This window comes from Spinacia oleracea, chromosome 6 (genome assembly GCF_020520425.1).
Source record: "Spinacia oleracea cultivar Varoflay chromosome 6, BTI_SOV_V1, whole genome shotgun sequence".
Lineage (NCBI taxonomy): Eukaryota > Viridiplantae > Streptophyta > Magnoliopsida > Caryophyllales > Amaranthaceae > Spinacia > Spinacia oleracea.
Window position 1 is genome coordinate 107,461,281 of NC_079492.1, and position 254,357 is coordinate 107,715,637.

The 254,357-nt window shown below is 37.5% G+C and overlaps 15 protein-coding genes, 2 long non-coding RNA genes and 1 pseudogene across 33 annotated transcripts; 8 read left to right on the forward strand and 10 right to left on the reverse strand.

Annotated features, from left to right (window-relative positions):
* Positions 1-8,501: 8,501 nt before the first annotated feature.
* LOC130463454 (uncharacterized) lies at positions 8,502-12,930 on the reverse strand. The gene is made up of 4 exons (XM_056832589.1): positions 12,875-12,930; positions 11,239-12,210; positions 9,900-10,593; positions 8,502-9,656 (listed from the first exon to the last, which is right to left on the reverse strand). The coding sequence occupies exons 1-4, from the start codon at positions 12,928-12,930 to the stop codon at positions 8,502-8,504; spliced, it is 2,877 nt and encodes a 958-aa protein (XP_056688567.1).
* Positions 12,931-29,300: 16,370 nt separating this feature from the next.
* LOC110781907 (anthocyanidin 3-O-glucosyltransferase 2-like) lies at positions 29,301-30,797 on the reverse strand (annotated as a pseudogene).
* A 775-nt stretch (positions 30,798-31,572) lies between these two features.
* Positions 31,573-33,914, reverse strand: LOC110781896 (uncharacterized). Its single transcript, XR_002531851.2, has 3 exons — positions 33,632-33,914; positions 33,006-33,088; positions 31,573-31,958 (listed from the first exon to the last, which is right to left on the reverse strand). It is a non-coding gene; the product is annotated as an uncharacterized lncRNA (long non-coding RNA).
* Positions 33,915-34,718: 804 nt separating this feature from the next.
* LOC110781922 (uncharacterized) lies at positions 34,719-38,834 on the reverse strand. 3 transcript variants are annotated; one of them, XR_002531856.2, is made up of 5 exons: positions 38,507-38,834; positions 38,164-38,245; positions 36,381-36,472; positions 36,078-36,245; positions 34,719-35,005 (listed from the first exon to the last, which is right to left on the reverse strand). It is a non-coding gene; the product is annotated as an uncharacterized lncRNA (long non-coding RNA). The 3 variants fall into 3 exon arrangements; XR_002531855.2 differs by having other exon boundaries at positions 38,164-38,225; positions 38,507-38,833; XR_008924056.1 differs by having other exon boundaries at positions 38,164-38,832.
* Positions 38,835-40,345: 1,511 nt separating this feature from the next.
* Positions 40,346-43,105, forward strand: LOC130463455 (protein FAR1-RELATED SEQUENCE 5-like). The gene is made up of 4 exons (XM_056832590.1): positions 40,346-40,418; positions 40,500-40,595; positions 42,174-42,478; positions 42,584-43,105. Exons 1-4 carry the CDS (start codon positions 40,346-40,348, stop codon positions 43,103-43,105), a joined length of 996 nt encoding a protein of 331 aa, XP_056688568.1.
* Positions 43,087-45,043, forward strand: LOC130463585 (protein FAR1-RELATED SEQUENCE 5-like). Its single transcript, XM_056832755.1, has 4 exons — positions 43,087-43,210; positions 43,575-44,175; positions 44,260-44,521; positions 44,609-45,043. Exons 1-4 carry the CDS (start codon positions 43,142-43,144, stop codon positions 44,997-44,999), a joined length of 1,323 nt encoding a protein of 440 aa, XP_056688733.1. The 5' UTR covers positions 43,087-43,141; the 3' UTR covers positions 45,000-45,043.
* Positions 45,044-45,833: 790 nt separating this feature from the next.
* On the reverse strand, positions 45,834-50,222 carry LOC130463456 (uncharacterized). The gene is made up of 8 exons (XM_056832591.1): positions 49,329-50,222; positions 48,170-48,813; positions 47,604-47,781; positions 47,393-47,515; positions 47,155-47,298; positions 46,469-46,693; positions 46,029-46,358; positions 45,834-45,875 (listed from the first exon to the last, which is right to left on the reverse strand). The coding sequence occupies exons 1-8, from the start codon at positions 50,220-50,222 to the stop codon at positions 45,834-45,836; spliced, it is 2,580 nt and encodes an 859-aa protein (XP_056688569.1).
* A 29-nt stretch (positions 50,223-50,251) lies between these two features.
* On the reverse strand, positions 50,252-52,518 carry LOC130463457 (uncharacterized). The gene is made up of 3 exons (XM_056832592.1): positions 52,183-52,518; positions 51,034-51,250; positions 50,252-50,360 (listed from the first exon to the last, which is right to left on the reverse strand). The coding sequence occupies exons 1-3, from the start codon at positions 52,328-52,330 to the stop codon at positions 50,252-50,254; spliced, it is 474 nt and encodes a 157-aa protein (XP_056688570.1). The 5' UTR covers positions 52,331-52,518.
* Positions 52,519-78,034: 25,516 nt separating this feature from the next.
* Positions 78,035-82,791, forward strand: LOC130463458 (uncharacterized). The gene is made up of 4 exons (XM_056832593.1): positions 78,035-78,114; positions 81,704-82,022; positions 82,121-82,351; positions 82,477-82,791. Exons 2-4 carry the CDS (start codon positions 81,720-81,722, stop codon positions 82,789-82,791), a joined length of 849 nt encoding a protein of 282 aa, XP_056688571.1. The 5' UTR covers positions 78,035-78,114; positions 81,704-81,719.
* Positions 82,358-83,924, forward strand: LOC130463459 (uncharacterized). The gene is made up of 4 exons (XM_056832594.1): positions 82,358-82,773; positions 82,851-83,291; positions 83,409-83,684; positions 83,772-83,924. Exons 2-4 carry the CDS (start codon positions 82,968-82,970, stop codon positions 83,922-83,924), a joined length of 753 nt encoding a protein of 250 aa, XP_056688572.1. The 5' UTR covers positions 82,358-82,773; positions 82,851-82,967.
* A 1,270-nt stretch (positions 83,925-85,194) lies between these two features.
* Positions 85,195-86,286, forward strand: LOC130464098 (uncharacterized). Its single transcript, XM_056833508.1, has 3 exons — positions 85,195-85,636; positions 85,733-85,936; positions 86,025-86,286. Exons 1-3 carry the CDS (start codon positions 85,473-85,475, stop codon positions 86,134-86,136), a joined length of 480 nt encoding a protein of 159 aa, XP_056689486.1. The 5' UTR covers positions 85,195-85,472; the 3' UTR covers positions 86,137-86,286.
* An 11,686-nt stretch (positions 86,287-97,972) lies between these two features.
* On the forward strand, positions 97,973-101,117 carry LOC110781920 (uncharacterized protein At3g17950). Of its 2 annotated transcripts, none has more exons than XM_021985967.2 (3): positions 97,973-98,219; positions 98,567-98,719; positions 100,366-101,117. In XM_021985967.2, the coding sequence occupies exons 1-3, from the start codon at positions 98,208-98,210 to the stop codon at positions 100,828-100,830; spliced, it is 630 nt and encodes a 209-aa protein (XP_021841659.1). In that variant the 5' UTR covers positions 97,973-98,207; the 3' UTR covers positions 100,831-101,117. The 2 variants fall into 2 exon arrangements, with proteins under 2 accessions (XP_021841659.1, XP_021841657.1); XM_021985965.2 differs by having other exon boundaries at positions 97,974-98,297.
* Positions 101,118-116,643: 15,526 nt separating this feature from the next.
* LOC130462791 (vacuolar protein sorting-associated protein 35B-like) lies at positions 116,644-118,637 on the reverse strand. Of its 8 annotated transcripts, none has more exons than XR_008923585.1 (7): positions 118,440-118,637; positions 118,260-118,357; positions 118,033-118,117; positions 117,778-117,869; positions 117,368-117,481; positions 117,058-117,179; positions 116,644-116,960 (listed from the first exon to the last, which is right to left on the reverse strand). XR_008923585.1 is itself a non-coding variant. In XM_056831703.1 (5 exons), the coding sequence occupies exons 3-5, from the start codon at positions 117,427-117,429 to the stop codon at positions 116,944-116,946; spliced, it is 303 nt and encodes a 100-aa protein (XP_056687681.1). In that variant the 5' UTR covers positions 117,430-117,481; positions 117,778-117,869; positions 118,033-118,224; the 3' UTR covers positions 116,644-116,943. The 8 variants fall into 8 exon arrangements, 2 of the variants coding, with proteins under 2 accessions (XP_056687681.1, XP_056687682.1); XR_008923582.1 differs by having other exon boundaries at positions 117,058-117,259; positions 117,778-117,878; positions 118,440-118,631; XR_008923584.1 differs by having other exon boundaries at positions 117,058-117,259; positions 118,033-118,098; positions 118,260-118,346; positions 118,440-118,630.
* A 39,371-nt stretch (positions 118,638-158,008) lies between these two features.
* Positions 158,009-162,101, reverse strand: LOC110781919 (putative E3 ubiquitin-protein ligase XBAT31). Of its 2 annotated transcripts, none has more exons than XM_021985964.2 (8): positions 161,548-162,101; positions 161,366-161,425; positions 161,195-161,266; positions 160,807-160,928; positions 160,550-160,690; positions 160,329-160,436; positions 159,656-159,917; positions 158,009-159,069 (listed from the first exon to the last, which is right to left on the reverse strand). In XM_021985964.2, exons 1-8 carry the CDS (start codon positions 161,731-161,733, stop codon positions 158,695-158,697), a joined length of 1,326 nt encoding a protein of 441 aa, XP_021841656.1. In that variant the 5' UTR covers positions 161,734-162,101; the 3' UTR covers positions 158,009-158,694. The 2 variants fall into 2 exon arrangements, with proteins under 2 accessions (XP_021841656.1, XP_056687107.1); XM_056831129.1 differs by having other exon boundaries at positions 160,329-160,460; positions 161,548-162,039.
* A 47,386-nt stretch (positions 162,102-209,487) lies between these two features.
* On the forward strand, positions 209,488-211,832 carry LOC110781917 (H/ACA ribonucleoprotein complex subunit 4). Its single transcript, XM_021985962.2, has one exon. The coding sequence runs from the start codon at positions 209,615-209,617 to the stop codon at positions 211,376-211,378; it is 1,764 nt and encodes a 587-aa protein (XP_021841654.1). The 5' UTR covers positions 209,488-209,614; the 3' UTR covers positions 211,379-211,832.
* An 82-nt stretch (positions 211,833-211,914) lies between these two features.
* LOC110781918 (class I heat shock protein-like) lies at positions 211,915-213,710 on the forward strand. The gene is given in 2 exon segments (XM_021985963.2): positions 211,915-212,861; positions 212,863-213,710. Coding segments are annotated over 2 exon segments (432 nt in total). The 5' UTR covers positions 211,915-212,691; the 3' UTR covers positions 213,125-213,710.
* Positions 213,711-213,987: 277 nt separating this feature from the next.
* Positions 213,988-215,687, reverse strand: LOC110781894 (tetraketide alpha-pyrone reductase 2). Its single transcript, XM_021985940.2, has 6 exons — positions 215,529-215,687; positions 215,267-215,439; positions 214,965-215,153; positions 214,726-214,888; positions 214,452-214,641; positions 213,988-214,366 (listed from the first exon to the last, which is right to left on the reverse strand). Exons 1-6 carry the CDS (start codon positions 215,632-215,634, stop codon positions 214,225-214,227), a joined length of 963 nt encoding a protein of 320 aa, XP_021841632.1. The 5' UTR covers positions 215,635-215,687; the 3' UTR covers positions 213,988-214,224.
* Positions 215,688-242,009: 26,322 nt separating this feature from the next.
* On the reverse strand, positions 242,010-253,552 carry LOC110781916 (uncharacterized). 6 transcript variants are annotated; one of them, XM_021985959.2, is made up of 13 exons: positions 253,279-253,546; positions 253,044-253,178; positions 245,476-245,542; positions 245,298-245,385; positions 245,174-245,224; positions 244,855-244,951; positions 244,622-244,705; positions 244,320-244,360; positions 244,108-244,167; positions 243,951-244,010; positions 243,521-243,572; positions 243,287-243,399; positions 242,010-242,436 (listed from the first exon to the last, which is right to left on the reverse strand). In XM_021985959.2, the coding sequence occupies exons 1-12, from the start codon at positions 253,439-253,441 to the stop codon at positions 243,317-243,319; spliced, it is 981 nt and encodes a 326-aa protein (XP_021841651.1). In that variant the 5' UTR covers positions 253,442-253,546; the 3' UTR covers positions 242,010-242,436; positions 243,287-243,316. The 6 variants fall into 6 exon arrangements, 4 of the variants coding, with proteins under 4 accessions (XP_021841651.1, XP_056687302.1, XP_056687303.1 ...); XM_056831324.1 differs by having other exon boundaries at positions 243,951-244,118; positions 253,279-253,550; XM_056831325.1 differs by lacking the exon at positions 243,951-244,010 and having other exon boundaries at positions 244,011-244,118; positions 253,279-253,549.
* Positions 253,553-254,357: the final 805 nt, after the last annotated feature.

Here is a 254,357-nt window from a genome sequence, read left to right on the forward strand (position 1 = left end):
AAATGCCATTACTTAATCCAAAACAATATTATAAGATCTTTGTAAATAGATCTTAATACCCAATATGTACTAAGTTTCGCCATGGTCCATCATTGATGAATAATATCAAATCTAATTCATTAGCATTTGAATGTTATTTCACAATAGAGAGATATGTCTGTGATACACATAGGACCAATTAAGTTTTACGTACTCCCACTAAACTTCTTATATATCTATAAGAGTCATGTACATTTTATGAAACTAAAATACTTATTAGCTTCACTAAAATACATTTCTAATTCCCAATTGCTTGCTTAAATCTGTACTTAGATTTCATAAGCTAGCTTTCCTTTTCAAGTATTTATTTGGATCCACAAATCCTATGACATACCATGTACATAGTTTCTTCCAACATTTGATTGAGGAATACGTTTTGTCATCCAATTTCCATATGTACCAATATGCAATCATTGCTTGATTTATAGACTTGAACATCAAACGATAGAATATCAACAGACACTTGAAAGTTCTTTGAATATTCTGTTCTCCTTGAAGCACTTGTAAAGTCTTCTAAGAGATGTCTATTCTTTAAAGCCACTTCTAAAGTCCTTAAAGAATGCGTGTTCGGATTTTCTGAAGAACTTCGAAAAGCCTCCGGAATGTCCGTTTATGTTTGTTGTTCGCCTCGAAGACTTTCGAATATTTTCTCCCACTTGTCATTTTGGAAACGAATCTCCAAAAGGACATTATTTTGAGCAAACAAACGTTATGTTCTCAAAAATTCGTGGTAGAAACAATACCCTTGTGTCTCATTTGAATAAATCACAATGAAACATATATCTATACTTGGGCCTTAGTTTGTTGAATAACAAACACTAAGTTCCCACTGAGTTTAGCAACTCTTTAGATATATAATTATGAAAAGATATTCTTAAATTACTTTTCAATAGCTTTGACGAATTTGGTTTAGTTTGGTGGTAGTTGAGCATTTTGTTTTAGAAATTATAGAAAAAGTCTTTATGATCCATCATTGATCGAATCAAGTACTAATCGACTTCGATCATTCCAACTTAGATATGCCATATCTTATGGAGCTGGATTGTGAATTTTACTACACACAATCATTGATGATCATTATTGACTTAAGTAATCATCAACATGATATAACCTAGATCTTTATGATTTCTTGCCAAGTGGATTTTATACTTCTGAATCTTTGAACTAGCCAAACAGATTCAAACTTATATCACATTGAGTAAATGAACCTATATTCACTCAAATCTGTGTGAAATAATAAAGTCATAAAACCTTTCTTTAGCTTTGAATTCTATTGTCTAGGCGTTTTAACAATAGTTCATGTCTTTTTTACTTTCAACAAGTAAGACTTGCTTGTCTTAAATTGATCTAGAAATCAATCAACTTTAACAAACCCATCAAAATAGAGCTTTTGAATGTTAACTTGTTGATATGGTCTAAGCAACAATGCCAAAGTTTAGTGGAACTCAAATCAAGAGCATGATTTGAACCTAGTAAAGTTCTTATTGTTAAAGAGTTGTTTGTTTTTAATCAAGCAAATTGACTCAACCCGTAAATGACTATTTCATTCAAACAAACAAACATTGTTTTTGTTTTTCTTGAATGTGAGTCTTTCTGTGTTTGAAGCAGAAATTTAGGTATGATGATTATGGAACAAAATAGCCATTAAGTTCCAGCCTTGAAAGGAAATAAAACAAACCAGATGACCCTACAACTAATGTAGCATTGCCATGCTTCATTTCCCACTTGTAGGCCATTAGTGTAGCCTAGCTTCCATTATTTGAGTTATTACCGAAGTAAGAACCTCAAGCGGTATATGATACCGAGGAAGTTTGATTGCTAGGTCACTTCTCTTAAACATAAACTTATAGGTAGAAACGGAATCGTAAATTCCTTTCATTTGTTCCTTGTTTTCCTATTTCTTGTACCCTTTCTAATAGCCTTAAGAATTGAATTCTCTAGTGTTGACTTTTATACTTTGTTTAGACATGTCCAATGTCACTCCAACAAAGTTATTACCATTTTATTTATGTTGAATATTTGTTTCAACTAGATGATCTTACCAGAAGCTTCTAAAGTTCTCTAAGCATCGATCTATTCGAATGTCTAGGGACTAGACTCATTCGATAATTAAATGGACAAAGATATTAGGTTGTTAACCATTGGTAAAGCTGAGCGTTTAAACTCAATGCTTTATGATCTCAAAACTACATTGTATTTTGAATTCACAAGCACCAATCGGTTTGCCATTCGACTTTGATATTCGAAAACAACCATAAAAGTCGCTAAAAGAAACGTACATTTTAAATTGCTCATTTTTCTCTCATTTCCGTGAATCGTTCTTGGATTCATTACCAATCGAGGAAATTTACTGTTACCTTTCTAAAAGGGTTTACTGTAATCCAAGATATTTAATTATAAACAATAATTAAAACATACATTGAAGCATGCAATGTCTAAACATTTATCATGAGTAATAACTTGAAACTTAAAGCATTCATGCAATTTAAACAAGTTATTAGCATTTTATTCGAATTTATTGTTCCGGCAGGTGTGAATAAAATGATTACAAGATCCTAAAAACCATTGAAGAATTAAGCACATTAATTATGTATTTTGACTCAATTCTAAAATCTTTTAGGTAAACAAAAGCCTTTTGCTAATAGTCTAGAAACTACTCTTGGTTGATATGTACGTCTAAGAACTTATTAGGTAACCTATCGAATTTGCCACGACATAAAAGGACTCCTTACTTATATCGTTGAGTTTCACCAAAACTAACATGTACTCACAATTATTTGTGTACCTTACCCCTTTAGGACCAATAAGTAACACCTCGCTGAGCGAAAACTATTACTAGATTGATGTAAAGGATATCCAAGTAAGTGTTTATTTTGGCATGACACCTTTTAACTCAATTTTTAAGTTTGGAACTTAAGGCTCTTACTATGTTGGTTAGATTTTAAGTGAACTAAAATCCTTAATCATGCAACATAATCAAGCCACAATCTCATGCATAATTAAGACATATTTAAAGCAATAAATAACTTAAAGCATGCATAAGATAAATGTGATCTAGTATGGCCCGACTTCATCTTGAAGCTTCAACTTCAAAGTCCGTCATGAAAATGGATTGAAAACTCCGTCTTGAATTTCACCGTGGGAGGCGCCATTTTCTTCAAATAGGATAAGCTATAATTAAACTAATTACAGCTATTTGATGGTACGCAGACCATATTTAAATTGAAAAACAAATTTGGTGCATTAGACCAATTACATTCAAATTAATGGTACGCAGACCATATTTTCTATCCTATTTGGGCCATACTAGTCACTCCATAACCTGCAAAACAATACATATACAATATATATCATTCATCCATTCATTATCATGAATGGCCCACATAGCTGGTTAGTGCATCACATAAATATTTGCAGCAATTAATCAAGGGCACCAATAATCTACCAATTATTCAGTCCTTATTAATTCTAATCAAGTTGTTTAACCTTAAAGGATTTATAGACCTAATCAAGAGTTTATGACTAAAAGGCTCCCACTTAAACCAATAAATTCATATGCTTTACTAATTTTAAACATAAAAATGTATTTCTAGTCTAACCGGAAACATACAAATTTAATTAAAATTTAAAGCTCATATAAAATTTACAATCGAATCCATTAATTTAATTTATTTCAGTTGAATTAAACGAATTTAAATTAATTCAAGGTTTAATTTTAGTAAAATAAGTAGTATAAATAAATTTATAATAATTATAATATTCAAAATTAAAATCCGAGAAAACAATTTAAATTATTAATTTTAAATTAATTAAAATTATTTCCGAACTGAAAATTCAAAATTAAATTTGAAACGACTCAATCGAGACATGACGAGACACTTGGGCTTGCGCCCCAAGCCCCATCGAGTGCACGAGGCTTAGCGCCGCTTGATTGTTCGTACATCAACATGCAAGCAACCACACGCAACGCAACACTGCAGGCCACGCTGCGCGCGCTTGCTCGCTCGTCGCGCCTGCAGGCCACACGCAACGCAGCACTGCAGGCCACGCTGCGCGCGCCCGCTTACTCGTCGCCTTGCGTCTGCTTGCTTGCTGGGAGTGGCAGCGCGTGCTGTGGCGCAGCATGCTTGCTACCCACACGCGTCAGCCACTGGCTTACGCCTTGCCCTTCGCCCTTGCCCACTCGCCCACATGCGCACAACACTCGACACAGGGCAGCGTGCTGCCTTGTGCTCGTGTGCAATGGCCCTTGCTCGTTGCATCGTACCGCACGGGCGACGAGCTCCCTTGCTCGTCGTCGCATGCCCGCACTATACAACACCCCTTAAGGGTAACACGTAGCGTCCATTGCTTTGTGCGTGCAAGTTTTATGAGCGAATTGCATAAAATTAAAACTTTTATTTCCAAAATTAATGACAAATTAATAAATCATATTAATTTCATAATTTTAGGGCGAAAAATCGAAAATTTATTAATCAATTAATTTCCGATTAACATGGATTCAAATCTAGGTCATAAAATTTTAAAATTTAACACAAATTAACAATTTTTATGGTGGATTTTAATCATTGGTACCTAATTAAATTATTAATTAATCATGAAAATCAAATCAATTCTAAATTATTTGAATTTCAACAAATTAATCATAATTACAAATTAGGTTGTATAATTAACAAGTCTAGGCATTCATAATTGTTAAACATATACAGTAGGTCAATAAAAAATTCAAGATTTATCAACAAGAATCGCAAATATTCAATTTAACATCTTAAATTTACAAACTTTTGCGTTCGAAAAACTAAAACCTTCGAAAAGTCATAGTCAGGCTTCGAATTTGGGAATTCTGAGTTTCGGCGAAAACTACTATTTTTGTCAAAATTTTAGAAAGCCTTTTACATGCGGAATTGACACAAAAATCACTCGATTTGGTTGAGTAACGAACACTCTGCCGAAAAACTACGTACATATAATTAAATAAACGCAATTTGCAATTAATTAACAATTACGAAAATTAATCACCCCTTTTAATTTCTTGCAAATTTGTAATATTTAACCATGTTTATGCAATTTAGATTATGAAAATAATAAGAGGCTCGTGATACCACTGTTAGGTTATGATACATATGAATAAACATAAATCATGCGGAAAAACCATAAAGCCAGGAAACATATTATTTACACATAATCATTTAGCATAATTCAGATGCATATACTTTGTAGCGTGCCTTCCCTAGCTGCGCCCGAACCGAACAAGAACAAGTCTTTAGGACTCCAAGTGTCGTCCCTCCGTAGATAGTCCACAGCACGTCCGGATCCGCCTTAAGCTTGACCAACTAGAATCGCCCTTAAGGTTACTAGGATTTTCGGCTAATAGGTTGCAAGTGTTTGGCTGATTTTTGCTTCCAAATATTACCTTTAGAATACTTCAATTGTATCTATAAATTGTGACCCTTGGCACCTATTTATAGAGATATGGAAAAGGATTTGTAATCCTACTAGGATATGGATTTATTAATTAGAATCCTATTAGAACTCTAAATAATAAATTTAATCTTTTTAGGATTAGGATTTAATCAATGCACGAATTCCAATAGGATTATGATTCTTTACGAACACGAGTGTTGCACGACTACGAGCATCGCACCACCCGCGCAGCCTTGCGGCCCACACGAGCAGTCGCTGCTCGCAGCCCACGAGCACCTGCTCCGCGCGCGCCTACGACCTTGCTGGGCCTGGCGAGGCTGTGGCCTTCGTGTTGGGCGCTTGGCTTGCTGGGCGCGGGCCTGGCTTCGTGCTGGGCCTTCGTCTAGCAAGCCTCTTCCGATGCTAATTCGTACGATGCGCTTCCGATTAAATTCCCGGTTCCGGAATTCATTTTCGAGACGAACAATATTTAATATTTCCGATTCCGGAATTAATTTCCGTTTCGAACAAATATTTAATATTTCCGTTTCCGGAATTATTTTCCGATTCCGATAATATTTCCGATTCTGACAATATTTCCGTTTCCGGCAATATTTCCTGTAACGCCCCGACCTCTAACTCAAGTAATTAAGCAGCGGAATTACCCTAACTCGGTCGGGACATTACCGCCGTAACTCCCTCTTGGGAATTACAAGGCTAATATCCTCATAATACTTTTTATATAACTAAGTTCTATATTAATATTCAAAAGTGGCTTACATAACTTAGTAGAAAATTCTTACTTGAACTTAGTACAAATTAAGCTTAAACTAGGTGAGCCCTAATAAGACGAAATCCTTGCCACTAATCGCATCCGCCGTCCCGATCGGCACCTAAAACATAAAACAAAACGGTGAGCCGAAGACTCAGTAACGTACTATTCTAGCAACGTAAAACCATTTCAACTCATTTTAGTTACAAAAACAAGGAGAATAGAATATCATAAAACATCTAATAAAACATCGTATTAGTTAATTTGTAACCTTTTATTTATTAACATACTAGTTGCTGGCAAGTATAAACTGGTGGAACGTCTTCCACGATGGACCGGTGTCCATAAGAGCCTGTGCTCAACTGTGGGCCTGTGCCCCTGGGTACATGCATGACCGAAACTATAAACTGTGAACTGTAACCTGTGAACTGATACTGCCAACAAAACTAGGTCTTTCACTTTTATTTATCATGTTTTAATGAGTTTTATAATTCTCAACCTCTGTACTTCAATTGAAGTGAAATAACTCTTGAGATCAGGTGATCAATACAACATAATTGTTTCATGGTTCTCATAAATAAATAGTTTACTTAAAGCATACTTCTTTCCCGCAAATCATAAAACACGATAAATATGATTAAAACTCAACTATAACGTCGTAATTTTATAATCTCATTTAGAAGGGACTTGCGGGTACTAGCAATAGCCGTTACCTCAATTTCGTGATTGGCTAGGCTTTTCCTCTAGCCTTGATTACCGTCCTTCTTGAGCTCCGAGGGTCGGAATTTCTTTGAAAATAAGTATGGTTACTTATCTTTAGTAATAATAATAATAATAATAATAATAATACTAAACACATTTTGAAAGAATAAGAATATCTTAATTAGCTTATAAATATTATTATCTTACTTAGAAAAGTCAATTTTAGGATATTAAATCCCACCTAATTTTTTAATTGGAAATAAAAGCCCATTTAAAACTTTACCAAAGCAAAGTCATGAAATACGGAGGAGCAGACCAAAGCAAGGGTAATGATAAAGGTCGCAAGTTGCGACAACATTTAGTTGTCGCAATCTTACATGTCGCAGTTTAATTGGTACATATAAGCGCCACGTATGCTATGCGTCATCATAAATATTTTACTATCAATGCAATATTTTTACTATAAAATATATAAATTAGGTAATCGATGTAAAGAAGGAAACAAATCAGAATATTAAGATTTTCCTACCTTTTTTTGAAACATATATAATAGATTATATAAGTTAAATATTTTAGTTTCCAATTTAAATCATTACACATAAGCATGCCATGTCATCATTGTGACACGGTATAAAGGTCGCATGTTGCGACCTTTATCATTTTCGCCAAAGCAAAGCAACTCACCGTTTCGCAAAGTAGAAGAGCAGGGAAGGAAAAAGGAGATCGGCTGGTAACTGGGTGTATGTCTTCTGGTCGGGACTCGCACACACGAGGTGGTAGGGTATGTGGGCGAAGGTGGGCGGCCGACAGAAAACGACGGTGGTGGTTTCCGGTGGAACGGGCGGCGAAAGTGGTGGTGGTGGTTCGAAGGTGAGGAATTTTATGGATTTTAATGATGAAAATTACAATTGATGATTAATCTGATTGGTGTTGCATTTTGGGGAATGAATTATCAGCTATTTATAGAGGATTGGGTGCTCCATGGATGCCACAAATCAGCTTGTATGGAGAGACAAATGTAAGAGGCTTGAGTCAAGAAATTGGTGATTAGGACTAGCTAGTCTAGTTTTAGGTATATAGGTTTGATGAATCAGGGAGGTGAATGGAAAATGGTGAAGACACATCAAAAACTCATGGTTGACTCTCATGGAGGAGGTGACACGGTGAAGAAGAATAGCAGAAAATGTTTGTTGATTTTTTTACTCAAATAGGGCATTTTGGTAATTAGAAAACTTTCAGATTTTAATTCTCCTTTTTCTGAAACTTTTACAAAAAACAAAAGAAAGTAAAATAAGTTTTAACATAATTTCTAATTAAATCATAAAACCTGAAAATAATACTTATCATTAAAATACTTAGAAATCTTCAGTAATCAAGTTAAAGCTTAATTAGAAAAGCTAATTATGATAATTAGCATAATTAATCAAGTTTAAAAATCTAGGGTATTACACCCTCACCCCCTTAGAAAAAGTTTCGTCCTCGAAACTGAAGCTCAGTTGGACTTGGTTTAATCACCACTCATTGGGAACATATACATAAGCAATCAAACATAAACATGGTTAAGATAATATCATAACATAAGCATTCACACTAAGCAAGATTCGTACATCTTACCATTCTCAACGAACAATTGGGGGTATTTCGATTTAAATTGATCTTCGACTTCCCACGTGGCCTCAGATGTCAAGTGGTTAGCCCACAAGCCTTTAACCATCGGAATCACTTTGTTTCTAAGACGTTTCTCTCTACGATCAAGAATTTCAATCGGTTTTTCCTCGTATGTAAGATCATTCCGCAACGCTAAGGGTTCGTGTGAAATCACATGGCTTGGATCGGGAACATATTTTCTTAACATTGAAACATGAAATACATTATGCACCTTCTCCAAGTCAGTCGGTAAGGCAAGTCGATATGCTACTTCGGATACTCTTTCTAATATCTCATACGGCCCGATGTATCTTGGACTCAGCTTCCCGGTTTGTCCGAATCTCATTACTCCTTTTGTAGGTGAAATCTTCAGAAACACGTGGTCACCAACTTCAAACTCTAACGGTCTTCTTCGCTTGTCTGCGTAACTCTTTTGCCTACTTTGTGCCGCTTTCATTCTCGATTGGATTAACCGAATCTTGTCGGTGGTTTCCTGGAACAATTCTGGTCCTGTGACACGGGCTTCATCGATGTCGCTCCAGCATAATGGAGTTCTGCATTTTCTACCGTAAAGAGCTTCGTATGGGGCCATGCCAATGGTCGCTTGATAACTGTTGTTGTATGAGAATTCCACCATTGGCAAAAACTTTTCCCACGTTCCTTGAAAATCCAAAATACATGCTCTCAACATATCCTCGACAATCTGATTAGTGCGTTCTGTTTGCCCATCAGTCGCTGGATGAAAGGCGGCGCTGAAATTAAGCTTCGTTCCAAGGGCTTTCTGCAATTTCTTCCAATATGCGGCTTGATACCTTGGATCGCGATCAGAAACAATCGAGCTAGGTACTCCATGCAATCTTACTATGGTATTTACATATAATTCAGCAAGTTGGTCCAAACTCCAATTGTTCTTTATTGCCAAGAAATGTGCTGACTTTGTCAACCTATCCACAATGACCCAAATAGCATTTATTCCTTTGGTGGACTTTGGTAGACCTATGATAAAATCTATCGACACTGAGTCCCACTTCCATTCTGGCACATCCAGAGGCTGCAACAAGCCTGCTGGTCTTTGATGCTCTATCTTGATTCTCTGACATGTTAAACATTTAGCCACGTATTCTGCAACTTCTTGCTTCATGTTGCTCCACCAATACACTTGTCTCAAATCTTTGTACATCTTGTTTCCTCTAGGGTGAATCGAGTATGGTGAAGTATGAGCTTCTTCTAGGATTCTCTTTTTCAACTTTTCTTCATTCGGAACACATAGTCTTCCTTGAAATCTTAACGTACCATCTTCTTGAATTACGAAACCAGGTGACTTCCCGTTTCGTACCTCATTTCTTATTCGTTCCAACTGCAAGTCCTTTCCTTGTACTTCCTTAATCTCATCGATCAAAGTTGGTCTCATTTCGAGCGTATTCAATCGAGCGATTCTTTGCTTGCTAATGAACTCGATTTTCATTTTTTGCAGATAATCATGATTGGCTCGGGAAAAAGGTAAGATCATATTTAGGTGAGATTTTCGGCTCAATGCATCAGCAACTACGTTAGCCTTTCCAGGGTGGTATTGAATATCAAGATCGTAATCTTTTAGGAGTTCTAACCATCTACGTTGTCTCATGTTTAGCTCTTTTTGGGTGAAAATATATTTGAGGCTTTTATGGTCGGTGAAAATCTGACAAGAGGCTCCATACAGGTAGTGTCTCCAGATTTTGAGTGCGAAAACTACAGCTGCAAGTTCAAGATCAGGAGTAGGGTAGTTCTGTTCATGGGGTTTGAGTTGGCGGGAAGCATAATCTATGACTTTTCCCTTCTGCATTAGAACACATCCTAAACCATGCTTAGAGGCATCACTGTAGATAACAAATCCCTCGGTTCCAGATGGCAAGGTAAGAATAGGGGCACTGGTGAGACGTCTCTTAAGTTCTTGAAATGCTGACTCACAATCATCACTCCACTCAAATTTGGTGTTCTTTCTAACTAGGCGAGTTATGGGTAAGGCAACCTTAGAAAAGTCTTGAACAAATCTTCGATAATATCCCGCTAAACCCATAAAACTTCGTACTTCAGGGACATTGGTTGGTCTAGGCCATTCCACAATTGCTTTTATTTTCTCGGGATCAACAGATACACCTTTATCAGAGATAATATGACCCAAAAATGATATTTCTCTAAGCCAGAACTGACATTTTGACAACTTGGCATACAACTGGTTTTTAATCAACGTGTCTAACACCCTCCTTAAATGCTCCTCATGTTCTTCATTACTCCCAGAATATATAAGAATATCATCAATGAAAACAACCACAAACTTATCAAGGTATGATTTGAAAATGCGGTTCATTAAGTCCATAAATACAGCTGGTGCGTTGGTTAACCCAAAAGGCATGACAACAAACTCATAGTGGCCATATCTGGTTCTAAAGGCAGTCTTTGGGATATCCTCGGGCTTAATGCGAAGTTGATGGTACCCAGATCTCAAATCTATCTTTGAAAACACTTTTGCACCTCTGAGTTGGTCAAACAAATCATCAATACGGGGTAGAGGATATTTATTCTTAATAGTAATCTTGTTTAACTCACTATAATCTATGCATAACCTCAAAGTTCCATCTTTCTTCTTCACAAATAAGACTGGGGCTCCCCAAGGTGAAACACTTAGTCGAATATACCCTTTTTCAAGTAATTCATCTAATTGTTTCTTCAACTCTTGCAACTCAGCTGGTGCCATCCTATAAGGGGCTTTAGAAATAGGAGTGGATCCTGGAACAAGTTCAATACTGAAGTCTAACTCTCTTGGTGGGGGCACACCAGGTATCTCCTCGGGAAAAACATTTGGGTATTCACAAACAATGGGTATGTCGGTAATGGATGGTTCGGGAGTGTTAAGGTCAACCACACTACAAAGATAGCCAGTAAAGCCACTCTCATTCATTTTCTGAGCTCTCAGAGCAGAGACAATTTGAATCGTCGGTTTTCTCTCTAATTTTTGGAACGAAATCCTATCACCACTTGATGTTGTAAGGGTTACCCTCCGCCTCAAACAATTAATGCTAGCCTCATAATTTGTCAACCAGTTCATTCCCAAAATCACATCAAAATCAGATAGGTCAAAAGCTATTAGGTCAGCTAGGAACTCTACTTCCCCTAACATGATAGGGCAATTTCTGTATAGGGTTCTACATTTCACAATTTCTCCAATAGGAAGGGCAATACTCATAGCATGAAAATCATAGCATGGTTTTAACTTTAAGCGTTTCGCAAATGATGGGGAAATAAAGGAATGTGAAGCTCCAGAATCAAAGAGAACATGGGCAGGTGAAGAATGGATAGAGAAAGCACCAGTGATAACATTATCTTCCTCGTCTGCCTCCTCTTGCCTCATCACGAAAACTCTTCCAGTTGTGGGTGGTCGTGATGGGTTGAGCGATGAAAAGTTCTTGAACATTGTCGCGCTCTCGTTCTCGTTTACATCTTTCTTCTTCCTAGAATCTTGGATTAGCTCAGCTAACATTGCACTTACGTTTTCTAATCGTCCCATCCTTTCTTCATGAGCTCCCCGAGGTTGTTCCTCATGACCATCATCGTGAGCGCCATTATCGCGGAAAGCATCGTCGTGAGTACTCTCAATGGTCGAAATTCTGCTAGTCACGCATGATTAAGAAAAATTTTAAAAAAATAAATCCCTTTTTATCCCGTGCCTACTCTCACGCTCATTTATATTCATTTTCACTTAGTGTATTTGCACTCATTTTAATTAAAAGTTATCCTATAGCTCTGACTTAAAGCCTAAATTAATTCTAGCTCATATAAAACCCGTGAGGTTTCACATGTAGGATTCAGAACCGTTGCTCTGATACCAAGCTGTAACCCCCCGACCTCTAACTCAAGTAATTAAGCAGCGGAATTACCCTAACTCGGTCGGGACATTACCGCCGTAACTCCCTCTTGGGAATTACAAGGCTAATATCCTCATAATACTTTTTATATAACTAAGTTCTATATTAATATTCAAAAGTGGCTTACATAACTTAGTAGAAAATTCTTACTTGAACTTAGTACAAATTAAGCTTAAACTAGGTGAGCCCTAATAAGACGAAATCCTTGCCACTAATCGCATCCGCCGTCCCGATCGGCACCTAAAACATAAAACAAAACGGTGAGCCGAAGACTCAGTAACGTACTATTCTAGCAACGTAAAACCATTTCAACTCATTTTAGTTACAAAAACAAGGAGAATAGAATATCATAAAACATCTAATAAAACATCGTATTCGTTTATTTGTAACCTTTTATTTATTAACATACTAGTTGCTGGCAAGTATAAACTGGTGGAACGTCTTCCACGATGGACCGGTGTCCATAAGAGCCTGTGCTCAACTGTGGGCCTGTGCCCCTGGGTACATGCATGACCGAAACTATAAACTGTGAACTGTAACCTGTGAACTGATACTGCCAACAAAACTAGGTCTTTCACTTTTATTTATCATGTTTTAATGAGTTTTATAATTCTCAACCTCTGTACTTCAATTGAAGTGAAATAACTCTTGAGATCAGGTGATCAATACAACATAATTGTTTCATGGTTCTCATAAATAAATAGTTTACTTAAAGCATACTTCTTTCCCGCAAATCATAAAACACGATAAATATGATTAAAACTCAACTATAACGTCGTAATTTTATAATCTCATTTAGAAGGAACTTGCGGGTACTAGCAATAGCCGTTACCTCAATTTCGTGATTGACTAGGCTTTTCCTCTAGCCTTGATTACCGTCCTTCTTGAGCTCCGAGAGTCGGAATTTCTATGAAAATAAGTATGGTTACTTATCTTTAGTAATAATAATAATAATAATAATAATAATAATAATAATAATAATAATAATAATAATAATAATACTAAACACATTTTGAAAGAATAAGAATATCTTAATTAGCTTATAAATATTATTATCTTACTTAGAAAAGTCAACTTTAGGATATTAAATCCCACCTAATTTTTTAATTGGAAATAAAAGCCCATTTAAAACTTTACCAAAGCAAAGTCATGAAATACGGAGGAGCAGACCAAAGCAAAGCAACTCACCGTTTCGCAAAGTAGAAGAGCAGGGAAGGAAAAAGGAGATCGGCTGGTAACTGGGTGTATGGCTTCTGGTCGGGACTCGCACACACGAGGTGGTAGGGTATGTGGGCGAAGGTGGGAGGCCGACAGAAAACGACGGTGGTGGTTTCCGGTGGAACGGGCGGCGAAAGTGGTGGTGGTGGTTCGAAGGTGAGTAATTTTATGGATTTTAATGATGAAAATTACAATTGATGATTAATCTGATTGGTGTTGCATTTTGGGGAATGAATTATCAGCTATTTATAGAGGATTGGGTGCTCCATGGATGCCACAAATCAGCTTGTATGGAGAGACAAATGTAAGAGGCTTGAGTCAAGAAATTGGTGATTAGGACTAGCTAGTCTAGTTTTAGGTATATAGGTTTGATGAATCAGGGAGTTGAATGGAAAATGGTGAAGACACATCAAAAACTCATGGTTGACTCTCATGGAGGAGGTGACACGGTGAAGAAGAATAGCAGAAAATGTTTGTTGATTTTTTTACTCAAATAGGGCATTTTGGTAATTAGAAAACTTTCAGATTTTAATTCTCCTTTTTCTGAAACTTTTACTAAAAAAAAAAGAAAGTAAAATAAGTTTTAACATAATTTCTAATTAAATAACAAAACCTGAAAATAATACTTATCATTAAAATACTTAGAAATCTTCAGTAATCAAGTTAAAGCTTAATTAGAAAAGCTAATTACGATAATTAGCATAATTAATCAAGTTTAAAAATCTGGGGTATTACATTTCCGATTCCGGTAATATTTCCATTTCCAATAATATTTTCCGATACGTACCATGTTTCCGTTTCCGGCAACATCTACGACTTGGATAATATTTATATTTCCGATACGATCCATATTTCCGTTTCCGGCAATATCATCGTTTCCGGAGTATTCATTTCTTGCTTGTGACGATCTCAGCTCCCACTGAAACCAAAATCCGTCGATTCCGAATATCCATTGATGGAGTATTTAATGCCATTAAGTACTTGATCCGTTTACGTACTATTTGTGTGACCCTACGGGTCCAGTCAAGAGTAAGCTGTGGATTAATATCATTAATTCCACTTGAACTGAAGCGGCCTCTAGCTAGGCATTCAGCTCACTTGATCTCACTGAATTATTAACTTGTTAATTAATACTGAACCGCACTTATTAGACTTAACATTATATGCATACTTGGACCAAGGGCATTATTTCATTCAACATATGCCACCAATAGAGAATAAATAGCAAAAGCAAGCTAAGTATACCTCCATGACTTTCTGGCACTCATTCGCCCCAAGGGTATATAAGCTCTCCCTAGGCAGATCACGAGGTAATTGCAAAACTCGTAGCATCCTAAGGGCAAGAGTACCACCCTTCTCGGGGTAATTCCCATACAGAGTCTCAAATTCTGAAACATCCCACCGAGGAATGAAGGTACGGTCAGAGGCAGAGGGACCAGCAAAGATGGAAGACAGTTCAGAATCGACATGGGGACGAATGTAAAGATATTCCTTTTCAAGAAACTCCTCATGCCGTCGACTGATGTGCAGATCAAGGTCGTCAACCAAAGGATCGGCATCCCGGAGCTCTTACTTTATGTACTGTCTAAGGGAGCTTCCAGAGTTGTTGCTGTGGTTGGGGTCGGCCACGGAAGGAGAAGGACGAGGCACCTCAACCTCCTCTTCAATCCGGGGTTGCTTCCTGGGACGCTGGACAAAGGCCTCCTCACCCTCAATGTCTATTGGCTCCGACGCAGACCCAGAGCCACCCGGCTGATCGCAGACCTCATTGGCCACTTCTCCCGAATCATGGCCAACATCTCCCTCACCTGCCACTCCCTCTAACCCAGCCTCAAAGTCAGCTCGGCTACGGCGAGAGCCAGATAAAGCACCACGGGCAGAGGCCCCACGCGAAGTCTGTGCCCGACGAGCAAGGGTAGTCGCAGGACCGGTAGACACACACGAAACCACCCGAGTAACCCTCGGCACAGTACCAGAGCTATCCCCTCGGCCAGATCGACGGGTCAAACTTGTCCGGCTACCCTCTATCTCATCAGCCAGGATCTGGTACCCGTCCGCGGCAGGATCGGGAGGAGAAGAGCAGATGAAAGAACCATCAGCCCTCACACCTAGCTTCTCAAGGTTCAAGTATCGACAACCTAGAAACAAGAAAAACGCAAAAAGAAGAACATGAGTCCAAAAATAAAAAAAAGAGGAAGAAAGAAAAACACAAAAAGAAGAACCAACGCGGACCTAACCTTGAGGATGGGTATGGCAAAGAAACATGGCGGACAACACATCATTCCGCAGGATATAGCTTGAGTGAGGAAGCCATACTCGCGACACCCGACCAACTTCCTTCCCAGCAGCGTTGAACTTTGGTTCAGACGCGAAATGTTCAAAGGAACTCTCCTCTTGAACAACACCATCCAAAATCTCCACTCCCTCTAACCTAGTCCAAGGACGGACAAAACCTCGAGCAATGGGGAAATCAGCAGGAACATCAAGCCAAAAAAAACAATCTTTCCACTCCTTTTGACCGGTGGGCATGCCATGGCAGGTCAACCTCCCACGATTGTAGTAAATAGAAAACCAACCAATCTTGTTGCCAGTACCACTGTTGCGCAGATGATGCACTCGCTTACACAGAGAAAGAGTCTCTGGAAAACCCAAAAAACGGCAGACCCAGATGTAACTGATCAGCGTCCTCACATCAAAGGGATGCAGTTGAGCTAAGCAAATGTTAAAGGCACGAAGATCTTCACCAGGGTAGGATCCAAGGGGAAGCGCATACCAAAATCCAAACTATAAGCATAAACACCTATACATCCCTCAGGATGATGAGTAATCCGAGCATCATCAGCAGGAACGATAAGCTTGTAGCCGTCATGAAGACCATAAAAATCCTTCCCAACAGCAGCATGATTCTCCTTCCGAGCATCATCAGCCCATTTGATGCTTAGCTTCGCATTCAACGAACCAAAAGCAACCGCCTCAGATAGAAGGGCAATTGGTCCCCAGGAACAACCTCCTCCTCCACATAATTCGGAAAAGGCCTTAGCTCATTGACTTGAGCCAAAATCTCCCTACCATCAGCCTGCTCACCCCTAGAGTTAGCAACATGATCAGCCATCACAGAACGAAAAATGGACTCCCGGCGTCTATAAACACGCAAAGACAGTTCAGACTCATTAGCTCCGGCAAGTTGCTCAAAATCATCTAACCAGGCCTTTTCAGAAAGAGGCTGAACATCAAGCCCTGAGGGAGCATTGGACGACGGGTTTGCCCTAACTATCCTAGAAAGATAGTTATGGAGTATCTCCCTAAGGGTCTGACGGAAAGAAGGGGACAGGTCAGCTGCGGAGGTGATACACCCAGGGCCGCCCACATCTGGGGAAGGGGATTCTTTCCCTGGAGACTCGTCATCAGAAGAAATGGAAATTGCGACAGGCACAGGACGAGATAAGACGTCATGCATAGATTTGGTTCTGTGTTTAGCAAAGGCTCGAGTCTCCTCATCGGCTGATAAAGAGACATAGGAAGGAGAAGAAGTAGAATAAGAGGCAGAGGAATCACTTCTTGCTTCTGAACTACTAGGATTTTGGCTATCAGACGCATCAGACATGATTTACTGAAAGCCACAAGAAAAATGACAATGGGTACCAAAGTAAATACACAGCAAAAAAAAAGGGGGGGAGAAGAAGAAGAAAAGGGGAAAAAAGACGTAAGCTTTATTGAACAACAATGGCGAAAACCAGGAATCAAAACCAGAAAGTTCCAAAGTGCAGAATTCAGAAAAAAACGGAAAGTAATCATTCAGAAAAGAATGAAAATACAACAAAAAAGAAGAACTTACCAGAAAATGAAGACGAAATCGAGGTTGAAAAGTACACAACAGTTTGAGGTTTTCCCTCCCGAAATGGCGAAAGAAAATCAACGGGAAAAACGGCCGCCGTAGACGATAATAACACCGGCAATCAAATAAGAAATTGGCAAGGAACACAAAAATGGAAGAAAAATCAAGTCTTGAAGAAGGTAAAACGACCAGTAAATGATAAAGAGTAGAAAGACTTGGAGGAGATTTTTCAGAAAAATAAGGAGAGAGAAAATGAAGACGGGGGAAAAGGAAGGTGATGGAAGTTTGCCCCCCTTTTAAAACCAGGAAGGAGCGGCTGAGATTGAATCAACCCTTCAGTTGCAAAGGCCGGATGACAGACACGTGTCATCATTAATTTGACAAAATTCAAAAAACGTAGGGAACGGTTCAGATGTAATGACGCTTCAAATAGACCCTCCAGGATGAATGAGGCGTGGCACAAAGAAGTGACGGTTAACTTTCAGACAATTTTACCATTTCACCCTTAAGAAAAGCCCTCTAAAACCACACACCCACGTGTAAAAAAAAAGAAAAAAAAAGAATGATGATGATGACTCAAAGGGCAGACCCAACTCTCAAGTTAGATCTACTCTTGTGGGACTAGTTGTAAGGGAATATTAAACGGACACAGATCAAGAGAAGATAAAGCAGACATTACAAACTTAAAGACCCCAGAGTAGAAACAAAAGAGCAGACCTAACTCAAAGAGTTAGATCCACTCTTGAGGGACTAGTTATATGGGGTTCTATCCAGTAAAGACAGATCACCAAGGCAGAACAAAGCCACCAGCCCAGAGCAAACCAAAGTCACGAGAAAGATTCCAGGCTTTAAACTAGGTGCTTATGGGTCACACAGACCAATGATCCCAGAGCATACATAAGTACAGAGCATGATCTCATAGAACTGCGTAAGTCCAAAAGTGGACATGCAGGCTAGACGACAAAGATAAAGTACATCGCCGTCATACATGTGCCGACATCTGAGTAGGCCAAATTACATAATAGTACGCCTATAAATACCACCCACATCACTCATGATGGGAGGAATTCAAACACGTGGTACTTGCTCCACCTTCTCTCTATATTCTCTCTCTAAAGACTTCTTATCTATTTGCTGACTTAGGCATCGGAGGGGGTTTCCTCGGTTAAACCCCCGAGGGTAGCTTACGTTTTCTCTGATTGACAGGGTCAGGACGTCCTAGAACATCCTCCCAGTTCCATACTCGAAATAGTTGTCATTCAAAAGCAGTTATACAGGAACTTACGTTTATTGTTCGTTGACATGAGAGATCATGGGATGTATCATGTATGACTTCTTAGGAAGTGGGACATTGTGGTATTGTTATTTGACAAAAACTTGGAAAGTCACACTTTCTACAAAATGAGAGCAAGTACAAATTTAAGTGTTCCCTTATACTTCAAATGTCGACATGTGTATGGTGGCGAAATCCCTCTGTTGTGGTATTGCCTGGGAGGTCATCTATGTCCGAATACATTTTATGGTGTTTTACTGGACCTCATAATCTCAATTGGTCATTGGAGCTTTCCCCGACCCTTATGTTTAGCTCTAGGTATGATCACTGTAAAACATGTATTATTAAGTGATATTTCGTAGATACACTAGATCATAGTGCAATAAACTTGGAACAAAATAAACTCACATTATTACCAAATTCAATCAATACTTAACACTTGACAGGTGTTTTGGGCAAATTCGACTTAGAGACGAGCTTGCCTTGATGATGGTGCTAACAATCCATCGAGCTAGATAATTGAAAATGGTGAGAGCAAGTTGTAATAGCATGGAATGGTAGTAGGTTTATTGCTTAGAAATCATGTATGTAAAATAGACAAGACTAAGCCATTTTATAGGCATTTACAATAAAAGTGTAACGTTTGTGCTTAATTGCACATAATTAGACAATAAATGCGTAATGAAGGCCTACTTCTTCAAGGGTTTACAACGGCTGTTTTGATCCCAACAGTTGAGAGTGAGTTCGAACGGAGCCACCATGTGCCTTGCTGGCAGCCACGTATGCAATGGTTTGCCACGTTTGCCTACGTCACCAAGAGGGTATTTTCCCCCCTAACAATTTTCCCCAAACCCATGTTGAATTTATTCTGGGAAGTTCGAAAAGGAAAAATGGGTTTCACGGAAGGAAAATGGAAACCGCCTCTTAACCTCCCCAACGCTGACGACGTTAGAGAAATGATGACTTCTGCTTTGGAAAGACCAACCGCCCATCTGCGCCAATAAATAGGGCTGCGCACCCAACCACCCGTACTCACTTCTGCGATCTCTCTCTTCTCTTTCCCAGAAAAGCAATCGGCGCTCTTTCTCTCTCCTTTCTCCAGGTAACTGCTTGGCTTCCATCTTCTTCCTTTCTTCTTTCTTTCTTCAATTCTTTCTATGTCGCAACGAATGGGAACGAAATCCAGCCGTGCGAAGAACAAAAGAGTGGTGGTGGAGTGCGACTTGGTTGAGGGGCCAATCTTCAGCCTTACCCACATTCTGGACAGACAGAATGCTCGGCCGACCACTTGGGGGAAGCAAGATGTGGAGGCGCTCAAGGAGGAGTGTGGTTTCCCTCTGTCGGCGGTAATTCGGTTGCCGCAGCCCGATGAACGGGCGGATTGAGTATCGGACGGTTGGGTGTGCTTTTATGAGTACCCTTCAGAATTGGATACACTTATCCTTTCCCGCTGCTGGTGCGAGGAGTTCTGAGGGCACTGGCGGTGCCGCCAGCGTAACTGATGCCGCAGGTTTGGAGGGTAATGCACCTGGTCGACCATTTGGCCGACAAACTGGATATTGAATTCCGAGTTGAGGACCTTGTTTACACCTACAAGGTCCAGAATTATGGGGCTGGTAGATACTTGCTGCATGTCAAGGATGACAGGGAGGCTCTTCTTGGTGCGAACAAGTCGAATGACCGCGGGTGGATGGGTCGATTCCTTTTTGTGGAGTTGGCTAGTTTAGGGCCCGACTCCGACTTCTTGACGAGGGATTGGATGGCTAGAGGTATTTTGTTTGTTTTTTATGTTTTTTGGGCTTGTTGATTTGACTTTGTCTCACTTTCTTGTTTTTGTAGGTGCGTCCTTCGACACAATTGGAGTCGGTGCCGAAGCTATAGAAAAGACTGCCGTGCTGTTGGGGGTCCCTCTAAAGGACAGAGCCTTTATCGGCCTCAAGTTCGATCGTGAGGAGGCCTCTCAAGAAGAAGAAATTTCTGAGCCTGCAAACATATCGACGTCGACAGGTAAACATGGGTTAGGGTTTGTTTACAACTTTGGGTTCGTTTCCCTTTTCAAAACAAAATATAAATTACAACTGTTGTGACGAGACTAAGTCGTCAAAAAATGCTGTCAACAGGAACTGGCCCATCGACACGCTCTGGCAAGGCCCCATCAGCGGACGCGTTGCTGAGGAAGAGGCTGGAGTCACTGGGGAGTGTGTCTCGAGCCAAATCCATCACTGTGCTGTCACCGCCGAAGCCGCCAAAGGCTTCAATCGACGCCACGGTGACGGGGGAGACCAGCTAGCTCATGCCTGCTTAAAAAGCTGCCGCCTCCGACTCGGAAGAGGAAGCTCGCAGTGGAGTTTCCTGACGACTACAGGTCGGCAGATGCGGCACGGGTTCAGCTTTGGCCTGAGGTTGACCGCCTATGGATGCCGTCAAGCCGGGAGCGTCAGGAATCCTTGTCCCCAGTTGCTGCAACTGTCGAGAGCGTCTCGGATGCATGGAGGGTATGTTTTTGCTTCTTTTTTCCTTTTTTATTTCTTCATCTCCTTGCTTTCCTGCATGCCATCTTCATCTCGTCATTTTAGTGACTTTGAATAATTTTCTTTCCTTGTTCAAATAGGCCCTGCAATCTTCATTAGCCACACGTCATCATGTCATAATGTTAGAAGATCAAATAGTAAAACTGAAAAACGACATGAAGAAGGCAAAGCAGGAATCTGGTCGTCTTGGCGGTGTGGCCAAGGAGGTGACGGCCAGGGCTGAGGCGCTGCAAGTGGCGCAAGAAAAGGGGGCTGCTGAGGTCGCACAGTTGAATGCCGAGAAGGAGACGCTGGTCGCTGAGGTTGACGAGCTAAAGACGTCTCTCTCCAAAGTCAAGGCGAGGATTTACGAGTGTGCTGGTTATTACACTTGGAAGATGAAGGCCGAGATGATGGAGGAATTCAAGGCGGGCAAACATGTGAACTGGACTCCTGACGAAGACATTGCCCAGTTCAACACTACATTCCCCGAGGACTATATCCCCCCTGGTGCCGTTAGCGATGAAGAAGACGTTGAGGAGGGTGCAACTGCAACCAGCCCCAATGCCGAGACGGTGGCGGTACCAGGCGATGGCAAACAAGGGGAGAATGCAGGCCCAACAGATCCTCAGGAGTAGTTCTGACCCCCCCCCCCCCCTCAAAAATTTAAAATGTTAATGGTGTGTGTTTCAAACAATGGTTTGTTTTAAACAATATTTTGTGTGTTCGGCCTTTGGAAAGGTCGAAAACATATTTGTGGCTTTGTTTCGCCTTGATGGCGGCAGTCTGTTGGATGTTTTTGGGCTTGTCCAAGGGGGAAAGTCGTGTAAATATTTTGTGGGTTTTAAATTCTGCGTTGCTTGCTTTGTGTTTGGAAAAAATATGCTTTGATTTGGTTTTTTGTTTTGCAGGTTGGGCACACACCTCGAGTTCGACTTTGGAGACGTCTCCAGCCTGTCAAAGGAGAACCTGCAAAAATGTATACTGTAGAAAATGTAGATCTGTATTCCAGTCTGTAACGTACTTTGTAGTGTACCAGGCGTTTTTGTAATGGCCTAAATTGTGTTTCGTAGTTTGTAAAATTGTAATATGTGATGCATACAATCATGTTTGAATAAAATTAACAATGTTTCCTTTCACTTCGTTTTTCTTTTTTTTCTTTTTTTTTGAACCTTTGTGCTAAATTTCGAATTTTTCTGTCCTGTATGATGTGTTGTATACTTCACTTCATCTCTTCTCCTCTTGTCGAATCCGTCATCATGTGGACATCATACTTTCAACATAGCAGAGCATGAGGATTGGCTGTTGGTGGAGCCAACGGCCCTCCGATGCTTAAGTCAGCATAGAGCGACATGAAAATGAGAGGGAATTACGACAAAGAGAAAAAAGAAAGGAAAGGTTAAAGAGAGATACTGGACGAAGTCTAGAGAATGCTTTATGTTTGTTACTCCTTCTAAGTGTATACTTTATGTTGGCGTCATGTTATTGTCTGCAAAACAAAATGATGGCGTGAGGATTGGCCGTTGGTGGAGCCAACGGCCCTCTGATGCCTAAGTCAGTAAGGATAATAATATGTAGAGAGAAAAAAGAAGTAAAAAAAGGATAGAGGAGAGAGACTTAACTTCTTGTTACTCGTGAATGTATACTGTCCGAGATGTTTCCGGTTTTGTGATACGTCGTGCCCACTCTGTTTCGGGGGCGTCGTCATAATGACGGCGAATGCTAGAGTGCCTGTGTGTTAGGAAAAACTATAAAGCAAGAAAAAAAGGTTTGAGTGTTCAGAAATGGTACAATTTTAGGTGTATTGCGTTCCAACTTCTTGGGATGGAAGTGCCATCTTTGTCAACCAACTCGTACGCACCATGACCTGTTCGTCTCACGACCTGATAAGGACCTTCCCATGTCGGGGCCAGTTTCCCGTGTCGAGGATCCTTTTTGTTTGGGAAAACTTTGCGCAGAACCCAATCTCCCTGCTGAAATAATCGAACCCTCACATTCTTGTTGTAGCTTTTTGCAACTACGTGTTGGTAGGACGCCATCCTGACCAATGCTGCTTCTCTGAGTTCGTCGACAGTATCGATGTCGTAAGCCAAGACTGAGTTGTTCATTCCTGGAGCCATGAAACTGCTTCTTGCTGTGGGGAGCTCGACTTCGGGAGGGATGACTGCCTCACAACCGAAGACTAAGGAGAAAGGAGTGTGATTGGTCGCCGTCTTGGGTGTCGTCCTGTCAGCCCAAAGGATCATAGGTAATTCGTCTTCCCATCTTCCTTTGGCGTCGTCGAGGCGCTTCTTGAGGTTGTTGATGATGATTTTGTTGCTTGACTCGGCTTGGCCATTTGCTTGAGGGTATCTTGGTGTTGAGGTATGCAAGGTGATGTTATATCTACTGCAGAATTCCTTGGTTTTGTTGCTGATGAACTAAGAGCCATTGTCGCAGACGATCTCAGAGGGGATACCGAACCGACTAAGGATGTTTCGTTTGATGAACGAGATGACCTTGGTATCTCGAACTCGCTTAAAAGCTTCTGCTTCGATCCATTTGGAGAAGTAATCAGTCATTGCCAACATGAAGATGCGCTGTCCGGATGCTTGTGGTAAGGGTCCCACTATGTCCATCCCCCACTTCATGAAGGGCCAAGGGGATAGGATGGGGTGGAGTACTTCACAAGGTTGGTGAGAGATAGATGCGAACCGCTGGCAAGAGTCGCATTTCTTAGCAAAGGCGATTGCGTCTTTCTTCATGGTGGGCAAAAAATATCCCATGGTGAGGGCTTTGTGAGCTAAGCTTCTTCCTTCGGCGTGATTTCCACATTCTCCATCATGTATATTGCGCAGTGTCGACTCGATCTCGTCATGATCTAGGCATCTCAGGTACGGCCCTGCAACTGATTTTCTGAACAATACTCCATGAATTAGGATAAATCTGGAGGCTTTCATGCGGAAGGATTTTTCGTGGGTGACTCCAGGTGGGGTGGTGTTGTGTTTGAGCCAGTGTATGTAGGGGTCGCGCCATGAAGGCGTTTGGGTAGGTTGGGACTGTTCGGTGATGGGTAGGTTATCTTTGGTGATGGCTGGATACATTAAGTGGACTACGGGGATGGAAGTGAGTTTGGGTTTGATGTTTGAGCCGAGGTTGGCTAAGGCGTCAGCCTGGGTGTTTTGATCTCTTGGTATTTGTTGTAAGGTGCATGAGTCGAACTTGTTTACGAGCCTTTTTGCTATTTCCAAGTATGCCTGCATCTTTGAGTCCTTCGCTGCATACGAACCGTTAATCTGACTGATAATCAATAAAGAATCACAACGCACCTCAAGTTGGCGGATATTCATGTCGAGTGCTAATGATAATCCCAGGATCAAGGCTTCGTATTCTGCTTCGTTGTTGGTAGCTTTGAACTCGCAACAAACAGACTGTACTATGGTGTCCCCTTGTGGCGACTTTAGCACGATGCCGAGGCCTGTCCCCCGTATGTTGGAGGAACCGTCAGTATGCAGAGTCCATGTTGATGAGGATCCACTGTGGTCAATATGTTGACTTCGCGATCGACTTCGTGTTGGAGGCTCGGGCTGAAGTCAGCCACAAAATCAGCCAGAGCTTGCGACTTGATGGCTGTGCGAGGTTCGTATCTGACGTCATAACAACCCAATTGTATTGCCCATTTGGACATCCTGCCAGACAACTCGGGCTTCCTCATGATTGACTTCATGGGATAGTTAGTTCTTACAGTGATAGGATGACATTCAAAATAAGGGCACAATTTAACAGAAGCGACGACTAATGCAAGGACAAGTTTTTCGAGATGAGAGTACCTTGTTTGGGCGCTAAGTAAAGACTTACTGACGTAATAAATAGGTAGCTGCTTTCCGTCTTCTTCTCGTACTAATACTGCACTGATGGTCGACTCCATAACTGCAAGGTATACCTGTAGTTCTTCGTTGTTTTTTGGTTTGGACAGTAGCGGAGCGTTTGACAGGTACTGCTTGAGTTGCTGCAATGAGGCTTCGTGTCGGTCGGTCCAGCTGAACTTCTCGTTCTTCCTAAGGATATCGTAGAACAATTTGCATTTGTCGGACGACCTAGAGATGAAGCGGTTGAGGGCGGCCACTCTGCCTGCTAACTTCTGTACGTCATTTTGATTTCGAGGTGATTGCAGGTTGATGATTGCGCGGATCTGATCAGGACTGGCTTCGATGCCTCTTTGAGTAACCATATAACCCAAGAACTTCCCGGAGGAGACTCCGAATGAACATTTGGTGGGGTTGAGCTTCATGCTGTACTCCCGTAGTACGTCGAAGGCTTGTTGGAGATGCGAGATGTGATCTGAGGCTTTCTTGGATTTTACCAACATGTCGTCGATGTAGACCTCCATTGTATCCCCTAGCTGTTTTCTGAACATTTTGTTGACTAGGCGTTGATAGGTGGCGCCTGCATTCCTCAAACCGAACGGCATGACCTTGTAACAATAAGTTCCCCGCTCCGTGATGAAGGCGGTTTTTTCTTGGTCTTCTGGGTGCATCAAAATCTGGTTGTACCCACTGAACGCATCCATGAATGTGAGCATCTCATGTCCCGCAGTAGCATCAACCATGGCGTCGATGTGGGGTAAAGGAAAAGAATCTTTGGGGCACGCCTTGTTGATGTCGGTGAAGTCTATGCAAACTCGCCATTTCCCATTCTTCTTTCTGACTACGACGACATTGGCCAACCAGTCTGGGTATTTTACTTCCCTGATCTTTCCTGTATCTAATAGTTGCTGAACTTCATTGTTGATAATTTGGTTTTGTTCTGGAGCGAACTTCCGCCGTTTTTGTTTGACGGGCTTGTGACGGGGGTCAACACTGAGTTTGTGAGTGATGACGTCTGGGCTGATGCCTGGCATATCTTCATTGGACCACGCGAAGCAATCTGCATTGGCTTTGAGAAACGTGACAAGTTCCGACCTGATGTCGTCGGGTATGCACATCCAATAAAAACAACCTGTTCCGGCTTTGTGGGATCTAAGACAACCTCGTCGAGTTGTTCAGACTTGGGCTCTTTGTAGCTTGCTGGTTCGGAACTGGACTGTAATTGCTATAATGAGGATTTATTGGTGGCTGAGGGCTTTAGGGCTGCCTTGTAACACTCTTTGGACTCTTGTTGATCTCCCTTGATTTTGTGAACCCCCCATCGAGTTGGGAACTTGATGGTTTGGTGATATGTCGAATGGATGGCCTTCATGTCGTGGATCCATGGCCTGCCCAAGATAATTTTGTAAGATGAAGGGCAATCAATAAGACAAAACTTTACCTATTGGTTGATTCCTTGAGCGTAAACAGGTAGGGTAACTTCTCCGAAGGTGGTCTTTGCTTCACCACTGAACCCTATTAGCACGGTGGACTTTTTGACGACATTTGTATCCGGGTTGAGCCCCATCTCTTTGAGGGCGTCGAGCATCATTACGTTAGTTGAGCTACCGTTGTCGACAAGGACTCGCTTAATCATGCAGTTTCCAACAGGAATGGATATTACCAAGCCGTCATGATGTTTATCCGAGATGTCCCCTGCATCAGATTCATCAAAAGATATAGGGGTTAGATATTTTGCGGCTACGACTCGGACCGGTCTATCTACCTCATTTTCTCGGGCGTGTCTCTTCGCTGCAAAATAAGTTAAACCACAAATGTCAGAACCTCCAGCAATAAAATTCACAGTTTTAGTATGAGGGGGAGGTGAAGGAGGTCGAGATGGAGAGTTAGAGTTGTCTTTGTTGACAACACCACGAGCTTTGTCTAAGATGACGTCCTTGAGGTAACCATTTTTCAACAGATAGGCTACTTCTCTCCTCAACGCAACGCAGTCGTTGGTGGTGTGACCGATGTCGGCATGGAAATCACACCATTTTGAGGGATCCTTCTTCGACTCGGGTTTGCTGGACTTTGGTGGCCACTGCACTGCTTTCCCCATCTTCGAGAGGTGGTTCATCAGACCTACAGTGTCAAAACAGATAGAATATCCGTTAATTTTTGGAGGCAGATCCGGGTTGTTCTTCCAGTCGGAGTCGTCGTCATCTTCCACCACTGCTACGTGTTGAGGTTGGGAATAAGGAGTAGGGCGATCGTTGTTTCTCTTGGGATAGGGCAATCGTCTTTCCGTCTTTGAGTAGTCATTACCCCCTTTCCGGGAATGGAGAGTTTCTTCCAACCTTACTTGGGCCATTGCTTTGGCTTGAGCATCTTCGAACGTCTTGCAGGGGTATTTGATTAGATCCCTCCAGAGGTCGGTTTTGCCATACAATCCTTGCCTGAATGCTTTGATAGCTGTCGGGACATCGCATTCAGGAACAGTCACCTTCTCCCTGATGAACCGGGTTATATAATCCTTCAGGGGTTAGTCAGGGCGTTGGATCACTCGGTATAGGTCGCTTGTCTGCTTCTCCAGGCACCTGCTGCTAGCGAACTGTTGATTGAACATGTTGTCGAGGTGAGCAAAAGAGGTGATGCATCCATTTGGCAGGTTGGTCAACCACTTCAAGGCGGGCCCAACCAGTGTCGAACCGAACCCCTTGCAAAGGCTGGCTTCTCTCATGTGTTTGGGGACCGGAATGGTCATCATCCGTTGTTTGTAGGTCAAGATATGTTCTCTTGGATCGGTCGTCCCGTCATACATGGGCATGTTGGGTGGGCTGAATCGCTTCGGGATGTCGATTGCATCAATGGGGTCGGCATATGGGGAGTCGGCATAACTGTCTAGGCTGGCTTCTTTGATTGGTGTTTGCACACCTGGGATTTTGTTTATCATAGTCATGATTTGTTGGAGTTGATGATTGGTGTTCTCACAGATGCTGTTGAGCACCGGGACAAGGGGGCTGAATGTTTCGGGAAGGCTGGCTTGGAGATGTTGATAATAGGTATTTTGTGGATATACACCATGAGGTTGGTGAGGAGTGAACTGCGGCACCACTTGTTGCATGTAAGGGGGCGTTCCTTGAGTAGCGTGGGTACCTGCAACATAAGGGAAAGGAGTTACGAAACCGTGACTAACTGGAACGACTGACCTGTTAAGAGGAGTGTATGGAGAATAGTTTCGAGAAGAGTCAGGGCGCATTAGGGCATTTGGAAACGCTGCTTGTGGCGCCTGGCTGGCTAAAGGAACCGCCATCAACTGGGGGGTACTCCTGGCGCCGAAGTGACTAGGTTGACGACATGTTGGACGACTTGCTGAGAGAAGAGTTGGTCCCATGGCATTTGAGTCACTGGCGCTGATCCTTGTGCCGGAAGTGTAACGGGCAGACGCATCGACATGGTTACCATTAGGGGTGGCAACGGACGAGACGCCGGGACAGAGGCGGGAGCCGACACCATGGTAGATGTCGTCATGCCGACCTGAGGTGGGGCGACCCGGGCAGCTGTCGTGGCGACGACTGTCGCCGATGTACCTGCAGAGGATGGTCGAGTTGGAGGTGGTGGAAGCCAACTCGGGTTAGAGCGGGGCTGATTTGGTAGCGGATCGAACTCGCGGATCTGTTCGAGGACAGGGCCCCCAGGCTCGCCAAAGGGTACATGGAGGGGATGGTCTGGAGCGGCGTCAAGATCCAAGCGGCGGTTTAGCCCGAAGGTGTCTCGCCGGTACTGGAACCTGGATCCGGTGGCGATGGAGGCGGTGGACCTGACTTGAGAGTGCAATGCTTCATTTTCCTTTTGGAGGATGTTGATGCGCTGCTCCATGGCTTCGAAGGGACGAGTAATATCGTCGGATGAGCTAGTATTTCCGGCCATGGTGATTGGAATGGTATTATCAAGCTGTTTTTGATTGTCAGCCCCACGGTGGGCGCCAAATTGTTTTGGGCAAATTCGACTTAGAGACGAGCTTGCCTTGATGATGGTGCTAACAATCGATCGAGCTAGATAATTGAAAATAGTGAGAGCAAGTTGTAATAGCATGGATGGTAGTAGGTTTATTATTGCTTAGAAATCGTGTATGTAAAATAGACAAGACTAAGCCATTTTATAGGCATTTACAATAAAAGTGTAACGTTTGTGCTTAATTGCACATAATTAAACAATAAATGCGTAATGAAGGCCTACTTCATCAAGGGTTTACAACGACTGTTTTGATCCCAACAGTTGAGAGTGAGTTCGAACGGAGCCAATATGTGCTTTGCTGGCAGCCACGTATGCAATGCTTTGCCACGTTTGCCTACGTCACCAAGAGGGTATTTTCCCCCCTAACAACATGTCAAACATATTCTAAAACCTGGGTGATAAAACTAGTTATAGAATTATGAGAAGATCCACCACATTCTAAAACCTTCCTACTTGTGTTCTTCATCTCTTGTATTCTTTCCCTCAATGCGTCATTGATACTCATTAATTTTTTCACTCCATTCTCAACCTCTTGACTTGTGACCCTAATATTTGCATCTTCCTTGATTAAGTTTGTTTGATAATCCATTCTAATCTCCACTGCTAGTTCTACTTGTTTTAGCATTTCAAACGCGTTTAATTGTTGCTCCGAGTGCATTGGCCATGTAGCAACTGGGACTCCAAACCATACGCTTTCCAGTTTCCAGTATTGAGTTCCACCCACAATGTGACACGAACCCACCAACAGCTCGATGATCCAGTACCCGAGCTTGTGGGACCCACCCTATTATTTTGCCTCTATTAATCGTCCTATCTAAGAAGCCTTGAGGGAGAGCATCCTCGAAAGTTTCATTCTCACTAGGAAGAATATAGTTGCTCTCAGATAATGGTCTTCTTAAGGACCACAAGAAACGGTGCCCAGAACGATCTAGTCCGTCGGCTATCTCCTTCATTTGCTCCTCATCAAAGCTTCCCATGCTCCCGAAACATAACAACACCACCGAGGCCGAAGGTTGTTCATCAAGCCACCGCATAACCGAGCTGCGGTCCTCTTCTTGAGGCCCACCAGCACGAATGTGATCATCGAGAGCCATAATGGGTCCCACGGGATAAATAGCAGGAATATATGTTGTAGACTCTGTATGATTGACGTTTCCAACTCCATGAAAGAATTAACGAGAATACCTTTAGTTTCTCTAAACCTCCTTGCTAAATGACCGTCCACTATCCTTATCAAAAAGTATTAACCTTGTCATCAACCAGTGTTTGAAGATGGAACATGACATTCAACAGGGAAGTCCCAGAAGTGAAGTATATATAACAAGGGACTTGGAATTCTTGAGCAACGTCAATCAAGTTGACACAAACGAGATCAAACACGAACACGCCTTGAGAAGGGGCTTTTGGAGGTCAACAATGTCGTAAAAAAAGTTGCTGGATTTTGGATCCGGTGGGGTGGAGATAGGTGGAAGAGTAAGGAAGATAATGCGATCTGGGTCGACGTGATTGGATTGAGATTCGATGTAGCCATTGACGATGGTGGGATTATGGATTGGCATGTGAAAAATGATGATTAATATTGAAATACGATCATCATGTTTGGTAATGAGCTTGGCGAATTCAATGGTTGAGACTAAGTGACAATCTCTGCTCTTTTAGACATTGTCGATCGATCACTTCTCTTATTGTCGATCGATATAGCTTATTGACTTATTCTACTTGTATTTATATACCACTTAAAAAGGAATTAAAATCACTCTTTGCCATTTACCAGGTCTATTTTTATTTAATTAAATACATGCAATATAATTTAATGGCAACTCGTGACGTCATTGCTTAGCTGGGAACTAACTTTTGGTTAAGGGTGTTACGGAAGGATAATTATTAGAATTGGACTACAATTCTAATTTTGGTATACTAGTTCTTATATGCACGCGATGTGTGCGTGCGTATTAAAAAACTTAAAATTATTTTGTTACAACTAAAATATACCATCGAAAAGTGAAGGATAGCTCAGTTGGTAAGAGCTTTATCCAGATTTCAGGTTGATCGATTCTCATCCTCGCCTTTGTGGCTCATTCGCACAAAAAAAATATACCATCGAAAAATCAAAATCTCAGTATCACTTTCTTCTTTTGCTCGCCTAAAAAAATACTCCCTCTGTATTTATTTAAGGGATACACTTGCTTTTTTCGGCCGTATTTATTTAAGAGATACATTTGCCATTTTTAGTAACTTATCAACCCCACCATCTAATTAAATAATATATCTACACCCCACCCCCACTCCCTAAAATGACATGGTCCCCACTCGTTTTTCTTATTAAAATATCTACTCAACCCCACTTGTTTTATTACTTTATTTCATTCAATTCTTTTTCTTAATACCCGTACCTGACCAAGTATATCTATTAAATAAATACAGAGGGAGTATTAGGTAAGAAAAAATGTTCATAACATTCATATACAACAAATTTTGACATGTCTCTATTAACAATAAAGTGCAACAATATACGGATATATACGAATGTCTTTACATGAAAAAGAAATTGTAAAGAGTAGAGTGTTCACTCGTTTATAAGCCCGCAATGTGCCTAATTATATAGTCTTTTTTCTCATTTCTCGGGCAGGCTGATCGGGAAAAAAACACTCAGTGCTGCAATCTCCAAAGTTTGAACCAAGAGGAGCAGTATCCAAAACGACTCGAGTGAGAAAACCCAGTTGTTTGTCTAGGAGATCAGGCGAATGGGGGCCTGTTTCAACACTCTGGTCACGCATCAGGGTTGTAGCAAGTTTCTTAATTCTTGAATGGAGGCACTGTGTGTGTGGGAGGCATATAAAGTAGAAGCACCATGTAAAACACAACGTCAGTCACTACTCAACTACATATATAAAGCTTCAACACAACTAACTCTAAAATTAACTAATTTGTGTTTATCAACACAGAACAATTTACCCTAAACTTAATTAATTCTGCATTTGGGCTCTCACTAAACTATTAAACTATTAAAAAAAAGTAGTCATATGGGGTCTTGTTAGTTTCATTTCAATATATATTTACAGAATATGATTTATTTATTTTTATAATTTTTACGCGTGTATGATCGAGAATTATTTAAGTTTATGTCCTATTTTTAAAGACCATAAAAAATGAAATGGGGCAATCTATTAAAGACAGAGGGAGTATATAGGGATTAGGTGGGTAATTAGATGTAATTGATTTAATCCCTAATTAACCTCCCTAATTCCTAATTACCCACCTAATTCCCCATTAACCCACCCATTTCTTTTTCTTTTCTCTCTCCCCTTCCTCCTTTCATTAGGGATGATGACGTTATAAAAGGATATTTGGGATATTTATGAATTTTTCAAACTTGATGGGCGTTTGATGAATTATGGCAAAATTCAGGGTATTTCATGAAATTTTCGTTTTATCTATGTACTCTTATTTGTTTTTATTGGTTTGATAAATAAGACACCGAATAAGCAATGATAAATTTATCAGTAACTAATTTTAATTTGGAGAATACATGTAAGCTCTAATTTGGTGATAATTTTCTAACAGATTTCATACAAATTTATGTATAGATTATAAAAATCGTGCATCGCACGGGTATTATACTAGTAGTATCCTAATTTATGTGGAGTTGTGTTATTAGAGTTGAGTTAGAGTAGAATATCTTGTATTATATATACGATGTTAATCAATTTCCTTAATTTATTTTTAATGTGGAGGGCTTTCTGGTTCCTGAACGAAAGCACCGGTTCCTACAAATTAATTCTTCCCACACAAAGTTTATCATTAAGCGAAAAGTTAACATCCAAACAATGAGACAATCATATATGTTAATACAAATATAATACCTGATAAGTGAATGCGTAAGCTAATGCTCTTTCTCTTCGCATAGAAGCCTCCTGCTTGCTCTGTATACTCGCTTCATGTTGCTCTTTATATTAAGTGATATCATATACGACAATCAAATTTAGCCATTAGGGAAGCATAAATTTGTCAGTTACTTCAACTATCATCCCAATAACGAATTATCGACAATCAAAAACTAAATTTAAAACTACTGAATCAGAAAAGGACAAAGTAATTCAAGATATACTCTATATATCCCGTGCTTTTCCACATAGAAACTAAAAAAATCCATCCCATTTTTTTCTTGAATTAGATAAAGGGACTATAAAGTAGACAAGAGAATCAATACAATGCTTTGCCACAGTGCCACTGTTTCCTTCCACAACTTTCATTGAATATGCTAATCAAATCACGCCTATAATGCTAACTATTGATTTCCAATCACACTTATTATGGCAAGTCACAATTTGCTTTGATTAACGTTACACTATCAATGATATTAATGAGAATATAGTAGCATATGTTCTAACAAAATCCAATCACCCATCAAAACCTCCGTCACAACTCAAACTCCATAGCCTATAAAAACTAATTGACATGAATTTAAGGTATAAAAATAGACACTAACCTGACAAGCACTCGAAGGCAGTTGCGGTGGCAACACAACGATGACACGGATTGTTTGCCAGCAAGAAGATCGGTGACGGTGGTGATCGATTGATGAATGTTATTCTTTGATGGAGGCGGGTAGAGAGGAAATAGATGAGTTTTTTTTTTGACGGTTAGGTAAGGGAGGGGAATGTGGGTTGTGTTCTACAGTTAACTTCATAATAGATATTTTGTTATAATTTTGAATTTTGTAAATGTGGAGAATATGATTGGAGGGAGTGAATGAGAAAGCATGGTTGAGGGTTTGGAGGCCTCATATAAGCCAATGGTTTTTTTTATATTATTATATAGGATATGATAAGATATAACAGTTGAAATATATAGGAATTTTATATTAGCTTAACAATTTGATAGAATTCCTGCATCGCACGGGCTAAAATAAAATAATTGGGGGTTCCTTTGTTCTCTGTTACGGCGTCATGTTCTGCTTGCTCCAGGGTCTTTGCGGGAGATATCGTCGGTGATCATGTGGTGTCATGTGCAGACATTGTGGGTATTAAACATTGGCATAATGTGGTTCGGGATACTCTTGTTGATGTTTGTTATTGGTCTGGGATTTCGACGCGGAAATAGGTTGATATTGGTATATCTGGAGGGAATGATAGAGCTCTCACTGCTACAAAACGCGTCATTTTTCGACGCTTTTTTGGCTATTTTTCGACGCCTAAAGGCGTCGAGAAAATTTTTCTCGACGCCCAAAGCAAGCGTCGAGAATTTGGCCGTAGAGAAATTCTCGACGCTTGGCAACGTCGATATTCTCGACGGTGTTTGTCGTCTACAGAATATTTTTGGCGCCAATCTGCGTCGAGAATCTCGACGGTGTTTGGTGTAGCTAATTATTTCTCGACGGTCATCTACGTAGTAATTTTTTTTGCGGGCTTACCAACAATTTTTTGCGCGAATCATGTTTTGACACTATATAGCGTCGAGAATATAGTTTTATTTTATTTTTTTATCGTTCATTGTTGCCCGAAGCAAAATCAACCTGAAACTAATTCAAACCAAACAGATGTAATTAACTATATATAGCATGAACACCTTTAAAATGTAATAATACGTACTTAGCTCGCTCCAAATCATATCATCAAATTTAGTTTACACATTATCCAAACTATTAAATTAGCTAGCTAGTATCTCCAAAACACAAATTTAATACCCAAAACACCATATCTACTATTATAATTCCAACTTATTATTCTAAAATGTCATCTTCAAATTAAAACAAAGGCCACTCAATACAAGTTCAAGAATATCAGCTTCATAGTTGAAGGAGCTATGCATCACCACTTGATTCTTTTCTTCCACCACCATTATCTCCAAATGCATCCTGGACCTTAAGAAAAAAAAATATACAAACGGTAAGTAACAGTTTCTACCACGGTGTAAAATAAATTAAGAGAAGTCCACGGTAAACAATAGCACGCAAAAATTCCCAATCAAAATTATTGAATTGGTTCACGAAAATAAATAATTTTCTAATTAATTGTAAGTATATGTTCTGATTTCGGCATATTTACTACGTAGTAGTTTAGTACACTATTTAGGCTCCTGGATAGAATTCCTAGAAGTCTGAACATCAGTAATACAATTTTGGCAGCTATAAATTCAGTAACAAGTATATAAAATATCACATCAAGAAAATTATAGTTGATCCAAGTCGGACCAGCAACTTATAGTGGAAACGAAAATGTAGTCCCTCAGATGTTTCACAAGGGGCCATGCATTACCATCTGATACTCTATTACCCAGTTAAGAAGTAAGTTGGAAGCTCCCTATGCCTTTACTACTTATTGACATAAGAAATGCAACCATTGGTAACATTAACAGGTCAACGCTTTAACTACCAGACTCCAAAATACAACAGAGCCACCCACTGCAGATTAGCAGATATTCAGATTAGGGTGTTTCTGTCCCTAATCTGAATATCTGCTAATTATGTACAAATTACAGGGGCTTGTCTAATCAGCAGTGTGTTCATGGTATTGAATTGATTGGCTCGACTGATTTTACGGGCTTAGATGAATGTGAGAGGAAAAGGCAGTTGAAGCTTACATTCTGATAGTATATTGGATGTAGAATCTCATTTAGTAGAACCAGTATGGTCTAACTTTCTCAGGAGGAAGAATATTATACAACAAATTGATCCATTCTAAAAGAGGTAAACTGAGGAGATATTAGGGAATTAACAATTAAGGTGGACCGAAGTTTAATGTCAAATTGTGCACATTAGTAGTTAACTAGCCATCTTTAATTTGTTCTTTAGCATGTAGAACGTTTCATCAAAAACTCCCAGGCTAGCTGCTAATACATCACCAGAAGAACACCAACCCCAATCTTCCAGCACCACAAATAACCAAATCAAAAGGGTGAGACAATTTCCAAAAGCTACTATAATAAAAGAATACCTTGAATAGAAAAGCATGGAGTCTCCCTTGATTTGCACTATCCAGTATTCCAGTTCCAGAGCTAGTCATGTTCAACCAAGTTTCATATCAAAAGATTAAAGAGGTAAGCCTGCAGCTTCCGCTACTCATACTTCTGATGGTCTAGCAACTGTCATGTCTCTTTTTCCACTGCATATTCAGCCAGTGCACCACCGGTCAGTCAGTCAATGAAACACCAGTCACGTTGGTTTTTACCCCACTGTAAGCTTCTAAAAAAAACTATTCTGATTGAAGAATTATGGAATTGAGAAACAAGCAGCTTACATCATGGCTTAACAGGGTCAGAACCTTGTCACCAGCTTTGAACTTTGTTGCCGAAGATCCAACCTCGACTACCTCCCCTACAACATCAGTTCCTGTAAAAAAAACAAGAGTTGGCCTTCAGCTTGAAGAGTAATGCAAGAAATACATCTTGGCAAGAACAAGAATCATTTATTTCTTGAAAAACACAAGTAGTGTTACGCCTTGTCAAACTTTTACGCTATACATAAGACATATTCAGCCAGTGCAACATTTACGCTATACGCCTAATCATGCAAATGACAATAAAATAGTAATTCAATACTCAACTGCCCTGAATCTAGTATTCCGTATGTAATAGTCTGAAATCTAAACTGGACACTCGTGTAAATGAGATTCTATAAGATTTTTTTAGATTAAATCCAGCCTCAGCAAATTTGTACAGCGTCGAGAAACTACGGATATTGTAGTAGTGTTGATCAAGAAATATGAAATTAATCTAAATCCAGCAGATGCTCAAACAGTCATCATCAACTTAGATAGTGTAATGAAAATAATTCTAGTACCAAACTCGTAAAATTGGGAACATGGAAATTAACAGGAAACAGGAAATGTAACTGGTAGGAATAGAGACATAGACTTAGAATAGACAAGCATGTTTTCTATCCTTCCAGGCACTAATAGATAAAATTTATTCAGTATACTCTGTCATTCATGATGTAACTGATGCTTGATATTTAGAACTGAAAATATTACTGAAGCTTTCATTGTGCCTAAAATGGCCAGCAAACCACATGTGACAACAACTTAGAATAGCAGTTTACAATTACTCAATATAATCATCAATCAAACATGATACAACGGAAGATATTAAATGCATCATGGCTGCATCCACAGTCAGATACAAGAGGGGGGAAAAAGACTTGTAACAATTGAATTTTTATTCTAAAATTATCAATTAAGAAATCCCTTAGCATCTAATAACAAAAAGTGAAACGAAACTATAAAATTGTTCAAGCGGCAAATACTGCGAAAATAAAGAAGGGGTTGGACTGTAAAAAACAATCAATTAAAAAACTCAAATGACGCATTTTGTAGTAGTGCTAGATAGTTGATGATAATAAGGCCTAAAATTAGCTACTAAAATAAACACAAACAGGGCACCAACAGACACATTTCTGCAATGTCATCCTCATTCAATATGAAATCAGTGCCAATTTACTAACCTAGCCATTACATTATAGATGAATTTGCAGCTCAATATCATAAAGTAGTTGAATTTCGAAGTTAAAGTTTACTAGTGATAAATAAAGACTGTGCAGACTAAAATTTTTGTGCTCCTACACATTGATTTTGTTTGTTTCTCTTCTCACAATGAAATGTATGAATACAACGGAGAAAATTCAACAACCTAGAGTTACTAACCCCTGACCCTGCTTGGCAACAGTAAAAACAATAAACTACAATGTTTTCATTGTCTGTGACTTCAATTGAATGAATCTCCCGACTATCAAAGTTGCCCGATTCTATAGTCCAGAAACATCAGAACCCTTTAGTTCAATCATTACGATCCAACATAATGTATTAAAAACCAAAAACCGACTCATACGCTTACACATCAATAGAGCAAGACATAAGAAGATTCACATTGCCCCCAAACACCCACCATTTTATGCAACAATTGCAATTCCAGGATCATTTAATTAATTTAAGTGCAAAGTAAAATTCATAAGAAAAAAATGAGCATTATCAATAGCTATTAGCTGAAAAAATGGCAAAAAAATTAAATATTAAAAACCCAACAAACCTTGATCCTGTACTTGGTCTTTTGGAGCATCTGTGATATCAGGTGTGACTTCATAATAGAATCTGCGGATCGTTCAGGGTCCCTCATCATCATGAATCAAACCAAAATAATAGAAACAAAATCAATAACCCTAATTCCCGAAATACTCGACAAGTTGAAGAGAGAAAACCAATTTTTTTGAAACAGAACAAAAAAAGAAGAAACTCATAAACACAACACCAGATCTATAATTCACCAGGAACAAAACAAAGGGACTCAAATTCATCTTAAAGGGTCCCGATCCGTAGAAAAATTGAAGGAAAAAAAAATCTAACATTGAAGTAAAATAAATAAATACAATTACCTGGAGTGAATAAGGTCAACACAAAGAAATCTCATTTTGGATTTAGATTTAAAAAATAGTAGATTTCTGCAGTATTATTGACGACGGAGCGACGGTTTGAGTAGCAGTTCTTCCATGAGCTCCTCTTTTGTGCTTCTTTTTCAATGGCGGCGAATTAGCAAGCGGGGAAGATGAAGCAGCATAGTATTAGGAGAGAGAAACCAATTTGGATTCGCCCATTGATGGATTTGAGACGAGAATTTATTGATTCTTTGCAATTTGCAATTTCTATGAGGAGAGGGAGGAGAGAGAAGATGAATGGGCGAGCGGCTAGCTAGGGTTGATTAGTATTGGAGTTTATATTTTTACGGGGGTTATTTCTTTGAACTGGCGGTTAGTAACCCACGTGACTAGCACAGACGAAATCTCGACGCTATATTTTGTCGACAAATGCGTAAGACGCAGACCAGCGTCGAGGAAACACGGATTCTAAATTTCCTCCCAGCGGTCTTCGACAGCGTCGAGGCAACTTCGTCGAGATTTACCGTGTTTTGTAGTAGTGTCTCCGACCTGCAGACGTGTTGCTCTACTCTTGGGATCGGGGCTATGATATGTGTATTGACTTGAGGGGATCATCTCCTTTGACACAATCTTGGTTGTCTGGCTTTGTCCTGGGTCGGGCTGTGACTGATGCAGCTATTCAGAAGCGGGTCAAGTACAAAGCACGTTCCCGGGCATTTGGTTATGGCTTTCTTCCGTTCTCTTTCTCTTCTTTGGGGAAGCTGGATAAGGATGTTGTTGCGTTGCTGAAGCGGGTTCAGAAGTTCTCTAGGACTAAGGAGATTGGGGCTCGTGTTGCTGCTCACATTTTCACCAAAATAGGCTTTGCTATAGCCAGATGAGTGGGGGCGCATATTGTATCTCCACTTTCCACTAATTATTTGTAAAATGTTTGACTTTAATAGCATTTGATTCATAATATAACAATAATAATTTAAAAAAATAGACAACAAAAGATGTCAGTATCACTTTTGCTTCATTGTGGCAAATGGCAATGCCGCCTGCAATCAAATACTCCTTATCTCGTTACAGCAAGGTTATCTGATTTCACACCTCCTTCTATAATACTTGCATCTGAAGTTAACAACCCAAAGGAATTAATTTTCATTAACTCGAAATCAGAATTTAAAAGAAACGAAATTAACCCTTTTCAAACATTAAACAGTACTCTGTATATATGGCTTTCAATTCTGAATAAGGGAGTTATCGGCGAAGCTCAATAGTAGCAGAAGTACAATAAAGTTGCAATGGAATTGTTAAAGAAGTCAAAAAAGAGTGCTAGGGAAAAATGGCAATAGTGATTGGAATTCGGACAGAAGAAAACGATAGTGAAACACCCATAATTGTCATTTGTCAGATGAACGCTCCAAGCCTCCAAGGATCAATTGAAAAGGAGGAGGAGGAAGATCGAAGTTGATGATTTTTAAAATAAAAAAAACCACCGTGCACAACAACTGCGTTGGCGGCACGGCTGTCGCGTACAACCATTGCACCGGCACACGGTAGCCACGAGATCTTGTCCGCCGCGGCCGTATTGCTGGCGCACTGGTTCTGCACGGCAACTATGTCATCGGCACAATTGTTACAATTCCGCTTGCATGGACCCGGTCCACCATTAAGGTTACCATGGACCAGGGTAATTAGGTAATTTGCAGCGCTGAACCGTTTGAAATCACGTGTTCCAAAATAACAGAATGCGCGAAACCCTAAAATTGAAATCTCTCTCCTCCAGCAGCAGCTTCTCTCTCTTACAACAGCTTCTCTCTCCTCCAACAGCTTCTCTCTCTTCGAGCTTCAACAATGGAGGACGATTTAATCGATTTGAATATCGATTTAAATCGCGCAATAGAAGAAAAATTGTATAATTATGACGGTAATATTCGAATCCTAATAACTAACTACGAAGAAAATTATAGTAACTTTCATACTCATTGAGTAATTATTATTATTTTAGAAAACTTTGAGAATCATAGAGAAGTATATGATGTTGAAGATGAAGATGAAGGCACATCTCAGCAAGTTATGGTTGCAAATCAATGTATTGAAGAAGGTATGATATAGTATCTTTTAATATATATATATATAGTAACTGTTATATTGATATAGTTAACATATTATAATTGCAGTAGTGTAACTAACATAGAAAGAGGAATTATATTTAATGCAGAGTAACTATAACATACAAAGAGAAACTATGTTTAATGTAGAGTAACTATCTCATATAGACAGGACTTATAGTAACTGTAGAGTAACTATAAACTATGGAGACTAACTATATAAAATGAAGAGTAACTATCACATATAAAGAAGAACTATATACTGTAGAGTAACTATCACATATAAACAAGAGTTATATTAAGTGTGAGTAACTATAATATATAAACAGTAACTATATAAAATAAAGAGTAACTATCACATATAATGATAACTATATTTAAAATAAAGTAACTATAATTTATGAATGGTAACTATATTAATTATAGAGTAATTTCACATAATGAAATAATATAAATAAGAAATAACTACATTTAATTTATAGTAACTATAACATATAAAGAATAACTGTATTAACTGTAGAGTAACTATAACAATCAATAGATCCTAAGTAAGTATGTTAAATATAGAGTAACTATTACATATAAAGAGTAACTATATGAACTGTAGAGTAACTATAACAATCAATAGATCTTAAGTAACAATGTTAAATATAGAGTAACTATAACATATAAAAAGTAACTATATAAAATGCAGAGTAACTATCACATATAAAGAAGAACTATATACTGTAGAGTAACTATAACTTATAAAAAGGAGTTATAGTAACTATAATATATAAACATTAACTGTATAAAATGAAGAGTAACTATCCCATATAATGATAACTATATTTATAATAAAGTAACTATAATTTATGAAAGGTAACTATATTAATTATAGAGTAACTTCACATAATGAAATAATATAAATAAGAAATAACTACATTTAATTTATAGTAACTATAACATATAAAGAATAACTGTATTAACTGTAGAGTAACTATAACAATCAATAGATCCTAAGTAAGTATGTTAAATATAGAGTAACTATTACATGTAAAGAGTAACTATATGAACTGTAGAGTAACTATAACAATCAATAGATCTTAAGTAACAATGTTAAATATAGAGTAACTATAACATATAAAAAGTAACTATATAAAATGAAGAGTAACTATCACATATAAAGAAGAACTATATACTGTAGAGTAACTATAACATATAAAAAGGAGTTATATTAACTATGAGTAACTATAATATATAAACAGTAACTGTATAAAATGAAGAGTAACTATCCCATATAATGATAACTATATTTATAATAAAGTAACTATAATTTATGAAAGGTAACTATATTAATTATAGAGTAACTTCACATAACGAAATAATCTATATAAGCAATAAACTACATTTAACTTATAGTAACTATAACATATAAAGAATAACTATATTAACTGTAGAGTAACTATAACAATCAATAGATCCTAAGTAACTATGTTAATTATATAGTAACTATAAAATATAACGAGTAACTATATAAATATTAAGAGTAACTATCACATTTAATGATAACTATATTTGTATTTGTACAGGTTCAATAATACATTCAATTGATACAAACCACAACATCTTTGAAAATCCAAATAATGAGCAGGAAGAAAACATTGATAAAGAATTAGATGGCAGTTTAATTGGAGAAGCAAGGAAAACAACCGATGAGATTTATGATCTATATTGCAAACATGCTGCTATTATTGGTTTTAGTGTACGAAAAGGGAAGAATAGATATAAAGAAGGAACCACAATTGTTAATGGAAAATACTTCTATTGCTCTGCTGCTGGAATAAGAGACCCTCCTAAAAACAAAGAACTCAAAAATGAAGATGATCAATCAGATGCAAAAAAGAAAGAAAGGAGAAAGAGGGTTATGATAACAAGAACAAAATGTGAAGCTCAAATATTTGCAAAGAAGAATGAAAATGGAGATTTTGAAATAGAAAAGCATGTAGTGGTACATAATCACCCATTGACAAGAGAAATAAGTAATTATCTCCACCGATCGGAACGACAAATGACAGAACCTAAAAAAGAAGCTATTGAGGCAATGTCAGAATGTGGTCTAAGACCAATGGAGTCTTATAGGTATATGTCAACAGAAACTGGCGGAGACGACTGTGTAGGTCATACGATGATTGATCATCTAAACTACTGCTACAAGTTAAAAATGAAGCAAATTGATGGCAAGGATTCACAAACACTAGTGAACAAACTGTATGACATACAATCAATAGATCCCGAGTTCTTTTTCAGAGTAAGACTCAATGCTGAAGGAAAAGTTGAGTGCCTATTTTGGAGGGATTCTATGATGAGAGAAGATTACAAAATATATGGAGATGTTCTAGTTTTTGATACTACATTCAGAACCAATAAGTACAATCTCATATGTGCTCCATTTGTTGGTATCAATAACCATTGGAAAAACACAATGTTTGCTTGTGCTTTCATTGGGGATGAAACCACATAATCTTTCGTTTGGGTGTTTGAAACTTTTCTGAAGGCTATGGGAGGAAAGCACCCTATATCAATTTTCACTGATCAAGATGCAGCTATTGCTGCTGGAATAGAACAGGTACCTCTTCATATATTATAGTTACTATTTTGACAATATAGTAACTCTTTATAAAATATAGTTACTATTTTAACAATATAGTATCTCTTTATAAAATATAGTTACTATTTTGACAATATAGTAACTCTTAATTCAATATAGTTACTATTCTAAAATTATAGTAACACTTTATAAAGTATAGTTACTATTTTGACAATATAGTAACACTTTATAAAGTATAGTTACTATTTTGAAAATATAGAAACTCTTATTAAAATATAGTTAATATTTTGACAATATAGTAGTTCTTTATAAAGTATAGTAACTCTTTATAAAATATAGTTACTATTTTGTGGAACTATATATATTCATTATTGTTTTTCAGGTTTTTCCTTCTTCAAGACACAGGTTATGCTTGTGGCACTTGAGTAAAAATGCAAACAGTAGGTTTGGTTTATTGAAGTCTGATAAAAACTTCAAAAACGCATTCTACAAGTGTTTAAGTGGGTGTATAACACCAAATGATTTTGAAGAAACTTGGAAATCTATGATCAACACTTTTAAGCTGGAAAAAGATGACTGGTTCAACAGATTGTATGGTCTTAAAGAAAAATGGTGTACAGCTTTAAGTAAAGATTTTTTTTCTGCCGGTATACTTTCTTCACAAAGAAGTGAAAGTACAAACCATGCTGTTGGTTTTAAAGCAAATAAAAGTACAACATTAACAGAGTTCTATAGTATTTTTCAAGCTACAATAAATCGATGGAGAAAAACCGAAGAAAAAGACGACTTTGACTGTACAAGGGGAATACCAACTTCAGAGCTAAGTATGAGTGCTATATTAAAACAGGCAGCAAATGTATACACGATAACACTTTTTCGTGATTTTGAAGAAGAGTTCAAGCTTTCTGTGGCAAGTAGTACAATGTTCAAGGGAAGTGTAGGAAGAACAGTGTTTTTTGAAGTGTGGATAGAAGGAATAACAGGTAAAAAAACTATAAATCTTTATTTATTATTTAGAGTAGATGTTCTTTTGAATAATATTACATTATATGTAAATAATCTAACAGGATCAAGGCAAGAAGTTCAATACAAAATGGAAGATTCAACCGTCACTTGCACATGCAAAAACTTTGAAGAATCTGGATGGTTGTGCTTCCATTGTTTAAGAATATTGCATATACATTCAATCAATACAATTCCAGATCGTTACATAACAACAAGATGGACTAGATATGCAAAGAAACAGATATGGGAAAGGGTTGATACAATAAAAAGGGAGAAAGGTGAAATCAACAATTTTACTGGTTGGAGATTACATATGATCAGAAGGTAATTTTTTCAATATACATTAGTTCATTTTCATATATTTACAATTAGAGTTGATATTTTACTTAACACTTAAACTCTATACCACAGATACTATAACTTAATTTTGAAAGGGCATAAGATAGCAAAGGCCAGAAAATTTATCGAGGAGAAGTTTAAAATGGATAATAAAGCAGTTGATGAAATCATAAAAAAGGAAGAAGAAAGGAAGGCAAAAGAAGAAGCTGCAAAGATAGCAGAACAAGAAAAGGCAAAAGCTGAAGCACAACGAGAAACACAAGACGGGGAATCAACTAATTCTGAAATAACAATTGTGCTTGATCCTGATCGTGCTAATACTAAAGGAAAGAGTAAGAAGAGAATAAAGGGTCAATATGACAATTACAAGCAGCCATCAAAGAAAGGAAAAAAGAAACACAAAGAATTTGGATCCAAGACACCCAATATTCAATTATTTATACCTAAAGAACAACTATTTTAGTGATGTTCTTGTTTTATTATCATATACAGTTACTTCAACATTTTTAAACAAATTTATTGAGTGTTTATACTATAGTTCTCCTTTACAATACATAGTTACTATACATTCAGTATAGTAACTCTTTATAAACACACAATTTTTATTTATAGTAACTCGTTATAAAATAGTTACTATTTTGACAATATAGTATCTCTTAATACAATATAGTTACTATTCTGAAAATATAGTAACTCTTTATCAAATATAGTTACTATTTTGACAATATATTAACTCTTAATAAAATATAGTTACTATTCTGATAATATAGTAACTCTTTATAAAATATACTTACTTTTTTTACAATATAGTAACTTTTTATAAAATATAGTTACTATTTAAAAAATATAGTAACTCTTAGAACAATATAGTTACTATTCTAAAAAAATATAGTAACGTTTTTTATGCAATCAAAATGACTTATAGTAACTATATGCTACTCAAAAATAAAATACCATAAAAAAGAGAGTAATTGTATCTTATTAAAGATAACTATATCTGTAAGATAGTAACTATTTGAATTTATACACAAAATTATTCACTTTTTATATATACCAACTCTTCACATTTAGTGGTCACCCTTCTTTACATATAGTAACTCTATATAAAATATAGTTACTATTTTGATAATATAGTAACTTTCGTTATGCCATCATATGACTTACAAATTTATAAGAGTAACTATATTTGAAGAAAGGTAACTATTTCATTCAAATAGAAACTATATTTAAAATAAGTAAATTGAACAATATCACACAAATACTGCAAAAGTTATAATTACTCTCATATATCAAACAATTAAAAATCATTGAGAGTAACTATATCAAACTTAGAATTCGACTACATACAAACACAAAAAATTATTTGAACAGTAACTATATCAAACTTAGAATTGTACATTCTAAGTAGTAATTCGACTACATACAAACACAAAAAATTAAATTGTTTTTTCAGCAATAATTATTAACCACGTGAAGCACCTCGTCCACGTGCCTTCCCGCGTCTGCCTCCTCGGGTGCGTCTCCCGCCTTTGCCACGTCCTTTCCCTTCAACATTGACATCTGTCTCAGCTTCATCTTCTGTTTCAACATGTTTGGATTTCCTTGCTGAACTATTTCTTGCAACAATTTCAATTTTAGAAGCATCATTCATGTATTTCTGCGTCAACTCTTCCCTTTGTTTAATTAGGGCATCCAAAACATCTTGTTTCCTGTATTTCCTGAATGCAACCATTCGTTTCAGATATTCATCTCTGTAACAATTCAAATCTGACAACACAATGGTGCCACAAATACAAGCTCTGAGAAACTTCCTGAAATCTTCCTGCAAATATTTGAACAGTAACTATTAGAATAAAAACAGTAACTATGATAACAAAACAATAACTATAAAGAATGAAAAGAAAAATATGAATAACATTAATTATTTTTAACACAAAAACTTACATCTGCCAAGGGATCAAAGTCAAAAATCCCAACACCATCTTGTACCGTTTCAACACCATGAAAAACCATCATTAACATCATCAAATAGACACAACAGTCTTTGTCATAAGCACCTCGCTTCCAATTACCACCGACCGGGATAAATTTGAAGCTTTTAATATCTTCATGATGAATGTTATCCATATTTTTCAGTAGTTTTTCCAATGAAGAACACTGTACAAAACATATAGTAGGTATTATCAACATATAGTAACCTTTGAAATCATATAGTAACTATTACCAACATATAGTAAGAATTAAAATCATATAGTAACTATTAAAATCATATAGTAACTATTACCAGTTGGTTAAAAATCATATAGTAACTATTAAAATCATATAGTAACCATTAAAATCATATAGTAACTATTAAAATCATATAGTAACTATTAGAATCATATAGGAACCATTAAAATCATATAGTAACCATTACCAACATATAGTAACCTTTGGAATCATATAGTAACTATTTTATAACGATAGTAACTATTTTAAAAACATAGTTACTGTTTTAAACAAATAGTAACCTTGTCAAAAATATAGTTCCTCTAAAAAAGAAAGACTAATATAAAGGTAACTATAACATTTATAGAGTAACTACAACAACAAAAAAGGTAACTATAAAAAAAACTTACCAAGACAGAATAAGCTTTCTTCCTTTGTTCCATCTCTTTTGGTTCCAGAAGCATATTATCAAAGAAATAGACACTTTTGTCTTTCATACTAATGACAAACAGGTAATAATGCTTCGGGTCTTCAATCAGAACAGGAGCAAAAATCTATATAAAAAAGAAAAACAACAGATTACAACTACAAGAAAGGAGACAAAAAAAAGAAGATAATATGGTTATATAAAGAAAATATAAATCATACCATATTACAATCTTTCAACGATTGAACTCCATTTACATCTTTCACACCATAATTAAGACAAACACACAATTCAGACAAGATTTTTTCATTGCCTGGTTTCTCAATCAAATCAGCAACATATTTCTGCAAATCAATATTAAAAGAAAAATTAAACAAAGGCCAAAAAAATTTAAAATAATTAACATTTTATATTATTAAAAATATAACTTACACAATATGTGCCACCTAAAAACAGCTTCTGAGGAGAACCAGCAGGATTCCTTTCATTTTCATTCAATAAAAAAGCCCAAGCTTCAATATGAATCAAAAGAATATCAAATGTGGAAGGAAGGGTCCACATGTCATCTCTTCCTACCGCAATAAAATGATTGTATTCTATAACTTTATCACTGAAAAACATAAAAAAGAAACAATAAATATGTCAGAAGAATTATAAAGGTTACTATAATAAATAAAAGGTAACAATAGAATATAAAAGGTAAATATAGTAAACAAAAGGATACTATAGTATACAAATAGTAACTATATTATATGAAAGGTTACTATAAAGTTAGGGCAACAACTTCACTTTTAAGAAAGGTAACTATATTATATGAAAGGTAACTATATTATATGAAGGGTTACTATAAATAATAAAAAGTAACTATATTATATGAAAGGTAACTACATTATATGAAAGGTAACTATAATATATGAAAGGTAACTATAATATATGAATGGTAACTATATTATTTGAAAGGTAACTATAAATTATTAAATGAGAAAACTTCTACTTACTCAGTCAAAATACCCTCTCCATCAGTCAGAGCAGCAAAGTCCACAGCTTCTTGAACAAATGCTGGAAGATGCCTCATTAAATCTTCAAATGCTATCATAAACGGAGACATAAACATCACATTTTCCTCTATGCCATAGACACTGACATTCACTCTTGATACAACATGGTTGTTAATGATGCATTTTTGAAATCCAGCCCACACGCGCTCATATTCTTCTATTTCTTCATCATCATCCTCCGTAATTTCTTTATCTTTGCTTTTCAAAGAATCAAGAACTGCATTTATTTGAGTGTCAGGATCAACTTCTCGAATAATTGCTTCGGTAGATGTTGTTGCATCAACAACAGCAGCTGTAACAACTGCAGGCTCAGTTGGAACAACGGCAGAAGGTTGAGGGGCAGCAGTAACAACTGGATTGTTACTTGAACCAAAAATGTCATCCCAACCATTTGGTAGATTCTTCACCAACTGATGAATCTCCACCAACTCATCAACCATCTTTTGATAAGTGGAATTTTCCAAAATATCATCGCCATGGTTCTGCGAAGGCATTGAAGCCTTTAATTTGAACAGCTCTTCAGCATGGATGGCTGAAACTACATCCAGATCTCTCTTCATCAACAACCACTGACCATGAAAATCCTAATAACAAAATACATAAATTTAAATATGGAACATAATATGAAAATTTAACTAAAAATACAAAAAATATTATAAGAAAAGGTATCTATAGTATATAAAGATAACTGTATAAAAGTTAACTATAGTATATGAAAAGTAACTATAGAATATAAAAGATAACTATAGAAAATAAAAGATAAATATAGTAAATAAAAGGTAACTATAGTATATAAAAGATATCTATAGTATACACAAGATAACTATAGTACATAAAACATATAGTAACTATTTATACCATATAGTAACTGTTTAAAACATATAGTTACTATTTGTTAAAACAAAGTAATGGTAACATAGTATGTGAAAGATAACTATAGTACAGAAAAGATAACTATAGAATATAAAAGATAATTATATATACCTACATTTACTAAACCAAAGATAATGATAACAATAGTGTATAAAAGATAACTATAGCATATAAAAAATAACTATACTATATATTGACAAATATATCAATAATAAAATAAACTTACATCAGTGGCTTTAGAGAAAATTTCTTCATCTGTAGGATGAGAATTAGGGATTTCAAACTGAAGAATCCTAGGACGCCGACTTGGAATTCGACGCCCAACATAGGGCTGTTCAGCTCTTCCCCCACTGCTGCCTGCTTCATTTTCTTTCGAAATAGATTTGATTTGGGTCAAATCTATTTGACCATCAACAAAAACAAACTTTTTGGAAATTGGATACTTCCCCTTCTCCAATATACCAGAACCATATAATGCACTCATATTGGCATTTTCAGCATGAATCCGATCGGTTACCATCTTCGATATCCAATGCTGAATAAGAGGTAATTGATCAGGAATACCACTGGAATTCCTAAACTTAATCCTCTGAAAATACACAAGTTGCAAAAACACAACACAGCCTCCAAATGTCTTTTGATCTTTGCCTTTCAATAAACTATTTTTAAATTTCACTGTTTCCTCACATAATACGTCAAGAACGTATTTACACCAATTGTATTTGGAAATCATTTTAGGATCTTCCAAAGCCTTAGCCAATCTCAAATCTACAGTCCTATTGGCTGTTGGAGTAAAAAATGTAGAGAAAGCAACAAAAACAAATAATTGTTTAAACAAATCACCACCATCTGTCAACAATTTAATCTTGTCCTCAAGCAACCTTATAGGAATTTGAGCATTGACCTCTTCAAAACCGAACTCTTTTCTCCACTTGATCTTCAAATCAAAATCAGGATTAGTGGAATTGCGCCCACGTTTAACCCCTTCAACCTCCAGCTCAGAAAGGGGGAGCATAAACAAATCGTACACATCATAATCAGTGATTTCAAATTGCTTGGAATCACTGATTGTAAATAGAGAACTCACACCATCAAAGCACTTGATGCACCAGTACATCATCTGAGTGTTTTTTCGACTTAATTGAAGGCCTAACAATCTCCAAACCCTATCTCTTGAACAGCTGCCTTTTGATCAGGAGAGAAGTCTTTAATTAATTTACACAATGATCCTCCTGAACATTGTGTATCAAAATTAAACCTGAAAAAAATGAATAATGAAAGTAAGTCAGCTTTATATATCATATAGTAACTATTTAGAACACATAGTAACTGTTTAAAACATGTAGTAACTATTAGAAACATATAGTTACTATTTAGAAAATATAGTAACTGTTTAAAACATATAGTAACCTTTCAAATAATATAGTACCTATACTACACATACACATAGAACCTATTTATAACATATAGTAATTATTTAGAAGATATAGTAACTGTTTAAAACATAAAGTAACTATTTAGAACATATAGTAACCTTTGATATAGTCAATATTGTAAACATAGTACACATAGAACCTATTTAGAACATATAGTAACTGTTTAAAACATATAGTAACCTTTGGAGTCATATAGTAACTATTGTAAACATAGTACACATAGAACCTATTTAGAACATATTTCAAAACATATAGTAACTATTTAAAACATATAGTAACCTTTGGAATCATATAGTAACTATTTAAAACATGTAGTAACCTTTGGAATCATATAGTAACTGTTTACAACATATAGTAACCTTTGGAATCATATAGTAACTGTTTACAACATATAGTAACTATTTTAAAAAATATAGTAACTATTTAGAACATAGTAACTATTTTGAACATATAGTAACTATTTAGAACAATTAACTAAATTAAACTAACACTTACACGATAGGCAGGCCATCAGCGCCAACTTCTTTCAAAACTTGTGAATGAAGTTGATGAGATTCAGGCTGTGGAACGTCAACCAGAGAAGAATTTTGTAAAACTAGTTGATTAGGTTGTTCTTCTTCAATTGGTTCTTTTTCAGATACAAGCGCAATTGCTTTTGATTTCGGACTGCCAGCCTTTTTGTTCTTCTTTATAGACACAAATTCCTTAGCAACTGAAACAAAACAGTTATAAAACAAAATATTACTATATAGTAACCATTACAATCACATAGTAACCAATAAAATCATATAGTAACCTTTCAAATAATATAATAAATACATAAACATAGAGTATCCATTTAAATCAGATAGTAACTATTTATTATACATAGTAACTGTTTAATTTTATAATAACATTTAAGAAAGATAGTAACTATTTATAACACATAGTTACTGTTTTAAAGTTATATTTACTTTCTAAAAACGATAGTAACTATTTATAACACATAGTTCCTATTTTAAAGTTTATTTACTTTCTAAAAACACAGTAACTATTTATAACACATATTTACTGTTTTAAAGTTATATTTACTTTCTAAAAAAGATAGTAACTAATTATAACACATAGTTACTATTTTAAAGTTAATTTACTTTCTAAAAAGACAGTAACTATTTTAAAAACATAGTTACTGTTTTAGAAATATAGTAACCTTTTAAAAATATAATTACTCTAAAAAACTACGAACAAACCAGTCACTAATAAAAACACTTAAAAACTTCGTAACATAAAATAAAAAGTAACTATATCTTTGAAACAGTAACTTCAAACAAAAACCACAAACATTTCAATAATTCAAAATCAAACAAAAAATAAGTTCGAATTACTAGAAATTTCTTCAGAAACAGCAAATAAAAGGTAACTATATCTTTAAAACAGTAACTGCATGAAACACTAAACCTAATTTCAGCAAAAACCACAAACATTTCAATAATTCAAAATCAAACAAAAAATAAGTTCGAATTAACAGGAATTTCTTCAGAAACAGCAAATAAAAGGTAACTATATCTTTGAAACAGTAACTGCATAAAACACTAAACCTAATTTCAGCAAAAACCACAAACATTTCAATAATTCAAAATCAAACAAAAAATAAGTTCGAATTACCAGGAATTTCTTCAGAAACAGCATTTGGCCTTCTTCCTCGCCTTCGAGGAGCTTCAACAGCCATTTCAGCGACGGAATTGTCGAATTCAAGTTTCTTCGCTGCCGGTTTCTTCGCTGCCGGATTCTTCGGTGCCGCTTTCTTCACCATTTTTTAGAAAAAAGAAGATCGGAAGAGTAATTTGATGCAAATGGATGAAAATAATCACTGAAATTAAATTTGAAATGGAGAGAGAAATTCAGAGAGAAGTTGGGAAACAGTTTAGAGAGAGAAGTTGAGTGAGAAGTTCAAAAGCCGGGAAAAAGGAAATTAAAAAAAAAACATATATATAATTAGGAAAGCACGTGACAGTTACAAACAACTTCTCGCACGCAACAACGCAAAGACTATAATACCCTGGTCCATAGCATGGACCAGGTTTACTATAGTGTAAATACAATTGTTATACGCGGTGGTTTTATTTTATTTTTATTTTATTTATTTTTTTGCAGAATTTTGTTGTTATAATTATTACTAGTTTTAAGCCCGTGCGATGTACGATTTGGTGGTAATATTTTGTGATTAAAGCTTAAATTCTAATTCGTATGATACAAATAACATAAGTATAAAGTACTATGATAAATATTTTGTTATATCTCTAATATTGTGTGATGTTAAACTCTTTTGATGATGATAAAAATAAGAATATGATGATTAATAAAGATTTAGTCTCATAATAAATGTATCTAAGTACCATCAAAGTCGTAGGTAAGAAGTATCAAACTAAATAGTTTATGAATCTGTCAAAACACATGGATTGCGATTCATTGCATATTGCAATTTTTTTTGTAACACAAGGGAAATAGTATAATGTATTGCTATCTCTAGATTACTTAGGATACATCATAAAACTTTATATTTTGATAATCAAACTTGTAAGAATCATCCATGCATATTTCTCCGGTCCCTCTACTATCATGCATGCCTCGTGGGGATTGTGCCTTTATCTTGCTTTAAAAGAATAGTTACATCCTGAATTACCACCCTTTATACTGAAAACAATATCACCAGTTCTAGCATCTGTATCAAAGAACCCTACATTCTGCTTTAAAACTACCTCTAAATATTTCTTTCTCAATGCTCATGCTTGCCTTTCTCCAGAGTAGATCCAACACACAATTTCTACAATTATTAAAAACAAACAAAATCCATCAAAAATTCGTTTAACTACTAAAACCAATTCACAACCCCACAATAATAGAAAATATTATACCATTAATCATAATTAGTGTCATACAATAAACCGTTACAACCATTAAAAAATTACGAAAGAAAGTAGAAATATGGGAGAACAAATGCAAAACCATTTTATGAACATTAAACTTTAAAACCTACCTGTGAATATGATAAATTGTTACAAGTTTTACAAATTACAACCAATAAAAATAAAATTCAAAAAGTTGAAACATGAAAATACAAATGTGAAACCATTCTTCTAAACTCAAATCCTATGCACTGCATGTTTGCATTTATTCGAGAATATGTATTAGGGGGTGGGAGTGAGATAAATGATTAAATATATACATAGAGAGATTGAGAATGAGACCTAATACATTTGAATTACTCAATCTTTATCTTTTATTTATCTTTATTTTTGTGACTGGACATTTATCTTTTTTAAAAATTGATATTTTATCTTTTTTTATCCTCTTTATAATTAATATTTTTATCTTTTTTAATTAATTTAAAATATAAAAATAATGATATTGTGACTGGGCAATCTTACGTGGCACTCTCAAGGCTCTTGAAAAAACTCCCCTTTATATATACTACTTCCGTTCCTAAAAGTTCTTTACGCTTTCCGTTTTAGTCCGTTCCTGAAAGTTCTTTACACTCCTACTTTATTCCATTTTTACTCTTATTTGGCCCACCATAACTTACCCACTCACAATACTTTAATATTAGTTTCCACCCACTCACATTGTTGGACAATTTATAGCCACTCATTTTCCATTTGTTACCCCACCATCACATGTTCACCAAAATTCCTTAATTACCGTGCAAATAGTAACCGTAAAGATCATTTAGGAACGGAGGTAGTATATACTAGTGTGTGGCCCGGGCGTTGCCCCGGGTTTTTTACTTTTATTCGGATTTATTTGTTGTGAATATGTGCCCATATAGATGTCGTAGTCATATAATTACGGGGGTGATACAAGATTAGCGGTCGATTAGCAAACTTCCTAAGCCAAAACCCAGCATCCAAAAATCAAAACAAAGTCGAATCCTTTTCTTCATCATTAGTTGATTAATTAATTTGAAAATTATTAGTGCACCGTACACCCAAGAGAATTTTTATACCCATTAGTGGTCCCTATCACTTTTTCTCCTCACATGTAAGGAGAAAATGTGAGTGGTGCATGTATATTGTTTTATAATTACTCAACCAGGGTCAATGTTTTCCCTCTTACTCATTATTACATTCAATTACCCCGAGCTTTTTTTTATTGTTGAGGCTTATATATAATTGCACATTTATAAATGAAGTAATCATTCCCTTTTCTTTTTGCATTTACTTTTATTCACTTTGTTATTTATTGTAAAAAGAACATATATGTTTATATAGAAGAATATAACATAAGTTGTAGTTGGTTAAGATGATAGGAAGTGTAACTTTTAACAAAGAGGTCTAGTATTAAATCCTTGTTACACGAGGTGACTTGGCGTAATATGAAGGGGTATACGTGACACGTATACGTTCTTAAGAACGCTTTTTAATATAGGAAAATTTGTAATTATTAATCCAACATTTGCAGATTTTCTTTAATTAAGCCTACCTATGCGATATTTCTAAATAATCCAACCTTTATGACCCAACTACTATTATTAAGCCTAACAAGTTACCAACCTGCTATAGGCGGTATTCACCCTTACGTGGCATATAACAATTATAATTTTTTTATTTTATTTCCCCCTTATTTTCTTTAATTGCTATTTTAATTTTCGTTCCTCTGTCCTCTGCGATTTTCTTGCTTCATCTCTGCACTCCTCTCCATTATTTCTCTTCTACCTCTTCTCCACTATTGTCGATCCCTCATACGGTCATACCTCTCCATTCGAAGTTCATCAAAAATAATCAGCAATTGCTATGGCTGGGGTAAAGCAATTGCCTGTTGGATCTAGATCTTCTTCAAATTCAAGGTTTTTTTTCTTTCTAAATTCTCAACAAGACCACAATAACCAACATCCCACAACATAAAAAAAAACTATATTATTGCAACAACTCGGATTTTTACGAACTGACCATCAAGGAAGCCCAAAATTCAAAATTTACCAAAAAAGGAACATAAACGCTAAGGTTCGTAAGTTCACCTTCAATTGTACGATTTTGGGGACGAAATTTGAATGCGCGTGGATGAAGTCACCTATTTCCACAAGAAAATCGTTGATGATGTCATGAACCAGTACAATTGTGGTTGAAGCAGCAGTAATGGAGGAGAGAGGAATTGAAACACGTACGGTACAGAGAAGAGAAGGGTTAAGGGTTCTTTGGAAAAAAATGAAATCCTTGTTTAGGTGGCAGGTGATGATGACGTGTCCAATATTTTAGGAGGGAAACCAACTTTAGGTTGTCAACGTTTTTAACGTTGACTTTGTAGCAGGTAACCGGTCATTTAGGCTTAATAATAGTAGTTGGGTCATAAATGTTGGATTGTTTAGAAATATCGCATAGGTAGGCTTAATTAAAGAAAATCGGGCAAAGGTTGGATTAATAATTACGAATTTTCCTTGACTTTGTAGCAGGTAACCGGTCATCCAGGCTTAATAATAGTAGTTGGGTCATAAAGGTTGGATTATTTAGAAATATCGCATAGGTAGGCTTAATTAAAGAAAACCGGACAAATGTTGGATTAATAATTACAAATTTTCCTTTAATATATTAGTATAGATATTAGATTATACTAGTTTTTTTTTGTCGGTAATTATTATTGTTATTATTATTACTTTTGTTTTTATATTATTATTATCCTTATCACTCCGTGTTATTAGAGGGAGTGAACATTAAGGCTTTGTTCTATTCGATTTATTTTGACATATTTCAGAAAATATAAGTTCAGATAATATAAGTTCGATCAAAATAAGTCTAATAAAACGGAGCCTAAAAAGACAAACCAGTGTTTCTCTATTCTAAATACGGGCGTTTTTAAAAAACGCGATCGTCGAATAACGATACACTGTTTTTTCTGTCCTATCAACTGTTAATGTGGACCTTAATTAAGCTCACATTTCCCCTTTTCTTTTTTCTTTGGTAGGACCTTTCTACTCAATCTATGACTTTATGTAATCTTATTTGTTCCTTGACCTAATCATGATATGATATGTCACCCGCTTCAACATGGTCATCGGCTCAAGATCATGAGCCATGGCGTTTGGGTCCCTCAATCTCCTTACTTCACTAATCACTAATTTACTAATTACTTTACTAATTAAGCACTTATCCACTAGTTTAATTTCATATACTCTTGCCTTTCCCAAATGTAAACTATATGCGTTAATATGCAACTAATTGAGCCAAATTTTGATACGTTAAAGTCTTATCACCTAATTAAAATAAATATAAAATCCACTAGTTAAGTAGTTAGGGCATTCAGGGTCTAATTCACAGGGACATTTTCTAGATCCAGGGTAACCATTTTTTGTTTGTTGCAAGTACAAGTTAATAACAAGAATACTCGAAGGAATAAATGAGTAATAAAAGGTTTAGGCAAAGGATCACTACAATGCAGATCGGAGTCAAAACTAGAATTAAAAAACAAATAACGTGTAAATACTATTGAGGGAAAACATATTCTCGAATCTATGTCACCCTTAGAACACTAATCTAGCAGACTCTAGCAATTTATTAGCTTAGTTCCACCTATTATTATAAGTCTAATTGTAATTTCTACCTCTCGACGTACAACCAACCGTTGACAATGGGATAACAATAGTAATTCAGATTACATTAGTATGGGTGCTTATCCTCAAAGTACCGCTACTTTGCCGGATATTGATCTAAGCCAATAAAATGCCCGTATTTTCCGGGGAAAAAAAACACACAACTATACATGTATCTTCAGTGAGTTAAACTATGATAAGATTGGATTTTGTTAAAATTACCATATGTACGTAGTTTATGAAGATCGTTTGGTCCATACTTCATATTGATTAGAGAGATACAAATAGGAATGAAATATCCAGTGGATGATCCATTAACCCGGTCACCCGCTATAATTAAATAGGTGAAAACCCGAATTAAATGGATGAAAAGTGGGTGATGGGTGAAACGGGTGATGGATGCGGGTCGGATGTGGGTGATGTTTTTTTATCCATCACCCGATCCATCACCCGTTTATCACCCGATCCGTCACCCATTTATTTTAAATATATTATTTATATTAATATTTAAACATAAAATGTGTATAAATCCATTATGTATTAAAGTTAGTGCTTATTTAATTTTCTTTTTTGGTTATAAGTTATGCGTGATAAGAACTAATTATATGTTTTGGAAATAAGTGAAGGTATGTAACCTTTTTCTTGTCATTAATTATTATGCATATTATTAGATGGTGAATTTTTATTAGTTAATAATTTTCACCCGAATATCACCCGATCCACCCAGTTCACCCGCGGGTGATGGATGGACGGAATGCGGGTGATGAGTAAAGCGGGTGACGGATGGACCGGGTGGAGCGGATGGAAGCGGGTGATGGATGCGGGTGATGCTCCACCCGACCCAAATCCCACCCATGTCCATCCCTAGATACAAATACATACTACTTCTGTTTCAAAATGATCTTTATACTTTTCGTTTTAATCTGTTTTATAATGTTGTTTAAATTGTACTTTATTCTATTTTTTATGTGAAAAAGTACTACTTCCTCTGTAATATAAATATCGCATCATCTTGTTTTTGCACTATTCACACTATTTTGCGATTCATGTCTAAGAAAAATTGTAGTCATGTGAGATCTCGTTAGTTTTTACATCGATGTATATTTTCTAAATATCAACTTTTTATAACTTTTACTTATAAATAATTTGAGATAATAATAGTCGGAATATGTGTTGAAAAGCGTAAAGTCAACCATGGTGCAATATTTAAATAACAAATGAAATATTTTAACTCTTTTATTCATTTTTTTCTTACACTCATTCACCTTTTTACACATCTATCTTACTTTATCCATATTTTACTAGTCTTATATGCACGCGATGCGTGCGTGAATATTTGCAAAATAATGTCATACATTTACCATAAAGGTTTACTCCTCCAATGAATACGTATTGACTTAGTTATGCATTTCCATTGGAATCAAAGCCTCCGAAAACCCTGATTATCTCAAATCTCAACTTTTTCCTTGTTTAATCCCATACTAACAAAGGAACTACAAACAGAAGTTGCATCCCTGACTCCCTTGTAAATTATACTCCATTAATACAGAAAAAATAAAACACAAAGGTACAAATACTTGGATAAATATCATACAATAAAGAGAGCATGTCTCCAACTCTCTTTCAGCAACAAAGTTCCTACAACACACCAAAACCCAGAACCCAGTAGCAAATCCTGACATCACGACCAGGTAGAACCACATAGTCTCACGCTTATCCTCATCTTCTCCATCTTGGTTGCCTTGATCTCCTGAAGAATCTGGGCAATCATTATATATATTTTCATTTAAGAGTAGAGAATTAAGTTACAACTACTAAAATCTGTTGACAAAAACAAAATGGCAGCAAATAATTCACTTGGGGTGCTGCAGCCAGCAGCCTAGTAGCAATTTTATTTGATAGAAGGCAAAAAGAAATTCCAGACATACCATACTTGGTGTACTCACATAACGAAAACAAAACCAAGTTGGAAAAAGACAACGGACACACATACCCTGAACAACGGACACATACACCGGGATTAACATATGAAGCTTCTCATAAGCTTAGAAACTCGAACGAAAATGGCCACATACACCCAGTCCTGGAAAAATTCAACACGCCTGAAAAAAGCATGCCTCCAACTGAAGCGTACATGGTGCAATGACGTATAACACCCGAAATTTCCAACAACTAACTATGAAATTTCCAACAGCTTATATAAGTTTTAATGTTAAACCTGATAAATCTTGCAATGCAATAGATCACAACTATGAACTTTCCAGCACAATCAGAATGATTTTTGGATGGGAGATTATCCAGATTAGTTAACTTTAGGAGTGAGGTCATAAAACAGGAGAGAATCAAGCTCTCACATGTCAAATAAAGGACAATTCCTTCAAGCGTACATGGTGCAATTTTTACATTTGAATCGATTAATATGTACGAAGTAAATTGTTAAGGAGACACTGCTACATATGCATATGTAGGTAACAGACACATGTTTGAAATCGTGGGCTTGGTGGCACATAGCAAGAATCTTGCAAATTAGACCGAAAGGAAATGCAAAATTTGATATACTACATATTCCATAACCTCAAAGAGTAATATTTATGACAAAACAAAAAGACATAATCTGCTATAGTTCTAAAAAAATCTCTGGCTTCCCTAAAAGAAAATAAATAAGATCTAAAGTCATATCTCATCTAGAGTTCCAATATGGTCTGCCAGAAAAAGATTCTCTAGTTCTACCGGTGAGAGATACCACGTTATAGGTATTCATTACGTGTTAGTTGTTACCTCTCACAGAGGAATACACACGAACATACCGACTTTGGCTAAGCCCACCAAACACACCAAACATATAGCAGCAACAAAGCATTCCAAAGAGCAGAACATAGTAAAAAGAAATTCATCACCGCAGAACAAAAGCAGCATAATCTCAGCAGAGAAAAATAGAAAAGAACTGATAATTTTATACGGGGGAGTTTTAGTTCAATGTTGAGGTAAGTCTAGTATATAAATTTGGCTAAAACTCCTTTTGAAACATTCTAAAACACCGTATGCGACTGTAACACTTCGTGAATATCTTTCTCTCTGTTTCAATGCTCACCCAAACAAACACATTTCACCAAATATTACGATAAAATCAAAGAAAGTTTAAGGAAAATATCAACAAATTAGCTCCTTAATCACTCAATGTCTAACAAAAATGAACAATTTTCATCCGTAAGCATTAAGCAATCTTATGCATAACAATTACTGCAATAATCCGCCATTAATAACCTACATCAGAGATGAACAGATATGAACAAATAAAGGATGAGAGAAAGAACCAGCAACATTACAATTCAAAATCAAAGTTTCAAATAAACCCAATTCAATGTAGTTGGAAGATATTACAACATCTCTGTGATATTTCTACAACAAAATAGTGAATTTTTAGTCATTTTTAACCTAAATATCAAATTACCAGCAAAAATCAACGAAACTTGGAATCTGACTCACATGAAAATGAACATAGAATCAATTGATCCAGATAATAAATGTTGCAACAATATTGAATACTTTTTACAGCTCCGTCGATAATTTTTACAGCCATATATTGGAGTGCTATTTCAACAAAAAATCAATACCAATATCTAGCCTTATATTGGAATACTATTCAATTTCATCAAAGCAAGTACTATTTCAACCAAAATCAACCAACCAACTGTCAAATCCCATAACAAAAAAATTCCCAAATTGGTAAAATTAAATTAGTAAAAACAAAATGGCAAAATTAAATCAAATGAAAATCACCGCGATTATTGCTGCTGTTATTGTTGTTGTTGTTGTCGGAAAATCGCCATCCCCGCCCTCCATCCGCCGGTCTAAAACCTATTAGGAATCCAAATCAGATTTCTAAAACCTAATCAAAAGCAAAACCTCGTAATAAAATTGCAAAAACGAAAACTAAATAGAAATTCAAATCCTTAACTTGTAAAATCGGGGTCGCAAAAACAGAATCAAATCCGAAGAAACCACAAAATTGATGAAAGTCCGAAGGAATCCAAATCCCAGGGGTGGCTTTCGTCGTTGGCTCGAATTGAAGGAGAGGAAGAAGATCGAAGGAGAGGATGAAGAAGATCGTGGAGAGGATGAAGGATTTCGAAGAAGATCGAAGAGGATTTGAGGAAGAAGATCGAAGGTATTCGTAGAGGAATAGATCGAGGGTCGAGAAAGAAAACGGGAGGAGGAGAGAGAAAACAGTTGAGCAGTAAGGGTTAGGGTTGATTAGTGTGAAGGGTTTTTTCGTCTTTTTGCAAGGGGACAAGAAAAGTGATGTTACTATTATGCCCTCAGCTGTTCCTTTATATGATAGAGATTATAATCATCTACCTTTTTACACATTCTTCATCTTTTATCTTAATATTTGTGCAAATAGGTCTGTAAAGATTATTATGAAATGGAGGTAGTAGTATTAGGAGAAAATAGTACTCCGTATATGAGAGACATTATTTAGTACGAAAATGATAAAGGTCTCAACCTGCGCCCTTTAAGTCGTGTCACAATAATTATGTGACATGCTTATATGTCATGATTTAAATTGGAATTAACTTATATAATTTATTTGTTTCCTTCTTTGGATCAACTACCTTATTTATATATTTTCATAGTGAAAATATTGTATTGATAGTAAAATATTTTGATGATGCATGACCTACGTGGCGCCCAATCGCCTATATGTATCATTTAGAATCCGACAAGTAGGATTGCGACAACTAAATGTTGTCGCAACTTGCGACTCTATAACAATTAAAAACTGTATTTTTTTATTCAATTTTTGTACTTTGTATAGAGTAATAGATTTTACTATTGAGAGTAAAATGATTTATCGATCCATTACAATTCCTTCATGTACTCTATTTCCTCCACTTTTCACGTGGATTTAATGCTTTTGGCTGATTTATGTGACATGAGAGATAGAAGTGTGTTCGAAACAACATAATTCAATTTTTGTCCTTCATTAAATATTTGTGTTGCAAACTTGCAATGCCATGCCCCTTTATCATTGGATCCGTCGTAAATGTGGTATCTAGGTGTCACGAATGTTGCATGTCCCACTTAGAGCTGTCAAAAACAGACCCGACCCGAAAACCCGACCTGAACCGACTGAACCCGTGACCGACCATGACCCGAAATTATGGTAAAACAGGTAACCCGAAATCCGACCTGTACCCGACCCGAAAAAATCGATAAACCGATTTTAACCCGATGTTGTAACACCCGAACTCGATACCCGACCCGAAGATGACCGATAACCGAACTGACCCGGCCGAACAATGACCCGAACCCGATTCGATACCCGACCCGATGACAACCCGAAACCGATTGTAACTCGATGAAACCTGCTATTGACCCGACCTGTGATAACCCGCTTTACCCGACCTGTTGATAACCCGACTTGTCATTGACACGACCAAATATTAAATTCAACGATAAATATATTTTAATTATTTATTACTAGATACTGAAAAATAAAAATGCGAAAAAATTAAAACGTGTTGAACAAATTAACGTTTTTATATAAATAAACAAAAGTAAAGTAAAACTCATTTTGTTTTTACAATAATTTCGAGTTATTTTTTGCAATTTGGATGAGATGAAAGGTAGGAATTGAATCTAACATATTAACTGACAGTCTTTCTCTTTGTCTGCGCGACCTATGTCAATGTGCTCAACAACGAGAAAAACGGTTACACTATCACAGAGGAGACTTGCATTGGCTCGAGACCCACTCACTTACCCCTCATTCCAAAAATGAAATTCGAGTTGCAGGAGTAAATGTTTTTCACTATCACATTTTGAGATGACCAAATCGATCATTGGTTTGTAATCCATATTCACTTTATGTATGTATTGACTTGACAAAAACACGCGATTATTTGGTTTATATAAAATTTAAAACTAAAATAAGTTAAACAATATTTTTTACAATATAAAATAATTAAAATGTATAAGTTAATTATCAGACCCAAGTTTGACCCGACCTGAATTCGATCTGATCCGATTATTATCTGATCCAAACCAAGACCCGAACCCGAAAATAATTGTATTGCAAACCGAATTAAACCCGACTCGATAGGACCCGAACCCGAAATTACCTGCTATAAACCGACTTAAACCCGACCCGATAAGACCCGAACCCGAAATCAAACCTGACCGAAATGTGACCCGACCCGAACCCGACCTGAACCCGGGATAGGAGAAAACCCGACATGGGAACCTGAAATCGACCCGACCGAACCCGAACTCAACCCAGATGGAATATTGACCCGACAAGACCCGACCTGATCATGACCCGAGACCCGAGATGACCCGACCCAAACCCTACCCGATGACTTGTTTTGACAGCTCTAGTCCCACTCATTCAATTTAACTAGTACTCCGTACAAGTATAACTGTTAAATATAACTCAAAACCACACCTCTTCTCATTGATATACGTCAGTTTATATACTAAATATTCTCCTAACTCAACTATGACTCTAATTCTACATAAAATAGGATATTAATATTAGTAGTATAGTACAACACTAACTACTCTAATTCTATCTTAACATCCCCCTTAAGGTTGAGCATGTAGATCTCGAATGCCCATCTTGTCCAAAAAAAACTCGAACTGTGCCTTTCCTAGCGCTTTTGTGAATATGTCTGCCAATTGTACCTTTGTTGATACGTATGACGGGCATATAATCCCATCCTTAATCGCATCTCGAATAAAGTGACAATCTGCCTCAATATGTTTGGTTCTCTCATGAAATACTGGATTTTGTGCAATATGAAGAGCTGGCTGACTGTCACATAACATGTTCATCCCTTGCTTGTGTTCCACGCCTAGGTCTCGCAAAAGTTGCTTCAACCACTTTAACTCACATGTCAATGCCGCCATCGATCGATATTCTGCCTCTGCCGAAGAACGTGAAACTGTATGTTGCTTCTTCGTCTTCCAAGATACAGGAGATAGGCCAAGAAGCACGAACCAACCGGTCAAAGAACGTCGTGTCAATGGGCAACTTGCCCAATCAGAGTCATACCACCCTTCTAGTCTCAACTCACTATCCGAACGTAGCAAAATACCTTGACCTGGACATTTTTTCAAATACCTTACAACTCTCAATGTTGCCTCCCAATGCTCCTCTTTTGGTGCGTGCATAAACTGGGACAAAATATGCACCGAATATACCAAGTCTGGCCTAGTAACGGCCAAATAGATCAAACGTCCTACCAAACGTCTGTATTTTTCCCCATCTGCTAACTCCGCTCCGTCTGCCATTGCTAGTTTATGATTATGCTCCATCGGGAAATTTGCATGTTTTGCACCTAATAGTCCTGTCTCTGAAATAATATCCAGGGCGTATTTTCTCTGGCAAATGTAAAAACCATGTGGATTTCGTGCCACCTCTAACCCAAGAAAATATTTCAGAGCGCCCAAATCTTTCATTTTAAAACATTTACTCAAATATGCTTTAAAGCTATGTAAGGCAAAAGTACTGTTTCCTGTAATAATCATATCATCCACATAAATAAGCACACTCAATTGCAAATCACCCTTTGATAGTGTAAAAAGGGAGTAGTCCGAATACGATTGTTTAAAACCGTAGTGTTTTAATGCCTTGGATAATTTCTCGAACCAACATCGAGGAGCTTGTTTCAAGCCATACAAAGACTTTTTCATCCTGCAAACTTTTTCAGTATTATTAGTCTGAAAACCAGGAGGAATACGCATGTAAATTTCTTCTTCCAAGTCACCATGTAGGAAGGCATTGTGAACGTCCATCTGGTGCACTTCCCAATTTTTAACTGCGGCTACGGCCAAGAATGTACGAACTGTCGCCATTTTTGCTACCGGAGCGAACGCTTCATTATAATCCAACCCTTCTTGTTGGTGATTTCCTAGACATACTAACCGTGTTCTAAGTCTAAGTAAGTTCCCATCTTCTTCCCTTTTTCTGTATAAACCCATTTACTCCCTAATGCTTTCTTCCCTTCAGGTAAATCCTCTAAAACCCATGTTCCTTGTTCCTCAAGGGCATTAATCTCAGCTGCCATTGCATCTCGCCATCCCGTATGTTTCATGGCCTCCTTAAATGTTTTTGGGGCTTTTTCCTCCGTTAAAGCTGCAATAAAATTTTTGTGTTTTGCAGAAAAACGTTCATAATTAACAAAATATGTTATAGGATAGGGAGTACCTGAGGAGGATGATGTTGCAGGTGATTGTTCAGATGGAATTGTATTCTTCCGTAAAATTGTATGTGTCACACAATCTCTATATTTAGTCGAAGGAAATTTGATACGATGCCCTCGACCCAACTCCTCCAAACCATTCGACTGCCCCACCATTACGTCTTTCTCACCAACTGCGCTCACACCCCCTGCTACTGCATCAAGTTGCCCAGTTTCTTGCTTGCTCGCATCCGAAGTGTTGCTTGTAGGCAAAGAGGGCTGCATCACCTCGTGCTCTATGGGCAGCGAGTCATCACAAGACTCCTCTCTGATAAGATGTGTGGGTTGTTATGCATTAACTCACACTCCTCTCTTATTACTAATTCAAGTGTACCTTCCCTCAAATGACGTGGCAAGACATCAATTTCATCATCACTCCCCACATGAGTTACATCTCCAAATCCCGTATTCTTTTCACATAATTCGTCCTTATATGGGAACACCCCCTCGTGAAATTTCACATCACGACTCACAAATAATTCACGTGTTTCCAAGTCAAATAATTTCCACCCTTTTTTTCCGAACAGATATCCAAGAAACACACATTTTCGACCTCGAGACTCAAACTTATCTCCCTTACTACATTGGTTATGTGCATAACAAAGACAACCAAACACACGAATAGTTGTATACGACGGTGGTTTTCCAAATAACATTTCATGCGGAGTTTTTTTTGTTAAGAATCGGTGTAGGGGTCTTATTAATCAAATGACATGCCGCTAGGACGCATTCCCCCCAGAAAGATTTAGGTAAGTGTCCCTGGAACCTCAAAGCCCGAGCCACATTCAAAATATGTTGGTGTTTCCTCTCCACTCTCCCGTTCTGTTGGGGCATACCAACACAAGATGATTCAAAGAAAATCCCATTCTTAAAAAAATACCCTTGTAGACAATTAAACTTTGTCCCATTGTCACTCCGAACAATTTTAATATCTTTATCAAATTGACGTTTCACAGCAGCAATAAAGTTCAAGAACATAGACTCAACTTCTGTTTTATTTCGAAGTAAATAAATCCATACTCCTCGAGAAAAATCATCAACAATAGTTAAAAATAAACGAGACCCACAAGATGACGGTGTCTTGTAAGGCCCCCATCAATAAATATAAACTAATTCAAACATACGACCAGATTTATTCTCACTAACAGGAAAACTATCTCTACATTATTTTGCACGCGGGCATACATCACAAGGTTTATTATTTTTCCTACTTAAATTACTCACATGTGGTAAATATTTGAGTACTTTTTCCGAAGGATGCCCCATCCGTCGATGCCACAGCTCAACCACACACTCTCCATGCACTGCTAACGCCTTGACTTGCGGAACCCCACGAAAAAAATACAATCCTTACGTTCCCCCGCGCCAATCACCGTCCTCGTCGACTAGTCCTGTATAACACAAAGTTTGTTAGTAAATTGAGATGAACAACGTTTTTCATCACTCAATTGTGTCACAGAAATTAAATTGCAAGTGAATTGAGGTGCAAATAAAACGTTATCAAGCACCAAACCGCCTTCCAAAGTTACTGAACCAATTTGATTTGCGTTCACAGTCCCACCATTCGGTAAACCAATCGGACAATCTTGCACCGTTTTGATGTTACGTAATATTGACATATCATAAGTAACGTGGTTCAAAGCCCCTGTATCTACTATCCAGCTTGTATTATTCTTACCTTGCAATTTTAGCTTGAATTTAGGTGGTGATAATAAATCCAAAATATGTTGTACTTGCTCACTAGACACGCCAGGTAATGCCTCAATATCACTTGCCTTTACCATACTGACTTGTTGTTCCCTAGTAATAGCACTGCTACTTGATACATTATTTGTACGCACCGTAGCTGTTGCTGTAGTATTCTGCCCACGAGTGCTACTATTTGCATCACGTACCCATCCGCGTCTACTTCTACCGGTACTGCTGCCTCCTCGGCCGCCTCGACCAGGTCCGCGTCCACCTTTTCTTCTGTCATCCCACCCCTCGGGAAAGCCAATCAACTGATAGCAAGACTCTTCATCGTGCCCCTCCCGATGACAGTGGGTACTGAATTTATCTCGATTGTCCCGATAAGTCGACTTTCCTCTTAATTCCACCTTGAATGCTACAACATTATTTCTTTCACGTGGAGCCTCCTCACGCATATCCTCAGTGTTTATCACCGTTTGGTATGCTTCATCGACAGTTGGTAATGGAACTTGCGCCAATAGTTGAGCCCGAATGGCCTCATATGGAGTGTCAAGCCCAATCAAGAAGTAATGTAGGTGGTCCTCTCCTCGTATATCCGCCAACTGACCTGCAATATCGCATTTGCAAGCACCACACTTACAAGAAGGTACTCGTGCATAGGCAGCAACCTCTGTCAATATCGCCGTCAATCTTCCATAATACTCTAAAACTGACTCATTGCCTCGCTGCTTACATCCACCTAATGTAGATTTCAATTGACACACACGTGCACCACTAACCACACAAAACCTCTTCTTGAGGTGAATCCACAAGACGGACGCATCATCAAAGTCACCAACAGTTGTTCGCACCGACTCCTCCAGTGTATTCTTGATCCAGGAGACCAACATGGAGTGCACCACAATCCAGTCTCCCAATCTATCTGGGTCTGTCATGGGTTCCTTGATCGTTCCATCTATAAATTTGAATTTCCTCTTGGAAATCAAGGCACGGCGAACTGACGTAGCCCATTCATCATAATTCTTGGAACCACGTAGCTTGATTGGTGTGATGATGTCTCCCGGACCATCGCTGGATCCTAGATGATACTCCTTGACGAGTCCATCAGATGGTTTCTTCACTTCATCATCATCTTTTGCCATCCTTAAAACTCAATCTCGTATTTTGTGTTTTTGCGGAAAAAAAACAAGAATCTTTAATTGGATCTTGATACCATGTTAAATATAACTCAAAACCACACCTCTTCTCATTGATATACGTCAGTTTATATACTACATATTCTCCTAACTCAACTATGACTCTAATTCTACATAAAATAGGATATTAATATTAGTAGTATAGTACAACACTAACTACTCTAATTCTATCTTAACAATAACCTATAAATTTGACTCCCATATGTTAGATTTTGACAATAGAATCTTCTACATAGTTCAAAATTAATCGACCCAGCTTAATTTTATAAATAAAAATAAAGTGTACACCAACTCTACATAGATTTCGCATAAACGGATTTTGACACACAATTTTGTTGCTTTTGGCACATCTCTATGTGAGTATTGCACATAAATTGTGCTATAAGTCTATAACGGTAGATGTGGCAAAATAAATTTTTAAGTTTGACCACTTCTCTCCCACTTGGAAGTACGAGTAAACTGCTCTGAAAGTCCCAAAACTTTGCCAAAATGAGCAGTTTAGTCCCTCAAAGTGGATGAAAATCGCTGCTTTGTTAACGTCGTTTCCTTTTCCGTTAAATTCAATTAAATAGTAATAAAGCTACTTAAAAAAAGGACATTACTTTTCACGTGTATAAATAGTTTTAATAGATGATTTTCATTATTTGTTAGCCTTTTCAACTTACTTAGCCTTTTCACATGGTTTTTTCTCCATTTACACGTTTCTCATTTCCAACTTCCCACTCTTTCTAGTTTCTTCCCCAATTTTTTTGACGGTCTTTTTTACTGTTCCTAACCCTATTTCCTCCTTTTTCACTTTCTTATTCATATGGTCCCACCTCCCATTTTCACTTTCATTTGTCTTTTTCCAATTTACTCACTAAAAACACTAAAGAATTAGAAGTTATTACTATGAATTTTCTGAAAAAATAGTTGCTTATTCATCATCATCAAAGCGCGTTGCTGCAAATTGGGAAGGACCACCCATGAAGAGGCCCGGAGTCTCCAAGTAGGACGAAGGTACTCCTCTTGGTACTTTCACTCATTCTCTTTGTCGGTTTTTTCAATAAATTCGTATTTTGATAGTTGTAGCATGATAAAATTAGGGCCTTTTTGTTAAGTAATTTTTATCCAAAATTGGTGCATGCTTGTTCTTGATAATCGTGTTTTATATGTTAATGTAAACAATCGTGGCTTGATTCTGCATAATTTAACAATTTAAGTAGAAATTATGGTTTTGTCGATTTTTACTTTCCAATTTTTTATTCGATTTGATGTATGCATGTTCTTGAAAATGGTGTTTAATATGTTTAATTAAAAAAAATTTCTTAATTTGGTAATAATTTAAACTAAATTCTGTAGTAATTAGGGTTTTTACTTAATGGTTTCACTTAACTAAAAAACAGAGTTTGCTTGATATTGACTTTGGCCGTTAATTTGACTTTAGGAGTCCATGCTCTGAGGGAGGCACGAACATGCCATCATCAAGATATCCTGATGAATGAGATCTTCCCTAGGCTGGACTGGGAGGGGCAGGCTGCTGTGTAGGTAGTTTGCAAGCAGTGGCGAAGGTGGTCGAAGCTGCGCTACCGCCTCCCATACTCGTACCCACCAAAATGCTAATGTGAGTGGCTCCGTGAGTGGGTCATCATGGACATCATTGATGATGGCCTTGCATTCCACGCCTGGATTGACAACGACATGACTGTCTACTTTAACGGCTTTCCTCTCCTTTTCAAGGAGGAGGAGTAGATGTTGGTGGAGGCCATGCAGGGGTGTGTGGTGGTGGTGATGGTGGTGGCCCCTCTTTTGTCAAGCTTCTGATGATCCAACTTGTTTAAAGCTTTGTTTTTTAAAAAATTTATAGGACTAACTCACTCACTAATGTCATAGCAAAGTAGGTTTTTGAAAGGTAACAAGTGTTGCTTTATGGTATTCGTCCCTACTATCATAGTATTTTGTATATACTTAATCGTAGGCTTCTCCCGTAATAGTGGTTGGGAGTGCGTAACGTAAAGGAAGAAACTTACCCTTTTGTAAATGTAACTGGAATGATGATATGAAGTTGTTTATCTTGGTTATCTCTTATGTTATTATTCAGGCTTTCATTTGGTTTGATTTGTTAAAGTTTTGTTCTTTATTTGATATTGGTTTAACTGTGATCAGATGTGGATGTTCATGATTTGCTTTCAACCCTTGCATATTTGTGCATCATGGTGGTGAATGGGTTGTAGTGGGGGATATGGTTTATGATGGGGGGAGGGTAGATGTCTTTGATGACATCCTTGAGAATGCAGATGGAAAATATGTGAAAGCATTAGTTGATGATTTAGGGCACAGTGACATAGAGAAAGTACATTTTTAGGACCCTAAAAAAGAATTAAAAAATGGGGTAAGGTTTTTTGGTTTTGACAGCAGTACTTGTGACCCTTTCTTAGCTTTACTTTACCAATAAAAAAGTATTCATATATACGTTGAGCATAAAATCAAACCCGTCTACAATTTTAACTTAAACAGGAGTCGAGTGAGGGGAGGAAGGAGAGGTGCAGGGCTTGAAAGTTTCCTTGAGTTGTTGACTGCTGACAAAGATGATGTGGTGGACCTTGATTCTAACTTGTGGAACCACCTATTATAGTACTCCCACCCAAACAAATTGAGCCAAAACCTCAAACTGAACCACAACCTGAAATTGATTATGACTAAGAAGGTACATATGGTGATGATGATGGTGATGATGATGATGATGATGAGTTAGCCACTGCTAGGTCTAAGATATATGATCAAAATTACTCCATTGATAAAAGAAGAAACATTTCATTTGCTAAGAATGATTTCACTAGGGTTTGTGGAGAGTGTGAGCACAAACATAAATGTTGTAAATGGAGAACATGGGCTTTATGGGAGAGAGGAAGAAGGTCTTTTACAATGAAGACATTTGTCAATAAGCACACTTGTGGTAGGACCCATATGATTAAGTAGATGACTTCCAGTTGGATTGCACAACATTACCACATGCAATTTGTTCAAGGTGAACTCTTATGTGAGAGTAATTCAGGAAACCATTGTTTAGAAAATGGTACAAGGGTGAGTAAAGATAAGGCTTCTAGATCTAGGGAAAACGGTCAAGCACTTATTGTTGGTGAATACAAAGAGCATCATGCATTACTGTCTAGATATACAGTTGAGACACTAAGAAGCAATCCAGGGAACACAATGAAGTTGAAGTTGAATGAAAATGTGTTTGATAGACTGTATTTGTGTTTTGAGGCACTTAAGAAAGGGTTTTTAGCTAGATACAGAGCTTTCATTTCACTTGACGGTTGTTTTTTAAAGGGACCATATGAGGTTTGGTTGTTAGTAGCAGTAGGGAGGGATGGTAATAGTCAAATTTTCCCTTTGGCTTGGGCTATGTGTGAGGCTGTGAGCATTGACATGTGGAGTTGATATTTGGAACTGCTAGCTACTGATTTAGGCACTAATGAAGGATATTGGTACACATTCATGTCTGACCAACATAAAGTTTTACTTGCAGTTGTTGCAACTGTGTTTCCACAAACATAAAGTAGGGTGTGAGAAAGGCATGTGTACTGTAACTTTAGGGGAGTGTTTACTGGTGGTTTAGAGTTCAAAAAACTATTCTGAATTATTGCAAAAAGAAACACAATCAATCACTTTAATGAAAACATTGAAGTAATTAGGGGTATTTCTAATGAAGCTGCTGAAGATCTAATGAAAAGGAACTACAAGAAATGGTGTAGGGCATTCTACACTCCACTATCTTGCTGTGACACTAGTAGAAAAAACCCCTGTTGCAGCCCCCTTGTTGCACCGTACAAGTATAAATACGCTTCAACAACCAGTCGGTCAACGCGGGTCAAACCCTTTAAAGGGTTATCGCAGCGTACATTTTAGTTGTTCGCAACAAATGCGTTTGTTGCAGCGTACAAAATAAAAGCCCGCAGCAACAACCCGAAGTTATTGCAGCGTACATGTTAATGCCCGCTGCAACAAGTCCGCGTTTCAAATTAAAATTTTTACTTTCCTAGTTGCAACGTACAAACCGCGCTCAAACGAGAAACGTACGTACGTTGTTCCTTCTCTGCTATAGCTCCAAGCCTTTTCCCTTAAACAAATATCCAAGGTCGCCGTCGAACTCAGCCCTGCGTCGCCGTCGAACCCAAGAGTTGCTCAGCCCTGCGTCGCTGTCTTGGTTCCGTTGGTTGCTCATCTCCCCGTCGCGTCGTGGTTCAGCCCTGCGTCGCTGTCTTGGTTCCGTGGTTCCGTGGTTCAGCCCTGCGTCGCTGTCTTGGTTCCGTGGTTCAGCATCTCCCCGTCGCGTCGTGGTTCCGGTGGTTGCTCGGCGTCGTGGTTCCGGTGGTATGGTGTGTTCAATTTTTATTTTCGTTTTTTATTTTCGTTTTCAGATTAGGGTTCAATTTTAGTTTTTGATTTTCGTTTTGATTATTGTTTTTGATTTTCGTTTTTGATTTTCGTTTTGATTTTCGTTTTGATTTTCGTTTTTGAAACTTAACGACCCAACGAAGTAAATGGGGATTGCTATGTTTCCGAGTATAGATCTATTTCTTTAAAAAGCACACAGCCACTATTTAAGCTTGCTCATAACAAGTAATGGGGAATGGCCTAAGGGTTGTTGCTGACTGCTACTCACCCCTTCAGACTGTTGTTTGGATGTTATTTTTCTGATTTCCAAGAGGCTTTTGGATTACCTTTTTTTTTTTAATTTTTTTAATTTATTTTACGGAGTATGCTCAAAGTGTTGAATACATCACTTAGATCAGTAGTATCAGGCCCTTCAAAAACATCAGTATTCACCCGTCTTCTTGGTAGAGTTGGGAAGGGGAACTCTTCATTTGCAGGACCTTACAAAATAATCTCTGTTATCCAACCATCTGGGTTAAAATTCTGTTTTAAGATCTCAAACCTTTGTGTACAAACGATATGGGATGGCTGCTTGACTCAAGTTTACCTCAAGTCAGTTGTGAGTCAAAACCATTAAGTGGTCGTTGTAAACCCAAGACCTTCAGGAAATCACTGGCCTTTGTCCACACTGATTTAGACTATTTAGTATTTACACTGAAAAAGAAGAGTTGAACATTTTCAAGGCTCTCACATATGCGCATGAACTAGCTCTTGTACCTCTCAAAACCTTCCTCTAAGAAACTTTAGCATACGAGCCACACAAACATCATATATAAACTTGAAAGAAATAAGTAGTGTGATGCAGAACATCGTGCCCATTACCAACTGAACTCGTCAAATCTCAGCAATTAAAGATTATTTTTAACTGTAAGTCTGCTATCTTCTGAGCCCCACTTTTTATCAGCTTATTGGCTGCTGCTTTGTGGGTGCGACATTCCGTCCACCTGCCACTTTAGGATAGCTTTTAAATCCTGGAATACTAGAGCCTTGTTTGGAGTAAAGGAAGTTCCTAGAGTATTTTTCAACCTCCTCCATTATTAGGCAAAAGAGATATCTGATTCCAATAGGTTTAAAGGATAAATAACACCACATTTTTGCCGACTGAAGCCTATCAGCATATATGAAAGGCTTCTTACAGCCCAGGTTACAGGATTTTATTCTGGCATTACCCTTCTTCCTTCCCCGAGGTTACGTAAGCACTTAGTTCCGCACTTGAATGCTGCGTTAATGCCAATAACTTGAATAATGTGATTGCTACGTGGTGATGTGGTAGATAGTTAATTTCCTGTTACATGCATTCTATGAGAAATATCTGAATTTGGCCCCCGAACTATTTTCGTTTGATTTTCGTTTTGATTTTCGTTTTGATTTTCGTTTTTATTTTGATTTTTTTGGCTGTTTTTCAATTATTTCTTTAATTTGCAGTTAATTGTGAAGATGGGTAGATACGCATATGGTTGAAGAGAGGGGCGATGATCGTACTGCCAGCATAATCTATCATCGTGCTTGTTCGAATTTCAACAATTGCATAAGGTATTGATATATCTAATTATCTTCATAAAATTTCTCTTTTCCTCTTTTGAAAGTTGAAATCAATAGTACAGTAAGTGCATATCATTTTTACGATAAATAAAATTTGGATAAGTATAGTAAGTGTAATAATAAAACGTGTACATTAGTATTCTATGCTTAAGTATCCATTCCGTTTTACTTATTAGGACTGTTTTTGGACTTCTAATATCACTTCAGTGAAGCATTGATAAACTTAAATGATGTAACCAAAGATTTGCGGAACTTCTTAATGATTTTGTGACTTCTTAATATATGTGTTTATGTGTGGAACCTTTTGTTGTTGTTATTAGTAATGAGTCGTCGTTGGATGTATGGTGACCATACTACGGCAGAATACTTGAGTGGGGTCGCAGAGTTCATTAGATGTGCTTTAGCACACCAACGGAGTACAAAAGCCGAAAAAATCTATTGTCCCTGCCGTGATTGTAACAATATCAAGCGGTTAGGTGACATTGATGAAATTGAGGATCATTTATTTCGCCGTGGGTTTAAGCAAGATTACCATGTTTGGTTTTGGCATGGTGAAACAATACCTGATCGTCCAAGTTCTAGTGTCCATGAATTTGATGTTCAGAGTAATGAGAGTGATGATGATATTTATGAGAATAATGAGACGGATGATGATGAGGAAGAAGATGATGAAATAAATGAGATGATGGATGGGCTGAAAGATCACTTGGACGAACGACCTCAGATGTTCGAACAAGTATCAAAGGCTGCTGAAACTCCATTGTATCCCGGTTGTACAAAATTCAGCAAGTTGGAATGTGTGTCAATACTTTACAACCTCAAATGTAAAGGTGGTTGGAGAGATGAACACTTTGACACCTTATTGGAGTGGGTAGGTGAATTTTTGCCGGAAGGGAATGATATCCCCACCTCTACCTATTATGCCAGGAAATTGATGTGTCCCTTAGGCTTAGAGGTCGACAAGATAGATGCTTGCCCAAATGATTGTATGCTTTACAGAAAAGAGCATGAAAACTTGGATGAGTGTCCAACATGCGGCGCATCTCGTTACAAACGCAAAGGGGCAAATTCAGCTAAGAGGGGCCCGCCTGCTAAGTCTTTGTGGTATCTTCCAATCATACCTAGGTTTGAGAGTATGTTTTCATTGAAGAAACAAGCAAAAAACTTAAGGTGGCATGCGGAAGTGAGGAAGAAAGATGGACTCCTTCGACATCCTGCAGATTCTGTTCAATGGAGAAATATTGATAAGAAATATCCTGAATTTGGTAAGGAGGTTAGAAATCTAAGGCTTGCTTTATGTGCAGATGGTGTGAATCCATATGGAACTCTAAGCAGTCAACATAGCACATGGCCGGTTCTTCTAGCAATTTATAATCTTCCTCCATGGCTGTGTATGAAGCGGAAGCATATCATGTTATCACTCCTCATCTCGGGGCCTAAGCAACCTGGAAATGACATAGATGTGTACCTGGCTCCACTCATAGATGATTTGAAATTATTGTGGAATGAAGGTGTTTCAATGTTCGATGCACACACCAATTCAAGCTTTACATTGCGAGCTATGGTTTTTTGTACCATAAATGATTTTCCGGGATATGGAAACTTGTCTGGATACAAAACCAAAGGAGAACAAGCATGCCCTATATGTGAAGAGGACATGAAGCCCACATGGTTGCATAATTTCAAGAAAAATGTTTACCCAGATTTCAGGAAGCACCTCAGTCAATATCACCCTTATCGTAAGAAGAAGAAAGAATTCAATGGGTTCACCGAGGAAAGAGTAGCTCGTACGCCTTTGACAGGATCACAGGTTTATGAACGAATAAAAAATGTTGAAACCAAATACGGCAAGTGCTACAAGTCCAAGTCTAAAAAGGGTGTTTTGTGGAAGAAAGTATCTCCATTATGGGATCTTCCCTACTGGAGAGATTTGTCGGTTAGGCATTGTCTCGATGTAATGCACATTGAGAAAAATGTGTGCGATGCTATCATTGGGACTTTGCTAAACATGCCTGGAAAGACTAAGGACAATGAGAATGTGCGGAAAGATATGAAAAAGAGGAATATTCGACCAGATTTGTGGCCTGTTGAAAAATCTGGTGCGGGTGGTACTAAGACTTATCTGCCTCCAGCGTGTTACACAATGTCAAGAAAGGAGAAGAAGCAGTTTTGTGAGTGCTTACATGGAATTAAGGTTCCCTCGGGATATTCGTCGAATGTAAAGCGCCTAGTATCTCTCTCGGACCTTAGGTTGGTTGGTATGAAGTCTCATGATTACCATGTAATGATTAATGTGTTTTTGCCAATTGCACTTCGTGGGATATTGCCGAAACACGTGAGACATGTTATAACAAAACTTTGTGTGTTTTTCAATTCTATATGTGCTAAAGTGATTGATCCGGAGAAATTAGATTCTTTGCACAATGATATTGTTGAAACTTTGTGTCGATTTGAAATGTACTTTCCACCATCTTTCTTTGATATTATGGTGCACTTAATTGTCCATTTAGTTCGAGAAATCAAGTTATGTGGTCCGGTGTTCTTAAGATGGATGTATCCTTTTGAGAGATTTTTTGGGCATTTAAAGGACAAAACAAATAATCGGGCAAGGCCGGAGGGTAGTATCATTCGGGGAGTCCTTGAGGAAGAGATATCTCAATATGTAGCTGAATTCTTAACAAGGCTTGAGCAAATAGGTCTTCCAAAATCTCGTCATGCAGGGAGGCTTGAAGGGCATGGGGTAATTGGTAAAAATGTGATCTCGCCTCCATCTGAAAGGAAGAATAAGGCACATCTTTGTGTGTTGCAGCATCTTACCGAGGTCAATCCTTACATAGATAAGCATTTGCTAGAATTGCAACAAAAGAATCCTAAGTTGAAGGAAAGAGCGTTGATGCAAGAACATAATCTCACATTTGTTGATTGGTTTAAGAAGGAAGTAGCCGAGGAAATGAAAAAAAATCTAGATGTTTCTGAAATGGTCCAGTGGTTAGCTCGAGGTCCTCGACTATGTGTTCTGTCTTATGAAGGGTATGATATCAATGGGTTCACATTCTACACTAGAAGACAAGATGAAAAGAGTGTGGTGCAGAATAGTGGAGTGAAGCATGTTGCAGCATCTAGGGTCTATGCAAGCGCCAAGGATAGAAGACCGGTTGATGCGACACAATCATATTATGGTGTTATCGAAGAAATATGGGAGCTTGATTACAACAAATTTACGATCCCTGTATTCCGGTGCAAGTGGGCCAACAACCATAATGGGGTGAAACAAGATGAAATTTTTCCTGGTTTAACATTGGTTAACTTTGATCGATTAAGTGATAGTGACGAGCCATTCATTCTAGCATCACAAGCTAAGCAAATTTTCTATGTGGTAGACAATGTTGATCCTATATGGCGTGCAGTTGCCCAAGGCAAGAGAAATATTCTGGGTATTGATGATGTTGTGGATGAAGATGAGTATGACAAGTACGATGAAACACCCCTGTTACCAACGGCTGTTCAACCGTTACCGGAGGAGGAAGATGCAAATAATACTAATCATATGCGTACAGATCATAGGGAAGGAATTTGGGTTATAAACCGTAAATGAATAAGATGAGTTGGCTTCTGGGAATAGGTAATTCTAGCTAACTGAATATCAGATTAAATTTATCTTTTCTAGCATTTAGGAAGGTGTAGTTTGTACTTCCACATCTTTAATTCTTATTTTATACTTCCATTGTGTTCATGATTATACTTTTCTAGCTTTCTTTAATTCTTACTGTACTTCCACATCTTACTTTTGTTCCTGACCAAAGTTTTCTAACTTTCTGTGCAGATGACTTGAGATCCCCGAGTTAGAAATTTTCAGAAGCTTTCGGTGATTTGTGTCTTTTCAGAAGTTCTCAGAATCGGAAAATAAAGCACGTATTTACTTTTGGTGAGTTGTGCGTTTTCTCCTAGTGTTGCGCTAATTAACATGTCTCCTAATCTTGAGCTAGAATGACCTAAATCAAAACGAGCGGGCTTAAATTGACCTTAGTTGAATAAATTGACCTAAATTGACCTTAGTTGACTAAATTAGCATAAATATGAACCATAACTACCAAACAAGTCTCAAATGGCATAAATTGATTGGATTGAGTCTATGTAAGTTAAAACTAATCATATTAATCATTTAAAAGGATTAAAATGAGTGTTTAGGTTCTTTAGTTCAAAGTTGGGAGCGGAAATGTCATTTTAGCTCTATATATGACATATAACGACCCAACGAGCCATAAATGTGCATGAATAGGTTCGAATGAGTTTTAGAAACTTAAAACTATGCATATTAGTCATGTAATAAGAATAAAATGAGTCATTAGGTTCTTTAGTTCAAAGTTGGGAGCGAAAATGTCATTTTAGCTCTATATATGACCTATAACGACCCAACGAGCCATAAATGTGCATAAATAGGTTGGAATGAGTTTTAGAAACTTAAAACTATGCATATTAGTCATGTAATAGGATTAAAATGAGTGTTTAGGTTCTTTAGTTCAAAGTTGGGAGCGAAAATGTCATTTTAGCTCTATATATGACCTATAACGACCCAACGAGCCTTAAATGTGCATAAATAGGTTGGAATGAGTTTTAGAAACTTAAAACTATGCATATTAGTCATGTAATAGGATTAAAATGAGTGTTTAGGTTCTTTAGTTCAAAGTTGGGAGCGGAAATGTCATTTTAGCTCTATATATGACCTATAACGACCCAACGAGCCTTAAATGTGCATAAATAGGTTGGAATGAGTTTTAGAAACTTAAAACTATGCATATTAGTCATGTAATAGGATTAAAATGAGTGTTTAGGTTTGTTAGTTCAAAGTTGGGAGCGAAAATGTCTTATTTTAGCATAAATATGAACCATAACGACCAAACAAGTCTCAAATGGCATAAATTGATTGGATTGAGTCTAGGAAAGTTAAAACTAATCATATTAATCATTTAAAAGGATTAAAATGAGTGTTTAGGTTTGTTAGTTCAAAGTTGGGAGCGAAAGTGTCATATTAGCCTAAAAATGAGTTCTTAGGTTCTTTAGTTCATAGTTGGGAGCAAAAATGCCTCATTTTATCATAAATATGAACCACAACGACCAAACAAGTCTCTAATGTGAATAAATAGATCGGATCGAGTCTTGGAAAGTTAAAATTAATCATATTAATCATTTAAAAGGTTAAAATGAGTCCTTATGTTCGTTAGTTCATAGCTGGGAGCGAAAATGTGTAAATGGACTAACATCAGGCTTGATGAGCAGCACATACCAATTTGCCACTTTCTGAAAACCATTTGCTGAACAAAGAATGAGCATTAACTTCAATCAACTGGGACTGTGGATATCTGAATTTGTAAGGTGAAATTATTAGGTCAAAAAAAAGTTTATACCACGGTCTCAGAGTGATAAATTATCTCAAGCTGCATAACACATCCAAACCTGGAGCTGAACCGAATTGACAGCTTCTGAGCCAATGCTTTACACAATGATGTTTTACCAGTACCTGGGGGTCCGTGTAGAAGAATGATTCTGCCATTGAAAAGGAAAGACTTAGTAGAAAAAGAGAGGAAAAGGAAAGGTAGTCAACTGGGGTTGTTCCACTAGCAACCCCAGTGTATCTATCTAGAAAGAATGTAGTAGTGTTAACTTCAAACAATAATATTTGGGTCTAATCACAATGGAGCTTTTAAAATTCAAAACATGGTCAAGATATCTACAGGATTACTTTGTTATAATGATGACTTCCATACTGCTATTATAATACATTATTCAGAAACATATTTCCTGTTCAAAGATGTGAAATGAATGTAATTTTAAAATACAAATTCAGGGCATTTGACATCAGTACAAGTGAAAGTAAACTTTTAGGATCATAAACATAATTAGTGACTTCTAAAGCATAAGAAATGGTCTTTTCTCTATAGCATGCCTTCTTTTCAAAGCTTAAGATAAATATAAAGGAAAAAAAGATAACGCAAGTTCAAGTATATTGGGCCCACTTTCTAATATGCGGAGTACTTCTTTCTCTTATAGCTGGTCTTAGATTAAGTAATTTGTGTTGTATCACACATTTTCTAGAATGCACTTTCAGCATGTGTCTATGTGACATACATCTAGTTTATTGCTACTCAGCAAGCCTGTAAACTTAACTCAGTGATCATCATTTACTAGCTAGAGTATCAAACAATGAACACTGAACTTCATAAATTCAATGCTTGCTAATCAGCTAACTTATTGCAAGCTTCTAAATAAATCGAGTTTGTAGTAAGAAGCTGAGCATCCTTAAACTACGTGGCTTTTGGCTGATGAAAGGACTGAACAGTCATACAAGTTAATGAGAAAGTTGTTGTAATCAGTTATTAGGAGTAACTGATCTAGGTGAGAAACTGCAATTAGAGAACCTTTAGCCTTCTCTCTAATAAATATATTTAAAAAAATTCAGATGATGACCTGTACTCTGTATTACACTACTATTACTGTATTAGAAAAGAATATAGTTCTGCTTTCAAGAGGAAAAATAAACTTCTGTAGCAGGAACACAGCGTAGAAATCTTCCATTTATACTTTATAGCATTTTAAACTCTCTCTAAACCGATCCAATATAATGATTAAAAAAACTGATTAAAAGAGAAATATGATAGTAGTGTGAAATAGAAAACATAAGCTATCAACAGAGCTAATAGATTCAAGACAACATACCAAAAATTAAGATATATGGGATAAAATGATCTCATGTTAATGATATTAGTTTAATTCTTATGCATATCTCTTATGCTGTTAGTTTGTTAAACAGATCAGAGACATTCATTACTAGATTTTAGTTATTTTAAACCTATGTAATCTAACACAGGTTTACAGTAGCTAAAATGTATGAATGAATATCTCTAATCCGTAGAACAAAACTAACATAACAAGAGACATACATAAGAATGAAACTAATACCACTAATATGAGATTTGTGCTCCATTACCGATTCCAAGACACAAAGAACGGATTAACACCCTTTTCACTAAAAAGCAATGCGCTCGCTGCATATCGCAACAATCTTTCCTTCAGTCCAGATTCGAAGATCAAGCTGCAGATGCAACAGTCATATTGTTATAATTCGAACAAAATCAACAAGGGGGGAACATTGCAGATCAGGTCAGCACAGATCAGTGCAGATCAGATCAGCACTGATCTGTGCTGATCTGTTCTGCACTGATCTGTGCTGATCAGATCAGCACAGATCAGTGCTGATCTGATCAGTGCAGAACAGATCAGTGCAGATATCACAGATCAGATCAGCACTGATCAGTGCAGATCTGATCAGCACTGATCTGTGCTGATCTGTGCTGATCTGATCAGTGCAGATCAGTGCTGATCTGATCTGCACTGATCAGTGCTGATCTGGTCTGTGATATCTGCACTGATCTGATATCCTTCTGTATGCTAGAGCACTGATTTGCTGCTGCGCGCACATTTTGTAACCACTCTTCTGTATGTTTTACTTGATGCAGGAACAACATAGGTACGATGAATGAAAACCAAATTGTTGTTAGGCATGAATCAGAAGGTGGCAAGACTCCCACAACGCGTGACGAATCACAAGATGTTAGTACGATTACAAAGACCATTAAAGGCCGTGGTCCGTCAAAAGGTGTTAAAGTCGCTAAGCCTATGTTCCTTGAGTATAATGTATATAATGTCCCCGATGGACAATGGTCTCATGAATACGGGAAGCAAGTTGGGAGTTGTGCTACTAGAATTAATATTAACGTCCCATTATATCCAAAGGTAGATGAGCAAATCAAGAAGGGGTTTTGGGAGGAGACTAAGGTAAGCATTGGATATTAACTTGATTTGTATATTTTAGGGATTATTTAATTTGATTTAAATACTATTTTTATAATCTAACTTTTTTTAATTATTAACAGCTTATGTTCCACATTACTGATGATTCTAATCATTCGAGGGAGAAATATTTTCATTCTTGTGTGGCGAAACGATTTAGTTGTTTCAAGAGCAAGTTGGTGCGCCGATGGATAACTATGAAGGAAAAGAAGCCAAAAAATCAAACAAACAAGATGCCTTGGGATGTCTACAACCATATCACAGAGGATGATTGGAAGACTTTTGTTAAACATTATTTCCTTCCAGAGTCATTGGTAATGATAATATTTCTTTAACTTGTCCTTAAAGAGTTTTTCATGTAGCAAACTGACATTGGTTCTAGGACAAAAAGTTATCAGAAAAAACATTTATTTCCATCTTTTTATGTTGTCTTTGACAGCTTCGTAGTGAAAAGGCGAGGAAAAGTGCATCATGCAACAAGAACCCACATCGCACCGGCCAAAAGGGTTATAATAGAAAGCGACTAGATTGGATAAAGGATGGACGACTTCCACCAGATGCAGCTTTACCTATCTCGAGTAGCTCCTCGGTGAACTCATCAGTGACCTCAAATGTTAATAGAGTTAGAAAATACAGATCAAAGGAGTGGATTTTGGCCCATCAAGTACAAAATAAAGAGGGAAAGTGGGAAATTGACCCGAACGATACAGAAGTTGTTGAAATCGCAACAAAAGCTGTAAGTAGCGATAATTAATTAATATTTACTTGCTTTGATTAGAGAATATAAAGTAATTTTACTTTCCTAATTGGCAGTTAGAGTACATCGCAGAAGAGGAAAAAGGAAATCTTTCTTTCGAACAGGGTGAGGATGCCCTCACTAAAGCTATAGGGAAAAAAGATCATCGTGGGCGTGTCAAGGGAACAGGTGGCATGGTTGGTATCAAAAAGGCTTTCGGTCCGTGTATTCGACATAGTAGAAGTGACCATGGTGAAGCTTCATCAGAAAATTACGAATCAATCAGAGCTTCTGTGAAAAATGAGTTTGAAGGTGAATTAGAGAAAAGGGTAGAGAAAAGGGTGGCAGAGGCCCTCCAAAAGCAACTAAGCACCTTGTTAAAAACAGGACAACTAAACTCCATTTCTACCCCGATACCTGATGACCTCCACTTAAATGATTCTGCCAGAGTTGACCTTGATGTTAGTGCTACAAGAACCACTCGTCACATCTTAGTGCCGCAACCACGCGAGCTAAAGGTACGACGTAGTCACTCTTTTTTAACATAGTTGCTTGATCCTTTTATGTTTTTAGTTGACATTTACTTAATAATCTGTATCACTTACAAAGTTGCAATGAAACCTTTGTTTATGAAGGAAAGGACTCCATGTCGTCTTGCCCTTGAGGAGAAAGTTTCAGGCAACAACATTGTCGTGGCGGATGGTATGGTACAACCCTCAGATGGTGCATTGCCCCAACATTTTACATCGATGAAGCCTGGTCACTATAAAGTCCAAGTTGATTTTGTTTACGACGGACATGTTGATGATATTCTTCCGGTACCTACGGGAGATGGTTTCACTAACTTAGGCGGTGCTCTGGGTAGTTTTGTGCAATGGCCCATACACTTAGTGATTTTCGAAGACGGCGAGGTATATATGTTTTATTGTTTAGAATGTATATGTTCACGCAAGCACATTTGACATCTTACCTACTCTTGTTTTTGTTGAATTTTAAAGGATTGTACTTCACCTCCTAAAAAGAAGTCCAAGTCTAATGTTTCTAAAGAGAGGGATGGTAGCTCCAAGAAAAAGACAACGGTGTTAGCGGCCCAAAAGAAGACAACAGACTTACCATCCAAGGTAAACCCTCTAAAACTCATTCGAACCTAAAATGACATTTCCGCTCCCAACTTTGAACTAAAGAACCTAAGGACTCATTTGATTCTTATTACACGACTAATATGCATAGTTTTAAGTTTCTAAAACTCATTCGAACCTATTTATGCACATTTAAGGCTCGTTGGGTCGTTATAGGTCATATATTGAGCTAAAATGACATTTTCGCTCCCAACTTTGAACTAAAGAACCTAAACATTCATTTTAATCTTATTACATGACTAATATGCATAGTTTTAAGTTTCTAAAACTCATTCGAACCTATTCATGCACATTTAAGGCTCGTTGGGTCGTTATATGTCATATATAGAGCTAAAATGACATTTTCGCTCCCAACTTTGAACTAAAGAACCTAAGGACTCATTTGATTCTTATTACACGACTAATATGCATAGTTTTAAGTTTCTAAAACTCATTCGAACCTATTTATGCACATTTAAGGCTCGTTGGGTCGTTATAGGTCATATATTGAGCTAAAATGACATTTTCGCTCCCAAATTTGAACTAAAGAACCTAAGGACTCATTTGATTCTTATTACACGACTAATATGCATAGTTTTAAGTTTCTAAAACTCATTCGAACCTAATTATGCACATTTAAGGCTCGTTGGGTCGTTATAGGTCATATATAGAGCTAAAATGACATTTTCGCTCCCAACTTTGAACTAAAGAACCTAATGACTCATTTTATTCTTATTACATGACTAATATGCATAGTTTTAAGTTTCTAAAACTCATTCGAACCTATTTATGCACATTTAAGGCTCGTTGGGTCGTTATAGGTCATATATTGAGCTAAAATGACATTTTCGCTCCCAAATTTGAACTAAAGAACCTAAGGACTCATTTGATTCTTCTTACATGACTAATATGCATAGTTTTAAGTTTCTAAAACTCATTCGAACCTATTTATGCACATTTAAGGCTCGTTGGGTCGTTATAGGTCATATATAGAGCTAAAATGACATTTCCGCTCCCAACTTTGAACTAAAGAACCTAAGGACTCATTTGATTCTTATTACATGACTAATATGCATAGTTTTAAGTTTCTAAAACTAATTCGAACCTATTTATGCACATTTATGGCTCGTTGGGTCGTTATAGGTCATATATAGAGCTAAAATGACATTTCCGCTCCCAACTTTGAACTAAAGAACCTAAGGACTCATTTGATTCTTATTACATGACTAATATGCATAGTTTTAAGTTTCTAAATCTCATTCGAACCTATTTATGCACATTTAAGGTTCGTTGGGTTGTTATAGGTCATATATAGAGCTAAAATGACATTTTCGCTCCCAACTTTGAACTAAAGAACCTAAGGACTCATTTGATTCTTATTACATGACTAATGTTAATTGACTATTGTTATAGGAATTTTCGCATCCAAAGAAGTCGAATTCTAAGCCTAAGTCCAACTTAGAGGTCGTGGGTAGTTGTGATCGTAAAACACAAGAATCAACCACCAAAAGCAAGAAAGCGGGACTTGTACACGATGCAATTCAAGGTCTTGGCCCGTCATGCAAATACTTGTAGTTTATCATGACTTCGGCGCCTGATGATATATATGATAATACTACCATCCCATTGGCGGCCTCAGTTTGGCACTCGGATTTTGATCAAGAAACATACATAACTGCGTCTGATATAGGAGAGTTCCTTCGCGGGGCGTGCTTAAACATTTCAGCGATCCAAGTCTACATATTGTAATTAAATGTTTTATTGTTGTTAATATAACTATTATTTCTTTGAAGTTTTTTCTCTTTATCGATCTTAATAGTGTAATCTTGTTTATTTTGTAGGTGTTTATTGCACGATCATGCCAAATCATTTGAAATGTCTCGGATTTCGTTCATTTGTCCCGAGATTATGTCAAGCACTAGAATCAAGGCCGACCCTGGAGCGCCAACAATGTATTTGAAAAACATTTTCCAAGCTGAAATTGAAAAGGAGAAGATGGGTAATCCTAACCTAACTAATTGGTTTTTAATCCCATATAATCAAGAGTAAGTGTGTTATATTATATAAGTTTCATATAAAATATTAATTATTATTGTTATTAAATATTTAATATATCATTTATAAATTATACAGAAATCATTGGAATTTATACGTGATGGACCTACGTAGAGGTTATGTATATATTTTCGATTCTGCTAGAGATCCACGTCGAACAGATTATGCATGGGGAATCTTGAGTTTGTAAGTTCTTTTGCTTACAAATTACATTAGTCTTTAAGAAACCTAAGCCAAAATCATATTCATGAGTACCCATGTTTCGTTAATTTTCTAGGGCATACCAAGTGTACAAGTGCAATGGTGGGCATTGTCCGAATAAAACGAGTTTTAAGTCGTGTAAACCCATTCATATAGAGGTATAACATGTTTCTTAATTAGCTTTTTGCTTTGTTTTTATTAATTATTGGCCTTGCAAGATAAAGTATTATGTTTCTTAATCAGTGTGCTCAACAAATCGGCGGAACTGAGTGTGGCTATTACGTTATGAAGTTCATGTTAGAGATAGTCACGTTACAACATGACTATGAAGGCCGGCTAGATGAGGTAATTAAGTAACTAATTGATTCGTATTCTAGACTATTAATACATTGTCATTAGTTGCTTGAATGTTAAAATGTGACATTTCATTTGCATTTAATCGATCTAATGCTCCATCAATTTTTTGTTTTTGTAAGGTCTATACTCCGAGGACTGCGCCTTATGCTAGTGAGGAAATTGATGTGGTTCGTGAGCAATGGGCGAAGTTTTTTACCACCAAGTATTTATTATTGACCTGAGGGCGCTTGATCGTGTTGGTTTAGATGTTATAGAACAATCTTTTATGTTAAAATGTATGCGTACGTTGAAATTGGAACGTAAATATATTTAAATGTATCGGTATGTGCACTTTTGGTTTTGGGATATATACAAAACTCCAGTTGTTGTTTTTATATTTGTTATACAGGTTGCGTTATTCTATTATTGTTTTGACAGGTTTCTATATTTGGTGCAAGACACTCTAGGTACCTAAACAAAATTAGAATTTTCCCGCCAAAAGTGCTTTTTTGCAGCGTACATATATGTTGTACGCTGCAACAAGGGAAAAAAATTTCGCAAAAATTCAGACTTGTTGCAGCGTACAAATAAATGTACGCTGCAAAAAATTGAGTAATTCAGACTTGTTTCAGCGTACAAATAAATGGTACGCTGCAAAAAGTTGAGTCTGTTGCAGCGGGCTTTTATATGTACGCTGCAACAAGTCCAAAATTTTGCCAATTTTTTGGCACTTGTTGCAGCGTACATCTAAAAGCCCGCTACAACAAATCACTTTTTGCAGCGAACTTGTACGCTGCAACAAGTTCAGACTTGTTGCAGGCCCCCCAGTTGCAGCATACGATGTACGCTGCAACAGGGGTCTAAAAGCCCGCTGCAATAAGGGTTTTTTCTACTAGTGTGACAGTGAAGACAACAACACGAGTGAGGTGATTAATGCATACATCTTGAGTGCAAGGCACAAGCCTATTATTACTATGTTGAAAGATATCAGACAGGGGTTGATGGAAAGGATGCATAAGAAAATAGATTTCACTGGGAAAAAATGAGATAATGCTTTGTCCTAGGATACAAATTTAGTTAGAGAAACACAAACTTGGGGCTGGGGGTTGGAATGCATATTGGGATGGTGGGTTTTGCTATGGAGTAAGAGAAGGTGCAACACAACTTAAGTATGTGGTGAATTTGATTCAATATACTTGTTGTTGCAATGCATGACAGGTGAGTGGAATTCCATGAAAACATGCAATTGTTGCTATATGGAATAAAGTAAATCATCCAGAACAGTATGTGAACTAGTATTATACCACAGTTTAAATTAATTTTGAATGAAAACTAAATTACAATTATTGACAATTATCATCAATAGTGCTTATAGATATTCTTTTAATTAAAATTAATACATGATAGATATGTTATGACCCCGTTCAGTCTCTTATTTTATTTTATTTTAAAAAAAAATTAAAACGACCAAGGGTACGTATATAAAATTATTTTCACCATGTTCATCACCCGTGTCAAAAAGTAAAGTCATTTGCATCCATCATTTACTTTGATAATCATATCCACCTTATACTCGACACACCATGTATCTTTATACCCGATCACTTAACACCCACTCATACAATCTATTTTATTTAGCTACAGATGACTTCGACGTGGGGCGAGTGCGGAGGATTGGTCCTTCCATAACCGTACTTGCTTATCTTGTTCCTATCCTCACCACCCACGATAAGTATAATACTCATCCTCATCTCAAACATAATTCCGATCCCACCCGCTCTGGGTACAAAATAAAACTCATCCTCGCTCCATCACCCACCCCAAAATCGACACCCGGCTCAAGCTCAACCCTGGTCCCAATTTCTTTTTAGTATTAGAGTTTTGAATTTTAAAACTCTGTTATAGACTGTTTGGCAACTTAGTTGTCTGATTACGGTGATTGAGTAAATATACAAAATTATAATATGTACGTTAGAATTAAAAAAAATTGATATACTCATAATCAATTAGATAAAGGATAAGTTAGGCGGTCAGGTCCTACCCACAGTGGATAACCCCATCCCCCACATCAGATACATTATTCATTCCCATAAACCACAAAACTTATCTCCATCCCCAGCCACCTGAGATCGATGATGGAGTCAACCATGTTGAGGGTCAAAAACTTTCCTCCATCCCCACGTCAGGTAACTAAGTTACATATATATCAAATAGTTCATTATTGCAAGGATAGTATATCACTTGTACGATTCACGGTTTATAAAATTTTAATATCAATTTGTGCACGAATTTGAAATCAATCTACTTACTGAGTAATAGCAGAGATATTTATATTTTAGATTAATAAACTACAAATATAAATAAGGACTATGAGATTCTTTTTAACACTCCTTTTTTTTATTTTAATGTTCAACAACAAAGCAATACAATTAGAGACTAACATTTGTTAGCTCCACATCGATGCATCCTTATACACTAATTATAATCAATCTATTTTATTGAGTAATAATGGACATGTATATATTAATAGATTAATAAAATTACAAATATGTATATGGATTTTGAAATTCTCTTTAACACTACTATTACTTATTTTTTGAATGTCCAACAATAAAGCAATACAATCTTTTCCCTTTTTTATGCTATTTTGAATTTATTGAATAATTTTTCATAACAGGGGATTTAAATATATTTTAGGATATGAATAAGTCATATCCTGACCTATTCTATGTCCTTTTTTTATGATAATTGATACTTCCTCCGTCTTTTAATACTCGCAACGTTTGGAGTTTTGCCACTATTCATATAATCTAATTTGACTATTCTTAGTGCTTTTTATATAAGATAAAACATAGTCATGTGGGATCTTGTTAGATTCGTCTCAATATGTATTTTCAAAATATCAACTTTTTATAATTTTTGCATAAAGAGAATTTAAGATATAAATGATCAAAGTTGTGCATTGGCATGCGTGAAACTAACAAACGTTGCGAGTATTAAAAGACGGAGGAAGTATTATACAACAAAAAATTGTAAATCCAATTGGTAATTTCATATATTTCTTCTCCTAACTTGCAACATAGTCCCGCAATACACAAATTCGGAGGAGGTAAAGAAGAAAAATATCAATATAAACATAGCTAAACATCCGAATCACATAATGTGCTATCTTTACAAATGTTTTAGTTTCAATTAAATTGTTCATTTACTTGTTTTTTTCCTTTTTAAACCAGGGCTTTGTTTGGTTGACAGATACAGAGTAGTATATATTGAGTTGAATCTTGCCATATTGAGGTAAATTGTTCATCTAATCTGTTATGAAAATAGGTGATTTGGATACGGAGTAGTTTGTTAAAAATTGACTAAAATATAATTCACTTTTTTTTTTTTTTGAAATGAAAATTAATTCATTAATAAAGAGTCATACGAAATCTACAAGAGAAATATAGATCTAATAAATACATGACAAATTGAATCAAATAAAGGTTTCCTTCATCAAAACTACGGTCGTTGAATAGATCTTGCAGTGTAGAAAGTCTCCCGTATATAACGCTGGAACATGCAGCCTTTTCAGAGAGAGGGTCTAACGATTTGTTGTAGCCGCGAGGATGATTTCCATTTGATTCATCTGGATGTACTCGAAAAATTGATATTTTTCGCGATTCCGCATAAAACTTTACCAACGTACTAATTCTACAAAAATCCACCATGAGTGGACGACAAACCAAACGTACTAAAACTAACTCCACCATAGGGAGAGTAATGAACAAGGACGAACTCCGCCCATATGATGAAAATTTATTGAATTTTAGAGATAATAACGGAATTAAACGTAGAGAAAGGGTTGGAAATAGTCTAATTTTCGAAGAAATTAGACTATTTCCGGCCTAAATGGCCAAAAAAATAAACCCTGGAAAGGAAAGGAGGGGAGGGCGGCGAGAGGTTTTGTGGGGACTTGCAATTTTTTACATAAAGGGTACTTAGAGATAAAATATAATTCACTTGTTTAGCCTAAAATATTTGGAGGAGTTCTTTTAAGTAGAACGGACCACGTGCTCGTTGCGTATCGATTTTCTTATTTACTACTCCCTCCTTCCCAATTTATTCTTTACTCTTTCCTTTTTCAGTGTTCCATTATACCTTTACACTTATAATATTTGTTTTTATATTGTAGCATAAAAGTTCCAAATATTCTGTCAAAAATCGTGTCAAATAATTATTTTTAACCAATTAAATGATTAGGTCATTTTTACCATTAAATCTCTCACACTTTCCCATTGGAATATTAAATATTTATCATTTTTCCAATGTCAAATATTTGATAAAAGTGAAAATATTATTAATATACGTAATTTGCATTGTTTAAGTTAAACTAAAAGAGAAATTTATCCACATTAGTTATTTGTTAAATCGCGTGCATGATACCAAACGTAAAGAATAAAAAGGGACGGAGGAAGTACTTCTTCCATATTTTGTGGATAAACCACTTTTATTTTCACGATCGTTAGTAAGTAATATCAACTATTAATATCTTAAATTATCAATTAGTGAAAATTATTACAAAAAATGGTTGTATTATGTACGACATCCGTTTCATAATGATCTTTATGGTTAATATTTGTACAAATATTAAGAAAAAAGAGGAAGAGTGTGTAAAAAGGTAGGTAATAATATAATAAAATATGGATAAAGTAAGATAGATATCTAAAAAGGTGGGTGGGTATAAGAAAAAAATGAATAAAGTGAATTAAAATTTGTAAATGTTGTGTGGTTTATGACTTTATGTGCTAAGATAGTAAAACTTCATGTCCTAAAATAGTACAGAGTAAAATTTCATGTCCAGAAATAGTACGGAGTATAAAATATAATGTAAAGAAAATTATGAAACGGACTAAAACGGAAAGCGTAAATATCATTTTGAAACGGAGGTAGTAAGTTAGACAAATGCAACATAATTCTACGGAGTACATGACTATGTACATCATAAAGTATTAATAATCACCAAAAAACATACTCCCTCCGTCCCTTAATACTCGATCCGGTTTGACTTTTTGCACTATTCACATAATTCACTTTGACCCTATTTTATTTCTAATATATGAAAACAAATGTTAGTATATAATATATTGTTGCTTCATCTTAATATATATTTTCAAAATATTCATATTTTTATAAGTTTTTATAATATATAGTTAAAGAAATTGGTGGTCAAATTGTGCATTGGCAAGCGTGTCTGGTCAAAACAGGTCGAGTATTAAGGGACGGAGGGAGTATAATAAAAGTAGAAAGATGTGTGAATATTGAGGAATTGCAAGAGTATATAGATTATATTAGATTACGCAAGTTTTGCTCATGTTTAAGGAAGTTAAGAGAATCTCCAATGGTTGTAGCTAGGGACTAGCTTGCAATTTTCAGAAATTCCAAGCTACTAGCTTGACCATTGGAGTTCATATGATAAATTAGCTTGGCCAAGCAAATGAGCTTAAACAAGCTAATTTGCTTGAAAAAAGTTGGCCAATGAAATAATATTTAAATAAAATTATATTTAAAATATTGATTGGCAAATATGACTACATTAATATCAAGCTAGTAGCTAACCAATGGGGTACCAACTAGCTAAAAAAGAAAGTAGCTTGAAATATTATGTGGCATGACAAAATAATTTAACAATTAGGTTATCGTTGAAGATGCTCTAAATAACCTAATTTACTTGACAACTAGCTCTCTAAATAATTAATTGACAAGTGGGACAAATGAAACCAATTTAATAACAAGCTAGTTGCTAGCCATTGGAGCACAAATTAGCTAGACAATGAAATAGCTTGAAATTTTATGTGGCATAATAAACTAATTGTCAAATCTATAGGAAATAAATGTGGTGATGACAAATGTCACTCATTGATTCGCCTCTCTTATAAATATTATAAAAAACTACAAAAATAAAACATTTGATTTTATAATAGTTTAGTTAACTTTAATCTCATAAAAGTATTTGATTCTATTTTCCTAAAAAAAACATTCTAAATCATCTTTTCTATATTTTGGTAATAAATATAACCAATATAATATTATCTTTTTATAAAATTATATCTATACTAATATATTAAAAGGCGTTTGTGAAAACGTATATGTGTCACGCATACTCCCTCCGTATTACGCCATGTCACCACTAATAAGCATCATGGTAATGTTATTGACAACCAAAAAAGCATGTAGCAAGGATCGAACATCAAATCTCATGGATTAAAAGTTTCACTTCCTACCATCTCAACTAACTACAATGTTTGTCATATTTTCACATATAAATGTAAAATACAATCTTTAAAATTGGGCACATTTTTCAAAAATATAAACCCGACTAAAAGTAAAACCCGGAGCAACGCCCGGACCACACACTAGTTAATCCATTATATGGAGTACGTAGTAGGATTTTTATAAAACTTTAAGAGTACTTTAGTGATTTGTACGGAGTATATAATTAGATTACAAATAAATTAGAAAATCGTTCAAGTATGAATAAGAGTGTATAAAATATAATTACTACAGTACTCTATAATATATTAACAACTATAATTATAACCACCACTGATTGTACTATTTTACACGTAGTATTTTTAGCAACTAAATTCGATAACTATTAGTCTATCACCGCCATTGATAGTAATATTTACTACTTTAAAAAAATTATGTAACTTCCTTAAACGTGGGCAAAACTTGTGTAATTTAATCTATCTACTCTTGCATAATTCCACAATTAATTACTAATTGCTCTTTTTTTATGCAATTCTTTGATATTTACGCTATCTATTATATTCACACCAATCACACATCTTTCTACTTTTTCTGTTTTTTGTTGATTATTAATACTTTATGGTGAACGTAGTCATGTAGACCATAGCATTTTGTTGGATTTGTCTAAATATTTACAAAATATTACCATTTCTTTTTTACTAATTGATATTAATAGTTGAAGTTACTTTTTTTTTGTTTTGAAGGGAAATAGTTGAAGTTACTTACTAACAACAATGAAAATAAACGTGGTTTATCCCAAAAAAAATGGAAGAAGTAGGAAACAAGAAAATTGATGCGCAACTAACAGGCGGTCCTCTCTATTTAAAAAAGTTCCTCCAAACATTTTAGGCCAAACAATTTAATTATATTTTAGTCATTTTTTAACAAACATTTGTATACATAGTACTCCATACAATAATAAAAGAGAGGAAAATCGATGTGGAGCTGCCAAATGTCGATCACTTTTCCTATCTTATAAAATAAATAACTAACATATGCTAAAATAATTAATATACTTCGTATATGTTTTACCTAAAATCTTCTAATTACTTATGATAATAATAGATTATATTACAAATACTTGTTTATTTATGTCAATATATTTCTTAATTTAAATATATATCTATAGTTATTGTAGGGGGTTTTTTCTGTACCTTTTTTCCCTACGGGGTTTTGGAAGATTATGAATTTCGAAGGAGTCGCCACCAAACAATTTTTAAGGGTCTGGTATGGAAAGACCAAAGTCGAGTCTTTGTGGATAAGGCATTGAGTCTTAGAAACGGATGGGTGAGATCCGGGCAAGGGAACGAGATGCTATTTTGCTAACTTTAGAAATACATTCGAGTGCAAGACAAGGATTGTTTTCGGATAACCCTAATCATGACAATAGGTTGGTTTGAACATGCATTTAGGACATGGAAATTGCTACTTGTATGTGATCACTTTGCTTTAAAGTTAATTAAAGGAACCTAAGGCCGGTTTGTCCAAGAATTATATTCGTTAAGCGTTATGTGACCTTTTGTATGTTGTTGAATTTAGCATGCGAGGTGATGAAAGCAATAAACAAGTAAAACATCATCATAATAAGTAAAGGAATTATTGAAAGTGCGTACAAAACCACATCACCTAAAAATAAGGTGAGTAAAGAGTGCGGAATTGAAATTGCAAGAATAAAGGTGCAATATTGAAATGTGATATTGAAAGGCGCAATATTGAAATGCGGTAATGAAAGGTGCGATATTGAAATGCGGAATTGAAATTGTATTATTGCATTTGAGATTTGAACGCCAAATGACTACTTAATAATAAGTGCGCCCGGCACGGATTCAATTCTAAAAATCTCAACTTTAAGATGAGTTGCTCATCATAAAACATCTTTGATTTTGGTTATTGAAATAGAACTTGAATATTGAACTTGAAATAGAACTTGAATATTGAACTTTGAACATTGAAATGAGGATTCTTGAATCTCAAAGGTTAGACCTTTTAATGTTAAAAAGGCCTCACCTTTGATGTGCTCCATAACTTGAAATTGATTCTAGTTTAAGGAAGTGATTACAAAGAACCTTAAACATCATAGAACCTTGAAATGTGACTTGTATTTGAATCATGAAAGATGAACATTCATGGGCTCTAGTTTAGAAAAGGGATTGCACTTTTCTAAACATCGTTGAACTTTTTGAAAAGGTTTTGATTTTGTAAAAATGTGTGATTTGTTGTAAGTAACACTTTTGAGAGAAAAAGTGTCAACTTTAATTATCGTTTTTGGAATTAAAGATTGAATCTTGTATGACATATTTGAAATGGTGTTTTGGACAATCATTTGGAGAGGATTTCAAGAGTGAAACCTCCCAAAGATAACACATTTGGCATAGTTTTCCTAGTTAATCAAGGGTATGAACCCTAATGAAAACATCATTGTATTTTGTATTTAGAAAGGTAGAAGAGTAGAGAGCATTGTAGATTTGATTAGGGATTCAGAATTACCAATTTAGGGTTAGGCTAGCTTTCCGATTAGTGCTCCCAATGGCTTAAATGCTTGAAATTGTATAAGAATTCGTAGTTTAGGATTTGATTTTTGTATTTGATTTCGAGAGAGTATTTTGAAATTACGACGATATGTTTATGATTTGATGCCCCAAATGCTTAGGAAATGAGGGTTTAAATAGGGGATTAATCGGCTAAAATCCAAAATCCAGATGCGCCTGGCGCAGGGCCTGCGCCTGGCGCAGGTGACGTGGCCCAGAATCCACCAAAGCAAGGACGACAACACTGTCCTTGCCTTTGTCTTGTATAGTTGTACCTTGGTACGGTTTGTACGACCTTGGCACATAGTGATTTCTTGGGGATTAAGACTTTATTTGCGTCTAAAAACAAGCCGTTTCGAATTTCGATTTCGTGTTTGAATTCGGTTTTATGGGACGGGGCCCGGCATGCTCGGTTTTGTGGGTCGGCGCCCGAATTTGGATTTCTTAATGTCATTTTGACTGGAAAAGGCCTTGTAAACCCAATGGAGAGGTCCATTGGGTGAGATTGTGTTTGGATTTTGAAAATGATTTTTGGAAATTGAATTTTGTACCGAGTTCCGTAATGGGAACGAGCTCGGGAATTGGACTTTGGATTTTGGATTTTGGAATGCATTTTAGCAATTGGGACTTCCGCACGGAGTTGTACCAACCACCTAGCTAGGATTATAGTATCGTCATCATCCCATTAGGGAAGACAAGATTTAAGTGTCTACAGTTATATAATTTATACTATACTAAAAGATAGGTAAATCGATATGGAGAAATTGGGTCATATACGAGATGTGAATATGTATAACGAACGTTTACCTTTGGTCGTTTATTGTATGTAATCCAATGAAAATCTTTGCATGCAATTTCTGATAACCGATATAGAAAATCTTATAATAGTTGAACTTTTACTATCACTTAAATTATTATAATACTATCAAGTTTTTAAGTTGAGTCATATAACGAATACATATATGCATAACAAACGTTAACTCTTGATTTAACATATTTAACAAGGTTGTCTCAAACATTTTATAGGTTATGCTAACTAACAAAATGAGACCCTTAGCCATATACTTTTTTATGACGGGCCCTACCTTATACTCAAAAATAACTTTTGCCACATTCTCATTATCGTACTCCGTAATATTGTTTTATACGGAGCTTTTCGCTCATATTTATTGAAGTTTTAAAGGCATGTTGATTTAAATTTAGATTAATATATCGTAATCAACTATTTCCAAAATCATAACATCTAAATGATTAATTTTTCTTATTATTAATACATTTGCAACAAAAGAATATTTTTTACATGTTAATGTAAATGATTGCAATATCACTTTAAAGTTTCGTGCAAAATCAAATTTATATTTGGAAATGGTGCATTACACGTGATGATGGGGAGAGATCAGATTCTAGATTAGGCTAACGACAAAGGTAAACGTAGACGATGGACTAATGTTGACTAACAAATGAGATTTGTTGTTGATGGAAGGGTACAAGGACAACATGTACCCACCTTGGTGATAGGGCAAGTTTGAATTGATTGGATTTGAGAAGCCTCACCAAATCCTAATTATGTATGTCACTAATAAATATTCTTATCAATATTCTAGCTAATACGATCAATTTCTAATATCATAATAAACTTATGTCAATATATTTAAAAGTTACGAAGTAGTTGAAAGGAGAAATAGATTATTTATCGAATATAAGGATATCAAATTGTCAGTGGGGCATCTGCCCCAAGTGGTCGGGAATGGAGGAAAGTTTAGTGGGTGATGGGTTTAAATCATTTATTCCTCGCGGGTGACGGGGTGATGATGGATTTTAGATTGGATTGTCGCTAATTTTTCATCTAATTGATTATGAATATATAAAATAAATTTACTGCTAACTTACATATTATAATGTTTTGTTTATTTACTTAATTACTCTAATTAGACAAACAAAATGTCAAAGACTCTATAATAAAGTTTAAATTCAAAAATCTCTTACCCCCCCCAAAAAAAGTTAATTCTAGAGCTGGGTTTGAGGCTGGTGTGGACACACTGGGGGTGATGAAGAGGAGATGAATTTTATTTTGTACCTCTCGGGACGGGGATTGTGAGTGGTGGGTATCGTTTCTATCGTGGATGGAGGGGGTGGGGATAGTAGGCGGGTACGAGTGTGCAAGCCTTGCCCGCCTTAAAGTCATCTCTAAATAAAGTAAATGGTATAGGCAAGTGTTAAGTGATTAGGTAATGAGATTGATGGGCGATTGTGCGAGTATTAAGCGGGATGGATAAGATAAATTCATGTTTGACACTAGTGGTGAATGAGAATGAAAATAATTTTATCGATGTGTATCTTATTTGTTTTAATTGTTTTAATAAATAAGGCAACAAAAGAGCAATAACAAATTTATCTATCATTAACTTTAATTTGGAGAATATTTATAAGCAGTATTTTAATGACAATTTTTTATCATATTTTATGTAAATTTATATTTAGATTATAAATCGTGCATCGCACGAGTACTATATACGGAGTACTCGTTAGCCTATTATTGGAGTCTTGGAGATATTCTAAGGCTCTATGCAATAAAAATAAGAATAAGGCACTATACAAAATAGAAATTAACAGGCTAGTTGCAGTTTCATTTATAAATAGCATATGCAGTTCTAACCCCTTTAACTTTTTTTTACCTTTACTTTTTAATTATTTTTGTCTGGGGTTACCAAATTATTCTGTTTCCTCTTTTCAGTCAACAAATGATATGTCCATATGCTAATTGGTTCCTCTTTCTTTCATTTTGTATTTTTAACACTCTAATTTCCACACTACTCTCTGTTCCATAACTTCTAAATATTGCTACTGTAAATCTGTTGAACAAGAAAAGCCAAACAGGGAAAATGACAGAGATCTTCTCCTCTTCATGTTGATTGAGGTGACCATTCCCATGCATTTTCTACTCTAATACTTCAATTTCAATCACTCTAGTTTTGCAGCTATGACTGCACACCAGGTATTTGTTAAATTGCCCTCCTTTTTCTTTTCTTTTTTTTTAATTTACCCTTCTTGGGTTTTCCTTATTTATTCAAAAGATCTCATTTTTCCAAATGGGTTTTCCATTTTAATGTAAAGGCCATCTTTATTTTATTCTTTAAATTGCAAATTAAGTACGAAATTGATGAATTCTCTCTCTAATTTCTGGGTCTTTTGGGGTATAATTTGGTTCTGCCGACACTAAATCAGTTGGTTTTGCTTTATTTTTATTGATTTTGATGGGTGCAGGAAGAGGGTTGGCCTCTGGGTTTGCAGCCATTGAATGTGAGAATTGGATTAGGAAGAGCTCGAGATTATTTTGGGTCAATGTCATTCAATACTACAATGCTTACTGGTTCACCAACTTCTTCTACAGATTCTTCATCTGATTTAGACACTGAGGTAAAGAAATTTGATTGTAGCAGAATGTGTTGATATGACAATCCAAAATCACTGAAAAACTGATTATTCTGTAATTCTTTTTCACATGCTAGGTTGTACATTTGAGGAATTATTAGGTAGTGATGTTTGATTGATGTGATTTTTCATGCATCTCAGCCTTTTTGTTTCTTGCACCTTGTCTTCTTCTTGCATTGTTTAATATGCCCTTCTTTGCCAAAATTCAAAATTTAGGTAATTTGCTAAGATTATTCCACTGATCTTGCTCCAAATATTTGCTAATTATGCTCTGTGATGTACCCTCTATCTTAAATTACTTGCCATATTGGTCATTGCTTATTGATACGCCTTTTAATGAGGGGGAAAGTAGAGAGAAAAAAGTCGGTGGAAGAGTGTTAAACCCAACTTTAGAAATTTACCATAAGGAAATGGGGGCAAGTAACTCCGAGAAGGGAAACGGGGAAAGTAAATTAGGACAAATAGAGTATGATAATTGTAAGTTTCTATATAAGATAGAGCTCTGCCTGTTGCTACTTAATCTGTTCTGAATGTGTCAGTACAAAAATAATTCAGTTTCACCTACAAGACAAATAAAATTCAGGCTCAAATTTGTTTGTTGGAATTTTGCTTAAGACAAGAATTTGAGTTCCTTGATTAAGATGAGTCCAATTTTTGGTTTGGTATAGTGAAAATGAATACTTTCCTGTGTAAATTATCTAGATCTCAATCTTATACCATGCCTTTCCCATGACTTCATATGATCCTTGATAGAATAATAGATATAGTCTCTAGTGAATCCGGTTAACCAAGTTCAAAGGGTGGTTAAACAAATGCAGCTGCCTTTAACATCGTTTGATCCTTACCACTAGTTTCTTAAATCATACATTTTGATTTTGTTTTGGCTATGAGTTTGTATTATTTACAACTGTTAAGTCTTAGGATCATATCCTTAATCCTTACCCTTAAGTATTTTTCCAATATTTGTGAATTTATGATATTGATAAATTTAGGGGTTTTTCTTAAACTGTAATGTTTAGATGGTCATAGAGCTTCTTAATTATGTGTCACCTCCTACTACCTCACCAAGTCACCGGTAAGCTTGGTAGGTAACCATCTAATAGGAAGGGTGATGTACACATATCTCTTACTCTCTGAGAGTGGATCTCCAGGGGCATTTTTAGGTAGGAGTATTTAAGGAACGCCCTGAAGAAAGAGGGGGATATGTTAGGGAGAAAACGCAGTGAGTGTAGTAGATCCTTGAGTCTGACTAGCTCTATCCGTGATGAGTTAATTCTTTGTCTTAAAATAATTAATTTTTCTTTAATCGTGCACATGATGAGTAATGATAGGTTTATCTTAAGGATCTGTCAAAAGAATGCAATCTCATCAAGGGTAAAAGTTTTGATTTTGTACTTTCATATAGGGAGTATAATACTTGGTTATATTGTGTTTATTTAATACATAAATTTCCTGCTTAGTTTATTGCCTGGGATGCCTGAAAATTTTGTCCTGAGTTCTAAGTGTAGTGAATATTGTTCAAAGTTGCTGTACAAAGTGTGCCCACGAAATCAATTGCAAAGTGATGTTAATGTATGGCTTAACTCAGCAAGCATTTCTGGCACGGTTTCATGGTTTAATTTTGGTTGCAGTCCACAGGTTCCTTCTTCCATGACAGAAGCATCACACTAGGAAGCCTTATCGGAGTTTCAAGCATTTTAGAACTTTCTAGAAGATCAATAAGGGGAAGGAGATCTGAACCACTGAAAGTGAAGAAGCCTTGCAAGGCTAAACCTTGGATATTCTCGCTTTGTTCGAGGGACAGTATAGATGTCAAGAGTAGTACAACCAACACCCCATCCCTTGGGCAGTTTCTTGCAGTGGAGAGGAGGGCAGCAAATAACCAGAGCAACAATGTAGATGTGCCAGATGAAATTACTATGATTCCTCAGCAGAATTCATTATTTGTGGATGGTCGTGTTGCTCCTCCTCGATCAAGTCCATTATCTGGCTTGGAAGGTGACAACGGTGACAGTGAAGGAATCGATCATGGGAACAATAATGGACATGGAGTTCCTGTACTGTTTTCATGCATGTGTGGGCAGGATACTCATTGAGATGGCATACTTGATCTTTTTATTGGTTGTTGTTATCCATAGTTGTGTGTTAGAAATGTTGATGAAATTTCATAGCAAGGGACCATGGATAGGTTGGCTTTAGGAAGATGGGCATGTTGTACATTTGCTATTCCTTTATGCAGCAATTTCCTTGTCTTTTTGTTCATTTTGCCCTGCCATTCAAGACCAAAAGTGGTTGTGTGTGAAGATTGATTGTTCTTTCTCCATTCTAATACACTCTGTATTATTCAGTGTAATGACATCAAAGGTCTTGTTGTTGTTGTGAAGGTAGTCCTTAACAGTTTGTTTGGATGACTCGACACAAATTCGACCTTCATCCAAAACTAGATAACTCATATTTGACTTGAACCAACTTTAAGTTGGCCCGCGTGGTTCTAAACCTGAGTAATTTTAACGAAGTTTATGTCAAAAAAAAAATGTTCATTTAATACACCAAAATCAAATGACTTACCACCCTAATATGACCTAAATGGACCAAAATCAAATGACTTACCACCCTAATATGACCTAGCTACCTAATTAAAGGACTTGTGACTATCTTTGGATTAGGGAAAGAAACAAGTCCCTTTCATAGGATGTATCTGTTACAACCCCCGGCACCTTCTCTCCCTTTCCTACAAGCAATGCAATTAATGGTAAGTTTGTAAGTTGTAACATATAGTAGATTATAGAGTACTTAATTTCATGAATATTTTTCCTAGGGAGTGTAGTAGTGTACCGCATGCAAATCATACGATAGATTTTGTAGGTATGACCGCATTGTGGTCCTCCTTAATTCATAGTATGACCTCCTAGTACTCGTCAATATTATCATATGAGGAAAATTGTTGGTCCAAAACATATGCTCTTTCTGCTTCAACTTGAAGAGGCCCCAGAAAGCAAGAGAAGAGTTATGGCATTGACTCCATTTTCTGGTCCCTTTCTTTTCTTACGCCATACGACCTTACTGCCTAGTTCCTCCACGAGAGACTAGAGGTTTTTCAGTCTCTATTAACGTTACGTAAATTAAAAAATTAATGGCAACCTTTGGGTGGGTGGGGGTGGACTTTCCTGGTCTTGTTGCAAAGAATAATGTATGTTACCAAGTTACTATGGGTTATAGGTAGGAAATATGTATCCCCTTTAAAAAAAAATGATACGGTAACCACTAAGAATATATGAAACCTAGAAAACGTCCGAAAAAACCTGCTACGGAACTACCAAGCAAGGCTTGAAAAATGGTAAGCCTTGCTCTCCAAAAACTTCGCTTTCTTCTTCATTTTACTTGATTTTAATTATTATTTTTGTGTTAAGCCTCATGTGTCTAAGATATTACATCCCTTTTCAAATAATAGGGACACTTTGACTTTTGACACTATTCACAAATTTTAATTTGACCATCATTTTTTATTTATGGGTAAGGAAAAATATGGTCGTGTGGGATCTTGTTTAATTCTTTTCAATATGTACTTTCGAAATATCGACTTTTTATAATTTTTACGAATACAAAATTAGAGATATTGATGACCAAATATTTACATTGACAAGCGTGAAAAGGTAAACTGTCACCATTATTTCAAAACAGATGGTATGTATAAGTATATGACTAACATGACAGTGTGATATTGGACATTTGGATGCCCCAACTATTACAAGTATACTTTTGTATGACCAAGGCCCAAATCTAAAAGCCTTTTACTTTTTTTGCAATTTGCCAAGAAAACTACCCATTTCACTTTCTAAGAGATACAAGTACGGATCGGAGTATATAACCAAGCTCTGTCAATTGAGTTATGTGTTGGTTCATTAAGTTCTTTCTTCTTACCCAAAAAAAAATTCACGGAATATACGTTTCTGTATTCTAAATAATGATACGGAGTAGTGGATGCTAACTTGATGAATAACCATTTACCCGATTCAGATATATGGACGAAAAACCCAAATTAAAGTGGATGTTAAACTGATGATGGATGGATCTGATGGCGGATCGGGTTAGATTCGGGTGGAGATTCATCCAACTCATCAACCGATCCATCACCCGTTAAATATTTAAAAAATATGTGAATTAAAATACTAATCTCATAAGGCCCATATATATATATATTGCAATAAATGTCATTCCTAGACTGTTTCGCTGCTAGGTGTGGGATATGTTCGTGCACCCAGTGGCGGATCTTCAACAATTTTCTTCCGGGGGCCAATAAAGTTTAAACAGTAAATGATCTAACGTACTTTGTAAATAACAATTACATAACTGAAATAAAAACAAAATTTTGTAATATCATAAGAACATTATTTCCAAATAGTTATACGTATATTGTAATTAAAAAGTACCAGAGATTGAAAAAAGAAAAAAAGAAGAAAAAAAAAGAGTCACAATATCATTCTTTAAGAGAAATAAGTAATAACCTTAAACATTAATACGCATATGACACATCCTCATAAAAAAATAACAAAATAAAGAAAAGAAAATAGCTTGGAAGTGGGACCACTAGAAATTTGAGAATTGCTAGCATTAAACAAGTCACAGACCGGAGTACAAGGTAGTAAAAGCTGGACTTTATATTTTAAATTGTATGGCAGTTTGGGCTTTTATTAACTTAACATTTTGGGCTTAAGGGGGGCCAGGCCCCATATGGCCCCCCTGGAAAATCCGCCCCTGCGTGCACCAAAGCCGAATTGTTGGGGGTTCTGAGAGGCCTTGCCATGGCATGGAATGCAGGACATAAAAGAGTTCAACTTTCAGTGGACTCTGAAGTAGTTGTCAGGCTCTTAGTGGATACAATTACTCCAAATTAACCATATTTTCATATCATTCAGAGGTGTAAGACCATGCTGAAGAGACAGGGCTGGGAAGTCTCTATTCAACATTGCTATCGTGAGGCTAATCGTGTTGCAGATTGGCTTGCTAACTATGGAGTCGAGATGGAACAACGTCTTATAATTTTCGAGGCGGTCCCGGTGGACCTTCGAAACGTTTTAATGGAGGACTTGCGTGGTATGACAATAGCTAGACTGGTTCCAGCTCTTGCAGCTTGAGGAGTTCAGTTATTGTTTAGTTTGCGTATGCTTTGTTGTTTTTATTTTTTCAGTAGCTGTTGTTGTAGTATTTTCTCCTTTATTTAGGGACTCATCCCTCATTTACACAAAAAAAAAAAAAAAATGTCATTCCACAAGTACATTTTCTCATCTATACTAATATATTAAAAGGCATTGCGAAAAAAAATTATGTGTCATGTAGAACTCTCATGTTTACGCCACATCATTAATCAAGGTCATGTAATGAGGCCTATATTGTATTTATTGTATTTGGGCCTTTGTGTTAGCATTTTATCTAACCTAGTAATGCCGTGTGTTTATGCTTAGACTATTAGGTTGTATATATTACTTGATGCTAAGAAATACAAAGCAAGCGCAATTTGGATTATACACCCGGGTGCACAGTGCTCATTGTGCACCCTATTGAACATTTATTGAAAATCTAATACATTGAGAATGATTTCAATGTACATGCACTAGTGAAATATTTAAACTATATGTTCTGTGAATTTGAACTACATGTTTATTGGCTATATGTTCTTTGGGTATGAACAATATGTTCTTTGTATTTGAACTATATGTTCTTTGTAAAACAGGGTGTACAATGAGCATTGTGCACCCGGGTGCATAAACCATATTTTGCAAAGCGAGGAAACACATTAACCCTAATCTATCATGGTATCAGAGCTAGCAGCCTAGCAACCCTATCATCTCCAAAAAAAAAATCTTTTGAATTGTTTCTGTCCAGTTTAATTTGTTCTCCTTTCACAAAAATTCAGAATTGCACTAGCGTTGCTTTTCTTATCTCATTATGGATGACAATGGAAAAATTGATCCTTCTTCTCCGTATTACCTCGCCTCCGGTGATAGGCCCGGAACCTAATTACTCATGTCTTGCTTTGAGGTGATAATTATTTGGCGTGGTAAAGGGCAATGACAACTTCCTTGAAATCATGTCCTAAGTTTATGTTTGTAGATGGTACCATCAACAAACCAACAGAGAAGAAGAAGTTCCTAGATTGGGACACGGCTAACTCCATGATTGTTTCATGGATTATGAAGAGTATGGAACCAAAGGTCGCGGCTACAATCCCTTACTATCAAGAGGCCAAGCCGTTGTGGGATTTTTTGGCGAAAAAAATACACGGTGGCAGATGGTCCAAGGCTACAACAACTTCGTGCTGAAATCGCAGATTGCAAGCAAGCTAAGGGTATGACTATGGAAGACTACTACACCAAATTGATGGGATTGTATGATGACTTGGTGCAATTCAAACCTCTACGCTCGTGTGATTGTGGTGGTTGTGCTTGTGGGATAACTGAGAAGCTTGATGTTGATCGAGATGAGGAGATGTTTCATCAATTCTTGATTGGAGTTGATGACGAGTTGTACGTGTCTGTTCGCACCAACATCTTGTCTAGAGTACCTCTGCCTTCCATGGACGAGGCTTACTTATCCTTTGTACAAGAAGAGAACTCGCGAGGAATTGCGCTTGGAAAGGCCGAGAAGGCATAAATACACACTCAATCTATCTTTGATGTCCAGACTGGTCGTCATCATGTGATGTTATTGACAACAAACAATCAATCCCATAAGGTTCGTACACGAAGACGTCAATTTTGGAGAATAACTCTCATTAGTCATTACCGTCTTAACCAACCATTAATTCTTGTTTATCCATGCACATTAATTTTGAAGTATGTGTTAACATGAAACCTAAAACAACTAAATATTTATGTTATCTTTTATTTAATATGGACTATGTTGAAATAAAATAACAATAGAAGCATTAGGAAAATCATGAATTATACATGATATCATAAGTCTCATAAGCATCAACTATAGAAATACACTGCATTTATCTAATTTAGTGTTTATTAATTTGAAGCATATATAGTTCCATTATAAAATAAATAAAGATAAGTGTAAGATGATCTAATTGAAAAATTAATTGGCATGATAAAGACGTAGTGTATATGGATCTAATTTGAAGCATATAGCTCCATTAGAAAACAAATTAAACGAATTGTAAGATGATCTAATTGAACTAAATGAATTCTTTCACTTTGATGGATTACACGTATTTTGGTCAGATATTGAGTTGAATAAAAATCTCGAATTTTAATTATTTAAAGTAGCAATCGGGATATCGTCCGGACCACACACTAGCTTATTTTCATTTTCCACTTTTCTCATTTTTTTTTTTCATTTTCCACTATATCTATTCTCGTAACTCCCAGCAAAAAGTCCAAATAAGCCTAATTTGAAACTTTAATGTTGCTCTTGTAATCTAAGTTTGCTTTTTTTTTTTTTTTTTTTTTTTTTTTACCGTACGTAATAATTACATATTGTATCTATTTATGTTTGCTCCGGAATTTTGTAACCATGTTAGTCAAAAGAAGCAAATATTAAATGAATACTCCGTATATACAAAATTATTTATAATTAACTAAATTCCCAAATCTTTGTTTTAATTATGAAAGCGTAAAAATATGTTTTAGTTTTATTTCACCGGATTCATTAATCTACCAAATCATCCATGAATGATGGATGAATCGGATGAATCTGATATAAATGACAGTAAATCTGGTGATAGATGAGTCGGATGACAGATGAATCCTTAACAAATAGAAACGGATGAATCGTAACCCGACCCACCTCCGATCTATTACCAGCCTCGTACTGCATCACAGTATGAACATAGTTTAAAGAATGTAGAGGCTGATAGACGTGCTGACGGTGATAACAGAAATATTATACGTAGTACAAAAACAGTATTATGTCAGCATTTGCAAGTAGGCAATTTGCATGTACACCAGCCGAGCCCGAACCACCAGATATTTGTGGAGGCCGTAGCTATTACTCTATTAGTATTACTAGACATTCAACTATTCCTCATTTGACTTTGATTTGTTTAACATCATATCTTCTGCCTTCAGAATTAATATTGTCCAATTTGCAACTTGTTATTCTTCCTTCATAGACGAAGAAAAATCAAAGCTTGACCTTTTCAAGTGAATAATTAAAGTTTCAACCTAAGTTGGCTTTACTAACGTAATTGGTCAATTGTACGTTTTCTATATGCTCAAACGTATACTAGTGTTTATTGTGTCACTCTCATTTTCGATCTGCTTAAAACAACATCCAAAATATAAAATAATTAGCCTTTATATGAACGTGATATGTGTAAAATTATATTAAAAAAAATATTGTAATTGTTTAAATAAAATTTTGTTATAATATTAGTCTTAATTATTCAATTTTTTTATCTGAATTATGTTTATTAACATCCATGCCTCAAATAATAATCATACCCAAATTTTCTCTTTAATTTTAAAAACATCTTTATATCTAAATGAGTAAAGGAAGGGATAAACACCAAAAATAAATGATGGGTATTTTTTGTTATGCAATATATAAATGTTGGGTATTGGACTATACAAACTTTTATATAAGGCGGTCTTACACAAAAGACCGTCTTGGGTCATGTAAGTTAAGTAATTGAATCAATTAGTTAAACACTGGAGCTAAATTAGTTAAGCACTAGAACCAATTAGTTAAACAATGGAACTAATTAGTTAAACATTGAAACTAATTAGTTAAGCAATGAAACCAATTAGTTAAGCAATGACAGTGGTATTTCCGGTAAGCGGTCTTACACAAAAGTTGCCGATTGGACTATTGGATAGTGGAGAATGAAACATACTCCGTAGTCACTATTGTAATTCACAAGTTGCAACCGGCAACTCATATACCCTGAAATAATCTTTTAAAAATATTATGGTAAGGTTTTATTTTGGCAAGACATTTTGTGGCATCTAGAAAACTCACTCAAATATGGAGAATCCAAGGAACACTCCTCTCCTCTCTCTTCCTCTCACCTCTTCTCAAAATCTCATCGACTGCAAAATTAAATTTTGTGCGGAAAAAAAAACTAGGGTTTGTAACCTAGGCTCATGATACCATGAAAAATTATATTCAAGCTTGTATTTCTCGATCATTAATTCTCCTTATATATATTACACACTAAGAAGGCTAATTAGGTAACTCCGTACATTATCTAGGATATTACAATATTAATATTATGTGCCCCGTATACTCCGTATATATCGTAACATCCCTGCTCTCTCCTCAAATCTTGAGCAAAAAGGCGATAATAATCACCATCTATCTCTCGCCTATTCGAGTCTCTCTTTGTTGAACAACAACACTACCGACACAAATACCAACCACATAGAAGAGATCTGAGCAAATTAAAATGTCGAAAATAATCTCACCTCTCTCTCCTCCCCGAGTTTTACTCTCAAGAGACTCAACTACAGCCAGACTCAAAATAACGTCGTTGATTGGACTCGAACATTACGCACAGGTATAAAACTAACCTCGTCAATTAAGTTGTCTTTGGGTAACGGGTTCGTGTGTGATTCAAATTGAGTTAACCATTTTTGAAATGTGAATTGAAATTTGATTTATTACAAAATAGATGAAATTAAGAACTATAGAGTGAAGTACTACATTAGAATATCAACTTTTTATGTTTCAAATATGTTTTTAGTGTTGGTTGAAATTTAGAAATGTATGTTTGTGGAAATCATAGTAGCTGGGAAATCAAATTGCAAATGTTTCTTGTTTGAATAAGAACGAAGAAAATCATGGTTGAGTAAGATTGTAAAGGGGTGTTTGGTTGGGGGTCTTCAGGAAAGGGAAAGGAAATGATGGATTTTGATTCCATTTGTTGTTATTGTTTGGTGGTTTTTGTCATTCTTTTACCCTCTTTTCTTATTCACTTACCCACAAATCCCCATACAATGATACCCTACCTCTCCAAGGATTTTTCATTCCCTTTCCCCTGACCACCCTATTTTCTTTTATTATTTATTAATTGTTATTTGTTATTTATTACTCCCTCTGTCCCACATACTTGGTTACACTTTTATTTTTCGTCCGTCCCAGATTACTTGTTACACTTCTAAATTAGGAATGACCCCACAATTATTATATTGTCTCTCTCTTCTCACTAAATTTTTTGTCCCCACACCCTCTCCCATTAAATAAAAAAAAAATACACCACTAACTCCTATCACATCTACTTTTTCAAAAAAAATAACAATTGATAACCAAATAACCATATATCACCTAAAATTTTGTTTAAAGATAAGTGTAACGAGTAATTTGGGATGGAGGGAGTATAATACTTGAGAGAGAGGGGGGAGAAAAATAGGGAAACCATACACCATTCTTAAACAAAGGTTTTCATTCCCTTCTCCTTGATTATTTTTCTCACTCTTTTTCCATTTCCCCTATTTCAACCAAACGACCCCTAAAGGGATAGAGGAGAGATAAGTATATTGCACTAGTCTTATATGCACGTGATGCGTGCGAGATTATGTAAAATTGTAATACTGCAATTAATCATCACAAATACAGAGTAATATGCAAGAAAAAATGCTCGCAAAGTTCATCTAAAAAAAACTAATCTTCCCTATTTAAAAAAATCTAAATAGTAAAACAATTTAATATTCATGCGCTTACATGACTAAAAATCAAAATCTTAGTACCAAAGTAAAGTAACTAAACATATAAAATAGTTTGGCTTTGCCTTGCTGCTTTAACCCGTTTGAGTGTGTAATTGATCAAGTGAAATGAAATCCCTAGGGATGCCAATTGCTAATAATTTTTCAAGCAGTAATGAGAGCACATCAATGGCACTACTGCTGGTGAAATGAATGAAGTAGTAAAGCATGCTCCACCATTAAGAGGTGATTGGCAAATTCTTTACTTTTTGTTTAACTGAATACGTATAAACAAGTAATAATAGTATACTTCTTTCCTTTCTGAGGAAACACGGCGCAGTCAACCATGTGATGCAAAGCAGGCACATTTACTTCCATCAGGACGAGGACATCACCAGGATGTAAACAGGGGTTCTTAGCAACAACCACTTTCCCCTTGACAACGTAGTTATTCAGTTCAAAGGCATGGCCAATGCAAGTGAGGAGTTGATTACCAACAACCCTAAATCTTGCGCCTGAAACTTGCACAAACACCTGACTATATTCCAAGGTTTTAGTTTCATCTAGACATCCCATCATTGCTCTACCACTTCAATTGGGATGAATATCCTCGATTTGGTCTGTAGTTCCTCTAAGTTTGCAACATCATCAAAAGGAATGGTTCAACATCAGGTTTGTTACTTGATAAATGCACATAGGTTCAGTTAAGAGCTCAAAGTTCAATATATTTAAGAAAATTTCCCAAAATATTAACACAATTGTAAGTTATAGAACCAGAACATCTAATACATTCAATCATGGCAAAATTAGCAACTTTTTTAAAAAACTTCAATGTAGGAAACGCCCAACACATTATAGGAAACGCCCAACACTTCATGATAAGAAGAGGCAGAGAAATGCTAAAATTTCTAACCATGAGTCTGAAATACCAAATATGGGAAAGAAATACTTTAGGAGCCAAGTTACAGAAAGCCTAAAATTATCTTGATTTCTCCTATTAACAATTCAGGAAAATACAGGAAGGAAGCATCTAAATGAACTTCCCAATTTCCAGGATTCATGATTACTACTCAATTAAAAAGAAAGCCAAGCCAAAATATAAAATGCAAATAAAAGGTGAGGAAATCACTATAATTTCCAACATTGTCAAAGGAAAACTCCTAAAACTCTGTGCAAGCCAAAATGCAACTCATATTAAAATACAGATGAAGCACACTGCAATGACCAATTACCGGCGAATTGCCCGGACTAATAACTACTCGGTACTCCAATTAGCATCAGGCACCATCCTATTGCATCTAACCAAAAACATTTGAAGGACGTACATATGCATCTCGAAGAACAACCATGCCTCTAGTTAGTGGCCACTAACTTCCCCCTTTAATTAATTCACAGCCTAACTTTGCAAATCCAAATTGAATTTAGAAACAACAGTACATATTCCATCCATCTTCTTCAACTATATTAGCGAAACTCGCCATACATCCTATTAAAATCGAATACTCGAACTTAAGAAGAGGTACGTGAGTATTGAGCAATTCATTATTGAAATTCAAATTACATTATCACCAATCAATAGCTGACCCTAGGTTTGCATCCAACAATACACGAATTTATCAACAATTACACAAAACAGATAAACCTAACATGGATAGCAAATGAAAAAAAGAACAGATCTGCGCAATTGTCGTAGATTGACAACGATATCTATGAAGTTCAAAGAAATTGAGCATAAAAAGTAAATCATAAGAAAACTAAAGGGGAAATATAAGGCATGGAAAACGTACTGATAATGGTGTTCTTCACTAAATCCAAAGATTTCACCCTTCTTCGTAATGGAGAAGTACTTCGAATCCTAACCCTAGATTTTCTTCGGAACGAACATGGTCAAGTTTGAAACCTTCAGGAGAGGAAGAGTCCTTGAAAGCACCAGCAAAGCAGTAACAGTAGCAAGCCAACAACAACTAGACACTGCACATTGTAAACCACAGCAGCAGACAACCAATAACCGACGCAGAAGCTACACGAACAAACAGTCAATTTTAAAAGTTGAATATATGAAGCAAAATTAACAAAATTAAGCAACGGAATAGGCATCAAAATCAATGCACTACGATATTCTGTATGAGTCATTGCAATCCAAATAAATTACAACAAATGTTAACATTATATAAAAGAAAATAAAACTTAGGGTTAATTATAGTGGAGGAGAAATAAAGAGTACCGGATTAGAAGAGGAAACGGAGGTAGATGAGAAGAGATCGCGAGACAAAAGGTCGGTGAGAAACTCGGCAACTGTGCCACTGGTTGTCGGAATGGAACTAGATGGCGGCAGATAGGCAGAAGAAGAATTGTCCTCCATGGAAGCTCCCGATCCGATTCATTAGTTTTCATTGCAAAAAATCAACAAATTCCGCAAATTCCACAAACATTAAGCGCAGAAATCAAAAAAGATAACATAAAACTACATACCCAAGCCTAGTTGAAATTACGCAAGTTCAGAAACATTAACCGTTGATTCAAGCCGTTGCAAAAGCAAAAAGAAATTGAACGAAGCAATAAAATAGAGAAATTTTGGATGGGGTATAGAGTCGTAAGCGCGGTGGGGTATAGAGTTGTAAGCACGGTGGGGGTGACAGGACGTGCTCGTATGGTGAAGGAAATAATGCCCTTGGTCCAAGTATGCATTAAATGCTAAGTGTAATAAATGCGGTTCAGTATTAATTAAATACGGAGTATAAAAGTTAACAATTAAGTGAGATCAAGTGAGCTGAATGCCTACCTAGAGGCCGCTTCAGTTCGAGTGGAATTAATAATATTAATCCACAGCTTACTCTTGACTGAACCCGTAGGGTCACACAAATAGTACGTAAATGTATCAAGTATTTAAGTGAATTAAATACTCCATTTATGAATATGCGGAATCGACGAATCTCGGTTCCAGTGGGAACTGAAATCGTCAAAAGGCAAATTATGAATACTTCGGAAACAATAATATTGCCGGAAACGGAAATATGGATCGTAACTGAAATATAAATATTATCCAAGTCGTAGATGTTGCCGGAAACGGATACATGGTACGTATCGGAAAATATGATTAGAAATGGAAATATTGCCGGAATCGGAAATATTGCCGGAAACGGAAATATTGCCGGAATCAGAAATATTATCGGAATCTGAAATAAATTCCGGAATCGGAAATATTAAATATTTGTTCGAAACGGAAATAAATTCCGGAATCGAAAATATTAAATATTGTTCGAACCGAAAATGAATTCCGGAATCGGAAAAAGAATCGGAAGCGCGAAGTACGAAATAAACATCGGACGAGCTTGTTAGACGCAAGGCCCAGCACGAAGCCAGGCCTGCGCCTAGCGAAGCCCGTGCAGCGAGCGAGCAGCAGCAGCGAGCCCAGCCGAGCAAGGCAGGCCCAGCCAAGCATAGAGAAAGGCCAGGCCCAGCCGAGCAAGGCAAAGCAGGCAAGCAGCAACGCCCTTGCAATGGGCAGCGTGCTGCCAGCACTGCTAGGCCGAGCCGCGCGCACAGCGCGCCCATTAGTGGGTTGTGTGTGTGTGTGTGTTCGTGCAACGCTACGAATCCTTAGTCACTTAGGATTATCCGAAGAATTGTTTAAAGGAAATATGTCCTTCACCCAAGGTGCATTAAATCTAATACCAAGGTTCAGATTAATTGCGAACAATTAATTCAGTGAGATCAAGTGATCGGAACAGCTAGCTGGAGCAATGTTTCCGATTAGTGAGTTCTAATGAATATTAAGCTCACAACTTACTCTTGACTGAACCTACAAGGTCACACCAATGGCACGTAACAGATCACCGGATTAAATGAATCGGAAATTCATTTAATAGCTTTTCGGGAATTAGTTTTGGAAAACGTATTATACGATACGACCTTGCATCGGAATCGTATATCGTATCGCGAATATTCGTAAGCTAGGCGAAACGAATAAGTCGTATCGTACGATGGTGATTCGTCGTATACGAAACGATAAATAATATCCGGAACTATATTAAGTCGCGAATATGAAGAGCAGCACACGAGCCGAATGCGCGAGGCACTCAAGGCCCATGGGCGCTCGGCACGCAAGCAACACAAGCACAACAGCGTTGGCCCATGGCCGAGAAGCTGCGTGTGTGCGCGCGGGCCAAGAACAACACAGCAGAAGCAGCACGCGGCCCACGGCCCAGCTGGCTGCGTGCTCGTGTGTGTGTGTCGCATGGGCTTGCTGGCCGGTCGTGGCCCTTGTGGCTTGGCCGGTTATCAAGGTTATTCTAATAACCTTCTAACCTAAGTTTCCCTAACACAATTAACTCATACTCAAACCCTAGAGACTCAGAGAACCCTAATTCTCTCTGTGCCTCCAAAGTGAGTTCTTCCCAAAAGCAAACACTCTTGATCGATTGTCTAAGCTACGATTATCAAGACGGATCTGATCGTGTCGGTGGAACAAGTAGAGGAAAGACAAGTGGGGTTCTAAGTTCGTGTTCGTTGACAGATTACTGAGGAAAACATGCTTCAAACGTAAGTATGCTTAATCTGTGCTTTATACATGCTTCCTGGCTTTGGGGATTGTTTCCGCACATGTTATTATGTTTAACTGTATTCCCCCACAGTGGTTTGAGTGGGAGCCACTAAATGAAATTAAAATGAAATAATTATTTTAATTATTTTGTAGATCGCATATTTTTAGTTAAATTCAGTTTTAATTAGAATAAAGTCTAAGGATTAATAATTTGGAAATTGATTAATCTTTAAGGACGCGTTTATGTGAACGTGAATTTTAATTAATTCACGTAAATACTTGCATAATTACATGGGACATTCGTTTTAGCATACGAATGGGTGAATGCATAGAATATATATTTTATGTAATGCAGGTACTCCAAGTGACTAGTATGGCCAATTTAGGATAGTTAAATACGGTCTGCGTACCGTTCTATCTTTGAATGTATAATTTTAAATATGGTCTGCGCACCATGGAAATTTTGATGTAATTTTATTATTTTTAAGTATTTCTAAGTTTAGAACTTTAAGTTAGCAATTGAACGAAGATTCAAGACGATGCCAAGCTAACAAGATGGTGATGAAGATTGGATGCTTCAAGACAAAATGTTTTGGGCCATACTAGTTCACCATTTATTTATGCATTTTGATATATATATATATATATATATATATATATATATATATATATATATATATATATATATATATATATATATATATATATATATATTATGCTTGAATGTATGTATGTATGCTTTGCATGAATAGGTTGTTTCGTATGACTCGATTAGATTAAGTTCACTAAATAATCGAACCAACATAGAAACAACTAGGTCCAAAGTAATATTGAGTTTAAAAAAATTGCCTTCCAAATCAAGCACTTACAAAAATCTAAGGATCTAAGGTAGTAGGTTTACGCCAAAGCGAGGTGCTATTTTAGTTGACTTAGGTGGTAAGGCGTCCCAAAGGAGCACGTTGATTGTGGTTTCAACTCAAACAACAATGGCATTATGTTGTGGAAATGGGATAAATTATGGTATTAGTTTATTAACCAAGAGTAATTTGGAGATTACTAGCAATAGGTTTTGCTTACCTAGAATCTTAAACTACTTAAGACATGCTAAAGCTACTTAAGGATTTAGGACTTTTGGGGTCTTGGAATCGTTTCATTCATTATGGACCATGTTTTATTTTTGCATGAATGAAATGTTTAATAGCTTTGATGATTGCGTGAATGCTTTTATTTCAAGTTATTAAAGTATGGTAAATGTTTTTCTTTGCTAGTTCATTTTGTAGAATTGTAAATCTTCAACTTTATTGCATTCGGATAATAGAACTGCGATATTTCCTCGATCAATTGGTAACAAATTTTGAGAGCGATTCTCAAAGAAAAGGAGAGTGAGAGCGTATCTTGAATGCTATTTTCTTATAGTGATCTTCACGGTTGTTTTCAAACTAAAATTTGAATGGTAGACCAATTGGACCCAATATATTCATAATACTGGGTAGTTTTGGATTAATGAAGTATTGAGTTAAAGACTCATGTATAACCAATGGTTAACAACCAATTTTCTTTTGATTCGATAATGAACTAGACCCATTGGATGAGGTCATTCAAAGTGAATAAAAGAAAGGGACTTTGTAAGCATAACAAAGTAAGAAGATCAAGCAAGGAGTAAAATCTTTTGGACTATAAGAAAACGTGCTAGAAAGGATAGGAAAGGGGAACAAAAGAAATGAATTCAAGATTCAATTTCTACCTTGAAGTTTATGTTAAAGAGAAACGACTTAGCAAATAAACTCCTATGGTATTAGATTACCGCTTGAGGTTCTAACTCTAGTTAAGAACTCAAATTCGGGGAGCTGTACAAGTGGGAAATGAAGCAAAGTTGTGCTACATTAATTGTGGGGTCATCATGTTTGTTTTAAAGTCCTTCTAAAGGCTGGAACTTAATGGTATTATGTTCCATTAATCATCATAATCAATTTCTGTTTGAACAACGGAAAGACTCGCATTCAAAGTAAACAAAAACATTTGTTGAGTGTTTATTTGAATGAAATGGTCATTTAAGGGTTGAGTCATATGATTGATTAATAAACAAACGAATCTCTCACTAGTGGAAAAAGGGTCATTTGCATCGCACTTTTAAGCACATTTGCGTCGCACATCGTGCGTGGCAAAAGCTCTCGACGCAAATGACTAAAAGTCATTTGCGTCGCACATTTGTGCGACGCAAATGAACCTTATTTGCGTCGCACATTTAGCAAATGTGCGTTGCAAATGACTTTTCAGGACCATGCCTGAAAAGTCATTTGCAACGCACATTAGCTAAATGTGCGACGCAAATGACTTTTCAGCACCATGCCTAAAAAGTCATTTGCAACGCACATTAGCTAAATGTGCGACGCAAATGACTTTTAGGCGAAAAAAAAAAGTCATTTGCCACGCACATTAGCTAAATGTGCGTTGCAAATGACTTTTTTTTAAAAAAAAAAATTCGTTTTTTAATATTTTAGTTACAACCCAATAAAAGGCAAATTCACCATAGATCACCCAACATGTTGATAACCTAACTACACTTTTAACATAAAAGTTTAAGTGAACCATAAACGAATGAGGCCCAAGATATCATTCAAGCAGATGAAAAAAACTCCTTTGTCAGACCAAAATCAAACAAATTACAATATGAAATAAAAATAAAAATTTGAACCGAGAAAAAAAAAGCCGAGAAATTAAAATTGAAGCACACTAAATTATGAATTTACAGCGTTCGTGCGACACTAAGACAAACAGGGAGGACTTCTCCTGGACGCTTCAAAATTTCAATTACCAAATCAATTTGAGAGTTGAGATCATGCTTGGATAAGCAACTTCCCATGACACACGTAGCACGCAGCGTCAGCGTCAGCGTATTCAAAGACAAATGAGGGAACCATTCAAGAGTCCCAAGAGCAAGATCAAAGGCGACAATTCTCACAAGTTTAGCGGATTGAAGAGCAATTGTTACCGAGTTTGTTTCCCTTTCTCAAGTTTTAACTTTTCAGTTCTCCTACAATAAAAATTTAGAAATTCATTAATTATCTGAACAGCTTGTTTTCAGTCTCAAGAAATGATTCAAACCTACCCAGATCAACAAAAAAACTAACATTAGGTTCATATTTCTCACTAACTGCGCCACCTTTTTGTTTCTGGAATTGGATGTACCGCAATGTGCTTGCAAAGAAAGCTTCAGCAGCAGAATCTGTTGCCGCATTATCACTTTGCATCTCTGTAGTAATTAATTCCATTAGATCCTGGATTGTATTGACGGTGATTTGGTTGTTTCCCTTCTCAAAAAAATAGAGATACCTAAATATGATGGCAAACTCCAAACTTAAATATGCTGTGAATTATCATGGAAATTCAAACATCCAACACGGTCAGAAAACAAACTTTTCTAGCAAGTAGAGAGCTTACTTATTGATGATTTCAATGAACAGCATAACTAAACCACCACTACCCCGAGTAGCATTAGCCATCTGTTGAGCGGCATTTGCGATTTTTAGAGCCCGCTTTAAGCAAAGTAGAACCCTGCATAAAGGAAAACCAATTAAATACACGATAAGGAATTCCAAACCTACCCAGATCAACAAAAAACTAACAACTTAAAAAAAATCAAAATCCTCAATTAAAAAGTTCAAAATACTCGAATTGACAAACTAACCAACACGATCAAACCCTATATTTATAATAAAACAACTTCAATCCTGCTGTGAGAAACCGGTTACAGTAATTGGCTAAGCTGAAACTGTCATTCGACAGACCGATAGTAATGCGTTGAATAGAAAAAACATTTCCTTATTTTACTAATTGAATAGAGGCCTCACCTTGGGAGAAAACCAATGGCACTGACCCTCACTCAGTGGAGTATCCGAACTACTATAACTGCAGTTGAAGAATACACATTGGTTGTATCCTCCTACATTCACTAAATCATATTAGAACAACACAACAAGCATCAAACTGATGTTTAAATTTGTGTGAGCACAATGTAAGCAACAAAAATATCAAAACAACTAAAAATATGAAAGAAAATAGTTTAACTTCCAAAGAACTATTGATTTTAAAAATTGAATACTCACCAAGACCAGGACTATCTCTGAGCTCATACTTGATATGAGGCTGCCTCCCAACAAACCCATCACCCTCTACAATATCAGGCACCATCTGAAATCAAAATCCTCAATCAAAAGTTCAAACAATTGCTAAAAATGTTCGAATTTACAAACTAACTAACACAATTCATCAAAACAATATAAAAAGTAAAAATTAATTGAAGTTGGATTCATGGTAAAGAGGGGGGAAATACCTAAGAAATAAGGTAATCAATGACGGCGGCGACGTTAACCGAAGATCCAGCTCCAACGGTTTGGCGTTTCACCCAACCTTAAAAACCCTAGAAATAGGCTGATAAACAAGAACCCTTGAAATCTTCTATACACCGTAGGCTGATAAACAAGAACCCTAATTAACATAAATTGCACTGTACCTAAATCGCCGACGAACTAATTCGCAGAATTGGATCGGAGACTCGCTAGCAATCGAGCTGCACTGCTTTGAAATGTCTCCTTCTTCGCGGCGGAATCTAGGATTTTTCTCTTCGAGCCGTGTTTTCGCAAATCTTGATTTTTCCGGGTAAATTAAAGGCAAAATACGTATAGTGGTTAGAGGAGATTTCAAATGAATGAAAGATTGAGAGGTATTGACATCTCATGGATGGAGTTCTGGAAAGAAGAAGAGAGAGAAAAAGAGGGTATTGACATCTCCTGAATGGAGTTCTGGAAAGAAGAAAAAGAGAGAAAAAGAGGGTATTGACATCTCCTTCCGAATTTTTTTTACCTCCTCTGCGTCGCAGAATTACTAATCTGCGACGCAGGTGACTTAAAGAGTCATTTGCGTCGCAGATTAGTAATTCTGCGACGCAAAGGAGGTAATATTTTGCGTCGCATTATTACTAATCTGCGACGCAAATGACTCTGAGAACATTTTAGAGTCATTTGCGTCGCAGATTAATAATTCTGCGACGCAAATGACTAATTTTAAAGCTTAGAACTGTCAATTGCGTCACATGTTTAAATGTGCGAGGCAAATGTGGTGATGCAAATGATTGTTTTTCCACTAGTGTCTTCACACTCAAACTTCAGAAGGTTCAAATCAAACATTTTGATTTGTGTTCCACATATCTTTGGCAATGTCATATGACCATATCAACAAGACAACATTCTAAGATTCCATGGCATGGATTTATGAAAGTTGGTTCATTAAGACACATGGGTCTTGCTTGTTGTTCATGACGTAGAAATGGACTATTGTTAGAAGTTTCTAGACCATAAAGTTCATGGGCCAAAGATGGATTTTATGACTTACCTATTTCACAAGAATTTGAGAAAATATGGCTATATTTACTCAACGTGAAATATGTGAAATGCTTCAATGCAATTCACAAAAGGGTATAAAATCAACTTGGCAAGAATTTTGGAACATCTAAGCTGGGTCAAGGTGATGTTTGCATGAGCCAAAAAAGATTACCTAGATTGTTTATATGGCATTATAACAATCTAAGCTCCATAAGAATATGGTATGTCCAAATGGAGAAATCGGAATCTATTTCAATTAACGATAATCACGACTATTTTCCTATATAGTTTTTATATGATACTCTCAAGTGACTATCACACTAAACAAGGTTGTCAAAGCTAAGGATAAGATGTCATAAGGATTGAACTTCGATTCAGTACATCTTTTCAGTAAATATATATCTAGGGTTGTCAAATCCAGTGGGAGTTAGTGTTTACATCAAACAAACTCAAGAATAGATATATGTTTCTTTATGAGCGACTCATAGAAACAAAAGGTATTGATTCTACCACGAATCTGAGAACATATGGTTGTTGCTCTAGATAATGTCTTTTAGGAAACCATCATATTTCCAAAAAGGCAAGTGGGACAAAAATGACCTCGAATGAACTTCGAGTCAAGCAACAAACAAATGGTGGATACTTAGGAGTCTTCGGAAAAGCTCCGTACTTAGAAGTCTTTGGAAGAGCTTCAGGAAGACTTTAGAAGTGCTTCAAGAGAATCCTAATACTCAAAGGACTTGAGTAATGTCTTTATAGACTCCAACGTTTGATGTTCAATACCTAGGTAAATCGTATAAGGAATAGAATTCAACCAAGATAGATACGTAGTTATCTTGAGGAATGAAAACTATGAAGACTTCGGAAAGTGCTTCAAGAACATACGACTTACAGTTTAGCTACGACGAATTAAAAATTCCCAAGTATGGTTTGAGGCCATCAGAAACATAAGTATGGTTCGAGGCCATACAAAATGGTTTGAGGCCATTTTATCCGAAATACCTTCATCTTAAAGAATCAAATCTATGATTTGGTTGATTTGCATAAAGGGTTTACTCCCATTGGTTGCAAACATGTTTTCAAAACATACAAAGATGATATTGTATACACATACAAAAGAGAAGCTAGATTGGTGGTTAAAGATTCTAAACAACTTCACGGCGATGATAATGTTGAAATCTTTTTCACCAAGTCGGAATGCTTGAACTATTTTGGATAAATCTAGCAATCATTGCATATGGAAATATGGCAATTAGAAAATGAAACACCTTCCTCAATTGGACTTGTAGAAAGGAATTGTGTACATCACACAATGTAAAAATTGTGGGTGCTAGAGAAAAGAGCAAGCTTAAGAAATCTATTCGTAGAATAAAGCATGCAAGTGGGAATTGGACCATATTTGTCTAAAAGGCTATTGAGCAATCATAGCTTTATGAAAATATGGATCATCTTATAGATGAGGAGTTTAGTGGGAGCTAAGTCAAGTTTATTGGTTCTATATATGAGATACATATCTCTCTATTGAAAATGACATTCAAATTCTAAATGGTTAGATTTGAAAGTATTTGTCAATATTAGAACCATGGCGAAACTTAGAACATACTGGGTTAAAGATCTATTGGATAGGATCTAAAGCGTTATTTGGATTCTGTAAAAGTAATTACTAAATCAAACACAATGGAGAGACTCAAAAGAGACTCTCAACCCATATGAGGAAATCTAAGTTATGAATGCTTTAACTAAGTACAAAGCTAGGATGTTATCACTAGAGTTAAGCATGAAGGACCTTGAAGAGGTGCCTTCATCTTATGTCACATGGCAATGCCAAGATTTTAGCAAAGATTCAGTATCTCTTGAAACAGAATAAAGCTAAAAGTTACATGGATAGATTTTAAAATGCGAATGGTTTTTTCATTACAATCAATCATGTATGATGTGATATATAGATCGCCAAGATAACTCGTGAACATTGGATCGTGACGATTTTATACCAATCTCTATTGATCTGGATCAAAGATCATTGGAACAATATCAAGAACATCCAATACATTTGGATGTGTAGGATGAGCACTTGATAAGAGGAAGTGAAGATAACTAAAGTTTTGATGCTACATGCATTTGCCTAAGCAAAAGTTGAATCTTGTTGTTAGGCAAACCACAAACATACACGGGAAATTCGGCGTCGTGATTAAAAGGTGGTAACATAGGTTCTAAACCATATGTAATGCATGGGAAACTGAATCAATGATTAGTTTCCAAGTTCTCAGTTGAAAGATGTATCTCCCACATCTATGTGAACTGGTTGGAGCATTCCAAAAGGGAAGCATCATTTGAAATTCTACATAATTGAAATGAATTCATTGTTGCCTAAGAAGCAATAAAAGGGAATTGCTTTTAGTGGGAGTTCTCCAATGAACTCAGGTTGATCACAAGTCTGCTACCTGGATGATTTTCTATTTTAGATATGATTATCATTCTAAACAGTAACGAAAGACTAGATCATTCTAGAAACATATTCAAAGATCTTTTCATCTTACATCGAAAGGCTTTCGATAGAAAAGATGCTAAGGATAGCAAAGTATGATAAACTAAACCTCTGCATTGAATGATACACAACATTCATATGCAGATATGGAATCAAGTTTGAGTTCCATGAATCAAGTATTGGGTGAAAGGCCTATATCTGTAAAACATTAAATGCTTAATTTTGGGTTAGAGGCCCACAAATTGGTAAGCATTTGGTTTAAACATATATCATTTATGAAATTTATTATTTTATATTTATTTAATTTTGGTTTAGTATTAAATGATAAGTCCATGTGATTCAAATCATTCAAATGGGATGTCAAGATGATGGATTCTTCGACAAAGAAACACCCATAAGTGAACTTGAATATTGAAGTCACAAAGGATCCCTAATCCAGGTCATTGAAAGGTGGACGACCAATGGCTAATGAAGATTAGATTGCAAGTAGATTTCTTAGTTCTGTTTCTTGAACTAAAGTGACTGGATGTCTGAATCTTTTGCATAGATACTTATTGGATCTTGTATCGGATTGACCATGAGAACACTTTAAGAAATTAAAATCATGTCATAGGTAGTTCTCATTAATGGTGATTAGAAACCGTTCCTCAGAACATGAGCGATTATGTCTGCTCGTTTGAGAATTAGTTTGCTTTTATGCTAGCTAAACGTCGCACCGTAAAAGGAGGCTATAAAAGCAGTTATTGGGCGTACTATGAATCAAAGTGAATGTTCATAGATTGCAAGAATGGATTGTCCTCCTATCTTTGATAGGATATGGTGTTGTTGTGTAACAAGGCCTCTCGAAGAGTTAGAACTGTAAAATGCATGGCCGTGCTCAGAATGGTTAAGGCTTAACCTTCTGTAAAAGTTTAACAGTTGAGCTCTGTAATCCGAGAAACACTTCTGGACCTAATAAGGATGGCTTGGATCTTACCTTATGTTCAGTAAGTAACACTTAGAGACAAAGGAATGTGAATGCACACTTGTCTGAATGACAAGTGGGAGACTGAAGGAAATATGTCCTTCACCCAAGGTGCATTAAGTCTAATACCAAGGTTCAGATTAATTGCGAACAATTAATTCAGTGAGATCAAGTGATCGGAACAGCTAGCTGGAGCAATGCTTCCGATCATTGAGTTCTAATGAATATTAAGCTCACAACTTACTCTTGACTGAACCTACAAGGTCACACCAATGACACGTAACAGATCACCGGATTAAATGAATCCGAAATTCATTTAATAGCTTTTCGGGAATTAGTTTTGGAAAACGTATTATACGATACGACCTTGCATCGGAAACGTATATCGTATCACGAATATTTGTAAGCTAGGCGAAACAAATAAATCGTATCGTACGATGGTGATTCGTCGTATACGAAACGATAAATAATATCCGGAACGATATTAAGTCGCGAATACGAAGAGCAGCCCACGAGCCGAATGCGCGAGGCACTCAAGGCCCATGGGCGCTCGGCACGCAAGCAACACAAGCACAACAGCGCTGGCCCATGGCCGAGCAGCTGTGTGTGTGCGCGCGCGGGCCAAGGCAACAACACTAGGGGTGTTCAAAAATACCCGACCCCCATTACCCGACCCGCTAACCCGGTACATTTACAGCGGGTAGTTTGCAGATTTTTTAAGAATAAATGGGCCGGGTACCCGACCCGGTAAAAATCCCGGGTACCGGGTCGGGGCATGGGCCTCCCTTTTCATTAAACGGGTACCCAGAAATACCCGTTAAAAAAAAATTAAAAAGTCCCATTTTTTTGGAAACAGCGGTGCAAGTCAGCAAATTCTGGAGTAAAATAGCCCTAAAGGCCAAAAACATGTAAACTAGGGTTTGTTTTCCCGCTTCATCCGCTGTAGTTACTCTCAATCTCTCATACTCTCAACGCTCAACCTCCCACCCTTCTCACTTCTCACTTTCTCAGCGGCTCCGCCGTTCCGCCGCACTCCTCGCTTCCTCAGTCACGGCTCACGGCTCTCAGTCCTCCTCTCTCTCTCTCACGGATCTCCTCACATCACCACCGTCCACCGGTGTGTTGCACTACTATTGCTGTAATGCTTACTGCTGTAGTGTTGTGGACTAGGTGTGCAGATGCACTTTTGGACAGTACAGGCTACTGCCTATGTTTGGTACAGGACTACAGGCTACTGCTGCTGTAATGCCTACTGATGTAATGCCTTACTGCTGTAATGCTTACTGTACTATGTTTTCATGTTTTGTAACTTTTGTTCAAAGGAAACCTTGATTTATGATCCTTCTTGCAGATGCATGCATTTGCTTTTAATTATTGCTATGAAATTTAGTTTTTAATTATTTTGGATTTTACTATTTTAGTTGTTAAATATTCTGAATTTTAGTTTTTAAGTACGGCATTGTGAAACAATAACCACATCTTAAATTATCAAAAAGTCTGAGAATTATTTTTAATAATTAAACCGGGTACCCATAACCCGACCCGGAATAACCGGGTACCCGGTTATTCCGGGTCGGGTCATGGGCCGAAAATTTCACTACCCGGAAGTCCGGGTACCCGCATTTTCGGGTACCCGTTTAGCCGGGTACCCGGTAATGAACACCCCTAAACAACACAGCAGCAGCAGCGCGCGGCCCACGGCCCAGCTGGCTGCGTGCTCGTGTGTGTGTATCGCATGGGCTTGCTGGCCGGTCGTGGCCCTTGTGGCTTGGCCGGTTAGCAAGGTTATTCTAATAACCTTCTAACCCAAGTTTTCCTAACACAATTAACTCATACTCAAACCCTAGAGACTCAGAGAACCTTAATTCTCTCTGTGCCTCCAAAGTGAGTTCTTCCCAAAATCAAACACTCTTGATCGATTGTCTAAGCTACGATTATCAAGACGGGTCTGATCATGTCGGTGAACCAAGTAGAGGAACGACAAGTGGAGTTCTAAGTTCGTGTTCGTTGACAGATTACTTGGGAAAACACGCTTCAAACGTAAGTATGCTTAATCTGTGCTTTATACATGCTTCCTGGCTTTGGGGATTGTTTCCGCACATGTTATTATGTTTAACTGTATTCCCCTACATTGTTTTCCTAAATCCACGAGTGCTAGTTGTTTGATTAAACACTAAAAACCAAAAGAATAGTTTAAGTAGAATTCTAATCGAGTTAGTAAATTGAATCCTAGTGGAAATCTAAGTCCGATATTTTCTCCCTATAAATAGGTGATACATAATAACAATTTATAACATATCAATCATAAGTATTCATATAGTTTAAGATTAAACTAACTTAATAATTTGCCAATATAATTAAGTTTCGAATAACATAAAACCTTAGACTATATTCTAGTTAATTGAATCTAAGGAGGATCCGAACGTGCTATGGACTATCTACGGAGGGACGACACTTGGAGTCCTAAACTTGTTCTTGTTCGGTTCAGGAGCAGCTAGGGAAGGCACGCGTCACATGTATGTATACTAAATTATGCTAATTGACTATGTAGCAATTAATTTGGATTCCTGACTTTATGGCTTTTCCGCATGAAATATATGTTTTATATTTGTCATAACCTAACATACGGTTGATAGAAGGATATGATCAACTGATTGATTTTTGGGAACTTTTACTCCTAGAACTTCGCTTAAGCGACTACATACCTTTGTATTCGAAATATTCCTTTCTAGAAGCATTACGATCTGCAGCTCAAATGGTCCTTTATGAAGTATCTGTACGTCTTATTCTTATTGTTTTCCTTGTGAGCGCATTTTGATTCGTGAAGGAAATCGCTTGGATGTTCCCCTAACCCAACACGGGAACGGGCCAGAGAAAACTGCAACATGGAGAATGTCTGCCTCTCATTGCAAGGCTCATTTTTTTTGTTTTAGGTCATAGGACGGGCTTCGAGCGGTCAGTTTTTTCCCATCAAAGGTCGGGATACAAGGGTCCTGGTACTATCCAGGTGCGAAGTGAAGGAAATAATGCCCTTGGTCCAAGTATGCATTCAATGTTAAGTCTAATAAATGCGGTTCAGTATTAATTAACAAGTTAATAATTCATTGAGATCAAGTGAGCTGAATGCCTAGCTAGAGGCCGCTTCAGTTCAAGTGGAATTAATGATATTAATCCACAGCTTACTCTTGACTGAACCCGTAGGGTCACACAAATAGTACGTAAACGGATCAAGTATTTAATGGCATTAAATACTCCATCTATGGATATTCGGAATCGACGGATCTTGGTTTCAGTGGGAGCTGAGATCGTCACAGGCAAGAAATGAATACTCCGGAAACGATGATATTGCCGGAAACGGAAATATGGATCGTATCGGAAATATAAATATTATCCAAATTGTAGATGTTGCCGGAAACGGAAACATGGTACGTATCGGAAAATATTATCGGAAATGGAAATATTGCCGGAATCGGAAATATTGCCGGAAACGGAAATATTGTCAGAATCGGAAATATTATCGGAATTGGAAAATAATTCCGGAAACGGAAATATTAAATATTTGTTCGAAACGGAAATTAATTCCGGAATCGGAAATATTAAGTATTGTTCGTATAGGAAATAAATTCCGGAATCGGGAATTTAATCGGAAGCGCGTCGTACGAATTAGCATCGGACGAGACTTGCTAGACGAAGGCCCAGCACGAAGCCAGGCCTACGCTCAGCAAGCCCAAGCGCCCAAAAACACGCTTCCAAGCCACGCCCGGTCCAGCGCAAGGCCAGGCCCAGCAATGGCCTTGGCGCGCGCGCGGGGCTGTGACGAGTGGGCTGGCGCTGTGCGTGGGCCGCAAGGCCTGCGTGCGGTGCTAGCGTATCACTCGAAGTGTGTTACTCGAATCCTAAGGCTACCGGGATTTGTCATATGATTAAATCTAATCCTAAAAGATTTAGTTTATTTAATTAGAGTCCTAGTAGGATTATAATTAAATAAATTAGTATCCTAATAGGATTCCAAATCCTTTTCCATAACTCTATAAATAGGTGCCTAGGGTCACATATTTACATCGAGTATTCAAGTATTCAAAGTGATTTTTGAGAGAAAAAATTCAGTCACACAATTGCCTATAAGTGCCGAAAATTCTAAGTACCTTAAGAGCGATCCTAGTTGGTCAAGCTTAAGGCGGATCCGGACGTGCTGTGGACTATCTACGGAGGGACGACACTTGGAGTCCTAAAGACTTGTTCTTGTTCGGTTCGGGCGCAGCTAGGGAAGGCACGCAACAAAGAGTATGCATCTAAACTATGCTTAATGATTATGTGTAAATAATATGCTTTCCTGGCTTTATGGTTTTTCCGCATGATTTATGAATTGTCATATGTATCATAACCTAACAGTGGTATCACGAGCCTCTTATTATTTTCATAATCTAAATTGCATGAACATGGTTAAATATTACAAATTTGCAAGAATTAAAAGGGGTGATTAATTTTCGTAATTGTTAATTAATTGCAAATTGCGTTTATTTAATTATACGTACGCAGTTTTTCGGCAGTTTCTTCGTTACTCATCCAAATCGAGTGATTTTTGTGTCAATTCCGCATGTAAAAGGCATTCTAAAATTCGAAGCCTAACTATGACTTTTCGAAGGTTTTAGTTTTTCGAATGCAAAATTTCGTAAATTTAAGATGTTAAATTAAATATTTGCGATTCTTGTTGATAAATCTTGAATTTTTGATTGACCTACTGTATATGTTTAACAAGTTTGAATGCTTAGCCTTGTTAATTATGCAATCTAATTTGTAATTATGATTAATTTGTTGAAAATTGGAATAATTTGGAATTAATTTGATTTTCATAATTAGTTATAATTTAATTAGATACCTATGATTAAAAACCACCATAAAAATTGTAAATTTATGTTAAATTTTAAATTTTTATGACCTAGACTTGAATCCATGTTAATCGGAAATCAATTGAATAATAAATTTTCGATTTTTCGCCCTAAAATTATGAAATTAATATTAATTATTAATTTGTCATTAATTTTGAATATAAATTTTAAATTTTTATGCGATTCGCTCATATAACTTGCACGCACAAAGCAATGGACGCTACGTGTTACCCTTAAGGGGTGTTGTATAGTGCGGGCATGTGACGACGAGCAAGGGAGCTCGTCGCCCATGCGGTACGAATGCAATGAGCAAGGCCATGGTGCACGAGGGCGAAAGCAAGGCACGAGCAGTCGCGTGTGGGCAGCAAGCGAGCTGCGCCACAGCGCGCACTGCCTCGCGCAAGCGTGCGGAGCCTCGCGAGCAGCGAGCGCAAGCTCGCGTGCCACGAGCGCTACGCCCAGCGTCGATCGCTCGCGCGCAGCGAGCGCCAGCTCGCATGCCGCTGCCTCGTGCGATGAGCGCAAGCTCGCGTGCGAGAAAGGCAGGCGCGCAGCGAGCAATGGCTCGCATGAATCGAGCGCTGGGGCGCGCAGCGAGCGATGGATCGCGTGCATCGAGCGCTGGCGCGCGCAGCGAGCACTGGCTCGCGTGTTCGATTGATGCCTTGCGATGGGGAGCAGCAGCGATGCGACGCAGCGCATGAGCTGCGCGCACATGGCCAGCGATGGCTGTGTGCGTGTGGCCTATGGGCGTGCATTGCGTGGGATTGTTGCGTTGCGATTAGATCGTTTTGAAATTTTAATTTGAAATTTTCAGTTTACGTAATTTTAATTAATTTTAAAATTAATAATTTAAATTAATTTCTTGGATTTTAATTTTGAATAATGTAATTATAATAAATTTTATTTATTCTAATTATTTTACTAAAATTAAAATCATGAATTAATTTAAATACGACTGAAATTAAATTAAATTTATGGATTCAATTATAAATTTATATGAGCTTTAAATTTTAATTAAATTTGTATGTTTCCGGTTAGACTAGAAATACATTTTTATGTTTAAAATTAGTAAAGCATATGAATTTATTGGTTTAAGTGGGAGCCCTTTTTATTCATAAACTCTTGATTAGGTCTACAAATCCTTAAGGTTAAAACAACTTGATTAGAATTAATAAGGACTGAATAATTTGTAGATTATTGGTGCCCTTGATTAATTGCTGCAAATGTTTATGTGATGCATAATGTGTTTTACTAACCAGCTATGTGGGCCATTCATGATAATGAATGGGTGAATGGTATATATTGTATATGTACTGTTTTGCAGGTTATGAAGTGACTAGTATGGCCCAAATAGGATAGAAAATATGGTCTGCGTACCATTAATTTGAATGTAATTGGTCTAAAGTACCAAAGTTGTTTTTCAATTCAAATATGGTCTGCGTACCATCAAATAGTTGTAATTAGTTTTAATTATAGCTTATCCTATTTGAAGAAAATGGTGCCTCCCACGGAGATTTTCAAGACGGACTTTGAAGTTAAAGCTTCAAGATGAAGTCGGGCCATACTAGATCACATTTATCTTATGCATGCTTTAAGTTATTTATTGCTTTAAATATGTCTTAATTATGCATGAGATTGTGGCTTGATTATGTTGCATGATTAAGGATTTTAGTTCACTTAAAATCTAACCAACATAGTAAGAGCCTTTAATTTCCAAACTTAAAAATTGAATTAAAAGGTGCCATGCCAAAATATACACTTGCTTGGATATCCTTTACATCAATCTAGTAATAGTTTTCGCTCAGCGAGGTGTTACTTATTGGTCCTAAAGGGGTAAGGTACACAAATAATTGTGAGTACACGTTAGTTTTGGTGAAACTCAACGATATAAGTAAGGAGTCCTTTTATGTCGTGGCAAAATCGATAGGTTTACCTAATAAGTTCTTAGACGTACCTATCAACCAAGAGTAGTTCTAGACTATTAGCAAAAGGCTTTTGCTTACCTAAAATGTTTTAGAATTGAGTCGACAAACTGCGCTTAATTCTTCAATGGTTTTAGGGTCTTGGAATCATTTTATTCACACCTGCCGGAACACATAATTCGAATAAAATGCTAATGACTTGTTTAAATTGCATGATTGCTTTCATTTTCAAGTTATTATTCATGATAAATGTTTAGACTTTGCATGCTTCAATGTATGTTTTAATTATTGTTTATAATTAAATATCTTGCACTGCGGTAAATCCTTTTAGAAAGGTAACAGTAAATTTCTTCGATTGGTAGTGAATCCAAGAACGATTCACGGAAATGAGAGAAAATGAGCAATTTAAAATGTACGTTTCTTTTAGCGACTTTTATGGTTGTTTTCGAATATCAAAATCGAATGGCAAACCAATTGGTGCTTGTGAATTCAAAATACACTGTAGTTTTGAGATCATAAAGCATTGAGCTTAAAACGCTCAGCTTTACCCATGGTTAACAACCTAAAATCTTTGTCCATTTAATTCTCGAATGAGTCTAGTCCCTAGACATTCGAATAGATCGATGCTTAGAGAACTTTAGAAGCTTCTGGTAAGATCATCTAGTTGAAACAGAATGTTCAACATAAATTAAATGGAAAGAACCTTGTTGGTGACATTGGACATGTCTAACAAAGTATAAAAGTCAACACTAGAGAATTCAATTCTTAAGACTATAAGAAAGGGTACAAGAAATAGGAAAACAAAGGAACAGATGACAGGAATTTACAATTCCGTTTCTACCTATAAGTTTATGTTTAAAGAGAAGTGACCTAGGAATCAAACTTCCTTGGTATCATATACCGCTTGAGGTTCTTACTTCGGTAATAACTCAAATAATGGAAGCTAGGCTACACTAATGGCCTACAAGTGGGAAATGAAGCATGGCAATGCTACATTAGCTGTAGGGTCATCTAGGTTGTTTTAAGTCCTTTCAAGGCTGGAACTTAATGGCTATTTTGTTCCATAATCAACATACCTAAATTTCTGTTTTCAAACACAGAAAGACTCACATTCAGAAGAACAAAAACAATGCTTGTTTATTTGTTTATTTGAATAAAATGGTCATTTACGGGTTGAGTCAATGTGCTTGATTAAAACAAACAACTCTTTAAAGAACTTTACTAGGTTCAAATCAACCCCTTGATTTGAGTTCCACTAATCTTTGGCATTGTTGCTTAGACCATATCAATAAGTTAACATTCAAAAGTTCTATTTTGATGGAATTTTGAAAGTTGATTGATTTTTAGATCATTCAAGACAACTAGTCTTACTTGTTGAAAGTAACAAAAGATATGAACTATTGTTAGAACGCCTAGACAATAGAGTTCAAAGCTAAAGAAAGATTTTATGACTTTATTATTTCACATGGATTTGAGTGAATATAGGTTTATTTACTCAAATGTGATATAAATTGAATCTGTTTGGCTAGTTCAAAGATTCAGAAGTATAAAATCCACTTGGCAAGAAATCATAAAGATCTAGGTTAGATCATGTTGATGATTACTTGAGACCAAATATGATCATCAATGATTGTGTGTTGTAATTTCACAATCTAGGTCCATAAGATATGGCATATCTTAGTTGGAATAATCGAAGTCAATTAGTACTTGATTCGATTAATGAAGAATCATAAAGACTTTTCCTATAATTTCTAAAACAAAATGCTCAACTACCACCAAACTAAACTAAATTCGTCAAAGCTATAGAAAAGAAATTTCAGAATATCTTTTCGATAATATATATCTAGAGAGTTGCTAAACTCAGTGGGAGCTTAGTGTTTGTTATTCAACAAACTAAGGCCCAAGTATAGATATATGTTTCATTGTGATTTATTCAAATGAGACACAAGGGTATTGTTTCTACCACGAATTTTTGAGAACATAATGTTTGTTTGCTCGAAATGATGTCCTTTTGGAGATTCGTTTCCAAAATGACAAGTGGGAGAAAATAGACCTCGAAAGTTTTCGAGGCGAACAACAAACATAAACGGACATTCTGGAGGCTTTTCGAAGTTCTTTAGAAAATCCGAACACGTATTCTTTAAGGACTTTAGAAGTGGCTTTAAAGAATAGACATCTCTTAGAAGACTTTACAAGTGCTTCAAGGAGAACAGAATATTCAAAGGACTTTTAAGTGGCTATTGACATTATGTTGTTTGATGTTCTATACCCTTGTAGGCATAGAGTTCAAGTCACTGAAACTATGAGATTCTTCTATTAGATAGTGAAGAAACATGGAGTTCAGGTCACTGAAACTATGCAATTCTTCTATTAGATAGTGAAGAAACCTACAACTTGCAGTCAAACTATTATCATGTAGATTAATGAGTTTGTGACTTGTAAGAAAGCTATGACGAAACCTAGATTCCCTAAAATGGTTAGAGGCCATATATAGACTCAAATGTTTTAAATGGTTAGAGGCCATAAAACATACTCAATGTTTTGATGACAAAATTGAAATTTTGTTGATTTGCAAGAATAGTTTCACACCTATTGGTTGCAAAGTTTGTTTTAAGGATAAAAACCATCAAACATGAAATTGTGTTCACACACAAAGCTAGATTAGTTGCTAAAGGTTACAAGCAAATTCACGATGTGGATTGTGTTGAAACCTCATGCAAAATCGTAATGCTTAAGTCTATAATTAAAGCAATGATTGCATATTGGTACATATGGCAATTGGATGACAAAACATCTTCCTCAGTAAAATGTTGGAAGAAACTATGTACATGCTATGTCATAGGATTTGTGGATCCAAATAAATGCTTGAAAAGAAAAGCTAGTTTATAAAATCTAAGTACAGTTTTAAGCAAGCAATTGGGAATTAGAAATGTATTTTAGTGAAGCTAATAAGTATTTTAGTTTCATAAAATGTACATGATTCTTATAGATATATAAGAAGTTTAGTGGGAGTACGTAAAACTTAATTGGTCCTATGTGTATCACACACATATCTCTCTATTGAGAAATAACATTCAAATGCTAATGACTTAGATTTGAGATTATTCATCAATGATGGACCATGGCGGAACTTAGTACATACTGGGTATTAAGATCTATTTACAAAGATTTATATTATTGTTTTGGATTAAGTAATGGCATTTACTAAATCAAACACGAAATACTCCATTGGAGATATTCGACCCATGTGAATAAATCTAAGTAAAGAATGTTTGAACTATGTATTAGCATTTACTAAGTTAAACATCAAAGGATCTAAGTAAGATTCTTAACCTATATTATATGTCAAATAATTTAGCTGGATTTAGTATCTACTGAAACTAGATGAGCTAAACTTACATGAATAGAATTCAATTGGGAATTATTCTGCAAAAGAATTTATCATGTATGATATAATATGAGGATCGCCAAAAATGTATCGTATGACTTTAGGCATGACGAACATATACCAATCTCTATTGATCTAAGTGAAGATCAACTAGATTGAGATCAAGAACACTTATGGTACTTGAAAAGGTACATAGGAATAGTTCTTGATTCAAGGAAATAAAGATATGCTAAATATTGATGCTACACGCATAAACACTGGCAAAGGATCAAGCAAGACCCTTTGGAGTTAACCATTGACAAGGACGAGCTAAAGAGCATCGTGTTTCGAAATGGCAACATGGATTGGAGACCATGAGTTGTTGCGTGGGAAATTAAAATATTAATTTCTATGATTCTAAGATACAGCTGGAAAGTCTTCCACATATTTGTGAACTGCTTGGATAAGCAAATCCAAACAAAGCATCACTAGCAACCTAAACAGTTGAAGTAAAAGTACTTATTGCCTAAGAAGCAATAAAACAGGGTTGTTTATGTTAAAGAGTTCTTCACTGAACTTGGGAAGATCACCTATCTGCTGGCTTGATGGTTCTTCATTGAAAAATGCGTAGAACCACTCTTGAAGCAAGAAAAAGGTCTGCTAACTTGATGGTTCTTCATTGAGAAATGCGTAGAACCACCATTGTAGCGAGAAAGACTAGATCACAAAATAAACATACTCAAAAGTTCTTATCATCATATCTCGAAGAACATTCGATGAAAAGGATGTTAAGATTGGCAAAGCGTGATAACTAAACCTATGCAACAAGTGAGAAGCAACACTTACATTGTAGCACTAGAAATCAAGCATAGCTTTGAAATTCCATGAACTGTTTTAGAAGATGGGTTTGAGGCCCATGGTTGTAAAACAATGGGGTTGAACATTTATCATATATGAAATGTATTTTCATATTCCATTTAATCTTGGTTTAGTATTAAATGATGAGTCCCTTCAAATTTGACGATATATTCAAGATAGACTATCAGGACCAGTCCTGTGACTAAGAAATGTCTATCAAGTGAACTTGAATGTCAAAAGTTGAAAATGGTCCCTGGTCGGAGTTTTCTATAAAATTGGACGCATAGAAAACGTTAGACGATTAGAATGCAAGATGACTAGTAGTTCTGTTTCTTGAACTATGTGGACATGGCAATGTCATAATCATTTGCATAGATACTTACTTTGGGAAGACTAGTATCGGACAAGACCTATGAAACTTTACTGTAAGAGATGAAAATCTGTCATAAGTAAATTTCATTAAAATTATTAGACACTAAATCCTCAATACCTGAGTGATTTGAGATTACTTGTTTGAGAACTGGTTGCTTTGACGTTGACCAACCGTCGCACCGTAAAAGGAGGCTATAAAGGCAACGCTCAGGTAATCACCTATCAAACGAAGTCTAATCTCAAGATCGCAAGATTGGGATTGTCCTCCCATAAATCGGGATGAGATGCTTAAAAGTTGTACAAGGCCACTCGGAGAGCTAGAAACTGTGAAATGCATGGCCGTGCTCGGATGAATCATAGGCTATGATTATCTGTCTATTTGATCAGTTGAACTCTGAAACCGAGGAACACCTCTGGACATAATAAGGATGAAAACTCTTACCTTATGTTCAAGAGCAAGCATCGAGCAACAAAGGAATTAGGAAATGCACACTTGTCCCTAAGGACAAGTGGGAGACTGAAGGAAATAATGCCCTTGGTCCAAGTATGCATTCAATTTTAAGTCTAATAAATGCGGTTCAGTATTAATTAACAAGTTAATAATTCAGTGAGATCAAGTGAGCTGAATGCCTAGCTAGAGGCCGCTTCAGTTCAAGTGGAATTAATGATATTAATCCACAGCTTACTCTTGACTGAACCCGTAGGGTCACACAAATAGTACGTAAACGGATCAAGTATTTAATGGCATTAAATACTCCATCTATGGATATTCGGAATCGACGGATCTTGGTTTCAGTGGGAGCTGAGATCGTCACAGGCAAGAAATGAATACTCCGGAAACGATGATATTGCCGGAAACGGAAATATGGATCGTATCGGAAATATAAATATTATCCAAGTCGTAGATGTTGCCGGAAACGGAAACATGGTACGTATCGGAAAATATTATCGGAAATGGAAATATTGCCGGAATCGGAAATATTGCCGGAAACGGAAATATTGTCGGAATCGGAAATATTATCGGAATCGGAAAATAATTCCGGAAACGGAAATATTAAATATTTGTTCGAAACGGAAATTAATTCCGGAATCGGAAATATTAAATATTGTTCGTATCGGAAATAAATTCCGGAATCGGGAATTTAATCGGAAGCGGGTCGTACGAATTAGCATCGGACGAGACTTGCTAGACGAAGGCCCAGCACGAAGCCAGGCCTACGCTCAGCAAGCCCAAGCGCCTAAAAACACGCTGCCAAGCCACGCCCGGTCCAGCGCAAGGCCAGGCCCAGCAATGGCCTTGGCGCGCGCGCGGGGCTGCGACGAGTGGGCTGGCACTGTGCGTGGGCCGCAAGGCCTGCGTGCGGTGCTAGCGTATCACTCGAAGTGTGTTACTCGAATCCTAAGGCTACCGGGATTTGTCATATGATTAAATCTAATCCTAAAAGATTTAGTTTATTTAATTAGAGTCCTAGTAGGATTATAATTAAATAAATTAGTATCCTAATAGGATTCCAAATCCTTTTCCATAACTCTATAAATAGGTGCCTAGGGTCACATATTTACATCGAGTATTCAAGTATTCAAAGTGATTTTTGAGAGCAAAAATTCAGTCACACAATTGCCTATAAGTGCCGAAAATTCTAAGTACCTTAAGGGCGATCCTAGTTGGTCAAGCTTAAGGCGGATCCGGACGTGCTGTGGACTATCTACGGAGGGACGACACTTGGAGTCCTAAAGACTTGTTCTTGTTCGGTTCGGGCGCAGCTAGGGAAGGCACGCAACAAAGAGTATGCATCTAAACTATGCTAAATGATTATGTGTAAATAATATGCTTTCCTGGCTTTATGGTTTTTCCGCATGATTTATGAATTGTCATATGTATCATAACCTAACACGAAGAACCCCGTAGGTGACTGCAATGAGCAGATATCCCACTCACCGGCCTAAACGACGAGCAAACACTCGAACGTGAGAGCAAGGGATCACCCAACGAATGGACAAGCTCCAAGGGGGGAGGCAAGAACAATGCTTTCAGAAAAGTGGCGATTCTTATCTGAATAAGAGAATAACTGACTAAGTCGTGCATAAGACGTCATTCTCCAAACGGGACAGGGCTAAGCCTTTAGGTTTTGTAAGTAAGTTGGATAACAGATCGGCCGTAGAATTACTCCGGAAAAATCAGAAATTTGATGTGGCAAACTTATTTACACCACCTTGTAGCTTACCATTAAAGTTGTTTTGATTACTAAAAATGCCATAGCTATAATTGTAACTTATTTTAATCCATCCATTAGCTTAGAATTGGTACATACTTGTAGTCACGACTTTAAAATTGGACAAAGAGGAGGAGTTTTGTCAGAGCATTCTCTTTAAGATATTGTTTGGTCGATTATGAATTACTCCCTATGTCCCTGTTTGTTTTTTACGTATTTTATTTTGGGTGTCTTATTTTGTTTTTTATATTGAATTTTTTTCCTTTTATATTGTCACATAAATGCCTTAATATTCTATCAAAATTTATGCCCAAATATTATTTTAACAATTAAATTCATCGGGGCATTTAATCTCTCACACTTTTCCATTGAAGCATTAAATCTTTCTCATTTTCCCAATGTCATATTTTTTATAAAAGTGAAAAAATGAAAAATAAACGTAATTTTCCTTGTTTAAATAAAAAAAATAGAGGAATCTCAATGCACATTAATTATTCCTTAAATCGTGTATAATACCAAATGTAAATAACAAAAAGGGGCGAGGGGAGTAGAAAGTAAAATTGCTTAGGAATATTTTTTTTCCATGTACTTCATCCAATTAGAAATAGTTGCACCGCTTTAACTTTATGCATTATTCATGTACTACCTCTGTTCCTAAATGATCTTTACGCTTACTATTTGCACGGTAATTAAGGAACTATGGTGAACATGTGATGGTGGGGGCAACAAGTTAAAAAAATAAGAGGTTATAAAATGTCCAACAATGTGAGTGGGTGAAGAGTAATATTAAAGTATTATGAGTGGGTAAGTTATAGTGGTCTGTTATGATAAAATATTGAAAGTTGGATGTTGTGGTGGGCCAAATAAGGGCATATATGTAACACTTACTACCTCCGTTTCAAAATACTAGAGATAGTTTACCATTCACGCTTGCCAATGTAAATGTATGGATATTAATATCTCTAATTTTGTATTCGAAAAAATTATAAAAATTTAATATTCCGAAGGTACACATCGAGATGAATTAAACAATACCTCACACGACTATATTTTTCCTTACCCATAAATCACAAATGATAGTCAAATTGAAATTTGTGAATAGTGTCAAAAGTCAAAGTGTCTCTATTATTTCGAAACGGATGTAGTGAAGTATAAGACAAAAATAGAATAAAGTAGAGTGTAAATAACTTTTTGGAACGAACTAAAATGGAAACCGTAAACAACTTTTATGAACGGAGGTAGTACGTGATTCAACAACTAATTAATGTTGATAAAGATTCCTTTTTTTTTTATATTTTAACAATGCAAATTACGTTTATTGATAATGTTTTCACGTTTATCCAAAATACTATCTCCGTTCCTGGAAGTTCTTTACGCTTTCGGTTTTAGTTTGTTCCTAAAAGTTCTTTACAATATCTTTTATTCCACTTTTAGCATATCAATTTTACATTTATACCCTTATTTTCCCTACTACAACATACAACTTGGAATATTTTATTATGGGAATCCACCATAATTTATCCACTCACAATACTTTAACGAATTATTAATCTTCATCCACTCACATTATTGAACAATTTATAGCCACTAAATTTTCACATTTGTTACCGCACCATCACATGTTCACCAAAATTTCTTAATTACCGTGCAAATAGTAAGCGTAAAGATCATTAGGAATGGAGGTAGTACATGATACCAAATATAAAAAATAAAAAGGGACGGAGGAAGTAGCATTAAATGACCTGTTTTGTGGTGACTAAATTTTAAATTGTTATAATGGAAGTATTAATTTTAAAACCGAGCAAGGATTTGACATTAAAATATTAGCAATTGATGACCTATAGACTATTACTTCTTACAACTACACCACAGAGGAAGAAAAGCTATTGAAATTATTAATTGAATATAGCGTCTTTGCCTTTATGCAAGGTATAACTAAAAGTACTCCGTATTTGCTCATGTATTTAGATGGGCACCAGATTTTCCTTGGTATTTCTTAAGAGGTACTCTTTGTTATCTTAACAAAAAAAAAAAAGTACTCCGTATTTTTTATCTAAATGTTCACAATATATAAATATATGAGCAAACAAATATATTGGTATTGATACAATCCGTTGTGAAATTTAGTATCAAGAATTTGTTTTGTATTTTCTTTCACTCAAACTTGTTTAAATCATAACAATGACTATTTTGTGTCCAAATTAATTAAGCTAGCATGATCCAACAAACAAGGAGTACAAAAAGGGTGTAGATTAAAATGAAAGGTCGAGAGGATGAGATAATGAAAAGGATATGGTTTTCACTTTAAACTTGACATAAGTTCATATGTTTGTGTTTTGTGTTTGTGTTTGTTTACGAAAAGAGAAGCAATTTTCAGTAAACATTTAGTGGGCCCTGTTCAAGTCTGAGTACGAATAGCGAGAGAACATGAGTCATGTAAATGACATTGTACGGTGATCTGTCCTATAGACAAGTTCACGGGGCCCATGGGCCCATAGTAGATACTTTGCTTAAAGCAGCTAAGTAACGTGTACATTGTCAGTTTTGGACCTCCTACTTTGGCCCTACTGTCTCTAACCCATGCATCAGCCCATGTTGGCAACTTGTCAGCCACGTAGGAGAGAGAATTCAGACTAGGGACTACCGGAGTAGGGACTCATGATTAGGACGTTGGATCCGATGACAAATTATATTCACTCTATTATTTAGCATTTGGCTAATTTATCAATAATTCCCAAGTCCTTAAATATCGTAGCATTTTGATAAATATCCATACATTAACGGGTACATAGTTAGTTTTGGACCTATGACTACGACCATTTTTTATGATTCATACTCTCTCCGTATTATAAAAAGAGATACATTTTAATTGGTACGTGGTTTTAGGATAGTGGGTTGAATTTATTAAAATAAGATGAAAGTGGGGTAGTGGGTTAATTACTTATCATAGTAAAAAGATGATGTGAGTACGTCTGGTGACCACATGAAAGACAGAAATATTAATATAATTGAAAGTGACGACCAAGACATGTCAAAAAAGGAAAGTGTATCGCTTTCTAAAATATAACCGTTTAAGGAAAAAGTATCTCTTTTTAAAATATGGATGGAGTACGTAAGTAAATATTGTGTACTTATGTTGGATTCGTATGAATATTTATTTTTTAAATATCATTTTTTATGATTTTTATTCATACATAATTTGAGATCTTATGAGTAAAAATAATATGTTGGAGGAGTAAAAGTCAACCATGATACAGTATTAAGGAACGAAGGTAGTATGTTGGCTCAAGTTTAAAAATTCACAAATTTTGTATATCCAAATTCTCAATAGGGAAATTGGCTATATGGTAAATTGGTAACCTACACAAGTTGGAGGAGTTGGTGTGAAACTCACCTTGTAACTTGGAGGTCACAGGTCGAATCTCATCAACAATGAAACATTTGGGAATGACTCAAGCGTAGACCTACGTGGCTGGACTGGTTAACCTGTAATAAGTGTTGATTAAATATGGTCTCCTTTTCTTACTTAATAAGAAAAATGGTAAATTGGTAATATTAATCTATTGACATAGCCCAATCTATAAGCACTTTTTCCATAGTCAAATGGAGAATATTGATTATAAGAATTTTATATATTTTTGGTCAACATGACTATCGTTAGGAAATAAAAACAACTTAGTTAAGTCGACAAGAATACGAAATGGATTTGGAGTCAAATATAGTCTTGTTTGGTTTAATATCTTGTTTCCTAGTTTAATTAGAATTGTAATTAGGAAACTAGATATATTTTGGTATGTAACAATCTATATAATTATTTAGACTTGGGGAGCAAGTATAATTATTCAAGTAGACGCGTGTTTCCAGTGTAGCCTATAAAAGGGGTTTTAGGCCTAGCTAGAAAATAAGAGGGAAAAATACATTGGTGAGAGAAAGAATCAATTGTGGGGTTATTATATTATTTTGCAGGAACTTAATAATACGATAATATTTGAGGGGAGGAAATCTAAATTTCCTCACAAACACTCGGGAGGATAAGAAACCCGATTCGGTGGACAAGGACAAGTGGGAGGATATACAACTACGGGCTACTAGTACGATCAGATTGGCTCTTGCACCGGAGATCAAGTACAAGGTCTTAGAGGATAATAATCCAAAGGAGTTGTGGGACAAATTGATTAAGATGTATGCATCTAAGTCATTGGCCAACAAGTTGTTCTTGAAAAAGGACATTTATTCACTCGAGATGGAGGAAGGCAGCGCACTACAAGATCATATAAATAAGTTTAATGGCTTGATCACCCAATTGGCGAGTTTGGATGTGAAAATTGAGGAGGAGGATAAGGCAATTTTATTGTTGACATCTCTCCCTAAAAGTTATAACTCTGTGATAACTAGTTTACTTGTAGGGAATACAACAATTGCTTTGGACGATACTGTGGTGGCGTTATTCGAGGCTGAGAGATGAAGCAATGGGGATCGTCATCAATCCATGGAGGAGCGAGATTGGTGGCGGAGGGTAGTAGCAATAAATGGAAAGGCAAGAAGAAGGCGAGCAATACAAACCCTAACATCAAGTGTTGGTATTGTGACGAGGTAGGACACATTCAATCAAAGTGTTCTAGGTACAAGGAAGACTTGATGGCGTTGAGGAACGTAGGGTTAGAGATGCTGCTACTATTGTTATTGATGAGGATATGGCTCTAATGGTGGAAGAGAGTAAAGATCCAAAAGAGCGTTGGATTTTGGATTCGGGATGCTCATAACATATTTGTTGTAGGAAGGAGTGGTTTACTTCTTATAAACAAAGTGATGGGTTGTGTGTTACCTTGCCTAACGAGGAAGAGGCTAAGGTTGAGGGTATAGGTGAGGTTGAGATCAAGACACATGATGGACAGACTCAAAAATTACGAGAGGTAAGGTATATTTCGAGACTTGATCGCAATTCAATCTCATATCTTTGGGTCGTTTGGATGGCTTAGCTTGTGCTATTCATATCGAAGGAGGTCGTTTGGAGGTCACCAATGCTAGGAGTGTGATCTTGAAGGGACGACGAAACAAACAAAATCTCTTCATACTTAAAGGAGGTATTGGAAGATGGATTTTGGCTCAAGGGAAGGCAAGCTCCGAAAGTTGTTTGTTGGTTCGCGAAGAAACTAAGTTGAGTTTAAGGGAAGGTTTGTTAGGAATTTAACACAACTTAGTTAAGTCGACAAGAATACGAAGTGGACTTGGAGTCAAATATAGTCTTGTTTGGTTTAATATCTTGTTTCCTAGTTTAATTAGAATTGTAATTAGGAAAATAGATATATTTTGGTATGTAACAATCTCTAGAATTATTTAGACTAGGGGAGCAAGTATATTTCTAGTAGACGTGTGTTTCTAGTTTAGTCTATAAAAGGGGTTTTAGGCCTACCTAGAAAATAAGAGGAAAAAATACATTGGTGAGAGAAATCATCAATTGAGGGGTTATTGTATTATTTTGCAGGAAATTAATTAATACAATAATTTTTGAGGGGAAGAAATCTAAATTTACTTACAAACACTTGTGCCTTTTATTATTGTTTTGCTATATGTTCTATATTGTACTTGTGGGTTTGTTCCTAATTGTTCGTGGCACGCGTTTGGTTATAAAAACTATGTTGAATACAATGCATTTTCGGGGACTCACCTTTCATACTTTTCCTCATTTAGGGACTCAACTTTCACCTTTAATCATTTGGGGATTGCCGGTCACCAGAATTCTAAAATTCACCCACTCAAAACAGCAAAAAATGATATTTTCTTCGGTTTTGTTATGAAATGCCCCCGAGTTTTGCCATGATTCACTAAATGCATATCAAGTTTCAATAATACATAAAATACCCCTATTTCAATACTTAATACCTCAACTATCCTTATTTCAATACTTAATACACCAAATACTTTTAATGACGTCATCGATCCTATAATAAATCAATTAGCGTCTAATTAACTCTCTAATTAACCCACCCATTAACCTACTAGCTAGCCCACCCATTTCTTTTTCTTTTCTCTCTCCCTCTCATTCTTCCATTTTTCCATTGATCGACCATTGATCGACAAACGCCAGTCCACCACCACAACAACCACCACCTTCCACTCTCCCTCCCCCGCCTTCTACCCTCACTCCTCCACTGGGTCAAAACAACTCTGCAATCGCATCAAAACCCCTAGAATTTTCTCCTAAATTGTCAACATCTTTCTATTCACTTCGATTTATTTGTCCTAGATGTTCCAGAAAGGGGGAAATTTCTTGAAATGAAATCGAATTTGAGATTGTAAATGTTGATATAAATGAGTTGTTGTTGAAATGAGCGATGGAGGCAAAGAAATTGGAAAAGATTCTGAGCAGCATAGCACAAAGAAACCAGCAAAAAACGAGGATTTTGTGCGCGCGATTGGGAAGATTGTGGTAGCTCAACTATGCGAGAATGAAGGGTTTCAAAGGCTTCCGACTGTTCATGAAGCTTTCGTTGATGTTGCAGTACGGTACATGAAGGAGCTTGGTAAGACTTTGGATCTTTATGCTAATCAAGGTGGTAGGTCGGAGTGTGATGTGTTTGATGTGATTCGAGGGTTGGAGGATATGGGTTCAATATAGGGGTTCCCCGATGCTTCGGATATTCACCGTTCGCTTGCGAAGTCTGTGTTAGGTTATGATACATATGACAATTCATAAATCATGCGGAAACAACCATTAAGCCAGGAATACATATTATTTACACATAATCATTTAGCATAGTTTAGATGCATACTCTTTGTTGTGTGCCTTCCCTAGCTGCGCCCGAACCGAACAAGAACAAGCCTTTAGGACTCCAAGTGTCGTCCCTCCGTAGATAGTCCACAGCACGTCCGGATCCGCCTTAAGATTGACCAACTAGAATCGCCCTTAAGGTACTTAGAATTTTCGGGACTTTATAGGCAATTGTATGACTGAATTTTGCTCTCAAAAACTCACTTTGAATACTTGAATGCTCGATGTAAATATGTGACCCTAGGCACCTATTTATAGAGTTATGGAAAAGGATTTAGAATCCTATTAGGATACTAATTTATTTAATTATAATCCTACTAGGACTCTAATTAAATAAACTAAATCTTTTAAGATTAGATTTAATCATATGACGAATCCCGGTAGCCTTAGGATTCGAGTAACACACTTCGAGTAATACGCTAGCACCGCACGCAGGCCTTGCGGCCCACGCACAGCGCCAGCCCACTCGTCCCAGCCCCGCGCGCGCGCCCAAGCTTCGGCTGGGCCTGGCTTTTGCGTTGGGCCTGGTCGTATGCTTGTCGTGTGGTTGTTGCGCTTGGCTTGCTGGGCGATGGCCCGGCTTCGTGCTGGGCCTTCGTCTGGCAGGCCTCGTCCGATGCTAATTCGTACGATACGCTTCCGATTAAATTCTCGATTCCGGAATTCATTTCCGATACGAACAATATTTAATATTTCCGATTCCGGAATTAATTTCCGTTTCGAACAAATATTTAATATTTCCGTTTCCGGAATTATTTTCCGATTCCGATAATATTTCCGATTCTGACAATATTTCCGTTTCCGGCAATATTTCCGATTCCGGCAATATTTCCATTTCCGATAATATTTTCCGATACGTACCATGTTTCCGTTTCCGGCAACATCTACGACTTGGATAATATTTATATTTCCGATACGATCCATATTTCCGTTTCCGGCAATATCATCGTTTCCGGAGTATTCATTTCTTGCCTGTGACGATCTCAGCTCCCACTGAAACCAAGATCCGTCGATTCCGAATATCCATAGATGGAGTATTTAATGCCATTAAATACTTGATCCGTTTACGTACTATTTGTGTGACCCTACGGGTTCAGTCAAGAGTAAGTTGTGGATTAATATCATTAATTCCACTTGAACTGAAGCGGCCTCTAGCTAGGCATTCAGTTCACTTGATCTCACTGAATTATTAACTTGTTAATTAATACTGAACCGCATTTATTAGACTTAACATTGAATGCATACTTGGACCAAGGGCATTATTTCCTTCAGTCTCCCACTTGTCCTTAGGGACAAGTGTGCATTTCCTAATTCCTTTGTCGCTCGATGCTTGCTCTTGAACATAAGGTAAGAGTTGTCATCCTTATTATGTCCAGAGGTGTTCCTCGGTTTCAGAGTTCAACTGATCAAATAAACAGATAATCATAGCCTATGATTCATCCGAGCACGGCCATGCATTTCACAGTTTCTAGCTCTCTGAGTGGCCTTGTACAACTTTTAAGCATCTCATCCCGATTTATGGGAGGACAATCCCAATCTTGCGATCTTGAGATTAGACTTTGTTTGATAGGTGATTACCTGAGCGTAGCCTTTATAGCCTCCTTTTACGGTGCGACGGTTGGTCAACGTCAAAGCAACCAGTTCTCAAACAAGTAATCTCAAATAACTCAGGTATTGAGGATTTAGTGTCTAATAATTTTAATGAAATTTACTTATGACAGATTTTCATCTCTTACAGTAAAGTTTCATAGGTCTTGTCCGATACTAGTCTTCCCAAAGTAAGTATCTATGTAAATGATTATGACATTGCCATGTCCACATAGTTCAAGAAACAGAACTACTAGTCATCTTGCATTCTAATCGTCTAACATTTTCTATGCGTCCAATTTTATAGAAAACTCCGACTAGGGACCATTTTCAACCTTTGACATTCAAGTTCACTTGATAGACATTTCTTAGTCACAGGACTGGTCCTGACAGTCTATCTTGAATATATTGTCAAATTGAAGGGACTCATCATTTAATAAACCACAAATTAAATGGAAAAATGAATTCTTTTCATTTATTGTGAATGATTAACCAATAATGTTTTACAAGGATTTAAACTCTAAAACTTTAAAACATTAAACAGGGATATCAAAGCCATTCTCCAATATGCTTGATTCCCATAGCTGCAGTGTGCGAGTTGTGCTTCGCCTGCGGCAGAGGTTTAGTCAATGGATCTGATATGTTGTCATCAGTTCCAATCTTGTTTATCTCGACTTCTTTTCTTTCAACGAACTCTCGTAGAAGGTGAAATCTGCGAAGTACATGCTTGACTCTCTGGTGGTGTCTAGGCTCCTTTGCCTGTGCAATAGCTCCGTTATTATCACAATACAGGGCTATTGGTCCTTTAATGGAGGGGACTACACCAAGTTCACCTATGAACTTCCTTAGCCATATAGCTTCCTTTGCTGCTTCATGTGCAGCAATGTACTCCGCTTCAGTTGTAGAATCCGCAATGGTGCTTTGCTTAGCACTTTTCCAGCTTACTGCTCCTCCGTTGAGGCAGAAGACAAACCCAGACTGTGATCTGAAATCATCTTTGTCGGTTTGGAAACTTGCGTCCGTATAGCCTTTAACAATTAATTCATCATCTCCACCATAGACCAGGAAGTCATCTTTGTGCCTTTTCAGGTACTTCAGAATATTCTTGGCAGCAGTCCAATGCGCCTCTCCTGGGTCTGACTGGTATCTGCTCGTAGCACTGAGTGCGTACGCAACATCCAGGCGTGTACATATCATAGCATACATTATTGAACCAATCAATGATGCATAAGGAATCCCATTCATTCGTCTACGCTCATCAAGTGTTTTTGGGCACTGATTCTTGCTTAGAGTCATTCCATGAGACATGGGTAGGTAGCCTCGCTTGGAGTCCGCCATCTTGAACCTATCAAGCACCTTATTGATATAAGTGCTTTGACTAAGTCCAATCATCTTTTTAGATCTATCTCTGTAAATCTTGATGCCCAATATGTACTGTGCTTCTCCTAGATCTTTCATCGAAAAACATTTCCCAAGCCAAATCTTGACAGAGTTCAACATAGGGAATGTCATTTCCGATAAGTAATATGTCGTCGACATATAATACTAGGAAAGCAATTTTTCTCCCATTGACCTTCTTGTATACACAAGATTCGTCTGCGTTCTTGATGAAACCAAAGTCACTGACTGCTTCATCAAAACGTATATTCCAGCTCCTGGATGCCTGCTTCAATCCGTAGATTGACTTCTTTAGCTTGCATACCTTTTTAGCATTCTTTGGATCCTCAAAACCTTCAGGCTGTGTCATAAACACAGTTTCTGTTAAAACGTCGTTTAAGAAAGCAGTTTTGACATCCATCTGCCATATTTCGTAATCGTAATATGCAGCGATTGCTAACATTATCCGAATAGACTTTAGCATTGCAACTGGTGAAAAGGTTTCATCGTAATCCACACCGTGGACTTGCCTGTAACCTTTTGCAACCAATCTAGCTTTGAAAACTTCAAGTTTCCCATCCTTGTCCTTTTTCGGTTTGAAAACCCATTTGCTTCCAATGGCTTGGTAGCCATCTGGCAAATCGACCAAATCCCATACTTGGTTTTCAGACATGGAGTCTAATTCAGGTTGCATGGCTTCTTGCCATTGCTTGGAGCTAGGGCTCGTCATAGCTTGTTTGTAAGTCGCAGGTTCATCACTTTCAAGTAATAGAACGTCATAGCTCTCGTTCGTCAAAATACCTAAGTACCTTTCCGGTTGAGATCTATATCTTTGCGATCTACGCGGGGTAACATTTCTAGATTGACCATGATTCTCACCAGATTCTTCTAAAGATCTCTGAGTTTCATCCTGAATGTCATCTTGAGCATTCTCTAGAGTTTGTTGTTCGACTCGAATTTCTTCGAGGTCTACTTTTCTCCCACTTGTCATTTTGGAAATGTGATCTTTCTCCAAAAAGACACCATCTCGAGCAACAAACACCTTGTTCTCAGATGTATTGTAGAAGTAATACCCCTTTGTTTCCTTTGGATAGCCCACAAGGATACATTTGTCAGATTTTGGATGAAGTTTGTCTGAAATTAATCGTTTGACGTATACTTCACATCCCCAAATCTTAAGAAAAGACACATTTGGAGGCTTTCCAAACCATAATTCATATGGAGTCTTTTCGACAGCTTTAGACGGAGCTCTATTTATAGTGAGTGCAGCTGTATTTAGTGCATGTCCCCAAAATTCTAATGGAAGTTTGGCCTGACCCATCATTGACCTGACCATGTCTAGCAAGGTTCTGTTCCTCCGTTCCGACACACCGTTCCATTGTGGTGTTCCAGGAGGAGTCAATTCTGATAGAATTCCACATTCTTTCAGATGGTCATCAAATTCATAGCTCAGATATTCACCGCCTCTATCAGACCGCAGTGCCTTAATCTTCTTGCCTAATTGATTCTCTACTTCACTCTGAAATTCCTTGAATTTGTCAAAGGATTCAGACTTATGCTTCATTAGGTAGACATAACCATATCTACTGAAGTCATCAGTGAAAGTGATAAAGTAGCTGAAACCACCTCTAACATTTGTACTCATTGGTCCACATACATCTGTATGGATTAAACCCAATAGTTCATTTGCTCTTTCTCCAACTTTAGAGAAAGGTTGCTTTGTCATTTTGCCAAGTAAACATGATTCGCATTTACCATAATCCTCTAAGTCAAATGGTTCTAGAATTCCTTCCTTTTGAAGTCTTTCTAAGCGTTTCAAGTTTATATGGCCTAATCGACAATGCCACAGATAGGTGAGATCTGAATCATCCTTTTTGGCCTTTTTGGTATTTATGTTATATACTTGTTTGTCGTGATCTAATAAATAAAGTTCATTGACTAATCTAGCAGATCCATAAAACATCTCTTTAAAATAAAACGAACAACTATTGTCTTTTATTAAAAAGAAAAATCCCTTAGCATCTAAGCAAGAAACTGAAATGATGTTTTTAGTAAGACTTGGAACATGGAAACATTCTTCCAGTTCCAAAACTAGCCCGGAGGGCTACGACAAATAGTAAGTTCCTACAGCTAATGCAGCAATCCGTGCTCCATTTCCCACTCGTAGGTCGACTTCACCCTTGCTTAACTTTCTACTTCTTCTTAGTCCCTGTGGATTGGAACATAAGTGTGAGCCACAACCTGTATCTAATACCCAAGAAGTTGAATTAGCAAGTATACAGTCTATAACGAAAATACCTGAAGATGGAACGACTGTTCCGTTCTTCTGATCTTCCTTTAGTTTTGGACATTCTCTTTTGTAATGGCCTATTCCATCACAATAAAGACAGCTTGATGTGGACTTGTCCTGCTTTGGTTTAGCATTGCCCTTGGACTTTCCACTTTTCTTGAACGGTCTCCTTCTAGCCTTGAGTAAATCCTTGGCTTCACAGTCCAGTATTATTTCAGCCTTTCTGACAAGGTGAACAAATTCTGCAACTGTTTCTTCTCTTGGTTCACTTAGGTATAGTTGCTTGAAGCGACCAAACCCACTGTGTAGTGAATTGAGCAAGATAGAGACTTCCATTCTTTCGCTTATTGGTGTTCCTAGTAGACTTAGGCGATCAAAGTATGAACGCATAAGATCCACATGGAACCTCAGTGGGACGCCTACCCTCTGTTTAGTGCGAAGGAGCTGAACATGTGTTTCTTGGACCTCCATTCTATAACACCTGTTGGGAGAACTAACCTTTAGACCAGACATTGATTCAATCAACTCATGGACGTTCAGGTCCCTGTCCTCCGTGCTTCCACGACAGATATCCCTCAGATTCTTGATGAGCGTAAAAGGTTCATAGGCTACAAACCTTCTAGCCCAATCATCAGGGATATTGTTCAGCATGAGACTCATAACCTTTTTGAGATCCGCATCCCAGGCGTAAAATCTCTCAGGGGTCATGTCTCTGGCATAGTAGCTTGGCATGGGATGTGACAGTACATACTCAAGTCCATTGAGTTTGACTATTTCAACTAGCTTAGCTTCCCATTCAAGAAAATTTTCCAGGTTCAGCTTGACCATAAGCTCAGAACCTATGATGATGTTTTGATTGTTGTTTGCCATTTTTAAAACTACAATTGAAAAGAATAAACAAATAAATAACCATTCACAGTTTCTCTTAATAAACTTAAATTCTAGCATACATGCATAATTCAATGTTTATTAAGCATTTTATTCAAATTATGTGTTCCGGCAGGTGTGAATAAAATGATTCCAAGATCCTAAAATCATTGAAGAACTAAGCACAGTTTGTCGACTTAATCCTAAAACATCTTAGGTAAGCAAAAGCCTTTTGCTAATAGTCTAGAAACTATTCTTGGTTGATAGGTACGTCTAAGAACTTATTAGGTAAACCTATCGATTTTGCCACGACATAAAAGGACTCCTTACTTATATCGTTGAGTTTCACCAAAACTAACATGTACTCACAATTATTTGTGTACCTTGCCCCTTTAGGACCAATAAGTAACACCTCGCTGAGCGAAAACTATTACTAGATTGGTGTAAAGGATATCCAAGCAAGTGTATATTTTGGCATGGCACCTTTTAACTCAATTTTTAAGTTTGGAACTTAAGGCTCTTACTATGTTGGTTAGATTTTAAGTGAACTAAAATCCTTAATCATGCAACATAATCAATCTTTTGATCTCATGCATTTTAAGACATATTTAAAAGCAATAAATAACTTAAAACATGCATAAGATAAATGTGATCTAGTATGGCCCGACTTCATCTTGAAACTTTAACTTCAAAGTCCGTCTTGAAAATCTCCGTGGGAGGCACCATTTTCTTCAAATAGGATAAGTTATAATTAAAACTAATTACAACTATTTGATGGTACGCATACCATATTTGAATTGAAAAACAACTTTGGTACTTTAGACCAATTACATTCAAATTAATGGTACGCAGACCATATTTTCTATCCTATTTGGGCCATACTAGTCACTTCATAACCTGCAAAACAGTACATATACAATATATATATACCATTCACCCATTCATTATCATGAATGGCCCACATAGCTGGTTAGTAAAACACATTATGCATCACGTAAACATTTGCAGCAATTAATCAAGGGCACCAATAATCTACCAATTATTCAGTCCTTATTAATTCTAATCAAGTTGTTTTAACCTTAAGGATTTGTAGACCTAATCAAGAGTTTATGACTAAAAGCGCTCCCACTTAAACCAATAAATTCATATGCTTTACTAATTTTAAACATAAAAATGTATTTCTAGTCTAACCGGAAACATACAAATTTAATTAAAATTTAAAGCTCATATAAATTTATAATTGAATCCAAAAGTTTAATTTAATTTCAGTCGTATTTAAATTAATTCATGATTTTAATTTTAGTAAAATAATTAGAATAAATAAAATTTATTATAATTACAATATTCAAAATTAAAATCCAAGAAAATAATTTAAATTATTAATTTTAAAATTAATTAAAATTACGTAAACTGAAAATTTCAAATTAAAATTTCAAAACGATCTAATCGCAACGCAAACACCCTACGCAACGTACGCCCATGGGCCACACGCACACAGCCATCGCTGGCCATGTGCGCGCAGCCCATGCGCTGCGTCGCATCGCTGTTGCTGCTTTCCTTCGCAAGGCATCACGCGAGCTGGTGCTCGCTGCGCGCTCCAGCACTCGATGCACGCGAGCCATCGCTCGCTGCGCTCGCTCGCCAGCGCTCGCTTCATGCGAGCCAGCGCTCGCTGCGCGCGCTCGCCAGCGCTCGCTTTATGCGGGCCATTGCTCGCTGCGCGCGCTTGCCATCGCTCGATCCTGCGAGCCTCGCTCGCTGCGCGAGGCATCGACGCTGGGCGTAGCACTCGTGGCACGCGAGCTTGCGCTCGCTGCGCGCGAGGCTGCGCACGCTTGCGCGAGGCAGTGCGCGCTGTGGCGCAGCTCGCTTGCTGCGCACACGCGACTGCTGTGCCTTGCTTTCGCCCTCGCCGCTTCGTCCATTGCTCACAGCCCACGACACAAGGCAGGGCTGCTGCCTTGTGCTCGTGCACCATGGCCTTGCTCATTGCATTCGTGCCGCATGGGCAACGAGCTCCCTTGCTCGTCGTCACATGCCCGCACTATACAACACCTCTTAAGGGTAACACGTAGCGTCCATTGCTTTGTGCGTGCAAGTTATATGAGCGAATCGCATAAAAATTTTAAAAATTTATATTTAAAATTAATGACAAATTAATAAATAATATTAATTTCATAATTTTAGGGCGAAAAATCGAAAATTTATTATTCAATTGATTTCCGATTAATATGGATTCAAGTCTAGGTCATAAAAATTTAAAATTTAACATAAATTTACAATTTTTATGGTGGTTTTTAATCATAGGTATCTAATTAAATTATAATTAATTATGAAAATCAAATTAATTCTAAATTATTCTAATTTTCAACAAATTAATCATAATTACAAATTAGATTGCATAATTAACAAGGCTAGGCATTCAAACTTGTTAAACATATACAGTAGGTCAATCAAAAATTCAAGATTTATCAACAAGAATCGCAAATATTTAATTTAACATCTTAAATTTACGAAATTTTGCATTCGAAAAACTAAAACCTCCGAAAAGTCATAGTTAGGCTTCGAATTTGAGAATTATGGGTTCGGCCGAAAAATACTTTTTTTGTCAAAATTTTAGAATGCCTTTTACATGCGGAATTGACACAAAAATCACTCGATTTGGATGAGTAACGAAGAAACTGCCGAAAAACTGCGTACGTATAATTAAATAAACGCAATTTGCAATTAATTAACAATTACGAAAATTAATCATCCCTTTTAATTCTTGCAAATTTGTAATATTTAACCATGTTCATGCAATTTAGATTATGAAAATAATAAGAGGCTCGTGATACCACTGTTAGGTTATGATACATATGACAATTCATAAATCATGCGGAAACAACCATTAAGCCAGGAATACATATTATTTACACATAATCATTTAGCATAGTTTAGATGCATACTCTTTGTTGCGTGCCTTCCCTAGCTGCGCCCGAACCGAACAAGAACAAGTCTTTAGGACTCCAAGTGTCGTCCCTCCGTAGATAGTCCACAGCACGTCCGGATCCGCCTTAAGATTGACCAACTAGAATCGCCCTTAAGATACTTAGAATTTTCGGGACTTTATAGGCAATTGTATGACTGAATTTTGCTCTCAAGAACTCACTTTGAATACTTGAATGCTCGATGTAAATATGTGACCCTAGGCACCTATTTATAGAGTTATGGAAAAGGATTTGGAATCCTATTAGGATACTAATTTATTTAATTATAATCCTACTAGGACTCTAATTAAATAAACTAAATCTTTTAAGATTAGATTTAATCATATGACGAATCCCGGTAGCCTTAGGATTCGAGTAACACACTTCGAGTAATACGCTAGCACCGCACGCAGGCCTTGCGGCCCACGCACAGCGCCAGCCCACTCGTCGCAGCCCCGCGCGCGCGCCCAAGCTTCGGCTGGGCCTGGCTTTTGCGCTGGGCCTGGTCGTATGCTTGTCGTGTGGTTGTTGCGCTTGGCTTGCTGGGCGATGGCCCGGCTTCGTGCTGGGCCTTCGTCTGGCAGGCCTCGTCCGATGCTAATTCGTACGATACGCTTCCGATTAAATTCTCGATTCCGGAATTCATTTCCGATACGAACAATATTTAATATTTCCGATTCCGGAATTAATTTCCGTTTCGAACAAATATTTAATATTTCCGTTTCCGGAATTATTTTCCGATTCCGATAATATTTCCGATTCTGACAATATTTCCGTTTCCGGCAATATTTCCGATTCCGGCAATATTTCCATTTCCGATAATATTTTCCGATACGTACCATGTTTCCGTTTCCGGCAACATCTACGACTTGGATAATATTTATATTTCCGATACGATCCATATTTCCGTTTCCGGCAATATCATCGTTTCCGGAGTATTCATTTCTTGCCTGTGACGATCTCAGCTCCCACTGAAACCAAGATCCGTCGATTCCGAATATCCATAGATGGAGTATTTAATGCCATTAAATACTTGATCCGTTTACGTACTATTTGTGTGACCCTACGGGTTCAGTCAAGAGTAAGCTGTGGATTAATATCATTAATTCCACTTGAACTGAAGCGGCCTCTAGCTAGGCATTCAGCTCACTTGATCTCACTGAATTATTAACTTGTTAATTAATACTGAACCGCATTTATTAGACTTAACATTGAATGCATACTTGGACCAAGGGCATTATTTCCTTCAGTCTGGTACGGTCCAGGAGATTCGTCAGTATGTAGGTTTAGTTGAGGGAATTCTGGTGGCAGATCTAGGAATATCGAGATGGGGGTGCGAAATTACTAACAAACACAACTTAGAATAAACTCGTAACCAAAAAATTTTGTGGCCACATTTAATTTAAATCAAATTTTGGTGCCAAATTTAATATAATCATAAATTCATTCATTATTGTATTAATCATGGATGTACACAACTCTTTGATATTTTTTCGACGGGGAACTCTTTGATATTTATGTCTACGGCTGTACGAAGAAATAGTAACCTCTTTGTGTTATGATCTATTTCTTAGACTTTTTAGAGTAATCAACCAAATTGTTACGTTGAAAGTTTGAAACACTTTAGTTGATTGTACCCGTTCGATAATTACTTTTACAATGACTTTGCATGTTTTTTGTTGTACATTTTCTATATATGCTACTATGTAGGAAATAAACATATCCACGATCCATAAGTCATAAAACATAGTCTCTTTATGTATTATTTTCAAAATTGGTGAATCAAGAATCAAAAAATTTAATATCTTATTTTATCTATAATCATTAGGCGAACCTAAAATTTTAAAAGTTATTACAAATTAAAATTTTCAGAAAAATAAAATAATACAAGTATAACTCATGTAGCCAAAGAATGATTAACAAAAAAAGTTGAAATAAAAGTACAAATGTACTCTACGAACCAGTGAAACACACCTCCCAGTAAAGCTAAAAAGAAACGCAAGTAACGGGAGTCAACCTTTGACCTTCCCAGCCTTGGAAAACATAAGGGATTCATTTTGAAAAATTTAGTATTTATATATAATTATGTGAGTAACCTTTCTTTTTTTCTCTCTCATTTTCTATTGGGGATCCAAAGGAAAGGGGGTGCAGCTAGACCTGTCAAAAATCGACCCGACCCGAAAACCGACCGGAACCCGATCCGAAAATAATGGGTCCTGAACAAGATTTTGTGACCCGTAACCCGATTTTATCCGAACCCGAGCAACCCGAAATGTAATGGGTCAAAACCCGACCGAACCCGTTTAGGACCCGACCGATTGAAAATCATTGTATTTATACTAAAAAATGAGATTATGAGAAAATTAAAGCATAATAAACAGGTTGTTTTTACTATTGTTGTGTGTAATATAATTTTAATTTGAATTATACGCCATTATATGGTTGAATTTGACTAAATATAAACTTGTGTAGGAAAATTTGTTAATTTTTGCTCATATTTTGTATATTTATTACCTAAATTAATGAAAATATAATGCGCGTTTTAAAATCTCTCAACCCGTTGGGTCGACCCGAACCCGAAAGTTCTGGGTCTTGAACAAGCATTTATAAACCCGAACCCGAAAGTGACCGACCCGATTCAACCCGAACCCGAAAATAATTTTTTACAACCCGACCCGACCGACCCGTTTGACAGGTCTAGGTGCAGCTGTACAGTCCCCTAGTCCCCCCTGGATCTGTCACTGGGGAATTCCATTTTTGTTTTCGCTTCCTAGGTTCCCGGTTTCGAGGGTGGAAGGCGGGGGAGAGAGAGTGGAAGGTGGTGGTTGTGGTGGTAGCGATGAGGGCGTCAAAAATGTTTGTGGTGGTGGTTAATTGGGGATCTGGGAAGAGGACAACCATGGAGAAAAGGCCAAGGACGAAGAAAGGGGGAGAGAGAAAGAAAAAGGGGGAAAATGGGTTAATTAGGGGTTAGTGGGTTAAATTGGGGATGATGACGTTACTAGGGTAGTTGGGGCATTAAGTATTGAAATAGGGGTATTTTATGTATTATTGAAACTTAATGGTCATTTGGTGAATTAAGGCAAAACCATGGGTATTTCATGAAAAAAGCCGTAGTTTCTTTTACCATTTGGGGATTACTAGTACTGGTCGTTAACATAATTCTGGCAATGTAACATAATTTCGACGAGGTTAAATAAAATGATAATTCTGGCATTGTACATTTAGTATCTTTTTGCAGTTACCTATCACTAGTTCTAGTTTTACTTTTTAACAGACACACAAAAAAAAAAAAAAAAAAAAAAGCACCACAAATATTGACACGGAACTAAGAAATTCAAGATTCTTTGTGAACTCTTTAAAGAACATCCATTAATCTCCGAAAGTCAAATTCTTATTTGTAATTTTGGATTGTAATGGCTTCTTTATTAGTCATTGTTATGTACTTTATGCAATTAGTTATGATTTTGCTTATAATTTTGAAAATTTTGTTGCAAAATTGTCATGTAATTTTTAGTGGTCATATGTAAAACTGGATCAAAACACAATTAATATGATCATCCCTCAATTTTCACTGCTATGGTTTTGTACTTTACTACTCCGTATGTTTAAACCTTCCAAAATAATTTTTCTAGTTCTTACCTAATTTATTACGAAGTACTTTCCTTAAGAAAAATAATTTAGGTGGGACTTTCTAGAGGAGAGATAGATATGGGTCGCCCTTTATAATTGTTTAACACGTAAATTATGTTTGACAAAACTAACTTTTCATTGTGAGGTGAGGGATAGCTCAGTTGGTTAACAGCGCGTCTCTTGTGAGACAAGTCACACCATCAACTTGATGGTGTTACGAGCGCGAAACCAATAGCGTACCTCCCCTAAAACTATATAAAAAAAAGGTAACAGATCTAAACTATAGAAGTAACATAACTAAATTAAAAAAATACCTCCTTTAAAATTATATAAAAAAAAAGAAGTAACATGTCTAAACTAAAGAAGTAACATACTTAAACTAAAAATGTACCTCCCAAAACTATTCCGTATAAAAAAAAAGTAACATGTCTAAACTATAGAAGTAACATACCTAAACTAAAAATGTACCTCATCTAAAATTATAAAAAAAAGTAACATGTCTAAACTATAGAATTAACATACCTAAACTAAAAAAATACCTCCTCTAAAATTATTATAAAAAAAAAAGTAACATGTCTAAACTACAGAAGTAACATACCTAAACTAAGAAGGTATCTCCCCTAAAACTACTCCGTCTAAAAAAAGTAACATGTATAAACTATAGAAGTAACATACCTAAACTAAAAAAATAATTCCTCTAAAATCATAAAAAAAAAAGTAACATGTCAAAACTATAGAATTAACATACCTAAACTAAGAAGGTATCTCCCCTAAAACTACTCAGTATAAAAAAAGTAACATGTATAAACTATAGAAATAACATGCCTAAACTAAAAAAAAGTACCTCCTCTAAAATTATAAAAAAAAAAAGTAACATGTCTAAACTATAGAAGTAACATACCTAAATTCGCAAATGTGAACTGGTCTCACCATCAGTTGATGGTGAGGACAGTCTCATATAAGAATTTGGGGTTGATTAAAACTTCCATCCCGATTCCAGGTGATCCTGAGGTCGATTCTCATCACCACCCTTATGGTTCTTTCGCACCAAAAAAGACTTTTCAATGTACTTCTAATTTGATTGTAATCAATCATACTAGCCACCATTTTGGGTGTAAAAAGAGAATAAAGAAAATTATAATTTTTCTTCCCGTCTCTTTTAACTATATCGATTGTACAAATAAGATCAATAATAATCACTAAGGCTATGTCTTTTCATTTTTTTCCAAAATTTCAGTTCGATTCAATTCTGATCCTATAAGTTGGGTTTCATACCGTCGTGTCCGTCGAATTCATTCATTTCAAAAGAACATAACCTTATTGTACGTATGATTTTCAAGTTTAAAAAAAACCAAATTCAAAAAGTTGCGTAAGTCAAGTTCAATCTCATATTACAGTGCCAAAATGGGAAAGCAAAAGGGCCATATTGTGTTGATAATGAAAGTAAAAGGACCACTAATTTGATAGCTACAAAACAACGTGTACTTTAGACAATTGTATTTCAATCACTAATTGGTTATTTTTAATTTTTTATAAAGTCATTTCACGTTCTTAAGATAGTAGTTGTTGTTGGATAACATCATGAAATTATTTGACCAAATTGATACACGTTCACATGATATCTTCACTTCTATGAGTATGAATACGATGGATTGATTCATCCAATTGTTTGTATTATTCTTTTTAACTTGTTGTAGATTGTGTTCAGTTATCATTTGTACACCTAAGTAGACGAGATTTAGGTTTAATAATAGAGTTATACCACCAAACTAGACAATTATCACTTGTCAACCATTCACATCAAGTTATGACATGTTGAGTATTGGCGCGTTAGATTAAAAAATACAAATCATACAAGTAGTAAGCCTTAAATTGAGGCCTAATTTATTGCCAGATATTGAAAACCAACCATCCCCTTAGAGGTGTAAACCATTGACGGAAACTTTGCCACCAAACAAGTACACTAACATTGTACAAATAGTACCAATTGAGGTTGACATGAGTGGTTAAGGGCCTCTTACTCCTTAACCAAGGTCTCGGGTTCGAGCCTTGGGAATGGAAAAAATCTCGTAGTAGAACCAAAAAAAAAAACATTGTACAAATAGTTCTGAAGCAATAAACATATCTTGAAAATTTGAACAAATCGATCTTCGTACATGTTATTTTATTGCAAACCAGAAACTCAACCTTGATATACATTTGTATTGTACGAAGTAGCTTTTACATGATAGAAATACAAGCAAAATAGTACATGACTTTTCCACGATCCGATCCATCTTTTTCCCTATGAATCCAGAGGGAAAACAGGGGCGAGGAGAGAAAAGGAGACGAGTTGACGAGGGAGAGGGATAACAAGGTAGGTGAATGATCTTTACTCTTACAAATGGGTCCTACCCAAATACCCCAATAACAATATCTAATTAAGCAGCCATTGATGAATTAAATTTTCTAAGCAGCCATTGAATAAAAATTTCCTCTACAAGGTAAAACAAAGAATTCATGCTATCTATAAGTGACTGGTAACAGTTTCTAACTGACTCCCCTCCCCAAAAAAAAATTATGGCTTAACATAAAACAATGAAAGATTTCAGCAAATCATGACCCCACATACAACAAATTTACCAACCCCCAGTCGAAAACCTCATCCTTCATTCCTCCTCTGCCCTTATTTCCCACACCACATATTTTTGCATTTTGCATTTTGCATTTTGCATTTTGCAGTTTCTATGTATAGATATATCACATATATAATATAATCTGGACCGACCACGACTGACCTTTATAGCGCCTGTTCAAAAGCTCGGACCTTTATAGTTTCTCTACTCAATTGGCTTATCAATCAACTCATCAGTACTGATTCTCCCTGAACGAGTGCCCATCTTCCCAAAAGCCGAAAGACCCTTGAAGCTGCTACTTCCCTCACTTAAGTTCCATGATCTCCTTGATTTCCTTGACTTTGAGGAGCTCAAATCAATATCTTCGGTTTCTATGCTTAACTGCACAACAACTAAATGCGCAATGTTGCTCCTACAAAATGGGCAAACTGGTGGATTTACGCTTGCAGTTGTTGGGTTTGGCTTGTTATGGCAGCAAAGAGCTAGTGTGCAATGGGCACACATTCTATGCCCACAGTCTTGGACTTCGATTGTACATACTTGGTCAAAGCATATACAGCATAGTTCCGAATCACTAGCCTGCAATTATCACAATTTATTTCATCATTCCTCAACTCCTAAGTCCTAACCTATGTTTTACTAACAGACTTTCATAAACGGAAGCCATTAATAAACAAGAATCAGTAATTGTGCTAATGACGGGAAAGTCACAAATGTAAAGTTAACTTTTGATACTAGAGAAAAAGAAAACAAATTTTCACATGATAATCAACAAACATGTTACATGCCCTTTTGGTTTGTGCATTTAAATGATATGCGCATTGGAACAATCATCATACTCTTGTTCAAATACATTCTCCTTTTTTTGAGAGGGAAAATGCATATTTGGAACTATCCGGAGAAGCTACCATCGTAAATACAATGTGACTACTCCATCATCCTATCTAGTTTGCTTCTTCATCACATAACTTCTAGTCTTCTTACATTCAAATGACAATCGTATTATATTATGGTATACGCAACTATATATATATCATGACAAAGTTTCCATCTTTCAATATGAGTAATTCAACATTTATTAAGGTTCGGAGACAAACTTATAGCAATTTAATTCGCAAAGCATAATGTTACCAAGTTCAAAATGAAGTTGAAGCAGGCAGCATACCTCTGATAAACTATCATCAAGTTCTCCACTGTCTGAATGTGATGGAGAAGCAACTGAGTAATCAGTTCCTTTCAAGATGGTCTTCTCCCTCTCCCTATTGGCCTCCATCAGAGCCCGTTCAAGTAAAACTTTGGCCTCCGGATTAAGATCACTGATGAACTTTAATGGTGAAGGCCAGACAAGAGGCTCTGCTGATGATGGGTTTAACAAGGCGGCACATGCCCCGTACTTATACTTTAAAGCCACTACGTATGGTATTCTCCTATAAATACAGGTCAATGAACAGTCAGCACAAGTTAACTCTCCCTACAGATATGATATAAGGGTCTCTTTGAGATCTATGCAGAATATTCCATAAAATATGCTAAGTTTTGAGATAATTTCTTCTAAGTTCATTTTTTTCGATATTCTTCTACCAATAAAGGAACTATGATTACTAAGCCTAGCAAATGTGGCAAGCCGATGCAGAATATCTAATCCCCATTAAAACAACAAATTATGATCTACTCAAATGAATGTGATTTCTATATTCTCCGTATGATGTGTGGAGTATATGTTAGTATACTACATGTAATGAATAATGAAGTAACTAACACATACAGGTGCAAATGTATTGGTGCTTAAAAATCGTGTGAAAACATTCAATAAACAGAAGAATGGACAATATCCATACCCAGTTTCATCTCTTTGCAGCCGGTCTGCGCCCCATGCCAGCAATTCACGGATACAATCGAGGGATCCTCCCCGAGCAGCCAAATGAAGTGGAGTGCTTCCGGGATATCTACACCGGAAAATTTCCAAACAACTTCAGATAAATGGAATAGCAATAGTGTCAAAAACTCAAACTCATCAAATTTGCCATAATTTTACAACCATCCATGATCTATTACTTACCCATATCCTCCAGTTGAAGCACACACCAAAGCCCCACAATCAAGCAATATATGAACACACTCAGGCCGTCTTTGACGGGCTGCCAAGTGTAACGGGGTAGCGCCTTTCCCATCTCTAATATTCACAAATCGAGCAAATCCCCTGAAAACCAACCCATCGCAATTATTACCCCTAATTTCAACCAAGCACCCTGACTAATTTTAACAAGATACTGAGATAATGGAATTAGATTCAGGTCGGGGAAATTAAAGACATACCAAGACAAAGCAACATGCGATGTTCGGGCCGTAGAAAGAATGAGTTTTAGACAATCTGGATGCCCATAATAGGCAGCATAATGTAGGCAAGTTCTTCCTCGCAAAGAATCAAACATTAAAATCTGAAAATAAATCCCACCACTTCTCAGATTAGTAACACACAAATTGAACATACCAACAACCAAAACTTACAAAACCCAAATAAAAATCAATCGGAATGTCGGAAACATCATCAAATATCAAATCTTTTTTCTCAAAACAACAAGGAAAATACTCAAAATATTTCATCTTTTAACAATTACCATTTAGATTTGTCACATTTCCAAAAAAAAGTTAACCAAACTATCTAAAAATGGGTGAAAATTTGTAGAAGTGAAGATTGACTTACATTGGCTCCTGCATGAAGCAGCTTCTCCACACACGAGGTTTTCCCGTGCATTGCAGCCACCATTAGAGGTGTCTGAAGCATTCAACATTTAATTTACCATTAATAACTAACAAAAACTTCTGAGTAAACCAATCAATTAAAAAAGAAACAAAATAAAAATCTCTAGCTTACCTGTTTATGGCGATTTAAGGCATCAAGATTTACAGATCGTTCCAAAAGCCATGAAACAACCTAAAATGGCAAAAAAATCCATCAAAATCCCTTCCATAAAAAACCCACATTCCAAAATCAATACATATATTAACCCAGTCAATTTTTTCCCAAAAAAACTGAGAAAATGGTTAAAAACCCACCTCGATCTGGCCATTAGCAGCAGCTACATGCAGCAAAGAGTTACGATCATAGAGAGAAAAATCTTGTAAAAGAGAAGGGTCATCTTCTATCTCTGATTTTATAGCGTTTAAATCACCCAATTGAGCTGCTCTATATATCCCATTTTCATGATTATTTGGAGATGCGCAACTCATCCCCTGACCCATTTTAAAATTTTACAATTTAACAATAATTTATGGGTTGTTAATCCACCAGAGCAAAGCACCTGAACCACCGTGCCCTGGTGGTGGAGAAAGGTGGATGGGAGGGTGGCGTGGGATTGATGAAAGGGAAAGTGGGAGCCTTTTTAAAGTAGTCCTTACTCTGAATACTAGTAGTCGATAGAGGAGAGATAAAAGGGCAGTTGTGGGAGTTTGGGACTGCCCGTTGATCTAGAGAGAGATAGAGAGAGTGGGGTGACCGTGTGGGGACTGTAGACTGACGACGGGCAGATAGTCAGATATTTCCCGGGCAATTTGCTCTTTTTTTTTCTTTTGTATTTTGGGTGGGTGATTACTGATTACTCTGATTAGATTCCTTGAATCACCTCCATCAAGTATTTAAGTAAGATATTAATGAATGATCTTACAAATTACTACGCCTAAATCAGAGACACTCATGTGTGAGATTTGTCCCCTTTTGAGTTTTTATCATGGCTCGTGTATTTTTATTGGGGAAGCATGGGTTGGATACAGTTTCAATAGTTACTATTAGACATGTCAAAAATTGACCTGCCTCGAAAATCGATCTGAATTCGATCCGAAAATACTGCGTTTTGAACAAGATTTTGTGACCCGCAAAATCAATTTTATACGAACCCGAACAATCCGAAAAGTAATGGGTCAAATCCGACCGAACCCGTTTTTGACTCGGCCGATTGAAAATCATTGTATTTATAGTAATAAATGAGATTATGAGAAAATTTAAAAACACGTTTTTTACTATTGTTGTGTGTCATATGGTTTTAATTTGAATTTTACGTCATTTTATGGTTGAATTTGACTAAATATAAACTTGTATAGGAAAATTTGTTAATTTGTGCCCATGTTTTGTATATTTATCACCTAAATCAATGAAAATATAATGCGTGTTTTAAAATCTCTCAACCCGTTGGGTCGACCTCAACCCGAGAGTTCTGGGTCTTGAACAAGCATTTGCGAACTCAAACCCGAAAGTGACCGACCCGATTCAACCTGAACCCAAAAGTAATTTTTTACAACCCGACCCGACCGACCCGTTTGACAGGTCTAGTTACTAGGTTAATTCTCGTACAATGCACGAATATCACTAATTTATTTATTTTTATTTATTAAATATTTTTTTAATGAAGTAAAATAAAATCAAGTTTTATCATTTGTAATCGGAAAAAAAAAAAAAAAAGTTCACAGTATATACCTAAGTTTATATTCCTCATTATATATGCCAACACAAAACTTGGCACATGTCGGTTCTTATTCTTCAAATCTAATATTTGACCGTGTTTCGGGTTTCAAATAGTTTTGATGAATCTGCTTTTTGACAGATATTAACGCATAAACTAGTTTTTGGGCTCGGGCGATACCCCGAGTCATTACTTGGATAACTTTAACTATACCTATTTGCAAATAAAAAACATAATTAACTCCTACTCTCGTTAAGTTATTGATTTTATCATCACTTATTATATTTCATTTGCAAAAAATAACATGTAGCATGACATAACCAAATGGATAAGGCATTTGCATTTGAATCAAGTGTTCATGGATTCGAATCTTGTATAAACTATACATGGGTTACTAATTTGATTTTGGGATTTTAGAATATATAGATGACATTGAATGACATGTGTCAAATTAAAAAACATAATTAACTCCTATTCTTATTAAGTTATTGATTTTATCATCACTTATTGTATTTCATTTGCAAAAAAATAACATGTAGCATGACATAGCCAAGTGGATAAGACATTTGCGTTTGAACCATGTGGTCTTGGGTTCGAATCTTTTACTATACATGTGTTTCTAATTGATTTTGGAATTTTGGACACATGACATGGTAAACTTTCTTACAAACGCCTTTTAATACATAGTATAGATATGACACGTGTCATTGCCTATGTATTTAATAGTTTCTATAATTAACATATTTTTAAAAAAATACAAAAAAGTGAGGATGAACCAAGAGTAGCATGTGTCATTGTCGTTGTGTTTTAGACTCTATTTAGTCCACCTTGTTTCAGGACCTTGTTATTTATTTCATATCACATCAGATCAGACAATTAAGTTCAGATCATATGATTATTATTATTATTATTATTATTATTATTATTATTATTATTATTGTTATTATTATTATTATTTTATTATTATTATTATTATTATTATTGTTATTGTTATTATAAATCAAATGCTAACAAAGTCAAATAATTTACAAATAGTGAGTGGGAAGTCGAGATACAATCTGGCCCCCACTCCTCTGGCTATTATTATTATTATTATTATTATTATTATTATTATTATTATTATTACTATTATTATTATTATTATTATTATTATTATTATTATAACAAAGTCAAAAAATTTACAAAAAGTTAGTGGGAAGCCGAGATACAATCTGGGCCCCCACTCCCTTGGCTATAGCAAAGCCTATCCTAGTGAATTGAAGATATGAGCAGCAGCACGTGCCCCAATGTCATGTGTCCTAGAAAACTTCTGAATCCGCTTCAGCAACGCAACATCATCCTTATCCAGCTCCCCCAAAGAAGAGAAAGAGAACGGAAGAAAGCCATAACCAATGGCCCTGCAACGTGCTTCGTACTTGACCCGTTTCCGAATAGCCGCATCAGTCACAACCCGACCCGGAGCAAAGCCAGACAACCCAGACTGTGTCAAATGAGATGATCTCGTCAAGTCAACACACACATCACAGCCCCGGTCCCAAGAGTAGAGCAACACGTCTGCTGGTCGGAGAGCTCCATCGTTCCCTCTAGATAGACCAATATCAACCTCTTTCCGCGCCGAAATCCCAGAGCGATAACAAACATCAACAAGTGGATCCCGAACCACATTATGTCGATGTTTGATACCCACAATGCCAGCACATGACACCGCATGATCACCAAAGATGTCTCCCGCAACGACCCTGGAACAAGCAGAACATGGCGCCGTAACAGAGAACAAAGGAACCCCCAACCGGTAACACAACACACATCGGTAAGCCTTAGCATTCATCGTCTGACCCAAACCTGATATGGGGACCGCACGAAGCCAAGCAGAGGTGTGATCACCCTGCTGCGATTTCCACATCGCCGACTGTCGAGAAGATAAAGAGAAGGTGGATTTTGCAGATGCAGTAACCTTTGTGAAGTATATATCTGCCAATTTTTTCATGAGTTTAGGGGCAACGACCTCACTAGGGTTACTCATAATGTCATACTCCACCGTTCTACTAAATAGACTCAACGCATCCTCAAATACTCGACCATGACCAATAATACCAACATGCCGCAGAAGCTTTGTCTGCAAACCAAAAGACTGCAATCGAGAAGCAAGAAAAGCATAATAACGAACATCACCTGCGGAATAAACACCAAGTCCGCCAAAAGAAAAAGGTAAGGTGGCAAGACGCCACTGCCAATCGCCAAAGCCAGGCCTCGAAGCAGTTACAATACGCTCCAAGGAAGATCGAAGAGCCTCATCAAAAGTGCCCTAAGCCGCCTCAAAAATACCAGGAGGACATGTACGCAAAGCAATGTAGAGTTTAGAAACTCCGGTACATGCCCTAAGTAACAATAGCTCACACTGAGGATCATCAAGCTGAGCAACCTTATCCATAAGCCCAATGGTCTTGGTCACCCTCTGCATCACGAGCTCACCACTAAAAACTGGATTGGAACTAGCAGGACCACCTAGCAACTTAACACCATGCAAAAGACGAGCAATATCAGAAGGAAAGACTCCCACAAGCCTGCTTCGAGGGTCCTCTGTAGGCCAGAAAACCTCGGTCTTCTCCATGTTAAGATGTAACCCGAGACAAGGCCCGTCCTCCATAATCAACTGCAGAATCTTCCCCACCACCAAGGTATCACCAATAATAGCGCCGTCATCCAAATACCTTATATGCCTGAAGACATACATCAAACGCGTCCCTGATTTTACAAACCAGGGGTTGCAAAACCAAAGAAAAGAGCAGAGGACCAAGGGGATCACCCTGTTGCACACCCTGAGACGACCATAACGTATGCTCCCCATAATACAACCTGGCTGGAGTAGAGTAGCAAAATTCAACCCATCGCGAAATGCCCGGACAATGAAGACGAACTTCACGCAACATGGCCGCTCGATCAACTAAATTGAAGGCGTTTTAGAAATCCACCAACAACATTGAAAGACCCACATCAGAACCCCGATCCTCAATCAACCTATTCACAGCATGAAGAATTGCCTCACCCCCCGCAGATACCCCGACGCCAAATTGAAGACCATCAAAATAACTTCCCAAAGACGGACCAACCATAACAGCACCAACCTTCGAAACCAGACGTCGCCAAAAAGTACCAACAGCAATAGGACGAATACCACCACCGAGCTTGACCAGAGGGGTGAGGGGAGCACTAGCAACATACTCACCCAAACCCATAGGGCATTTCCCAGCTAAAAATAGATTAACCACCCCAAAAATGGAGTCAACTAACTCATCAGAAACAGCCACATCAGCCCCACTCAAGCAATCCATAAGGTGCTGAGCTCGTAAACCGTCCCTCCCACAAGTGTGCCACGTGTTAGGTTATGATACATATGACAATTCATAAATCATGCGGAAAAACCATAAACCCAGGAAAACATATTATTTACACATAATCATTTAGCATAGATTAGATGCATACTCTTTGTTGCGTGCCTTCCCTAGCTGCGCCCGAACCGAACAAGAACAAGTCTTTAGGACTCCAAGTGTCGTCCCTCCGTAGATAGTCCACAGCACGTCCGGATCCGCCTTAAGATTGACCAACTAGAATCGCCCTTAAGGTACTATTATTTTCGGCACTTTATAGGCAAATGTGTGACTGAATTTTTCTCTCAAAAACTCACTTTGAATACTTTGAAACTTGTGTTATAAATTGTGAGCCCTAGCCTCATATTTATAGCGGTATGGAAAGGGAATCGAAATCCTATTCAGATACAAATTAATTAAACCTAGAATCCTACAAGAACTCTAATTTAATTAATTTATCAAATAGAATTAGGAATTTAATCATTAACCGAACTCTGCATGTTTTAGGAAACGTGCACGAACACAAACACTTGCACACACACGCACGGCAGCCACGATGGGCCCCATGCGTGCGCGCGAGCAGCAGCCCACTCAGCGCCCGCGCGCGCTGCGCGCTGCGCGCAGCCTGCTGGGCCTGGCCTTGCGCTGGGCCTGGCATGGCTGTTTGTGCGGCGCGCTTGGCTTGCTGGGCGATGGCCTGGCTTCGTGCTGGGCCTCGTCTGGCAGGCCTCGTCCGATGCTTATTCGTACGATGCGCTTCCGATTAAATTTTCCGATTCCGGAATTCATTTCCGATACGAACAATATTTAATATTTCCGATTCCGGAATTAATTTCCGTTTCGAACAAATATTTAATATTTCCGTTTCCGGAATTATTTTCCGATTCCGGTAATATTTCCGATTCTGACAATATTTCCGTTTCCGGCAATATTTCCGATTCTGGCAATATTTCCATTTCCGATAATATTTTCCGACACGTACCATGTTTCCGTTTCCGGCAACATCTACGACTTGGATAATATTTATATTTCCGATACGATCCATATTTCCGTTTCCGGCAATATCATCGTTTCCGGAGTATTCATTCCTTGCCTGTGACGATCTTAGCTCCCACTGAAACCAAGATCCGTCGGTTCCGAATATTCATAGATGGAGTATTTAATGCCATTAAATACTTGATTCGTTTACGTACTATTTGTGTGACCCTACGGGTTCAGTCAAGAGTAAGCTGTGGATTAATATCATTAATTCCACTTGAACTGAAGCGGCCTCTAGCTAGGCATTCAGCTCACTTGATCTCACTGAATTATTAACTTGTTAATTAATACTGAACCGCATTTATTAGACTTAACATAGAATGCATACTTGGACCAAGGGCATTATTTCCTTCAGTCTCCCACTTGTCCTTAGGGACAAGTGTGCATTTCCTAATTCCTTTGTCGCTCGATGCTTGCTCTTGAACATAAGGTAAGAGTTGTCATCCTTATTATGTCCAGAGGTGTTCCTCGGTTTCAGAGTTCAACTGATCAAATAAACAGATAATCATAGCCTATGATTCATCCGAGCACGGCCATGCATTTCACAGTTTCTAGCTCTCCGAATGGCCTTGTACAACTTTTAAGCATCTCATCCCGATTTATGGGAGGACAATCCCAATCTTGCGATCTTGAGATTAGACTTCGTTTGATAGGTGATTACCTGAGCGTTGCCTTTATAGCCTCCTTTTACGGTGCGACGGTTGGTCAACGTCAAAGCAACCAGTTCTCAAACAAGTAATCTCAAATCACTCAGGTATTGAGGATTTAGTGTCTAATAATTTAATGAAATTTACTTATGACAGACTTTCATCTCTTACAGTAAAGTTTCATAGGTCTTGTCCGATACTAGTCTTCCCAAAGTAAGTATCTATGCAAATGATTATGACATTGCCATGTCCACATAGTTCAAGAAACAGAACTACTAGTCATCTTGCATTCTAATCGTCTAACGTTTTCTATGCGTCCAATTTTATAGAAAACTCCGATTAGGGACCTTTTTCAACCTTTGACATTCAAGTTCACTTGATAGACATTTCTTAGTCACAGGACTGGTCCTGACAGTCTATCTTGAATATATCGTCAAATTGAAGGGACTCATCATTTAATAAACCACAAATTAAATGGAAAAATGAATTCCTTTCATTTATTGTGAATGATTAACCCATAATGTTTTACAAAGATTTAAACTCTAAAACTTTAAAACATTAAACAGAGACATCAAAGCCATTCTCCAATATGCTTGATTCCCATAGCTGCAGTGTGCGAGTTGTGCTTCGCTTGCGGCAGAGGTTTAGTTAATGGATCTGATATGTTGTCATCAGTTCCAATTTTGCTTATCTCGACTTCTTTTCTTTCAACGAACTCTCGTAGAAGTTGAAATCTACGAAGTACATGCTTGACTCTCTGGTGGTGTCTAGGCTCTTTTGCCTGTGCAATAGCTCCGTTATTATCACAATACAGGGCTATTGGTCCTTTAATGGAGGGGACTACACCAAGTTCTCCTATGAACTTCCTTAGCCATATAGCTTCCTTTGCTGCTTCATGTGCAGCAATGTACTCCGCTTCAGTTGTAGAATCCGCAATGGTGCTTTGCTTAGCACTTTTCCAGCTTACTGCTCCTCCGTTGAGGCAGAAGACAAACCCAGACTGTGATCTGAAATCATCTTTGTCGGTTTGGAAACTTGCGTCCGTATAGCCTTTAACAATTAATTCATCATCTCCACCATAGACCAGGAAGTCATCTTTGTGCCTTTTCAGGTACTTCAGAATGTTCTTGGCAGCAGTCCAATGCGCCTCTCCTGGGTCTGACTGGTATCTGCTCGTAGCACTGAGTGCGTACGCAACATCCGGGCGTGTACATATCATAGCATACATTATTGAACCAATCAATGATGCATATGGAATCCCATTCATTCGTCTACGCTCATCAAGTGTTTTTGGGCACTGAGTCTTGCTTAGAGTCATTCCATGAGACATGGGTAGGTAGCCTCGCTTGGAGTCCGCCATCTTGAACCTATCAAGCACCTTATTGATATAAGTGCTTTGACTAAGTCCAATCATCCTTTTAGATCTATCTCTGTAAATCTTGATGCCCAATATGTACTGTGCTTCTCCTAGATCCTTCATCGAAAAACATTTCCCAAGCCAAATCTTGACAGAGTTCAACATAGGAATGTCATTTCCGATAAGCAATATGTCGTCGACATATAATACTAGGAAAGCAATTTTGCTCCCACTGACCTTCTTGTATACACAAGATTCGTCCGCGTTCTTGATGAAACCAAAGTCATTGACTGCTTCATCAAAACGTATATTCCAGCTCCTGGATGCCTGCTTCAATCCGTAGATTGACTTCTTTAGCTTGCATACCTTTTTAGCATTCTTTGGATCCTCAAAACCTTCAGGCTGTGTCATAAACACAGTTTCTGTTAAAACGCCGTTTAAGAAAGCAGTTTTGACATCCATCTGCCATATTTCGTAATCGTAATATGCAGCGATTGCTAACATTATTCGAATAGACTTTAGCATTGCAACTGGTGAAAAGGTTTCATCGTAATCCACACCGTGGACTTGCCTGTAACCTTTTGCAACCAATCTAGCTTTGAAAACTTCAAGTTTCCCATCCTTGTCCTTTTTCAGTTTGAAAACCCATTTGCTTCCAATGGCTTGGTAGCCATCTGGCAAATCGACCAAATCCCATACTTGGTTTTCAGACATGGAGTCTAATTCAGATTGCATGGCTTCTTGCCATTGCTTGGAGCTAGGGCTCGTCATAGCTTGCTTGTAAGTCGCAGGTTCATCACTTTCAAGTAATAGAACGTCATAGCTCTCGTTCGTCAAAATACCTAAGTACCTTTCCGGTTGAGATCTATATCTTTGCGATCTACGCGGGGTAACATTTCTAGATTGACCATGATTCTCACCAGATTCTTCTAAAGATCTCTGAGTTTCATCCTGAATGTCATTTTGAGCATTCTCTAGAGTTTGTTGTTCGACTCGAATTTCTTCGAGGTCTACTTTTCTCCCACTTGTCATTTTGGAAATGTGATCCTTCTCCAAAAAGACACCATCTCGAGCAACAAACACTTTGTTCTCAGATGTATTGTAGAAGTAATACCCCTTTGTTTCCTTTGGATAGCCCACAAGGATACATTTGTCAGGTTTTGGATGAAGTTTGTCTGAAATTAATCGTTTGACGTATACTTCACATCCCCAAATCTTAAGAAAAGACACATTTGGAGGCTTTCCAAACCATAATGCGTATGGAGTCTTTTCGACAGCTTTAGACGGAGCTCTATTTATAGTGAGTGCAGTTGTATTTAGTGCATGTCCCCAAAATTCTAATGGAAGTTCGGCCTGACCCATCATTGACCTGACCATGTCTAGCAAGGTTCTGTTCCTCCGTTCCGACACACCGTTCCATTGTGGTGTTCCAGGAGGAGTCAATTCTGATAGAATTCCACATTCTTTCAGATGGTCATCAAATTCATAGCTCAGATATTCACCGCCTCTATCAGACCGCAGTGCCTTAATCTTCTTGCCTAATTGATTCTCTACTTCACTCTGAAATTCCTTGAATTTGTCAAAGGATTCAGACTTATGCTTCATTAGGTAGACATAACCATACCTACTGAAGTCATCAGTGAAAGTGATAAAGTAGCTGAAACCACCTCTAGCATTTGTACTCATTGGTCCACATACATCTGTATGGATTAAACCCAATAGTTCATTTGCTCTTTCTCCAACTTTAGAGAAAGGTTGCTTTGTCATTTTGCCAAGTAAACATGACTCGCATTTACCATAATCCTCTAAGTCAAATGGTTCTAGAATTCCTTCCTTTTGAAGTCTTTCTAAGCGTTTCAAGTTTATATGGCCTAATCGACAATGCCACAGATAGGTGAGATCTGAATCATCCTTTTTGGCCTTTTTGGTATTTATGTTATATACTTGTTTGTCGTGATCTAATAAATAAAGTCCATTGACTAATCTAGCAGATCCATAAAACATCTCTTTAAAATAAAACGAACAACTATTGTCTTTTATTATAAAGGAAAATCCCTTAGCATCTAAGCAAGAAACTGAAATGATGTTTTTAGTAAGACTTGGAACATGGAAACATTCTTCCAGTTCCAAAACTAGCCCGGAGGGCAACGACAAATAGTATGTTCCTACAGCTAATGCAGCAATCCGTGCTCCATTTCCCACTCGTAGGTCGACTTCACCCTTGCTTAACTTTCTACTTCTTCTTAGTCCTTGTGGATTGGAACATAAGTGTGAGCCACAACCTGTATCTAATACCCAAGAAGTTGAATTAGCAAGTATACAGTCTATAACGAAAATACCTGAAGATGGAACGACTGTTCCGTTCTTCTGATCTTCCTTTAGCTTCAAGCAATCTCTCTTCCAATGCCCCTTCTTCTTGCAGTAGAAGCATTCGGATTCAGAAGTGGGTTGACTGACCTTTCTCTTTGCAGATTTGGCGCCAGTTTGCTTAGTTGGGCTGGCTTTGTTGCCACCTTTCTTAGCATTCCTCTTCTTTCCAGATTTCTTGAACTTGCCCCCACGCACCATAAGCACATCCTGCTTATCACTTTTGAGCGTCTTTTCAGCGGTCTTCAGCATACCGTGAAGCTCAGTGAGCGTTTTGTCCAGACTATTCATACTGTAGTTCAGTTTGAACTGATCATACCCGCTATGAAGAGAATGGAGGATGGTGTCTATAGCCATTTCCTGAGAAAATTGCTGATCCAGCCGACTCATATTCTCAATGAGTCCAATCATTTTGAGAACATGTGGACTTACGGACTCGCCTTTCTTAAGCTTGGTCTCAAGAATTTGCCTATGAGTCTCGAATCTTTCGACTCGAGCCAGATCTTGGAACATGTTCTTCATCTCACTGATGATTGTGAAAGCATCTGAGTTGATGAACGTTTTCTGCAGATCCGCACTCATGGTGGCGAGAATTAGACATTTCACATCCTTGTTGGCATCAATCCAACGATTGAGGGCTGCCTGAGTGACCCCGTCGCCTGCAGCTTCGGGCATCGCCTCATCTAGGACATACTCCTTTTCTTCCTGCATAAGAACTATTTGCAAGTTCCTTTGCCAGTCAAGGAAGTTTTTCCCGTTCAACTTCTCCTTTTCGAGAATTGATCGAATGTTGAATGAATTGTTGTTTGCCATATTAAAAACTACAATTGAAAAGAATAAACAAATAAATAACCATTCACAGTTTCTCTTAATAAACTTAAATTCTAGCATACATGCATAATTCAATGTTTATTAAGCATTTTATTCAATTTATGTGTTCCGGCAGGTGTGAATAAAATGATTCCAAGATCCTAAAATCATTGAAGAACTAAGCACAGTTTGTCGACTTAATCCTAGAACATCTTAGGTAAGCAAAAGCCTTTTGCTAATAGTCTAGAAACTATTCTTGGTTGATAGGTACGTCTAAGAACTTATTAGGTAAACCTATCGAATTTGCCACGACATAAAAGGACTCCTTACTTATATCGTTGAGTTTCACCAAAACTAACATGTACTCACAATTATTTGTGTACCTTGCCCCTTTAGGACCAATAAGTAACACCTCGCTGAGCGAAAACTATTACTAGATTGATGTAAAGGATATCCAAGCAAGTGTATATTTTGGCATGGCACCTTATAACTCAATTTTTAAGTTTGGAACTTAAGGCTCTTACTATGTTGGTTAGATTTTAAGTGAACTAAAATCCTTAATCATGCAACATAATCAAGCTTTTGATCTCATGCATTTTAAGACATATTTAAAAGCAATAAATAACTTAAAACATGCATAAGATATTTGTGATCTAGTATGGCCCGACTTCATCTTGAAGCTTTGACTTCAAAGTCCGTCTTGAAAATCTCCGTGGGAGGCACCATTTTCTTCAAATAGGATAAGCTATAACTAATTACAACTATTTGATGGTTCGCAGACCATATTTGAATTGAAAAATAACTTTGGTACTTTAGACCAATTACATTCAAATTAATGGTACGCAGACCATATTTTCTATCCTATTTGGGCCATACTAGTCACTTCATAACCTGCAAAACAGTACATATACAATATATACCATTCACCCATTCATTATCATGAATGGCCCACATAGCTGGTTAGTAAAACACATTATGCATCACGTAAACATTTGCAGCAATTAATCAAGGGCACCAATAATCTACCAATTATTCAGTCCTTATTAATTCTAATCAAGTTGTTTTAACCTTAAGGATTTGTAGACCTAATCAAGAGTTTATGACTAAAAAGCGCTCCCACTTAAACCAATAAATTCATATGCTTTACCAATTTTAAACATAAAAATGTATTTCTAGTCTAACCGGAAACATACAAATTTAATTAAAATTTAAAGCTCATATAAATTTATAATTGAATCCAAAAAGTTTAATTTAATTTCAGTCGCATTTAAATTAATTCATGATTTTAATTTTAGTAAAATAATTAGAATAAATTACATTTATTATAATTATAATATTCAAAATTAAAATCCAAGAAAATAATTTAAATTATTAATTTTAAAATTAATTAAAATTACGTGAACTGAAATTTTCAAATTAAACATTCAAAACAATCTAATCGTAACGCAAACACCCTATGCGTTGCACGCCCATGGGCCGCACGCACACAGCCATTGCTGGCTATGTGCGCGCAGCCCATGCGCTCGTCGCATAGCTGCTGCATCCCTATCGCAAGCCTTTGCACGCATTGGTGCTCGCTGCGCGCGCCAGCGCTCATCGAACGCGAGCTATCGCTCGCAGTGCGCGCGCGACATCGCTCGCTGGGCGCGCGACATCGCTCGCTGGGCGCGCGACATCGCTCGCTGGGCTGGCGACATCGCTCGCTGGGCGCGCGAGCCATCGCTCGCTGGGCGCGCGACATCGCTCGCTGGGCGGGCGACATCGCTCGCTGTGCGCGCGAGCCATCGCTCGCTGGGCGCGCGACATCGCTCGCTGGGCGGGCGACATCGCTCGCTGTGCGTGCGAGCAATGCTAGGCGCAGCGCTCGTGGCACGCGAGCTTGCGCTCGCTGCGCGCGAGGCTGCGCGCTCTTGTGCGAGGCGGCGCGCGTTGTGGCGCAGCTCGCTTGCTGCCCACACGCGACTGCCTTGGCTCGCCCTACGCCCATGCCCATTCGTCCATTGGTCGTGGCACACGACACAAGGCAGGGCTGCTGCCTTGTGCTCGTGCACTACGCCCTTGCTCATTGCATTCGTGCCGCATGGGCGACGAGCTCCCTTGCTCGTCGTCGCATGCCCGCATTATGCAACACCCCTTAAGGGTAACACGAAGCGTCCATTGCTTTGTGCGTACAAGTTATATGAACGAATCGCATAAAAATTTAAAATTTATATTTAAAATTAATGACAAATTAATAAATATTATTAATTTCATAATTTTAGGGCGAAAAATCGAAAATTTATTATCCAATTGATTTCCGATTGATATGGATTCAAGTCTAGGTCATAAAAATTTAAAATTGATCGTAAATTTACAATTTTTTATGGTGGTTTTTAATCATAGGTTTCTAATTAAATTACAATTAATTATGAAAATCAAATTAATTCTAAATTATTCTAATTTTCAACAAATTAATCATAATTACAAATTAGATTGCATAATTAACAAGGCTAGGCATTCAAACTTGTTAAACATATACAGTAGGTCAATCAAAAATTCAAGATTTATCAACAAGAATCGCAAATATTTAATTTAACATCTTAAATTTACGAAATTTTGCATTCGAAAAACTAAAACCTCCGAAAAGTCATAGTTAGGCTTCGAATTTGAGAATTATGGGTTCGGCCGAAAAATACTTTTTTTGTCAAAATTTTAGAATGCCTTTTACATGCGGAATTGACACAAAAATCACTCGATTTGGATGAGTAACGAAGAAACTGCCGAAAAACTGCGTACGTATAATTAAATAAACGCAATTTGCAATTAATTAACAATTACGAAAATTAATCATCCCTTTTAATTCTTGCAAATTTGTAATATTTAACCATGTTCATGCAATTTAGATTATGAAAATAATAAGAGGCTCGTGATACCACTGTTAGGTTATGATACATATGACAATTCATAAATCATGCGGAAACAACCATTAAGCCAGGAATACATATTATTTACACATAATCATTTAGCATAGTTTAGATGCATACTCTTTGTTGCGTGCCTTCCCTAGCTGCGCCCGAACCGAACAAGAACAAGTCTTTAGGACTCCAAGTGTCGTCCCTCCGTAGATAGTCCACAGCACGTCCGGATCCGCCTTAAGATTGACCAACTAGAATCGCCCTTAAGGTACTATTATTTTCGGCACTTTATAGGCAAATGTGTGACTGAATTTTTCTCTCAAAAACTCACTTTGAATACTTTGAAACTTGTGTTATAAATTGTGAGCCCTAGCCTCATATTTATAGCGGTATGGAAAGGGAATCGAAATCCTATTCAGATACAAATTAATTAAACCTAGAATCCTACAAGAACTCTAATTTAATTAATTTATCAAATAGAATTAGGAATTAAATCATTAACCGAACTCTGCATGTTTTAGGAAACGTGCACGAACACAAACACTTGCACACACACGCACGGCAGCCACGATGGGCCCCATGCGTGCGCGCGAGCAGCAGCCCACTCAGCGCCCGCGCGCGCTGCGCGCTGCGCGTGCTGTGCGCGCTGTGCGCGCTGCGCGCTGTGCGTGCTGTGCGCGCTGTGCGCGCTGCGCGCTGCGCGCAGCCTGCTGGGCCTGGCCTTGCGCTGGGCCTGGCATGGCTGTTTTGCGGCGCGCTTGGCTTGATGGGCGATGGCCTGGCTTCGTGCTGGGCCTCGTCCGGCAGGCCTCGTCCGATGCTTATTCGTACGATGCGCTTCCGATTAAATTTTCCGATTCCGGAATTCATTTCTGATACGAACAATATTTAATATTTCCGATTCCGGAATTAATTTCCGTTTCGAACAAATATTTAATATTTCCGTTTCCGGAATTATTTTCCGATTCCGGTAATATTTCCGATTCTGACAATATTTCCGTTTCCGGCAATATTTCCGATTCTGGCAATATTTCCATTTCCGATAATATTTTCCGACACGTACCATGTTTCCGTTTCCGGCAACATCTACGACTTGGATAATATTTATATTTCCGATACGATCCATATTTCCGTTTCCGGCAATATCATCGTTTCCGGAGTATTCATTCCTTGCCTGTGACGATCTTAGCTCCCACTGAAACCAAGATCCGTCGGTTCCGAATATTCATAGATGGAGTATTTAATGCCATTAAATACTTGATTCGTTTACGTACTATTTGTGTGACCCTACGGGTTCAGTCAAGAGTAAGCTGTGGATTAATATCATTAATTCCACTTGAACTGAAGCGGCCTCTAGCTAGGCATTCAGCTCACTTGATCTCACTGAATTATTAACTTGTTAATTAATACTGAACCGCATTTATTAGACTTAACATAGAATGCATACTTGGACCAAGGGCATTATTTCCTTCACCACGAGGAAAACTCCTAATCCGGTCCAAAACAATAGCAGAAGTAGCCATGAGATGATGGTCATCAACATGAATATCAGGCAAGGACAGAGCTGGAAACGTAGGGTGTTTCGACTGCAAAACCGCAAGAGTGGCCTCATTATAAGGCGCAACACCAGAAGAAGAAAGAACACGGACTGCAGCAGTGTAATGGCCATCACCAATCTTCCTACGACACTGCTTGATATTACGCTATGCTAAATCAAGACCCTCATCAACATCCATCAAAGTAGGGGATCCAGCTGCCAAAGCTTCCCGCAAAAGAAGCATATCACCACCCGGCTCACTCCAAGTACGAATAGCATTAACAATACTCTCCTCCTGCCGTTGCCACCTTATGGAAGATGTGCACTCACGATTACTTCTCGGACTAAAGGTCCTAAGGATACATAGAGGCAACACGAGAAGTTTAACCCAATAAGAGATGTCCTCAGGCCTGCAAATAACCCTATCAATCGCGCCTCTCAAAATCCAAGAGAAACCCAAACGACATTTAGGAGGGATGAATTTCACTGTGCAAAGCCGTCTAGAAAACAATCTGTCAAGAAGAGTGACGGTAAAACCATAATCCTGTTCTTGCACCGCAGTATCCATTTGACCATCAGAAGCAAGAGATGATTTAGAAAAACCATAGAGCACAAACCGAACAACACCATCCTCAACAACAGGCGGGGCCACAAAATCAGAACCATGACGACATTTAGCACGAAGAGCATGCGTCTTAAAACAATCCCCACAAAGCCAAATCTCCATACGGCGGAAAGTCAACTCAGCTTCAGAATAAATAGCCAAGTCAGTGGTTAGAGAGTGTCGTGTGACCACTTGAGCATCACCCTTACAATGACGATCACGAAGATGAGTGATCAAATAGCTCTTAGTAAGCCCATTTCCACCGCCGTCCTGACACCCACTAAGACCCACGAACGGACAATGAAAACGCACCACACCAATAGACATTAGAGTAGCCCGTGTTACGTGGGGACACTACCACAATAAACACTCCACGCACCAAATTAGCAACTACAACCACACAAAAAACGACACTCCACCACCATAAAAGTATATCGCACAAGAACTTACAAATGCAATCACCACACTCCACCACCACACGAACCTTCAACTGAAATCACCATGCAAACTAGCAACGCTCAACACCAACACCAACCAGAACCGTAACAAATTTTGATTGAGACTGCCGCTTCGAACACACACCTGGAAGCTCTACAAGGTCGCCGGAATAAACCACCTACCCGCCGGTCAGTTGGAGCACCGCCCAGAATTTGTCACCGCCCCCCTGAAGACAGTCGCCTGAACCCCCTGAAATCAGCCTGAAAACCGCACCTTTATTCTCCCGTACCTGAACCAGATAGCCACCTGAAAACCACACACGAACTGCGCCAAAACAGCCTGAGAACCGCACCGGAATTGCACCTAAACCAGACTTGAACTGCACCAAAACCGGACAAAGAAGTCGCCTGACAAAACTGCACCACAATAACACCAAAACCACCGAACCAAAAACTACACTGCAAGCACCGGAAACTGCACCAAATCGCCTGGTGAAACCACCCTTAATTCGACTGAAGCCGCGCCTGCACCGTGGACTATTCGCCGGACCCTCTGCCGCCGGGAAAGCTGCCGGATAACGAACCCTAGTGGAACGTTATTCAAAACCTTATTACTACTATTATATATCATAACCTATTTGTGCAGAAAATGTCCAGATTATGTCCAAATGAAACCGATTTGTCCAGATTATTGGGTGGGTAAGATTGTAGCAATTAACGTGGCATAGGTGAGAATGAAGTATTGGGGATTGCTCAACTCTCATTAACAATCCATTTACTTTAATTATATATTTTTTTCATATTCCAACATCAATATAAGAAGACTTTTTAAATTTTTGTTACTTCGTATATTTAATTGAAAAGAATTTAATTTAGTCTTGATGTTTGAGACTCTTTTGAGTATTTTATTAACCCAAATTTACCTATGTCAAGACGGATCCTATTACATGTACATCTAGTGTATAAGGCATCTTGTACACCATGCTTTTTTATTGGTTGAAATGATATATTTATTGTCTTTCATTCTATGTTTAGTGGGTTTGATGATGTGTCAACAAATTAATAGTGGTGTACTGGTATACAAGAGAATCTTGTACACTAAATATTCATGTAGCCTTTTCCCGTCAAGACAAGGAAATTATAAAAAGTATTAACCCAAATTCACAATCTAAACAGGCGGTAATATCTATTTATGAAATGGTGATCGGTGGAGACAACTTGGAAGTTGGAACCTAACAATTACGGAGTAAGCAAAAAGGCCATTGAACTCACTTTGCAAATTTAAAATAAAAAAAATCGTCAAACACGGTAAATTGAATTGGGCAACGAAAATCTCATGGGATATATCGGTACAATCAGTGTATGCATATTTAAATAAGATTTGAGGCATATTGGAGTTATTAATTGTATAATTAACACTAGTCTCACTAGTATGTGTACGTGCGATTGTACGGGTTCTATCAAAATTATAAAAAACGCTTAAACGATGTTGTTAATTATACAATGTTTATTGTGTGGCAATTCTCAAACGTATCTAAATATTGTATGTGTTTTAAGCACATAAAACCTGAAGTAAGTAGCTAAAACGTATCCAAAATTATGTTTTGTTTACATGATGGTCTCAAAACCTTTGAAACTGCAAAATTGACTAAGGAGTATATAGATACTTTAATTTTGTTGATATCTTCTCGTAAATAATGAAATTCTTTTTCCCATTTCACTTGAAAAATTATAGCGACACAATTAATTGGGAAATTAAATTTGAAAGTGAATGATTTGTTTAAATTGTTTCCTTATTCTTTCATGTCCAATACTCTTAATTATTCTTATTTTCATTTTAGTTTCCCAATTAATTATGCGGGTGATTTGTTTTTTTTTTTTTTTTTTGTTTTTTTGCTTTTTTAAAGTTGTCTGAATTTCTTAAAATAACGAAACATGAGAGATGAGGATTGAGGTTTTGAAGCCCTCACATTTCTCATTACTCTGCTTTATAGGTTGTGTTTGTTTAGAGTTTTTGGTAGTGTAATATTGCTTGATTTTCATTTTTATTTTCAAGAACTGAACTTATTCGAATTTAACCAAATTTGACTGAATTTAATAGAATTTTTAGAATTTACTTAGTTTTTTTTTTTTTGATAATTTGGGATGATTTTAATGAAGACTAGGCCAACTTTTGGGATGATCTTCATTTTTTATTTTCATGAACTGAACTTATTCGAATTTAACCAAATTTGACTGAATGTAATAGAATTTACTTAGTTAACCTTATTTTTCCTGAAATTATCTTATACCTCATGAATATAACTATTTTATCTGATTTTTTCTCATAAAATAAGTAGAGATAAGGTGAACACAATAAAGCCCAACTTATTTTGATTACTCGCCTTATAACGTGTGAATATGTGATCATATGAACCAAACTATTCTTCTTAGAAAGTGAGATTTATTTTTCTATTATGCTATTTTAGCCTTTTCAGGTACATTTATAATATAAATATTTTTTTGGTGTTATTTATAATATAAATATAACACCATAATATATTTTATTATTTTCAAAGTTTTCTTTTTGGACGAAATTTCTTTAGAACCTTCAAAAGAACAACTCAATACTCTATAATTAATTATTTGAGGATTTTGATATCGCACAATACTAATGGTATTGGAGATTTGGAGATACCACTTTTGACAATTGTTTGACCTCAAATACTTCAAGGTTATCTTTTTATTATTCAAATGTGGTCTACAATTCAAATATGTTGGCTGTTATTCTTTCTAACCCAATAAAAAGTTATCATTTTGATTAACTTTGGTCATTTTTAAATTTTATAATTATGACCATCTCATTAAAAATTTCAAGAAAAATAGGATGTAAAATGGTCTGAAAAATTATGGTAATAAAATGGCTTGGTAGATTCTAACTCTTCATATCACTTAATTTAAAACAAAAAGATGTATGAATGGTTAAAACTTAAAAGTAATTGGTCGGATTACATATTTCGTTCAGATTATCTTGTTTCATGCCGGTTGATGATTCATAGGAATGGCGATAATTATTCGGATACAAGTAATTTAATTTGGAAGGGTGATGATTCCATCATTGTCAAATAAATAATGAGATTAATAGTTGATTCCGTATTTAAATATGTAACTAGTTTTTGGGCCCGGGCGATGCCCCGGGTACTACATTAATGATATTCACATTTACTTATATGTTTTTTTTTGCAATGATAACATGAACATATATAATAGCTTAGTGGTAAAGGCTTTAATCTTTAAACTCAAGGTCAAGGGTTCAAACCTTATGCAAACCATGTTTGATATTTTTTTAATGTAGATTACATGCAGCGAACCACCCATAAGAAGGGTGCCACGTGTCACATAAACTTTCTTTTAAACGCCTTTTAATATATAGTATAGATGGTAGATGAGATTTGACATCCCAATCCCCATCTTATTTAGCATGTACACTTATTTCAAAACATGACATTATTCATAAGGATTAAGGACAATTTGGCGGTGATTAACATAAATAATTTGCTAAAACGCGAAAACTGGGCCATAGACATTCCTATTGGTCAGGATAACTGCGTTACTCTAACAATAACATCGTTATGTGGATGAATAATTGTTTTTATCGACGGTGATTTCATTCATTTCCCCAACATCCAAACTTTTTTTTTTCTTTTGCTGGTTTGGAAGCAAAATTGCCCTAAATAACCTTTAACTAGTATGTAACCCGGGCGTTGCCCCGGGTTTTGACTTTTATTCGGGTTTTTTTTTAAATATGTGCACGTAGAGATGGTGTCATCATCAAATTACGGTGGTGACATAAGATTAGTGGCCGATCAACAACCTCCCCGATTAAACCCCACATCCAAAAATCTAAACAAATTCGGATCCTTTTCTTCAAAGTAATAATTGTACATTTATGAATTAAGTAATCATTCCTTTTTTTTGCATTCACTTTTATTCAATGTATTTTATTGTAAAAAGAACATATAGGCTTATATGGAAAGATATTACATAAGTTGCAGTTGGTTAAGATGGTAAGAAGTGTAACTTTTAACAAAAAGGTTTAGTGTTCGATCCTTGTTAGATATTTTTTGGTTGTAATAACGTGTCATGATAAGTGGTGACATGGCGTAATAAGGAGAGGTCTACGTGACACGCATACATTCTTCAAAACGCCTTTTAATATATTAGTATAGATTATGTTATAAACTATGCTTTAGATTTCAATAAAGAAAAATCCATAAACTAGATTAGGACGAGTTAATCTGTGTCCTTAGAATAATATTAACCCCTACTTTATTGTTGATAGGATTCAAAGCTAATCTACCCCCAAGATTCCCTAATCATATGACTGGAATACAACAAACTCAACCATTATCATGAAAATGTCTTTTGGAGATCTGTTTGTGAGTTATATGAAAAAAGTGATTAGCATTAACGTTCTGCATTAGAATAAATAAGAAACCAAATTTGACGGTCACCGAATAGCTGCCTTTTAATAATACCCTATTAAAAATCATAATTATTTAAAATATTAACGTTAATTATATCCTTAATTAAGCCGTGCGCGTTCTTGGGGGCTATTTTTTGAAGGGGCTTTTAGAATTTCTCTCCTATTTCGTATACTTGCATTTCAAAATTTTGTAATGTAAGTTATGGAGACTTGACACATCCCAATTTGAACATGCCAAGAGCCTAAACTTGGCCAATTTATCGAAAAATCTGATCGTTGGATTTGACTTGATTTTTGACAATCCCACCCACAAAGAGGGAGCCAAATTCCAAGGTCGAACTAACGACTTTAATTGGTTCGAACATTTCAAAAATCGGAATCCAAACTACGCAACATACGTTAGAAATTGCCCTATTGTTATTGAATATTGGGTTCAGACGGAGTCACCACCAAACAAGTTTATGGGTCCGGTTTGAAAAGACCAAATGACTCGGGACAAGACTAGCTAGGACTTGAAATCGTATTGAGACTTGGGTAAGGAAACGAGACACTTATTTTGGAAGATTTGACAAGTTGGTTCAAACAAGACGATGATCATTTTCGTGCATAATCCTTATCATGACACTAAGTTTAGGTTGGTGTGTTAGGTTATGAATAATACAATAATATAATTCATGCGGAAAAACCATAAAGCCAGAATCCAAATTAATTTACACATAGTCAATTAGCATAATTTAGGTTACATACAATGTGATACGTGCCTTCCCTAGTTGCTCCCGAACCGAACAAGAACAAGTCTTTAGAGCCCCAAACGTTGCCCCTCCGTAGAAAGTCCACAGCACGTACGGATCCGCCTTAGGTTCAACCAACTAGGATTTTACTTAAGGTTTTATGTATCCGGGTTAGGCTATATTATGTTCTCCCTTGAACACAATGTAAGTAAAGAATATAATTTTCATAATGTATAAAATTATGAGGGCCTAGCCTCATATTTATAGGGTAGGAAATAAGGAATTTGATTCTTACTAGGAAAAGAATTACCCACCCTACTAGGATTGAAATTCTTATCCAATTAGAATTGTAACATTAATTAAACTCTTAATTAAATCAATTCCAGTAGGACTAGGAATACTTAATCCAAAATTACTTGGGAATTAAGTAATCAGACTTTTCTTGGAACCCAAGACGAAGCAACCAACGCAGACACGATGGGCCACGCTGGTGGGCGTGCCTGCTTAGGCCCAGCCGCAGCTGGCCAATAGCCCAGCGCTTGGCGGGATGCTATGCTGCTGCTGCCTTGCTTGCTTGGCGTGGCCCACTGTGCTTCCAGGCCCATCGGTTGGGCGCTGGCGCTGGGCTTCGTGCTCAGCGCTATGCGCTCAGCCTTTCCTTGTCGAGCGATGGGCCGGCTCGCTTGCCGGCTTGTCGCTCGTCGAGCTTCCGATTCGTTTTCCGTTTCCGGAATCCATTTCCGTTTTGAACAATATTTACGTTTCCGTTAATATTTCCAATTCCGGAAATTATTTCCTTTTCCGACAATATTTCTGATTCCGGTAATATTTCCGCTTCCTGCAATGTTTATATTTCCGGTAATATTTTCTGATAGGAACCATGTTTCCGTTTCCGGCAACATCTACGACTTTGATAATATTTATATTTCCGTTATGAACCATATTTCCGTTTTCGGCAATATCTTCATTTCCGGAATATTCTTTACTTTGCCTTTTGACGATTTCAGCTCCCACTGGAACCGAGATCCATCATTTCCAAATGATCACAAATGGAGTACTTAATGAATAATATATTCACTTAAATACTTGATCCGTTCACGTACTATTTGTGTGATCCTACGGATTCAGTCAAGAGTAAGTTGTGGATTAATATTATTAATTCCACTTGAACTGAAGCGACCTCTAGCTAGGTATTCAGTTCACTTGATCTCACTGAATTATTAACTTGTTAATTAATACTGAACCGCATTTATTAGACTTAGCATTAAATGCATATTTGGACCAAGGACATTATTTCTTTCAGTCTCCCACTTGTCCTTAGGGACAAGTGTGCATTTCCTAATTCCTTTGCCGCTTGATGCCTGCTCATGAACATAAGGTAAGAGTAGTCATCCTTATTATGTCCAGAGGTATTTCTCGGTTTCAAAGTTCAACTGATCAAATAAACAGATAATCATAGCCTATGATTCATCTGAGAACGACCATGCATTTTTCAGTTTCTAGCTCTCCGAGTGGCCTTGTACAACTTTCAGCATCTCATCCCGATTTCTGGGAGGACAATCCCAATCTTGTGATCTTGAGGTTAGACTTCGTTTGATAGGTGATTACCTGAGCGTTGCCGTTATAGTCTCCTTTTAAGGTGCAACGCTTGACAACGTCAAAGTAACCAGTTCTCAAACAAGTAATCTCAAATCACTCCGGTATTGAGGATTAGTTTCTAATAATATAATGAAATTTACTTATGACAGATTTTCATCTCTTACAGTAAAGTTTCATAGGTCTGTCTGATACTAATCTTCTCAAGTAAGTATCTATGCAAATGATTGCGACATTGCCATGTCCACATAGTTCAAGAAACAGAACTACTAGTCATCTTGCACTCTAGTCGTCTAGCGTTTTCTATGCGTCCACCTTTATAGATAACTTCCGACTAGGGACCATTTATAACTTTTGACATTCAATTTCACTTAATAGACATTTCTTAGTCACATGACTGGTCCTGACAATCTATCTTGATTATATTATCAAATTGAAAGGACTCGTCATTAAATAAACCACAAAATTAAATGGAAAAATGAATTCTATTCATTTATATGAATGGTTAACCAAAACGTTTTACAAAGTATTAAAATCTAAAACTTTAAAACATTCATTAAGGACATCAAAGCCATTCTCCAACATGCTTGATTCCCATAGCTGCAGTGTGCGAGTTGTGCTTTGCTTGCGGCAGAGGTTTAGTCAATGGATCTGAGATGTTGTCGTCAGTTCCAATCTTGCTTATCTCGACTTATTTTCTTTCCACGAACTCTCATAGAAGGTGAAATCTACGAAATACATGCTTGACTCTCTGGTGGTGTCTAGGCTCCTTTGCCTGTGCAATAGCTTCGTTATTGTCACAATATAGAGCAATTGGTCCTTTAATGGAGGGGACTACACCAAGTTCACCTATGAACTTTCTTAACCAAATAGCTTCCTTTGATGCTTCATGTGCAGCAATGTACTCCTCTTCAGTTGTAGAATCCGCAATGGTGCGTTGTTTAACACTCTTCCAGCTTACTGCACCTCCGTTGAGGCAGAAGACAAATTCAGATTGTGATCTGGAATCATCTTTGTCGGTTTGGAAACTTGCGTTCGTATAGCCTTTAACAATTAATTCATCATCTCCACCATAGACCAGGAAATCATCTTTGTGCCTTTTCAGGTACTTCAGAATATTCTTGGCAGCAGTCCAATGTGCCTCTCCTGGGTCTGACTGGTATCTGCTCGTAGCACTGAGTGCGTACGCAACATCTGGGCGTGTACATATCATAGCATACATTATTGAACCAATCAATGATGCATATGGAATCCCACTCATTCGTCTACGCTCATTTAGTGTTTTTGGGCACTGAGTCTTGCTTAGAGTCATTCCATGAGACATGGGTAGGTAGCCTCGCTTGGAGTCAGCCATATTGAACTTTTCAAGCACCTTATTGATATAAGTGATTTGACTAAGTCCAATCATCCTTTTAGGTCTATCTCTGTAGATCTTGATGCCCAGTATGTACTGTGCTTCTCCTAGATCCTTCATCGAAAAATATTTCCCAAGCCAAAGCTTGACAGAGTTCAACGTAGGAATGTCATTTCCGATAAGTAATATGTCGTCGACATACATACTAGGAAATCAATTTTTCTCCCACTAACTTTCTTGTATACACAAGATTCGTCTGCGTTCTTGACGAAGCCAAAGTCACTGACTGCTTCATCAAAATGTATATTTTAGCTCCTTGACGCTTGCTTCAATCCATAAATGGATTTCTTGGACAAACCGGCCTTAGGTTCCTTCAATTAACTTTAAAGCGAAGTGATCACGATACAAGTAGAAATTCTATGTCCTAAATTCAAAGTTCAAACCAACATAGTGTCATGGCTAGGGTTATCCGAAAAGCTTCTTGTCATGTACTCGAATACAATTTTTAAAACTTGCGGAATAAACACTTCGTTCCCTTGCCTGGATCTCACCCATCCGTTTCTAAGATTCAATGCCTTATCCACAAAAGAGTCAACTTTGATCTTTCCAAACCAGACCCTTGAAATTGTTTGGTGGCGACTCCTTTGAAATTCAAATCTTTCAAAGCCCGTAAGTGAAATACAAAAAAAGAGTACGAAAAAACCCCCTACACTTTTGCGGCGGGATTTTTGACGCGTTGTAATTAGGTTGTCGTTAAAGATACAAATTCTTGTAGTGTTAGGCAATGCAATAACCTTAATTGTACGATGCACAAGATACAATCATACAACTCGTTACAAATAAAAAAAATTGTTTATACTCCTTCAATTAATAAAAAGATTTAATGTATATTCTTAACATTTTTCTCAATGTGTAATAATTCACATGTAATTTTTTATTACTGTTCTCAAGATGACATCAAAATAGAATTTAGTAAGCTTCACGATTTAGTCATTGGATTACCATTATTTTTAGGAATTCAAAGTAGTATGATCGACAATGAGGGCGTATAAACAAAAGACGGCTCTCCATGACTCTTTTTAATTAGGGCCAATTAGGCTCATATTGCATGAGGGTAGGTGGCTTAATTAATTACCAAATTCATAAAATAGTTCTTTCTCATAAGAGAGATGCTGCCTTGTGGTATTAGCTTTCCTAGTGGAACAAGAATATCATATCAATTACAACAAAATGGTTAATTAAGATATAGTTATGCTTTTACACTCTACAAAGACGTAGATGCTTATATTACGAATCGCTTCTATATTAGTGGATGACTTTAATTTTGGGCAATGCTTGATACGTGTATCATCAATACCTTAGTGAATCCTTTTTAGTTTTTGATCAACAACATCATTTTCATTCTTTTCAAAAAAATAAATTATAATCAGTTTACGACTTATAAGATGCCAAATATCAATACGGAATAGTTCTTGAGGCTTGACGTTCATCTTCTAAATTGTAACACTCGTCCGGACAAAATATTCTTAAAGCATTTTGTATCTTCAAATACCTAAGTTGTACGGAGTACTATATTTGCGATGTGCTAACGTATTCATTGCTCCTATAATATATATATGGATTACTTTTCTTTCTTTTTTTTTTTTTTTTTTTTTGAGGGAGTTGATTATTTCTGTTCCGGTGTTCCGGTGTTGTAAAGATGGAAACAATGGGCTTCGAATGAAGGCCCTTTTGTATGTGTTGAAGATCTTGCTTGCTTGAATGAGTAGAGTCTGAATTCACCTGCACAAGAGCAAAGTCACTAGCCTCGGGGGTGTTTCCGAGGAAAGCCCCTCCGATGCCTAAGTAAGAATGATGCTCGGATTCTAGAGAGAAGTTCTCTAGAAGAGTAGTCTTAAGGCGATAAATTGGACGTACCTTGAGGTGTGAGCCTTGGCGGCCTATTTATAGTGTTTGCATAATAAATGCCCATAGGTCATTTATTGCTATTGGGCCTTGGGCCTTGATGGATGGCTGACTAGCCATTTGGTAGGTTTGATGCTGTTTGTTTAGAGCCATTGGGCTTTGGACTTAGTGGCCCAATTGAGAATCAATTGGGAGCCCAAACAACATGCCCCCCAGACCCGGTCCATTTAGAATTAAATGGGTGGGTTTCCAATTGTCAGAAGTCCAAAAGTTCCCTCTCTTTTTTTTGAAAAGGGATGATTTGCATTGATGACAAGTGTTGGGATTTGTATTGTGTCGTGGAGATCGTGGGTTGAGGAAGTTGATGCGCCCCCTTTCTTTTCTATAAATACTGGGTGTTTTTCTCCTTTCGAACTTTTTACTCTTTCTTTCAAACCCATTCTCTCTCTAAATTCCGGCGATCGCAGTTTTCAAGTTTCTTCAGATCTACGGAATTCAGTCAGCTTTAGACTTCGGGAACTTGTGTCACTCGTTTTGTCGGCGAATTCCGCTTCGGGAAAAGGTAACTTGTTTCTGAGTTTTTACTTATTTTTTTTTTTTGATCTTTCCTCTACTCCTCAATCTAAACCCTTGATCGAAAGTGCGCGGCCATGGCAAAGAATAGGGGAAAGAGTAAGTTTGTCGTTGAGTCCTCTGGTGAGAAGGAGGATGTGCCTTCGGGGAAGGTACATAAGTCTTCAAGTGGTTGGGATGCTTCTAGAGATGGTGCCGCTGGCGGTTCTGGTGTATCCGAACGAGTTACTTCTGGTAAGAAGGCCGGCTCTTCGGGTGTTCGTCGTCATTACCCTGAGTTTCCAGTTCATTGGACGGAAGCTGATCCGAAGGGCAAGTATGCCTCAATTTTGCACGAGACCACCAAGATCGATGGTCCGTTGGAGAAATCGGTCAGTGGTGACTGGTTGGTAGAAGCGAAGTTGGGGAATTATCATCGGAAGGCCGAGGAGCTATACGGAATTCAGCATGCCTTGGGGTACTGGTGCGAGCTTCCTGAACAGGAGCGTCCTCGGGTGACCCATCCACCGAGAGGATTCATTTCCGTGTACACTCATCATTTGGAGAATGGTCTCCGTTTTCCCTTGGATTCGTTCGTATCCGAGCTCTTGGTGTCGTACAACATTAGTTTGGCCCAGCTTACACCCAAATCTATGAGGCACATAATCGGATTTAGATGGGTGTGTGACTTTGTCAATTTCCCTTGCTCTGTCGCTGTTTTTCGGGATCTTCACGATCTGGTTCTCAATCATGCTTCCAAGGGTGATGGGTATGGTTGGTGGACCATCGTCAACAAAAAGTCCCGAAAGAGGGGGGAGCCGAACTACATTACGGCGTACCCTTACCTTAGCTCTGACCACAATTGGAAGACGGAGTGGTTGCTCGTTCGTGTGCCGACGGATCCGAAGCATCCCAATTTTTATCGTCCTCCAAAGTGGTTCGTGGCTCCTGATCCTGATATGAGGGGCGTGGCAGCTCCGAATCGGAATCATCGCCACTATGTGGATCTCCTTCAGTGGTTCTTGGCTCAGGGGGACAATTATAGACTGCCGTCTAGCTGGCTCCCGAACCTTAATTACATTTTGCGGGAGGACATTCTTGCTGTTGCTGGTCTCAGCAGGATTTTTGACAGGGGTAGGTGTCTTTCGGCTGGGACCGTTTTTCAGTGAGTTTGTCCTTCTCTTTCCTGTTTCGTTTTACTGACATATTTTGTGCTTTGTTTTTGCAGAGTACGGCTTTAGCTGCATTGATCCTAAGAAGTTGGGCATTTCTTTGGATTTGAAGACTATCCACGACCCGGCTCCTGAGTACAAGTTTGGAAAAGATAATCCTCGTAATCCTCGCCTGAAGGATTACGTGTTGTCTCCCTCGGGTGTTGCTCGGATATCCGAAGTTCGAGCTGATCCGTGGGATTCTGCCTCCTCTTTTGAAGCTGTTCCCGTGAAGGTTGTGCTTCCTGTGTTGAAGACAACTTCGGATCCGGTGAGTGTTTACTTATAGGCTCGGTTTCTGTTTGTCTTTTTCTTTTTGGTTGGCCGTCGGCTAACGTCTTGGTCCTGGACCATTTTTCTAGGGTCCTGGGACTGACGCTGTGCCGCGTGCCGTTCCTTCGGTTTCGTCTCCGGCCCGGATAGATTTTTCTTTATCTAGGAACCGGGTATTTCACCTTGTTTTTTCTTTATTTCCCCCTTGTCCTCTTCTTAAGCTTATTGACCCTCGGTTTCCCTTTTCTTTTAGGATCAAAGAAAAAGGAAGGGTAGCACTCTTCTGAGGTCATCTGCGCATCCGAAGAAGGCAAAGGTTTCCCAGCCTTCCGAGAAGGTAAGGGGTCTCTGACTTGGGAGTTTTCTTGTAATCCGTCCTCCCCTTTTCCGAAACTGATCTTTGAACGCTTGCCATGTAGGAAGCGGTTTCGAAAGTCATGCCTCCTCCTAAGAATCTTCTTCACTTCATGCCCTTGCCAGGGCAGAAGTTAAAGAGTGTGGTGGTTGCTGAACCGCCGCCCGTGGATCAGCCGCTGATCGAGGAAGATACCATCCCCTCTCCGCTGAAGCCATCTGCTGTTTTGGGGATCAAAATCCAGGATATCACCAAGGTGATGGAGGCGATTGAAGTCGATTTTGCTCCTGGCTCGGATGTCCCTGAGGTAGCTGAGGAGAAGAAGGAGTCTGCTGATCTTCCTTTCGAAAGAGAGAAGAGTCCAGACAAGGAGATGGTAGATCTTTCGGGCCCCGATGCTGCGGTTCCCGAGGTCCAGAAAGAGGTTCCCTCTGCTGGAGAGGAGGAGCAGCCCGAGCAAGGTCTGACGAGGAAGAGGCGCCACTCAACTTTGGGTTCTACTTCTACCTCGGCCTTGGATAGGCTGATCCATGCTGACCCTTGTTCGGATGTTCCGCTGAAACGGATCCCCGAAGAAGTAAGGGAGGCGATGGCTCGGTATGCCAGGGCTTCGGTTTTGGGAGAGGACCCCCTGGCTCACGTGGGATCCTTGGTGGGCCCCGAAGCTGCTCGGGAGAATCTTCTTCGTGCTAACCCGCAGTGGAGGGTTCCTGGGGCTGAAGAGAGGAATCCGGCTATGATGGCCCAGTACTATCTGAACGAGGTAATTTCTGGATTTTTCCTTTTGAGTTGTGTTTTTGTTTTATGCTTTTCCTATTTTTTCTCATCTTTCCTTCGCCCCCAGGCTGTTTTCTGGTCCTCGTTCGCTTCCGAGTGCAGCTCGGTTGAGGAGAAACAACTGAGGAAATATCGGGAGGCTTATGCTCGTGATATTCCTATCTTGGACCAGAAGGCTGGGCAACTCCTCTCCGAGCTTGTGGAAGTCAAGCAGCTATACCTTCAGTATAGTCGCGAGGCTAGAGAGTCTGCTGAGAAGATCGGGGCCAAGGTTGGCAAGCTTATCTTCCGAGTTGAAGAGGATGCTGAGAAGATAGCTTCCTTCGATGAGGAAAAGAAGGATATGGCCGCTAAGTTCGCTAGCGAACTTGAAGAAAAAGATAGACTCTTCCAGGAGATGAAGTCTAAATTTGAAGCGGCCGATAAGGAGAGCAAAGAGGCAGAGTTGAGGCTCTGCCATTTTGTCAAGCATCGGGAGCTGATCCAGCAGCAAGCTGATAAGGTGCCTGTTCTTCGGCTGAAGCTCCAGAAAAAAGACGACTACATTCGGAGGTTGGAGCAAGAGCGAGTTGATCTCTATACTGCTGATCAGTGTAGAGAGCAATACTGGAATGGTATCCTGGGTGCTCGGTGCATGTTTGCGAAGCACATGCCTCATTTCCCTTGGAACGAGAAAGTTCCCCTCTGGATGCAGGCCCAGGACAACTTGGTGGAATGCCAAGCTGATCGAGACGAAGCTGAAGCTGAACGCCAAGCTGCTCTTGCAGAGGCTCGGGCCCAGAAGGCGACTTCCGAGGGTGATACTACTGCTGGGGGTTCTTCGAAGGATGCTCCCCTAGGGGCTGCTCCTGAGACTCCCAAGAGTTAGGGATTCGGGCAGTCGTCTTCTTCAGAGTCGGTCGGTTCCAGTTGAGGACTTCCGAATGTGTGCTTGTCTTTCCCCCTTTTGCCTCGGCGCTGCGTTGTACTCATTTCTTTTTGCTTTCTTAGTACTTCGGTGGGCCGGTATTGTCTGTTGATGGCTGCCGATTTTAACTTTTTCATTTTGTTTTCAATTTTTGAGGGTCCTCGGGTATGTACCGAGTTTGTTTGATGTATTTGTACTTCCCCCAAATATTGAATGAAAAATTGATGTTTGTTACTTGGCTGCTTCTTTTCAATTTTGTACTTTCGCAATTTTAAGTCTTTGAATCCGTAGACTTTTCGAGCTCTTCTTTCTGTAGACTTGCTAAAAACCCTTTGATCTTGCGAGCTCTTCAAATCCGTAGATCTGTTAAGAGACTTTTTAATTTGCGAGTTCTTCCAATCCGCATATCTGCTAAGAGACTCTTTAATTTTGCGAGTTCTTCAAATCCGTAGATCTGCTAAGAGACTCCTTAATTTTGCGAGTTCTTCAAATCCGTAGATCTGCTAAGAGACTCCTTAATTTTGCGAGTTCTTCAAATCCGTAGATCTGCTAAGAGACTCTTTAATTTCCAGACTCTTCAAATACATCGATCTGCTCAGAGGTCTGGATTGTTCTTCCGATCTCTTGTGGTTCGGAAACCTGGGCAAGAGATCGCAAGTCTGCCTCTTAGTTATGACTTCGGCGATCCGTGGATCTGAGCCGAAGTTTTATAACTTGATTCGAGCGACTGTTTGTTGCGAACAAGTTTTATCTGGGTATCGCGAATCCGAGGATTCTGGACGATTCCCTGAAGTGTATGATTTGGTCATTTCTTGCATTTTATCAAGGAATGGGCAAAGTCAACCTGTTTTTAGTCTCGGATTGATCAGATCCGAGGCTGCATGTATATATAAAGGGACAATAAATATAGAGATAAGTTTAATGAAACACATGGTGCCAATGGCTTTCCTCTTCTCATTAAACGACTTACTTGGTTTACAGACAGAGATCATACAAAATATTTCTTGAGAACATCGGTATTCCAATGGTTCTTCAAAATTGTTCCATCTAACTGTTTCAGCATAAACGTGCCTGGCCTTTTTTCGGAATGGATGATGTATGGTCCTTCCCAAGTGGCTGAGAGTTTGCCATGGATCCGTCCTTTCTGAACCGAGGCGGCGTTTCTGAGTACTAGATCACCGACTTTTAGGGGTCTGGCGTTGACTCTTCGGTTGTAATGCTTGTTGACCCTTTGCAAATAAGCTGCGTTGAGTGTCCTCGCATCGTTCCGAGCTTCGTCCAGTAGATCGAGAGCTTCGGACAAAAGTTGGTTGTTGCTTTCTCCTTAGAGCCCATCATACTTGTTGTATGCCTGGATCCTCAAGCTTTCTGTTCCGATTTCCACAGGGATGACAGCTTCGGATCCATATACAAGGTGGAACGGTGTTTGCCCGGTAGCTTCTTTCTCAGTGGTCCGAAGGGACCATAGCGTTCTGGGTAGCTCTTCTAACCATTTGTTTTTGTCATCCTCGACTCTTTTCTTGAGTGCACTGAGGATGAGTTTGTTAGCAGCTTCGGCTTGCCCGTTGCTTTGTGGGTGGCAAACTGCCGAGTAAGCTAGGTGTATGCCGAACTGTTTGCACCATTTTTGCAACGGGGTGTTGTCGAACTGTTTCCCGTGGTCGAAGACCATCAGTCTTGGTATGCCGAACCTTGTGATGATGTTCTGCCATATGAACTTGCGGACCTGAGGTTCGGTGATGGAGGAGACAGCTTCAGCTTCGATCCATTTGCTAAAATAGTCGACTCCTACAATCAACCACTTCTTCTGGTTCGTAGCTGAGGGGAAGGGACCAATGATGTCTAACCCCCACTGTGCGAATGGTAAGGGATACAGTGTTGATTGTAGGGTTTGAGCTGGTTGATGGATGGCTGGTGCAAACTTTTGGCATTTCTCGCATTTCCTTGCCATCTGCTTTGCCTCGGAAACCATAGTGGGCCACCAATATCCGGCCCGAAGGGCTTTATGTGCCAACGTCCTGCCTCCGATGTGGTTTCCGCATATCCCGAGGTGGATTTCTCTTAGGATGTAGTCAGCGTCTGTTGGACCCACACATTTTAGCAGCGGAGCGGAGAATGATTTCCTCATGAGCTCTCCTTCGGCGTTGATGATGAACCACTTGTTGAATCTTTTCAGTTTTCTCGCCTGCAGCTTATCTTCGGGAAGTTCTCCCCTTTCTTTGTATGCAACTACTGCGTCCATCCAGCTGGGTTCGGTACGTAAACTGCATACTGTGGTGGGTAGCAAGTCAATGCTTCTCTCTTGGTGAACTTCCACGTGGACCGACCTATTTAGGTCGATGAGTGTTGAGCTTGCGAGTTTTGACAGTGCGTCTGCTTGCGTGTTTTGTCCTCGGGGGATGAGAATGACTTCAAAGGATCTTAACTTTGACGTTAAGGATTTAATTTTTGCTAAGTAAGCTGTCATGCTGGGCCACTTGGCCTCATATTCCCCTCGGATCTGGTTGGCTACAAGCTGGGAATCAGTTTTGAGGCAAACATGCTCGGCCTCCAGGGATAAGCAAAGCTCTATCCCTGCGATTGCGGCCTCATATTCGGCCTCGTTGTTAGTTGCTTTGAAGCCGAACTTCAATGCATATTCTATGCTTTTCCCCGTCGGGGGGATTAGTACAACTCCTGCTCCTGAGCCGTTTATTGTGGAAGATCCGTCAGTGAAGACCTCCCAAGTGCTTTTCGTATCATCCAGCATTTCCTGGTATGAGCACTCGGCCAAGAAGTCTGCCAACGCCTGTGCTTTGATTGCGGTCCTCGGCTGATATTTGATGCCGAACTCTGATAGTTCGAAGGCCCAGGCAGCCAATCTTCCTGACCTCTCTATTTTGTCGAGTACTTTTTCGAGCGGTTGGTCAGTTAGTACTGTGATCTGGTGGGAGTCGAAGTATGGCCTCAGTTTTCGTGCAGCTACCACTACTGCGTATGCGGCCTTCTCGATGAGCGGGTACCGAGTTTCGGCCCCTGTGAGTGTTCGGCTGGTGAAGTAGATTGGCTGTTGCTTCTTCTCTTCTTCCCGAAGAAGCACTGCGCTGACGGTTCCAGGGCTGACTACGACATATAAGTACAGGGTTTCCCCCTCCTTTGGTCTGGCCAGTGTCGGCAGTTGAGCTAGGTGGGCTCTGAGTTGCTGAAAAGCTTCTTTTTGCTCCTGTTCCCACATCAGTTCGGGATCCACCTTCCTCGGGACCCCCTTTTTCTTGACTGGTTCTGCTTCTCCCCCGGGGAGGTTCTTTGGTTTCAGTGCTTTGAAGAAGGGGGCTCCCTTGTCCGAGGCTTTTGATATGAACCTTGCTAGTGCGGCTAACCTGCCGGTTAGCCTCTGCACGTCTCTCTTGGACTTCGGCTCGGGTAGATCCAATGCCGCTTGGACTTTGTCTGGGTTCGCATCGATTCCTCTTTCGCTCACCATGAATCCGAGGAACTTCCCTGACTTCACCCCGAAGACGCATTTTTTTGGGTTCAGCTTCATGCTGTATTTCCTCAGATTTCCGAAGGTCTCTGCCAAGTCTTTGACATGGTCTTCCTCCTTGATGCTTTTTACGATGGAGTCATCCACATAGACCTCGACATTCCTCCCTTTCTGGTCGGCGAAGACGTGATCAACTAGCCTCTGGTAGGTGGCTCCGGCATTTTTCAAGCCGAAAGGCATCATTTTGTAGTTGAACACTCCTGCGCTTGTGATGAATGCTGTCTTTGCCCTGTCGTCGGGGTGCATGAATACTTGATGGTAGCCTGAAAAGGCATCCATGAAGCTGAGCAGTGCGTGGCCGCTGGTGGAGTCCACCAGTTGATCTATCCTCGGTAGGGGATAACAGTCTTTGGGGCAGGCTCGGTTCAGATCTGTGAAATCCACGCACATTCGCCACGAGCCGTTCGCTTTCTTTACCATCACCACGTTGGCCAGCCATTTCGGATACATGCATGGTTCGATGAATCCGGCCTCCTGCAACTTTTTCACCTCCTCGGCGATGGCTTTGTTTTTCTCTGAGGAGTAGTTCCTCTTTTTTTGCTTGACTGGCCGAGCTTCAGCGTTGACGTCCAGCTTGTGACAAATCAGCTTCGGATTTATCCCTGGCATATCTGCTGCTGACCATGCAAAGATGTCTTTGTGATCCCTGAGTAGTCGGATCAAATCGATTCGGAGCCCCGAGCTTAGGCCCTTGCCTATTCGGACGCTCCTGTCTGAATCCTCTTCGAGTAAGATATCCTCCATTTCTTGATCTGGTTCGGGAGATAGGGTTTCGGGGCGGGCATCAACTTCTGCGGGAGATAGGCTGCTCGTGCTTGCTCTTCTCCTTTTTGCCTCGCTTTCCTCTCCTGTAGCTCCTTTTTCTTCCTCGGGGCCGTCCCCTAGTTTGGGCTTTCGGACAGCAGTGTGGCAGGTTCTTCTTGCGACCTCTTGATCGCCTCTAATTCGCTCGGTGAACCCTGCGTCCGAGACGTATATCATCAGCTGATGGTATGTGGAGGGGACTGCTTGCATCTTGTGAATCATGGTTCTTCCCATGATTACGTTGTATACGGAATCGCAATCCATCACCAAAAATTCGTCCCGAAGGGTCTTTGCTGCTTGGCCTTCACCCACCGTGACTGGCAGGGTGATCTTTCCTCGAGGGATAGCTGCGGATCCGTTGAATCCGATCAGAGGATAACTGACTTTCGTCAGTGCTTCCTCTGACTCTTCGAGGATCAGCTGCTCGAAGCAGTTTCTGAAGATGATATTGACGGCACTTCCTCCGTCGACTAACACTCGATGTACGTTGTGGTTATTGAGGTCCATGGAAATGACTAGAGGATCATCGTGTTTGTACTGGACTCCGAAGCAATCATCAGCAGTGAAGGTCATGTTCGGGGGGTGTGGCTGGTTGTCTCCCACTGCGCTGAAGTTGACCCGATGGGAGAGGGCTCTTAGGTGTTTCTTGCTGGCCTGGCCAGACTTCTGCCCCCCGAACACCACTAGGATGTCGTTTTTCTTGTGCCCTGTTGCTTCGTAGACCCTCTTCTGGGGTTGCTCGTGTTGTTTGCCACTGGCGGCCTTTTCTTTTTCCTCCCTTCGGTCTAACGAGTATTGTTTCAGGTAACCTCGGCGGACGAGGTCCTCGATGTTGTCTTTCAGCGAGTTGCATTCTTCGGTGTGGTGACCGAAGTCGTCATGAAATTCGCACCATTTGTTCTTGTTTCTCCGAGCTGGGTTGGACTTGAGCTTCCCCGGTAGTTTCCACTTTTCATCATTTCTGTTGAGGCTAAAGATCTCTTTTCGGGGCAGAGCTAGTGGAGTGTAGTTAGTGTATTTGGGTTGAAGTTCACCCCTTCTTCCGTCTTTCTTCGGGCTCATCTCTCTACCTCCTACTTTCTCTTTCCCTTTCCTTGAGCTGCCCTCGGGCTTGCTCTGGGCATTCTTTGTGTCTCTCGGATCCGACGATCCTTTCAATCTTGCAGCGGCCTTGTTGAACTCTTCGGTTCTGATGAACGCATCAGCCATTTGGAGCACGTCGGCTATTCTGGAGGGGTTCTTCATTGAGAGTTCGTCGCGGAATTTCCCTTCCTGGAGCGCGTGCTTCAAGGCGAAGATGGCCACGTCTGGCTGCAAGTTTGGTATGTTCGTTGATTCTTTCATGAACCGGGCCATGAATTCTCTTAGACTTTCGTCTCTTTCTTGTTGAATTGAGGTCAGTTCTGTTGTGGTTCGTTCGGGGCGATTGTTGCTCACGAACTGTGTGCAGAACCTCTTTTTCAGCTTCTTCCAGCTTCTGATCGATCCCTTTGGCAACGATCTAAACCACTCTCCCGCCACTCCGGTTAGCGTGGTTGGGAAATATTTGCACCAACATGCTTCGGAGTAGGGGCTCAAGAACATTTGCTGTTCGTAGGAGATCACGTGATCCCTCGGATATGTGATTCCGCTATACGTCAGGTGTGCTGGGAGTCTTACCTTCGGTATTTCCTCCATGATCAGCTCGTCCGAAAAAGGGGATGACGTGGGAGTCATGATTCTTTTCCCGAGTCTAGCCCTGATGCCTTCGCTTGCCGAGGTTCTGTGATTAGAACGTTCGGGCGTACGATGGGGGCTAGGGGTACGATCATGCCTCCTGTCTCTTCTTCTTTCTCGGCTACTGACCTCGGGTCGCTCGCCAGATTTGCTTGATTCGCCTACCCCGAGTCTCGTGTGAATCGAAGGTCTCAGCCTTGAGTGGACCGAGGGTCTCAACCTGCTGAGCACCGAGCTTCGGATCCGGGATTTGGGGGTGGTAGATTCGCTTTGGAGAGCTGTTGGAGTGGGTGATGGTCTTGTGAACCAATCCGGTTGTTGTTGTGCCCTTTTTTGGGTGTCCCACGTGCTTTCCATCCATCTCGACGTCAGGTGTGTTCCTGTCAAGGGGAGGAGCTCTCTTTCGGGTCTGGACACTTCTACACTGGGCTGCTCGTTCAGCCTTCGCCTGGTCCTTCTCTCCTCTCTGCGGTCTTTTGCCAATCCTTGCTGCTTCTCATTGAAGAGGAAGTTTTGCATGATGGTCATGGCCGCATTGAGCTCTTCCCTAGTTGGAATCGGAGGTCCTGCGTTTGTGGCGGTCGTAGCTTTGCTTGGCTGTGACCTCGCCATCGATTGAGGGTGCTCCTCTTCGTCAGATTCCGAATCTGACCGCACTATCATATCGTCATCATCGTTTTTGATAACATCATTAACCATTTTGCAGAAAGAGGTGGTTAATGTCTTTCAAAAGGCTTTGAAGTGTTCTTCCCCACAGACGACGCCAAATTGTTCCGGTGTTGTAAAGATGGAAACAATGGGCTTCGAATGAAGGCCCTTTTGTATGTGTTGAAGATCTTGCTTGCTTGAATGAGTAGAGTCTGAATTCACCTGCACAAGAGCAAAGTCACTAGCCTCGGGGGTGTTTCCGAGAAAAGCCCCTCCGATGCCTAAGTAAGAATGATGTTCGGATTCTAGAGAGAAGTTCTCTAGAAGAGTAGTCTTAAGGCGATAAATTGGACGTACCTTGAGGTGTGAGCCTTGGCGGCCTATTTATAGTGTTTGCATAATAAATGCCCATAGGTCATTTATTGCTATTGGGCCTTGGGCCTTGATGGATGGCTGACTAGCCATTTGGTAGGTTTGATGCTGTTTGTTTAGAGCCATTGGGCTTTGGACTTAGTGGCCCAATTGAGAATCAATTGGGAGCCCAAACAACTTCTTTTTAAAAATAAATTCATTAATAAAAAGTCCTACACCATCTATAAAAGAGATCTATCAAATACATAACAAATCGTATCAAAACAAAACTCTTTTTCAGCAAAAAGTTTTATACCCTCTTTCACATCATTATATGGTACAAGCTAGTTTTAACGTGAGAGTTTTTCGACTTAATGTAGTTTTGAAATTGAATTGAACCTGATTCAATTGATGGTAGACATAGAACTGAACTCTGTTGCGAGACCACATACATCTTCATCAATAAATCTATTTCTCTGGCGGTAAACATTTTCCTATCATACACCACAATATACGTTCCCATAACCTAACAAAAACTTCCCTCAAAAGAAAAGAAAACACTGTCTTCGAGAGAGAAAGGTTTCTCGCACAAGGAGGAAATATTATTATAACCCTAAAAAACAAACTAAATTAAAGAAAAACCAACAAAATACTCCCTCTGTATTTTAGTAAAGGACACACTTCCATAAACGAACGTATTTTATTAAAGGATACATTTTCCATTTTTTTTGGCATGTTATGGTCCCCAATTTCAATTATATTAATATTTTTCTCATTCGTGTAGTCCTCACATTTACTCACATCATATATTTACTACAATAAATAATCCACTCACTACCCCATTTTCATCTTATTTTACTACTCCCTCCGTCCCTTAATACTCAACATGTTTTGACTTTTTGCACTATTTACATAATTCACTTTGACACTATTTTATTTCTAGTATATAAAAATAAATGTTAGTATATAATATATTGTTGGCTTCATCTTAATATATATTTTCAAAATATTAATATTTTTATAAGTTTTTATAATATGTAGTTAAAGAAATGAGTGGTCAAAGTTGTGCATTCACTACAAAATTATGCATCAATTAGAGATGGATTTTGAGACGGATACAATAAACGTCTCAAACTTGAGACGAATTACTAAAATTTCGTCTCTAAATTAAAATTGAGATGAAAGTGTATATGGAGTTTCAAAAATTCCGTCTCAAATTTGTAATGGTTTTGCAAGAATTTCGTCTCAAATTTTTTTGAGACGCCCTCTATAGAGACGCCCTATTTCCGTCTCAAATCCGTCTCTAAGCATCATTTTGAGACGGATTTGGACTATATAGAGACGAAATTACTCGTCCCTATAAAATGATTATTTTGTAGTGATTGACAAGTGTGTCCGGTCAAAACAGGTTGAGTATTAAGGGACAGAGGGAGTAAATTCAACTCAGTCTCCTAAAACTACGTGCCGGTCAAAGTGTATCCTTTAATAAAATATGGAGGGAGTAACAAAGATTGAGACTTTTCACCGATAAAAATGGAGAAAAGACCTTTCACAGTTCTAATGAAGGCTAGGATTTGGAAGAGTGAGGAGAGAGATAATACTTGGATTCGTACTCTTAAAATAGTTAAATAATTTTAGTATATCTATGCGTGCATGTGATCCAATTTAGTTCATTTTAATCCTATCATAATTATTAATGTGATCATACGAGTTAGAAATTTAACCTATACTCCGTAAATAAATCCGTATAGATATAAATATAGATATAGATCATATTAATGACAGCTATCTTCATATAACGTCAACTAACACCTCGAAAATCATATACTCTACTTGTAAATATTCTTACAAAAGAAAATATTGTAGATCTTGATATAAAAAATAAAAATAAAATTAGGTTTTTTTTTTTTTTTTTTTTTTTTTTGAAAGGTAAGAAAAATAGTACATTAGGAGCCCCTCCGCACGAGGGTTACTCCTAAGTAATCACTGTCTAAAATGGAAAGTAACTGGGGACTATTACAAGATTCGATACTCATAGTGTTGTAAATTAAGTGACCTACATTTGCGATTCAATCCGCTGCCCGGTTACCTTCTCGGTAGACGTGTTTAATATCCCAATTGTCGAAGAAGGTGAAAATATCCTTGATATCTTGAATAATAAAATGGAGTTTCCACGGGATTTTCCAAATTCCTTTTACTGCGTTGATAACCATCAAATTGTCTCCTTCAATCCTTAGATGCTTGATGTTGAAGCGTTTTGCTTCTTGAAGTCCTTTGTGAAGAGCACATGCTTCTGCCATAAATGCTTGTGAAATGCCCAAGTTGCAAGTGTGGGCACTGATAGAAGAGTCGTTGTTGTTGCGAATAATAAATCCAGCTGATGCTGATGAAGTTTTACAGGATCCGTCAAAATTGAGTTTGAACGTACCCGGTGGAGGAGGGTACCATCGAACTAGAATAGGAGGAGTGTGGTTAACTGTAGTGTGTGTGTGTGTGAAGTGAAAGGGTACCCTTAAGTTGATGCAGGTCAATATTAGTTCGAAGTTTCCATTGTTTGTGAGCTATACTAGCCTTAAAGAATACTCGAAAAGCATTAAAATTATCATTGTTGAAAACGCAGTCATTTCTCTCTTTCTATATAGCCCAAACAGTAAACAAAAATTTACAAAGGGTTGATTGGTAGTTTTTTAGATACCTAATGGTATCAAAAAAGTCATGGTGAGGGTTAGAGAAATCTAACCAAGTTTTAGTATGATCAAGAGTCCAAACCTGTTTTGCAGTTGGACACTGAATAAAAAGGTGATTAATAGTTTAAATGTGTCACACAGAGGGCATACATCAAAAGGCAAAATGTTCCTGTTAAAGAGAATGTCTCGAGTAGGGATACTTTTGTGGAAAATTTGCCAGAGGAAGATCTGGATCTTTGGTGGGAGATCTAGCTTCCAAATCCAACGATATTCCCATTGAGATTGATTATCCGGGATATCGTGGGTTAGCCATGTTGCTGATTTAACAGAGAAATCACCTGAAGTCGTGGGCCCCCATATAGGAGTGTCGTTTATGTCAAGTTGAGGGATAGGTATTCCTTGGATTTTTTTGTACCATAATTTGAGGAATGACATTAAGGAGTTTTGGGATGTCCCATTCCTTTGAGTGGAGAATGAAATCGGATACTACGAGATTTGTGTTTTCGTTATTGATGTTTCTGTTGAGAAAAGTTAAGAGATTAGTTTGAATAGCCCAATTGTCTTGCCAAAAGTTTATAGATTTTCCATTTTCAATTTTCCATCTAATTCCTTTTCTAAGAAGTTCTCTTTGCTTTAAGATGTCGTGCCAAATTTGTGAGTCGGATTGTTTTGGCTTATATTAAAAAAATGAAGTGTTTCTAAGATACTTCTTTCTAATTATCGAGACCCATAAATTATTGTTGTTGTGTAGTATATTCAATCCTAGTTTGGCTAGAAAAGCCCTGTTTAGTGGTCTAGTCTGAGGTAGACCCAGTCCTCCCAAGGACTTTGGTTTACAGATCGTTGACCAAGAAATGAGCGGGGTTGCATTCGTTTGAGAAGTTTGTTTCCAGAAGAAGTTTCTGTGAATGGAATCCAGTTGTTGACAAGTTTTTTGAGGCAGTAAAAAGGAAGAACACACATAGGCTGGGAGTGCCTCTAAGTTACTTTGGACAAGAATAGCTCTTCATGCTATGGAAAGATAATTCGCATGCCATGAATTAATTATGCTTTCATTCTTTTGCATGATAGTTGCAAAGTCTGCTCTAGTGGGTTTATAAGATGAGAAATATGCTCCTAAATATCTCCCAAGTGACATAGATTTTTTCATACAAAAAATATTAGCCAAGTTGTCCCGTCTATTAGTGGGGACTTGTTTTGAAGAGACAATTGCTGATTTGTGGAAGTTAACCAGTTGACCTGATAGATTGCAGAATTCATTTATCGTATTCTTTAGAATTTGACAGGCGGAGCTGGTTGCTTTACAAAAAAGAAGACTATCATCTGCAAAGAGGAGGCAGGGAATTTTAGGGGATCTAGGTGCAATACTGATCCCTACTCCATTGTTCGGGTTGGAGGTTTTCATATTAAGCATAAATATAAAAACTTCCGTGCATAAAATGAATAAATAGGGGGAGAGAGGATCTCCTTGTCTTATTCCCCTGGAAGGGGAGAAATGCTCTGTGGTGGCACCATTTATTTTTAGGGAATAGGAAACTGTGGTGACACATGCTTTTACCCATTGGACCCACTGGATAGGGAAACCGAAATCCTCTAGAGTCGCCCAAAGGAAATCCCATTCTATTCTGTCATAAGCTTTTTCCATATCGAGTTTGAGAGCACACCATCCAGTTTTGGATTTTGATTTTTGAAACGTATTAAGAATTTCTTGGACAATGAGTAAGTTGTCATGAATGGATCTTTCTGGGGTGAAAACATTTTGAAATAGACTTATATGATTTTGGAGTACAGGACTAAGTCTAGAGACAAGAAGTTTAGATATAGCTTTATATATGGTGTTGCATAGACTAATAGGCCTAAAGTGATTAGGGTTCTCTGGGTTATCATTTTTAAGAATAAGGGTAATGATTGTGTGGTTGAGGAATCTAGGAATTTTTCCATGGAAAAAAAATTCTTTTACCGCTGCAATCACTTCCTTGCCTACTATAGGCCAGTAGGCTTGGAAGAATTTAGGGCCAAAGCCATCTGAACCTGGAGATTTGTCAGGGTTCATATCGAAAAACACATCCTTGATTTCGTCATCCGAGAAAGGAAGAACTAAGTTTTGTTGTTCTTGTGTAGAGACAAAAGTTGGCAAAAAAGAGAGATTAATAGATCTTGGAAGAGGATTAGCAGAGGTAAAACGGTGTTTGAAAGCTGTTAGCAGCATGTTTGAAACTGTGGATGGGTCCGATTCCCATAGACCAACGTCATTTTGGAGACGAAATATCGTATTCCTTGCTACAATTGCTTTCGTTCGTTGGTGAAAGAAACTAGTATTTCTATCACCTTGTGTAAGCCATTCCTTTTTGAACAACTTTTTCCAACAGTTTTGGCCAAATAACAGGAGTTTTTCCCGCTGCTTAATCATTCGTTGAAGGTGATCTTTGTAAATTGGGTTAAAAGGTTGTTGAATAAGTTTGATTTCAAGTTGTTTGATTTTATCATTATTAAGAAAATAGTTCTATCAAGCAAGTAATGCAAAAAATTATACACCTGACTAGTTATAGGTGCTACCTTATCATTTTCAACTATCTTATTAATTCCGCTTCGTTATCAGTCAATGTAGCAAACACAATCTTAGTTAAACTCGCTTATTATTCCAGGCTAGAGCTTATGCATTATTTGATATTTTATAATCGTCTCGAAGTTGTTCACCTGAGTAGCTAAACAGGGGTGGAACCATAAATTATACATAGGGGGGGGGGGGCAAATTTTAACATATAATTTTTATAACAATAAAAAATAAAAATACATACTCCACCCGTTCTTAAATATTAGTCATGTTTTGACTTTTCAACTCGTTTCAACTCAATATTTAAATGTAAATATCTCCAAATACGTATGTTAGAAAAATATAAATTTTGATATTGTTAAAATACACATTAAGACGAACAAAATAAGATCTCGCATGAATATGTTTTGAAATACGTATTGGAAAGAAATTAGAAAATTCTCTTCAATTGTGAATAGTGTCAAGATTCCAAAATGGACTAATATTCGAGAACAGAGGGAGTAAAAAAATCAAGTACTCCCTCCGTCCCAGATTATTTGTTACACTTTCCTTTTTCGACCGTCTCAGATTAGTTGTTACACTTCTAAATTAGGAATGACCCCACAATTATTATATTGTCTCTCTCTTCCCACTAATTCTTTTTTTCCCCACACCCTTTCTCATTCAATTAAAAAAATATCCCACTAACTTCTATCACATCTACCTTTTCAATAAAATAACAATTGATAACCAAACAACCACTTATCACCTAAAACTTTGTGCAAAAGTAAATGTAACAACTAATCTGGGACGGAGAGAATATACAATTAAGGGAGCTATGATTCGAACTTTGTACCTCCAAGGAGCTCTAACTTTTAAACAAAATAACCAGTTGAACTATATTAGACATGTGCTTTTGTAGTGCATATTTAAACATATCATGGGGGTCATGGCCCCTGTCAACCCCTCTAATTCCGTCCCTATAACTAAATATCTACTACGTCACATGTACCACAAGTATATGAACATAATCTCCATAGAGAAGTTGGAGATTTTGGTGTCTAAAACATGATGAGGATAAAAAATATAGGCACTCGAGAAGAATTTATTGAAAAATTGCTGAAATAGGTCAAACATTCCACCCTAACAAAAGAAAGAGGACATTTTTAAGAGAAAAAAGGTCATAGGGACAAAGGGACAATTTCATTTGTCGGATAGTTTTAATGACTTTTGCTGTTTTCATAAATTAATAAGACACACCTAATTGGATGTTTAGCCTCAAATTACTCGTCCTCTTTTTCTAATTGATTGTAAATTCCATCAATTAGAAGAAAAAAAATGATGAGTGCATTTGACAGAATTGCGGGCTTACGGAAGGGATCTTGTGAGTCGTAATCTACATGATACCTAATTTTGTTCTACATTCTTCAATGGTCCACTTTAATGTATTAGAGGTTAATACTAATTGTGTAGGATTAATTAATTTTCAGGTGGTTTTCTTCCGTGGATTCTTTGAGTAGTTTCAGACGCAAGTTTGTTAAGTACGTAATGTGATAATATATAAATCATGGAACAATTAATTATAAGGTGATGATATTATTTGTCTTACGCTAATAAAAGTGAAGTTTGCTGCTTCTAAATTTGTAGACATTTCTTTCATAATTAAGCTACTTAATTTAACGAAAGTGTCACCAGTCATGACTCATGAGTCATGTTCTTATATAAAATATAATATAACAAAATTTAGTTGATTTTAATGATATACGGAGTAGCTCATTTAATTGATACACCTACTTTATCCACGTAACTAGCAAAATACCAAAACCTAAAGATTAGTTGATTTTAATTAGCAAATTGAATTGTGGTCGACATGAGAGTTTTGGTGTTTTCCTAATTTTATACTAGATTTTGGTCTTTTGGTAGTTTCAGTTTGGTACGTTTTCATCATTACATCATAATAAAATACACCATTTGGGTTAAAGATCAAATATTGATTTTAAGTACGGAGTAATTACGTACATGCTAAAATATTTATAATTTGTAAGTTGTAACAATAGTACAATAGACATGACTGTCGATACTTGTATTATGCTCCATACGATGAATTGATTTCGTTTTGAAATAAAGCAATTAAAATAAACTTATTCTGATATTGTGATTGACGAACATATCAATTATTTTTGGATGTGTATAGCTCAGTTGGTAGAGCATTGGGCTTTTAACCAAAATTGATCATATCTTTGAATCATTTAATTCTCTTGAAATCTCTTCAATTCTTTTTTCTAGACAATCAATTCATCTCTCTAGATTTTGTGCATTGTAAAACCTAGCACCGGCAGCAGCCAAAGAAACTGTTGAAATCTGCGGATCGAGACACTTTCCAAGTATCTTTCGAATAGGCCAATTTTTGTTGTCGCGTCGTGGACGAAGTATAAACCTAAGCAAGAAAGTACAAGTCCTATTTATAACTACCCAAAATTAAGATCAAATCCCACAATTGATTATACCTTATTTGGCCAACACCCGCGCACAAAAAAGTCTAACACTTAGCATGAAAGTTATAATGATGAATTATTATATGATAAATACTGTGCTTAATGACAACTTTTTAAATTAATCAAATATTTAGAATATATAGGGAAATTATACAAAATATGAAAGCTTAAATTTAGTAAAGCAATTAGAATAAACTTATCCCGATATTGTGATTGACGAATATAACAATTTTTGCATCGTGGACGAACCACAAACCTACCCCCATGCCTGCACATCACATTCCCCAAATACCAAGTTCGACCCGACCTACCCGGCCAACGCGCATGTATCCACCATGGCCGGCCCCTCTTCCCACTTTCTAAACAAGTAATACTCTCAAGAGTCTCAACCCTCACTATATAAACAAGGAGAAAAATTACTAATTATCATTGGGATTCAAGTGTTAGTTTATCATATTTATCATTCTATGAATGATGCCTTATGAAATCACAAGTTCGATAGAATAGACATACTTGTACAAATTAAAATTGATAATACAAACATAGTTCATAATGCAATGACTCAGGAAATCAATAATAGAGATAGAAGTTGGTTTGAGTCTTTATATTGAGATAGTTTTTTTTTTTTTTTCCTATTATTCTTTTTTTGTTCTTGCGAGTATCTCTGGCCTATTTTAGAAGTTATTAAAACACGATTTTGTATTTAGGTTCTATAAAATTGGGTTGGTTATGACTTATGAATTGAATATAAAACTTTACTCACCAATTTTTTTCCATCAGGAGATTGATTTGCACTCAAATCTACATTAAGTACTATTTTAAGGATTGGGCCATCATACCAATTCTAACTATCTCTCTATCCATAAGACCATATCCAAACATAAATTATGCCCCAACATATTAATCAACATAAGAAATTAAGAGTCATCAAATTGTTATCAAGCTTACCCGAAATCCAACAAGTCAGCCCAACAAATTAGCCCATAATAGAGCTCGGCCGCCACAAAATCTATACCTATTATTTAAAAAAGAAAACAATAGATGATTAGTGATATGTGTCATCTCCATTTTTCATCCGTAATTTAAATATTTTTTATAAAATTTTTCTTTGTTGTTTGTTATATGGAGCATTTTATAGTTTCAACACCTCTTCCACTTCATCTTCCTCATTCAACATCAATTCACCATTTTAATCATATTCATTCAATCTCTTCCACTTCATCTCCCTCTCTAACACTCAATATTATTTCAACATTTTTATTCATATTTTCCAACTTTTAAATTTCACCTCTACATAAATCATATATTCCCATTAAAATTACAAGCCTTTAATAAAATTAGCACTTTAAATGACGGGTTAATAACCACTATATAATTGTTCATTCATGAAAAAGCTAGTTTGCATCGACAAGGCAAGAGCGGCACATCGATGACCTATGAGCCTTACACGAACATCATTTTAAAAATTTAACACGAGTACGATGGGCCTACGCGCACAGTCACACATAAACATGCTTATTTTGAACCTATTAATGCAAAAATGTTAAAATTAGTAAGTGAGATCGCAAGTGTAGCACGACCAGATGAACACAACAACACTTGGGTCAGACTAGAGCTGTCAACAACTGACCCGACCCGAAAAATCGACCTAAACCGACCTGTATTTTTAAGGACCCGTACCCGACCTGAGACCCGAAATTTTGTTAAAATAGGAAACCCGTAACCCGACCGTAGCCAACCCGTTAAAACCGAAGACCGATTTCGACCCGTTAATGCATGACCCGGACCCGAACCTGATACCCGACCGAAATTTAACCGATAACAAAACTGAGTCAGCTTACCCGACCGAAAAATGACCCGAACCCGATTCAACACCCGACCCCATGTCAACCCGAAATCGATTATAACCCGATGAAGTTATTGATTCAATTCGTGATAACCCGTTACCTAAATTTACGCGACCTGTTGATAACCCGATTTGTCATTGACCTAACTAAATAATAACTTAAATCAAGTTAATATATTTTTTTATAATTACTTAATCTAGAACAAGTGAAAAGCGTTAAACCAAATTTAACCAAATTTATAAAAGTTAAATTATAAGGTTAAAAAACTTGACTAATCCTGATAGCTACCGTATCCGGTCTTAACCCGTGTCCGATAGTGAAACCGACCTGAATTTTAACCGACCCGGTAATTATCCGATCTGAACTTGACCCGACTCATTAAGACCCGAACCCATAATTGTACCCGGCTAGAAAAAGACCCGACCTGAACCCGAACCGAACCCGACCTAAACCGAAATGGAAAAATAACCCGACAATTTTTCAACCTGATCAAACCCGACCTGCACCCGGCAATAAAATGACTCGACACGACCCGACCACTTCATGACCCGAGACCCGAGATGACCAGACCCGAACCCGACTCGAATAACCGTTTTGACAACTCTAGGTCAGACCATATATAAACCACCTCATATAGGCACGAGCCCGGTACAACAAGATTTTGTCATTGGCTTATTTCTAACATGGCATGGAAATAGACAAACGTATTTAACATGTGAGCCCCACACGGCTACACAGCCAGACACATGCTCATCTCCAGCCTCTAGCCCATAAACCCTAAACCCCGCCCCCGTCATTTCCATCTTCTTCCTCCACCCCTTCCCAAACCCTAACAAAACCATAGTTTTCTCTCTCCTCCGAACCCCCAACCCTCATCAATGGCGGACGTCGAAATCTCTCGCTCAGACAAGAAGAAGAAAAAGAGCAAGAGCACCGCCGAGAAAAATGACACCCCTAAAACGACCGATTCACACCCAGAAAACGACACCAACAATACCGATTTCCTAATCAAACCACAGAGTTTCACCCCAACAATCGACACTTCTGAGTGGCCAATTCTCCTTAAAAACTACGACCGTCTGAATGTGAGAACTGGGCATTACACTCCACTTCCATCTGGGTTTTCTCCCCTGAAACGACCCCTTGCTGAATACATCAGGTATGGTATTCTTAATCTAGATAAGCCTGCTAATCCTTCTTCCCATGAAGTTGTTGCTTGGATTAAGCGCATTTTGCGGGTAGAGAAAACTGGTCATTCTGGTACTTTAGATCCTAAGGTTACTGGGAATTTAATTGTTTGTATTGAAAGAGCTACTCGTTTAGTTAAATCTCAACAAGGGGCTGGAAAAGAGTATGTTTGTGTTGCTAGATTACACTCTGCTGTTCCTGACGTTGCTAAAGTGGCTAGAGCTCTGGAAACTTTAACCGGGGCCGTGTTTCAGAGGCCACCTTTGATTTCCGCTGTTAAACGGCAGCTTAGAATTAGGACTATTTATGAAAGTAAGCTGCTTGAGTATGATGCCGATAGGCATTTGGTTGTTTTCTGGATTAGTTGTGAGGCAGGTACCTATGTTAGGACACTGTGTGTCCATTTGGGATTGTTGTTGGGTGTGGGAGGACATATGCAGGAGCTTAGGAGGGTGCGGTCCGGGATTTTGGGGGAGAAGAGTAATATGGTGACAATGCACGATGTTATGGACGCGCAATGGATGTATGATAATTACAGGGATGAGAGTTATTTAAGGCGGGTTATTATGCCTTTGGAGGTTGTTTTGACTAGCTACAAGAGGCTGGTTGTGAAGGATTCGGCTGTCAATGCTATTTGTTACGGAGCGAAATTGATGATTCCTGGATTGCTTAGGTTTGAAAATGACATTGAGGTTGGGGAAGAGATTGTTTTGATGACTACTAAGGGTGAAGCTATTGCTTTGGGGATTGCTGAGATGACGACTGCTGTTATGGCTACTTGTGATCATGGGATAGTTGCCAAGATTAAGAGGGTGATCATGGATCGGGATACTTATCCCAGGAAATGGGGGCTTGGGCCAAGGGCTTCGATGAAGAAGAAGCTGATTGCAGATGGGAAACTGGATAAACATGGTAAACCAAATGAGCAGACTCCTGTTGAGTGGGCAAGGAATGTGGTGCTTCCTACTGGTGGAGATTCGATGATTGCTAGCATTGCTGCTTCAGCTGAACCTGTAAAGGCAGATGATGTTGTAGTAGAGGAAAAGAAAGAGAAGAAGCACAAAAGGAAATTGGAGGAGGTTGATGCCAGTCCTGCTGCTGATGGTGTCAAGAAGATTAAAGTTGAGGAAGAGGAAATTGTGGAAGTGAAAGAGAAAGTGAAGAAGGTGAAGGATCAGGAGGTTGAAGTTGAGAAGAAAGAGAAGAAAAAGAAGAAGAAGAAGGAGGTAGAAGAAGTTATTACTCCTGATGTAGAGAAGTCTAAGTCTAAAAAGGATAAGAAAAAAAAGGATAAAGAGGAAAAGGCTGATTCGTCAGATGAGGAGAAATCCGAGAAGAAGAAAAAAAAGAAGAGCAAGGATGTTGAAAATGGTGACGCTGCTGCTGATACCGAGAATGAAAGTCGAAGTGAGAAAAAGAAGAAAAAGAAGGATAAAGATGCTGATCAAGAATAAGAGAAGATCGTTATGAAAGAGTATAGCTATAAGAATTGTATGTTTACTTTTCTTCTCTAGTTATCTTAAGCTGAGAACTGCCAAATACACCCTCAAAAGCGCCAATTTCTGCAACTACAAACATTGCCACTGACGAATCGGAGTGCAAGACAGAAAAACTTATTTAAGCAAGCCATTGGATGGTTTTCTTTGAGTAGGATTATTTGATTGCCTTTTGGTCATGCCTTGTTTCATTCTCTGCTTTCCTTGTTCCTTCCAACTTTGCTGCATTAGAAATTAGAACCACATGTTGAGATGACATTGAGCTTTTCGTTATTATGGGGAACATCTTGCATTCCTAATATGCCATATTCTGTTGCTTTAGAATATGGAAAATTGGAAATGTTCTATCTTGTTTGCCTTTTACTTTTCAAACATTAATACGAAGAGGACAAGGTAAAAATTGGCATTCTGATGGATGGCTTCTTTTTCAGTATTTTGAGGTTTATCATCCTCTGTTTTAGCCAGCACACTTGTTTATTTGCCAAGATCCATGTCCGATCCACTTCTCTCCGGACTCGTCTGGATTTATACTTTATGTACTGCTTTAGGATTTCAATCTCATTTTTTTTGTTAAGATTGAGTTGGACTTGATCAAAACCCTGATTTCCAGATTAGGATTTTTATAAAAACATATCGATTTGATTTGTAGTAATGCAAACTCAGGTAGGTTTATTTGACTTATTGTAATTTAATTTAAGTCAATAAATTAGATTGGAATCAGATCAAAATTCTTTCTTCAGATTGAGTTAGACTCGAAAACAACCTGTTTGTGTGTTGATACTCTGAATTGAGAGCCAAATGATGGATTGCAGTGTTGCTTCGAGCAGATTGACATAGATCTTGTACTTGTACTTGAACTTGAACTTGTTAATTTGTTAACTTGTAGAAGCCATACTGTCCCTGAAGGCGGTGTCCCTTTTTTTAATAAAATATTTTGTTAGTAAAAGTTTAGAAGGCAGTGGAAAGTTAAGGGAAAAAAGGATGTCAATTAAATTAATTGCATCATTGAGTTGAACATTTGAGAATTGAGATGAATCCTGGAGAAGCTGCCAGAATGCCTAGAGATGTTGCCTTTTTGGAAAAACAAGACAGGTCTAGAGCTCTCTCTTACTATTTCAATCCTTAGGATTGATCATGTTGTTGCTCATTGTCTATAAATAGAGTGATGTAGAGAGCCCTAGCACCTCAGCAAACAACAGAGTTAAGCATTTACGTAGTTGTTCATCACACTCACAATTCACAGCATTCCTTTCAAACACTTGAACCCCAGAATGTCTCTTATTCCTAGCTTCTTTGGCCGTAGAACCAACGTTTTCGATCCCCTTTCCCTTGATATTTTTTATCCCTTTTCCCTTGATGGTTTCTTCTCACCTGTTTGTAATATGCCATCTGCTTTTGTGAACGTGAGGATTGATTGGAAAGAGACTCCTGAGGCTCACGTCGGAACAAGTGAAGGTGGAAGTAGAGGAAGGGAGAGTCCTCCAGATTAGTGGAGAGAGAAACACAGAGAATGATGAGAAGAATGATAAGTGGCACCGCGTGGAGAGGAGCAGCGGAAAGTTCTTTCGTCGGTTTAGGTTGCCAGAGAATGCTAAGATGGATCAGGTGAAAGCTAGCATGGAGAATGGTGTGCTCATGGTGACTGTACCAAAGGGGGAAGAGAAGAAGCCTGAGGTTAAGGCCATTAAGGTATCGGGTCAATGAAGCTCTTATGTTTACTGAATCAGAATGAATTCTCTTGTTATGGCATGGGTGAATAAAGTTGTTTCTGAGATTCCTGCACTGAGTTTGTGTCTGTAAAACTGAATTATAAGTCTGTGTTGTTCAAACAATTATGAGTGATATTTCATAGTATTTGAATTTAACTTCTTATTACACTTTGTTTTCCCCTCAAAATTATCTAGCCAGGTCGTTCAATACTACTATCTTCATTTATATTGCATCAACTGTTAGCCACATTACCAGTTTTGTTTCTTTTTGTTACGCGTATTTTTTTTGGGTTCAAATGGGCCACAAGGGCATATATAAATTACAAATTGAGAGGGAGGATTCGATGCTGTGACCAAAAGTGCACAGATACTTAGTCTTTAACACTAGGTCAAAAGTACCTTTCTTATGTGCTACTTATAATCCGTTTTTGCTCTCCAATTTGCCCAAAAAAGTCGTAAAAATGAGACTGCGTGCTGCCTGCATAGTGAACACAGCATATGTAAGGTACTCCTTCGACGTCCTCTGCTAGTTTCCACATGCCACAGCTTCTTGTTCTCAGTATCACATTTTCTCTGTTTTTATGTACACATTACAGAAGGATAGGAATGGTTTTTAGCTGCTAGAATTAGCTCAAGTTTGTGGGTTGACCTGGGTAATCACAAAACGGAAGATATAGGTGCAAGAGTGAATGTATTCTTTGAACCACAACATCCTTTTGGATTTGCATAGCTGGTGTCTATTGATTCTGGTTCCTAATTATGTAATTTTCTGTACAGCAGAATTACAAAGTACTACGTAGGTGTACTGTTAGTATTTTCTTTGGTGCAATTTGAAGCAGTTAACTTTACATGAGTAAATTCTGAAATGAGAATGTGTTCATACGCTTTATCATGAGATCCAGTCTGAATCATAAACATTCTTGTACAGAGATGTTCCGAAATCAAGGAACATTACTTCCTTAAACATTTATTTTGTTATTGGAAAGGAAATAAGATTCTACTGTACTTATATTTGGCTAGCATGCATGAAAGCTTAGGTGTGTAGTTGCAGAGACGAATTAAGAATTGTTTGCATGTCTTGGAAGCCAAAGAACATCAAAGAAAGCCCTTTTCTTGGAAGCTTTTGATACAATCATCAAACATTTGAGGAATTGGTTTAAAGGCAGGAAATCCCAGTTGTTGGATCTTGGTAGTATCCATGCTATGAGGTTTGTCATCTACTTTCTGAGACCCACACCTGCAACAACAGCAGAAGCTGTAGAGTTCATCATTCCGAGTATGTAAACCAGTTAGTATAATGGTGCTTTTTTTTATGTACTCACTTGTTTTCATATGGATAGCTTTGATATTTTGCTTTCAGCATGTCTACGATTTGTGTCCAGTGAGCCACTGCGCTTGAGCAAATCAGTCTCCCGGATGCCTTGCTTTCTTCCATGGCCAGAATGTGTGCTGCTACCACATCATCAATGTGCACAAACCCTATTTCCTGGTTCGGATATTCACCAATTGCACCTACAAAATAACATGTTTGTTTTCACCCAGAGAAAAGAGTGCAATACCCTTACTTTTCGTATGTTTAGCAGGTAAAAATGATACCTTTAATGATCCCTAGAAGTAGCAGCAGTGTGCTAGTAGGCTGTGGTCCGAGCAAGGGACCAATCACAAATGATGGGTTCACTACCACCAAATCAAGACCACTTTCCTTGGCAATCTGCCATGCTGACTGCTCAGCTAATGTCTTCGCATACGCATACCAAAGCTTATGAAGAAACAACAGAGTTTAAAATGCTAGTCATAATTAAGTAAATAAAAAACAGGAGGAATATGCTTCTTACATTATGTTTCTTGCAGTAGTCAGCATCGCTCCAGTGAGACTCATTAAGAGGAGAAACTTGCTCGATGTCTTCACGGTATCTTATTGCTGAACAGGATGAGGTAAAGACAACCCTTTTAACAGTAGTTGCCTTTATGCATGATTTTAATACGTTCAAGGTTCCATTTATACTGGGTTCAATCAGATTTTCCTGCAGGGGATTGTTATTATTATAAATCACAAACAACTTTTGTACAATATGTTTTCTCTGTTCCCCCTTTTGATGTTTTAGGAAAGTAATTAAAGACAGAGATAGATGAATACTTGGACGTTTTCATCATATCGGACGAGCACAGGAGCAGCAGCATGAAAGACACCATCAACACCTTGGATAGCTTCATCAAAGCTTCCTTCCTCCATCAAATCAGCTTTGATGATTCTGAGTTTCTCTTTAGCTCCCTTCATTTCCCATAAAAATCCCACCTTGTCAACATTTTCTGTAATTTTGTTAAATAAGTAGAGTGCATCTAGAATAAGTAAAGCATATATATCATACAAAACATAGATGTATTAGGGAGTTATGAACCTGGGTTTCGGACAGTGACAACTACAGTATGTCCCATTTGGAGCAGTGATTTGACCAGGTTTGCTGCTATGAGCCCTGTGCCTCCGGTCACGCAATATACCGGCATCTTGATCTATCTGTTGCTGATGCCATCCTAATTCCTATAAAGCTATTTATGTTGATCAAATATGATATGGTTAGGACTTAGGAATACATGTCATTATCTTGGCGTTCTAACATCATTTTATTTTATTTTTATTTTTTAAAGGTTTAATCTAATTATATTTATATGTAAAGTTTACATGAGTAGGTTGATCATTCAAACGATGCACAAAGGAAAGTATACCAGTGTATGCACTACCTTCCTTAGGTTTATATATATGGTAATCAATTAAGAGGATGGGAATGTTTTGAACTAATTGGCTTAGGTAGGATGTGTAAAGACACTCCACTTCTGAATTCCGAAATACATGTCAGAAAAGACGGGAGGAAGGAAATTAAGGCTGGACTCAACCGCTGAAGGATGAAGGCCGAAGGTATGGTTGTTGGATCAAGCGACAAAAGGGAAGCAAGTCATTGCATAGGGAGGGCGACTAATTAAGGATGGAGGTGAATCCCCTAAAAAATGCCCTATTAAGAAGAGAATTAGCATGTCATTGGAGAACATAGTGTAAGAAAAATAACGGTTGAAACCAATAATTTATGATTAAAAGAAGATAAGTTGCTACTCCCTCCGTCCCTTAATACTCGCACCGCTTTTCTTTTCGAGCCGTCCCTTAATACTTGCACCGTTTCTATAAATGGAAATTCTTACCAATATTATATTATTTCTCACACTTACCTACTAACCCACCTACACCCCTACTCCCTACAAAAAATCATTTAAAATTTCACATCCCACCCCTTACACATTTCCACTAACTACTCCCCCCGTCCCGGAATACTTGACCTGTTTTCTTTATCGGGCCGTCCCTTAATACTTGACCTGTTTCTAAAAATGGAAATATTCTAACAATATTATATTATTTCTCACTCCACCCCTATTAACCCACCTACCCCCTACTCCATACAAAAAATAATTAAAAATTCAACCCCTACTCACTCCTACCCCACCCCTTTACACATTTCCCACTAATAACTACATTAAAATAATACCCCACTATCAACTACTACCTATTAAATTAAATAACTCAATTCAAGTCTCTTAAACTCTATGCCGGTCAAACCGGATCGAGTATTCCAGGACGGAGGGAGTATATTAAAAAAATACCACACTATCAACTAACACCTAATAAATTAATAAGTCAATTTAATTGTTTTAAACTCCGCACCGGTCAAACCGGTGCGAGTATTAAGGGACGGAGGGAGTACAAGGGTAATTGAATCTCACAGAAAAACAGTTACGTTGTGGTATAGACTATGAAGGTCACTTGTTTACTCCAATTCGTATTCGTATATGTATCCGTATCCTACACGAGTATGCGAACTCGATCAACGGAGTACATGATTATGAATATGGTGAAACAAGGCAAAGGTCTTTCTCTTGCCTTTCTAAATTTGTATATACTTGTTCGTACCTCTATCTTTTATGTCCTTAATTATTGGTTCAAGGAATAGTTGTGACTAGACCTGTCAAACGGGTCAGTCGGGTCGGGTTGTAAAAAATTATTTTCGGGTTCGGGATAGATCGGGTCGGTCACTTTCGGGTTCGGGTTTACAAATGCTTGTTCAAGACCCAGAACTTTCGGGTTCGGGTCGACCCAACGGGTTGAGAGATTTTAAAACGCGCATTATATTTTCATTAATTTAGGTGATGAATATACAAAATATGGGCACAAATTAACAAATTTTCCTACACAAGTTTATATTTAGTCAAATTCAACCATAAAATGGCGTATAATTCAAATTAAAATCATATTACACACAATAATAGTAAAAACAGCGTGTTTATTATGCTTAAATTTTCTCATAATCGTATTTATTACTATAAATACAACGATTTTCAATCGGTCGGGTCCAAAACGGGTTCGGTCGGGTTTTGACCCATTACTTTTCGGGTTGCTCGGGTTCGGATAAAATCGGGTTACGGGTCACAAAATCTTGTTCAGGACCCAGTATTTTCGGGTCGGGTTCGGGTCGGTTTTCGGGTCGGGTCGATTTTGACAGATCTAGTTGTGACTGATAATGCACGTAACGTTTTACTGGGTGATTAATTATGAGTATTTGTTAGGCTTTAGAGCTGGTCAGAGCTGCAAGTATTTCAGTCTAGTAAAGAGTACATTTAAACAATCCATAAGAAATAAAAAAAGTTCGATCTTTTACAACAATTTGTGAATAACATGAATATGAATCAAATGAATGGAGAATGAATTATCATCCTCCAAATGAATAACTTATTGAAAAAAAAATAAAAAAAATTGGCATAATAATACAAAGTTATTAACTGAGCCTACGCCGACCACCTGTTGGACCAACCAAACACTCAGGCAACGGTGTGCTATACCTGTTGTTATCACTGCAATAGGAGTATGTCAGATATCGTCTCCTAAACTCCTCATAGTCTCGTAATCCTTCAAGTGTTAATTCACCGCAACCTGATGGAATTTGTATTGGGTCGAATGCACACCCATGGGTCACAACGCCAGAAAATTCAGCCACAAATGGGTCATATTCGTGGTTGATTTTATATCGGCCTCCATCGGTAGCCCAATCGGATCCATCCCATATAGTAGCAATCAACGACATGGGCTTAGACGGGTAATCCCCACCTATATCATTCACATTATGATTCACTCTAATAGGGACATCATCCACGTAAAGAATGATACGGTTTTCACCCCAAAAAATGCTATACTTGTGGGGTTTTTCACTCGGGTCAAACCATAATTTATACCTCTCTTCCCTTCCCCTGCTTGTACTCCCATTACCATAAAAATTAGTCTGCAACAGCCAATCTTGACCGTTAGCATGACCCAAAAACTCGAAATCAATCTCGTCATGTTGGCCTTCATACTTGTCATTGTTGGATAAGTAGAATGCCACAACACCACCAGCAGTGTAGTTTTGTGAGGGTAACTTGATCATCGCACTAAACAACCCGTTTTTATAAACATCTTCGGAAATAAACCCGGATCCTCCGGTTTCGTTAACAAGGGATAACTGGACGGAATTTCCATCATCTACAAGGACAATGTTGTTTTCTCCAAACAACGCCTTTAATCCTTGCTCGAAATTCATGCTTGTAAAGTTTTCAGCCAAACCATAGCAAAAGAAGATAAGGTTGCAAATTAAGAGGAGTTTCATTTGGACTTGTAACATTTTTGCACCTGTTAATGTAGAAAAAAAACCCATCAATTTATATGCTCAAGTTATCAAAATTTATGTTACTTCAATTCTTCTTTAATATCATAATCTTAAATCTTGAATAAAAGTTACATGAAATTACAGTTGTACAATTTGCACGACTGGAGTTAATGTCTAATTTCAAGCTTAATTTTATAAACGTGTTTCAATTAATTAGTAGAGATATAGATAGATATTTTAGAACCATGAATGCTCAAAATTCCTGGATGCCCTTCCTAATCGAGCTCGGCGATGCGGCATGCTGTGATGTGTGAGCAAACACATCACAACACCATTTCGATAAAAACATGTACCATTTCTTTTAAAAAGAGTACCATTTCATTATAAAAAAAGAGTTCCATTTTGATAAAAACATGTACCATTTCGTTAAAAAGAGTACCACTTCATTAAAAATAGACTACTATTTCGATTAAAACATGTACCATTTCATTGAATTTTGTTGTTGTTATGTTTTCACAAAAACATATCAGACTGCGATTTTTTCTTCCTCTTCCTAATCTAAGTCCACCAATTCTTAAGTGGAATTTAGTGTGGACCATGTCTTAAAAAAAGGTCAAAATTTTATTTCTAATTTATTTTGGCTCGTTTATTAGGATTATTATGAAAAAAATATCAAATTGGTTTCCTTGATACATGTAATGCTTGAATAATGTGATTTTAAGTCATAATTCATTTTACAAACATAGGGTTACTATGATTCAAAAAATGGTTACTATGGGAGTGGGAGATAGCTCAGTTGGTTAGAGCTTCTCTCCCAGTTTTAGGTGATCCTGGGATCGATTCTCATCCCCGCCATTGTGGCTCATTTGCACCAAAAACAAAATGGTTACTATGTCTAAGAATTTCGGTGTTTAATTTATTACAAAAGGTCTTGCGCGCACAAGGTGTACAATAAATTTATTGTACACCAAGATAACTTTTATGCAGTTTTTTGTAACTTTAACCTATTTTTCTGTAACTTTTATATTATAAAATTAAAAAGTTGATAGATAAACATTTTAAAGGGTTAAATGATTAATTTATACATTATTAGTGATTTTAAAGAAATAATTTTTATTCAAATGAAAAAAATTATCATTAAAAAATAGATAACTTTTACATATATAAATGTAACTTTAAGCATTTTGAGTCAACTTTTACTCCGGTGTACAATATTTATTGTACACCCATTATAAATAAGAATTTGTGAATTCATTATAGTCACTATATGAGCATTAAAGGTCTCTATGTGTGTAAAAAATGTGCTAGAGAAAACTTTTGGGTTTGGATCCACACTAATATTATTGTGGACCAGATCCACACAAGAATAATCCATCAAAGTCTAGGGCCCGGGTACAACCGCGGTACATTTTTGGCATGGACCGGTGAATGAAGTGGATAATTCGTTTTTGGGTGGAATCAAAAAATTAAATTTGGCCCGAAACAAATCAACCATATAGTTATACTTGGAAATTTTGACAAAACACTAGGTTTGCCACATACATTTATGCATGATTTTGCATAATCATGCATAAATGTATGTGACAAACCTAATGTTGGTTCAGTGGTGATTGATGCTGAACTTGATAGGGAGAACCCGTGTTCAATTCCCCGCAACAACAATTGGGAGGGGACTGAAACCTATCCACCCATAACTCGCCCCGAATCCGAATTAACCCTAAGAGTGAATCGGGTGCTAACACCAAAAAAAACATTTATGCATGATTTTAAAATCCATAGATAATTTAAAGGTGAGAAAAACTCAAACATTGTGTGCACAAGTGCATATAACCCGTTCACACAGACAAGTTTATATACACGCGTAAACATTATTGCACGAGTGCTTATAATTGTTCACACAGATATTCTCATATACACGCGTTTTGTAGTACTCCGTACTACATATCACTGTATGAGAATGTAATTACTGTACATAATAATAATAATAGATCACACTTAAATTTTAAACCAATCACAGTCAAGGGTAACATACCCAGGGGGTATATGTAGCATTTTCGCACTTACCTAGAGTCGAATCGGTAATATGACTTGTGAATTACGTGCACTGCTCCGGCAATGACAAAGTTGTAGGAAATGAATTGAGAAAGAAAGGAAATAATTTACTTATATTTTTAAAATGCGATTAAGTGAAGAATGACATAGGATTATATATTTATGTAGTGCGATTATAATATTATATATGGGTAAAAAAGAGATTAAAATGGTAAGCCGAGTCATCAAAAAGTAAGGATTTTAGAACTTAGTTGTCAATGATTTGTTTCTTATTTAGATTAAGGTAAACTTGGTTCTAACAACTAATTACTACGTAAAATTGATACTAACTTATTATCCTAAAATATAATACTCCTACGTGCCACAAAGAATCTTTATTTTACATTTAACACTCTTATTTGCTACCAAAAATTAGATACTTCATTTTGCAAATAAATCCTAGCTTTGATCAAAAATTAGTATGGAGTATTAATAATAAGTATTGGCACTATTGCTACTTTCAACTTTTCATGGAAGGTTGATCACAATATCGAATTTGATTCGTGTTATGAAGTAAATTTTATACCAACGAGAAAATGTGATAACTAACTTTATTTAGGAAGTAAGATGGACAAGTATGCACGTATAAAAAAACAAAGAGCTTTTAAAACGTACTTCCCATAATAGCAAAATAAAATAAAATTACGGCATACAAACAAGTATATGATGATAAATATTCGTGTCTAATATTCATATTCTATTTATGATACTCCCTCCGTCCCGGAATACTGAAAATAATTTGCCTAGAACAAAGTTTAATGCATTCTAATTGACTTATTATTTAATTAGATGGTAGTTGGTAGTGGGGTATTTTTTTAATATAAGTAGTGGGATGTGTGTCATACTTTTAAAGGGGTGGGGGGTGGGGGTGGAGGTAGTGGAACTTTTTAATGTTTTTTTAGGGAGTAAGGATGAAGGTGGGTCATTGGGTAATTGAAAAATTGATATAATATTAATAAAGCTTCTATTTTTAGAAACGTTACAAGTAATCTGGGACGACAATATAAGGAAAGCGTTTCGAATATTCCGGAACGTAGGGAGTATACTTATACGTAACTTCTACGGGTTTCCCTAAAAGCTTAATAGACGGTGTTGAGAAACTTTTGTAAACAATCACGTCATTCGCAAAGTGGATGGTATATCCAGGTGCGCATTCAAAATAACTTAATTTTGTTAATTTTAATTCTACGTGGATTTTTTTCTTTTTGAAGGAAAGTGGATTTTACTTTTTATTAAATAACACAATTTGAAGTTCCTCAAGGTTGCGTTTGGAAACATGGAATTATTTCAAATACTGGATTTCAGTTTATGGAATTAAAATATTGAAATTCAATTCTAAATTTTGTGTTTGGGAGATATGAGAATTTCAAATACAGAATTTCGACATTTAATACGGAGTAGGTTATTTGGGAAAAAAGAGAATTTCAATTGACCACAATAATTATAATTGTATAGCAAATTTCGCACTGCTTAAACTAATTATTTCATTTAAAAAAAAAACCAAGAAACTATATAGAATATCAAACTGATTTTGAAGAACAAATTATAACCATACACCAAACCATATTACATACAAATTTAAATCAGATTAACAATCAAGGTAAATAATGGTGTTCATAGAATCCCCAAAATCGAATACAAATGTCTTGATTGAACAACAATTAAACCACTACAAGAATTTGTATCTTTAACGACAACCTAATTACGACGGGTCGCAAATCCCGTCGCAAAAGCCCTTTTGCGACGGGCTAACAACCAAACAAAGACGGGAACAACCGTCGCAAATGTCTTTTACGACGGATTAACGACGGGATTTTTCATTAACGACGACCTCCTTTTATGACGGGTTCGTGACAGGAAATCCCGTCATTAATCAACGATTATTGCCTTTAGCGACGGTATTTCCCGTCGTTAACGGTACAATTTTTTGTAGTGAACAAGCTTATTCGTAGAACTATCCAATTAATCCACAATTGTCTACAGAAAATCAAAATTAACCTGTTAACAAGTTCGAATTTGGGGGAAAACGAAAACCCTAACTTCTGGAGTTTCGTAGTTTTCACATCAATCTTCTTGTCTTGGTGTGGAGAACGGGAGGGCCACAGAATGTCCAGAAAATCGTCGGCGTTGAAAAGAAGGTAGCAAGGTGGTTTTCCGGCCAATTTTCTTCCCTGCTTTCCTCTCCCCTCCTCGCTCGAGTTGCGGCTACTACCGGTGTCGCCTTCCTGCGTGCTTCTATGGTCTAGCTTCGCCCAGGTTCACGACCTTCTCTCTCGTGCAGAAGCCCGACCATCAACCCCCAGCTCCCCTGCTTCCCTCTTGGTCTCGCGACAATAACGACGCTGGGAAGAAATTGTGAGAACAATTAGGGTGATAGTGTAAAGTGAAGGAAATAATGCCCTTGGTCCAAGTATTCATTTAATGTTAAGTCTAATAAATGCGGTTCAGTATTAATTAAAAGTTAATAATTCAGTGAGATCAAGTGAGCTGAATGCCTAGCTAGAGGTCGCTTCAGTTCAAGTGGAATTAATGATATTAATCATCCACAGCTTACTCTTGACTGAACCCGTAGGGTCACACAAATAGTGCGTAAACGAATCAAGTATTTAATGGCATTAAATACTCCATCTATGGATATTCGGAATCGACGGATCTTGGTTTCAGTGGGAGCTGAGATCGTCAAAGGCAAGTAAATGAATACTCTGGAAACGATGATATTGCCGGAAACGGAAATATGGATCGTATCGGAAATATAAATATTATCCAAGTCGTAGATGTTGCCGGAAACGGAAACATGGTACGTATCGGAAAATATTATCGGAAATGGAAATATTGCCGGAATCGGAAATATTGTCGGAATCGGAAATATTGCCGGAAACGGAAATATTGTCAGAATCGGAAATATTATCGGATTCGGAAAATAATTCCGGAAACGGAAATATTAAATATTTGTTCGAAATGGAAATTAATTCCGGAATCGGAAATGTTAAATATTGTTCGTATCGGAAATGAATTCCGGAACCGGGAATTTAATCGGAAGCGCATCGTACGAATTAGCATCGGACGAGACTTGCTAGACGAAGGCCCAACACGAAGCCAGGCCCGCGCCAGCAAGCCAAGCGCCCAACACACACGCTGCCAAAGCCTCGCCAGGCCCAGCGCAAAGCCAGGCCCAACAAGGAATGGCGCGCGCGCATCGTGGGCTGCGAGCAATGCTCATGGGCTGCGAGCTGTGCAGCTCGCGTGGGCCGAAAGGCTTGCGCGAGCTGTGCGGTGCTCGTGCTCGTGTGCGGTTGTGTGCGATACGAATCCTAAAGCTATTGGAATTCGTTCTATGATTAAATCCTAATCCTAGTAGATAGAATTTATTTAATAGAGTTCTAAAGGGATTCTAATTAAACTAATTGGTATTCTAATAGGATTCTAAATCCTTTTCCATGACTCTATAAATATGTGCCTAGGTTCACAAATTTAGACACGAGTTTTCAAGTATTCAAAGCTAGGATTTTTAAGCAGAAAAATCAGCCAAAACACTTGCCCTATTTAGCCGAAAATAAGTAGTACCTTAAGGGCGATTCTAGTTGGTCAATCTTAAGGCGGATCCGGACGTGCTGTAGACTTTCTACGGAGGGACGACACTTGGAGTCCTAAAGACTTGTTCTTGTTTGGTTCGGGCGCAGCTAGGGAGGGCACACTACAAAGTGTATGCATCCTAGACTAATTATATGATTATGTGCAATTAATATGATTCCTGGAATTAAGGTTTTTTCGCATGATTTATGTTGTTCATATGTAGGGTATGCACCCACTTGACCCACAGGTTATCTTGTTTCTGACTGATTGCCCAAGCCAGTTTCCCTACAGCTGCTTGATTCCAAAAGAAATGTTCCTAAAACTCAGCCCACCTTGATCTTTGTGACTGCAGAGTTGATCCCATCCAACACTACCTGGTCTACTGTCATCATAAGCACCAAACCATAAGTAAGATCTGCAGATAGCCACAATTTTTTGAGTGACTTTCTTAGGGAGAAGGAAAATATGCCCCCAGTAAACACAGATACTCATGAGAACATAATTAACTAATTGCATCCTTCCTACAAATGAGAGGTGTCTGGTACTCCAGACCTTGATTTTAGCCACCATTTTCTCAACTAGCAACTCACAATCACCATCCATCAGTTTCTTAGAACTAATAGGTACCCCCAAGTATCTAAAGAGTAAAGATTCAAGTTTAAAGCCAGAACACTCCTGAATGGTGTCTTTACTTGTTGAACTCATGCCACAACAGTAAACATAAGATTTAGCAGGGTTAACTTGCAGACCTGTGGCTTTAGAGAACACTTGGAAACCTTCCAACATCAGCCTCACAGAAGCTAGATCACCCCTGCAAAACATGAGCATGTCACCTGCAAAGCACAAGTGGTTCATTGCCATTGACTTACACCTAGAATGATAGTGAAAATCAGGGTGTTGACCCACCAGTTTCATTGATCTTGAAAAGATATTCCATGCATATGGTGAACTAGAGGGGGGAAAGTGGATCCCCCTGTCTCAAACCTCTTTTAGGGTGAATGAGAGGAGAGGGAACACCATTTATCATGAGAGAGTATTGTGTAGTGGATAGACAGGTCATGATCAAAGTAATAAAGTGAGTAGGGAAGCCCAACTCAGTCATTGCTTCTTCAATAAATGCCCATTCTACTATGTCATAGGCCTTCCTTAGGTCCAGTTTCATCATACAACATGGTTGAGTGTTCCCCCTGCCATAGTGTTTGATAATATCTTGACAGCTCAAGACATTGTGTAAGATTGACCTCCCAGATACAAAAGCTCCTTGATTATGAGTGATGATATCAGGAAGTAATGCACTTAGTTTGTTGCAAAGCAGTTTGGAGATACACTTGTACAAGACAGAGCAGCATGCAATTGGTCTAAAATCACCCACTGGTGCAGGAACTGTAACTTTTGGGACCAGGGTGATGGAAGTTACATTAACTTCTTTAAGAATTTTGCCAGTTCTGAAGAAACCTGTGATGGCTGCACAAATGTCATTGCCCACAATGGACCAGGTAGCTTTAAACAATTAACTACTAAACCCATCTAACCCTGGTGCCTTGTTATTTGGAATAGAGTTCAGAACTTTCTTGATGTCAGCTTTAGTGAAAGAACAAAGGAATAGTTGTCTGTGAGTTTCAGTCAGCTTGTCTCCTTGATCAAAGATGATGGGTTTCACCTTGCTCCTGTTGGTCATAGCAACCCCAAAGAGAGAATTATAGAATTGAGTGAAAGCATTTTGAACCTCATCAGGTGTTTTAACCCAAACCCCCTCACTGGTCTGAATTGAGTGTATTTGATTGGTTTTCCTTCTTTGCTTGATACTCTAGTGGAACAATTTGCTGTTCTCATCTCCCAATTCCAACCACTGAACCTTTGTTGTCTGGTGAAGAAAGGATAAATAGCATTCATGAGCAACTTGGTAAGCTTGGTTTGCCACCTTTTCAGCAGTGGCAAGAGAAGTATCACCAGGGCACCTGTGCATTTCTTGCTGAATGTGAAGTAATTTAGCATGCAGCCTCAAGCTTTCAGCTTCAATAGAGTTGAAACCAGACTTGTTTAGCTGCTTAAGATCTTGTTTGATTCTTTTCAACTTCTGAACTACTCGGAACATGTGACACCCTGAAATGTCATTCTTCCAATTACTCTCAATAAGAGGCATGAATTGGGCAGACTTCAACCACATATTATAGTGTTAGGTTATGATTCATATGACAAAACATAAATCATGCGGAAAAACCATAAAGCCAGGAAAGCATATTATTTACAAATAATCATTTAGCATAGTTTAGATGCATACACTTTGTTGCGTGCCCTCCCTAGCTGCGCCCGAACCGAACAAGAACAAGTCTTTAGGACTCCAAGTGTCGTCCCTCCGTAGATAGTCCACAGCACGTCCGGATCCGCCTTAAGCTTGACCAACTAGAATCGCCCTTAAGGTAGCTTAGGAATTTCGGCTATTAGGTGCAAGTGTATGGCTGATTTTTCTTCAAAATCTTACCTTTAGAATACTTCAATTTTGTGTCTATAAATTATGACCCTAGGCTCCTATTTATAGAGGTATGGAAAAGGAATTATAATCCTACTAGGATTTGGATTTATTAATTAGAATCCAACTTGAACTCTAAATAATAAACTTAATCTATTAGGATTAGGATTTAATCATATATATATCGAATCCTGATAGCTTTAGGATTCGTATAGCACGCACACGAGCATCGCACGAGCACCGCACACTCGCGCAGGCCTTGCGGCCCATGCTGAGCGCACAACGCTCGTCCCATGCTCGCTGCCTGTGTCCGCGCGCGCGCCCAAGGCCTTGGCTGGGCCTGGCCTTGCGCTGGGCCTGGTCGAGGCTTGGCGTGTGATGGTGATGCGTGTGGCTTGCTGGGCGATGCCCTGGCTTCGTGCTGGGCCTTCGTCTAGCGAGCCTCGTCTGATGCTAATTCGTACGACACGCTTCCGATTAAATTTCCGATTCCGGAATTCATTTCCGATACGAACAATATTTAATATTTCTGATTCCGGAATTAATTTCCGTTTCGAACAAATATTTAATATTTCCGTTTCTGGAATTATTTTCCGATTCCGATAACATTTCCGATTCTGACAATATTTCCGTTTCCGGCAATATTTCCGATTCCGGTAATATTTCCATTTCCGATAATATTTTCCGACACGTACCATGTTTCTGTTTCCGGCAACATCTACGACTTGGATAATATTTATATTTCCGATACGATCCATATTTCCGTTTCCGGCAATATCATCGTTTCCGGAGTATTCATTTCTTGCTTGTGACGATCTTAGCTCCCACTGAAACCAAGATCCGTCGATTCCGAATATCCATAGATGGAGTATTTAATGCCATTAAATACTTGATCCGTTTACGTACTATTTGTGTGACCCTACGGGTTCAGTCAAGAGTAAGCTGTGGATTAATATCATTAATTCCACTTGAACTGAAGCGGCCTTTAGCTAGGCATTCAGCTCACTTGATCTCACTGAATTATTAACTTTTTAATTAATACTGATCCGCATTTATTAGACTTAATATTATATGCATACTTGGACCAAGGGCACTATTTCCTTCAGTCTCCCACTTGTCCTTAGGGACAAGTGTGCATTACCTAATTCCTTTGTCGCTCGATGCTTGCTCTTGAACATAAGGTAAGAGTTGTCATCCTTATTATGTCCAGAGGTGTTTCTCGGTTTCAGAGTTCAACTGATCAAATAAACAGATAATCATAGCCTATGATTCATCCGAGCACAACCATGCATTTTACAGTTTCTAGCTCTCCGAGTGGCCTTGTACAACTTTTAAGCATCTCATCCCGATTTATGGGAGGACAATCCTAATCTTGCGATCTTGAGATTAGACTTCGTTTGATAGGTGATTACCTGAGCGTTTTCTTTATAGCCTCCTTTTACGGTGCGACGGTTTGGTCCACGTCAAAGCAACCAGTTCTCAAACAAGTAATCTCAAATCACTCAGGTATTGAGGATTTAGTGTCTAATAATTTTAATGAAATTTACTTATGACAGATTTTCATCTCTTACAGTAAAGTTTCATAGGTCTGTCCGATACTAGTCTTCCCAAAGTAAGTATCTATGCAAATGATTATGACATTGCCATGCCCACATAGTTCAAGAAACAGAACTACTAGTCATCTTGCATTCTAGTCGTCTAACGTTTTCTATGCGTCCAATTTTATAGAAAACTCCGACCAGGGACCATTTTCAACTTTTGACATTCAAGTTCACTTGATAGACATTTCTTAGTCACAGGACTGGTCCTGACAGTCTATCTTGAATATTTCGTCAAATTGAAGGGACTCATCATTTAATAAACCACAAATTAAATGGAAAAATGAATTCTATTCATTTATTGTGAATGATTAACCAATAATGTTTTACAAAGAATTAAACTCTAAAACTTTAAAACATTAAATAAGGACATCAAAGCCATTCTCCAATATGCTTGATTCCCATAGCTGCAGTGTGCGAGTTGTGCTTCGCCTGCGGCAGAGGTTTAGTCAATGGATCTGATATGTTGTCATCAGTTCCAATCTTGCTTATCTCGACTTCTTTTCTTTCAACGAACTCTCGTAGAAGGTGAAATCTACGAAGTACATGCTTGACCCTTTGGTGGTGTCTAGGCTCCTTTTCCTGTGCAATAGCTCCGTTATTATCACAATACAGGGCTATTGGTCCTTTAATGGAGGGGACTACACCAAGTTCACCTATGAACTTCCTTAGCCATATAGCTTCCTTTGCTGCTTCATGTGCAGCAATGTACTCCGCTTCAGTTGTAGAATCCGCAATGGTGCTTTGCTTAGCACTTTTCCAGCTTACTACACCTCCGTTGAGGTAGAAGACAAACCCAGACTGTGATCTGAAATCATCTTTGTTGGTTTGGAAACTTGCGTCCGTATAGCAATTAATTCATCATCTCCACCATAGACCAGGAAGTCATCTTTATGCCTTTTCAGGTACTTCAGAATATTCTTGGCAGCAGTCCAATGTGCCTCTCCTGGGTATGACTGGTATCTGCTCGTAGCACTGAGTGCGTACGCAACATCCGGGCGTGTACATATCATAGCATACATTATTGAACCAATCAATGATGCATACGGAATCCCATTCATTCGTCTACGCTCATCAAGTGTTTTTGGGCACTGAGTCTTGCTTAGAGTCATTCCATGAGACATGGGTAGGTAGCCTCGCTTGGAGTCTGCCATCTTGAACCTATCAAGCACCTTATTGATATAAGTGCTTTCACTAAGTCCAATCATCTTTTTAGATCTATCTCTGCAAATCTTGATGCCCAATATGTACTGTGCTTCTCCTAGATCCTTCATCGAAAAACATTTCCCAAGCCAAATCTTGACAGAGTTCAACATATGAATGTCATTTCCGATAAGTAATATGTCATCGACATATAATACTAGGAAAGCAATTTTTCTCCCACTGACCTTCTTGTATACACAAGATTCGTCTGCGTTCTTGATGAAACCAAAGTCACTGACTGCTTCATCAAAACGTATATTCCAGCTCCTGGATGCCTGCTTCAATCCGTAGATTGATTTCTTTAGCTTGCATACCTTTTTAGCATTCTTTGGATCCTCAAAACCTTCAGGCTGTGTCATAAACACAGTTTCTGTTAAAACGCCGTTTAAGAAAGCGGTTTTGACATCCATCTGCCATATTTTGTAATCGTAATATGCAGCAATTGCTAACATTATCCGAATAGATTTTAGCATTGCAACTGGTGAAAAGGTTTCATCGTAATCCACACCGTGGACTTGCCTGTAACCTTTTGCAACCAATCTAGCTTTAAAAACTTCAAGTTTCCCATCCTTGTACTTTTTCAGTTTGAAAACCCATTTTCTTCCAATGGCTTGGTAGCCATCTGGCAAATCGACCAAATCCCATACTTGGTTTTCAGACATGGAGTCTAATTCAGATTGCATGGCTTCATGCCATTGCTTGGAGCTAGGGCTCGTCATAGCTTGTTTGTAAGTCGCAGGTTCATCACTTTCAAGTAATAGAACATCATAGCTCTCGTTCGTCAAAATACCTAAGTACCTTTCCGGTTGAGATCTATATCTCTGCGATCTACGCGGGGTTACATCTCTAGATTGACCATGATTCTCACCAGATACTTCTAAAGATCTCTGAGTTTCATCTTGAATGTCATCTTGAGCATTCTCTAGAGTTTGTTGTTCGACTCGAATTTCTTCGAGGTCTACTTTTCTCCCACTTGTCATTTTGGAAATGTGATCCTTTTCCAAAAAGATACCATCTCGAGCAACAAACACCTTGTTCTCAGATGTATTGTAGAAGTAATACCCCTTTGTTTCCTTTGTATATCCCACAAGGATACATTTGTCAGATTTTGGATGAAGTTTGTCTGAAATTAATCGTTTGACGTATACTTCACATCCCCAAATCTTTAGAAAAGACACTTTTGGAGGCTTTCCAAACCATAACTCATATGGAGTCTTTTCAACAGCTTTAGACGGAGCTCTATTTATAGTGAGTGCAGCTGTATTTAGTGCATGTCCCCAAAATTCTATTGGAAGTTCGGCCTGACCCATCATTGACCTAACCATGTCTAGCAAGGTTCTGTTCCTCCGTTCCGACATACCGTTCCATTGTGGTGTTCCAGGAGGAGTCAAATCTGATAGAATTCCACATTCTTTCAGATGGTCATCAAATTCATAGCTCAGATATTCACCGCCTCTATCAGACCGCAGTGCCTTAATCTTCTTGCCTAATTGATTCTCTACTTCACTCTGAAATTCCTTGAATTTGTCAAAGAATTCAGACTTATGCTTCATTAGGTAGACATAACCATATCTACTGAAGTCATCAGTGAAAGTGATAAAGTAGCTGAAACAAACTCTAGCATTTGTACACATTGGTCCACATACATCTGTATGGACTAAACCCAATAGTTCAGTTGCTCTTTCTCCAACTTTAGAGAAAGGTTGCTTTGTCATTTTGCCAAGTAAACATGATTCGCACTTGCCATAATCCTCTAAGTCAAATGGTTCTAGAATTCCTTCCTTTTGAAGTCTTTCCATGCGTTTCAAGTTAATATGGCCTAATCGACAATGCCACAGATATGTGAGATCTGAATCATCCTTTTTGGCCTTTTTGGTATTTATGTTATAAACTTGTTTGTCGTGATCTAATAAATAAAGTCCATTGACTAATCTAGCAGATCCATAAAACATCTCTTTAAAATAAAACGAACAACTATTGTCTTTTATTAAAAAGGAAAATCCCTTAGCATCTAAGCAAGAAACTGAAATGATGTTTTTAGTAAGACTTGGAACATGGAAACACTCTTCCAGTTCCAAAACTAGCCCAGAGGGCAACGACAAATAATAAGTTCCTACAACTAATGCAGCAATCCGTGCTCCATTTCCCACTCGTAGGTCGACTTCACCCTTGCTTAACTTTCTACTTCTTCTTAGTCCCTGTGAATTGGAACATAAGTGTGAGCCACAACCTAAATCTAATACCCAAGAGGTTGAATTAACAAGTGTACAGTCTATAACGAAAATACCTGAAGATGGAATGACTGTTCCGTTCTTCTGATCTTCCTTTAGCTTCAAGCAATCTCTCTTCCAATGCCCCTTCTTCTTGCAGTAGAAGCATTCGGATTCAGAAGTGGGTTGACTAACCTTCCTCTTTTCAGACTTGGCGCCAGTTTGCGTAGTTGGGCTGGCCTTGTTGCCACCTTTCTTAGCATTCCTCTTCTTTCCAGATTTCTTGAACTTACCCCCACGCACCATAAGCACATCTTGCTTATCACTTTTGAGCGTCTTTTTAGCGGTCTTCAGAATACCGTGAAGCTCAGTGAGCGTTTTGTCCAGACTATTCATACTATAGTTCAGCTTGAACTGATCATACCCGCTATGAAGAGAATGGAGGATGGTGTCTACAGCCATTTCCTGAGAGAATTGCTGATCCAGCCGACTCATATTCTCAATGAGTCCAGTCATTTTGAGAACATGTGGACTTACGGGCTCGCCTTTCTTAAGCTTGGTCTCAAGAATTTGCCTATGAGTCTCGAATCTTTCGACTCGAGCCAGATCTTGGAACATGTTCTTTAACTCACTGATGATCGTGAAAGCATCTGAGTTGATGAACGTTTTCTGCAGATCTGCACTCATGGTGGAGAGCATTAGACATTTCACATCCTTGTTGGCATCAATCCAACGATTGAGGGCTGCCTGAGTGACCCCTTCGCCTGCGGCTTCGGGCATCGCCTCTTCCAGGACATACTCCTTTTCTTCCTGCATAAGAACTATTTGCAAGTTCCTTTGCCAGTCAAGGAAGTTTTTCCCGCTCAACTTCTCCTTTTCGAGAATTGATCGAATGTTGAATGAATTGTTGTTTGCCATAATTAAAACTAGGATTTTTTGGTATTTACTACCTTAAAAATACACCACTTTTGTATTTACTACCTTATGAAAAATTTATTTTAAATTACTACCTTAAAGTTCCATTTTTTTTGTATTCACTACCATTTTACAGTTTTTTCATTTTAAAATTGAGATATCTCTTTCGTTTCTTAATCATTTTAAGTGATTCAAAGCTTATTCTTCTCATTTATGTGTAAGGATTCCATAGGGATCCTACTTTTTAACATTTCGTAAAAGTTTAAACAAATTAAATATTATTTGTAAAACTTTAAAATATTTATGAATTATCAAATGAATTTTTTTGAAATGACGTTATCAATGAAATCCCTATAGAGAAAGGAAAATAATGAACTTTAAATCACTTTAAACGATTAAGAAACGAAAGAGATATCTTAATTTAAAATGAGAAAACCGTAAAGTGGTAGTAAATAAAAAAAAGTTGGAAGTTTAAGGTAGTAATTTAAAATAAAAATTTCATAAGGTAGTAAATACAAAAGTGGTGTATTTTAAAGGTAGTAAATACCAAAATTTCCTTAAAACTACAATTGAAAAAGAATAAACAAATAAATAACCATTCACAGTTTCTCTTAATAAACTTAAATTCTAGCATACATGCATAGTTCAATATTCATTAAGCATTTTATTCAAGTTATGTGTTCCGGCAGGTGTGAATAAAATGATTCCAAAATCCTAAAAACCATTGAAGAATTAAGCACTTTATGTATTTAGACTTAATTCTAAAATCTTTTAGGTAAGCAAAAGCCTTTTGCTAATAGTCTAAAAACTACTCTTGGTTGATAGGTACGTCTAAGAACTTATTAGGTAAACCTATCGATTTTGCCACGACATAAAAGGACTCCTTACTTATATCGTTGAGTTTCACCAAAACTAACATGTACTCACAATTATTTGTGTACCTTACCCCTTTAGTATCGATAAGTAACACCTCGCTATGGCGGAAAACTATTACTAAGATCGATGGAAAAAGGATATCCAAGTAAGTGTTATTTTGGCATGGCACCTTTTAACTCAATTTTTAAGTTTGGAACTTAAGGCTCTTACTATGTTGGTTAGATTTTAAGTGAACTAAAATCCTTAATCATGCAACATAATCAAGCTTGATCTCATGCATATTTAAGACATATTTAAAAGCAATAAATAACTTAAAACATGCATAAGATAAATGTGATCTAGTATGGCCCGACTTCATCTTGAAGCTTCAACTTCAAAGTCCGTCTTGAAAATCTCCGTGGATGGCGCCATTTTCTTCAAATAGGATAAGCTATAATTAAACTAATTACAACTATTTGATGGTACGCAGACCATATTTGAATTGAAAAACAATTTTGGTACTTTAGACCAATTACATTCAAATTAATGGTACGCAGACCATATTTTCTATCCTATTTGGGCCATACTAGTCACTTCATAACCTGCAAAACAGTACATATACAATATATACCATTCACCCATTCATTATCATGAATGGCCCACATAGCTGGTTAGTAAAACACGTTATGCATCACATAAATATTTGCAGCAATAAATTAAGGGCACCAATAATCTACCAATTATTCAGTCCTTATTAATTCTAATCAAGTTGTTTAACCTTAAAGGATTTGTAGACATAATCAAGAGTTTATGACTAAAATGCTCCCACTTAAACCAATAAATTCATATGCTTTACTTATTTTAAACATAAAAATGTATTTCTAGTCTAACCGGAAACATACAAATTTAATTAAAATTTAAAGCTCATATAAATTTATAATTGAATCCACTTATTTAATTTATTTTCAGTCGAATTTAAATTAATTCAAGGTTTTTAATTTTAGTAAAATAATTAGAATAAATTAAAATTTATAATAATTATAAGATTCAAAATTAAAATCCAAGAAAACAATTTAAAATATTAATTTTAAAATTAATTAAAATTACATTAACTGAAAATCTCAAATTAAAATTTAAAACTCGACAATCGTAACATGACGAGCACTTGGGCTTGCGCCCAAGCCCCGTCGTGTGCACGACCTATCGCTGGCCCATGGCTCATCGCAGCAGCAGCCACGCGCAAACGCAGCAAGCCAAGCCACGCTTGCGCGCAGCCTGCTTGCCCGCATGCATCGCAGCAGCTACGATGGGAGCGCTCGCTCGCTCGCGCGCAAGCAAGCCCTCGAGGCCACGCGTGTTGGTGCGCGGAGCAGCGATCGTTGGGCAACCAGCTCTCGCCCTCGCGCGCGCGCCCCTCTGCTCGTGCCACGCCTTCGCCCTTCGCCCATCGCCACAGCACACACGCACACACGCATAGGCTCCCTTGCCTCGTGCGCGCGCCATGCGCTAGGTTGCTCGCTGCATTCGTACCGCACGGGCGACGAGCTCCCTTGCTCGTCGTCGCGTGCCCGCACTATACAACACCCCTTAAGGGTAACACGTAGCTTCCATTGCTTTGTGCGTGCAACATTAATGAGCGTTTTCATAAAATTTAATTTTTTTTTAATTCAAAATTAATGACAAATTAATAAAACATATTAATTTCATAATTTTAGGGCGAAAAATAATTTATTAATCACTTAATTTCCGATTAACATGGATTCAAATCTAGGTCATAAAAATTAAAAATTTAACGTAAATTAACAATTTTTATGGTGGATTTTAATCATGGATACCTAATTAAATTATTAATTAATCATGAAAATCAAATCAATTCTAAATTATTCGAATTTCAACAAATTAATCATAATTACAAATTAGGTTGTATAATTAAAAAGTCTAGGCATTCATAATTGTTAAACATATACAGTAGGTCAATCAAAAACTCAAGATTTATCAACAAGAATCGCAAATACTTCATTTAACATCTTAAATTTACAAAATTTTGCGTTCGAAAAACTAAAACCTCCGAAAAGTCATAGTTAGGCTTCGAATTTGGGAATTCTGGGTTAGGCCGAAAATTTTAGAATGCCTTTTACATGCGGAATTGACACAAAAATTACTCGATTTGGATGAGTAACGAAGAAACTGCCGAAAAACTGCGTACATATAATTAAATAAACGCAATTTGCAATTAATTAACAATTACGAAAATTAATCACCCCTTTTAATTCTTTGCAAATTTGTAACATTTAACAATGTTTATGCAATTTAGATTGTGAAAATAATAAGAGGCTCGTGATACCACTGTTAGGTTATGATTCATATGACAAAACATAAATCATGCGGAAAAACCATAAAGCCAGGAAATCATATTACTTACAAATAATCATTTAGCATAGTTTAGATGCATACACTTTGTTGCATGCCCTCCCTAGCTGCGCCCGAACCGAACAAGAACAAGTCTTTAGGACTCCAAGTGTCGTCCCTCCGTAGATAGTCCACAGCACGTCCGAATCCGCCTTAAGCTTGACCAACTAGAATCGCCCTTAAGGTAGCTTAGGAATTTCTGCTATTAGGTGCAAGTGTATGGCTGATTTTTCTTCAAAATCTTACCTTTAGAATACTTCAATTTTGTGTCTATAAATTATGACCCTAGGCTCCTATTTATAGAGGTATGGAAAAGGAATTATAATCCTACTAGGATTTGGATTTATTAATTAGAATCCAACTTGAACTCTAAATAATAAACTTAATCTATTAGGATTAGGATTTAATCATATATCGAATCCTGATAGCTTTAGGATTCGTATAGCACGCACACGAGCATCGCACGAACACCGCACACTCGTGCAGGCCTTGCGGCCCACGTTGAGCACACAGCGCTCGGCCCATGCTCGCTGCCTGTGTCCGCGCGCGCGCCCAAGGCCTTGGCTGGGCCTGGTTGAGGCTTGGCGTGTGATGGTGATGCGTGTGGCTTGCTGGGCGATGGCCTGGCTTCGTGCTGGGCCTTCGTCTAGCGAGCCTCGTCCGATGCTAATTCGTACGATACGCTTCCGATTGAATTCCCGATTCCAAAATTCATTTCCGATACGAACAATATTTAATATTTCCAATTCCGGAATTAATTTCCGTTTCGAACAAATATTTAATATTTCCGTTTCCGGAATTATTTTCCGATTCCGATAACATTTCCGATTCTGACAATATTTCCGATTCCGGTAATATTTCCATTTCGGATAATATTTTCCGACACGTACCATGTTTTCGTTTCCGGCAACATCTACGACTTGGATAGTATTTATATTTCTGATACGATCCATATTTCCGTATCCGGCTATATCATCGTTTCCGGAGTATTCATTTCTTGCTTGTGACGATCTTAGCTCCCACTGAAACCAAGATCCGTCGATTCTGAATATCCATAGATGGAGTATTTAATGCCATTAAATACTTGATCCGTTTACGTACTATTTGTGTGACCCTACGGGTTCAGTCAAGAGTAAGATGTGGATTAATATCATTAATTCCACTTGAACTGAAGCGGCCTCTAGCTAGGCATTCAGCTCACTTGATCTCACTGAATTATTAACTTGTTAATTAATACTGAACCGCATTTATTAGACTTAATATTATATGCATACTTGGACCAAGGGCAATATTTCCTTCATATAGAACCTAAAGGGCCTTTTTTAAGCTAGTTGGTGGTAACACTGCAGTATCATTGGGCAATGGTCAAAGCTACCTTCTGGCAAAAAAGTGGCTTCAGCAGTGGGGAATAAGGCATCCCATGCAGTATTAACAAGCACCCTATCAATCCTGGAGAATACTTTAGCATCCCCCTCCTGTTTGTTGGTCCAAGTAAAGTGCCTCCCCACAGTTTTACTCTCACTCAAACCACAGTATGTCATATAGTTCCTCATGTCCTGAATATCAGACAATCTAACAGGTGCACCCACCCTATCCTCAATTGCCATGAGTGCATTGAAATCCCCCATGGCTACCCAAGGTAGAACCATTTTATCAGCAATCTCCCTTAACTGAGTCCATAACCCAACTCTTTCCCTTTTCTCATTGAACCCATAGATAAATGAAGCATAGAAAGACACACCTGAATCTTTATGAGTAACACTGCAGTGGATTAACTAGCTGCTAACAACCAGAATATCCATATCAAAACAATCAGGATCCCAAGCTACCACAATTCTACCATTTCTGTGGGAGCTAAGATTAGTAGTAAAACACCAGTTTGGACACACAGTCAGGTATAAGGCTCCCATGTTAGCAGCCTTCACCCTTGTTTCTAGCAGGCTAAACAGTTTAATCTGGTGAGTGACAATCATTCTTCTCACCTCTGCTTGCTTAACTTGTCTGTTTAGACCCCTAACATTCCAACACAAGACACTATCCACTGGAAGTAGGAGAGTTCCCTCCCCTGTCCAATGGTTGCACCTCTACCACAATTGAGTCAGTGTCACTCAACTCACTCTCTACATCATCCTCATTAGGAAGGGCATGAAACTGATTCCTAATAACAATGGGTTGTAATTGCTTGCATCTATGTTTACTGAATCCCAGGGATTGAGTAAATCCATCAGTGTTATCCACTTCTTCCACAGGTGCAGTGACCTCCTTCTCCTTAGGAATTGTGGGAGAAATTACAATTTTCTGAAGCCACACCCTCTTTGTTTTGGTTTGTTTCTTATTGTGACAGCTAGCATGAGTATGGTCATACCCTTTACAGATGGAGCAAGTGAGAGGAATCCACTCATACTCCACCTGTTGTTTCATGAGATTTCCTTTTTCATTCATAAACTGAATGGAAGATGGGAACTGCTGGTCAATGTCTACCTCAACCTTATCAAACATGAGCTTATCCCTATGCAAGGTGGCCTGATCCACCTTCAATGCCTTCCCCACCAGTCCAGCAATCTTGAATAAACTCTTCTCACCCCAATATTTGATATCAAGCCTAGGCAGCTTAATCCGAATTGGCAATTTCTTGACTGGTTCTTTAGCAATATTAACATCAGGAGTCCATGGTCTAATGATTACAGGTTTAGAATCAAATAATTGGGTATCACCCTTTAGCACATTGGAGCAATTTTCCATGGTTTTGAATCGAACCATGTAAATCCCTTTCCCCACCATGGCTACCTTATCAACTCCATGTTTCCCCCAGATTCTCCTCACAAATCCCTCCCAAACATTTTGTGGTGGATTAGCACCAAGTACATAGCATATTATAGCAGAGTTCCAATAAGAAATTTCATCCTCAATATCCTCAATATCAATTTGAACAAAACCAGCATCAATATTGGGGGAATTCAAATTAACAGCATGATTATCATCTAATGCACAAGGAATATGGTCATGATTGTTGGATTGAACAGGATGAGAGTGAACTAACCCATTCCCGCCAATACTCTAGTTTGATTGAAAATGGGTACGCGCATCTTTCCCCTGTGCCAGTCCATTAATCCACGCATTAAAGGTTGTTTGCACTTGAGATTGTTGTTGTAAATCTCTCAATGACGATTTCGGGGTCAAAATCTGTTCCTCAATCGCAAAATTTTCAACAGGGTCAGTCGGTGTTTCCAGCGTGGCAATGGCTGCCACCGCCTCTTTTTCCGGTGAGACAGTGTTCTTTGAAGCAGCCCGTGTAACCGCCTTACACGTCTGCTTCTTATTGGATTGTCCTTTGCCTTGATTCTGCTGCTTTCGAGGTCTGGCCATGGCGTCGAAGAAGGAGAAGTCAGTCACCTCTTCGAAACCTCTCGAGAGCAAAATCTTAGATCTCAACGATTGTTTTTGTTTCACTATTTTATTTTTAAATTTTAAAAAGAATATGAAATAGTGTGTATTAAAAGTATAATTTTATAATAGTCATATTTTAATTTCACCAATATTATTATTTAAATATTCTAGTGGTATAGTACATTTTAGTATGTCTTATATATTCAAGTGAAAAATAGCATTAGGAATTGTGAGTTCTTTTATTGAAAATGCATGGTTCTTGTTTAATCGTGATGATGGTTAAACAAAATATTTACGCAATAAAATTATCTTATCTTATATATTTACTATAGTAGTCCCAACCCAAATAGTATATTATAATTTTCAATAACAAATTGCAATATTATTTTATGATGCACATGATTAAAATTTTATTCCTTACCAAATTGAAATATTTTAATTAATTTTTTTAATTAAAAGAGAGGTGAATCATAGAGTGTCATTTGTCATCACCACATTGATTTCCTCTCTTTTAGAATAATATATAGATAGATGAGGTGGAAGAAGAATAAGTTAGGATGAGAGAAAATTTATTTTGCACTTGACCAAATGTTAAGGATGCACAAATTTTTGGCAAAAATGAAAATGATCGAATCCAAAAAAAATGATCGATTAATTAAATACTTCATCCGTTCTTATTTGTATGACACAATTGGGTTTTCAACACTATTTACACAAGCTCCTTAGACCTCCTTTTGTGATTTATACATCTTATTAGATTCGTCTCAATAAATATTTTTTAAATATCAACTTTTTATAATTTTTTCTTATTCATCATTGAAGATATTAATGTCTAAAATCGTGCATTGGAAAACGTGCCTAAATAATTGTGTCATATTTAAAAGAACAGAGGAAGTAAGAAATAGGGGTTAGCAATAAGTTTTGTTGGTACCAGCAAAAAAAAGGACTTCAATTCAATTGTTTACTTTTTGGAATTGAATTATTCTGTTTCTTTCAATTTGAAATTGCAATCCACCTATTTTCAAAATATCAAGCGGATGACAAAAATCCCGAGAAGTTATTTTAGTTTAAATGGTATGCTCTTTTACGTGTTATTTGGGTTCGAACTATGTTCTTCTAATTTACGGAGTATCTTCTTTGGAAATGAATTATACGTTCTTTTAATATGGAACAGAGATTCCATCTTTAGGTTTGAACTATACAAAAGTATATTATTTGGGTTTGAGTTGTATATTCTTCAGTTTGTTTTACAAATTCTTTGTTTTTATTCATGGCTTCTCAAATTGCTTTTTCTATTATTTTGAGTTTGCATTTGTCCTTCCCCTTTCTATAGATATTTGTACTCCTAATCAAGATAAATGAGGAGTAGATGATAAATTTGAGTGTTTTGATAACAATTTTGTGAAAATTGAGGTTTAATTTGTGGTAGAAATTTTAATCGGTGATTTTCAAAAAGTAGGCCAAGTTATCTGTAAAATTATTAAACTTTATATCCATGTTCTTTCTTTTATGTTTTTTCTTTTGTCTAAGTTATTTGTAATTTGCCCTTATGATTTTTTATTAAAGGTGTGTTCTATTTACCTGATTTTTACTAATGGTTTTTTTATTTATTTTATCTGAACTAATTTGAACTTATTTTAGTTATAAATTGTACTTGATCAGCTATTACTTTTCCTAAATTTATCTTAACTGAACTTATTTTTTCTAAAATAAGTGGAAATAAGGTGAATCGAACAGAGCCAAACATCAGAGTCCAAAGTGCTCATAAACCACAAATAATTGCATTTCATGTGTTACCTTTGCTTTTAATAGGACAAAATTACATCACCTTAACTTACTGTGAGACGTTAAAAGTTCCCTTAAACAAATAAGAATTGACTTCATCCTTAAATGTTGGTAAAACGGTCTAAATGTCTTGTACGAGATTCTAGACAAATAAGCGAATAAAATCATTTAAGTTTTAATGATCTATATTCATGCTTCGTTTAGTAAGGCGTAAAACATTTTTCAAGGAAAAACACAATTCACAATTCTAAACTAGTTTTTCTTTGTTTGGTACCTTAAAGGAAAATGAGAGAAGATGGTGAAGATTGAGGGGAAGAAATGAGAGGTAGGTAAGGAGGAAAGAAGGAAAAGTGGTTTCGCTCCCTTTCAAATAGAAAAAGGTTTTCCACCTTTAAGGGAGTAGTGGAAAATTGTTTTTGTCCCTTACCCAACCAAACAACGTAAAATGATTGAAAAGAGAAAAATCGTTTACCATGAAAACGTTTTACATCCTACCAAACGGAGCCTCAGATTAAGCGTTCTCGTGTTAGTCCTATATAATAAATTTTAACAATTGTGGCGACAAAAGTTGGTGTACATGTACGCTATACCTTACCTACTTGTACATTTTGGTTTTGAAGGATACCTACTCGTATATTTAGTGCAACACTTAAAGCCTACACTCGAGAGCATGATGCATATTTAAATCTCGTAAGAACACGAGTGATATTAAAAAGGACATCTTTAAGAAAAAGTTCCCAGAAAGTCGGAGATATGTCATCGTAATCCTATAAATATGCAATGCACTTGTAATTCTACCAACAACAAATAGATGCATTCTAAAACACACAGAAAATTCAAATCTAAATCTTAAAATCAATAACCAGCACACAGCTTAAACCATCCTTTGAAAATGTGGGTTATCCCAAGCTTCTTGGGTAGCCGAAAAAGCAATGTCTTTGATCCATTTTCCATAGACACTTGGGATCCATCTGATGGCATTCTCACTTCAGGACTTGCCAATGTAACCTCGAAGGCAGGCATCCTGCAGTTAAGTGGAGAAAGAAACAAGGAGCAGGAGAAGAACGACAACGACAGGTGGCATCGTATCGAGAGGAGCAGTGGGAAGTTCCTTCGCCGCTTCAGGCTACCTGAAAACACAAAGACTGATGAGTTCAAGGCTAAAATGACGATTATGAGCAATAAAATTTGTGTTTATAAGCTTGCAGTAACATATCTCCGTTTGATCTGCAATTTAAACTGCTATTACTTGGATGCATATTGTAAGAATAATATCCGAATACTAAGCACAATTCCTAATCTTGATGCAAAACTTACATTGGTAAACAAAGAAGAAAACAGAGCAGGAAAAGAAAAGTAGTCCTTATGTAATCTAAGGGAACTGCAAAGGTTAACCTACAAGTTCATGTTAGATACTAGTGAAAGAAAAGAAATTGACAGAAATTAGTGGGTTAACGTCACAGTTTAATAGCTGTATTAATTATCTAAGTGAATTCTTAAGGATTGCCATTATTTCTAACTGTTCACTGACCAATACACGTGATACACTTAGCATACTGGATTTGTAAATCATTCTAAATGAGCAGATTAAAAAAGTATCCTGGAATCACATATCTAGTAATACGAGAACTGACCAAAAGGGCCACAAAAGGTAGTATACTCAACCGGGTTATAGCCGTTTAGGAAACTGCAATATTCAGAAATACCAGGAGATACAAACCTAACAAAAAGTTTATCCAAAAAGATCGAATACTATAACAAAACGCACAACACTGTCATATAGATATGAGCAGGTACAAATGTTGACTAGATAGTGATAAAAATATACTTTCTTCTGGAATTTACAAGAGTTAAAGCCTTAGTAACATATTTAAGAAACTGCAACAGAGTTGAAGTCAAGACTTAAGGTCTGAATACTTTGATATTATGCACAACCAAAAATATTGTCAGGGCAGTACAGGACTACAGGATGCAACTTACCAAAAGTCTGTGAGTAATGAACCATTTGTTTCATCTTAACAAGAAATTCTTCAAGTTGCAGAAGATTCCCTCATTATATGGATTTCTAAACCTTGTATCTGGCAAGGATTGATCTAATCATGGAATGATAATGAAGTTAGGCAGAAATATATATATGTACAAGGACTAAAATTAAACAATTAAGTGGATACAGGAGGCATAACAGAACAAGAAGCCTATACTACGTGAAATTACCTGGTGAAGGCTGAAGAATGACATGGAACTCTGGGTATCTTCTCCAATTTATCTACAAACACATTGACACGCAAATCTAAATTATCTATACAGAAACAAGGTGAGAGTAGTGAGACAATGTTAGCAAATTGCAAAAATTGTTTGCTAGTCCAACAACCCAATCTCATGCATGTTTAGTAGGGTCAGCTTTCTGCTAAATTCGTAGCAACTAGCAAGTCTTTTCTTTTTCTTAATTTTTTAGCATCAACTCAAAAAAAATAAAAATATGATTCATAAGTTCCAATGCCTATGGTAATTCAAACTTCATACATGCTAGTCCTCAGGGGAAAAATATGCCTTCTCCAGATGATATGCCAAAACTAACAGGATCCATGGAACGAGCCAGCATTTGGTTTCTTAACACTTAACTCTTATTAGCAGAAAAACTTACCCATTCTTCGGTTCTTATATTGAAGCACACACAATGTACATGCCATGCAAAAAAAATCACCTGTTTAGTCATCAGAGAATCATCAGTATAGTCAATAAACATGCAGGCCAACTCATTTCTCGTCAATGAATCCAGTATGGTACAAAACTGCACAAACCTGCCAAAGCACTTGAAGTAAAGAAAAGATCATTGTACTCATGACCAAGTTGTATTGAATCTACAACAGATTAAATAGCACAAACAAGCTACATTAGTTGCACAGATCAATAATAGGTCAGGGAAAAGATGACAGATGCCATGTGTTTCCAGCGATGCATTAATGGTATAGGATTCTCTATAAAGTGGAGCAGTGGACAAGGAGAGATTTACCTTGGAGCTATTCTCTTTCAAAATCAGATGTCTGTTGATCCCTGAAACCCAGGCAATAGAGGGAAAACATGAGAAATAACAACTGTGCTGGGATCAAAAGCCAAACAGAATCAGCTCTAAGTAGCATCAGAGTTCAGAACATTCCAACAATAGGGGTCCTAATTTATTTAGGTGGATCAACAAAGCTAGCATATATGACAAGGATTTTTATAGAAACGTACCAAAAGGGTCAATGTTAAATCAATAGAGAGAGATTTTGCAACAGATCAGGAGAATCATTCAAAAGAAAACACAGAGCTTACACTGATAAGAAAGCACCGAATATGCAGTCTCGGTCACTATGAATAGAACCAAAAGTGACAGGAAAAGGCCATAATTCTTCTGGCCTACAGATAATTAGACGATCAGGTGTTATGGAGTTGAAACATGAATGAAAATAATGAAAACGTAATACACACCATATTCTAAATATTCAAGTTCAAAGTTATATAGCAGCCTATTAACTTCTAGCTTCAAACTCATGGACTGTTGTTACCTATGCAGTTCCCAAAAGCAGGGCAATGGTGATCAAATCCCATAACATAGGCTTTGCAAATCCTACAGTAGCGCATCCTTCTTGAAGATAACGAAGTCTAAAAGGGGAAAAGGCATAATGAACCATCTTCTTACATATGACAACTGTAGTTAAAGCTCATTTGTAGTTGCAAACTGAAATTATGGGAAGATGCAAACAGAATCTTATTTTACACTCTTAATGAACACCTTTGCAAATGAACAGTTATTTTAAAAACAGCAGAATGTAATTACATGGGCCATAATAGCCTTCCGAAAGAAAATGGGAAAAGTAAATTCACCATTTCATTTGAGTTGTGAGAGCTTATGCCTCCTGCCGTAGATGATGTTTCCTGTAAACATTTGGCATGAAACGTGTTAGGCATGTTATTTCCTGATCAACAAGGGTCATTTCCACTTTACAACCTCCAGATGATGCCCATCTTCTGAAATAGAACCCTCCACTAAACCAGGAGAGTCATGGCGAATAAAACCAGGATCACTTGATAAGATCCTGAAGCCAAGCAAGTATTTCTAGTGTGAGGAAAACATCAATGATAGAAGTCAACTAACAGCAAGAGTGATAACTGATAAGTAACTCCACCTTAAAAACCCAATAAGAAGAACTGCTAGCTCCGCGTTGAATACAATATTTAGCAGCAATGAAACAACTGCAAACAAGTAAATAAAATTCAAGCAATGATCAAAAGAAGAGGAACCTTAAGGGACTTTAACCAATTCACTTTTGCAACAAGTATTTGTTTCAACTGAACATCCAAATGGCTATTTCTGAAAAATATAATCATGCAAGCATCAAACAAGTTTCAAAGGTATGCAACACTATATTATCTAGAATCACGTACCAAACCAGATATTTGAGATGTCACAACATAAATACATACAGTAATCATTTACTCTCTCCATTTCAAATTCTTTCTGACCAACAAAACAAAATTTTCTTATTCCATACTCCCTCCGTATTTATTTAAGAGATACACTTGGTCGGGCACGAGTATTAAGAAGAAGAATTGAATGAAATAAAGTAATAAAACAGGTGGGGTTGGAGTAGATATTTTAATAAGTAAAACAAGTGGGGACCATGTCATATTAGAGGAGTGGGGGTGTGAAATTATTTGTTTAATAGGGTGGTGGGACATAGATATATTAGATAGATTATTTAATTAGATGGTGGGGTTGATAAGCTAGGTAGCACAGATACGGATACGGAAACGGATACGGGGACGGAAAACGAAAAAACCAAAATTTCTAAAAACGGGTACGGCTTGGATTCGGCAAAAAAAATAAAAAAAAAATTATATATATATATATAATTATATATATATATATATATATATATATATATTACAGAGAAGTATATAACTATTACCTAACTTTGTTTAAAAGGAGTACGAAGTAATAAATACGGGGTAGGAAACAAAATAGTTGGTTTTTTGTAAAAACAATCAGTGGCCACGTGGTACCACTTTCCACCTTTTCTTTTTCTGATTTATTATAAGTGGTGAGTGGTACTCCCTCCGTATTTTTTTAAGAGATACACTTGGCCGGGCACGGGTATTAAGAAGAATAATTGAATGAAATAAAATAATAAAGCAAGTGGGGTTGGATAGATATTTTAATAATTAAATATGTGGGGACCATGTCATTTTGGTGGGTGGAGGGTGGGTGGGTTTATGAAAATATTTGTTTAATAGGATGGTGGGTGATAGGGTATATTAGATGTATTATTTAATTAGATGGTGGGGTTGATAAGTTACTAAAAATGGCAAGTGTATTTCTTAAATAAATACGGCCGGAAAAGGCAAGTGTATCCCTTAAAAAAATACGGAGGGAGTACTTTTTTTTATTTAAAACAAAAGGTAAAAAGAAGAGATCAAGAAACGGCGAGGAGTTCTGAGTCTTCTGACTTGCTGGTTCCTTCAATCGGCGAGGGGCGAGGTGATTCTGTCAGCGGCGGCTTCTGCAAACAACGAGTCGACCGGAGTTCGCTGGCTAGTTGAGTTGCTGGCCTCGTTGCAGCGCTGCTGCTCACTGCTCAAGTGTTCAGTTGCTACGAACGGCCGGACAGGTGGTGGCGAGGAAGAAGAACGGCGGCGAGGGCACAACCGGCGGGCCGCGAAACGACGGGTGAGTAAGGCTTCGAAGAGAGGTGAGAGAGAAAGTGGGGTAATTGGAAAATAAAACCATAAAATTTGAATTTGGGTCTTAAAACTTCAGTAATAGTTGCTGGGTACGTGGTTTATTTCCAAAAACGTTTCCAAACCGTACCCACCCGCGTACCCAGCCGTACGGCCCGTACACAAATTCAACCCGCATACCCACATTTCGAGTTCGGCCTGGGGACGTTTCCTGGACATACCCGTCCCGTACCCGTACCGTACCCATAAACCCAACCAGTCCAGAATCATAGCCTTGCATTCATTCCCATCAGGGCTGGCTATTAGGGGGTCTAGGTGGACATACAGAACAGGCCCCGAAATTTTTGGGGCCCATAATCAAAATGCTGGTTGATTTAAAAAGAAAAACCTTTTAAAAAATAAAGCCCAGCTTCCTTCTTCCCCAATTCTCGTGAAACAAGGAAGTAAACTCTTCACATTTTTTCTCCAACTTCTATGATTCGGTTTCCGATGAAGGAGTAATTAATTATCTCTATTATAACTCTCATAGAAATCATCCATCCATAAATAAATGAATTGTTTCTCTAATTTTTTTTTTTTTCCAATAACTCAACAATGAACAAATGTTCCATTTTTTTTTACTGTATCATTCTTGTTATGGAAATTATAAAGTAATTTCTTTTGGACTACGAATGCTAAGCATTCAATGCTTGTTGGGGAAAAGAAATCAAATTTGTAGGAAACAAAATCTCAATTCAAATCTGAAAGAACTCAAATCCGACTTTGCCGTGAACAAATTGTTCTACCTAATCTTATGCTTAATTATAATACATTTGCTAGTTGAATTTTCATATTACTTTGTACTTCGTACTATATTGCAATTGTCGTTATATTGAGTTTTCATGTATGCCTTCTGAAATTAGGAAATTAGATTAAAGTAAAACTGAAGAGTTAATATTATGGATCATTCCTAAAAGAATGTCAACTATTTGTTCCTAATTTATTTTGGCAAATCTTTGAATATTATTATGAAAGAATATCAAATTTGTGTTATTGGTACATGTTATGCTTGAATAATGTGACTTTAAGTCACAAATGTAAAAAGAGTGTTAGATAAAATAATTGATTTTGGGTCCATACTAATATTATTGTGGACCAGGTCCACACAAGTATAACCCTATTATGTTTATAATTTTAATGTCGTTACTAAGTGTCTGTTAAAATTTACACAAGGGCCTAATTTTATACTCAGCACAGGGCCTCCGAATTGTCGGAGACGGCCCTGATTCCCATAATCACAGTCAAAGAATAAATGAATGCTGAGTAGTTTCTTCGGAACAGCTACAGATTGCACATAAGTTATCATTCCCTATTAACATCTTGTGTAGCCTAGCTTTTGTTTTGAGCCTATCTTGCATTGCCAGCCAAACAGGTTGGGCACAAAAAATCTATTCCAGACTAGGTGACTCCATCTGACTCTAGTGTTGTTGCCTGACATGGTCTCATACATCTTTTTGATGGAGTAGAAGAAAGTAACATCCATTGAGAGGACTGAAGAGAATTGGTGAAGTTCTCTTTCACTGAACAAACATATTTCACAACCCAACTGGCTTTTGGGTTGACAAAGTTTATCCCAAGCTACAAAACCTGGTTTACGGTCTTCATATGTACCAAACCAAAGGAATGACCTACACTGCAAAACAACCTTGGGGAAAATGAAAATTTGAGACCAGTGTACACTGATGCTCATTATGACAAAATTGATCAATTGGGACCTTCCAGCAAAGGAGATATATGCCTAGAGCTCCAAATCTTTATTCTAGCAACCATTTTATCCACTAGAGCCTCACAATCACTAGCTTTTAGTTTTCAAGGGCTGACAGGTACACCTAAATATTTGAAAGGTAATTTACCAACCTGGAAGCCGGAGATGTCAATGATGTTTTGACACAGTTATCCGTCATCCCACAACAGTAAGAGAAGATTTATCTGAGTCGACTTGCAACCTTGTGGTGTCAGAAAACAACTGAAAACCACTTAGCATGAGCTGAATAACCTGAGCATCCCCTTTGCAAAACATGAGCAAATGGTTCAGTTGCATACCCCTGCATCTGGAATGAAACTTGAAAAGTGGATGCTCCCCCACTGTAGATATGGCTCTGGAGAAGTATTCCATGCACAAAGTAAAGAGGAGGGGGGAAAGGGGGTCACCTTGCGTCAAACCCCTCTTAGGGTGGATGATTTCAGTAGGTACACCATTAATAAGGATAGAGTATTGGGTGGTAGTGAGACAGGTCATAATGAGATGAGTGAAATGGGAAGGGAAACCAAGCTCCTGCATGACTTCAGCAATGATATCCCATTCAACAGTATCATATGCCTTCCTAAGGTCTAGCTTCATAAAACAGTTTTCTGTACATTTTTATAATATCTTGACAAACAAGAACATTTTGCAGAATAGATCTTCCAGCCACAAAAACACCTTGATTTTGAGATATTACGTCAGGGAGAACTGAGTTCAATTTAGCACAAAGGAGCTTTGAAATGCATTTATACACCACAGAGCAGCATGCAAAAGGCCTAAAATTCCCAACAGAAGATGGAACACTCACCTTTGGCACCAAGGTGATGGAGGTGACATTGATCTCCTTGAGCATTTTGCCAGTCCCGAAGAAATCACAAATAGCTGTGTAAATGTCAATTTTCACAATATCCCAAGAAGCCTTGAAGAACATGCTATCGAAGCCATCAAGGCCAGGACCTTTATTGATTGGGATAGAGTCCATAACTTCCTTAATATCCTCCAAAGAGAAGTTGCAATCCAGTTTGGAGATATGGTGTCCCTGTCAATAATTGCAGTCTTAACGGGTGTTCTGTGTGACATAGAGGACCTGAATAGTGACCCATAGAAGTCCATAAAAGATTTTTGGACATCCTCAGCAGAACTGATCCATTCACCTCCGACTGACTGAAGAGAATGAATTTTATTGTGTTTTCTCCTATGCAACTTGGCTCTTTGTTGCATGAAAGAGGAGTAATTACTCAGTGTTGTTCTATATTACTTCTCAGCAGAAGCCAACTCAGTATTGGTGGGATCATAATGAAGCTGTGCCTGAGAAGATAGAAAGATGTGGTGGACCTTGATGCAGTCAGCTTCAACATTACTATAACCAGTTTGATTCAGTTGCCTCATATCATCTTTGATCCATTTAAGCTTCTAAACTACTCTGAACATAGGGCATCCATACACAAATTTACCCCAATGTTCCTTAACTATGTCAAGGAACTTGGAAAAGGAGGTCCACATGTTAAAGAATCTGAAGGGTCTTGAATCATTGGACAATGATCAAACTCTTCCTCAGGAAGATAGGTAGCCTAGCCTCAGCATGTTCAAAACAATCATCCCATAAGGCATTTGCTAGGACCAATCCTGGTAAACACCCTATCAACCCCATCCTGTTTTATTCCAAGTGAAATGTCTTCCCATAGTTTTTAGAGTAGTGAGTTAACCGTGTAGCATTGTCTCATGTGTTGAATATCACTCAACCTTACTGCAGAACCAACTCTATCCTCCATCTCCATTATTGCATCAAAACCCCCCATTATAATCCAGGGAGAGTTACAGCATACGGTGGCCATACCAATGTATAAAAAGGCTCAAGGCGCAACAAGGCGATTTGGAGTTCCCAGCGCCTTAGGCGCGCCTCGGTGCGCCTCATTGAAGTGAGGCGCCCTAATAAAAAGTGAAAAAAAAAGTGAAAAAATGGTATGTCTCTTGGTAGGTGCGCCTTTTTGCGCCTCAAAGTGCGCCTTTGTGCGCCTTTTTGCGCCTTGATGCGCCTTTTTGCGCCTTAGGTGCGCCTCATTGAAGTCGCCTCGCCTAGACAATAAAAGGCGCTGGCTCCAATCGCCTTGCGCCTCAGAGCCTAGGCGCGCCTTAGGCGCGCCTTTTTATACACTGGGCCATACTAGTGAGAGTAGCCCACAATTCCTTCCTCTCTGTGGTAGTGTTCATACCATAGACAAAGGAGCAAAAGAAGCTACTCTGAGTAGTTCTAAGGGTAATAGAACAATGCACAAGTGACTGGTCATATGTATGACGTCCACATTAAAAGTATCTACACCCCAAGCAAGTATGATTCTACCATTATTATGACAACTACTAATTGAGGAGAAGCACCAATTTGGGCAAAGATTGAGATAAAGATTACCCATCTTAGAAACTTTCACTCTAGACTGAACAGTTTGATTTGGTGAGAAGAGATATCTCCCTCACTTTGATCTGTTTGGCTTTCCTGTTCAGACCCCTAACATTCCAGCAAAGTAATTTATCCATTAGGCTTAGGAACCTTGCAGCTTGTACAAAACCCATCGGAGTGTGGTTATCATCTATGTGAGTGATGATGTTGTCACATTGGAGACCACAACAGGTGGGATAGGATGGGTAGGTTGAACAATCTTAGGTACCCACACTCTCTTAGTAGCCTTGGTTGTTTGCCTTGTGCAAGAGGTGTAATTGTGGTCATATCCCTTACAAATTGAGCATGAAATAGGGAGCCAATCATAGTTGATTTTCTGGTCAACTGTATCCCTTTTCTCATTTACAAAGTGTATAATAGCATCATAGCAGGAACTCCTGACTGATATCCACTTCAACTAGGACTTCTGCAAACATCAACTTGCCCCTATTGTGTGTTGCTTGTGTTGCTTGATCAACTTTGACCATGGAACCAATCTTACTCACAATCTTGGAGAGACTCTTGTCCCCCTAATATTTAACATCAAGGTTGGGTAATTGTATCCATATTGGTAATTTCCTGAAGGTGTCCTTGGTAATATTCATGTCAGCAGACCAAGGTTTCAAAATGACAAGTTTCCCATCAAAGAAATTGAATCCACCATTGATGACCTTCTGACAGTTTTCCATGGTGGTGAAACGAACCAGAAACATACCCCTCCCAATCAGAGAGACTTTGTCCACCCCATACTTGCCCCATATTCGTCTAACAAATCCCTCCATAACATTCCAAGGTGGGTTAGCCCCAAGAACATAGCATAAAACAACAGATTTCCAAAATGAAATCTCATCCTGTATGTCCTCAAGATCAATTTGTATGATTTTAGGTTGTTTATCATTATTCATTGTAATACATTCCGAGCAAACATCATTATTTAGGATATTAACACTATCATTATCGGTTTGAATTACTTGATCAACAATTCTACTCCCGCCAATATTCAAATTCGATTGAAAATGGGAGTGAATATCATTACCCGATTGTAATCCGTTAATCCAAGCATTGAAGTCATTTCGGACGTTTGATCGATGTTGCAGCCGCTGGAGAGACGACTTGGGAGTAAGGATTTAATCCTCTGAAATCGCTTCAAAATCTGGGTTTGATCGCAAATCAGAGTGGTCTGAAATCGAATCATTGTCTACCATGTCTGTGTTTGAAGGTCGTTTATGGGTACTAGATCGCTTCTTGTTGACCGCCGTTGTTCTGGCTTTCGTATTTCCACCATTATTGTTGCGTTTTACCTGCTTGCGAATGTTGGCCATGGCGTTGAGGAAGGGAACCCTCTTCGAACCCTCTCAAGCGAAAAACCACTATTTGATCACATTGAATAACTATTTAATTGAAAAGTGCAACTATATGTTCAAGAAGTTGGTCTTATACATAAAACTATCTAATAGAAGTTTTATATTACCTCATTATAATGGGGGGAACTATTATCAAGGAAAAACAAAAGATACTAAACCATTCAGTCTTGTGGCCTACAAGGATACAAGTCTTGTTTGATGTAACACCTAACTTCCAAGAAAACATGTCAACTTCCCATCATAAATATGAGCACAATTACGACCCAAGAACGAACTACAATAAAACAAAATAATTGAGCAAAAATTCACTCATTCAAATTATGCAAATTATATAGAAACCTAATATTAATCACCAGCAATACTCTTCTCGATTATTAATCGAATTGAGTTAATCAAATGTAAATCGAGGATAAAAGGGAGATTAATCAATATTACCTTGTCTAATCACACTAAGATAAACAACCCAAATGAAGATTATATGAAAGAAAACGAAAGCCGGAGCTGAAGCATGAACTCGTAACAGACGCTTGATAAACTGGCATGATATAATAGCAATTGCAAGCACTGCACCTGCAATTCATGAAAAGCGAAATTTAAATAAATAAATAGGTAATTGATAAATCCCCAAAAGTAAGTGAGCTTCTAATTAACAGTGTTAGGGCAAGAAAACCTGAGAGGATGAATTGGAATAGGAGAGAGAATAGTGGGAATAAATGAGGTATGAGAAGTAGGGAAATTTGAGTGATGATGCCGGAAATTAATGATATCATACACCGGATTATTAACTCCGGCGACTTTCGCCGGCTGCCGTATTCCTCGATTGACCCCGCCATTTTTCGTCCTCAATTCAATGATATTCTTTGAATTAGTGGTTAATGGTTACGGACTTACCGGAGTATTCGACCTCATACCTTCATGCTGGACAGAAGAAAATTTATGGCCCAAAAGATATGGACTAGAGTCACTAGACTTTGAGCCATTTGAATATTCGATGGGTCCATGATACAAATTCGGAGTGTTGCTCTTTTCATTAGGGGTGAAAGTTCGGTTTATGGTTTGGATTAAATTCCAAACCGAAACCAAATCGAATTAATTTGGTTTTTAATTTTTGAAACCAAATTCGAACCAAATAAGCTTTCAATCCAAACCAAACCAAATCGAATTTTTAATTTCCAATCCAAACCAAACCGTTAAACAGAAATTTCCATGGACCTGTTTTTGGGGCCGGTCTTTGGGCTGAATTATACCTGTTTTAAGCCCATTTTGGGCCCTTGTTATACTTTACTACCTGTTCTTTAGCCAATTTTCGAAGACTTTTCTAATTATACTTGCTTAACTGCTTTAAATAAATATTTAGCCACAAGTCCACAACACACACAAATCAAATAGTTGCTGCAATCACATATCTAAAAGTCTGAAATTAAAGTACCAATCACCAAAGTCTGAAATTAAATGCCTGAATGACTCACTGAATTACATCAAAATACCAATAGAAAAGTCTGAAATCTGAAATTAAAAGTCTGAATGACTGAATTACAACAAAATACCAAACGAAAAGTCTAAAAGACTGAAACTAAAAGCCTGAATTACATCAAAATACCAAAGGAAAAGACTGAATGACTGAAATACATCAAAACACCAAATTAAAAATCTGAAATTCAATAAAATTTCAATTCATAACAGTAAGAGATTGCAGCAGCATCACATCAAACACCAAGCAGCAGGTCAGCAACACAGGTTACCAGCAGC

Bases quoted from the DNA above. Each gene is read 5' to 3' on its own strand.
- LOC110781894 (XM_021985940.2), bottom strand. From the start codon at position 215,634: ATGCCGGTATATTGCGTGACCGGAGGCACAGGGCTCATAGCAGCAAAC. The intron at 214,642-214,725 runs GTATCATTTTTA...GTTATTTTGTAG, and splicing joins ACTTCTAGGGATCATTAAAG to GTGCAATTGGTGAATATCCG. The intron at 214,367-214,451 runs GTGAGTACATAA...CTGTTGTTGCAG, and splicing joins AGCTATCCATATGAAAACAA to GTGTGGGTCTCAGAAAGTAG.
- LOC130463585 (XM_056832755.1), top strand. From the start codon at position 43,142: ATGGGAGGAAAGCACCCTATATCAATTTTCACTGATCAAGATGCAGCT. The intron at 43,211-43,574 runs GTACCTCTTCAT...ATTGTTTTTCAG, and splicing joins TTGCTGCTGGAATAGAACAG to GTTTTTCCTTCTTCAAGACA. The intron at 44,522-44,608 runs GTAATTTTTTCA...TCTATACCACAG, and splicing joins AGATTACATATGATCAGAAG to ATACTATAACTTAATTTTGA.
- LOC110781917 (XM_021985962.2), top strand. From the start codon at position 209,615: ATGGCGGACGTCGAAATCTCTCGCTCAGACAAGAAGAAGAAAAAGAGC.
- LOC110781920 (XM_021985965.2), top strand. The intron at 98,720-100,365 runs GTAAAGAAATTT...TTTTGGTTGCAG, and splicing joins CATCTGATTTAGACACTGAG to TCCACAGGTTCCTTCTTCCA.
- LOC130463458 (XM_056832593.1), top strand. From the start codon at position 81,720: ATGAATGAAAACCAAATTGTTGTTAGGCATGAATCAGAAGGTGGCAAG. The intron at 82,023-82,120 runs GTAAGCATTGGA...AATTATTAACAG, and splicing joins GGTTTTGGGAGGAGACTAAG to CTTATGTTCCACATTACTGA. The intron at 82,352-82,476 runs GTAATGATAATA...TGTCTTTGACAG, and splicing joins ATTTCCTTCCAGAGTCATTG to CTTCGTAGTGAAAAGGCGAG.
- LOC130463456 (XM_056832591.1), bottom strand. From the start codon at position 50,222: ATGATGTACTGGTGCATCAAGTGCTTTGATGGTGTGAGTTCTCTATTT. The intron at 47,299-47,392 runs GTATGATTTATA...TTTTTTATATAG, and splicing joins CGTTGAAAGATTGTAATATG to ATTTTTGCTCCTGTTCTGAT. The intron at 46,694-47,154 runs GTAAGTTTTTTT...TGTTTTGTACAG, and splicing joins AGAAAGCTTATTCTGTCTTG to TGTTCTTCATTGGAAAAACT.
- LOC110781919 (XM_056831129.1), bottom strand. From the start codon at position 161,733: ATGGGTCAGGGGATGAGTTGCGCATCTCCAAATAATCATGAAAATGGG. The intron at 161,426-161,547 runs GTGGGTTTTTAA...TTGCCATTTTAG, and splicing joins CTGCTAATGGCCAGATCGAG to GTTGTTTCATGGCTTTTGGA. The intron at 161,267-161,365 runs GTAAGCTAGAGA...TGAATGCTTCAG, and splicing joins CCTTAAATCGCCATAAACAG to ACACCTCTAATGGTGGCTGC.
- LOC130462791 (XM_056831703.1), bottom strand. From the start codon at position 117,429: ATGGCTAATGCTACTCGGGGTAGTGGTGGTTTAGTTATGCTGTTCATT. The intron at 117,260-117,367 runs GTAAGCTCTCTA...CATCATATTTAG, and splicing joins TTCATTGAAATCATCAATAA to GTATCTCTATTTTTTTGAGA.
- LOC130463459 (XM_056832594.1), top strand. From the start codon at position 82,968: ATGGTTGGTATCAAAAAGGCTTTCGGTCCGTGTATTCGACATAGTAGA. The intron at 83,292-83,408 runs GTACGACGTAGT...TTGTTTATGAAG, and splicing joins CGCAACCACGCGAGCTAAAG to GAAAGGACTCCATGTCGTCT. The intron at 83,685-83,771 runs GTATATATGTTT...TGAATTTTAAAG, and splicing joins TGATTTTCGAAGACGGCGAG to GATTGTACTTCACCTCCTAA.
- LOC130463454 (XM_056832589.1), bottom strand. From the start codon at position 12,930: ATGGACACCGGTCCATCGTGGAAGACGTTCCACCAGTTTATACTTGCC. The intron at 10,594-11,238 runs GTATATTCGACT...ATATTATCGAAG, and splicing joins GATGAATTACTTGAAAAAGG to ATTTGTTCAAGACTTTTCTA. The intron at 9,657-9,899 runs GTACGAAACGGG...TTAACATGTCAG, and splicing joins TGGAACGAATAAGAAATGAG to AGAATCAAGATAGAGCATCA.
- LOC130464098 (XM_056833508.1), top strand. From the start codon at position 85,473: ATGACTTCGGCGCCTGATGATATATATGATAATACTACCATCCCATTG. The intron at 85,637-85,732 runs GTAATTAAATGT...TTTATTTTGTAG, and splicing joins GCGATCCAAGTCTACATATT to GTGTTTATTGCACGATCATG. The intron at 85,937-86,024 runs GTAAGTGTGTTA...TAAATTATACAG, and splicing joins TTAATCCCATATAATCAAGA to AAATCATTGGAATTTATACG.
- LOC130463455 (XM_056832590.1), top strand. From the start codon at position 40,346: ATGGAGGACGATTTAATCGATTTGAATATCGATTTAAATCGCGCAATA. The intron at 40,419-40,499 runs GTAATATTCGAA...TTATTATTTTAG, and splicing joins AAAATTGTATAATTATGACG to AAAACTTTGAGAATCATAGA. The intron at 40,596-42,173 runs GTATGATATAGT...GTATTTGTACAG, and splicing joins AAATCAATGTATTGAAGAAG to GTTCAATAATACATTCAATT.
- LOC130463457 (XM_056832592.1), bottom strand. From the start codon at position 52,330: ATGGTGAAGAAAGCGGCACCGAAGAATCCGGCAGCGAAGAAACCGGCA. The intron at 51,251-52,182 runs GTAATTCGAACT...GTTTTGTTTCAG, and splicing joins TGTTTCTGAAGAAATTCCTG to TTGCTAAGGAATTTGTGTCT. The intron at 50,361-51,033 runs GTAAGTGTTAGT...CATTTTTTTCAG, and splicing joins GCTGATGGCCTGCCTATCGT to GTTTAATTTTGATACACAAT.
- LOC110781916 (XM_056831324.1), bottom strand. From the start codon at position 253,441: ATGGCGGGGTCAATCGAGGAATACGGCAGCCGGCGAAAGTCGCCGGAG. The intron at 245,225-245,297 runs GTTGTAAAGTGG...AAATGTTTACAG, and splicing joins AAGATGGGCATCATCTGGAG to GAAACATCATCTACGGCAGG. The intron at 244,361-244,621 runs GTAAGCTCTGTG...CCTGGGTTTCAG, and splicing joins TTCGGTGCTTTCTTATCAGT to GGATCAACAGACATCTGATT.